Source organism: Canis lupus, chromosome 20 (assembly GCF_048164855.1).
Source record: "Canis lupus baileyi chromosome 20, mCanLup2.hap1, whole genome shotgun sequence".
Classification (NCBI taxonomy): Eukaryota; Metazoa; Chordata; class Mammalia; order Carnivora; family Canidae; genus Canis; species Canis lupus.
In genome coordinates this window covers 19,716,204-20,004,561 of record NC_132857.1, presented here as the reverse complement: position 1 = coordinate 20,004,561, position 288,358 = coordinate 19,716,204, and the positions used below count along the sequence as shown (strand labels likewise).

Sequence of the window (288,358 nt, the reverse complement as noted above, 5' to 3'; positions counted from 1 at the left end):
GGATCACTCATTCTATTTTGTGGTGAGCTGACTGAAAGGGAAGAGGAGAGAATACAGAAGGAAACTATTGAAATAATCTTTGCAAGAGAGGATGGTTGCCAGGACCAGGAGGACACCAAGTGATGAAAGTAGTTGGCTTCTGGGCATATTTTTAAAGACTAAGTCAACATCATTTGCTAATGGATGAGATGTGGCATAAGAAAGAGAGCCTCAGTTGAGAATGGGCAGAAGACATGAAAAGACATTTCTCCAAAGAAGACACACAAATGACCGACAGACACATGAAAAAATGCTCGACATCATTTGGCATCAGGGAAATACAAATCAAGACCACAATGAGATACCACCTCACACCAGTCAGAATTGCTAAAATGAACAACTCAGGAAACAACAAATGTTGGCAAGTCTGCAGAAAAGGGGAACCCTCTTACACTGTTGATGGGAATGCAAACTGGTGCAGCCACTCTGGAAAACAGTATGGAGATTCCTCAAAAAGTTGAAAATAGAGCTATCTTATGACCCAGCAATTGCACTACTAGGTATTTATCCAAAGCATATAAACGAAGTGGTTGGAAGGAGCACCTGCACCCCAATGCTTATAGCAGCAAAGTCCACAATAGCCAAAATATGGAAAAAGCCCACATGTCCATTGGCAGATGAAAGATAAAGAAGAGCTGGTATATATACACACACATATATATATATGCAATGGAATGTTACTCAGCTATTAAAAAGAATGAAATCTTGCCATTTGCAATGACGTGAATGGAACTAGAGGGTATTATGCTAGGCCATATAGTCCAAGAAAGACAAATACCATATGATTTCACTCATATGTAAAATTTCTTTTTTTCATAAGTAGAATTTACGAAACAAAACAGATGAACATAGGGGAAGGGAAAGAAAAACAAAATAAGATGAAAATTGAGAGGGAGGCAAATCATAAGAGACACTGAACTCTAGGAAACAAACTGAGGGTTGCTGGAGGGGAGGTGAGTGGAGGGAAGGGATAACTGGGTGAGGGCATTAAGGAGCGCACTTGATGGAATGAACATAGAGTGTTATATACAATTGATGAATCACTAAATTCTACCTTTGAAACTAATTTTTAAAAGTGCTTAGACAATTGGAATATTCATTACAAAAAAAAAAAAAAAAGCCTTCTTCATCCCTATGAAGTCTATCAGTAAAGAAGCCTTTCCCAGAAGGAATCCCCATGAGCAGCCCAGGTGGCTCAGCGGTTTAGCGCCGCCTCCGGCACAGGGTGTGGTCCTGGAGACTTAGGATCGAGACCCATGTCGGACTCCCTGGGAAAGACATCACCAGAAAAAAAGTTCTGTCAACATAAAGGAAGGAAGAAATGGCTGTTGTTCGGAAAACCGACAAAATCTAATACAGAATAATAACTCCGGGATCCCTGGGTGGCGCAGCGGTTTAGCGCCTGCCTTTGGCCCAGGGCGCGATCCTGGAGACCCGGGATCGAGTCCCACATCGGGCTCCCGGTGCATGGAGCCTACTTCTCCCTCTGCCTGTGTCTCTGCCTCTCCTTCTGCCTGTGTCTCTGCCTCTCTCTCTCTGTGTGACTATCATAAATAAATAAAAATTAAAAAAAAGGAATAATAACTCCAATCATTCCTACACTTGTGGTGAACACAGCATAATGTATAAACTTGTCAAATCACTAGCTTGTACACCTGTTAGTAATGTAACAGTGCATTAGCTATAGTCAAATAATTTTAAGATAATAATAATAATTCTCATCAATCCAGTACTTAACTCCATCACCAGTCAGTCATATCTGTAAAGAAAAGAGCACTAGATGGCAAATCAGGTCTGTTTACCACCAACTCGTTGAGACTCCGGGAAGTCACTGATGTTTTTGTGTCCTCATCTGTAAAATGAGGAGGGGATTACATGGAATGATCTTCAAGATCCCACTCTGTGCCTTCAGCCTGCCACTTTAGACCACAACAAACGGTGAACAGAGTGGTTTACAAATGCAGTAGGACTTAGAGAAGGGAAAAATAGCATGAGCTGTAGAGGTGCAGGGAAAAGACACAAAGTAAAAGGGGAGGTGTGGGAGGGGTGAAAGATGGGATGAAACTGGTCAGAAATAACCAACACAGAGAACAAGCGCTTGGGAAGAATGAGGAGGCTGATGTAGAGAGATAACTACTGGATAAGAGTGTCAAATAATAATGGGCGTGGTTGTAGTTTTTGAAGGCTTTTGAAAAGCAGGCTGCCTTGGTGCAAAATTTTGAGAGGTAGTATAATATTCTTAGGAAGACTAACAGTTAGATATAGCAGGTGCCTTATAAAGAAGAAACACTAGAGACTGGAAAAGCAACAGAAAAAAACAGTGCAAAATACAAGTATGAGTTATGAATTGATGGTATTTCAGAAGAAGGCAAGAGGTTAGAACACATAATGTCTGATCTTCAGGTGGAAGTTAAAATGACACGTGGTAAAGGGTTAAGAATCCAAGCTTGGGAGTCAAACAGTCCAGGATTAGAACCCTTGCCTATCTCTTCCTAGCTGTGAGAACTTCAGCAAATAATTTGAACACAGTGCTCTGGTTTTTCATCTGTGAAATTGTAATACTAATATAATCTAACCCACAGAGTTATTGGAAGGATGAAGTAAAAAAAAATGACTACATGCCCATACTTAATAACAATGTCTTACAACAATGTATATTCAGTAAATATTATTTTCATCAATAACATTATTATTAGTGTTATTATTTTTCTAATGGGGCAAAATTCTGGACACATCTGTCCAGTTTGTGAGCTCTTAGAAAAAAGGTCACTGTAAGTAAGCCAGTGTGAGTTTTCCATTCCTGCCTTTTGTTAGACTGAGTGTCCTTTGATTTTTTTTTTTTCCTCTAGTGGCTTAAAAAGTTGTTGATCCCGTTCTATTCATTGTATTTTCCACCTTAAATTTTCAACACACATGGAATTAACATTGACATTTATGTCCTTTCTCACCCAGCCCCCAAAGAACCCAAGCTCTAAGAAACATCCTGGGGTCTTGAGTGAAATATCATTGTATGTATGGATTCAATTGTAATCAATTAAGAATTTTTAAATATTAAGTTTCCTTTCCAAATTCTTCCTTAATATTTTTTAACAAAGTTAAAGATTTTTCTCTATAAAAGAACTTGCATATCTATTCTTTTTTTAAAAAAAAGATTTTATTTATTTATGAGAGAGAGAGAGAGAGAGAGAGGCAGAGACACAGGCAGAGGGAGAAGCAGGCTCCATGCAGGGAGCCCGACGTGGGACTCAATCCCAGGACTCCAGGATCAGGCCCTGGGCTGAAGGTGACGCTAAACCACTGAGCCACCGGGGCTGCCCACATATCTATTCTTATATGTATTTTTAAATACTTTATTTTTTGCTGCTATTATGTATTATGTGCTTTTACAAATTATTTATTATTATATTTTCTCTGTGTTGCTGGTATATAGAAATCTAATTTTTGTATATTTGATCTTATACTCAGCTGCCTTTTTAAACTCTATTATTAATTTTAAGACATAAATTTTCCCTATTTTTACACCTTTCTAATATCTTCCACTTTTTTTCTTTTTTTCTGCCCTTCTGACCTAAAATACAGTGTTGAGAAGAAGCAGTAAAGGTGCTCATGTTTGTCCTATTTCTCATTTTAGAAAGGATATGCCTAACATTTTATAATTTAGATTAATGTTTCTGGCATCTTATTGTTTTATACTTTTTTCTGATTGAAGAAGTTCCCTTTTATTCCTAGTTTGCTAACAATTTTGAACATTAATTACTTTTAATATGTTAAAAATGTTTCTTATCTATTAAAATAATTAAATAAAGCTTTTCCTTTACTACTCTGTTGAATTACATTTGATTTTTTGAATGTCAAATAATTCTTGCATTCCTGGAATAAATTCAACTTGAGTGTGATATATTATTTTGAGTTGGTTTGGGTATATTTTGCTTGCAAGTTTTTGCATCTGTGTTCATAAATGTAATTGGCCTTTGTCTTTTTCATGCTGTTTTTGCCTGTTTTTTGTATCAAGATTATAATAGTCTCACAAAATGTTTCATTGTTATATTCCATTTAATGTTGCTGATGGGAAATCTAATACCAGTCTTCTTCCACTCCCTCTTTAAGATGTCTTCTCAAAGTTGTTAGGATTTTATTGATGATCTAAAACTTCAAGATAGCATGTCTAGATATAAAGATTTTGTGGGTGGTGTTTTGTGTTATTTTTGGAATTAAAAAAGTTCTACTTGGCACTTGATGGGATCTTTTAGCAGAAGAACCGGAAATTCTCTCCTGCTGATTCTTTGACTATTGCCTCCCTCTTCTGTCTTGGAATGCCAACTGGATGAAAAGTTGGAATATTTGGATCTTGACTATAATATACAAGGCACTCTTCTCTGTTATAATATATATAACCTTCTCTGTACTAATACATAGCTAATATATAAAAGTATCAGAATAGATCATAACTTTTTCTTTTTTGTTCAGATTTACCATCTTCTTAGCCTTTTGCTGCATTCTGGAAGCATTTTTTTGTCTTGATCATTAACTCATTATGAATTAATTCTCATTAATTCATTCTTTAGTTATACTTATTCTGATACACAAGGCATCTATTCTTTTCTGATTAATAATCAGGCTTTAGGGATCCCTGGGTGGCACAGCAGTTTGGCGCCTGCCTTTGGCCCAGGGCGCGATCCTGGAGACCTGGGATCGAATCCCACATCGGGCTCCCGGTGCATGGAGCCTGCTTCTCCCTCTGCCTGTGTCTCTGCCTCTCTCTCTCTCTCTCTCTGTGTGACTGTCATAAATAAATTAAAAAAAAAATTATTAAATAATCAGGCTTTAAAAATATGTGATCCCTATTTTGAGTATGATATAGTCTCAGATCATTTTGACAATTTCAAACAAGTTTTTTGGAAAAAAACTTGAATCAGAGGAAACTAAATCAATGCAATAAGAGGCAAGAAGGTGGGGCAAGTGGGAAAGAATGAACTACAAATCGTGGTAAGTAGAAAGCATGGAAAAAAACGGGCAAAATGACTCTTAAGATAATCAACCAATCACAATACAAATGTAACTAATTTATTAAAAGAAAGGGTCTCTAAGACTGTGTGAAATAAATCCAAATACAAGTTGTTTATAAGAGAGATAAAAATAATTCAGGAAGTTTGAAAATAAAGGTATAAAATAGATATCACAAGCTGTGGAAATAGAAAATGGTAATTACCATTTATTTTTATTTCATTCTTGATTAAATGGCAATTTAGTGAAGAACCTTGAAAGTAAAGGAGATGCTATGAAAATGAATGCAAATTGCTGAACTGGCCATTACCTCCTGTAATATGAATAAATATAAAAATTGAAAATAATTTCAAAACATTTACCTTAAGGGCATTAAGAAAATAAACATTAGTCAAGTTAAGGTGAGGATCCTTTTTTGTCAGATTTATGCTTACTGTATATCTTGTGAACATAAAACTGAGTTTCTGTTTAAATCTATTTACAATAAGGGTCAGGGAACTTTCTGATAATATTGAACAGTTTGTTTTAACCATCCCAGAGATGGTTGAGCCTTGACCTAGAGACCATGAGAACCAGTGTAGTTTGCTATAGGAACAGACTTGTTAGAATGTTTGTCATAGAAAACAATGCTTGCTTATGTAATACTGTAATACTAGTACTATAAACTATGGTTTAGGAATAGATTTTAGTTACTAATCTGTGATAAATAGCCTACTAGTGGTATGTCATTGTTGCTATTAGAGCTAACTCAATCATAATTATAAACACTGTGCAGATATTTTCAGGGTTGAGAATATAGATTAAAGGCAATACTTTTTTTTTTTTTTACAGGTAAAGTAAGTCACTTTTAAAAAAACAAGTAAAAGCTTTTTTTACAAGTAAAATAAGTGACTCAGGTTAACTTTTTAAAATATTTTCTTAATTTAAAAACATTTTACAGGTAATGCATATGCAAAGTTTCACTTATATTAGTTTTATATGAGGATGTACCAGGGTTTAGCTTGGGCCTCAGTATTTGACCAATATTTGCCTTTTGGCTTTTGCTTGGGCCTCATTGTAGAGGCAGAGTAACCAGATACCTATTTCAATACCATTTATTATTCTACCTCAGGGAGGTTTCTGAAATTAATGTGTATAAAGTATAATAGATGAGGTGAAAACTCAGAGGCTTGGGCAGCCTGGGTAGCTCAGCAGTTTGGTGCTGCCTTCAGTCCAGGGCGTGATCCTGGAGACCCAGGATCAAGTCCCACGTCAGGCTCCATGCATGGAGCCTGCTTCTCCCTCTGCCTGTGTCTCTGCCTCTCTCTCTCTCTCTCTCTCTCTCTCTGTTTCTCATGAATAAATAAATAAATAAAATCTTAAAAAAAAAAAACCTCAGAGGCAGTTTTATGATCTTGAAAGCCAATTTTGTTGTGCTAATGCTACATTTCTAGGTTCAACATTTAATGACAATTTTTTTCTCAGGTGAGTATATTAAGAATAAAAATTGTAAGAAAGGGACAGTCTGAAGTCTGTATATAGACTTCGTGGGACTGTTTTGTTGAGGGCACACCATTACCACTGACCAAATCTCCAGGTCCAGGAGTTGAAGAGAAGATATCTTCATTTTAGTTACTGTTAAGGAAGACAAAATCAATAGTAAAGTGCCAACAGCACCATTAGCAGGACCTTATATTGGCAGAGCTGGCCAAAAAGTCTCTTGCTCCTATGCTAATTTTAGTTGGAAGAATGAAACTATTCTAGACTAAACTATATATTACTATATATTACTTATATATTATATAAGTATAATATATATAGTATATATATTAACTATATACTATATATTAACTATATATTATATATTAACAATATATATTAACTATATATATAATATATATTAACAATATATATTAACTATAACCAAAACTATTCTAAAATATTAAAAATGCCTACTATTAAAAATGTCTAGTATAATTTCCCATATTATGACAGCTGAAAAAGAATTACTGTCTCTGCACTATAATGTCAAACTTGTAAGATAAATTTTAATAATAAAACTTTAATCACAACAGAAATTCAAATATATTTTCATATACTTATATTCCCAAAGGTCATTTTGTGATAGTGATATTTGGCTTCAGCCTTGAGCTTAGTCACGTTAGGGCATTAAGAAAATAACCATTAGTCCATTTAAGGTGTTAAATTCAGCCATTTAACATGTAGCCAAAATATGTATGTGGTAAGTACATCCTTAGTTTCTTGTTTACGCTCCTAGTATTTTTTTAAAGCTAATTCTAGTATATATTCTTATTTTTCTCTTTCTAACATGCACACCACTCTGCACTGTAATATACTAGCTTCAAAATACAATCCAGAATCTTATTTTCCATGACAAAGGCAAATGCTAACTAAAAGACAGCTATTGTGGTATATTTGTGTCATACATAATAGGATTCAATGTAAAAAGCCTTAGAAGGGGAAAAAAGGATATTTTAAATTGGCAAAAGATAAATTAACCAATTATAAAACAGTCATGAATTTTTTGTTTCTCTAACAACATGGCTTCAAAATATCTTAGGGAAAAGCTGACAAAGCCACAAATCCACAGTTGTCCATGAAACTCTCACATATCTTTCTCAGAAAAGAACAGATGAAGTAAACAAAATATAAATAAGAATATAGAGAATTTGGATGGACCAATTACCAAAATTACTCCAATAGAAATGTATGGGGAAAACATTGCACCCAACAAAAAAGAATACACATTCTTTTCAAGTACTCTTGAAGCATACCCTCAAATTGCTCCTTTACTAACAAAGGAAATACCACAAATCCCAAGGTTTATACTACACAAACTACATTTACTGACCACAATGCAATAAAATTAAAAATCAATAACAAAGTACACTCAGAAAATCCACATCTGATATTTCTAAATAAGAGCTGAAAATAGGAAATCAAAATGAAAAATTTAAATGATTCAGAACAGAACAAAACTAAAAACTCAAAATATAAAAAGTAACATATAAAATAAATGAACTAAGCTTTCACCTCAAGACACAAATACATGCAAAAGTAAGATGAATCTGAATGATAGAAATCAAAATGATAGTTTCCCTCTCCCTGTCCTTCCAACGATAGCTCCAGGCCCAGGCAATTTTGTAGGTCACCCCTATAAGGCCTCTAAGGAACAAGATAGTTCTATTCTTATACAACTGTCTTAGACCATAGGAAAATGTGAGAAGTCACATAACTCATTTTATGAGGTAAAGCCTTGGTTTAAAAAAACAAATAAATAGCCCACCTTCAAAGAAACAAGAAGCAAATATCTTGTATTGATATAAATACAAAAATGTGTTAAAAATATTAATAAACTAAATCATACAAAGTGCAAAAAGGAGGATAATGTCTCTTAAAAATAGGACAAGTAGAGTTTTCTTAGGAATGCTAGTGAGGTTCAATGTAAGACAAGATTTGAACCAATATAACTCATTTTGGAAGAGATTAAAGAAGACAGAAAGGCTTTTGATTAAATTCAATGCCCATTTATGAAATAAACTCATAAAAATAGGAAATGGGGCACCTGTGTGGCTCAGTCAATTAAGTCTCTGCCTTCGGCTCAGGTAATGATCCCAGGGTCCTGGGATGGAACCCCATGTCAAAAAAAAAAAAATAGGAAAAACCCATAGCTTGATAATATTTAGCTATCAAAAGCCAACAATAAATTAATTAAACATTAATTTAATATTCCTATCCGTCATATTACTCAGCCACTAGAAATGACAAATACCCACCATTTGCTTCCATGTGGATGGAACTGGAGGGTATTATGCTGAGTGAAATAAGTCCATCGGAGAGGGACAAACATTATATGGTCTCATTCATTGGGGAATATAGATAATATTGAAAGGGAATAGAACGGAAGGGAGAAGAAATGAGTAGGAAATATCAGAAAGGGAGACAGAACATGAAGACTCCTCTAACTCTGGGAAATGAACTAGGGGTGGTGGAAGGGGAGGAGGGCAGGGGGTGGGGGTGAATGAGTGATGGGCACTGAGGGGGGCACTTGACGGGATGAGCACTGGGTGTTATTTTGTATGTTGGCAAATTGAACACCAATAAAAAAATAAATTTATATTAAAAAAATAAAATAAAATTCCTATCCATCAACTAATAAACAAATCTATGCACATTTAGCTAGAACAGGTAGACCAATGGGGGTTTTTTAGAGGCATTAATAAGAAAGACAGAATTGCAGCAGTTGCATTTTCAGTGCATACATGAATAGCAGGGCCCCAAAGAGCATTTAGTGCTGTTTAAAAGTACCTATTGAATATAAAATTAGGAAATGTATCTTTAGGTGGCAAAAAGTGTTTATTTCCTAACCATCATATTTTAAAGGCTTGAGTTTCCTAGGGCTCATATTTAGAAATTCCAATAATCATTAACTCGAAAAAAAGGATCTTATTTGTATATGAACTAGTTAATGCAAATAGACACTGTGAGGCTGAAAGGAAAGAGCAAGGCTTTTCACTACAGTATGACTTGAATTCAAACCAACATTTGACATACTTACTAGCAGTATGATTTTTTTAAACGTGTAGGTTTTATTTTGAAAATTTTCAAACCCACAGAAAAGTTCAAAGAATGGAACAAAAAAACCCTCATATATTCCTCATCTAGATTCACTGCCAGTGTCATTCTACACACACACATACACACACACACACACAATCATTTGAGCTCATGTAAATACTCTGTGCCACAATAAATCTGTACCTCAAGGCTTAACTATTTATTAATAATTCATGCCCAAATAAGCTATTATATTGTGTGTTATAAAAAGGTGATTTTCTAATCTTATAATCCCTTTTATATTTATTAGCTGTCATCTGCTGTAAGAAAAGCTATCCCTTTCTCTATTCCCCGTCTCTCTTCTCAAATCACATAAATTTGTGATTTCTTTTTTTAATTAGGTATGTTATAATCCATTACTATCATTTTTCTTTTTTTTTTTTTTCATTTTTCTTTTTGATGCTGAAATTGTCACAAATTTGGTCAGTGGGCGGCACTTCTTGCTAGCTCCCGGGTCCTTTTGACATGGCCCCACTCATCTCTGAGCACTTTGTTGCTTTCTGGCACAAGACATTCCAGGCTTACCTTGCACTTGAACTTTTCTTGCCTCACACCTGGAATCATCCATTTCTCCAGGGAACCCTGGTTCCTTTTAATGAGAAATAGTTTAGAAATCAAGATCTAGATTCTTGATACAATGGGGATGTTATTTTTTCTAAGCCTGTTCCCTGAAAAAGAATATATGTGTGTGTGTGTGTGTATTTTAATGTGTGCATCTATCTATATATATATCATTATATATATAATGCATCTTAAAATCATGAGTTCATACTAATGTATACAATCGAAATCCAAACAATGTTTTTTTTTCCTTTTCCCTTTTTGGATACTCTGCTCCCTGTGAAAATCAACTGATGTTTCCACCACTGTCAAAATATTTACTCATTATTTGTATCCAACATAAACACAAAATAGTTTCAATAGTTTCAGAGTTATAACACCAACACTATCACCAATAACAAACTTAGTAATTAAAATTATAAAATCATTTGCAGTGTCTTTATACATCCTACAGAAGGTATATAACTAGAGAGTATGTTTTAAATTACTTGAATTAATCTTTTCTCTATGGATATGTTATTAATTTCTCATACTACTAAAATCATTTGTTTCTATTCATATTTCATTTGTGCTTGTTTTTTTTTGTGCTTGGTTTTTCACACTTGCTTATTTAGTTGTATTTTTTGAAAATATGTAATATTGACATGATTCACAAGTCAAAACTATATAAAAAGGTATACTCATTTTTACTCTCTACCTTCTACTTTGTTCCCACCATAGTTAGGTATATAGTTGATGATAGATAGATAGATAGATAGATAGATAGATAGATAGATAACAGATATTCATGTATAATCTTAGATCACCTTTTTGCACAAAAGGTAGCATGTTATCCACATTTTTTTCTTTTGCTTTTTTCACTTAACATTAGATCCTGGAAGTGATTCCACATCACTTTATAGAGATTTTTCTCACTCCTTTTATAGCTGTTACCACTCTATTGTTTATTGAACCACTCTTTTATGGAATGACATTTAGGTTGTCACAATATTTTGCTACTACAAATAATGCTGCAGTGAATAAACTCGTGTACATGTTGTTTTGAATTGGTAGAGGTATATCAAGGATAAATTCCAAGGAGTGAAATTTCTGGGCCTGAAAACAAATACCTACATAGTTTTGTTAGATTTTGCCAATTTTTCCTTCCTAGGGGTAATAACATTTCATGTTCCCACCAGCAGTGAAGAAAAAATTCATTTTTTTTCCTAGTGCTGGCCAATACACTATGTTGTCAAGTTACCAATCTTGTAAGAAATGATAAACTTAAAAATACTTTAATTTGGAAGTATAATCATGGGTAGGTTACTGAGTGACTCTGAGTTTTGATTTCCTAGTTAAGATAAAAATGCCCATCTTAAAAGATTGTTCTGATGACCAAATATACATAACGGATAGATATATGGATGCACTAAAAATCTATGAATTGACACATAATAAATACTGAATAGGGGGCATTTATTATTTATATTATCATGTATTTGGTAGGCAATGCATTTTGAAGTAATTTATTTATCTTAAATAAGTCTTGGTAACTAACATGGATAACTGTCATTCCTATTACAATAGAGAATAATAGAGTCAGAGGCCTTAAAAATTATTAAAGGCAAATCGTTTCTATATTCTATATTTCTGTATTCTCATATTCCTTCTTTAATTGCTTGGTAGTAACTTATGGAGTGTTAGGTTAACAATGATTAAAATGACAAATCTTTGTTTAGCAGGTAAAGTATACCTATTATGAGCATGAATGTGAGTACACACATACTTCCTATCACTGATTTGGTTCAATTCATTGATCTTTATAGTTGAGGAAATAAGGGCAAAGAAACTGGGATATCTATAGATGATACAGCAAGTTAATATCAAAGTCAAGATTAAAAACTAGAATTTCTCATTTCCAGTATTACACTTTTTTCCATTGTACCATGGGACTCTTCTCTCGCTCTCCCTCATCTTTCTTTCTTCTCTCTCTCTCACACACCCACACACACACACATGCCCTCAAATGTTTGGTGTTTTGGGGTTTTGTTGTTACTATTATTGTTGTTGTTACACAACTTAGCTCTTTTTTTTTTGGAAGAATACACTAGACTAATAGTGTGTATGGATTTTACATTTGTAAAACTTTGCCACAATATGGTTTTTAGGCTGGAGATTGCTTTGTGGTGTTTAAGTAGTGGGAAATCATTTGCAATTTGTACAGGAGTGATCCTTCCACATCTGTACAGCATGACCACTTGCCAATCAAGGTCCTGGTCCTGGAAATGAGGAGGTAAGCTGTGGTGTCAATGAAAACAGTTCTCAAGTTCTGGTCTGGGTGACTTAACATGAATGGAAAAGGAAAAGGGTAAACAGCTTTTCAAGTGGATAAAACTGATCATTAACAGGCATGATACAGTCCACTGAATCATTGATTCTGATGTTCATTTTTACTTTTCCAAAGTATGAGGTAAGCATTCACTGTGTGAAGAGCAGTATAGGAGGGAGGTAAGGGGTTCCAAGCAGAGTAGTCCAGCTGCAAAGGGAGAAAGTGAAAAACAAAATGACAAGCATTTCTACAAAACAATACATCAAGTGCAAATTAATACACAGTTACGCCTTATCAAGCCATCATTTATCTATCTCAACTCTGGAACACAGCCTTAAATCCTGAATATGCAAAATAGTTTCTGAGTAATGAAATCACAAGTTAGAAAATGAGTGCACTTCACCAGAACCATCTTATGTAGCCACAGTTCAGAATACTGTCAGGATTTTGGCTTTTATCCTTGAGAGTGAGGAAGGTATTACAGGGTTTTGAGCAGAGTGACATGAACCAACTTTCTTTGTTCCTTGTTTTTATTTTATTTTTATTTTATTTTTTAAAGATTTTATTTATTTATTCATGAGAGACACACAGAGAAAGAGACATAAGCAGAAGGAGAAGCAGGTTCCCTGTGGGGAGCTTGATGTGGGACTTGATCCCGGGATCCTGGGATCACGACCTGAGCCAAAGGCAGACGCTCAACCACTGAGCCACCCAAGCATCCCTGTTCCTTGTTTTTAAATCGAAGTGTAGCCAACATACAGTATTAGGTTACTCTCAGATGTACAACGGAGTGAATCAACATTTATATACATTATGGAGCAATCAGCACAGTAAGTACAGCTACCCTCTGACAATGAACTAACTCCCTTTGACAGAATCACTTTGTCTGCCACGTTGAGACCTGACAGTGGGCCTCAGGGAGGGGTCTAGGGTAGAAGCATGGAGACTAGTTAGGAGGTTATTGCAACCATCCAGGTGAGAGATGACGGGGGCTTGGATGTAGATAAAAAGAGTCAGTAAGAATAATTCAGATTCTGGATATATGTTGGAGGTAGGGCCAACAGAACTTACTATTAGGATGGATGTGGTATGTGAGAGGCAGGGAGGAGTGAAGGATGACTCTATGTTTCTTGGGCAACTCTAAGTATGGGGTTGCCAATAAATGAAATGGGGAAACACTATGTGAGGAGCGGTTTAGACAGATTAATACTTTTTAATGATGGTGCCTTGGCATCAACAACAAGTTAACTTATATTCAACAGAATTGGTAATAAGGGGCAGAACAAATAGGTGATATATCACTATAGAAAATTTACCCCTGAAAAACAATTTGGAAAAAAAATAGTTTAGGTGACTAATCATTAGCAGTTAAAGAAATAAGTTCTTTAAAATTATTTTTAAGTTTCTTCATGTCTTCAAAATTGTTCTTTATGTAGAATAGATCATTCCCTCCAAAAGCCAGAAAAGTGAAAATGCTTTCATTACTAAGAGCTAAGAGGACACAAAGTATAGGAATAATCATATTTAATTTGGCTTATGCAGGGAAGTTCTCTGGAGTAGGTACAGTTTAACCCAGAAGAAAGGTTTTTCCAGAAGAAAGCAAGGCAGGAGGAATCTTAGAGAAGAGTGACACTCCAGCTTAGATAATTCAAAGGGGCTCCAGCTAAAAGCCAAGGCCGTTGATCCAGGGAGAGAGAGTGGAGAAAAAATGGACCTGTGAGAGGCTCTGAGAGGAGGTAGTTTGGGCCACTAAGTCACAAAGTAAAGAACAAATGGTTAGGCACCAGGATTTCTGGGACCACCACTGATTTGATGGGCAAGTACTCACTTCCTCTCTGGAGGGGTTGGCTAAATTGTGTCAAGGCACCTTTATGCCTCAATTCATATGCTGTAATTTTAAATGAGACTTCCTCTTCAAGCCTGGGAAGGGGTTATTTTCAGAAGGTCTTAACCAACTGCTCATCACCTCCACTAAGGACAGGATGTGAGGAAAAAGAAGGATAGGTTAATTCTAACAAAATTTCTTGTCCGTTATTAAATCTCAGAATGAGGTCCTGAAACAATCTGCCACCCGGTTAATCTTCTTAAGCACCACTTTGTGTCACTGGCCTTTGCCAAACTCCCATGGTTTCTCATTGCTACCAACTCAAGTCTCACCTGCTCAGAACTCTGTGATCTGGCCCCAAAGCGTCTGGGCAGACGCTGTTCACCCCTCTTGTCCACATGCCTAAAGGTCCAGTCATTCTGGCTGCCTATCATCTTCCCATAGATCTAATGTCAGAAGCCTTTGTTCATGGTAGTACTACCTCTCCTGGAATGTTTCCCCATTCCTGCTTCCCTTTCTCTCAGCTACTTTCAAGAGTTAGTAATGCCTCTCTAGGCAGCAGTGATCTACCTCTGTACAACACCAGTTTCCAGTTTGATATGGACATTCATTCTTCTTGTTGAATATCCAAGGACAGGTTTTACAGTGATATGTGCTGGTTAACTCCAGATACTGACTTTGATAAAGTATGTTTTTGTTAGAGTATAGAAGAGCAACAAAAAGAAAAAAAAATGGAAACACTAATACACATTCTTTCAAGGTATCAGGTTATCAAATACTACATTTAATACCAAAGAGGGGTGCCTGAGTGGTTCACTTGGTTAAGCATCTGACTTCGGCTCAGGTCATGATCCAGGGTTGTGGGATCAAGGCCCAAGTCAGGCTCTACACTCAGGGAGGAGTCTGCTTCTCCCTCTCCATCTCTCTCTGCCCTTCTCCCCACTCATATTCTCTCTCTCAAATAGACAAATAAAATCTTTAAAGCAAACTAGAGAAAAACAATATACTAAACAAATGAAGATCATATATCTTAATAAATCAGTTGAAATTAGGAATTGAGGAGGATAGAAGGGTGAGTAGAGGAAGGAGGAGAGAGCGATCTGCAGCTTGTGGAATACTTAAATGACTTCGTGCCAAATGATTAACTGAATTAGAGATTTCCTATTTTATAAACAAGGATTTAAAACATAAATATATTTCTCAAACTGCAAGAAATGTTTGATTAAAATTTGAGAAAATGCCCTTAATTCACTCTGGGGAGTAAAGAAGAGAGAAAGAGATGATCTTAGTTGTGATGGCAACAAAGCTGTATCTCATTAGTGAATGTAACATAATATGAAGACAGAATTTCAAATCTGTCCCCCAGGCAAAGTGATACAGTTTATTGATTGTAGCAATATATGTCTAACTGCATGGCAATAAAGTATATTAAATTAAATTCCATTGGCCTATGGCTTGAGATCCTTACATCAAAAGATTTGCTAGTCTAACCACTCGAGCATTTTGCATTTCCCCAGCGTTGGATATTTTATAGGTGTCTGTGTTTATAGCAATCATTCACATCTATGACATCTATGTTTTATTTATGATGACTCACTTAGGATGGATGGTCACTTGGTAAGATATCTCAGAAAAAAACACTGATATTAATAACCTGATTCAATGCAGAGAACAGTGTCATCATAAACATATATTGGCATTCCTTTTTTTTTTTTTGGTAAGAGATACAAACTTTAAGCTACAAAATAACTAAGTCATGGAGAATAAAAATACAACATAGAGAATATTGTCAGTAATATTGTAGTAACTGTATGGTAATAGTGACTTCATTTGTCATGGTGAACCCCGAGTAATGTATAGAATGGTTGAATCAGTGCGTTGTTCATCTGAAACTAATATGAATTTCACAAGTTAGACATCAAGAAAAATATCTTTGTAAAATGTTGGACAGAAAAAGTTTAATGATCAAAAATTGTGTTTTGGCTGACCTATGTAGTATCATATCAAATAATAGAAAACAAATGATTAATCATTATGATAACAATTTTTAATAATACTACCTTTGGGGTCATGACAATTTATATTTTGACAATAATCTGTAATATAGAGATATACAGGACAATCATCATCTAGTTGTTTATTATTTTTAATTTATTCTAGTTTTTAATTCTTAAAAAAAGCAGTGCATTAAACAGACTACAGACATGTACAAAAGTTTCTTCTGTGTATGAGCCCTGTGATGGTAAAATGTCCGACACAGTAATACTGATATGTCTTATAATATTTTTTTGAGATTTCGTCCATTTGTCATTGAATAGAAACAAAAAATAAATAAAGGTTTAAAAAACCCCATATATTGGCTTCCTTTCTTGTTACTGAGTTTTTAATTCCTACCTCTCTTTATAGCTCAGACCCTAGATTTAAAAAAAAAAAAAAAAAAAAGAGAAAAACTCTCATGTATGGTAGTTTTAAAGACTGAATTTCTGGCATTTCTTTCTTCAAACTGGTCTAAAATATTTTCATCATTTTAAAGAAGCTTTAAATCCCTGCTTTAAGTAGAAAATTCTATACTTTCTTCTTTTTCTTCCCAAAGGTTCAACCTCTTACATTAACAAATTGACAAATGCAACATTTTATCATGGGAAAATAATGTTAGCACCAATAATAATAAAGGAAGAATCTAAAAGGTTCAATTTCAAATAATTAACTCTAACTTTTTCCGTGGCAGTTGTTCTTGTGAGGATTTTGTTATTTTTAAGAGAGAGATAGTGTGTGCATGTGTGTGTGTTTAGATTAATTTTGAGTTTTTGATGTTGTTTTTTTCATCTGCAGCTTTGATGCTTCTGACAGGGTAATGATAGAACTGTTTGTAGAATTGGACCCTAAACATTATGCTAATCTCACAAGAATAGTTACATGTGAATAACTTGGATGACTAAATAAACATACTGCTTGTATTAGGTTTTGCACTAATTAAAATAACTTAATGTTAGATCAAAATTAACTTTTCCCTCATTTAAATTTCTATGGCATTTTTAAAAGATTGTATTTGTTTATTTGAGAGAGAGAGAGCATGAACAGGGGGAGGGGCAGAGGGAGAAGGAGAAGCAGGCTCCCCACTGAGCAGGGAGCCTAACTGTGGGCTTGATCCCAGGCCCCCGAGATCACGACCTGAGCCAAAGGTAGATGCTTAAACGACTGAGCCACCCAGACACCCCTCCTATGGCATTTAGATGTTCATCCAGGTTATATCAGACTGCATAATTTCGAGAGGCACAGGAAAGGTGGGGAACTTCACTGGTAAGTAAGCCAACTGAACAACCCCTCAGACCAGACAGAGCTAAGCTGGATGGAGGTTTGCTGAAATAGGTTAAAATCTGTTTACTTAATAAAGAAAAGGAGAAAAAGTGGTGGATGGGAATTCTCACCCAATCCCAGCAGCTGACAATGACCATGCCCCACCAGATCACCTACATAAAAGGAGAGAAGACCAGAGGAAGGGTGACAATGCTCACCAGAAAGTTCAGCATACTAAGAGAGAATGGGTAGAGGACAATGAGAAGAGGACCCAAAGAAGGGTGTTCTTTCCACTTATGTTTAAGGGATATCATTAACTGTACCAGTGCCAAAGTATATATGTATCAACCCACATCAATTGATATAGATTCCATAGACTATAAATAAAGTGGAAATGATTCCAATTCCTGGGAACTTATGAGTACCTTTGACCATTTAGATAATTTTAAGTTTGTATGATTTTAAATTTTCACATAGACAAACATTTGTAGTCTTAACCACATTAGAAAACTCCTGCATTTAGCCCCTGTGAAACCTGATCTTAGCCCAGGTGAGAGCCCTTAATTAATAAGATTGATATTTGTTGTCCTCAGCGCAAAGTATAATGGTGGACGTATTCACCACAACCTGGGGTGAATTTGCTGTTAAGTATCAAGGCTTTCTTTTTTTCTTTTTTTTTTTTTTTTAGATTTTATTTATTTATTCATGAGAGAAACAAAGAGAGGCAGAGACATAGACAGAGGGAGAAACAGGCTCCATGCAAGGAGCCTGACGTGGGACTCGATCCCTGAATTTGGATCACACCCTGAGCCAAAGGCAGCTGCTCAACCGCTGAACCACCCAGGGGTCCCAGTATCAAGACTTTCAGTCTTCTAAATTATTATACCTGGGTTCCATCTGCTTAGTCTCTGTAGGGAAAGTCCAACAGGTGCCCCATTACTGATCTTTGTTCTCCCCACCTAAAATTTAATTAATAGAGTGAACACCTTCAGCCTGGTAAGCTCAGCCTTCTTCACAGTAAAAATCTAATTCAATTTCTCCTAATGATAGTTTAATATATATTCTGCTACATCCTGTGACCCAGTAGGGACACAAAAACTAAGAGTAGCAGATTGGAATAGAATGAGAGATACTGTGAGATGGAAATTAAAAGTCAAATCAAGCTGCAAAAGGGAAGCAGATCCAACTTCAAATGGCAGGAAATTCAGCCAAGTGCCAGAGCACTGTATCCAGAGTATATGGTCCTGGTGAGCACTAGTGATGATCAGGAAAGAGAAGAAATGGGGGAGAGAGAGGGAGGCCATCAACTGAATCCAGAACACTTCATTCCTTATTTAAAAAAAGAGAGACACAGAAAGAGATCTAATGCAAACACAGCAAAATGAGAATATTTGTTAAAATCTGGATGGTGGTTGCATGTGTATATAATAAACCAGTGGTTCTCAGAGTAGGCTCTCCAGACCAGCAGCATCAATGTCACTTGGAAACATGTTAAAAATGCAAATTCTCAGGCTCCACCCAAGACCTACTGAATCAGAAACTCTGGAAATGGAACTCTATAATATGTGTTTCAGTAAGCCCTCTGGGTGACCCCGGTGCACACTAAAGCTTGAGAACCAAGTAAGAGTATTCTCTGTACTTGTCTGTATGTTGTTTTAAAACATCACAGAAGTGATGGGGGAGTCCTGACAAGGGCATTGGTGGAGGGCAGCTCTAGGGAGAAGTCGAATTATTCTAGTCCTAGGACAGAGTTTTAGGAATAGGGATGGAGTCGGCAAGGGCTTGTTTAGAACAAAAGTGAAAGGGAGGGATGCCTGGGTGGCTCAGTGGTTGAGTGTCCACCTTTGGCTCAGGTCGTGATCCCAAGCTCCTGGGATCAAGTCCTGCATTGGACTCCCCGCAGGGAGCCTGCTTCTCCCTCTATGTCTCTGCCTCTCTCTCTCTGGGTATTTCATAAATAAATATAATCTTTAAAAAAAGTGAAAAGGAGGTTAAGCAAGACAAATTTCAGGTCCAAAACAAGGCTCCAACATTGTTAGCAGAGAACATGGATGGAAACTTAGACTAAGAACATGGCAGGCTTGCTGTGTCCAAGGAGGGGCCTGCTTCAGCATTGGACTGCTTGGCTACAGCAAGTCTGACTTGCAGCTGACATGCCTGGGGTACTGAACACTCTTTCTACCCCCCCTCTCTTGTCCCTGCTTGCCCCCCACCCAGGGCAGACCCCAGGCGATTCTGCAGGGAGGGGCCCAGGGGCTCTGCAGCAATTGGAGGGCTAGGCTGGCTAAGACTCAGGCAGGTCAGGTGGTTGCCTTTGGACAGAACTTCTCCCGCTAACAAAACTCCCCATCCTTTGCCTATTCCAGATCTGAGCAAAAGGAGCAGTTGATTTATTTTATTTTATTTTATTTTATTTTATTTTATTTTATTTTATTTATTTTATTTTTATTTATTTATTAGGAGCAGTTGATTTAAATCATTTTTTAAAAATATATTTTAAGCTCTATAAAGTGTAACAAATTTCAAAATGTACAGAATGCTAGTTTATCAAATCACAACCACAAATTAAATATTCACAGGGCTCCAAGTCTTCAGACTTGGCCTGAATTAACCCAGACGTTTTAACTGATTTTTTTTAGTTTCTCTTATGTCATTCCTCTCCTGCGTACTTTCTCTTTCATCCCAGAAAGTTCTTAGCTCCTGGAGTTTAAATGCACTGACCTGAAGCTCCCTGCCAAGACATTAGTACTAATGGCCCCATCTGAAGAGGCTGCTGTATTAAGACATCAGTGCTTGACGCTTCAGTCACACTTACCTTGGTGAAGAATCCCTTATTGTTTTACCTCAGACAGTGGATGCTGAGAAGGAAAAAAAAGGAAGGAGCCTGAATTCTAAACTTTTAACATTGCTTTTGAATTCAGTACAAATGGTACATCATAGAAAACTCACTATTTTCAATACACACACATACACACTGAAGTTTATAGAAATAAGTGTTTAATTCCTTCGCAGAGATTTATTTAGCACACTTGGTAAGTGTTGGTGTTGCAGTCATTTACCAAAGTGTAGGAATAACATCATATTTCCTCCCAGGGATATCTAAACCACCAAGATCTACTACAAGCAAACGACTGTCATTATACAGTTTGGATTATGGTCAAAAACTGGTATTCAGGGGCACCTGGGTGGCTCAGTGGTTGAGCATCTGCCTTGGGCTCAGGGCGTAATCCCAGGGTTCTGGGATTGAGTCCCATGTCCGGCTCCCTGCAAGGAGCCTGCTTCTCCCTCTGCCTCTGCCTCTGCCTCTCTCTGTGTGTCTCTAATGAATAAATAAATAAATGAAATCTTTTTTTTTTTAAAAGAAAGAACTAATAATTCATTTCAGTATCTTTCTTTTTATTCACTAATAAAAATTGTCAGGAAGCTTGCACATGAACTTAGAGGATCCGGAGAAAGTGAAACTTTCCAAAATTAAAATTCCAATTTTGTAGTAATAAAAATTATTGTGAACACAAAATTAATGGTCTTAGGTGCGGTAAGTAGAATGCCCCTATAAAGATGTCCACATTCCAAATCCCCAGAACCTATGAATATGTTAGGTTGCACGAAAGGGGGAATGATGGTTACTAATAAGTGACCTTTAAAACAGGGGAAGTACCACAAATCATCCAGGTGATCCCAATGTAATCACAAAGGTCCTTAAAAGGGGGGAGGTAGGGCTAGGGAGAGACGGTGGAGAGAGAAAACCAGTGACATGGGGACTTGGCCCGAGGTGGCTGGGTTTGAAGACAAAGGAAGACAAGCCAAGAAAAGCAAGTAGCTTCTAGAAGCTAGAAAAGGCAGGGACATGGATTCTCCCCTACAGCTTCCAGAAGGAGCAGTCTTATGGACACCTCGATTTTAGCCCAGTGAGATGGACTTCAGACTTCTGACCTCCAGGATATAAGGTAATAAGCTTGTGTTGTTTTAAGCCAATAAATTTAGGAGCGTTAGTTAAAGCAGCAATAGGGAAGTAACGCAGTAGGTTTCTGGACGACCTTGATGGAAAAGCCAGAAACCCCATTTTCCAGGACTTGGGAAACTCACATGCTGGGTAGGGGAGGAGGGAGGAGGTTTCCTGAGGTTATGCTGGTCCAGGTTCTCCTCTCCGTCTCTCTCATCATGAATCTTCTATTTCAAGAGAGAGAGTTCTAAAAAGGGGAGAGCTGGTTTGGCAGTTGAAGTCCGAACCGTAACCTCTTAATTTGTAAAGGAGGAGATTAGATCAGATCATTTCAGGAGAAACCCAAGTCCATCTCAGAAATGCCCTAATTCTGTCGATGATGAGATGGCAGATATGATACGTGCTACGTGCCTAGAACTAGGTCATCATTTCAAGTATTGAAAAGGCTCAAAACTTAAAGTCTGCCTGTGATTTGGCTATGAAGAATAAGGATTTTGGATTTTCTGCTTTATTTCATTATGTTTAAAAGGCTTATGCTTTCTATTATCAGAGAACACCTTCTGAGTTTGGTTTATGATTCCTCGTTTGGGGTTAACCTACAAGCAAAGTGAAGCTCAGCAGGATGGGATTGTGTGATTGGCAGTCATGTGCCAGGGATGGGATAGCTCTGCGCAGGTGGAGTACTGGTCTCTAGCTGCCACTCAAGACATTCTGCATCTGCAAATGTCCCAATGTCACAGCTACTGTTCTTATTGAAAAAAAAAAATGAATGACTATGCATGCATTAATGAATATGCTGGCTTCTTGCTGCTTGTCTTCTTTTATCCCACTATCTATATAGATAGCCCAGCTGGGAAGTGAGAAAATATAGGAGCTGCCTCTGGCCCAGGACACACCTGACTTGGATTCCTCCATTCATACTTTTCCTATCATATAAAGAAGGTAAAGTATTTTGGAAAAACTTAAGTATTGCTTTCTCATACTAATGAGATGAAGTAGAAAGACTATATATTCCTTCAGAGTCTTACATCTAAAATACATTGACATTTCTAAGAAATGATAGGATTAAAAAATACCAACCAACCAAAAGAAATTAAATTTTTGCCATAGACTCAGTTGTAATAGCATATAAAACTGACTCAAATGATCTGCATGCCTCACCCTTACATTATCTCTCTTCTCTCACTAACTCATTTTCCACTTAATCTTCTCTTCATACAATTAACCAAATTCTCGATATGGACTCCTGTGTCACGAGTTTTTCATAGTGGTCTTTTGTTTGAATGAATTAATATTGGCTAAAATGCAGGAACTCCACAAACTATGAGTTAATTAATCTGTTTGATTTTATTTTCCCCCCATCCTGTGAAACTAATGTTATATCAGAGGTTGACCTTGATAGATAATCAGAAATAGAGAAGAAAGCAGAGACTGGTTTTCAGATATTTATTAGAGTGTTCATTTTTTTCCCAACAGACTGAGGAATTGTAAACTTTCATGTAAAACATTTTTTTAAACAGAATGTAAATTATTCACAGAACATACCTGACAATATATAGTATAAAATAATACTTCTTAGGCCAGTTTAAAATCCCTTGAATGTCTTACCAAAGTGGCATAGAGTCTTAGGAAGAACTTACTGTTCTGTTTTTTTTTTTTTTTTCCTATCCTGAAAGTTACAGCCACATTGAGTGAAGTCCTACATTTCCTCCTTCCCATTTCCCATGATACTGGAATATTACCCAGGAAATAAACATGATTGAATCTGTTTGTTTCCTAAAACCATGAGAAAAATGTGAACTGTTTGGAAAGTTATACCCAAGGGAAAAGACTCATGCTGAGATCATTGGCGTTGTGAACATGTTTGGTTACTTTTCTCAAGAGTCCACTTCTCATCACTGGATTGGGAAGCCTGCAGCCCATAGAGAAACAGCCTCCTGTCCAAGGTCAACAGAGTTGGGGAAAAGGACTAAGCTTAATAGACCACTTGAATGTTTAGTGATGTTGATCATGGCAGAAATATTGCACTCAACCTTCCACCTCTTTCAGCTCCTTGACAGGGCATGCATTTGATATTTTAAGCATAGTTTGCTAGATGCCTTCAAACCTAATAAAAGATTTGGATTCAATTTCTTATATTCTCCGAGCTGCCCTTGTTTACATCATGGCCTCAGCTCTTGTAGAGTTAATTCTTGTAGAGTTTGCTTGCAGTCAAATGTATAAATAAAGTGGCAGGCTGTAAAGGACTTTTTAGACAACTGCCATTGTGAGAATAGGGAATCAACAAAGAGAAAGAGAGGAATAAGTAGCTCAGCTGTGTAGTGGGCAAAACAGGAAAATATTGGGGGGAAGGAGAAAGAAAACAGGAGAGCTCCATGTTTGAGAAGTGTCAAGAAAGAGTACAGAGCATGGAAGACATAAGATGGATAAAGGAAATCAACAACAATAACAGTCAAGATGTAGAACTCTTGGAAGGCACAGCAAAAGAGGAGGACATTAGTTTGATTATTTTGTAAAAATAGCTCCCATAACCAAAAGGTTGGGAGCTGGCTGAGAAGTTAACTGGCTGAAAGGTAGAGAATCTAATGAAAATTAGATAATGAAATTATCTAATTAATGAAATTAGATAAAATTAGGTAATGAAAATTCAAATGAGACTTTTTTTTTTTTTTTTTTTTTTTTGCCCTATAATTCAGTCTGGAGGCCACAAACTTTGAAATAAAAAAAATTAGGGCAATAAAGAGGAGTTAAAAAGAATACTTGAAATGTTGTCTTGAAAAGAAATCTCTCGGGATCCCTGGGTGGTGCAGCGGTTTAGCGCCTGCCTTTGGCCCAGGGCGCGATCCTGGAGACCCGGGATCGAATCCCACGTCGGGCTCCCGGTGCATGGGGCCTGCTTCTCCCTCTGCCTATGTCTCTGCCTCTCTCTCTCTCTCTCTCTCTCTCTCTCTCTCTCTCACTGTGTGCCTATCATAAAAAAGAAATCTCTCAAACCCTTTTCCTTCTCTTAAGAAAGCTTTCCTAGCTCTGTCATTGCAATTTCCTTGCTCCTAATGACACATGGATTTCTGAGTTTGGTTTTGCTTTTTAATAGCTTTCTAGCTTGTGGCTGAGACAGTTTTATTTTCTGGGGTTCATGTCCTTTTCTCTTGAATATTAATATCTCATCTTCTATCTCCCTGTCTTCTTGATCAGATGTCTGCTGCCTACTATGGTATAGTTTTTTCACCCATAGAAATTTACATAGAATAAAGGCAGAATCATGGGATGACATGTTCACTTAGCCACAATTAATGCTGCTATAGCTCTAGAATACAATTTAAGGGTCATCTAGCAACTACTTAACTCTTCATATTAACTATTGAAAATGCTAGCACCCTCAGTTTTCTCTTTTTATCATTATCTAGAGTTCTTTTAAAAAATATTTCCTTTATAAAATGCAGGTGAGGGGCACCTGGGTGGCTCAGTGGTTGAGCGTCTGCCTTTGGCTCAGGTTGTGATCCTAGGGTCCTGGGATTGAGTCCTGCATCGGGCTCCCCATAGGAAGCCTGTTTCTCCCTCTGTCTATGTCTCTGCCTCTCCCTGTGTCTCTCATGAATAAATAAAAAAAATCTGGGGATCGCTGGGTTGCTCAATGGTTTAGCACCTGCCTTGGGCTCAGGGCATGATCATGGAGTCCCAGGATCGAGTCCCACATCGGGCTCCCTGCATGGAGTCTGCTTCTCCCTCTGCCTGTGTCTCTGCCTCTGTGTGTATTTGGTCTCTCATGAATAAATAAATAAATAAATAAAAATAAATAAATAAATATAAATAAAATCTTTAAAAAATAAAACTCCTCTTCCTTAAAAAATAGTTTAAAAAAAAAACTTGTCTTTGTTAAAATTTGCATCAGGTCATAGAGCTGTCCTAGTGCTATAAAAAAAGCATTTTGTAATTTATCTCACTACTGAAGGTTTAAAGTTTTCATTTGAAATGATTTAAGATTTGAAAAAAAAAATTGTAAAAATACTACAAAAACAAATTTCCCTATATTTTTCACCCAGATTCTTCAAAGTTAATGTTTTACATTTGCTTTATTGTTTTTTATCTAAATAGATATAGATAAATGGTTAGATATGCACCAATTGAGAGTAAGTTGTAGACATGATGCTCCTTTATTGCTAAATACTTCAGTGTCTGTTTCCTAAAACCAAGGGCATTCTCCACATAACCACAGCACAGTCATCAAAATCAGGAAATTAACTTTGATACAGTTAAGTCAGGAAATTAACTTTGATTTATGGAGCTCATTCAAATCTTACCAGTTGTCTTACAAATATCCTTTATAGGAAAAGAAAAATAAATCTGATTTAAGATTCACTCTAGGAGCACAAATTGTTTGTTTTTTCTCTCTTTAGTCTCCTCAATCCAGAATCTCTAGTCTGATGACCTTGACACTTTGTAAAAGTCCTTGCCATTTATTCTGAAGAACATCAAATTCTGGTATTTCCTTATAATTAGATTCACACTATGTTGTTTAGGCAGAAATACCACAGAATGATGTTTGGTCCTTTCTCAGTGCATTATAGCAGGAGATCCATGATGTCTACTTGTTTAATTGTGTGTAATGTTAACCTTGAACACTTAATAAGGTAGTATCTACTGGTTTTTTCCACTATCAATTTTCCATATTTTTCCCATGTTAATAAATATCTTATCTAGAGACTGTGTAGAACCCTCTTTCTCATCAGACTTTCACTGGTAATTTCTCTCCTGAAACAGTTATTGCATTGGAAGTTGCCAATTGGTGAACTTGTAATTTCACTACTCCTACATTTATTACTGGATGTAAGAGCTTTTTCCTTCTTGCACACTTATTTTTCTATTTATATTAGAATAAACATGAACTCTTATTTTATTCCATGAATCATAAGTCATCCACATCATTGTTTATTTTGATGCACAAATTATTCCAGTTTTGGCTAGTGGGGACCCCAGTGCAAATTTCTGAGGTGAGCAGGTAAGGTCACCTGAACTGTGTTTATGATAATTCTGGCAGCACTGTAAAGAGTGCTTTAGAAATACAAGACAGGAAGAAGAGAAAAGATGGGAAATGAGAGCTTTGGATATGAGAAGGACAGACTGGGTCTTAATGTCCCTAGGATTTATAAATTGGGTGTAGAGCTAAAGGAACAGAGGTTTCGGTTTGAGTAAATGAGAAGATAGTGGTACTATAGACAGAAGCAGAGGTGAGGTTGCAAATGAGGACAAGTTTAGATTTAGACTCATTGAGCTCAAGTCTCCAGGGACATGTAGAAATTTTGTTACTATTTCTTTATTCACAACCAGGAATTCTGCATCCTGGGACAATCAGATTCTACTAGAACAGTCCAGGAAGGAAGGAAAGTGTAAAAGGATGGAATTTCCAGACACTCCTTCCTCCTGCTGCTTTCTCTAACAGCATTCAGACCAGATGTTAACTGATATACTTCTTCCCTGAGGTAGAATGTGTGGTGACTGAGTGGTCTGTATTCCTATTGCTAGTGGGGTGATGGAGTAGCCTGAAAACCATGCACTATGGAATTTGTTGTGTACTTTTACTCAGTAAAGCATTTTTTTTTTAAGAAAAAAAAAATAGACCCAGAGTTCAGAAAAGAAATAATGGTAAAGGAATAGCCTGAGGAATTGTCAAAGATTGCGGTTTTTACAAATAAATGAGCTCGTTTAGCAGAAGTTTAAAGCCAAAACAGAGGTGGGCCAATTTTGGGGAATGCCTACAATTAAAATGTCAGTGGTAGAGGAAGGGAAAGACTGTAGAGAATATAAATATATTAAAGATGGCTTTTTGATCCATCATCGAAACCTAAATAAAAGGCATTTAAAAAAACAAGAAGTTGTAAATGGAGGCAAATTCTGAGATTGAATAAAATGAAGGATGAGATGAGGCCATAAATGACAATTAGGAAGTGAGTGTCATCTTTAAGAGAATGATCTCAAGAGATTAGTTTGGATAGCAACCAATTTACAGGTGAATAAGATGTGGTAAAAAGGGGACAACAGTGATTATAGTATATACTTAGAACATCTGGCAGTGTAAAAAAGATAGCAAATCCCTTGGATGAAGCAGGAAAAGGGGATTTTCTTAGGATGGAGGACCTGACCATTGCTTTAGTCTAAGGTACATTAAAGAGGGCAGAATCAAGAATGCAAGAGGTCACCTTTGGAAAACAGGAAGTCTTACCCTACCTGGAATATAGAAGAGAATAATGGATATAATTATAGAGAAGTCTTGAAATGAAAAGGAAGGCTGATAAGGGAAGCTGATGTTCAAGCTAAATAGCCTGATTTTCTCAGTGTAACCAGAATGAAGGGAAGAAAAAGATTTAGAGATTTTTGAGGAGTGACAATAATTTTGGACAATGGCCATAAGGAATGCAGTGGCATTATCGTATATAGGAGAACCCGATTGTGCAAATGCTATGTTAATGACGGTTGAGCATGTTAACACCTCCACTCCTTTACAGATCAGAATAAACAAATGAATGGGTATGTTGTGAGTATGGTAGGCATTTCCGAAAGCATATGTTGAGACAGGATTAAATGTGCAAGAGGCTTATTTGTGGGAAAGGCCTATGGAGAATAGAAGGGAGGGAGTTGCAGAAGATGGGGAGAAGCTTCAGATTGATGCAGGTCTGACCTCTGTGAAGAAGGGGAAGAAAGGAGGATTAGGTAAGAAGGACGTCAAACTTCAGTGCAGTTCTTAGAGGTTTGCCAAGCCAATGGGAAATCCTCAAGCAAAGTACCCTGTTAGGAGAGTTTCCTATCTTGCAAGAATGGGCTGGCTTAGGATGCCATGGTCAGTCGTCACTGGGATCAGCCTGCAGAAAGCATGGAGTGGGCCTTAGGGTCAATCCAGGGAGAAAGCAGCTCATTTTTTTTTTTTTTTTCCTGCAACAGGGCACTTGAGAGCCACATACTCATGGCTGCCACAGTGAGCATTTAATGAACACATATTTTTCTAGATCAGTTCTCTGAGGGAAAGAGAATCACCTGAAAGAATTCCCAGCAAAAGCTCCAAAGATGGGCCAAGATAAAAAAACCTTAGCCTGGGAGAAGATCGGTCAGTCTCTAATCTGTTGTGACATAGGGCTGGAAACTGAACCTAGGAGGCTGTGCAGGGTTTGAACTGCCAGAACCAAAGTGAGAGGAATAGAGCCTAGATCACCCCCATGGCCATTCTGAGGACCTTGCCTCACCAAATTTGAAGTCAGGTAAGAAGTCAGGAAGGAAGCAAGCCATACAAAGGTACCTGAACAGTTGTGGTAACTTAACAGGACTAAGGGTGATGTTAAGGAAGAAACCATTAGGGAATCAAGCATGAATGCTTGAAGGAAGAAACAAAGATCACATTTTTAATGTTTCCCTGATCAAACTTTGGATGGATTGTGCTCTATGTTACTGAGAGAAGCCATTTTCTGATAGGGGAGTAAAACAAAATTAGTTAGAACATCCAGGACCAGCTGAGAATAGATAAAAGGAATTTTATCTGAATTTTTAATAACTGTAAATAGCATAATTATAGGAATCTTGGCAGAAAGTTAAGGATTAGCAAATTCTATGTAGAGAAACCAGCATGTGTGGGTGGAGATAATCTAGGATATTAGTCATAGCCAAAATCCATCCATCCCCCTTTGTTGTTCTGTATAAGCCCTGCTCATCCTTAACCTAGGATTGATGTCATAAAATTTCTCACGTACTCCTGAAGAATTCTGGTCCAGATATATATCAGTGCCTAGAACATTGCCTGGAACATAGGCATACTACAAGTATTTGTTGAATGAATAAAGGCAGGTTCACTGAAATTTTATATGAGACATCAAAGGTCATTCTGGAGGACAAACCAGAAGACTGGAAAGTCATAACTTTTCCTCATGGCTGTCCCAGCTAAAGTCAACAGGTCATTTTCATTATTTTATCACCGCTAGTGTGTGTCTTTCTTACCTCCAAGTATACTATTGCTTCAATTACAGATAATGATTAATAGATGCCTTTACTTTGAAAGTTGCTATATTAGTCTGGGTTCTCCAGACTATTATCCAGGATCAATAGGATGTGGGTAATTAGGTAGAGATAGATGATAGATAGATAGATAGATAGATAGATAGATAGATAGAATAGATAGAAATAAATAAAATGGATTTATTGCAAGGAACTGACTCACATGATAATGATGAGTGATAGTGACTCACATGATGATGGAGGCTGAGAAATCAAAGACCTAGAGTCAACAAACTGGAGACCAAAGAGAGTTCATGGTATAAATTCTAGTCCATGACCAAAAGCAAAAGAAGACGGATGTCCCACTCAAAGAAGATGGGTAGAAAGAAAGAATCCTTTCTTATTCAGCTTTGTTTTCTGTTCAGGCCTCCTACAAATTGGATGAAGCCTATCCACATTGGAGAGGGCAATCTGCTTTACTTAGTCTATTGATTCAAATGTTAATCTCACCCAGAAACACCCTCAGAGACACACAGAAATAATGTTTAACCAAATATCTGGGCACTCCACAGCTCATTCAAGCTGACATAAAATTAACCATCATAGTTGCTAATTGAAAATCTAAAAACAAAATTCTGTGAATACTTAAATAAGTGGCACTTCCTTGGACTACTCCTATGAAGATAACTTCCCCTGGGGTGGATTCAACACAGATGGAAATAAAAATTAGACTTGGTTAATTCCCAAGTTTTCGGAATTACAAGACTGACTAAATGAGACCATTAATAACGAACGGCAAGACTGAAAAAAGACAGCACTTCCCATTTTAATACAAACTGTCCTTAATGTATGCAAAAGACATAAAGACATAAAGAGTTCAGTGACAGGCAGCAATCTCTTGGGTCAAGAGAACAATCTTAGTTCTAATTCTGTGTCATCATCCTTCAAGATATGAGCAAGGGGGCAGAGCCAAGGGACTTCCATTTTTAGCTAACGGGTTATGTCATTTTAGAATAAATTCAATTATTTTTCTAATTCACTGTCAAACTTTTAAACTTAACTGCTCTGAACTCAGTTCTATTGTGCAACGTGTATGTGCTCAACAGCTTTCAAGTAATAAACAAGTAGAAACAATAAGACTACTACAAGCTATTATTATAGCTTGTCCACATTCTGTATGGGGCTTAGGTTCAAAGAAGCTCAGATTTTGGTGTTTTTTGTTTTAAAGTAAGCTCTATGCCTGACAGGCATTAAGGAGGGCACATGATGAGATGAGCACCGGGTGTTATACTATATGTTAGCAAATTGAAATTTTTTTAAGAAGATTTTATTTATTTATTCATAAGAGACACAGAGAGAGGGGTAGGCTCCCTGTGGGGGGGAACCCAGGACCCCAGGACCATGACCTGAGCCAAAGGCAGATGCTCAACCACTGAGCCACCCAGGTACCTGGCAAATTGAATTTAAATAAAATTTAAAAAGCAAAACGTGAAACCGAAAAAGAAAAATAAGCTCTATGCCCAAAGTTGGGCTTGAACTCACAATTCCAAGATCAAGAGTTGCTTGCTCCACAGACTGAGCCAGTCAGGTGCCCCAAAGAAGCTAAGTTTTAATAATCCTTCCTCTGATTGTTTCCCAGGTTTTGGGTTTTTATGTTTTTAACAAGTAGGTACAAAACTCATTTAAAACTCTTCATTAGGAAAACATGTAATCTTCACTTAGAAGATTCTGTTTTCAAGTTTCTTAAGTGGGCAGTTATAAGGTTTTTAATAGGGGACACAGTCATACCATTTTTAGTAATAAAGATAATGTAACAATGACAACATTTCTTCATATCTGTTTCCAAAATTTGCATTGAAAAGAATTATCTTCTCATTCAGTGTTTTCAAACATCACCTTTCTTTGGATGCACCGATGGATACAAGAAATTTTTTTTAAGTATATAGTAGTGGGTATGATTAGATGTTATTATTTTAACCTCTTGAAGTGGCCCAAGAAAGCTTGTGCTAGGAATAAAGAAGATTTATCTCTGCCATTTTGCTTTCATTTAGTAGTGCTTGCTGTATTGTTTCTACCTTTGATCTGAGATTTCCTTGAGGGAATATTTTTGATGCCACTTGTCCACTTTATGAAGACAATTTAAAGCTAGATGATACAATCTATAAAGCCATTTCATTTGTGTACACACAAACTGAACTTTGCACATGCTGAAGGCAAGTATGTGAACACCAAGTTAACACCCCTCTTCTCCCCTCCGCCCCCCCCAGTAATCCTACCCTTTCCTCAGGATCCATCCTGTACCAGACCTGACACATGACCATCTGACAGACAGATGAAATCAGTGTTAGAGCCAATCTCCATATTTAATAGTTACGTCACTTACTGTTCTCATCCTCCTCTCCCCAGAATTCATCTTCATCCTGAAGTCATTTGTGAGCCCATTCCAGGTGAGGCCAAGGAAATTCCAACTATGAATCACTATAGAGACATTTAGATCCTTTAAGTTCTTCAGAGCAAAGCAACATTGAGACAAACCTTCCTCTTCCTAATATTGATATAACTCTCTCTCGAACATAACTTTGATGCATTATTTTGCTAGTAGAGCTTCTTTGTATCTTGCTCTGTCATTAAGCAATCCCACTACATAAAAGTGGATGATAAGGAATGAGGACTCAGGAGAAGGGAAAAGACAATCCTGTCCTGCCACATTATTAAGATCTAGCATTTAGCGTGTGCTCCACATTGTCAAAGTGATGTGCTCTTGATCTTTTTTGCGATCTCATCCGATGTTAGGTTTCATTTTGTGGCATGCACAGAACCAAACTTAGCCTGTAAGACCCCCCTTCTCAAGCTGACATTCCTTAAATCTATGGATCAGTCTTCTCCATGAAAACTGCCTACACTGGTTGGCAGAGCCGATCCTGTGTGACGTGCACAGGTCTGAGTCCTCACTTGCCCCCGTGTCTCATCCATCTTTGCTGGAATACAACAAGAGCTTCAAAGATGCGCCTGAAAATGGATATTCCTGAGAATTAGAAACAAATCACAGCAGGGAACTAACAATACAAAAATACTTCAAACTGTGAGGAATGGAAGCAACAGTTCCTGTTGTGATGTACACAATGGACACAGCATGTGGGCGGCTATTAAAAAAAAACTGGAAGAAAAAAGTATGTCTGTGAGAAACAAGTTTTAAAAACCACAGGGAACTCAGATGTCTTATGAGCAGAGAGTGCAACTGCCACACAAAAACCTTTGGGGTTGAAATAGTGAATCTGTGAAACAAGTTTAAAGTTTGAATCCCGAAATAAATTTTGCCACAATGTGCCCCGTCTCCTGGTGCTCACAAATCCCTCCCAGTGCAACCCAAAGTCCTGCTGCTTCTGTCCATCCCCAAGAACTACATGGCGATGGTTACCAAGTCCATTCCGAAATCACTGAAGTACTCAAACTGGATGAAGAAGGTGAGTGATCCTGATTCAGTCCCCAATCTAAAATAAGACATTTATTTCTAGACTAGTGTTTTAAGTTCAGAGTAATTTGTGACTTTTATGCCTTTGGGAGATTAATAAATCCTATTACATCATTACCATGTTATTTTTCAAATATAGACCTGCCATGGAACCTCGAGGCAAGATTTCTCTGAATCGAACAAAGAACGAAAATTAAAATATAAACCTATAATTATTACTAAATACTATGTATGCCCCAAAGGGACTATTTTACATAAGGATCACATTCCTCTGGGAGGAAAAATTTTTTTAAGTCATATTTAACAAATTGACAGTGACCCAGAACTCCCCTTTGATATTGAAGGAATAACTTCTCTTATTTGGATAACTAATGAGCAATTTATTACACTCAATCTGTTTTGTAATCATGATGTCTAGATTGTAAAGTCCTAGAGGTCAATGACTACACATCTTGTTCAGTGATTTAAAGACCTTCTCAAGCTGATATAGTATTAAATAAGCAGAGAATTTTTGTATCATTAGGATGCTTTCAGCTGGAATTAAAGGAAAACTCATTTCAACCTGCTCAAGCATTAGAGATATATATTATCTCATATAAGAGGTAGTCCAGAATTAAAGGAAGTTATTAAGTCATTCAATCATGGGGCTTCTGGGTGGCTCAGTCGGTTAAAAGTCCAACTTTTGGTTTCGGCTCAGGTCATGACCTCAGGGTGGTGAGATTGAGCCCCATGTCAGGCTCTGTGCTCAGTGGGCAGTCTGCTTGAGATTCTCTCTCTCTTCCTCTCCCTCTGCCTCTCTTATGCTCATGCTCTCTCTCTTTTTCTCTAAAATAAATAAATACATCTTTTAAAAAAACGTGGCTCAGGGCACCTGTGTGGCTCAGTTGGTTAAGCATCTGCCTTCAGCTCAGGCAGGTCATGATTTTAGAGTTCTGGGATTGAGTCCCACATTAGGCTCCCTGCTCAACGGGGAGCCTACTTCTCCCTCTCCCTCTGCTGCTCCCCCACTCTGTCAAATAAGTAAACAAAATCTTGAAAATTTTGTTTTTAAAAATTTTTAAAGTGGCTCAATCATATTATCAAAGACCCAAAGGGTTTTCATTATACCATTCTCAGAACATCAGCTTTTGCTTAGAGGCCACCTCCCCTCATGGTTATAAGATGGCTACCATGTCCCACGAATCATGAGTAGATATGTCAAATTCTGATGGATAATGTGGCCATCTCTTCCCATGCATTTCTTTCTAAGAGGACGAAACTTTTTCCAGGAGCCTCCTTTCTTCAGGAAATGGGTCACATGAGAACTATTAAATCAATCAGAGGCAAGAGAAATATAAGCTAATGATTAGACTAATCATAATTTAAGACTGGGTCATGATGGAAAGAGGAACAACTATTATCAGTTAACAGTAAGTTTGGTTGTAACAGAGATCCCAAATAACTGAGACTTAAATAAGAAAGAAAATCACCCCCATAAAAATGGAAAGGTTAGCCATCTTAGACTACATACAGGATACCTATTGCAACCCAATGTCTTAAAGCAATAAACATTTAGCTGTGACTCTGAGGGTCAACTGAGTTATTCTCTGGTCTCAGCTGGACTTCGGGGTCTGCTGTCAGTGGATACGCAGCCACAGGTAGGATTTATTGTTGGTGGATGGGTTTCCTCCTATGTCTGGTAGGTACCTCAACTATACAATTAAGCTGCCTCAGATCTGTTCCATATTGTCTCTCAACCTGAAGTAAACTAATCCAGTCTTGTTCCCATGCACAGGCAAGGGTCCAGGAGAGCAAGCAGAAACATGCATATCATTATTATAGCGTAATAAACCTCCCAAAACATAATGGTTTAAAACAGGCATTTCCTTAGTTTAAGAGCCTACAGACAGGGCAGTCTCGGTGTCGCAGCGGTTTAGCGCCGCCTGCAGCCCAGGGCGTGATCCTGGAGACCCTGGATCGAGTCCCACGTTGGGCTCTCTGTATGATGCCTGCTTCTCCCTCTGCCTGTGTCTCTGCCTCTCTCTCTCTCTCTCTCTCTGTCTCTATGAATAAATAAATAAAATCTTAAAAAAAAAAAAGAGCCTACAAACAATTTAGGTTGGTCTCACCTGGGCTCCTTCATCTCTTTACATGCAGCTGTATGATGGCTAGGAAACTCTGCTTGTGAAATTTGGAAGGCTGTCAGCTGGGACCCCTCGGCTCTCCTCCACATGGTCTCTCATCCTCCAGCAGGCTAGCCAGAGTTTGTGCGCATGGTGGCAGCAGGGGTCCAAGGGAGAGAGTAGAGGCATGCAAGGATGTTTGAGATCTAGGCATGGTGCCCTCACATGGTTACTTCTGCTGCATTCTGTTGACTAGAGCTAGTCAGAAGACCAGCTCAGACACAAGATGTGTCCACTTCTTTTCTGTTTTTTTAATTTAACTAAAATTTAAATTCCAGTATAGTTATCATGCAGTATTACGTTAGTTTCAGGTACACAATATAGTGATTCAACAATTCTATACCTCATCCATTGCTCATCACAGGTGCACTCCTTAATCCCCATCACCTATGTTACCCATCCCCCCCACACACTTTCCTTCCTGGTAACCATCTCTTTGTTCTCAAGAGTCTGTTTCTTGGTTTACCACTCTCTTTTTTTGCCCCTTGGTCTTTTGTTTGTTTCTTTTTTTCTTAAATTCCACATAAGTAAATCATAAGGTATTTGTCTTTCTCTGACTAGCTTGTTTTATTTAGCATTGTATATACTCTCTAGCTCTATCCATGTCATTGCAAATGGCAAGATTTCATTTTCAATGGCTGAGTAATACTCCATTATATATCATATATATACACACACACACACACCACATTTTTATGCATACATCTATCAATGGACACTTGGGCTGCTTCTATAATTTAGCTATTATAAATAATGCTGCTATAAACATAGGGGTGCACATATCCCATTGACCGTATAATTGTGTGTTTATTTCTGGGTTTCCAGTCTGTTCTATTGATCTATATGTCTATTTTTGTGCCAGTACTATACTGTTTTGATTACTACAGCTTTATATAACTCAAAGTCTGGAATTGTGGTGCCTCCAGGTTTTTCTTTTTCATGATTGATTTGGTTATTTGAGGTCTTTTGTGGTTCCTTATAAATTTTAGGATTTTTTATTAAGTTCTGTGAAAAATGCTGTCGGTATTTTGATAGGGATTGTATTAATCTATAGGTTGCTTTGGGTAGTATAGACATTTTAACAATATTTGTTCTTCCAATCCATGAACATGGAATTCTTTGTATTTCTTTGTGTCATCTTCAATTTTCTTTCATCAATTTCTTTCATCAGTTTTCAGTGTATAAGTCCTTCACCTTTTTGGGTAGGTTTATTCCTAGGTGTCTTATTCTGTTTGGTATAATTCTAGAAGGGATTGTTTTCTTAATTTCTCTTTCCAATACTTCATTATTAGTGTATAGAGATGCAGCAGACTTCTGCATGTTGATTTTGTAACCTGTGACTTTACTGAATCCATTTATCAGTTCTAGTAGTTTTTTGGTGGAGCCTTTCAGGTTTTCTATATATAGTATTATGTCATCTACAAATTGTGGAAGTTATATTTGATTCTTACCAATCTGGATGCCTGTTTTGATTGCTGCAGCTAGGATTTCCAGTTCTATGTTGAATAAAAGTGTTGAGAGTGGACATCCTTGTCTTCTTCCTGACCTCAGGGGAAAAGCTGTTTTTCCTCATTGAATATGATGTTTGCTGTGGGTTTTTCATTTGTGATCTTTATTATGTTGAAGTATGTTCCCTTTAAATCTACTTTGTGGAGAGGTTTTTTTTTTTTAAAGATTTATTTAATTATGATAGACATAGAGAGAAAGAGAGAGGCAGAGACACAGGAGGACAGAGAAGCAGGCTCCATGCTTAGAGCCCGACATGGGACTCAATGCGGGGGGGACTCCAGGATCGATCGCGCCCTGGGCCAAAGGCAGGCGCTAAACCGCTGAGCCACCCAGGGATCCCCTTTGTGGAGGGTTTTTATCATGAATGGATGTTGTACTTTGCATCTATTGAGATGATAATACGGCTTTTATTCTTTCTCTTATTGATGTGTTGTATCATGTTGACTTATTTGCAAATATTGAACCACCCTTGCATCCTCTGAATAAGTCCCACTTGATTGTGGTGAATGATTTTTTTACTGTATTGTTGAATTCTGGTTGCTAGTATATTGTTGAGGATTTTTGCACCTATTGATCAGAGATATTGGCCTATAGTTCTCTTTGTCAGTGTTGTTTTTATCTGGTTTTGGTATCAGGGTAATACTGGCCTCATAGAATGAATTTGGAAGTTTTCCACCTATGTTTTGAAATAGTTTAGTAGAATTGGTATTAACTCTTTAAGCATTTGGTAGAATTCACCTGTGAAGCCATCATGTCCTGGAATTTTGTTTGATGGGAGTTTTATTTTATTACTGATCCAATATCTTTGCTGGTAATTGCTTTGTTCAAATTTTCTATTTCTTCCTGTTTCAGTGTTGAGAGGTTATATATTTGTAGGAATTTATCCATTTCTTCTAGGTTGTCTAATTCATTGAAATAGAGTTTCATATTTTCTTATAATTGTTTATATTTTTGTGGTGTTTGTTTCTTCTCTTTCACTGGTGATTTTGTTTATATGAGTCCTCTCTTTTTTTCAGTCTGGCTAAAGGTTTATCAATTTTATTGATTTTTTTTCTTTTTTCCTTTTTTTTTTAAGTAGTCTCCACACCCAGCATGGAGCTCAGCATGGGACTTGAACTCACGATGCTGAGTTCAAGACCAGAGCTGAGATCAAGAGTCAGATGCTTAACTGATTGAGCCATCCAGGTGCCCCTAATTTTATTGATCTTGTCAAAGAACCAGCATCTGTGTCATTGATCTAGTCTGTTGTTTCATTTTGTTTATATGTCATCAATTTCTGTTCTAATATTTATTATTTCCTTTCTTCTGCTATTTTTTTATTTTGTTTGTTGTTCTTTTTCTAACTCCTTTAGGTAATACATTCCACTTCTTGATGAGCATAGCTGCAAAGTCACAGTGCAAGGATAGTGGATTCAAGGAAAAGAATAGTTGGGTTCACTTTTACAGACCAGTCTACCACAGCAATGGCTCTGGTCCTTTCACCTGACTAGTATGCTATTTTCAAAGTGTAATTCTTGTCCTCCTGATCCAAGATATCAACTACCACATACCCATTCCAGGTTGCAGATTGGAAAAAGGAACAAAGATGAGGTGAACAGTGTGCCAGCTGTCCTCAAGGAACATTCTTGGAAGCTTCTAAGGACTCTCTGTTTATATCCAGTTGGCCAGAACTTAGTTACATGGCCATACAAGGGAGTCTGGGAAATGCAGTCTTTACTCTGGGTGGCCAAAGGCAGTGATGAATTCTATTCATTTGGAAGAAGGAGATAAGCATTATTGTAGGATAACTGTTAATCAGCCACAACATCCAAAATATATCAATCAAAGAAGAAGGGAGAAGTTATATATATAGTTGCCCCAACCAACTGTATCTGACACAATCTCTCATATTTTCATATATAAAAATCATTTCAGTCCGAAGTTTTATTTTAACAAACTACCACCATGATTAGGAAACAAAACAAAACAAAACAAAAAACTGGCATTAATATTATGACTTCTATTTTCCTTTTTCTCCAGAAGTGGGAGCTGCTGTGCACTAACCCAATAAAGATTCCCTTTCTACTATGATTCCAGCTCAATTTGCACCCAGATGAACTGCAGAATGTCCCAGATATCACTTGTAGCCCATCTTGGAAAAGAATTTTGTTACATTATTTCTATACCAATGTGATAAAAATCTTGTCAAGAATAGTCCTGTCAGAATATCTTCTTGCATTCAATTATTCTTCCTTGGCTTTTGAACCACAATATGTCTGTGGGAATTGAAAGAAGCTCTGAAGTTAGAGAATGTACTTAAGATTTTTCATTGCATCAGAAATCAACCCCAGGGGCACCTGGGTGCTTGGTTAAGCATCTTCCTTCAGCTCAGGTCATGATCCCAGAGTCCCAGGATCTGGCCCTCATGAGGCTCCCTGCTCATCAGGGAATCTGCTTCTCCTTCTGCTTGTCCCCTGCTGTGTTCTCTCTCTCTCTCTCTCTCTCTCTTTCTCACTCTTTCTCAAATAAAATAAATAAAAATCTTTTTAAAAAAGAAATAAACACCAGTTAACTTAAACAGTAAAAAAGAATTATTGAAAGGAGTAAGAGGTACTCACAGTATTGATAAGAATGCTGAATAACAGGACTGGACAGGTCCTAAACATGATAAGACAAAGCCAAGATCAGCCTCAGTGATGGCTCCTTGAGACTTCACTTCTGACATCATTGCCTCTCAGCACTTTCCACCAGATACTGGCTTTCAGACTCCACAGCAGCCACCTGGAGCTCTCTTAACTGACCCTGTGCCTTCAAGTCAATTATTTAAGATCCAAAGTTCTAAGCAGAAGCATCCAATTAGACACTTTTAGGTTAGCTGTCCAGGTTCTGGGTGCCAGGTCAAAGAAGAGAGAAATATTTATCCCTCCTCCATCAGTTTTTGTAAAAAGAAATCATGCTGTTTCCCTCCTGCCATTGAATTCTTCTAAATAAGAATGATGTTAGGAAGCTAGTCATCCAAAACAACAAAACTTAGAGGCCATGGGTAGGTGCTATTGAGGAATAGGGTCACTTCACTCAGTTAAACAGGACATTGGAATTAAGGTGTTAGAAAATCAGTGAGCCAACATGGGGTAGGGAAAATGCAATTTATGTGTATTGGAATATATGCTGATTATCAGAATTGCAGGGGGAAAACATGATTTGGCTTAAATGATTTATTTTTTTTTTAATTTTTAACACTGAAAGCAAACATTCAGTTAAATGAACAATGTGAACATAACATAGAATCTCATGGAGTATAGCATCTTTACATTTGGAAATCTTATGTATGTTAAGGTAAGGTAGGAGAAATTTTAAATTGAGGGACACTCGTCAATAGAAAAAAGTAATTATGAAATTAAAAGAGCAATTTTCAGAAATGTGAGATCTCAAAAAGTATTCATTTGTATACCCTTTCCAGGAAGACTCTATGGCATGTACTACCCCCCAAAAAGAAAAGAAACTAAGAAAGTGAAAAGCACAGGAAACAGAAAACAGTGTATCTAGTGTAGGAGAGCACTGGGAGGAATTCCTAGGATGATGGTAAAAGAAGATCCCAGGGCACAACTATGCAACAGACCTAGACAGCCATCTGCTCATGGAGGATAGAGTAGGAAGATGGAGGATTCTAGGAGTGAGGACTCTAAGAAGTGGGAAATATTTATACATGTGGATATCTGTATGGAGTTATTTGGGGGATAAATTGGTGATAAAAACACATAAAAAACAAAGCAGGTGAAAAAAATGAGTGAATTATTAACCAGATAAGATATAAAATTATATAAGAAATATAGTCAGTTTACTATATAGTTCAATTGCAAATAACATGGCTAAAATAATGTTAACAGTGAATATTGATCTAATAAGAAATAGTGATAAAAGCGGATTCTGAGATTTGCTTCAAAATAGTATGAGATGATGGGGAAAGTAGGTAGTGGACAGATAAGGCAGGACTAGCTATAGGTTAATGGTTGTTGGGGGTGGGTAATGGGTACACCAGGGTTCATTATATAATATCCTTTATGTGGATACATTCAAAAATCTCCATAATAGAATGCTTTTTTAAAAAAAGACTTTATTTATTTATTCATGATAGACATAGAGAGAGAGAGAGAGAGGGAGAGAGAGAAAGAGAGAGAGAGAGAGAGGCAGAGACATAGGCAGAGGGAGAAGCAGTCTCCATGCCTGGACCCGGGACCCCAGGATCATGCCCTGGGCCAAAGACAGGTGCTGAACCGCTGAGCCACCCAGGGATCCCCCATAATAGAATGCTTTTTAAGGTGATGATACAACTATATTAGAAAGATAGTGGTAGGGGCAGAGATATAAGAGAACTAATCCTCATCTTTCATAGTAGGAAGCCAATGGACAGTATCTAAAATAAAAACTCGCATAGTAGCTGAATATGCGTGTTATTTAGAAATAGGGACAGAAACACCAGATACTACAGAAACACCAGAAAAAATCAAGTACCTTAAGGAGAAGAAATCAAGAATAAGGAGAGGAAGTTTGCTGTTTGCCACTTTTGGCCTTGTAAAAAGCCAAAAGCAAATTGACTTTTAAAGCTATGTATCTATAAATCTGTTAAAATAAAAATTAAATTATTGGGGCACCTGGGTAGCTCAGTCAGTTAATCATCTAACTTTGGCTCAAGTCATGATCTCAGGGCCCTGGCATTGAGCCCAGAGCAGCATTCCCCTCTCAGAAAGGAGTCTGATTCTCCCTTTCCCTTTGCCCCTCTCCCTACTTGTGCTATCTCTCTCAAATAATCAAATAAAATCCTTAAAAATTAAATTATTTATATCCAAATAAAATAACTTTTTAAAAGAAAGAAAGAAAAAGCAGAGGAACTAGTCTAAAATGGTTATACTTGCTCTGCACTACTGGAGAATCCTTTCTGGACTGAATAACCAAGACTCCTGCAGGGGTAGTGGGCAAGGATGAAATCAGGCATGAGCTAGACTCCACTCAGAGACGAGTTTCCCCATGGCTACCCAAAGTGTCCCTTGAAATTAACAACAAGAGAGGCAATTAGGTAATTACAAATATGCTATGCCCTCAGTATACCTACTACCTAATATTTCATACTGGTAAGCCACTTACAAGCCAAATTTCTAGCTTTGAAAAGATGAGAGCCACTAAATACTCCTGAGATCCTCTTGATGCTTTTTCTCCTGAAAAGAAGGAGGTTCACAGTGAAGCAGCCATTCCTTCGACACATCTTGGGACTTTAGCCTATCCTTTTCCCTGTTAGCCTTCATTGACAGATAATTTTGGTTGGAGGTGATATTAAATATATCTGAAAATTAGTACAGCATACAACTTGGTTAGTTAGCAGGGATCCCAGCCCTATTGTAGAAGTGGGGGCATTAACCATTTGGTCATTAGACTGTGGGGAGATCCTGAGGATTCCTGGGGTAGCCAGGGCAAGGGTAAGGGGCATGCAAGGAGGCTCAGGACATTAGCTAGCTATTTACCAATTTTTTAACCAACACTTTCAATATTTTTTAACAATCCTTCACTGCACTAGTACAAACCCATCAGTATCAGCTCTGTCACAGGATTCTCAGCACTTAGCAACTGGGCCAAGATGGGAATGGCTGTCTATAGTGCAGATCTGAATCGCCACAGTTTGGATCTGCTTTAGACCAGCACCATGGATTTTAGCACTTTTTTTGGAACGTAGCCTTGGGAGCTATGAACACTCATGGGCAATGAACACTCTGTCTATCACAGATGTTCACTAGTCTGTGGAATGGCACAGTAACTTTTTGGTTTTCACTAGTTTACAATTTTTCACCATTCTGTTACTCCTTAGTGCCTACTTGCCACCTATTACCAAAGGCGTTTTTGAGTGTTCAGTGATGAATCCCCATTGTCTAGAGTAGTTCCAGGCACATAGGAGGCACTCAATGAAAGAATCACTGTGGCTTCTTGTGCAGAGAAAACATGTGAAGGGAAATCTAAAGAGAATTCCTGGAATTCTGATACTATCTTGAGGAAGGGCATTCAAACTATGAAAATTGTATCTAGGTGACAGCACTCTGGGAGTCCCATTCTCTTCTCAAATGGCAAGACTGCAAATCCAAGAGAATCTTAGATACCCAGGTGTGTGTTAAGAAAAGGACAGTAGGTGATTAATGCTTTTGCATTCTCCTCAGTCCTGTCTGACAAATCAGTTCATTTTGACAGAGAAGGGCCTTGCTCTGCTCTTAGATAAGCCTGATTGCCTTATTCTCATCCCCAACTGCTTCCCTAACCCTACCGGATCTGAATGAGAACCTTCCTTTTATGAACCTAACACACACTCCTCTTACTCCATCCTCTTAAAAGGCACTTGTCTTTGGATTGATGACTTATGAGTCATGTATTGGTTTAATGCTTTTATTCTATGTCCATATTCAACTGTCTTAGGTTCTAAATGCCAGGAAATCAGAGAACGAGTCTATGTAACTGTCATATAAACAGTCATGCAAAGCACAAGATACAGTTATGCACTTCATAGATTTAAAAAAAAATAATGATGGTGAAGGACCCCAAAATCTAAAACATAAGCTCATAATAATGATCACTTCCACAGAGTGGGATTCTTAATCTGGATTCTTAGATGTTGGTGGGAAAAACACATCTTATTTTAGTATCTCTAACTAAAATTTATTAATTTCTTTCTTTAAAAATTTTTATTTATCTATTCATGAGAGACACACAGAGAGAGGCACAAGACAGGCAGAGAGAGAAGCCGGCTCCCTGCAGGGAACCTGATACGGGACTCTATCCTCGGACCAGGATCATGGCCTGAGCTCAAAGCAGATGCTCCACTGAGCCACCCAGGCATCCCAAATTTATTAATTTCTTTAGTTATTAATGTAAGCAACAAGCCAGAAAAGCATCAGCTGTCATAAGAATTTGTCTCCGATAGAAATCACAGGTATTTTTACATTATATTATTGTTGCTGTAGGTGGCTCAAAATGTTTACTCATCACTACTTCAAAATTATAATAGAAAAAATAAAATTACAATACAACGTATATTTTACTTTAATAAAATTAGTTATTTGACCTTGCCACCAGATCTTGCTATTTGATGTGTCCATATAGGAGTGTATATGTTCTAAATTTGTCTTTTAAAATATATGTTGAGGGATGCCTGGGTGGTTCAGTGGTTGAGCATCTGCCCTCCATGATCCCAGGCTCAGGGGATCGGGTCCCATGTTGGGCTCCTTGAGTGGAGCCTACTTCTCCCGCTGCCTCTCTTTCTCTCTGTCATGAATAAATAAAAATAAAAATAAAAAAATATATGTTGATGTGGTTGGGGAGATAGGGTAACTAGGTGACAGGCACTAAGGAGGGCACATGAGATGAGCACTGGGTGTTATACTATATGTTGGCAAATTGAATTTAAATTAAAAAATAATTTTTTATAAAAGGATATGTTCTTAGGACACTGAATAAAATAAATGTTGAGGAGTATGTTTAATGTATTTTATTTCCTTTGAACTTCTATTTGTTTTATTTTATGTTTTTTGAAGTATATTCTGAGAGGCAGTTTATAAGGTCAGGCTGTCAGAGGAGTCCATGACATGCACACAAAAGGGTCAGGATCCCCTGCTCTATGCAAAGCACTTTGCATAACTATTTCATCATTCTAGTAACCCCAGGAGTAAATATTCTCATTCACCATAGTACAGATCATGACACTGAGCCTTAGAGAAATTAGTGATATGATTAAAGTCACAAAGCTGAAAGATGGTAAAGTTGGGATTAGTCAGTGTGACTCCAAAGCCAATGCCTATGCCTATTCTCACATCTACAGTACATTGTGAGAATTGCAGGCAAATTATTATCTTATATGCTGTAATAGGGTTAATTTCTGGTATGAAATGAATTTAAAAATATTTTTAGCCTTAGTATTAAAAATGATTCTAGTTATTACTAGGACTTTAACACAACACTTTCTGCTACAGAGGTAATCTAGGGATAAAGTGGTAAAACAAAGCAGGATCACAGAATCTCTTTCCTTTAATATCTAATGAAATGAATTTTAAAAATTAGTCTAAATATTAATTTCCAATCATGTGACAGATGCCGTTCTGGATTGTGGGGCTACGGCAATCAAACAAGACCCAGCTCTCACTGAACGTCAGCTCAGAATTCACCCGGCGGCAAGGCAAGCAGACATGGAAAGGGAAAAAGCCTTGTGGAACAAATTAGTTCTAGGAAAGGAGATCCTGATGTGATGAGGCACAGACCCTGAACTCGGTCTCCGCCTTCCAGAAGTAGTGTGAATCCTAAAGGATGGATTTCTTCCTAAAAGGTGAAAGGAAGATTGAGGAGGCAGGTGGAGGAAGTGGGAGAAAAGACCTCATGAGCTGGGAGCCTGCAGACCACCACGGGGAGTCTGCAGAGGCCAGGGCTGGCACCAGGGTTCTGATGTTTTCCACAGCACTAAAAACGCAGGAGTTGGGGGGATTCACTGCTTCACTCACTTGACAAATGCTTTTCAAATATGCACCTGAACAATAAGAAGAAGCTGTGCATTCTAGGAATAGGTAGTGAAGATTTGAGGCTGAAGAAACAGGAACACAAGAAGAAATTGAGAGGGTGTCATACTTAGGTTACATGGCAGCTCAGCTAGGCTGTAATGCCCAGTTATTTATCAAACACTAGCCCAGCTGTTCCTCTGCAGTTACTTGGTAAGTGTACTTAACATCTGCAATTAGCTGACTTTACGTAAAGGACATTACCCTGGATAATGTGGGTGGGTCTCATCCAATCAGTTGGAAGCCCTTAGGAGCGAAAACAGGTTTCCTGGAGAAGAGGAAAAAGTTCTGCCTGGAGACTATAGTACAAACTCTTGCTTAAGTTTTCAGCCTGCCCTGTCGATTTTAGACCTGTCAGCTCCACAACTACGGAGCCAATTCCTTAAAATATACATGGACTGAGATACACACACACACACACACACACACACACACCATTTCAACATCTGCTTCTGAAGAACTCAACCTATGATAGTTGCTGCCAAGAAATATGTCATATTGGTTCTGTTACTCTGTGGGATGGTGACTGACCCAGAGGGCTTGAGGAACAGAAAGAAGTCCAGGGTTGTGGAGCGCAGCAAAAGTGGAGGGGGAGTATGGTATGGGTTGGTGGAAGAGTGGTATGAGATGAGGACAGAAAAGTAGGGAGTGGCCAGGCTACCTTAGATCTTGTAGGTTCCACGAAATAAGAATCCATGGAAGAGATGAGAAGAGAGACAAGTTAAATGAGGAAAGACATTGAACTTTTATGGATCTAGAAATTAAATTAAGTTCCTTAACTATTAGATGGGCAAATATTCCAAGAATTGACAATTCATTCTGTTGTAAGGCTGTGTGGAAACAAGCACTCTCAAATATCTATGGTGGTTGTTCAAACAGTCTCGATTCGAAGACTTTACCCTAAAGATGTGCCTCATAAATATGAAAAACACAAAAATTCTTCTTTATAGCGTTATCTGTAATAGCAAAATACTGGAAGCAACCTAAATGCTTATCCATTGGAGACTGGTTAGTAAATTCAAGTACATGCACACAGTAGAGTTCCAAGCAGCTATTAACAATAAAGAAAGATTTCTTGGTACTGAAATGGAATGATTTATAGAATATTTTGTTAAATGAAAAGCAAAGAGAAAATAGCATAAACAGATTGTTAATTTCTAGGTAAGAAGGAAGGGGAAATAAGAGTGTGTTTGTGTGTGCGTGCTCATGCACGCATGCACATATTTGCTTGTTTTTGCAAAAAAAAATGTGCAGGCAAAAAAAATAGTAGGAACAAGAAAAATGTTTTCCTATGGAGTGGAAGAGATAGAGATATGAATGAAACTTCCTTGGGTATGGTTTTTCACATAAATTTGACATTATATTATATAAATATTTTAAATAATTCCAAACAAAAAATTAAGACAAAGGGGTAGATATTGAAATCTGCTACCAAGATCCTTAAAAGAGGAGCCACCCAGCTATAAGCTGAGCCACCCAGCTATAAGTGCAGAGCTGTCAGCCTAGAGCTGTTAGCTGCTGGAGGGCTTGCCTCAGCTGCACATGAACTGTTTCATGCAAAGTCACACCCTTCCTGGCGCAACCACATCCTGTGACTGGGTGAAGCAGGGGCATAAAGGCCCAATGCTGGATAATATTCCAGAGCTCCCACCAGGCTGGCTGAGGCTTTGTCTGGCCTGCATCACAGTTTGCCTTCTCCCTTTTTCTAAATCCTGTTTTTCTTCTCTTCACAGATATTGATCTCTAATAAACACCTTGCACCTCAAACTCCCACTTGGCATGTTTCTGAAGAACCCAGCCTGCAATAGTTGCAGCCAAGAGCTGGATTATTCATCATCTGGCTGGTAATAAGGACCCCTTCACTGGTGGCAGGTGGAGCACAGCAGCTCCTGGCACAAAGTGGTGGTCCAATTGTTCACTGGTGATGAGTTGGAAGAGTATACAGTGATGGGAAATGCACTAATTGGTGCTCTGTATCTCCTGTCTGAGGAGTGTAGAGGAAATGGCAGTATTGCCAAATTCCACTGATACCTTACAGAAAGATAGTAAACAGCTGAAGGCCAGTTAGTAGACAATTAAAAAGGCTTCTTGCGGCACCTATGTGGTTCAGTGGGTTAGGCAATGGACTCCTGGTTTTGGCCCAGGTCATGATCTCATGGGTTGTGGGATGAAGGTCCATGTGGGGTCCTGTGCTGAGTGCATAATTTCCTGGAGATTCTCCCCCTCTGCCCTTCTCTCTCTCTCTCTCTCTCTCTCTTACTGTAATAATTTTTTTTAAAGTCTTCTGGAAGTCAAAAGGCCTTTCTCTCTGTTATTATACAAATAAGTTCATCTCCTTTATTGGAGAGCAGAGGAAGTTGAGTATCAGGTTAAGGTGCAATGATGTCAGGTCAGTTATGCCAAGGTCAGCACTATGGTGGGGGAGAAAACTGGGCAACTGACTCAGGGCTGGAGATGCTGGGCCAATGCTTCTGAAGGTTTTGACTCCCCAGATTCCCCTGAACCTTCTGAGCCTTATCAGTGTCCCACTCCTCCCAATTAAAAGTGAATACTCCAACCACACTGGAAGATAATCATAGAGGCCTCTTTCTTACAAGGCAATAAGTGCCCACCTCAAGATTTACCCCCACCTCCCTTTTCTCACCTTTAGGCCTTTGACTCAGGTTAAATGACAAAACAATACAGCTAGAAATAAGCTGGGCCTGATAAGGGAGGAAAGAAACCATATCCTGGTGCAACTGTAAGGCATGCTTGCAGGTATTGGGAGCTGAGGGAATAATGCATTGATTAGATTCTGAAGGTGCTGAGCAGGGAAGAGTTTATTGACTTCACATCACTCTACCAAGATACAGTATTTATTAGCCTTGCATGGACACCAGAAAATAGTGTGACCTTGTTCCTAGAATGATTCCTCGAGGCAAGGAAATGGCCTGCCCACATGATGCCCACATCATGGCCCACACTGAGCAAAACTGGAATGCCAGTGTAGCTGTATAGATAGTAGAGGAAGGGATTAAAAAGCTCAGGAAAGGGAGTATGCTTGAATGGATATACTACTATGATGTGAAGACTCCACAGATGATTATATTCCATAGGAGGCCCAGAAGACATACCATTTACAAATGCTGTGAGAACAAACTGGTGAGAGGGACACAAGCATCCATAAAAATTTCTAATGGGGTCAGGATTGATGGGAGGAGAGTCTGTCATAGAACTTGGCTTACTGATAGATATGGGGATGATAGATTCCCAAAGTAATAGAAGGCTTGGGTGGCATGTAAGTGCCAGAAGCCAGGGGATAGCAATAGCTGTAATGACCAGCAAGATCAGGGGAGAAGCCAAGGGAATCTGATCCAGACAAAGTTACAGAAATTATTAGTGATATGCAACTACCCCAGGGGTAAAGTGGATTGGCAGACAACATGGGAACTGTTTAGCTTATATCAGCAGAAGCAATGAAGGATAGATGACCAAGGGGTGAGTGGTGTGATTCCTTGCCCAGTTTTGCACCTGAGCCAGCTTTCAGATGAAAAATTCATTGACTGAAAAAGTGGCAGGATCCCTGGAAGGAAGAATTTTTTAAAAAAAATAATAAATTTATTTTTTATTGGTGTTCAATTTGCCAACATACAGAATAACACCCAGTGCTCATCCCATCAAGTGCCCCCCTCAGTGCCCGTCACCCATTCACCCCCACCCCTGCCCTCCTCCCTTTCCACCACCCCTAGTTCATTTCCCAGAGTTAGGAGTCTTTATGTTCTGTCTCCCTTTCTGATATTTCCCACACATTTCTTCTCCCTTCCCTTATATTCCCTTTCACTATTATTTATATTCCCCAAATGAATGAGAACGTATAATGTTTGTCCTTCTCCGATTGACTTATTTCACTCAGCATAATACCCTCCAGTTCCATCCACATGGAAGCAAATGGTGGGTATTTGTCATTTCTAATGGCTGAGTAATATTCCATTGTATACATAAACCACATCTTCTTTATCCATTCATCTTTCAATGGACACCGAGGCTTGGAAGGAAGAATTTTGCGGTACCATGACAAGTAAACATAGGTGGTGATTTTCCTAATCCTTCCCCAAAGAGACTTATGGCCATTTATATGAGTAATTATGCACCAAGGGAACGAAATATCCAGACATTCAAGGACTGATGGATCCAGTGTCTAGGTGAGTCAAGACCAGGGTTACATGCGTTCTCTGAGTCCATGTTCATATCCATTGTTTATTTCCCCTGTCCCTGAATTGAGATTGATACACTTGGCAGTTGATATAAACTTTACATTGGCTTCTTAATCAATAAAGTAACAATAGACAAAACCAAATAGAAGTCTCTAAAGTACATCTCCAGCAGCCCCACCAAGACAATGGATACCTAATACAGTAATGCCTCCCCTCAAGAAGGCAGAAATTAATGCTGCTCTTATGATTTAAAGGATGCAGCAGTGGTGGACTCTATCCACTTAATTCTCTAGTCTGGCCCCTGAAGAAACTGGATGAATCCTGGAGAATAGCTATAAACAAGCTCAACCAACTAGTAGCCCTCATCACAGCCACCATGTCAGATGTGGTATCTTTGCTTTATTAATCTTTGCAGATTAATATGACCTTATATATGTGGTATGCAGCCACTGACTTAGTTAAGATGTTCTTTTTTGTCCCAGTCAGGAAAAAGGATGGCATGGAAAAAGTTTGTCCAAAACCTCTGTTAGCTTCCTTATCCTTTATCATAATATAGCCTGAAGCCATCCGGACCATCTAGACATTCCACAGAATATCACATTAATTTGTTACATTGATGACCTCATGTTGATAAAGCCACCTAAACAAGACTGATTGCTGTGTTGGAGGCCTTAGTAAGACACATATGTCGCATAGGGTAAAAAATAAACCCTGTAGAGTTTCAGGGACATGCTACATCTGTAAAATATTTAGTTTCAGTAGTCAGGGTTGTGTTGGGATATCCCCTCAAAAGTAAAAGACAAATTACTGCTTTGTATACTTCCTTTTCCCTGGTAGGGAAGCATACCATTCCTACATGGAAAAGGAAGTATATTAGCTGGTAAGCTTCCATCTCAGGCTCATATACTGGGTGATGAATGGCTGCCAGCTTTGAATGAAGCCCAGAGCAAAAAAGGGCTCTGCAAGAGGTCCAAGCTGCTTTGCAGGCAGTTCTGCTGTTGGGACTGCATGATTCACAGAACCAATGGTGTGAGCATAGCAGTAGGAGGAGGATGCTGTGTGGAGTTTGTAGCAAGCCCCACCAAGGAATCCAGAGCAGGATCCCTGAGGCTCTGGAGCACAGCTATGCCACTGATAGCAGAAAATGATGTACCTGACATGCTACTTGAGTCCTGTCAGGATGGAATGCCTAATCGTGGGGAAACCAAGCCACCATGCAACTAGAATTGCCTCTCATGAGAACTCTCTCAACTTATAAGATTGAATAGTTAGCAACAATCTCTCATAAGACAGAAGTGGTACAACCAGGTTTGAGCATGATGATGGCCAGAGGGCACAAAGCAAGCTGATGTGCAGGTAACCCAGACTCTCATGATACATACCACTGTTGCATTTGTGCCCTATCTTAGGTGAAGGAGGAGGAAAAAGTCTGCCCTTGATTTGTAGATGGGTCAGCTCTATATCGTGGGTGCAAGCCGACATGGAAGGCAGCTTCACAATAGCCTCATTCAGGAGTGGCCTTGACATTGATGAGGAAAAGCTTATCTCAATGGGCAAAGGTCTCATGGGCAATGGCTTGGCCAAGATAAGTGATAAGGAGGTCGGGGATAGAAGCATATGGGTGGACATATGGGAGTACACACAAGGTGTGAAGATTTTTATATCACATCTTAATGCCCACTAAAGAGCACCCACTATGGGAGACAACAAAGTAGACAAAATGATTTGGCCAGTTAATGTCAACTAGCTTTTGTCAGTGTCCACCTAAGTACTGGTTCAGTAGGGACAAATGTCTTTATGATTTGTTTATTTCCTATCACTAGTCACTGAAATGACCTAGAAGCAATAATAATTGAGTAGCAATGAGTACATGTGATTCCTAGATCTTGGTTTTTAAAATACCAAATTCCATTAAAAGGAAGCAGGGTTCCTTGGAGAAATGGATTCCAGATCTGGGACAGAAAAAATACAAGGCAAGCCTAGAATATATTTTCATTACTAACAAAGCAAGAAAGTGCTCAAAAGCTTACAGGATCCAGCTTAAAGGAGTTCCCACCAAACTGGAAACTCTGTGAGCATCAAATTAGATAATGATGTTAATGATTTATGACACATTGACTAAGAAGACAGTTATAAGTCCATAGTGTTCTCTCTCTTTCTCTCTCTCTTTTTTTTTTTTTTTTAGATTTTATATATTTATTCATGAGACATGCACAGAGAGAGGCAGACACAGGCAGAGGGAGAAGCAGGCTCCCTGCAGTGAGCCTGATGCAGGACTCTATCCCAGAACCTAGGGATCATGATCTGATCTGAGCCAAAGGCAGAAACCCAACCCCTCAGCTACCCAGGTGCCCCATAGTGTTCATTTTTAAAAAGTAGGAGTGAGGGGAGAGAAGAAAGGGAAATCCCTTGTCTACAAGAGAATACAAGCTAATGGATGCAGTAGAAATGCTGAACGGGAAACTCACCATTTGCAACCAATTGACATAGGTGGAAATCAATAATGAACACTAAAACCTATAGGTAAAAAGTTATTAGAGAACAGGATATACAACCAGTTTTCAGTTATCACACACAGATTAGTTATTCATTACAACAAGAGAAGAAAGATGTAGTTTTATCATGGAAAGATATGACAAACAGCATTATAACCAAGAGATGAAACTTGGCCTCATCAACAACACAACAGATACATATATATATTTTTTTTTGCCTCTAGTTGTGATGTACTTAGAAAGACATAACATTACCTGTGTTATGTTTTTGCCAGAATGTTTAACCAGAATCTAAACACAGAAAAACAGATAAATCCAGATAAATCCAGACAAAAATCCAACGAAACCAAAGCAAAACAAAAAACAAGTAGAAGGCACATTTTGGGGACAATTGGGGAAAATTAAGTATTGGATAAAAACATTATGATAGTGTCATATCTATTGGGTATAATGATGGTATTAGGATTATGTAGCAAAATGTACTTATTCATAGGAGAGACTTACCAAAGTATTTAGGAATGAGGTGTCCTGTGAGATAAAGGGAATGTGGCAAAATGTTAACAATGGGTACATCAGGTTGAAAGATAAATGAGTATTAGTTTCACTATTCCACTTTTCTATAGGTTTGAATTGTTTTCAAAATAGACCATTGTCGAGGGGGGTGTCTGTTTTTTTCAAAAGTAATATGGTATATTCAAACATACTGCAAAATGGATTTTGTGCTATTGATACGCAAAATAAAGCTTTTTTTTTAAAGATTTTATTTTATTTATTTGAGAGAGAGTGAGAGAAGAGAGACAGCAGGAGCAGGGTAGGGAGGGGCAAAGGAAAAGGGAGATGCAGACTCCCTGATGAGCAGGGAGACTGAAGCTGACATGGGGCTCAATCCCAGGACCCTGGGGTCATGATCTGAGATGAAGGCAGATGCTTATGCGACTGACCACTCAGGCACCTCAACAAAGTGGTTTTAAAAGACAAAAAATAAATTAGGGATAACAGTGCATGGTATAGACAAGGCTGAGAAGCAGGGTTGATGTGAAGGAAAAGCTTCTGGCTATCCTAGTGAATGTGGGGAGTTAGATAGGGAGAAGCCCTGTATGTGGTGCAATAGAACTTTGGGCAGCTGGAAGGAAAGTAGTATGTAGAAATAATTTTATCAGGACTCTCCCTAAAACTTAAGCCATCTTCTCAGGCAGAATGTGAAGTTTAGGGCAGGATAGTGGGGGTAATGGAGGGCAGAGGGAAGGAAAAGGCAGACTGAAGAAGTTTCATGTCATCATCACTGTCAGTATTTTCTGCTCTGCTACTTATGTGCTTGCAGAGAAATGATTCACAGACACTTTGAAACATACGAAACTGCTGTACATCCCTGGCAAAGAGCCCTGATTCTAAGGTCACCTTGAGACCTCAGTTTGTCTCTTGGCTTTTCTCTAAGTAAGTCATAGATCCAAACATATTGCCACCAGAAGATTTAGAATTACCTTTTTCTTTTTTTTAAATAAAGTTGTAGCAAGGTCTTTCTTTCATGAGCACTGAAAATAAGCTCTGAGATAGGGGCAGTGCATGAATTGGATATTGGAGACACATTGTTGAAAAACCAGCACTTCCTGAGCCCTTGTAACTATGGAATTAAATTTTTGAAACCTGTAAAGCTTTCTCCAGACAGGAAAGAAAGCGTGAAACCTTTAGCATCTCTATTATATTCTTCCTGTTGCATAAACATTTTCTCGTTATTAGCATTTCTTTCTCAGCAAACCAAGGTGCAGTAAATAACATAAGCTTCTGTGTTTGCCTGTTCTGGGGACAGCCGTGGACTCCACTACTTGTATTCCATACTAAGGAGACGACTCCTTTTTAGGAAAATGGTAAACTCAGCCCAGCAAAGATCTCATTAGTTTTCTGTGCTTTTCTTGAGAGAAATGTTTTTACATATTTACACACTGGCTCCAGTAAGTCCAACCGTAATCTTTTGGTGTTGTACATAATAGCTTTCTGCACCATTGCAGAGGAAAAAAAGATCTATTGATCAAGTCTTTGGGATGCATGTGGCAAATATCAATAGCTCGGTGTGGTGTTCCTTGTCCTTGAGGAGTTTCCCCTCAAATTTGAGCTGGGACCCTGTCTTGAGATACTTTTCCTAATGTTTCTATTTATACCTGGGATGACAAAGGATGCTGGGCTTCTCCTCATTGAAATGAGAAAATAGATTGACAGGTCTTTTCTGTGCTGAGCTGCAGGGATGTAGCATCATATGCTCTTCCTCTTTTTCTCCTTTTGCTTTACTGTTTCTGCTTCCTCTCCTTTCACCTCTTCAGCATCTCCAGGATGTTTTCATACTGTATACTAGGGTTCTAGATGTAATCCTTCCTGAGACTCATGGTTCTAAATGGAATCGTAGTTTGCAGTGCTAGGAAAGGTATTTAAAATAAAACAAGAATGATAAAAGTTGTATTTTTTTTCTTTAAAAAGAATATACCACAATTGAGCAGGAACAGATTCTGAAAATAAGGCCTCTAGTTGTTCCCAGGATTGAAAAATTCACCACTTTTGTCACACACATATTAATTACTGTTTTAGCAAAATCTTTCATTGCTGTCTAAAGGATATCTGATTTAAATACATTTTAGTTTTATTCAGAAAAAAACATCCAATCAAGCTGTTTCTCTTAATTTATTATTTTTCTCTTGTGAGAAAAAAATAAATTCTCACTGCATAAAGCAATACAGTGCAGGTTTAAACTCACAGGAGGAAGAGCAGAACTGTAGGATGTTTAGAGTTACAAGGAGCCTTGGAGGTCATTCAATGCCATCCTTATCTGGTTTATGTAACCCTTACACAATATCCTCGACTAGGTCAAGAACTGGATTTAAAATCCCTCCAGCAAAGAAAGTACTAGAGCTGCTTGTTTTTTAGATATCTTGAGCAAAAAAATTACGATTCTCTTTTGAAAACTATGTAGCTAAATGTGAGAAGAATCACCTAGGATAGTATTTATAAAAACAGTACTAGAAAGCTAATTTTCACTTTTAAAACAAAGTAATTTTCTTTCTTGGCTTTTGTAACAGACCTGAATCTCACAGAATAGCCTGAAAGTATTTTTATCAGATGAACAATGTAACTTGTATGCATAACAATGAAATATTCCTATGTCTACTTATACATTTGTAGTATTTATTGAATTTTCTTCCATTTTCAGGTGTCTAGAGGACAGAGTGTTGAGTTAGTCTTCTTCTTCACTTCTTAGTACATTATCAGTATCTGTCCATATCCTTACTAATATTCTCTTAAGTTCCCATTCTGGTTAAAAACAAATACAAGGATAAATGTTCTTTTTTTAAAAAAAAGATTTTATTTATTTATTCATGAGAGACACCGAAAGAGAAGGCAGAGACATAGGCAGAGGGAAAAGCAGGCTCCTTGCAGGGATCTCGATGCGGGACTCGATCCTGTCCCTGGGGATCACACCCTGAGATGAAGGCAGATGCTCAATCAGGATAAATGTTTCTAACTATATATTTACTGCTGTAAAATATACGGTACTATATGCAGTGGTAAGCATTGCACTATAAATCTCATTCTTTCCTTAACTCTTTTTCCTATTTTTATAGTTATCAAGTTGCTATAGATATATATAGCTTCTATTTGGTATATATTAGTACAAGGTATGCATCATATTTTATATACCCATTCCTCTAGCCTCCAGCTTCCTATGATTACTGACAATGCCACTGTGAGTATCTTCCAAAGTAGCCCATTAAAGGCTTTTATTTTTCTTTTTTAGATTTTTTAAAAAATTTATTCATGTGAGACACACACAGAGACAGGCAGAGACATAGGCAGAGGGAGAAGCAGGCTCTGCATGGGGCATTAGACTCCATGTGGGACTCATCTCAGGATCCCAGGATCATGACCTGAGAGCCAAAGGTAGCCAGCTGCTCAACCACTGAGCCACTCAGGTGCCCCCCCCCGCCCCCATCAAGGACTTTTAAAAAGATTTCCCTGGGATGTATCAGGATGGGATCACTGGAACTTAATGATCTAAATCTAATTATTTTGAGCATGCCCATATGGTTTCCAGAATGGAACTCCCACCAACAGTGTACCATTATTCACAAAACCTTGGATTCATTCATTTTTATAACTTAAATAACATGATAGAGTAACATGACATAGTTAAAATTTCCATGTCTCTGGTTACTACTGACTTTGGGAATGCATTGGACTTCCTCTTCTGTGAATGCGTATTCATGTCCTATGCCCATTTTTCAATTATATGCTCATTTCAATTATAACTTCACTTTGTTTTTACATCCCTTTGTTTTGTTTTTGATATTAGTAACTCATTGGTTTCAAATACTGCAAATACTTTAGTCACCTGTCTACTAATGTTACCTGTGGTATCTTACCCTGAACAGCAAATTGTTAATTTTTTCTTTAATTTTGATGTTGTCAACATCTATTTTTAATCTTATTGTTTGCCTTTAGGTTCTTATTTAGGAAGCTTGTCCACAGCCATATATCACAGATATATTCTCCTATATTTTCTTCCATTAGTGTTATTGTTTATTTATAGTTTATCTATTTGTATGGATATCGTAGGGATACAGTTGTGTATTTCTTTATCTACTAAACCAATTATTCTAATACCCATGATAATAAGTGCTTTCATTTCTCCATGTTTTGGAGTGTGAATTTCATATATCAATTTACACACACACACACACACACACACACGGACACACTACCTGTTCTGTATCACTGGCTCATTTGTTTCTGCTCCAGTATCATTGGTTTTACTAGAAAAGCTTTGATTTAGTCTTAAAATCTAGTAAGACATGCCCCTGTGCATTCCTCTTGTTTATTTAAATTGATTCAGGTATTTATTTGTGGACTTCCATTCATCAATATAACATTTATGAGTTTGTTGAGTTACTCATATTTGAATTGAATTTATTGGGAGGGATTGCATTGAATTTATGTGTTCAATATAATTCATACTATGCTAAACTGAAACACTATGAGCCTATCTATCTCTCCACTTACTCAGACCTTTTATATACTTGAATTTTTTATTCATAAAGGTTTATACATTCTTTAGTTAATTCCTACTTCTGGATGGTTTTGTTAAAGGTGTCCTATTTTCTGTTATAGTGCTAGCTGGAATTGGTTACTGAAGGTATATAACAGTATTAACACATTGTTAAAAAATCGTCATCACTGCTTTTGAAAAGAACCTAATTTTTATAGTAAGTCCATGTTTGTAAAACACTTTAAAACCATTGTGTATAGGGGCTCAGTGGGTTGAGCACCTGACTTTTGATTTCGGCACAGGTCAGGATCTCAGGGTCCTGGAATAGAGCCCCACATAGGGTTCCAAACTGAGTGTGGAGCCTGCTTCTCTCATTCTCCTTCTCCCTCTCCCCCACCCCCGCTAGTGTGCTCTCTCTCTCTCAAATAAATAAATAAGTCCTTTAAGAAAAATCCCACTGTATGTGTCCATTCCATAGAAAATCCCATACCCAAATCTGTTCTTCTTTCTACACCACTCGGCAGCATCACTCTAATTTTCTTTTCCCAAATATTAAAAACATGCTCTTTAAAAAAACTAAAATGATATGGAGTCTAGTATATCCTCCATATTTACATACTTTTAAAGGTTTTCTTTTAATCAAATTTCTCAAGTCTAATTCCTTTCTTAACTCAAAAGAGAGGAACTTTCAAGGCATTTTTTTTTTTTAATCTGAAAGCATATAACCTATTTCAGTTATCAACCAACATTTGTGTCCATTGCCTGGGAGACAATTAGTTTATATAAATCGAGATGAATCATGCTATAATTGGTTGTATTTGTAAGAATTACTGTTATAGTTTGGAGAAAAAAGTAGCAGTGGACTGCTTATAATAGCTGTATGAACAGGGAATAATTCAGTTACATGTTATTGAAGTGGGAGTTTATGGAAGAGAAAATATGATTAAAATTTAATAGAAGTGTATATTAGAGAATTATATCCTTGGTATATAGTAATAGGTAAATAAATTACAATATTTGTCCTAATGAAAATGCTGACACTTTGATTTGTGACCTTCATATTATTTAGTAGGTGCACCATAAAAATTGCTACGGAGAATTATACTTATTGCTGAGAAGTTTTAGCAATTTTAAAACAATAATTTAATTGTAGGATGTCCAATGTTTAAACTTGATTGGAACAGAGAAAAAATTAATTCTAGAATAATAACATTGGCTATATATGCATCAACTGAAATACATTTTTTCTATGCCTTTTAAGTGAAGGGATTGGATACCTTTTGCTCTTGCTTACTTTTCTGATAAGTCAGAATTTTGATTCTGCTAAAACGAATTGATAGAAAAGTCAAATTTAGAAGATTTATAATTTTAGTTTGAATACTGATTTACTCACCCAAAATGAGTCTATTTCTGTATTGTTTTTTTTTTTGTCTGTTTCTTTGTTTTGTTTTTTAGATTCCACATATGAGTGAAATCATATGGTATTTGTCTTTCTCTGTCTGATTTATTTCACTTAGCATAATACCCTCTAGGTCTGTTCATATTATTGCAATGGCAAGGTTTCATTCTTTTTATGGCTGAGTAATATATATAATAACCCATATTTCACATCTTGTTATTCATTCATCTACTGCTGAACACTTGTGCTTTTACACAGCTTAGCTATTATAAACAATGCTGCTATAATAGTTCCATAGTTCTTGGATGTTTTGTTTTATTTTTTTTATTCTTTTTTGCCTTTGCATTTCAGTTTGGGAAGTTTGTATTTATGTATCTTTAAGCTCGATGATTCTTTCCTTGGTTGCCTGCATTTTACTGCTGAATCCATAAAGGGCATTCTTTATATCTGTTACAGTGTTTTAGATTTCTAGAGTTTCCCTTTGATTCTTTCTTAGAGTTCTCACTCCTCTCTTTATACTACCCTTATTTTCTTTATATTTTTTAAAGAGTTTATTTATTTATGAGACACACACACACACACAGAGGCAGAGATATAGGCAGAGGGAGAAGCAGGCTCCATGCAGGGAGCCCAATGCAGGACTTGATCCTGGGACTCCAGAATCATACCCCGAGCCAAGGGCAAATGCCCAACCACTGAGCTACCCAGGCATCTCTCCTATTTTCTTTAATGTTGTCTACTGTTTCCATTAGAATCCTTGAGATATTAATTATAGTTATTTAAAACTTCATGTCTGATAATTTCAACATCTGTACCAACTCTGTGATAACATGCCTGTATGCAGCTTGGAGAATGATTTCAAGTATGCCCCATGTCTTGTTTTGACTGCTCCTGAGTAGATGCAGCCTAGTATACATACACATTTTCTTTTTTTTTTAAGATTTTATTTTTTTATTCATGAGACACACACACACACACACACACACACACACACACACGTAGAAACACAGGCAGAGGGAGAAGCAGGCTCCATGTAGGAATCCTGATGTGGGACTCGATCCCAGGACTCCAGGATCACGCCCTGGGCCGAAGGCAGGTGCTAAACCGCTGAGCCACCCAGGGATCCCCTTTACACATCTTTCTGACCCCAGAGCTTTCCATGATCTTAAGAAGGCTTTCTTTCCACTAAACTTCTGGCCGTTATGCAATTTTGTATGAGAATAAGAAGGCTTTTCTTAATCGTTCTCCACCAAGATCTTAGTTATTTTCATTAACATCCTTAAGCATAGAGTTCTCAACTCTCTGTTTCAAATAATGGCAGGTCTTTTAGGCAGAGCTGTGGAGCCCTTTGTCCTCATGACCTGCCTTTCCTCCTGGACAGAGCCCTTGTGCCACTGCACTAGGTATTTGGCAGGAAACTGTTCCTCCTTCACCCGCTACCAGTGGCTACCTACTGGGGTCAGGGTAAGTCCTATTGTTCTCAGCTTGCTCCTCCCAGCCTGGATCCTCCTCTCTTCCAGCTAACTGAGGATGGGGTAAACTGGAGCCTTAGTATTTTCAGCCTGCCATACCTAGGGTAAGGTTTCTGTCTTAAGGAGAGGCTGTGTCTAGGAAGAGAGACCCTGTCTGCTACCCCTGCAGAAGGTGGAGCTATTATATTCCTTCAGTAATAGAACTCCTGTAACATGGGCCTGGAGAAGATGAGATGCCACTTGCCTTCCCTGCTGGTGGTCGTCATAGCCCCAGCATGGGGCTGGGGGAGAGGAATCTCATTCTTGGTTGCAAATTCCAACCAAGAGGTAGAGCTTCCATAATGTGGAACCGAGGGAGTATGTATAGGAACAGATCATGGTTCATATGTCCCATCCTCTCACTGTTCTCTTACCCAAGATTTGGCATATTTTCTTGAAAGAATGTTTGCTTAATTTCTTCTGTGTCTGTAGTACAATTTCCAGACTTGGAATGATTGACTTTTATAATATTCACCAATTAAATCATTGTCTGGGTAGAGGGTCTGCAAGACTCCTTACTTTATCATTCTGAAAATCCTGCCCAGGCATTGTTGTTTTGTTTTGTTTTGTTTTAACCAGTGGAGACCTGGTGTGGCAAACTGGAATCAGAAGAACCACAACAAAAATCTTAATTCTCACTACCTGGCAGGAGCTAAAGAAAAATTCTTCCCCACTTCTCCAGATGGATGGTCCCAAGACACATTTCTTTCTTTCTTTCTTTCTTTCTTTCTTTCTTTCTTTCTTTCTTTCTTTCTTTCTTTCTTTCTTTCTTTCTTTCTTTCTTTCTTTCTTTCTTCTTTCTTTCTTTTTCTTTCTTTCTTTCTTTCTTTCTTTCTTTCTTTCTTTCTTTCTTTCTTTCTTTCTTTCTTTCTTTCTTTCTTTCTTTCTCTTTCTTTTTTTTCCTTTTCAAGTTTTTATCTAAGTTGCAGTTAGGTAAAATACAGTGTTACATTAGTTTCAGGTGTAGGATTTAGTGATTCAACACTTACATACAACACCAGTGCTCATCACAACAAGTACCCTCCTTAATTCTCATCACCTATTTCACCCATTCCCCCACCCACCTCCTCTCTGGTATCTATCAGTTTGTTCTCTATAGCTAAGAGTCTGTTTCTGGGTTTTCCTCTCTTTTCCTCCATGTTCATTTGTTTCTTAAGTTCCACATATAAGTGAAATCATATGGTATTTATCCTTCTCTGACATACTTATTTCACTTAGCATAATACTATCTAGCTCTATCCGCATCATTGAAAATGGCAAGATTCTGTTCTTTATGGCTAATAGTCCACTATTTTATATATATATATATATATATATATAAAATTATATATATACCCATAAATATACATATATAGACATATATGTGTATAGAAGATTCTATGTATAGAAGATATATATCTTTATTCAATATTCATCAATGTACATGTGGGTTTTTTTTTCATAATTTGGCTATTGTTGATAATGCTGCTATAAACATCAGGATCAAGGGACATTTCTTACAGCAATTGATCATGGTAGCCAATTTTTGTATCATCTTCATTTCGATCCCTGCTTTCCTTCTCCTTTATTTCCTGACCCAGATCATTGTTCAGATGTCCCATCCTCTCACTGTTCTCTTACTCAAGATTTAGCATATTTTTTTGAAAGAACGTTTGCTTAATTTCCTCTGTGTCTGTAGTTTAGGAAGTTCTGGCTGCTATGCAATTTTGTATTTAGTCATTCTAAGAGATTTGCTCTTAAGCCTCTGCCTTTGGTTCTGCTTTCTGGGGAACCCAGTGTAAGACATAGACCATGTTTAGACCATGTTTTTCTCTCTTTTTTTAATTTTACTCCATGGTTTATAAATAACTTATAACTTGGGTCAACAATTGCATTACATTATTATAAGTTAAGTAATGAATAAAACTTATTCCTTGGCTTATAGTTTATTATGAAAACAAAAAAATATCTTATAATCTTAATGTCTTTACTTTTAGTACTACTTTACGGTTTATTTTTCAGTGGTATAATCCATCAAAATGCATATGAAAACCTTCATTTCAATTAAAAAATGTAAGACTTTTTATTTTTTATCTTTTTTTAAAAGATTTTATTTATTTATTTATTCGTGAGACCTCTGTCAAACGAAGAGAGAGAGAGAGAGGCAGAGACATAGGCAGAGGGAGAAGCAGGCTCCATGCAGGGAGCCCAACACGGGACTTGATCCAGGGTCTCCAGGATCAGACCCTGGGCTGAAGGCAGATGCTCAACCGCTGTGCCACCCGGGTGCCCCTATTTTTTTTTTTTTTAATAGAAAGTCAATCTGATTTGGTTAACTGGAGTAAGAATGAAACCTAACCTTGTAACTAGGCTCAGAGTGGACATATTCTATAAACAAGTTTAACCTGCAGCTCTATGATTTTGATGAATCATATTTAAGGCACATGACATGACAAAACATTTTATCAAACATATTGTATGGAAAATATGCTGAAATTAGGTATACTTTAATTTTCCCAACTCTTTGTGACTCTAATAGGTGGCATTAAGTAGAAAAATACATAGTACCACTTGAAAAGTTTTGGTAAATTTCTTTTGCAATAAATGACTAATAATTAGGTAATAAATCATTTTATAACTCAAGAGATTCCTAATTGGTTTCTAATTCTTAGTATTAAAGGGACCTAATCAAAGAAATAATTTTTGATAATAGATCCTAATGTGATTTTTGGGATATAACTCTGAAGGACTTCAAAGAATTAAGTGATAATGATGTAATAAAACTCCTTTCATCCCTATCTCTTTGTTTATATGAGCAAGGATTCTCAGTGCCTAGGCATGAACAAATAGGAATAGTCAGGCCTTCTCTAAGCAATAAATAGGACTAATCCACAGATACATTAATTGGCAAAAAACAAAAACAAAAACAAAAACAAAAAAAACCCACACACTTTTTCACAATAAGAGATACATTTTCCAGTACATTTTACTTATTTTACAATAATCTTTATCACATTTTATAAAATAATTATTTTGGTTAATTGGCTTTCACTAATAATTGCAGTTTTATTTTTATTTTTTATTTTTTTAAATATTTTATTTATTTATTTATTCATGAGACACACACAGAGAGAGGCAGAGATACAGAAAGAGGGAAAACCAGGCTCCTCGCTGGGAGCCTGATGAGGGACTCAATTCCTAGACTCCAGGATCATGCCCTGAGCCAAAGGCAGACGCTCAACCACTGAGCCACCCAGGTGTCCCAATAATGGCAGTTTTAATTCAATGGGAGGAATTCAAAAGCGAAGAAAATGAACTATTAGAACTGTATGGTTACATAACATTTTAGAGATTAAATTTATATTTATTTACATGATTTGTTCCAGATAAGAAAGAGGCGCTCCATAAAAGACTTTTTTTTTTTTTTTTTTTATTCATGAGAGACACAGAGAGAGGCAGAGACATAGGCAGAGGGAGAAGCAGGCTCCATGCAGGAGCCCAGTGCGGGACTCGATCCCGAGATTCCGGGATCATGTCCCGAACCGAAGGCAGACGCTCAACCACTGAGCCACCCAGGCATCCCCATAAAAGACTTCATTTAAAAATTTTTTTTCCATAAAAGACTTTAAACATTAAATACATGTTGTATTAGGTACCGTTCTGCAAGGGAAATATGATGAAATTGCAAATTCAGAAATAAAAATTTTAATATCATTTTAAACTATTAAAGAAAAATTTGTCCATTATTATTTTTAAGTGAATGATAGTGGATATAAATGACTATAGTAGTTAGGTCCCATTAAATAAATTTAAAAGAGTGTTATTAAAGTTTTATTTAATAAAATCAATACTTGTAATAATATAGAAAATTGCATCCTTTGCAATGATCTAAGCTTATTATGAAAAATTTTAGATATTAATGTGTGTAAGGATATATTGCTTACAAAATCTTTTAGGAACACATGAGCAAGAGCACTTGAAGGCCATTGACCTGGACCTAGCTCATTAACTGGAGTTAAGCCCCAAAAAGAATAAGTAGAAGAAACCCAAAACCTGCAAGGTGACTTAGAACTTTGAAACAGCATTCTTACTTAATAGTTGCTGGAAGAGACAGAATGCCTGAACCAACAATATAATGAGCCTTACAGAGATTGAAGTACAGTACAAAGCAAATTGCAGTATGTCACTTTTTAAAATCCTTCAATGGCTTCCTATTGAATTTAGCATAAATTCCAAGCTCCTTATCACATACTACAACCTAGATACCCATCTGTTGCATGAAATAACAGCAGCAATACCATGTGGCATTTTGTTGAAAGTGTAGAATCTCAGATCACACTTTATACCTTGAATCAGAATCTGTGTTATAAAAAGATCCCCAGGTACTTTGTATGAATGTTAAAGTATGTGGAGCACTGGTATACATGATCATAAATGAACAATTTAGACAATGTATGATAGACAAGATATTTATTTTAGCTTAGATAAAAACACCATCTGGTGGATTTGAGGCTTAAAAATGAAAGCAGAAAATCCAGCTACGAGTGAAGTAAGTCAGTCGGAGAAGGACAAACATTATATGTTCTCATTCATTTGGGGAATATAAATAATAGTGAAAGGGAAAATAAGGGAAGGGAGAAGAAATGTGTGGGAAATATCAGAAAGGGAGACAGAACGTAAAGACTGCTAACTCTGGGAAACGAACTAGGGGTGGTAGAAGGGGAGGAGGGCGGGGGGTGGGAGTGAATGGGTGACGGGCACTGGGTGTTATTCTGTATGTTAGTAAATTGAACACCAATAAAAAAAAATAAAAAAAAATAAAAAATAATAATAAAAATAAAAGTGTAAGTAACTAAAAAAAAAAAAAAAAAAAAAAAAAAAGAAAATCCAGCTAGTACAAAACACCCCAGTGCTTCTCCTGTTCCATCAACCTTATTCTCCTGTCCCATTCTCTCCCTTGTTTGCTTTACCTCACCTCAAATGTATCTTCTATCATTCTTTTTGCATGCCAGCTTTTCTTCCCTTGGGGCCTATTTGTAGGCTGCAGGAATTCTGCTTGAAATACTGCTGCTTTCCTTCTCAACAAACTATTTTTATCTTTCTAATGCCTGCTCAAAATCACCTCCTTGGAGCTATCTTTCATGATCACCCTCCCTAAAGTTTCTAGTACTCCACTGTCCCTTCTTACTTTCCTTTGTAGATGTTAGCACAATGTGTAAGTTATCTATTAGTTTTAAACTTTTATATTGAAATAATCTGACCAGAAAGAAATTGCAAAAACAGTACGGAGTTTTGTGTACCTCTTATTCCAAATTCCCTATTAACATCTTACATAACCATGTTGTACTAATAAAATCAGAAAAATTGATATTGATGCAGTAACCTGTAGGTTTTTGTTTATCTAGCTCTTCTCTCTGCTCACCTCATTTAAAGTTGAATCCAGGCTGTGTGGGTGGCTCAGTTGGTTAAGCATCTGCCTTCTGTTCAGGTCATGATCCTAGAGTCCTGGGATCAAGCCCCCAACAGGGCTACCTGCTTAGTGAAGAGCCAGCTTCTCCCTCTTCCTCTGCCCACCTCCTCTTGCTTGTGCTCTCTTTGACTCTTGCTTTATTTCAAATAAATAAATAAATAAATAAATAAATAAATAAATAAATAAATAAATAAAATCTTTAAAAAATCAATAAATAAAGTTAAACCCAGTTATTTCCTATCACATTTCCTTATTTGGTTTCTTTCTTTGTACTCACATATTGTATACACTATTGTGTTCGTTTGTATACAAATGAATTTATTTATCTACTTGGCTGTGGTCTATCTCCACTTCTAGGATGTAATTTCCCTGAAGGCAAATGATTTGTGCAGCATTGTATAATCAGCACTTACAATAGTGCTATAATTGTGAAACAAAATTACAATAATTGCTTAATAAATATTAATTCAATAAAGGAATGGCTGTACATAGAGATCCAAATCAAAATATCACAGTTAATTTGTATATTGGTAACTAAGGAGCATGTTGCAACAATTAATTGTGTGCAACTGGTAGTTAAACAAGTTCTGGAGATCAAATGTACAGCATAGTAATTATAGTCAATGATCTTGTATTATATACTTCCAAATAACTTTGAGACTAGATCTTAAATGTTCTCACTACAAAAAAGAAATGATAATTATGTGACATGATAGAGATGTTAGCTAAAGCTACAGTGGTAATCATGTTTATATATATATATATATATATATATATATATATATATATATATCAATAAGTTGTACACTTTAAATATACAGAATGTTATGTGTCAATTGAAGGTGCCCCCAAAAAGTAATTATATAATTCAATATTTCTGATGACCACATTTTATTATTGTTATATGGTAAGTGGTGGGAAGGAAATGTATCACCTCAGTTTTCTTGTCTAAAAGAAGATACTCAGGAAATACAGTAATTCATACTTTGAGAACTCTTTTCTCCAGTCCATAGCATTATTTTTAGTTGAGCTATTTGATTTAAATATGTGCAAAAGTTCTTTAGAATAAAGATACTATATGTCATACTTCTCTAAAGTAATTTTTTTCAGGCAGATAATGTTCAGTTCTGCTTTTTAAAAATCAGATACAGGCAGCTACTTTTTGAAACTGGATCAGAAAGTTGCTTTGTTCAGACAAGACGGAAATGACACTGATAGGGAAGAAAAAACATTTCAAGGAAATAAAAGTGATAGTTCTTCAAGTTTGCATTAGAAAGAGTTTCTTTTTGGCTTTGAGGTTTTTTTTTTTTCCCCAAGATTTATTTATTTACTTGAGAGAGAGAGCATAAGCAGGAGGGGCAGAGGGAGAAGGAGAAAGAATCTCAAGTAGACTTCGTACTGAGCACAATGCTGGGAGCAGGGCTGATCGTATAACCCAGATCGCATAACTTAGATCATGACCTGAGCCAAAACCAAGAGCGGGATGCTTAACCAGCTGCACCACCAAGATGCCCCTCAGGCTTTGAATTTTATGGATACCAATAGATTCTAATGTCTCTGTAAAGATGTATATTTTTTATTCCATCTTTATTCTCATACATTTTGATGCAATGTCAGCACTTTGGATTTCTTAATAAATTTGACTGTATCACTACAACATTTTCTACTTAAGGCTTCTTATGAAAACTCCTTGACTCAGCCAATTTTCAATAGCTAAACAGCAAGGCATATTTAGGTGTTAGTTTTGCATTGCTTTTTATATTACACCTTTTTAGATTTGGAGAGATTTAATTTGGACCAAACAAATTAATATGCATTAAAAGGAAACATTGGCTCTTAGTCACATGTTTGTTTGAAAGACATCTGCTTTCATCTCTATTGTATCCTGATTGTAGATTTCCATATATTTTTTTTCTGAGGAACTAACGAATTAATATGTATAAGATGCTTAAGAAAGATATATTGGGACATGCTAAGTGCTCAATATGAATTAACTATAACAACTATGATGATGATATCACTCAGCAAATTTGAATATGCAGTGTTAGTAAAAAATGTATGGTCCTTCAAACATGATAGCTTTTGGATCATTGCATCTTATTTCAAATTGAGAAATATCAACAACCAGGAACACTAGACAATGGTACCTTTATTTTTAAACTATTTTTCAATAAGATAGAAATTCTGATATAATGGGTGTGTATTTCACATTCAAATGAGGGGAATGATATTTACTGATTTTTAAACCTTCTTTGACATATTGGTTTTTACATAGATTTCTGTTATCTTTAATTATTCCTTCCTTCATTTATTTAACAACCATTTATCAAATGTTTTTACCTTATGCCAGATACAATGCTGGCCTGAATATAAAACTATGGAAGACATTTCCTGAGGAAATTCACAATCTAGTAGTAGGGTAAAAAGATATTTAGAAACAGAAAAAATGGAAAACATTGTGAACATTGTGAAAAGTCTTTTTGTGGGGATTGGAAGTGGCTTATACAACAAACATTTATTTCTCACAGTTCTGGAGACTGACAAGTCCAAGATCTAGACTGGCAGATAAAGTGTCTGTTGAGGATCTGCTTCCTCATTCATAGTTGGCGATCTTCTCACTGTGTTTTGTGATACATCTTTATTGATCAAGTAATGGTAGCTTGAAGTTGGTAGTAGCTCTGATTCTGGGCTGGAGTATATGACCAAGGCTGGTCAACACTACCTCAGTCCCATTGCCTTTAGAAGTAAGCATGAGACCCAAGAACAGTGAATGAGACACAAGGAGATTCTGGCTGAGATTTCTGCAGAAAAGATTCTTGCTCTTTCCTGCTGGATCAAACAATGGGGAGTGTATAGGGGGCTAGGAGCTCTGCTATTGTCTTGCTACAATGGGAACATGAGATTGAAGCTAACATAGTGAATGGCCTCTGAGACATATAGTCAGACTGGCCTGGAGATATATATGGTTTGGAACTTCATGCCTAACCGGAAGTCGATCTACTTCTGGTGTCTAAAGCTTATGAGGCCCAGTACATAACCTTTACTTAGGCCAATGTATGTCAGTTTTCTATCACATAAAAATCAATAGAATTTGAACTTAGTATGTGTAAGAGGAAGAAAAATATAACCAGGAATTATTAGAGTGCAGTGATAGAATTTAGCTTTTGGTTTATTCTCTAACTTTACCACTGACTATAAGCTCCTCAAGGGCAGAGGTCATGTCTACCTTGCTTATGTATGCATATCTAGGGCTTAGTTCAGTGTCTGGCATATAGATATTAAATATTTGACTTAAGAAGAAAAATAGAGACATGAAAAATCAAAATAAAGAAGACTTTGAAATAATTTTTTCACATTGTGAGCTGATGAACAAAGATATAGTGATAGATGATTAGTGAGTTGCAGAAAGACTGTAGCTACAAAGGCAATAAAGAGAGTTTATTAGAGAGAAAAGATCTTGTCACTTAGGCTAGCAGCACACATGCCAAGAGAGGGATTGACCAATAGTAGGGGATGAAGGAAAGAATCTCCACCTTTCAGTCTTTTCTGGAACGCACACCAGATCAAACGATAATTTACAAAAAATTTTAAATTTTATAATTAAAAATTAGAAGAACAAATGAAAAGATGATAAAATATAAAATAAAAGCAGTTTTTTTTTTTCTTAAATACTTTATTATTTACTTATTTGAAAGAGAGAGACAGCATGAGCTGGGGGAGGGGGAAGCAGGGCGGGGCAGAGGCAGAGGGAGAAGCTGATGCCTCGTTCAGCAGGGAGTCTAATGTGGGGCTGGATCCCAGGACCCGGAGATCATGACCTGAACTGAAGGCCGACACTTAATGCACTGAACCACCCAGATGCCCCAACAAGAGTTTTAAAGTAAGGTATGTGGAATGTATATTTCAAAGAACTGTAGAAGAATGAAAAAGAGACTAGTTCTAGGAAAAGATCATGTTTGTCAAATGTATGGACTGAATTATGTCCCCTCAAAATTCATGTATTGAAGCCCTAACCTCCCCCACAACCTCGCAGTACCTCAGAATGTGACTATTTTTGGAGATATGCACTTTACAGAGGTGATTAAGTTAAAATGAGGCTATGGGGCTGGGCCCTGATATAATGTGACTGGTGTCCTTGACACTCTGAGAGCCAACAGGGTTATGCTTGCACAGAGAAAGGACCATGTGAGGATACAGTAAGAAGGCATCTATCTACAAGCCAAGGGGAGAGAGAGGTCTCTGAAGATCTCAACTTGCTGACACCTTGATCTTGGACTTCCAGTCTCCAGAATTGTTGGAAGGTGAATTTCTGTTGGTTAAGCCACCCACTCTGTGATATTTTGTTATGGCAGCCTTAGCAAACTAATATAAAAAGTGTAAATTCATCTTGGGTTTGAAGGAAGAAAGCAAAAATTCATAGGAGAGCCAAAGAAAAAAGAGAGTCATATTTCATTGAAATATTTTATTTTTCTCTAGGTAACATATGCACTCATTACAAAATTCAGATATTATAAAACAATATATCCAGTAAAAAAGAGATCTTTCTACAAACTTATCCTGGGCCAGGATATCTAGTTAATTTCCCTTTCCAATGATAGTCTATATCAGTTTTTCTTCATCATTTTTTCATATATAACCTATGCCTAAAAGTGATATTATATATACATGCATATAAATGTTGTTTTTATACTATGTGCCGTTGACTAGAAATTTTAATTTCTGTTCAATTAAGTCTTTTGAGCAGTGTGTTTATAAAGCCAAATTTGTAGGTTTGGGCCTGTTATTATTTTTCACAGGTACATGTGTATTTTTTGCTCTTCACCTTTTTTATAATACACATTGTAGATTATCTTCTATCAGTGTTTTTATAGCTACCACATTTTTTTGTAGCTCCATGGGTGTCCCATAATTTTTAAACTAGTCTTTTGAATTGAACATTATTGGATTGTTAACATTCTTTTATTTTTATGAACAACGTAGCAATGGATAGCTTGTACATTTTAGTCACATGTGAAGATATCTGTATGATTCATTTCTAGAAGTGGAATTGCTGGGTCAAAACATAGGAGCATTGACAGCTTTAAAATGATATTACTGTATTACTCTCCTTTAAAGCTAAATCAATTCATATGCCCATCAGCAAAGTGGGGGGCTGTCTCCCCAAGCCTTTTCTAATACTGAGTTATCAAATTTTTTGAGCTTTGTCCTTTGAAAAGAAAAGCAATGGTTAGCTCAACTGCAGCTTTAACTGGTCTTTCTCTTTTTATGAGAATTAAGAACATCTTTTGTCCTACTTTAGGCCCATTTGTATTTCTTTTTATGTGAGCTGTCTGTTCATATCTTTTGCTCATGTTTGGTGGTTTTACTGTTGGTTTGTAGAACATTATGTTATTTTCAAAGTTCAAAATCATTATTAGAAAACTAGGTTTTTCTAGTATATCAAAAGATGTATGAAATGCATATTCAGTTCTTCTCACTTTTTATCAGCTTTAAAGTGGATAATTGTGATTTTCCTATACACATGCCATGATATTTATGGCATGACAGAAGTTTGAATTATGGCCTGCATTGGCTAGTGGAAAGTGAAAAGAAAAATAATTTCATTTGGCAGGTATATTGTGAAATAATATAGAAATCTATTGATTTTTTTGTTGTTTATATGGGCTTACTAATATTACTGATGATGATGATGATGATTTGGTATGAGAATGGACTTTAAACTTGGTATCCTGGTGTTATAAAAAGTATATAGTAACTTGAGGAACACTCAGGTTTATACATAAAGATATTGCGGTTTTAAGAATTTATTAGATGATAGAGAAATAAAAACCTGAGTTAAGCATTCAAAAAACTTTAACATATTGAATTTGGTGGCAGTAAATTCCCTTATGCATTAAAATACAGATAGTATGCTATTTTAACATTGTTTTCAAGTTATCTGTAAAGTAGTTGTGGTTTTACTTTTTTATGTGTTGTAGTTCTGCAATTTGAGATTTTTTTTTTTTTTTTTAACTTGGATCTAGTATGGAGTAGTGAAAGATAATAGGTCTTGGAGTTAGACTCACTTGACTTCAAGTTCTGGTTCCATTTTCTAACTTATGTGACCTTGAGCAAGTTATTCAACTTTTCTAAACTTCCTCAACCACAACTGGTATTTACATTATGGGCCTGCTCAAGCTAAATGAACTAATCCACATTAGGCATTAGCTGGTGCCTTTTAATTCTTAAAAATTTTTTCAGTATACGTTTAGTTTTTTAAAGGATATTTCATTTTATTTTACTGTAAGACATTTTCATGGTGAAAATATCCATGTAAATAGAAAACAGCTAAATTTGGTTAAATTTGGGCAGCCCGGGTGGCTCAGCAGTTTAGTGCCGCCTTCAGCCCCGGGTGTGATCCTGGAGACCCGGGGTTGAGGTAATTTCTAGATTTCTGGAGTATTTTTACTGGGACAGTTTCCAAGTTGGTAGCTTGGCTGTGGCAAACTTGAATTCATGTGGGGTCCTGGTGCCCTACTAAGGAACAAAGACGGAGAAAGACTGCGATTCTTTCAGATTTTGAAAAAGACCATTGAAATTGATTTCTTGCAGAAGTGAGGAAATAAACTCTAAAGGGGTAATTCAAATGAGGGTGATAGGAGTGTCCTGGTAGAAGGGGGAAGTAATTAAGATAGGTGTATGTTTTTTGTTTTGTTTTTTTTTTCTTTTATCCAATCCTTTCATAACACTTCGGCCAGGGCCTCTATTTCTTCATACGCAGTAAGGGTTAATATGGTATGTCATATGTTTAACCTTTTCTGGCTTTATTTTACCTTTGATATCACATCAATTGCTTTTAGGGTAAGAGTAAAATTCCACTTGAAAAAGTCGGGAGATATGGTAGGTTCAACTCAGGAAGTCAAACGTAGAGTCCTATTTTATTTTAAAGATTTTATTTATTCATGAGAGAGAGAGAGAGAGAGAGAGAGAGAGAGGCAGAGACTCAAGCAGAGGGAGAAGCAGGCCCCATGCACGGAGCCCGACGCGGGACTCGATCCCAGGTCTCTAGGGTCACGCCCTGGGCCGAAGGCGGCGCTAAACCGCTGAGCCACCCGGGCTGCCCCCAACTAGAGTTTTAGACATTTAGAACTCGAGGCAGGCTACACTATACAGTAATGCTTAAGAGCATGACCTTTGGAGGAAGCCTGCTTGGGGTTTCAACCCCACCCTTCCAAGTTATTTAACCTCTGTGTATCTTAGTTTTTAATGGGAAATGGGAACAGAAGGGACGTAGCACTCACCTCGCAGGGTTTGGGGAGGAGTCAACGAATCAATAAACATACAGTGCTTAGAACCACCCCTTGCCACTGCTGGCACCTCTCCGGGTGCATTTCTAGGGGCCCTACGGGCATATTGCACCTCTGTCTCAAGCAATCACAAAGCTTCCACCGACCTAAGGCTGCTTTCCACTTTCCTCTACGATCCGTGCACCACGTGCACCAGAGGTGCGCAATATACCCGAGAGAATTCTCGAACTCCAGAGAGTCGTTTGCCTTGGTTAAATAACATGGAGGGTCTTGGTCTTTAAAAATGGCGAGCATCAAACCGCTTTTCATCAGCACGGTCCTACAATCAGTCCATTCAACGTAGTTTCATTCGGTACAATCAAACTCCCGGGATTGATAAGGTCAGAAGAGCATTGCTCTCTATTCCGAGAGGGTTCACTGCGCTTCCTAGCACCGGTCAGCTTCTCCTCTCCGTTCGCGCTCTGCGGGTTGCCGCGTCCCCGCGGCTCCGGGGTCGGAAAGGCCGGGCGCGGACACTCGCTCGGCGCGATCCCGCCCCTGACCTCCGCCCCTGATCTCCGCCCCACCGCCCAGACTCCACCCTCAGCCCCGGGACGGGCGGGGAGGGGTCGGGGGGAGGGGCCGGGGGCGGGGCGGGCGCCGCAGACTCCTGGGCGGGGCCAGGCTGGCGTACCGGCGTCATGACGCAAGACGCTACCAGTTGACGCAGCCGCAGTGACGCCTGGCCCCAGCTGGGACCCCTCCCATCCCTCTCCGCCCCTCGGTGTCAGTGGCCGGGGCCCTGGGCCGCACCTGTGGCTGCCGGCCGGGGTGGAGGGCTTGGAGGGTGTGGCGCGGGCAGAGTTTCGCGGCCCGGGTCCGGCTCGGCGCTGCTGCCGCTGCCCGAGGCCTGTGGGGTCCCTCGGAGAGAGGCCGGAGCGGTTCCAGGCTGCCCCGGCGCTCGCCCAGGTGAGGGGACGGGGTCGGACTGGGCAGGGCTGGGGTGAGAGGATTCCCATCATCTCTGGAATTCAGCCGGGTCGGAGTCTCGGGGGTTTGGCGTCGTCGCTGCTGTGTGTTGCGGTGTCGACTCATTTCTCAGTGTCTTGTACGGCCCCGGGACCTGTCGACCTGGTGTCGGAGGTCAGTGGGCAGGCCTGGAAGGGCCGTCGCGGTCAGATTGTTGGGGGCGCGGACGCAGGAGCGGCCTCTGTGGACGGCGATTCAGGCGGGTGGGCGGCGCCCGCGGCTGGTGCGTGGACTCGGCGGGCGGGAAGGACAGTGCACCTGCAGGCTCTGGCTTTAGCCTTGCCAGCAGCTCTGAGCTGCCGCGCCCCCGATAACGTAGGGTCTATTGACCGAGGGCAGTGAAGCCTTTGAGCCCCCTTTCCAATCCAGGCGTGGAGTGTTTTGTATTCCGAATTGGTGCTGGCCGAGTCTGCGCTATGGAAGAGTACATTTCGTCGGAAACATTATCTTTTGGTCAGAGGAAGGTGAAGGGAAGTTGGTTTTCCGTCTGCAGAATTTTGGCTCCCACCCACTCTCCCACACCTAACTCCCCATCCCACTGGCCTTAGTTTTGTCATTGGAAAGTTAGGGACGCTTGTTTTTCTTTCTTTTTTTTTTTTTTAAGATTTTATTTATTTATTCATGATAGACATAGGGGGAGAAAGAGGCAGAGACACAGGCAGAGGGAGAAGCAGGCTCCATGCAGGGAGCCTGATGTGGGACTTGATCCCGGGACTCCAGGATCGCGCCCTGGGCCAAAGGCAGGCGCTAAACCACTGCGCCACCCAGGGATCCTGGGACGCTTGTTAAATGGAAAGAGTTCTGGTAAATTTCCGCCCTAAGGAAATAGCCTTTTAATTGTCCAAGCGTGTAAGTTTCAACTGGTTTCATGTTGCTGCTTTCACTCTTTGCATGGCATTGAAGCGGATTTATTCTAAGTTAACCATAAACATTAAATATAAAATTAGGTGAATTAACCAGAATATTTATCTTAAACAGAATTGTTGAGTGGTACATATTTCATAGGCATGTTATCTCATTTAATCATCATAACAATCCTATCATATAAGGTCTTTTATTATCATTTCATAAAGATACAGCCCTAAAAATCAACTTGTTGAAAGTCAGGAGATGTGATTTAAACCAGATAATCTGACTCCAGTTTACAGTCCCTTAATCAGTATGCCTTATCATCTCCCAAGTATCTTAAGAGTTTGCAAGGTGATTTCCATTTGATGAAAAGTGTGCTATGTGCTTGGAATAGGAAGGAAACGGAGACATGATTTTTTAAAAAGATTTTTTTATTTATGATAGAGAGAGAGAGAGGGAGGGAGGCAGAGACACAGGAGGAGGGAGAAGCAGGCTCATGCAGGGAGCCCGACGTGGGACTCCATCCCAGGACTCGATTCTGAGACTTCAGTATTGCGCCCTGGGCCAAAGGCAGGCGCTAAACCGCTGAGCCACCCAGGGATCCCCCCTGAGACATGATTCTTGCCAGCAAAGACCCAACAGTCTGAGACAACAACTTTTTTAAGGTCACAGTTTGAGTATTTTTTTAAAGATTTTATTTATTTATTTATGAGAGAGACAGAGAGAGAGAGAGAGAGAAGCAGAGATACAGGCAGAGGGAGAAGCAGGCTCCTTGCAGGGAGCCCGATGTGGGCCTGGATCCCGGGACTCCAGGATCATGCCCTGGGCTGAAGGCAGGTGTTAAACCGCTGAGCCACCCAGGGATCCCCGATCCCTGAGTATATATATATATATTTTTTTTACAGATTTATTTATTTGTTTATTTGTTTTATTATTTATTTGTTTGTTGATTGAGAGCACACAAGGGAGCGTGCCCAGGGTGTGGGGCAGAGGAAGAGAGACAATCTCAAGCAGATTCTGAGTGCAGAGTCTGACAGGGGTCCTGATCTCATGATAATGAAATCATGACCTGATCCCAAACAGAGATGCTTTTTTTTTTTTTTTTTTTTTTTTTTTTTTAAGATTTTATTTATTAGAGAGGGGGAGAGAGAGAAGCAGAGGGAGAAGCAGGCTCCTCCACTCGATCCCGGGACTCCAGAATCACACCCTGGGCTGAAGGCGGCGCTAAACAGCTGAGCCACCGGGGCTGCCCCGGAGTCAGATGCTTAATGGACTGAGCCACCCAGGTGCCCCTTGAGTATGTTTTAAAGGTAGGATTTGACCTCTACAACTCTCTGACTATCCAGTCATGCTCTTTCCATGGGTATAGTGGTTTTTGAAACATTTAGAATGCTGTAGTTTGGAAACTGTGGTCTTATTCTAGATTTAGAAGTATTTCTTGTTTGGAAATTTTAAAGAAGGAAATGCAATTTTGGAGTACTATTAAAAACTTTACATGTGTGTGCGTTCACACACATGTAATCCAGTAATCTGAAATGGTGAAATGTGGTTAAGCCAGACTATCTTGTATAATTGGATAAAATGTTGTTCTTTTCAGGTTAAGATGAAACTCTGCAGGTAGACCTTCTGAAGATAAGGAAGAAGAAAAACAACATTACAGACTCTGAAAAAAATTTGGGTAAATATTTTGGCTAAATTTTAAAAAAAATCTGATTTCTATTTAAAGCTGAGATAAAGGAAATCTTTTTCTGCTTTAGTTGTGTTTTAATCTTCTTAATTGGTCAAGGAGTAGAGGTTGGGGGGGTGTATAATATGACCTGCCATTTCTTTTATATGACTTTTGAATTGTTGATACCCGACTGACAAGTCAAGTGCATAGTTTGTGTATTGGCAGGAGAAAGCCAAGGGAAACTTTGGCTTGATTCTTGATCAAGTATCAACATTTTTTCCCCCTCTTTTGCTTGTTCATTTATCTGTCCATATTATAAAGAGTTTTCGAAGAAGTGAAGAAAATTAGTTTGGTTTGTTCTTTACAGAAAACTGGGTATGATTGAACTCAAGTATATTTTTTATTATCAGTTCTATGGAAAATCATAGAAGACATGGTTAAACATGATGAAGAAATAATTCATTTCACTAATATTTATTGAGTATCATATACCTTATTTCAGGCACTATTTCAGTTTTTTTAAGTATTAGAGTAGTAGTCATCATGGCCCTGGAAAGTCTAGAGTATTTTTTCAAGGTAATATTTTTGTGAAATACCATACATTTTTTTTGAGTTTCAGATGCAAAGATATTTTTGGTTTATGTAAAAGACTTGGAAAACACTACCCATATGGTAAATATTTGTATTTATAACAAATCTTTCATAACTTTAGTTCATAAATGAAGGTACTTTAAGGTACTGTGGGAAAATAGGATTCTTATAGTCTTCATTTTAGCATACTCTTTCATGTTAAAGATAGTGATAGAATTTGAAAAATTTCATGAAAGATTAAGAAAATTAACTCTTTCATTTGAGAAAATTGCAGGCAATTTGTAAATAACATATAGAAGTGACATGGTCAAGCAACAGTCTGGGGATGAATTGAAAGAGTGATGAACTTGGCAGAGTGGTTGGTGATCATTTAGAGGTTATTGTAATAATCCAGGTGGCAAATGAGAACCAGAAGTATAGTGATGCAAATTGGAATTAAGGATGGAGATGGATTAGACAGAGGCAAAGGACATGTACTGGGTAGAACTTGGTAGGCTTGAGGGAGAGTAGAGTCAGGATAATTTCTAGTTACTGTCATGTTCAAGCACATAATTAATGTTCAATAAATATTTGAAAGATAACTCAATTTTATGATCTCTGGCTTGGGAAACCGAGTGGGGCCAATTACTATGGCAGTATAGGAAGAACAATAGATTTGGAAACCTGGTTGGAGAAGACCAGTTTGGGGCTATAGTTATGAGGCATCTGTGACTTCCAAGAAATGTCATTAGGAAGTTGTATATATGGATCTTAGTTAAGAATATCCAACTGGAAACATAAAATTTAGTTTCGTATTATAGGTGTTGGTTAAAAGCAATGGGACTGGATGAGATTACTCAGGGAAAAATAATGTAAAGTAAAAGAAGAGAAATGAGGATGGGGAACACTAATAAATCAGATGGAAGGAAAACACACCTCAAAGGAGATGAATGAAAAAAAAAAGAGATGAATGAGTAGATAAGAAAGCAGGAGAATTACAGAAGTTAGTGGGAGTACTGAGTTTGGAGAAAGGGAACAATTAAGTATCTTTGAGACATTAAATGACAGGAAAAGTATCCATTGAACATGTCAAGAAGTTGTTGACCGGAGCAAGAGCAATTATATATGTGGAGCCAGTTCACACTGGGTAAGAGATAAGAAAATTGAAATAGCTGATGTCATTTACTCTTTCAGAAAGTTTGGTTTCAAGTGGAATAGAGAGAGGATAGCTAGAGATAGGAGTTTGAGAGAGAGTTTTTTGTTTTCTAGAGGTATAGATAATATGACTTATAATCTTTATTCGCTGAGGATAAAAAAAAACCATCAGAAATAAAATTTGAGGACAGAAGAATGAGGGAAAATAATTAATCACTGACTAAGCTGGAAAGGATGGAATATTAGGATTCAGGTCAAGGGAACTTTAGATAGACTTCTAAGATAGGAGGTAAGGAGGTGGTGATGGTTATAGACACAGATCTTCTTTTATAGGCGGCAGGGTAGAGGTTGCTCTAGAGTCCATTCGGAAGACTTCCAGTTAGAATAGAGAGAGGAAATGGTTCACTCATATAATTGGTAATCTTCTTGGTGTGTTATTACTGATTCCTCAACTTTTGGTAAGTTGGAGGAGAGTAGAGTGCAGTAGTTTAGCTTAACATGACAAGTATGAACCATTAGGGTAGAGATAACTTGCAGTTATCTTGCAAAATTAGTTTTATCATATTTTGTATTAGTTATCTATTGCCGAGTAACAAATTATACCTGAATCTAGTGGTCTAAAATATTTAGTATCTCAGTCTCTGTGGGTCTGGATTTGAGCATGCCTAAAAACTGGTTCCCTCTGGTCTTAGGGTCTCTCAGGAGGTTGCAGCCAAAATCTTGGCTGGGACTTTAGTTGTCTCAACTGTGGCTAAAGGATTTGCTTCCATGATGGTTCACTCACATGGCTATTGGCTGGAGGCCTCAAATCCTCAACATGTGAACCTCTCCAGGCCTTTTAAGTGTCCTAACAAGGCAGCTGATTTCCCCCTGGAATAGATGATCCAAGAGAGCAAAGAGGAAGATGTGGTGCCATTTTTGACTTACACACCATTGCTTCTGTCATGTTCTTTTAGAACCGTATCACTAAGTCCAGCCCACACTTCAAAGGAGGAATTAATTAAGTTTCGTCTCTTGTAGGGAGGAATATTAAAGAATTTTTGGATATTTAAAAACTACCATATGTCTTTTAGCAATTGTCAAGTTCTTTAGGGTCAAATAAGCTTTTTCAAAGTACATAAATATAGCCTTTATGGCCAGTTGAGAGAGAGGTTCTAGAAAAGTGGGGAGGTGGTTAAGTCAGATTTGGCTCACTTTATAAATTGGCCTTCTGTGCTGCTAATCAGTCTCTATAACTTGATGTATTACCACTTGGTTATTTAAAAAACAGTGTTGACCTCTGATTTAATGGAGGATCCTTTCAGGAGAAGAAATGCCATAGTGGGAAAAATATGTTTTTTATAGCAAAATATTAATTTTGGTAGCATTCATAGTAGCTTCTAAATGTAGAGCTGGGAGGAAGGAATTCATTTTTCATATAAAGAAACTGAGAATGAAGAGATAATTACTGAGGTCATATCTTAATTATGTTTGTGCTTAGCTTCTCAGTGCCATATTTTTCTCATCTGTAAAGTGGGGAATTGTAAATGAACAGTTATTTATGACAATTAAATGATTAAATACATATAACATGTTTAGAACAGTGTCTAGGACACAGTAAGCATTGAATAAATGTTATAGCCATTGTTATGGTAGCTGTATTTTTATCATTTTAATGGTGAATTAATACCATGGAATGAACATTTCAAAGAGAGGAGAACATTGACCAAAATGTTTAAAGTTTAAACTTTAGATTACTGATCTTATTGTACTTTGTCACATTTTATGTATATGTAAAGTATATTTCTATTCATATCCATTTTTTTCTATCCGTACTCATTTAAAATGAGAGTGTTGGTAAGTATGATGAGAGTGTGGCCAGTTTCTTTTTCCTTCTTCCCACACCCAAAGACCCTATTTTGTTGGGCCAGTAGTTTGAATTTTTTTTTAATTTTTATTTATTTATGAGAGAGAGAGAGAGAGAGAGGCAGAGACACAGGCAGAGGGAGAAGCAGGCTCCATGCACCGGGAGCCCAACGTGGGATTCGATCCCGGGTCTCCAGGATCGCGCCCTGGGCCAAAGGCAGGCGCCAAACCGCTGCGCCACCCAGGGATCCCTGAATATGTATTTGGTAGAGTTTTCTGACAGAAGTGACAGAAGGTAGAAGATAAAAGAGAAGCGTAAGGGCCAGATAGGCAAAAGGAAATAGTTTTATTACTAAAATCCTATAGAATTTTATTTTACTGGTGCTTTTTAGTGTTATGGCTTCTGGTGTATTTTTAATGAAAATGATATATTTAATTCTTAATTAAAAGAATTAAAGGAAACTTACAGAGTGTGTTCACTAGTTAGTACAAAAAGGGACGACAGAACCCCACAACCAGTATATGGGTTGTAGAAGTGGGAGGATTAAACCTTTCACTTACTAGTTACTGTTCATCTCTTTGTATTACTGACCATATCAAGGAATATGATGAAGGTAGTAATTAGTTCTAGTGGACTATTTAAAGCAGGCTATATTTAAAAATCATGGTTTCTTCTAGATTTGGAGAAGTTGAAGTCAGTTCTTTTTACCCTTTTAATAGATACGTTTTCTATAGATTTTTAAAATATTTGTTTTGTTTTTGCTTTTAGTAAGTATTTAGGTAAACCAGCATAAAATTATGGCTATAGAAGTCAGGTTCCCAAAAGTGCAACATTATTGTTGAATGATATGATTTCTTAGATGTTAAAAATTCTTCCGCATATAATATAAAGAACCATTATTGTAGTGTAGCTTATGATGTTAAAAGCATGTTTAATTTGCTAATTTATAGTGTTTGAATTGTCACTCACCATTTCTTTAGCAATGGTTGCCTGGTGACTAGTGTATTTTGATATTTGATCTGCTTCTAAGAATCATGTTCACTGGTATTTGTAGAACTATGTTATTTATATTAACTTAATACTTTCTTGATTGTTATTTATGCCAATTAATTTTTTTGGTTTTAAAATTCTGTTATTAAATATATATTTTTCTCATATATTGTGAAGAAAGAAATACATTTTAGTCATTGTTTACTGGTATGCATTTTATTTTTCTTAGCTTTCACCTTTTTTTGTTCAGTTGGTTTTTTTTTTTTAAGAACATTAATAATAGTAGCTTAGCTACCATTGTTGTAATGTTTCTTGTCAAGCACTGTAGTATGAGTTTTATGTTTGCTTTGTGTTTTTAATGCTTTCAGCATCTCTTCAAGGAAGACATGGCCATGTGGAAACAGGCTCTGAGGTGCAGTAACTTGCTCAAGTTATATCCTGGCTAAGGAAGGAATTAAAGGGATGGACCGAGCTTTCCATTTCAAATTTGGCTTTAAATCCTAGTCTAGTTCCAGGATACTAGATGATTTCTGTAATTTCTGATGGAATGTTATTTTATCACTTAATTCTGTTGGGTTTTAGAGTTAGTGAATTGTGTTTGTTACACATAGAATCCTGAGACTGAAAGGGATCTGGAATAAGTCTTTCTAGGCAGAGAGGATTATATACCTGGTCTGACTTAAGAGGATAATTGTCTGTCTTGTTTGTTTAAATTAATAGAATAGGACGTTATATATTTTTGCTTGATGTGTACAAAGCTACTGCCCTGGCCAAAATTGTTAAGGAAATTAAGTTTGCTTTTGTTGCCCACCATCTCCTTTTTAAGATTTCTCCCATCTTGGGAATCTTGGGCCTTTCATGATATCCCTGGATCCTGCTTGTCAGTGAGAAAAGTCATCCGGTAAATTAATTTACACTAATAATACATGGTAATAATTAATGGTAGCTATTACTGAGGTACTTTAGTTTGCATTTTAAGAGAGAATATTGGTTAATACTCCATTTAAAGAAATGGGTGGTAAAATTTTAGGCTTTTGTATCCTGATGAGTAAAATATTTTAGGCAGGGGGGCTTTTCAAATCACTGTATACTTATTTTAAGTGAGATGTTTCATTATAGTAGGTATGTCTATTTTCTGTACTTATTGATGTAGCATCATGGAGTTGGAAGGAACATCACATTTCAGGCCACTTACCTTTAGATTGGTGAGTGGTCATTGTTCTAAATGAGTAGCTCAAATGTTCTACTCATTCTTGAAACTTACTTTGAATAAAAATTTTGTGATCTGGTTTATGTTTTGCTTTTGTTTGGGGATGTCAATATGCCATAGTAGAGATGAGCAGTCTGTTTAGATAGTGTTTTTATTTACTGAGACATTTGGGTCAATTACATGGCTTCTTAACTGCAAGGAGGATGTAAATGACTTTGAAATTGGCAACTTTGTTACATATAAGCAGAAACCAAACAGCTGAAAAACATAATTATATATTCTGAAACACTTAATGTAGATTAGTAAAATTGGGCCCAAGGGCAGATAACGTAAAAATATGTAAGGTGCATACCTCATAGAATTTCTAGTATAGGGTATGGCTATGTTCTAATAGATGGTTAATTTTACCTGATGATGAAGAGAATATCGTTGTTGATGAAGTTCAAAGGGAAACTGTAAAGTTGATTTTCCAACTCTTAAAACCCATGTAATTTCTTTTATAGAAAAGAACTGTAATTAATTCCAAATAACTTTAATATAATGATCTGAAGATATGTGAACACATTTTATCCAAAGATTTGTGACTTCATTGTTGTATGAGATATTTGAGAATGATTAAATTTTTTTCACATTTTTGTTGTATTTGAAATTGGGTTATTAAAAAGTTGAATATCCTTTTCTTAAACTCAAGCAAATAAAAACCAGATTTTCTTGAGACTGAAAAGATCATTTAGGAATCTCTTTGGCCCTAGGTACATTGTGAATACTCATTTTTGGCAATAGTTTATAATTATGTACTTTTTATAATGATACATTTATTTCATTCATTTCTGAAACAAGTATTGAGAGACTGCTGTATATAGGAACTTGGTTGGGTATGGCACTTAAATGAGTAGGGCAAACTCATCTTTAAGAACAGCTGTCTAGTTGGGGGGGGGACAGACTTCTGAAGTGATAATTATGATATGATAACTGGGAAGATACAGACAGTGATTAAAACAGCCTTTCTTTAGCATTTTCTGTATTGCCAGACATCCTACTAAAGATTATTATAAATATTCCAAATCTTAAACTTAATACTCAAGTCCTTAGCTGTTTTGTAGAATCTTTAAGCTCAATAAATATTTATTGAATGGACAAACAAAAAAAATAACCCTACATTATAATGCAACTGTCTTAAGTATGTTGCTCCAAAAAATCAGAATCAAATATATACTTTCCTATGACAGTTCCAGAGAAAGCTCTGGCTCTTTATAACTAAGTCTTCTCACATCGTAGGTAATATGTATTTTTTAAAGATTTTATTTATTTACTCATGAGAGACACAAAGAGAGGCAGAGGAAGAAGCAGGCTCCCTGTGGGGAGCCTGATGTGGGACTTGATTCTGGAACCCCAGGATCATGCCCTGAGCCGAAGGCAGACACTCAACCACTGAGCCACCCAGGTGTCCTTCATAGGTAATATTATATAGACATATTGCAGTTTAAGCCTGGTATAGGAAAACCTTTTTTTTTTTTCTGAAATCCTATGTCAAATTATGGGGCGATCTCTCTCTCATAGGAGTCATGTAGCCCTGGAAGAAAGTTAACCAGTGCAGTGAGGTTTTCTTGAGAAGCTGTGGGCAGGTACACAGATCATCCAGTTTCCCCCACTCCTCTTTTCTAAGGTAATCAAGTAATTGTTGCTGAGGTAGGGTGGAGTTGGGTGACTTGGGGTAAGCTGTGGTGATGAAGGCCCTCTCATCCATATTTCCTTTCACCTACCACCCTAGGGCCATTCTTCTGACAGCTGTTATGAACACAAATTAAAGACTAAGAAAAATAGAAAAATAGAAGAGGAGTAGAAACTGTAGAAGTAATGGGATTAGAACCAAAAAACGGGAGTAGTAAAAAATCAAAGAAAAAATGAATGAAATAGAAGTTTTAGATAAATATGAATTTGAGTTTTTCAAAAATATATAGAAGCCACCAGATTCTCTCATCTTTCTGTCTCCAAATCTCCCCATATGTGGGTCTTTCCTTTCTCTTTCTTCCTGTTCAGATGAAGGAAATGTTTCTTTCTGTCAAACCCTGTTTCAAAACCCAGCATATATATGCCTTGAATTAAAGCAAACTTTCAAAAAATATTAAGTATTTAATACTGTGTCCTTTAAATTGTATGATTTCATGATCTCTTTATTTTTAAAAACATTTTATTCATGAGAGACAGAGAGTGAGAGGCAGAGACATAGGCAGAGGGAGAGAAGTAGGCTCCTCAGAGAGCCAATGTGGGACTCAATCCCAGGACTCCGGGATCACACCCTGAGCTGAGGGCAGATGCTCAACCCCTGAGCCACCCACGTGTCTCATGATCTCTTTAAAGTACAGAATCTTTTTTCATGTAATAGAAAACTGTCCTCACATTTATAGGACCGATAACAAAAAAAAAGGGGCCTTAGTTTGGGTTTCCTCAGAAAAAGCTGGGTAAGCTTTCAAGTACAGATAGTTTATTTGGGAAGTGATCACAGGAAACACTGGTAGCAGGATGGGGAAGTAAGAAAGGAAAGGGACTGAAGTCAATAAAGGTTATTCCTAGCAGTTACCACTGTGGGCATTGGAGCTCACGCTCTCGGAGACCAAATAAAATATGTCTCAGGGTTACTCCAAACTAAGAGCAAGGAAGCTGTAGGTGTATATCCAACACTTTCCTAGCCATCATTAACATAAACTGGCATTTCTAGCTTGTCCTAATTATAAGCTGAGGTGTTTCTGCAGTCAAAAAGCAGTCTTCAGTAAGATGTTATAGGTGTTCAAAGTGAGCAATCTTGTGTGTAGAGGTGAATGCCTATATGAATAAGACACCAAAGCATTGGTTGCCATTACAAAAATTTATACAGTGTGTTATTTCTACGTGCTAGATGCTATTCTCAATGCTTTACATGTACAAATTAATCAATTCTCACTATTCAGTTCTGTGATGTAGAAGGTATAAGAAGTGTTCTTGTTTTATAGATGAGTGAATAGAGCACAGAGAGGTTAAATAACTTGACTCTGGTCACTCAGCTACAGTGTTAGAACTGTTCTTTTTTTTTTTTTTAAGATTTTTTATTTATTCGTGAGACACACACACAGAGAGAGAGAGAGAGAGAGAGATTCAGAGACACAGACAGAGGGAGAAGCAGACTCCATGCAGGGAGCCCGATGTGGGACTTGATCCCAGGACTCTAGGATCACACCCTGTGCCGAAGGCAGGCTTAAAGCACTGAGCCACCCAGGCGTCCCATGAACTGTTAGTTCTAATTTAGATAGGCTAGTACAGAATCTGTGTTCTTAATCCATATAATCCAGAACAATGCAGTCTGAAGCAGGATTTTTTTTTTTAAAGTAGGCTTAACGCAGGGCTTGAACTCAAATTCATGAACCTGAGATCAAGATCTGAGCTGAGACCAAGAGTTGGATGCTTAATCAACTGAGTCACCCAGGTGCCCCCCCCCCAACTTTTTTTTTTGGCGGGGGGGACTTTAAAATTTTATGATGTATGTATTTGGGAGAAACAGAGAGAGGGAGCTTATGAATGGGGGTGGGAGGAGAAGAGGTTGAGGGACAAACAGACTCTCTGCTGAGCATAGAGCCCAATATGGGGCTCATCTCAGGACCCAGAGATCATGACCTGAGCCAAAATGAAGAGTCAGACATTAACTGATTGAGCTACTCAGGTGCTCCGTTTTTAGAGCTCTTTTGATGCTGTCTTTCTTTAATAACTGCCTCTTCCTTGTCCCTTGCCCAATCTCTTCCTTATAGTGTTCTTTACCTCCTTCCTTGATGCAGCTTTTCTGCTGGCCCTTTCCAGAACAGTACAGCTATTCTCCCTTCCGTTCTTACCCTCAAGGTTATCAAATCAAATAATTCTTGCAAAGGTGTTAACTGATCTTTCTGATGTCATGATGAAATTTGTTATTGCTCAGTATTTGCATTTTAATTTTTTAAAGACACAAGTGAGAACTGAAGAAAGACATGATGGTAGAATGACAGATGCCAGAGTTGTTATTTTTGGGTTTGGAGATCTATTTGTAAGGAGAGACCATGAGATATGTGCTTGATTAAGAAAAGCCTCTTTCTAACCTGTTATTTCCTGTCTTCCAGCCACCACGCTCCCTTTTTCTTTTTAAATTATGGAAGTATTATATGCCAATTGTAAAACATTTAAGCAATACCTAAGTATCAAGAGTAAAAGTGAACATTCTGCTTCACTGATTCTTTTCCTTCCCCTGAAATCTTTGCCACTACTCTCTCTATAGGTAACCATTCATGGAATTGCTAGTGTTTATGCAAATTTAAAAAAATGTGTACACACACATACTTTATATTTGTGCATACATATACATATATGTGTATATATAGGGTATATACATGTAACATATATATAATGGATAGTCTTTTTTCTTTTAAACATAAATGCAATACTATACATTTTGTTTCTCACCTTGCTTTTTCCCTGCTAACATTGCATATATTCTGGACATTTCCGTGTATCAGCCCATATAGAGAACTATCTCAGTCTTTTAGAAAGGTTCCATGCATCTTATTTCCCAGGAAAGTATACCATAATTTATTTAACTATTTTCCTATTAGTCGACCTCTTTTCAAATTTCCCAGTGTACTTATATAATGCTGCAGTAATTATTCTTGAAAAACATCCTTTTGTGCCTGAGTGTTTATAAGAGAGTCCTAGAACTGATATGTCCAATTTAAAGTGTACACATTTTTATAGTATCTGATAAATTATTTTTCCCAAAGATAGTTTATGCCTATCAACTATGTATGAATGCCCATTCTCCCATATTTTTGCCAATATAGTTGTTTGCAGTCTTTCTTATTTTCACTTAATATGACTACTGGGTGGCAAATGGGGATTATCTCCAATTGCTAGTGATAGTATCTTCTTCTGTAAATTGACTATATATTTTGGTGATTTTCCTATCATATTATTTGTATTTTTTGTTGTGATTTATAGAATGGCTTCCATTTTTGAAGGACCAAATTAAGTTTTGGAATTCTATCTCTGTAAGTGTTAATGCAAGTATTAGGTGTTTGATAATTTTATTTTCTTTATGCTAGTGAGACAGAAATAAAATTGAACGTAGTATTTGAAAAGATTTTATAGGTAATTCATTTTGAAAAGTAATTTTTTGGAAAGGTATTTCCTAAAATGGCATAGTAGTGGTAGTGCTAAATTAGGAACTTTAAGTCTCTGGTTTGTGCTATTTTTGCTTGAACTATTTCACATTTTCATGCTTTTCTTTGTACGTTGCTAAAAGAATAACCGTCAAAATTTCTGTTCTAATGTGGACAGTTTTGAAGTGAATATAATGGATTCAGGAAAAATGAAGAGAATATAGATGAATTATGGAAATACTGAGAGAGCTTGTGTTGAAACATGTAGATCAATGTTACTATCTTATGTGCTGGATAAAAATACCATTTAAAATGATGTGATACTTGAAAACAATGGCTATGTTCAAAGGCACCATCACAGGTATTGTGGATACAAAGGTGAATAAAACAATTCTTATTGGTCATAATCTATTGGTAGAGAGAATCAAGATAGATTAGGTTCAGATTGTGCATCTTTGGCAGGCATTTAGAAGTGAGGCTGTGTTCCTCTATTACGATGGTAGCTATATTTGTGGTGAGCATAGCATAATGCATGGAGAAGTTGAGCACTGTGTTGTATACCTGAAATGAATGTAACATTGTATGTCAACTGTAATCAAAAAAATTTTAAGAAGGAGTGCACAATTCAGATTTATCTTAATATTGATGGTGTCTGATCACTTAACTAAATTTCACAAAGTTCCTCCTTCATCATTAATAATTTTGATGGGAGTTATTTTGAGTAGGAGAATCTTGTTACTTATCAAAATTTAATTGATTATATTGATATGGATTCATAGGTTCTTTTTATTAAATGGGTTGTAATCTATTACTATTATTTATTTTGATGCTTAAATTGCCCCAGATTTTTCCAGTGGAAGCCTCTTCAAGCTGATTTCTGTGTCCTTTTGACAAGTTCCCATCATTCTTCAGGTATTTCTTTACCTTCTGGAAAACAAGGCTCATCTTGAGTTTCCTTGACCTACTTGTGGAATTAGTCATTTCTTCAAGGAGCCCTGTTTCCTTTTGATAGAAAATGGTTTTTAGAAGCAAAGTTTTCTACTCATTTTAATTGTGGTGTTGCTGCTTTCAGACCTTTTAATGAGCATATGTACATACATACATATACACATTTATAGCCATATTTATTTGTATACTTATATTGAAAACTATACTTTTAAGTTTTTATCAAACACCACAGAATTAATTCTAATTTTCTTCATCTATATCCTCCAACAGTGAGAAAACAGGCTTTCAATATCCTTAATATATTTACTTAATTAATCCTCTCCCCCATACCCTGCAAGGGCTATTTCCTAGATGTGTACCCTCCTTATCCTTCTCCCACATCAACACACTACTCCAGATTGCCCTTTTGCATGGAAGCCTTATTTATCTCTTTGGAGTTTGATGCCTGGAGTCTGATGTCTTCCTCTTGGGTTCTGTCACCCTGCATCAGGCAACCTCCCTGCTCAGGCTCCAACTGCTTAAGCTGGTCTCACATAGTTATAACATTTTTTTCTTGTGATGGGAACTTTTAAGATCTATTCTCTTAGCAACTTTCAAATATATAATACAGTATTATTAACTTATAGTCACCATGATGTACATTGTATCTCCAGAACTTACTATCTTACAGCTGGAAGTTTGTACCTTTTTACCACCTTTGCTTATCCCCCCCCCCCCCCCAGACTGTTCACTATGAGAACATTTTTTACTCATTTTCTAAACTGTAGGGGAAAAAGGTAATTGAAAAATGAAAACATTTAAATTTTTTTTCTAGTTCTTTCAGCCTTAGATTTTCCTATCACTATTACTAATAAACCTTTTGCTGTTGAGCTTTTCCTTTTTTTAAAAGAGATGTTTAATTTGCCTCTGAATTGCTGACATTTTAACAATTTAGAAATATGAAACATTTTAATCTGGCAATGTTGTCTAATCCAATTTTAAAGTTGTTTTGTTATCACTGAAGATAAGTCTCTGGTGAGTAAATAGAAAACATTTTTAGGAAGTTAACAAGTCAGCTGTTCTGAATTTCAGCTAGAAAGTTGTTCTCATATATTCTTCTTGTTTTGAAATCTCTTTTTCTAGTTTTCTATAAAATCACCTGTGCTATTTGGCCGTAAATGATCATTAACTGTGTAGCTCACTTTGTCATTAAAGCTAGTTTTTTGTTTTTGTTGTTGTAAATGTTGTTATTTTCTGATTTATCATAAGATAATTTTGTTATAGGTAAGTTGGGTTAGTCATATTAATACTGTATTAACATGAGGGATAATTTTTAACAGGCGGATAGTTTTCTTGTTTCTCAGATCATAAAATAAGAACTTTTATTCCTCACTTTTTACTCATTGTCAATTCATGTAACTCGTTCTCAATACATCTAAATATCCATACTTATCTTGCTGAAATGTGTGTATATACACATACATTCTTCACATGTTGGGTCACAATTTGACATGTGTTTATTGTAATCCATCCTGATAGGAGGACATCTGCTTACTGTCCAAACTCTACTCAGTGTGAATCCAAAGTAGGAAGATTGTAATAGATTACAACCCATTTAATAAAAAACAGAGCTGATGGAGGTTAAGAAGGATTAATATAAGTTAATTTATAAATACAACATTTAATGGCAGCTTTTGAGACAAATGCAGATGAATTTGTCTAATATAGATCATTAATACTTCCTTCTTATTGTTGAGATAAATATCTTTTTTTTTTTAAAAGATTTTATTTATTTATTCATGATAGTCACACAGAGAGAGAGAAAGAGAGAGGCAGAGACACAGGCAGAGGGAGAAGCAGGCTCCATGCAGGGAGCCCAACGTGGGATTCAATCCCGGGTCTCCAGGATCGCGTCCTGGGCCAAAGGCAGGCGCCAAACCGCTGCACCACCCAGGGATCCCCGAGATAAATATCTTTGATTAGATTTAGTGATTATGTCCCTCATATTTGGAGCCAGATGGTAACTGAACCCAAATCTATTCATTCTTAGGATGGTGAAATCAGGACATTAAAAATGTGATACATTGCCATATATATATATATATATATTTTTTTTTTTAAGATTTATTTATTTATTCATGAGAGACACAGTGAGAGAGAGAGAGGCAGAGACATAGGCAGAGGGGGAAGCAGGGTCCTCACAGGGAGCCCGATCATTGTCTTATATTTTCTATAGAAATGTGGACATGCAAAAAGAAAAGAAAAAAAGAAAAAAGAAAAAAGAAATGTGGACATGCTTTGTTGCATGTATATTTGTTGCAAAATATTTGTTTATTTTTCATTCTTAATGAACTGGAATGGGGTTTAATGAACTTTTACTTTTATTAAATCCACCTTTTTCTCCCCTTACTTGATTTCCCTTGCAGTTTAATAAATCTTAGGCCTTTAGAGGCTGGTCTGAAAAAACTTCAGTAATGGATCAGAGGAAGAATGAGAGTATTGTTCCTAGTATCACTCAATTAGAAGATTTTCTTACAGAACACAATTCCAATGTTGTTTGGCTCCTTGTTGGTAAGTAGAATATATTTTCATGTACTTTATGGGTTTTTTTGTGTGTGAATTAACAGCTGCCAAATTTTAAGCAGTAGTTAGCTGAAGTTGAAATGCTTACAATATCATTGGTTTATTTTTTGGAAAAAAGATTTTAATCTATGTTTCTATGACAATTTGCTCTGGCAAGTGCTCTTTTTCTTAGGCTCCCTCCTTCCTTGTCTGACTTAGAGGAGGTGGGAGAAGAAGAAAAACGTTGCCCTTAGCTTATCTTTCCTATTTCAAGTCCACTCCTTCATCACGACTCCTCCACTCCCATTTCAGCACATGCACATACACTTCTTTGTTTTACTTTAAAAGTGATAAATTCTCATGGTAAATATATTTTTTAATATAAAATAGAGTGTACATGCCTATTAATTTCATCTCTTTCCTCCTTATATACTTGACATTGGGCTTTACCAGTAAAATTTTTTTTTGTCTAATATTCCAGAAGTTTTCTAGATTCATAGAAATAATACAAAACAGTGTATAAATCAGTGGCAAAGAGAGGGAGGAAATATGAGGGAATGAATGAATAGGAACTAATAAGAGGGGAAATACAAAATAATAACCAGGGAGAAAATACTGTAAGGTGTTATTGCCCAGGAAGTTTTTGTGGAAGAACAGAATTTGATTTGAATTTCAATATAATAGTTAGGAAGGCAGAGAGGAAAATAGAAAGGGTAAGAGGGGAAAGAAAGGGTAATGATATTTATTGAACATCTTCTGTGTGCCACATACCATTGTCATTTTTGCATATGTTATCTCACTTAGTGCTCATAGCAGACTTATGAAGGCACCAGACTTTAACTTGGAGAATTGAGGCCTATAAGGATTAAATAACTTATATAGGTAACATAGCTGTTTTTTTCTGAGTGCATCCTTATGCTTCTTTCATGACACCACAGGATATGTGGTAGGGAAATGAGTAGAGGTGAAGTGTGTATAAAAGGAATTATGATTCATGATTTGTAGGTAGGATTGGATATTAAACACAATCCAATCCTATTGGGTTGAGTTATATTTCTTCTAATTGACAAAAGTGAACTATTATAAATTATCCTTAATTAAAGCCAAAAAAGTAAAATGAAATGTAAAACATTAATATGAAATTAAATTTCATAAAAGACACACTGAAAATTCTCTTCTAGTTTAATTAAGGGTGGAATTCTTATTTCCTATCATTCTCTTCACTTTATCACGTAGAATTTCTCTTTTTTTTCTATTATATACAACTCCTTTCCTTAAGGAAAAAAACAACAGTAACAACCAGAAAATCACTGAGTGATCGTTTACTCTTGCTGTTTTCCTAACTGGCCTTTTGATATTAAAGGGGGTTGGGGAACATGGTAAAATGAAAAAGCCCACAGTTCTCAGGTTGTATGATACCAGAAGCATACTTTCCAGCAAATACCTCTTGCTTTACTGAATGGCCCACCATAACCTGCTCTTGACACAGTGATTTACAGTAAAAATTAGCACAGAATGTCTTTAAACTTAAAATGTAATGACATATTCAAATCACTATGTTGTATACCTAAAGCTAATATAACATTATGTGTCAACTATACTTCAGTTAAAACAAAAACAAAAACAAAAACAACCCAAAACACTTTTTTACAAAGGAAAAAAAAAACCATCATCAAAACAACTTTTCTAGAAATAATTGTTCTAGAAATAGTTTTTATGGGCAAATCGTAGCACTTGCTACATCAGAGTTATTACTGTCAATCTAAGCTACCCTGAGAAAATGTATTTTGACTCAGTGACTGCTTTGTTTTATCCATTAAGAACTTAATGTGATGTTGCTAAGTGGTTGTACATATTAAATTGCTTTACATTACTTTGTCCTAATTTAGAAAATAGTTATTCTTTCAAACTGGCTAAGTAAAAGGAAATATTTTATCAAAAATGCTTTCTTATGTTTTAGTTTTTGTATATTCATGAACTAGGTTCTTTTGGGAATATTATGAGTCCTATAGGTGACTATATACTTCTCATGAAAAATGAGTCAAACTTGAAATATCATTTACTGTAGCATATTCACTGGCATTTTTTAAAAGTAGGTTGTTGCCTTATCAAATATAACAAAATAGTATAGGGTGGCCTGTTTAGTATAGATATGCCTTTAAGTAGGGCAAAATTCTCACTTCTTTCCATTTTTTTTTAAAAGCAGAAATTATTGATTTAATAAAAAACACCACGATTTCTTTGATTTTTAAAAATAATTGGTTTTCTTTCTTTTTTAAATGTCTGTAGCCTTTAGAAAATAGCTTGGGAATGAGCTTTTAGCTTGATAAAGGTGGACATTTTTCAGAATATGCAGAAATATGGGCTTTCTCTTTCCAGAATATTGTTATACATGTTTAATAATAAGTACAAAACCGTGAAAAAGGAAACAGAAAAAAAGGAAGTATTTATTTTTTTAAGAGAGAGAGTACACTTGCATGTGAGAATTGGGGGTGGAGGCAGAGGGAGATAGAGAATCTTAAGCAGGCTCCATGTCCAGCATGGAGCCCGATGTAGGGCTGGATGTCATGACCCTGAGATCATAACCTGAGCCTAATCAAGAGTTAGATGCTTCACTGACTGAGCCACCCAGGCACCCCGGGCAGTATTTTTTTAATTGATCTGATTGTAATATGTGCTTTTCTGGCTAATAAGTAAAGAAAAATGAGGAAAGTTACATAAAGTAGAATCAACATGAGTAAAGAAAAATGAGGAAAGTTACATAAGGTAGAATCAACATCTGGTATTAAAAATCCAAAGTATTGAATTGTAAGAGAACATATTACCATTTTAGAAGTAGATCCTATCATTTTTTAATGTCATAAGTAATCTTTTACTAACAAATATTTACTGAGATAATAAGGTGATTGTGAAGGAAACTTACAATGAGATTGTTTTGCTTTTTTTTTCTCCAAACAGCTACAATTTTGTCCTGTGGTTGGATTATTTACCTCACATACTACAATTCTCGAAACGTTGGTCTTATTTTAACATTGGTTCTTAATAGATTATACAAACATGGCTATATCCATATTGGTAAGTTCGAATAACACTGAATGTTTTTCTTCTGTATAATCTTGAGATGTATATTATAAATTTTTATTTTATAAGTTATAGTAGCTTTAGAAATTCACCTTTGTTTCATGAATGTTAACCTAACTGGAATTTCTCTCATGCAGCACTCTACGACCGAAGATGAACTATCACTTGGTTAGGTTCTTTACTTCATTCTTACTTCTTAAAGTGTTTCTATAGTAACTTTTGGGATTTTTTTTTCTTGCTATAAAAGATGCTCATTGAAACAATTTGAAAAATATAGGCACGCATAAACTATGGAAATAGAAATTTCTCAGGATTCTACTATCCAAAGAAAGTTTCTAATGGTTAATGAGGTTTATTTGCTGTTTTTTTTTTCCAATAACCCATACTTAAAAAATCTGTAACTATAAGTTGGAATCATTTTGTACATTTCTTTTTGTGGCCTGCGTTGTTAATTTAAGTTTCCAGCTGCTTCTAAGTGGGAAGTTTGGAGGCCGCAGGATTGATTTGGAAGCAGTATGCTTCAGAAAGCCCTCAACTAATGGGAAAAAGGGTGAGAGGTAATTGACTAGAACCATTGGGACTTCCTTAAGAGTACTACTTAGAGGACATAAATAAAATTTCTCTCAAACGTAAGTCATCCTCCACTAATTTGAGGCAATGACTGGTTCCTAGAGTCAAATAAATTAATGGAGAAAAGTGGTAAATTAGTCACTGGTTTGAGGTTTATTTAAAGTTGTGCATAATTAAAAGAATTATTCATATGAAGCAGCTATTTAATGTCTTTATATGGTTAGTAGGTCAATTCATAGTGATGGTACTTATTGTACTTTTTGTTCATATTTGAAGAAAGAGCAATAGAAAATTAGTAAGGCTGTAAGGGAATCAGGTAGGAGAGAACCTTTAATAATTATTGAATAAATTGAATGCTAAGATTATTTTAAGTTTTAAGTGCTCACTCTGGATCAAAACAATTCCATTACTCACTGTTGTGTTTTTTGTTTTTGTTTTTGTTTTTGTTTTTCCTACAACAGGGTCCTTCTCTTTCTCTGTTCTTTCTGGAAAAGTCATGGTTCGTGAAATCTATTACATTACAGAAGACATGTCTATTAGGTAAAAAAAAAAAAAAAAAGGAACTCAAACAAACGAAGTATTGTATAATTTTTTCTGATGATATTTAATATGATTTACTTTTCAAATAAAACCATAAATCAATTTTTTTTTAGTAAATCCTATCTGGTGAATTGATCTTTAAAAATATTTTTATCAGATTAATTTAGCTAAGTTTTAGACTGGCACAAACTTTATCAAATAGCTGGTTATAGAAATGAATAATCTCATTTCATTCCTAGATGAACACATGAGCCATGAAATTACCTGACCATTTTTCTTGTAGAATTCATGGTGGTCATTTGTTACATAAAACAAGGGTCCAGGGATACTGAGAACTCATCCATTAGCTCCTTATATAGGTAATAAGTTTTAAGAATTGTTTAGTATCTATTAGCTACTCTAATTTTGCTTTAAGGAGGAAACACAAATCTGAATATATTAAGAAATGACAGTATGTTTGATATATTCTTTGTTCTGCAGGCCTTGAAAGAAAAGGTTACTTTATTTTTGTGCTTAACATTTGCTACTTAACTTGAGCTTATCTTAACATTTGCTACTTAACTTGAAAGTTTTGAATTATTTGAGAGGTGCTAGGGTTTGGCAACAGTCATACCTCATTTAAAACAGTAGAGTCAACTTTGTGAGTATAAAATTATTTTGAAAAGAAAAGTAAGAAGAAAAGGTTGAGAGGTTATAAGTTTATCTTTTTGAGGCGTGAGGTAATATATGATTACAGAGTTAAAGGAGTATTTTTAAAAGCTTCTGTTAGCATTGTAATATCCCCCTATCAAGATTTGGCTTTTTGTTTATATAGTTTTTACACCATTTAAAAAATATCATTTATAAAAGAAAAAAAGTTTTCCTGTTAGCACTTTATTTTCTTATTAAATGTGATCTGGTATTAAATTTTACCTTAATAGAATAATCTATTTTAGAGCTATGTAAATTCCCCTTTCCTAACTTGAGACTATGAAACGTTTATGTATTCCAGTGATCTGAGAATTTTCTCTATTCATTCATTCATATTCATTATCAATTGCCTGCTTTTTACAATTATTAATTAAATGAGTTAAGTAAATTGTTACTAAAGTTCTTAATTTTGTAATTTATCTTGCATAGAATTCAAGATGGATTTATAATTTTTCGGTGGTGGAAAATGTATAATCCAAAACAAAAGCAACATGGTGAGTCTTCCTGTTTTTATGTATTTGAAATATTTAATTATATGATCAGTGTTTTCATTTATGGACATTGAAATGTTTCACATTTTATAATAGATAAAAATATTTTTAAAAACTGCAGCACCTATAAATCTGATTTTATCACCAGTTAGCTGAAAATTCTTCAGCAGCTTTCTTCTTGCTTAGTTACTTTAGCATATTATTTATTCAGTGTTATCCTCAGTATAACCCTTTTCCCCATAGCCTTACCTCCTTTTTTTTTTTTTTAAATTTTTATTTATTTATGATAGTCACACAAAGAGAGAGAGAAAGAGAGACAGAGACATAGGCAGAGGGAGAAGCAGGCTCCATGCACCGGGAGCCCGATGTGGGACTCGATTCCGGGTCTCCAGGGTCACGCCCTGGGCCAAAGGCAGGCGCCAAACCGCTGCGCCACCCAGGGATCCCCTATTATGTCTGTGGATCTAACCTGTTCTGTGGTTAAAATGGACTTCCTAGTTACTCTTTAATCTTTCTACTAAGATATTTTCTTACTTTTCAGGTTCTGTGGCTTTATTTATAGTCCCACCTGACACTGCTACTAAATCTCATTTATTTGCTTATGCTAAGGATAAATAGAAAAGAGGAAATGAAGGCTCTAGACTCTTTCAGTTCTGCTTTTATCATCAGAATTTTATCACCTCAGAATTTTCTCCTGAGGTCTTTATTTCACAACTCTATAAGTGGTCCTGTGCTCCTAACCCTCCTACTCAACATTAATCATACTAGTGATTTCAAGGAATGTAGTCCTTGACTTTACTGCCTAGAATGGTGATTCTCAAACTTCTCAATCTCAGGAACTGTACATTCTTCTAAATTACTGAGGACTCCAAAGAGCTTTTATTTATGTAATTTATATTGATATGTACTGCATTCAAAATTAAGCTTGGGGGTCCATGGGGTGACTTAGTCCCTGGAACAGATCTTGAGATTCCTACAATTTCTCCAGATCATACTTTGGTAACTACTGTTCTAGAAGATTTTAGTTGGGGCTTTGGAGAGTAGTGTCAGAAGATGATGAGACCCTTCCACCTTTTCTTAGCTTTTAGGACTATCTGTGTTTTTGGCACCCCGTGTTAAGAATCTGAAATGGTAGTTAGGGTCTATAGAACTTTGGAGCTTTCCAATTAAAATTTTTTTTTTTTTTTATGGATTCACTTAGGAATCTTGCTGTCATTTATAACTTTATTTATAACTAAGTTTCTATGGGAAAATAGGTTTAAAGTTCCAAAAGTCTAAAAAAAATAAATAAATAAAATAAAGTTCCAAAAGTCTTTAAAATTACTACAAGATTGAGGTAGCCTAAATTACTTTTGAATTCACTATTATTTAGTCTTTTTTTTTTTTTTTTTTTTTTTACTGTCATTCCCCTGCTTCCACATAGCTTTCCTGCTTTAACATCATACATCATGTACTTTTCCTTGAAAAGACTGGTATAAATTAATGTCAATTTGGTATCTGTAGAATTAATGAAATCAGAATGACTAGAAAGAATAATGGGCAAATTTCATGTCTAGAAAAAGTTTTCTAAAAATTAGAGTTGCTCATTAGATAATTTTGAGCAGAGGTTAAGTAATTTCATATGATAAAAGTATTCTGTTGGTAGTTTATAATAGACTTTTCTAGTCTGTCTTCTGTGATTCAGAATAGCTGTGTATTATTAAGCCTATAGTCTATGGTTTTAGAAAACCAAGTGTTCAAACTGCCTTTTTACCCCTTTCTTTAAGCAATTGCTATAAGCATTTTCACAGAAACAAAGTTCCTTTAAATAGTCAATATGTTAGTGAACTGGAAATTTTTAAGTTTTGGCTTTTATCAAATATGAATAAATTCAGATTTTTTAAAAATTTTTTTAAATTTTTTAATTTTTTTATTTATGATAGTCACACACAGAGAGAGAGAGAGAGAGAGAGAGAGGCAGAGACATAGGCAGAGGGAGAAACAGGCTCCATGCACCGGGAGCCCGACGTGTGATTCGATCCTGGGGCTCCAGGATTGCGCCTTGGGCCAAAGGCAGGCGCTAAACTGCTGCGCCACCCAGGGATCCCCTAAATTCAGATTTTTGAGTCACTTTCCTACACTATTATCCACGTTAAGTTTTGTGGAGATAATATTCCTGATTATTTTTGATATTTGACTATATACCTTAAAGGTGGCATTTAAGTAAGTATATCCTACTTGTACTTCAGAGATGGCTAACACTCATTCCTAAGATCCAAGTTCTTTTGAGTTCAGTCCCAGGTTTTGACACATTCACTTAACTTTGAGCAGGGCCAGTATTTCTGCCTCTGATTAAGTTTGTAAAGTCTATCTAGTTTATCCCTTAGAGATAGATTTACTTTGGGACCATATTTTTTTGCTGCTTGTCATGCCTCTGTTAATCTTGCAGTATATTCTTAGATGATTGCTTTTTTGACTTAATCTCAGTTTTCTCCCCCCCATGTTTGGTTAACATGAGCTTTATTGTTAATGAGAATCCAGCAGAGCTGAAATGAAAGTTTTTTTTTGTTTATATTTTTAAAAATGCCTTTTAATATATTTGTGTGTGTGTGTGTGTATATATATATATATATATATATATATATATATATATTTAGAAATTGTATTCTAAATATTTTTTGGTGTTTTAAGATGTTCTTGGGGATCCCTGGGCGGCTCGGCGGTTTGGTGCCTGCCTTTGGCCCAGGGCGTGATCCTGGAGTCCCGGGATCGAGTCCCACATCGGGCTCCTGGAATGGAGCCTGCTTCTTCCTCTGCCTGTGTCTCTGCCCCTCTCTCTCTCTCTATGTCTATTGTGAATAAACAAATAAAATCTTAAAAAAAAAAAAAAGATGTTCTTGTAAACCAATGAAACTATAGGGACATGAGTTGAGGAGGCCCATTTGACCTAACATCCCCCTTCCACACACTGCATGCTCTTTACCCGAGATTCAAAGGACTTACACAATTAGGAAACAACTGATTTTCTCAAATCAATTTGGATTTCCAGATGGAAGAATAATTGTTTTTATAACTGGTAAAGCCAGAATGAAAACCTAGGTCTGCTAACTTCCAGTCTAGTTCTCCTTGTATTATAAAATAGGCTTGTCAAATGTGGCCAAGCAGATTCTTGGAAATTTTTATAATATAAACACTGATGGCAGCTTATGGGAGGAATGTATGTGATAATTTGCAGTATCAAGAGGCAACCTCAAGTTTTGAAGCTAAGCCTAAAGGGATTGCCTACTTTAGGCATGTCTTAGCTTTATTAGACATGCCATCCTAAATTGTTTATAGCTTTTTTTTAAAGAAAATAATTACTTCATTTTATCATGAAATATTTCATCTCCTTAAAGTGCGTTGCTTTTCAACAAAATTCATAGATGAAGTCAAGGGTAACTGACCCAAATCCTTCATGAAAGAGGTAGCTTTTAATAAAAATCTTTGTTTAACAGATATTTTGCATTCACTTTACTGATCACTGATGACGGTGGGGAGGATTTTATCAGGCAGAGGTGGAGTAGAATGTTAACATATTTCTATGTCTCAGTTTTCTTTTTAATTATCTATGATGTAGAACAGAAATATAAGTTCTAGATATTTTATGTCTTAACATATAAAAATATCTACATTATTTTGTCTTATTTTTTGTGTGCTAATGCTTGCAACAGAAAAGATTCCATATCTCCTTTTACAGTGATGTTAAAAGCTGGTAGACTTTATTAGTTACCAGAATTATAATTCTAATTACTTGCTTATAGTTTTCCTTACATTTTAACATATAAATCTATGTGTCTCATCAGGAAGAGCACAGCTTTGATGAGGGTCAAAGAAGTTTCTCTTCCATGTGCATTTAAAAGAAATTCTCTGTTACAGAGGATGACATTCTTGAGATGCTCACAGTCACACTTTTCCAAAGTAAAGACACAATGCCAAATAGCAATGCAGAAACAAGCAGTTTGGTCTAAATATGTTATTGGTCTAGCATACTTCAGAGAGAGAATTTATAGTACATAGAAGAACAAGGAGGCTGCAAAGTAAGCTTTTGGTAAAGAGTTGGACAATATTATGGAATATATATTAAAATAGTGGATTATATTTGTTAATGAGACCTTACAGTATAAATATTATTTCTTACTGATTAAGGGCAGATACATGTACTTTGACAATTAGTCAAGAAAGAAGTGGAGATGATTGACATTTTTTGTTGGAAAATTTGCAAGCCTAATTAGAACGTGTGCTTGAGTAGATAATGGCCATTAGTCTTCCAAAGAGATAGGCTAAGGTCTATCTGTGGATAAGGCTAACATTTTCATGAGAAAGCTTTAAAACTGTTTAATTAGGAGAAAAGGAGAGTATCCAAGAAGTCAAATTCTGTGCCATTGAGCTTGGTTGGGATAATTTAATCCAGGAATCGATTTAGAGTTTTCAGTTGTTCAGTTTAATTTTTTTTTTTTTTTTTTAAGAATAGGGATCCTTGGGTGGCTCAGCGGTTTGGCACCTGCCTTTGGCCTGGGGTGTGATCCTGGAGACCCGGGATCGAGTCCCATGTCGGGCTCCCTACATGGAGCCTGCATGGAGCCTACTTCTCCCTCTGCCCATGTCTCTGCCTCTCTCTCTCTCTCTGTGTCTCTCATGAATAAATAAATAAAATCCTTAAAAAAAAAGAATAAATCTAATTTGTTTACCATAGAATTTATTGTAAAATATTCCCTAAGTCATGAAATTAGTGATCTATTGTAGATGGTGTTGGCCAAAGACCAATTAATGAGAATATCCATCAAAAACTTTTATTTTGGTTTTCTGAACAGTTGGTTTTAAGCCATTCTTTTGGAAAATAAATAGGACCAATTACCTCTTAATATGTGATGATACAATGTTTAAATGAATATCGAACTAAATAGGCATGCATCTTTCTTATCTAAAAAAGTTCTTACATTGCTAAGATATGAAAGGATGATGGTAATATGTATGCCTTTCTGTTATTTTGCCATTTAAAAGTTTTAGCCTAATAAAATCTAGTAATCTAAATATGTAGTATCTAAATCTTATTTGTTAAATACAGGAAATAATCTCTTAACAATTTAAAAGGTCAGTAGACTATTTTGTCTTTGTACTAAGTATTAATTCCAAATATTACAAGGCCTTGGCAGCACTTTGCACTTTAGCTTTTTTACTACAAATAGCATGTGTCCCAATTACATAATTAAATAAGTGCCTTTTTCCTAATTTCCCTTTGGAAAACAAGAAGTCTCAATTAGCTGTTTGCTCAGGAGACTTAAGCAGTTCTACAACATTTATTTACCTTTTTTTCCTCCATAAATTAACTACTTATTAAGTGAAGAGCCTTTTATATTTATAATTTATATCTATCTAATTGAGTATTAACAAATATTTTCAGGGAGTCCATTATGTAAATATTAGGTAATAAGGATATGAGATAAAGATTTTTGCCTTCAAGGGTAGTAAATGCTAATGTAGAGATGAGATTTAAGAGTCAACCAGGGCACCTGGGTGGCTTAGTGGGTTAAGTGTCCCAACTCTTGATTTCAGCTCAGCTCTCTATTGCAGGGTGTTGAGTTCAAGCCCCATGTTGGGCTCCAAGCTGGTCATGGAGCCTACTTTAAAAAAAAGTCACCTGATTATACCTTTCTTGCTTTGACTTGCAGTGTCATCAGAATGAATGAAACTTAAAAACTGCTTTTAAAATTCTCAGGAGAAATAAATGTCAATGAGAAATCTAGCGTTATGAGAATTTAAGTTTTAAATACTGCATTTAAGCTTTGAATGGATGAATTTTTCATAAAATTATCAAGAAATAACTAGGTTCTTGATACATTTCTGTTTTTAGGGATTAATAACACTTTTTTGAAACTATCATTGCTTTTATGAATATAATTGATAAGTAATTTTATTTTGTGGTTCAGACCCAGGATTTAGAACCTTGGATTCTTGTCTACTGCTTTCTAGTTGTGTAACCTTGGGCTCCAACTGCCAGGGTTGCTGTAATGATTAAATGAGATTCGGTGAATAGAGTTCCTAGAATAGTCCTTGGAACATAGCATGTGTTCAATAGAGATGAACTGCTTTTATTATTATGAACCTTGTATCACATTATGAAATGAAAGATTACTTTAAAAAAAAGAACTTATAAACCAAAAGTGAATGCATAATTTATATGACGAATAGGAATTTGACCTGCAAAAACAAGGGAACAGTATTTATTGTGTATGACAATCCTATAGGTAAGTAGAGATATTCTCATTTTATAGATGAGAAAAATGAGGCTCAAAGTGATTAAAGTACTTGCCTTAGGTCACATCATTAGTAAATGATGTCACATGGTTGCAATCTTATATTCTTTCTACTATATATTTACTATTTTTCTCTAGTTTCTGGAGAATCCAATGCAGGAGTCTCTGACCTTTTTTTCTTTCTTTTTTTTTTAATTAAAGAAGCTGTGTGTGTGTGTGTGTGTGTGTGTGTGTTTGCACCTGTGCACATTCTTTGGAAGAGGAGATACATGTCTTTGGAAAGGTGTCTGTCTTTGGCGGAATGTGCTCATCTGTCAGCAGAGATTTTTATTTATGTGGACACTTTTCCAGATCAACAAGGACATTGTGTGTGGGCTATCTGTATGTGGGGCTCTTATGGACTTATCTCTGTGTGGGTGGGACTGTTAAGCCTGTCAGTACTTTAGCTTTTTTACTACTTTTTTGCTAACATATTTATGTATATGTTAGGATGGGATAGGAGAATGGAAAGGGTATTGCTATATAGAATATTCCTTGGGACACAGAAAGCTGGGATTATTGATAGAAAAGATCCTGGACAAAGGCCCTGAAGAGAGTAGAGCCATGTAAGCCAGGTGTGGAGTTCTGATTATTTGTTTAATCACATAGCTTTCTGGCTGCGTAGTAGTATAAATATAGGTGAAACAAATAAAAAAGCAGAACAAATAAAAAAATGCTTTGTGAATTCAGGTGTCTTTCCCTTTTAAAATACTAAATCAATAGGTGCTTTTAAAATGCTCATGGAGGAGATAGATCCCTGGATGGCTCAGTGGTTTAGTGCCTGCCTTTGGCCCAGGGCGTGATCCTGGAGTCCCGGGATCGAGTCCCCACATCGGGCTCCCTGCATGGAGCCTGCTTCTCCCTCTGCCTGTGTCTCTGCCTCTCTCTGTGTGTCTCTCGTGAATAAATAAATAAAATCTTTAAAAATAAAAAAATAAAAATAAAATGCTCATGGATTTACTATTATTTTTCTAAAGTGATTTTTGGAAGGAAAAGAGTTGTCTAGGCATTCTCAGTCTTAGTTTTAAAAACCTACTTATTATTTCTATTTAATGATTTAATATATTTATTGAGCACCTCCTAGGTAGCAGGCATTGTTTTGGGGATGTAATAGTGAACACAACAGGAAAAATGCTTCTCTAATGGCTGTTTACATTCTAGTGGGGGAGGCAACAATAAATAATAATTAATGCAAAAAAAGTTGGGAATATAGAATAGGTATGTTGAGGGGATCTTCCAGTATTTTAATATCAAGTATTTAGTGTTTGTCAGTGTTGTCAAAATATTTTCAGGGATTAATAGTTTTATCTTTGTGCCTTAGTGTCCTTATTAAGTTAATGTAGCCATATTAATTTCATATCAGTTATACTGAGAGAATCAATTGTGCATGTCCAGCAAGTTAGTGATGAAATTAAGAGGAATCCTATTTCCATTTTTATACAGTCACTTTTTGTTTATTCGTCACTGCTGATCCAATTAGGGGCTAGTCCAGACTCCTCATTTTCCCCATTGTTGCTTCTGCAGCTCATCCACTGGCTTTTATAACATGGTCCTAACAATTAGGGCATTTATATTCAGGGATCATGTTAAGCTATTCTGTAAGTAAATTTGAAAACAAATTATCTAAATGAGTTTTGAGGTAAATTTTGATTGAGTTGTTTATGACCTTGAATAATTCCTACTTGTATGGGTCAATGTGGGAATAGAAAAAATATTCTACTTTGCAGTTATTATGCTTCTACATGTAGGGTTTTAAAAAATTCTAAGATCTGTTTGTGGATACTTTTGTTAGGAGTATAATTTGTGTAAGATGCTTTGTTATTCTTTCATACAAGTGAGTTTTTCTATGTGCTAAGAATTCTAGGTACCAGGGGATGCAGCATGTAATAAATCAAGTCCCTTCTCTTACAGATCTTGCTTCATTCAAGTTGGGATGGATTTAGGTAATTAGCAAGTAAATATAGCCTCAAGGAATGAGTGAGGAAAATATGGCATTGAGGAAAATAAAAACAGATTTGGTAGAATAAGGAGTGCTGGTTTGCTGTGGGGAGGGTGCCATTTACATAGGGAAGTCAGGAAAAGCTTTATTGTTTGGGGATAGTTAAACAGAAACATGAAACAAGTAAGGGAATGAGTTGTGAATGTCTGGGGGAAGAACAGTTCCTGGTTGTTCTGTTCCTATTATTACCAAAGTGGAGGCCAATTTTTTGGAGAAATTAGGAGAGAAGAGTATAGATCCTGTAGGATTTTATAGGTCACTTAAAAGACCTTGATATTAATCTGAGTAGGAGGGGAAGCCATCAGAAAGTTAGGGGACAGAAGAGCGATATGATTTCAGTTAGGTTTTTATAAGATCTGTAAAAGATGTGTAAGGTGTCCATGTAAGGGGAATAAGGAGAAGCACGGAGAATAATAGAAGCACGGAGACTAGTTAGAAGCCTCTTCTATTAAGACAGGTGTAAGTTGATGGTGACTTGGGCCAGGGTGGTGAGAAGTGGTTGGATTTTGGCTATATATTGAAAGGAAATCTGACAGAATTTGCTGGTACTATCTGGGACAGGAAAGAAAGAGAGCAGTCCATTTTTTTGGCTTGAGGAATTGAAAAGATTGACTATTGATGGAGAATATTGTGGAGTAAGTTTGGGTAAGAAAAATCAGATGTTTGGTTTGATATGCCAAGAGTGAGATAACCGTTGTGTAAAGTATCCAGTTGGAAACATTTGAGTACTCTTCTGGGTATTTGACCCTGGCATTTTGGGAAGAGATTGTGGATAATTACTGAGGAAAGGTTTAAACCTAATGAGTCATAGAGTTTGATGACTTACTTAAAAATGGATTATGATATTTATTATTATCAAGACTTAGAGTGCTTCAAATGTATTAAAAAAACAGTGCTTCCTATTCTTTTAATTTTAAGAATTTGACCGATAACAAGAAAAAGGGGCAAAACACTTGATTATAATAGTTTAGGGGATTGTCTTAGTTTTTAGTCCTGTAACAAATCTGAAGAAATAGGAAGGAACATAGGTCAAGAGCTATCAAAATATCAGAAAAATTACTGCTCCTAAATATTGTGTTTTATTTTAAGGATTAGTTATCTCTCTCCCTCTTTTTTTTTCTTAATTATCTTAGAAAGTTGTGAAGAAACAGCCTAGATTGGAGTAGAACTAAAAGTACTGCATAAAAAATTAATGTTATTGATACCTTTTCCATAGTTTATTTTTGAAGTATGAGTGACAGTATTTTTCATTTGTTCATTTAAGCTAAAATTTATTTTTATTTAGGGCATTTGACATTTCATATGCTTTTTCCCCCCTAGTAACTCAAGAAGAAATTAGTTTTGTATACTTTGGTGTATTACTAAAGATGTATACTTTCTATTTAAACCATAGCTTAAAATATATTAAATGAAAGTAACAGTTCTCCTTAACCATTTAAAAAAATTAAGCCCTTCTAGCTGATCATATCTCATTTTAATTGTTCTTCAATTTAATTTGATAGGGAGAAACATGAATGAAGGTTAAAAAAGAAACTCAAAAAAAAAAAAAGCTCATGTATAAATTACATTAAGAAAAGAATACACTAAAGAAAGCGCTGACTAGGGTACCTTTTTTTCTGACCCTCTTTGGTTGACATTTAACACACCGTCTTAGATTATTTCCTCAGGAAAAAAAAAAAAGATTATTTCCTCAGTAGAAACAAGTTCCCCATCTCATTTTGTAGTTTAGGTTTATTAATTACTATCGTTACTTATATTTAAGGTAATTACGTCTTTTATTTGAGAAGATTATTGTTTGGAGTCTACATTTTATAGGATCTTGGTTTTAATACTGTGTAGTTTTAAAAGATAAACTAGTATTTATGAAAAATCTTTGTTTTGTGATATAAAATTTAAATACTAAATGTGATGTTTAAATGTATCATTTAACATCATTTAAATGATGGCTTAGCAGTTTAGCGCCACCTTCAGCCCAGGGCCTGATCCTGGGTAGCCCTGGTGTTTCAGCAGTTTAGCGCCACCTTCAGCCCAGGGCCCGATCCTGGAGTCCGAGGATCGAGTCCCACGTCAGGCTCCCTGCATGGACCCTACTTCTCCCTCTGCCTGTGTCTCTGCCTCTCTCTCTCTGTGTCTCTCATGAATAAATAAATAAAATCTTAAAAAAAATAAATGTATCATACTTTGAACATTTTGCTGTTTTTATATTTTATTATAAATTTATTGTTAGGGTAAAGTTTTACTTTTAGTCTGTAAATAGTACTTTGTTATTCTTAGCATAAAGTCTTTAAATTCTGTTGTTATACAGCCAGAATTTAGAAATTCAGGTTGTTTTAGAATGCTAAATTGGAGTACTATAGTAACATCAGCTTTTTTCTTCCTTTTGCTAGTATTTTATATAGTTTAAAAATATATTTATGTGCTTATATATTTTTATATTTATAAATTATATGTATTTTATACATTATATTTTTAAATTTTAGAAATTCTCCTTCATAGAATTATGTTAGTTACTTTAGCTATGAGAAAGATGTGAATAAAATTTTTGAAACGCTGACTAAAAACTTTTTTTTTTGTAATTGATATCTTTAGATCCAAAAGCAGAAACCAGATTATATATCACAGTCAATGACTTTGAATTTCATGTCTATAATCGTTCGGATCTTTATGGACGTCTTCAAGAATTATTTGGTTTGGAGCCAACGATAATTCCACCCAAGAAAGAGGATGATAAAACACGAGAAAATGGAAGAACAAGAACCCAGTCCAAAATTGAAAGGTTCATAGTCATACTTGAATTTTATTAATCTCTGACTTTTAACATTTACTTTAATTAAATATAGTCAATGCTACTCACCTAAACACAGCCTAATCTGTAGTTTGACTAAAACTTACATTCACATAAATTATTATATAATTCTTTTAAAAATTCAAATAATAATAATGTAAAAAGAAACAGTCTTGTTCTGCTTACTAGTCCTCCTTTCCTCCATATTGATAACTATTGTTATCTGTTTTTTTCCTTTCCAGTGCATGCACATAAATATAGAAACATATATACATAGTTAAGGTACATATACAAATATATAATTTTATTTCATTTGTTTCTGGGCTCTCTATGCTGTTACATTGATCTATGTGTCTGTTTTTTCACTAGTACTGCACTACCTTGATTACTGTAGTTTTACAGTTAAGTCTTGTAGTCAGTACCATCAGTCCTCTAACTTTGCTGTTTTCCCTCAATGGTGTGTTGGCTCTTCTGGGTCTTTTGCTTCTCCACGTAGACTTTAGAGTCAATTTGTCAATATTCACAAAACAACTTGTTGGGATCACAGTTGGGATTATATTGAATCTATAGAGCAAGTTAGGAAAACTAACGTCTTGATCACATTGAATCTTCCTATCAGTGAATGTGGAATATCGCTCCATTTATTTAATTATTTGATATCTTTTGTCACAGTTTTATAGTTTTCCTTATGCAGATCTTATATATATATATGTTGTTAAATTTATATTTAAGTATTTCAGTTTTTGTGGTGCTTATGTACATGATATTGTAGTTTTAATTTCAAATTTCACTTATTCATTGCTGGTATATAGGAAAGTGATGGACTTTGATATTATTAACTTTGAATCCCACAACCTTGTTATAATCACTTATTGGTTCCAGGAGTTTTTTTGTTAGTTCTTTCAGATTGTCTACACAGATGATTATGTCATCTGCAAACAAATTCTTATTTCTTCCTTTCCCACCTCAATCCACTCCAGCCTCAGTAAACAACTTCTCTATTGTATCTGATGTTTCTTCTCTATGGAGGACTCTTCATCTTCTTTGCCTGACTCATTCACCCTTCAGGTGTCCCTGATCCTTCTGTGTGTGCTCACAGAATTCTATTTTTTTTCTTTTTTTTTAAATAAAAATTTTATTTTTTATTGGTGTTCAATTTGTCATATATAGAATAACACCCAGTGCTCATCCCATCAAGTGCCCCCCTAAGTGCCCGTCACCCATTCACCCCCACCTCCCGCCCTCCTCCCCTTCCACCACCCCTAGTTCATTTCCCAGAGTTAGGAGTCTTCATGTTCTGTCTCCCTTTCTGATATTTCCTACCCATTTCTTCTCCCTTCCCTTCTATTCCCTTTCACTATTATTTATATTCCCCAAATGAATGAGATAACACTCCTTGCACTAAAATTGCCTATTAACTATTCTTACTCCCATTCTAGACTATAAATTCCCTCAAAACAGAACAGTTGTCGTAGTCTCGGTATCCCTGGTACCTTAGCTCAGTGCCTGGGACATAATATCCATGAAATATTTAATTGGGAATAAATGTCCTCATCATCTGCTTGAAAAACTATTAGGTATACAAGGCTAGCTCAACATTCAAAAATCAGTTCACAGACTAAAAATGAAAAAATCAAATGATCGTATCAATAGAAGCAGGAAAAAGTAACAAAATCCAACACTCATTCATGATTAAGATCTCAGAGTAAACTAGGAATAAAGGAGAACTTTGATTTAATAAAGAATATCTACAGAAATCCTAGAGTTAACAATACACTTACTGGTGAGAAACTATAAGCTTTCCCATTAAGATCAGGTACAAAGCAAAGATGTCCCCCTCCTTTTCACCTTTGTGCTGGAAGTACTACCTATTGCAATAAGATGAAAGGAAATAAAAGTTATACACACTGAGAAGGAAGAAAGATGTTGTGACAGCCCAAGGAAGAGATGATCATCAATTGGGTTGGTAACAAAGAGAAGGGAGAGAAGTGGATGGGTTACAGGTATATTTAGGCAAATGAATACATAAGAAGTGATAGATTAGGTGTGGAGAAGTAGTAAGAAGGATGAGCCAATAATGAATCCAGTTTCTAATTTAATTAGTGGTCATGCTCATGGAATCTTAGAGAAAGAGGTTAGAAGGGAGATAGGTTAGTTTCAAATTTAGTTTTAAGCACTGAAGGCTACCTTAGTGGAGATGCCCTCAGAATTGTGATTTAGGAGTTACTGGATTATTGAAGATATATACCTTGAATTCTCATCTGAAATCTTTAGTGATTGATTTGCTGTGAAATTTTCATATCAAGTTTTGTATACTTTGTGTTTGGCCTATTTCTTTTTTTTACTCTTGACCTATCATTTTCATTTTATTGAGAGGAAATTTTGTCACAAAGTGTCACAAAGTGATGGAGATATGGAAGGGAAAGGATCAGCTGAGTTGTCAAAAGTGCTTTAAACAGTAGAAAATATCAAAGCGATTTGTACCTTGGTCATTTGTTGTTTTATTAGTGTAGGTTGTCTTATGAAATATCACATTGTAATGAGTATAATGGTGGATATAATGACAACAAACCGTAATTTATACTTTTGTCATTAAAACTTATTATCACTCAAACAACATAGTTTCATTATTATACTTTGCCAGTCCAAAAATGATATATGAGAGAGTGCATTCCAAGAGATAATTGAGAGGTATTAGTATTCTGTTAGATGCTGTCTTTATTTTGTTTACTGGAGCAATCATTAGATGCATTTGGAAAGTTACAGCTGGTAACTTTGTGAAGTCAGCTACTTAGGTTTTTCTTACATATATCTATTTTTTTTTTCTTTTTCTCAGGGTTAAAGTAAAAACAGAATCTCAAGACCCCACATCTTCATGGAGATCACTTATTCCAGTCATAAAGGTCAATGTGAGCACAGTAAGTAAATTTCGCTACAATTAATATTTGGTGGGTTAATAATGGAAACCCCTATATTTGCAAATAAAATTTTCACTTAAGAAAAGAAAGTAATTTTATAGAGTTGTTTTGGTTCCAAAGTTCATGAAAGTGTGAAAGAATTATTTCAACACCAATACCATCTTACCACAAATTTATTAGGTCTTAAGGGTTTTTTATTCACAAGTACTTAGATTTCTTTAAACACTAGTCTAAATTGATCAGTGAAATAATTTGAATAGTATATAGTGCTAAAGTGGAATTATTTAGTTGTTGCTTGAAAATGTTTGTTATGAGATCAGCTAAGGAAAAATATATGGTCTCTATATTGTGACATAATTTCTCTTATCTATTTTTTAGGGACGTTTGGCCTTTGGAAATCATTACCAACCTCAAACTCTATGTATCAACTTTGATGATGCTTTCTTAACTTATACTACAAAACCACCTTCTAGTCATCTTGACCAATTCATGCATATTGTGAAAGGGAAGCTTGAAAATGTTCGAGTCATGCTAGTTCCTAGTCCAAGATACGTTGGTCTTCAAAATGATGAGTAAGAAAGTTTTATAAAAATAACATAATTTCTTTATATCTAACATAGATATCAATTATAATCTTTTTTTTTGCTCTAAGTTGGGCAATAATTGGGTATATTTCTGTATTAAATAAGTTAACAGTATAGTCTTACTTTATAATTATAAGATAAATGGATATCTATTGATGAACTCTAATTTTAAATATTTTCCTATAACATTATAACTATAATTTTTCTATCCTTTTCTCCTTTTCACTATACTTGAGAAACTTATTTTGGGCAATTGAAACTTATTTCTGATGTTTGTAGCTCAGAAAATATACATTACAGGTAGGTTTTTATTTCCAGAAGGGATTAGTTATTAGTACATTCAACAAGTATAGTACAGTGAATACCATTTTGAGTTCATGAAAAGTTGAAAATTGAGTCTAAATTACTCTTAGAAAACTGGTGAAGTTAGCATGATACAGTTTTAGAACTGTCCCAGCTTTTATCTTTGTGTGCAGGCAGTAAAAAGTTTATGAGTTTATAAGAAGCAGGTTTATTCCTTCTTAGTTCCACCTTTTGGCTACCTTGCTTATTAGATTTCCTGGGGATTGCTTAGAATGATAGAGAAGTTTTCCCTACTTGAGTACCAGGGAGACTGGGTTTACTTCATCTCATTCTTCATGATCACAAACTTTGGTAAGTATTTTGTAGAATGTGGGCTGTGCACACAGTTCTGTATATTATGGGTAAAAGTTATAACACTGAATAAATCTGGACTATGTGAAATTTACTGGAGTAAGATAAAAAAGTGTTTTATTAATTTTTGTAAAAAAATGTGAAATTGTATTTTTTACCCTTCAAAAGTAAGTATGGAAATTAAATGATATTAAATATTAACGTTTGTCATTTAATACATATTTAGAAGAAGATTGCTAATTTATATCTATTATCTAATGATTGAGAAGTCAATTTTAATATGGAAGGAAGATGTATATGAATGATAAAAAGTTGTTGAATCAAAGCAAGTAAAGTTTGTGGGAAAGTGATTGTAGAGAAACATTCATTCCAGAATTTTTTCAAATTGATCAACTAGATATTCTTGAGAACAGATAAGATAAAGATAATATACAGTTCTTAAAAATAAAAATGACAGCATTTTACAGATATATAAAATATTTCTTATTCAACTGTAAAGTATTATTAATATTAAAATGGTTGAATTTTAAGTTTAAAGTTCTTGTTATAAATACAGAATATAATTATTCCAATGATCATTGTTCTTCCATTGTATTTAATTAAAGTTTGATTTAAATTGATCCCTATCATTTAAAACTTAAAATGAAAAATGTAAAGCAGATTTTCTTTTTTCATTTTTTCTTTTTGAAACTAATATATTAACTAAAATTTTTTCAGTACCATTTTATTATTTAGTCTATTATAGAATACAAATATGCAAAACTTAATTGTGTAAAAGATGTTTGTTTTCCCTTTTCAATATACTACACTTGATTGCTCTTTAGGTTTTTTTTTTCTCTTTTTGTTTTCAACTATTACTACCATAATTAGAATACAGAACATTTTGTATTCTGGAGATACTTAGTTTGCCTTCCCCCCTCCTTCTTATAGGCCACCAAGATTAATGGGAGAAGGGTTTGTGGTGATGCAATCAAATGATGTTGACATCTACTACTACATGGATGAGCCAGGTATTAATCTATGAAAGTATGTTTCATAGCTAAGCTTCTGTTTCCTCTATGAAATATTTATATCTAAAAATATTTTAAGTCTCCCTAGCTAGAATAAAATAAACATCAATAAATGGTAAATATGGATGGAAGAGTGCCTACCTAAAAAATGTCTGTGTCATTTATCAAAAATTTCAATTGAAAATTGAAATTCAGACCAAAGGAACAGTATAGGAATCTTTTATTCAATCTTATTTTCAGAAGTATACCTCAAAAATTGTGAATGCAAGTGACCTTGTGTGAAAACCTTTAGAGAATGTAATGACAGTTAAGGTAGTTCATACTAGCTTGAGAGAAAAAAAAAATCGTAGTATATTAGATTTGAGACTTGAAGTTTAAGGATTGAAATGTAGCTGGTTACAGTGCTTTACAGGTGGCTTGAATTTTATAAAAGTAGCCAAACCCTGGATTTTTAGCCCTTTTTTCCTACTTCTTATGCCTTTATGGGGTTTATGAGGTCAGAGTATTTTCAGAGTAAAAGTAGGAAAGTTGCCTTTTGTTAGTTGCCTTTTTCACCATATTGACATTTGCACTGCTGGTACAAAAGCGATGGTGGGTGAAAGTGTTGGTGTATTAGCATGAATTAAGGCAGTAGTTCCAAACCAAACTAGTAATCACTGTCTTGTTCACTGCCACACATTTACAGTAAAACAAATACCAGTATTACTTTAAAAAACCTTGGTTAAGCAGTAAAAATTATTTTTATCAAGTCTTGACCCTTGAATAAACTTTTAAATATTCAGTGTGATAAAATGGTGAGTACATATAATATACTTTTGCTACATTCCAGAGTATACTGATCTTTGGAGGAGAAGCATTTGTATAGTTGAGTTCCCACCTGAATTATTTGCTCTTCACGAAGCACCAGTTTTACTTGAAGGAGCAACTAGAGACAAACTATGATTTTGAGTTTTCACATGAAAATCAGAATTTTGGAAAATTTGGGTCTGCTACTGTGAGCTTAAGGACTTTTCTGATAAGACCAGTGTTATTAACAAATGTGATTTTAAAAATGTTTAATAATGAAATTTGTCAGTATTTGGAAAACATACGCATGCCTCTGTGAGTCAGTATTTTCCAAATGCATGATGTTAAAAGTTATGCCATGGGTAAAAGATATATTCAAAGTAGAAGATTAGTAAGTTTTAATGTATCAGGGTATGAAAAATTCAGTGATAGGGTTTCAGATTCCACATTGCAAATAACTTTTAAGAAACTACCACTTGTTCAATTTTGGTATAGTGTCAGAGAAGAATATCCAAAATTATCTGAAAAAGCTATTAAGATACTCCTCCCTTTTCTGTATACCTATTTGTTTGAGTTTAGGTTTTCCTCAGATCCTTGAACAATAGATTAAATGCAGAAGCAGCTTTGAGAATTTGCTTTTTTTCTACTAAGCTGAACATTAAAGAGATTTGCCAAAATGAAATCAATGCCAATGCTTATTTCTAAAATGAATTTGCTTAATAAATATGGTTATTTTTCATTAAGAAGCATTTTCATTAAAAATGGAATTAAAAAAAATAAAATAAAAATGGAATTAAGGGACTCTTGGGTAGCTCAGCAGTTGAGCATCTGCTTTGGCTCAGGGCATGATCCCTAGGCCCAGGGATCTAGGCCCGCATCAGGCTCCCTGGGGGAGCCTGCTTCTCTCTTTCTCTATGTCTCTGCCTCTTTGTGTCTTTCATGAATAAATAAATAAAATCTTTGGAAAAAAATAAGTACAAATGGAATTAAAACTTCATTTAATTTTTATAAAATAGTTTTCAAATCATATTTGCATTAAATTTTATTAAATGAAATATGAGTTCATTATTATTAAACATTTCATTGTGTCAACATGCAATGAGTTCTTCGTTACTTTAAAAATAAAATCTAAAAAAATTGCTGTTCCAATTTTGAATACAGTAAATTATGGTAGAGATAATACCAAAAATTCCCACTGTGTATCCTCAGTAATTTTTCAGAGTGTAAAGAGTTACCAGGAGCAAAACATTTTTAGAACTACTGACCTAGAAATCTTTAGACAGTAATTATAAGTAATTGACTTTGTATTGTATATTCTGTAATATAGGACTTGTTCCAGAAGAAACAGAAGAAAATATTGAAGGAGAAATGAGCAGTGAGGATTGCAAATTACAAGATTTGCCTCCATGTTGGGGACTGGATATTGTTTGTGGTAAAGGAACAGACTTTAACTATGGGCCATGGGCCGATAGGCAAAGGTACTTGAGTAAATTATATTTCTAAGTCTTTAAGTATGTCTTTAAATGTATTAAGATATGCTATAAATTTTATTAAAAAGTAGCTTAATATTTTTATAAGCTATTTTATTATGACAGGGTAAGCATTTTAATTCAAATTATAACTTGTTGGTAGAGAAATCGGCATAAGCAAGTTCACTTTGAAGGAGGAGCTAATTTGTTAGAAAAATGATGAGTGAAGAGCATAGTTATTGGTTCCTTTGTTTTTTCTTTTGTATTTAATTAATGAATTTGCCAGGGATTATTGGGCTGTAAAGATTCAGATTAAAGACATATAGTTCAGTTTTAGTGAGGAAAAAAGAACAGAAGAGTTTTGTGAAGGGCTGTTGTAAAGGAAGTAAAAAGTCTTAATGAAGAAATTAGAAAGGTACTGTACTAGTTTGCTAAGACTGTCATAACTAAGTAGTTTAAACAACAGAAATTTGTCATGGTTCTGGAGGTTAGAATTCTGAGATCAAGGTGTTGGTAGGATTGGTCCCTTCTGATGGCTGTCAGAGTAGGTTGTGTTCAAGGCTTCTCTCTTGTTTGGAGATGGCCATCTTCTTACTAGTCTTCCCATGGTCTTCCCTTCTGTGTGTCTAGTAGGCCTCTGTGTTCACGTTTCCTTGTCTTAGAAGAACTCCAGTCATCTTGGAGTAGGACTCACCCTAACAACCACTTTTTAACTTCATTATCTTTCTACAAATTCTATTTCCAAATAGCAAATTCTCAGATACTTGAGGTTAGTACTTCAATATGTGAATTTTTAGGGGGACACAGTTCTTCCCATAACAAGTATAAAAGTCATCAGAGAAGACTTAGGAAGGCTTTCTAGTAGAGGTAACATGTGAGTTGAATTTTGAAACCTAAGTAGGAGTTAGCCAACAAAAGAAGAGGAGGACAAATAATTGAGACAAAGGAAGAGTTCTGCAAATTCATGATGACAATGGAGGTTGTTAGATTTATAGGTAGTTAAGAAACATTTTATCCTGGAGGTCATGGACAGTGTCTGAAAGGTTTTTTAAATTTTTTAGTCATTCTATTAATTTTGGAGTAATTCTTATTTTAATATATTCTGACCATATTTCTATTTATTGAAGAATTTAAGCACAGACAGGGACATTTACCACTGGTTATGAGGGAACATCTAAATTTTTATGTAAATAGACATTGCCTAAGTTAGTTTTTCTGTTCATAAACTAGCTTAAATGGAGAAATACAAACCAAATCATTCACCAAAGCAGATCATATTGGGCTGTTGATTGATGAAGAGTGCTAATACTGACTTGATATGATGACTCTTTTTATTCTTGTTTTTTTTTAATCTTTTTTTATTTTTATAAATTTATTTTTTATTGGTGTTCAATTTGCCAACATATAGAATAACACCCAGTGCTCATCCCGTCAAGTGCCCACCTCAGTGCCTGTCACCCAGTCACCCCCACCCCCCCCGCCCACCTCCCCTTCTACCACCCCTAGTTCGTTTCCCAGAGTTAGGAGTCTTTCATGTTCTGTCTCCCTTTCTGATATTTCTTGTTTTAAAAAATGTTTTCTACCTAACATTGTTTGAAGAATTATCTACTTTGTAAAGTAGTATGTTCTATTAAATTTGGTATCTCTAGTATTTAGGAATACCTGCCCCATCAAATGTAACTGTTTAGCAATTGTATGATAAGTTTGTTATTTGAAAACTTGCAGTATGCTAATACAGTATTTGTTGAGTTCTAGTTATGTTATTTATTAGACTTGAAAATGAACAGCTTAAAATTTCAGGTTAGGAGACAAATGCTTTTCAAATTACTGGTTAAATTTTCATTTTTAGATAAAATTTGAGATAAAAGTTTTCCTATACTAAACTATTCTCTATTTACTGTGGAATAGTTGAAAATGAGGGGTTTTACATCCCATTCAGTAAGGTACATTTATACCTTATTATATTTAAAAGGAAAAAATTAAAACAATGCTTTAACACAGACACATAAAATATTTTTGCATTTCTAAAATTTGAATCGTGCGATTATTCTTAAACTGTATTTAATTTTGTTACATTAAAAAATATTAGGGTATATTTACATGAAAGTCCAAACTAAACTTCTTTTACTCTACAGCCATATTCACTTCTAAGGTGATCTTTGTATTCAGTAAATCCTGCCACTGCCAGGAGAAAACAGCAATACCTTTCTCAACCTGGACTTACCAAACCATTCATTCAGATTTATAAAAAAAAAAAAAAAAAGGAAGAAAAGAAAAATTTATTTTCCCATGGGATTAGTTTACTAACAATACTTTACTTTTCACTTACATATACATTTCCTCTTTTGTAGCCATTTCCTTTTCTTCTTCCTCATTTTGAGTGTTTACACAAATATGAATTATAACTAGAAATGAATAGTAAGATCAATTTTCTTAGCATCCACTAAGATGTAAGAAATTTCGGAAGAGGGGCAGCCCAGGTGGCTCAATGGTTTAGTGCCTCCTTCAGCCCAGGGCCTGATCCTGGAGACCCCGGATTGAATCCCACATCAGGCTCCCTGCATGGAGCCTGCTTCTCCTTCTCTCTGTGTCTCTCATGAATAAATAAATAAAAAAAAAAAAGAAATTTCAGAAGAAATATCAACTGTTTGCTATTGGATAATTCAGTTTTGTGAAGAGATTTTGATCTCTGATGTAGAATGACTTGTTAGCTTGTAGATTTTGATTTCATTCTACCACTTTTACGTAATTTTTCTGAATCTTTAAGGTATTCAGCTTTTCCTTCATGGTATTTTCTTTCTGGACTCTTGGTTTTAGCTCAGGTCATGATCTCATGGGCTGTAAGATTGAGCTCCGCATTGGGTTTCATGCTCAGCAAGAGAGTCTGCTTGAAAATTCTCTCCCCCTGGTCCTCCTCACTCTTGTGGGGATGTATGTATGTACATGCCTGTGCATGCTTTCTATCAAGTAAATAAACAAATCTTAAAAAGATACTAAAAGCTTGCTGATCTTTGGAAGTATAAAATATTGGAGAAAAGAGTCTTGTTTTACTGAAAGGAAATTAGAGTAGGTGTTATTTTGTGACTTAATCTTTTTTCTATTTCATGTCCAATTGTTAAATGAGATAGCAGTGATAATGCAAAGTCAGAATACTGATTTTGCTCCCATATAGATGTAATTTTGTTTGAAAATTTTTTTTTTAAATTTTTTATTTATTTATGATAGTCACAGAGAGAGAGAGAGAGGCAGAGACATAGGCAGAGGGAGAAGCAGGCTCCATGCACTGGGAGCCCGATGTGGGATTCGATCCCGGGTCTCCAGAATCGCGCCCTGGGCCAAAGGCGGGCGCCAAACCGCTACGCCACCCAGGGATCCCTGTAATTTTGTTTGAATAACAAGTTATTCTTTTTAACTCCTTATATAGAGATTGTTTATGGAAGTTTTTCTTCCCACCTGATTATCAAGTTCTGAAAGTTTCTGAAATTGCACAGCCTGGGAGACCACGACAGATCCTTGCTTTTGAACTACGAATGAATATTATTGCAGATGCTACAATTGATTTGCTGTTTACCAAAAACAGGGTAATTATTGAACTAATATAGTAGAAAATAGTGTTTAAAATTTGAACATTATCTTCTAGAGTATTTTTCTGGTGATTTAGATTCATTTCTGTGAGCTTCCCACTACCCTCCCTCTGTAATAATTGTACATATGTACATATGTTGTTTTCATTAAGTGCCAAAAGTAGAAAAAGTTAATAATAAACCTTAATTCTATAGTCTGGTTCTTTTTCTCCTTTATATTTAGCTAAATTGTTTTAACGTATTTTTAGTAAAACTTTGAATTTTGTTCTTAGAAACTTTTAATACCTATTAAAAGTATCATTGATGATTTTATTTTGTCTGTGATAACTGAAAAATAAAGATGGGAGTATGATTAAGTAGTGAGAAAATAATTGTTTTATATGGTTTAATTTTTTTCTTTTGATAGGAAACAAATGCTGTACATGTAAATGTAGGAGCTGGCTCATATTTAGAAATTAATATTCCAATGACAGTTGAGGAAAATGGTAAGCTGTAATGAGTATTTTTCTATTTTAAATGATAAATAGGGGAATAATTGACACATAAAAAATAGTTTGTTAGCCCACTTAAACTAACATTAATGGGGTTTTCTTTTTCAGCTTTCTATTATATTTACTTAACAGTACATATTACATACTTTAATTATTTGTGCACCTAGAAAGAAGGGAAAAATTTTTAAATCAAGTTAGGTCTAATGCTTCATTATACCCTAATACTTCTTTTATTATAAGACTGAGCGTAATTTGTTTAAAATGTATTTTTCCTAGTAGTCAATAGCTCTGCAAGAGCAGGTGCTGTGTGTGTTTTTTAAACTGATGTAAACTTGGTACTAAACCCAGTACTTGGTGTATGGTATATGGACAGTATGAGATAGAATGACTGACTGGTTTTGTTTTAGGTTATATTGGTAATAGATTTTTGTCAGAGTAAGCCTGATCCTTTGAAAAATACAACTTTAAGAAAGCAGAACATTTTATATTTAAAATATTAAATAATACTCTGATTGCTACCACTTCATCTGAGCTAATCTAAATTCATTATGCATTTAAAATTTGGACTCTGACACAAGTTAATCAGTAATGTGATTAAATACATTTTATTGGGCAGCCCGGGTGGCTCAGCGGTTTGGCTCTGCCTTCGGTCCAGGGCGTGATCCTGGAGACCCAGGATCGAGTCCCAAGTTGGGCTCCCTGCGTGGAGCCTGCTTCTCCCTCTGCCTGTGTCTCTGCCTTTCTCTCTCTCTCTCTCTGTCTCTCATGAATAAATAAACAAAATCTTTAAAAAAATACATTTTGTTAAGTTTATCAAAATATAGCCTTCTTCTTTATTCCTTCTTAGCCTGTTATTATATTTGTAATTGAGAGCAATTAAAATGAAATTCTGCTTTACTTATTCACTTCCTTGAGAGTACAGAGAATAGCAACTTACCCGTATTTTTGTCACTAACCAATAATGTAACTATGGCTAAGTATAATTAGGGTAATTCTTATATCACTCTTCACTCTTTATTTCTGTCACATTTTTTGCTGCTGGTATAAGAAGAAGGCAGGTTGACTACATTCATCAGCTTGTATGAAAAAGTAGCAATTGGGTCTCCCTACTTAGATAATCCATTGGGAGGCAATAACAGCATGGCATAGTGTATCTTTTACCTGTAACTTTGAGGCTCTTTTGATGAAGGTTAAACCTTACCTTAGCTGGTTTTAAAAGAGTGGTAAATCAGAGTATTGAAGCAGATGCTTGAGATTGTCTAAGACTGGTTGATGCAGAGTAGTGAGTTGGAAAGAACATCTTTTAGCGAAACCTTAATTACAGATATATAGTAGGAGGAAAAAGATAGTTGAGGGTTGTGCAAAATTGAGAATGATTCAGTTAAGGAAGTGCCTCTACTATTTTAAAACTGAAATTGCACACAGGGAGACATTTGTACACTTTTTTTTGGTACAATTATTGGTACACTGGAGTAAGGAAGCCACTGAGGGCTGAGGGAATCAGTATCTCAAGAATACTTATTATGAATTAATGGGAAGTGCCATAGCACACTGATTGTGGCACTCTTAGTGAGTTATGGGTCTGAAGAAAGCCCACAATCAGGTTCTTGGTTCTTTCAGGGATTCCTTCTTTGGGTGGTAATGGGAGATGTTTCCAGTACAAACTTTTAATCATACCTATATTATTAAAGTTCTTAATTTTTATTTTTTCACTTACTAGGTTATACTCCTGCAATTAAAGGACAGCTCTTGCATGTTGATGCCACCACAAGCATGCAATACCGGACCCTTTTAGAAGCAGAAATGTTAGCAGTAAGTTTAGAGTAAATGATGATATAATATATATATGTGTGTATATATATATACACATATATATTATATTTTTACATAAAATCTGAATTTGGTTTTAGTTTTTTAATATAAAATTTTTATGACCAGAAGTCATTAAGTGGTTAATCTCATTCAAGAACTACCAGGTGCTCTTGGCCTTATTTTGTGAAGGAGAGTAGATTCCCAGTGCTGTGGACTCTGGCATCTCTCTTTTGCTCTACTTCTGGTTATGGGCAGAAGGTAATGCTAATGTGGTTTTTAGTCTTTGAAAATGTGAATATTATTTTTAAATTTCATTTTATGACTAGACTAACTCCCATGTTGTAAAAGAGATAATTTTTCACTATGTTTCTGACCCCATTGGATTCTTTCTTATGGCTTAATAAGTTATTTTGTTTTTTACTTAATGAATGAAGTAAAAAGAAGAAAATCTTACTGATACGGCAGATTGCTCCATATTAGAAAAAAAAATAGAAATGCTTATGATTAAAATTGCACAGTGGGGACACATTTCATTAATCAGGCAAATTATTCCTTATTAGGGAAGACAACAATAACAATAATAACAAAAGCCACTGTGTAAAATGGCCTGATACTCAGAAAAGATTCTTTTATAAGCTGATGTCATTAGATCCTTAATTGTCTAAAAAAAGGTATATTTACACATGATATATATGTAAATTAAGAGGAAAAATTTGAAATTACCAAGAATATATTAGATACTATAAATGTATATTAAACTGGCATATTCAGCATTTTAATGAATTCCTGAGCTATTGCTGATAAATGGTGCTGTGCAATAATGCTATTCCTGGTCAGGCAACTCTTACCTTTAGCAGAAACTTTGGCAGATGAAATACATAATAAAGCACCTAAAATACATGATAAAGCACTACTACCAAACTGCCAAATGGGAACCTGGAAAGCACTGGAGGCCAAACCCAGAGCTTCTCATGTAATAGATTAGGCTTAAGGATGAATTGTGACATTGGTTGTTACTCTGGTAACAACAGTTTAGCTAGACTATAGTATCAAAATCATAGCCTGATTTGTTGTTCTTAAGTTTTTCTGGACACATCATGGCTTAGTATTTCAAGGAGCTGGATGTAACCATGGATACTGACCTTTAGCCACAGTAATATTAAAATCTCAAAGGGACCTTCTGTTCAGCTCAGCAGGAAAATAAGTTTTAATTACTCTACTGGTGTGTGTGTGTGTGTGTGTGAATTTATTTCTATGCTCTTCACACAATGTCACATTTTAAGCTCTAACATTTTTACTTAACATTTCATTTGCAGTTCCACATCAATGCCAGTTATCCCCGAATATGGAACATGCCACAGACTTGGCAGTGTGAATTAGAGGTTTATAAAGCTACCTACCACTTCATCTTTGCACAGAAGAACTTCTTTACTGGTAATTTTTTAATAAATGTAAACACAGTGAGATTTATCACAGTGAACTTGTTTACGTTCAGTAAATTTTGCTTTTAGATTTAACATAGGGATTTGATGATACAGTTCATATATTTTTTTAAACTTCTTTTTTGGGCTAAGAATATAAAACAGAAAATTTAAATACAGATATTTTGTGTTCTCTTTTACCACAAACAAAGAAAATGTCAACCCAGAATTGGACTTACAAAAAAATGAAAGAACTCATCTTAGACTGGTGCTTTATGTCCGTCTAGTGGGGGTAATTTAGGGAGGATGAACCAATTTCTTTCTTTTCCTGAATTAGGCATCAGCATGGCTTCATTATATTGTTTCAATTATTGTCATTCACAAATAGTATATTCAAATAGTCAAATATTTTATTTTTTTACTTTTTTGAAGTATAGTTGACACGTTACATTAGTTTTGGTTGTACAACATAGTGATTCAACAACTCTTATCTATTATGCTGTGCTCACCACAAGTCTAGCTACTGTCAGCATACAATGATATTACAATACCATTGACTATATTTCCTATGCCATGCCTTTTATTCCAGTGACTTACTCTTTCCATAGCTGGAAGCCTGTACCTTCCACTTCCTCTCACCTATTTTCCTCATCTCTTTACCCTCCTCCCCTCTGGTAATCATCAGTTTATTTTCTTTTATTGTGCTCTTTGTTCTGTTTGTTAGATTCCAGATGTAGATGAAATGTTGTTGTTGCAAATGGCAAAATTTTATTTTTTATAGCTGCTTAATATTCCTCTGTGTGTGTGTGTACATGTGTACGTACACATACACACCACATCTTCTTTATTCATCTATTGTGGACACTTAGTTTACTTCCATATATTGACTATTGTAAGTAATTCTGCAATAAACATAGGGATGCATACATTTTTTTTGAATTAGTGTTTTCATTTTCTTTGGGTAAATACTCAGTAGTGGAATTACTGGATCATTCGGTATTTCTGTTTTCCCCAGCGTCTGTACCAATTTACATTTGCACCAACAGTGTACAAGGGTATGTTATTTTTGTATTTGGAGCTCCTACTTACTCTTTTATATTTGCATGGATATTGATTTGATGTTATCATTAATTGGAAAAAATTCCTTTACTTCTTGAAGCATATTATGATAGCTACTCATATTTTATGGGTTTAGGAACATGTGGTCTTGGTCTCTAACATAAATAATACTACACAAAAATAAGTTGTATCTATAGAACTTTCCCATAAAGTTTAGCTAAATGGAGTTGATCTGATTTGCCAGGGTCAGTGGCTACCCCAGAGCACCTAATATTTGCTTTACAGATTGCTACATTTATCCATCCATCTATCCATCCATGCATCTGTCCCTATGTCCACCAGTCATTTATAGGCTTATGATCTGTGCTGAGTACTATTAGATATTTGGGAATATAGTAGTAGTCAGGTGTTCATAGATAGTTGTGCCCTCACATTATTTACTAGCAATATGATGTTGGCCAAATTATCTAATTATTTTGCCTCTGTTTCCTTATCTGTGAAATAGAGATAATAATTGATACCCTAATTTGCTATTGTTAGAGTTTGGGTATTTTATAATGCCATTATTACAAAATGTTCAATTGTAAGTCTTTTATATTTTTTCCTGGTTTGTTTGGGAACTTTATCATGGGGACTAGATAGAAAGCTTCTGTGTTCTTGGAGTTATATAATTCTTCAAGGATCAAGTCAGGGTCCCGGTAGTAGAGGATATAACAGAACCCCAGGCAACTTAAACTTTTGTCAGTAAAGCTGAACATTGAATAAGTACTGCCTAATTCAGATTTATTTAAAAAAAAAAACTAATTCTTATAGTGTGTATTATGTGTTTGTCTCTGTTCTAAGCAATTTGCACATATTGAATTGTTGAATTCTTATAATTCCTGAGATCGATATTATTGTTATCCTTGTTTTACAGATGAGGAAAGTAAGTTACAGAGTGCTCAAGCAGTTTGTCCAGGGTCACACAACTAGTAAGTCTGTCGAGCTAGTGTTCCAACCCAAGTCATCTGGCTCGAGAATCTGTTTACATATAGTTTCTTCAGCAGTAGCAGTTTTCCTCTCACTTAAGATTTTGCAGTTTTAACTTTGCTAACCTTTTAAAATAGGTTTCTTTTTTCAAGCCTTAATCCTTCACATTTTTTTTACTCCAGACTTTTCACATTCTTAGACTTTGATCAAAGTCTGAGTGCTAAGAATAGTTGGAGTAGATAATTCCTCAAGATTTAAATTTTTAATTTTGTGGTAACACTTTCGTTTAGGCTAACCATTGTGTTAGTCACTTTCAAACAACCAACTAAGCATTTCCCAAGTTACAATCATGTTTTCCCTAAGTTTTTTTTTCTAAATTATTTTCTTTATTTCTAATCTGTAAGTTTATACATATTGCAATTCACTGTTTTGGTTATATTTTTCTAAAATTTATTTGGAGAAATTTAAAGAAAATAGGTAAAAAACTTAAAGTTCTCATATTCCAGAGTTTACAGCTGTAACTTTTATTCATATTTCTTCTATTGCTTTTTAGAATCCTTAAAAACTTATTTATTCTTTAAAAAGGATAATTATTAGAGAGTAATATGTTTAGCCTAGGAGTGAACGAACTTGGTTATAGTGTTTGAATTGCTGTTTTCTTTTCTCAGTTTTATATTTCTCTAATGACAGAATTCTGCAGAAAACAAATGATCTAATTTGATCTGAGGGAATGCCTAATAATATTCCTCAGTAGCCATTTTTATGCCAATTATTAAGTGAAGTTCTTAAGAGATTTTAGTGTGGGGCAAAGACAGCTTTATGATAAATATAATAAAGAATCTCAGGAATTAAAGATGTAAAAAAAGGCAGAAATGGAGTCTCTTCTGCAAATATAAAAATTGATTTATATTAACTCTGATGAAGGGGAGAAGACAATGTTAACAACATTGCAAAGCTCCAATACAATTGACTGACATTTTATAGGGTATTAGCCTGACAACCTAATTGTAAAGTCAATTGTAAATGATTTTTTTTCCAGATGAATGTTTGAATTACCAACTTAATAACTTTATTAAGTTTTTATTTAAGTTCCAGTTAGTTAACATACAATGTAATATTAGTTTCAGGTGTATAATATAGTGATTCAGCACATCCATACAATACCCAGTGTTCATCACAACTTAATAACTTTAAAAAATTTGTTGTCTAAATAAGTAAGGCAGTCATCAAGAAAACAATTCCTTTTTTAAATTAAATTATTTGATAAGACCATCTGCTAATGAGAGTAGCTTTTGGTTTAAAGAGAAAACAATTAGATATAGTTGTTGAGGCTAGTAAAAATATTTTGCCATATTTTTAAATATTATCAGTAAGGATATTGTATAAGATGGGAAGGAAACTATATTGCAGAATATCTTGAAATTTCATGGAAGAAAAAAAAACAGTAAGACTTGTTAAAATAATTGGCTAATAACTTTATAAACATATTAGCTTCCTGAGATGATTAATGGATAATTTGAATTTGTGTTTATTTTACTAGCAATTATGTCTCAATCTTTTAAACTAGAAGTGTAAAGTAGATAAATGTAATCAATGTAAGTTGAAAGTCTCTTAATAATGAAATTTAAACCATGATCTCAGCCCACAAATAATTTATGGGTATGTCACTTTATGGGCATTTTTTGTTTTGCATTATTTATCAAGTATATGTTTTGTTTTGCATTATTTATCAAGTATATTGGCATGTGTACCTAAACAAATGAAGCAATACAAAACATTATATATATGTTGAGTGCTAGCATGAACTGAAACTAACAAATGGGTATAAGACACGAATACAGAGGAAATCATTGTGACCTGAAGGTAATCAGAGAAAGTAAGGGAAAGACCATAAGATCTAAAATGGGATATGTAAATGAACTCAGTAATAATAACTGATTATTTGCATAGTATGTCTTCATAGAAATTCTAAAACATGTTCATTTATATTACCTTCATGACTCTGAAAAGAGGTAACTATTATTGCTATCCCTGAGTGAGGAAATTGAAGCAGGGAAACATCCAATGACTTAGGCAGACTCCGTGAGGCTAGTAAGTGGAAGAGATATTTAAGTACTTTTTTTCTTTGACTGTGGACCTTTTGCTCTCTCTGTAGTATCCTGTTGTTGTTAATGATGGTTAGAGTTTTCCTTTATCAGAGAGGATACCAAAGAGTATAATTATTTTAGATGGGATGAATAGTTTGAGTAAAAGTACAGAACTAAAAATGTTGATGAAGAATGAAAGTGATAAAATCAGCTTGACGAATAAATTTATACTGTAGAGTTTGTTAATTCCAGAGATGACTTTTGGGTATCTCTCAATTGCTAGCCATTGTGCTAAAGAATAAAGCTAGCAAGTTGGGATGGAGTCACGTTAGTTAGGTAGGGTGGCAAGTAGAAGTAAAACTTCAGAAGTAAGCATACAGAGTATATAGTATGATAAACCACTATGATTACTTGTTTAGTGAAATAAAAATACATTTGAAGTAAAATTGTCAAGTGAAGTTTTTATAGAACAGGTTAATTTCCATATTCAATTGACTTAAAATTTAATATTAATTTAAATTATTGACATTTGATATTAAATATATTATTTTGCCATTTTATTAAGAGAGATTTTTAATGTACACAAGCTTCTGTACATTGCAGCTAAATTTTAAATGATAATGAAATCATAATTTCATATGACATTATATAAGATAAATTTGACTTCTTATTTTATTATTGAATATAGTACTTTTCAGTTTAAATACCTCATTTAAAATCCAAAGAAACTGGGACACCTGGGTGCCTCAGCGGTTGAGTGTCTGCCTTTGGCTCAGGTCATGATCCTGGGTTCCTGGGAACGATTCCTATATCAGGCTCCCCAGAGGGAGCCTGCTTCCCCTCTTCCTACGTCTCTGCCTCTTTCTGTGTCTCTCATGAATAAATAAATAAAATCTTAAAAAAATAAATCCAAAGAAACTACTTTAAATATTTAATTATTTTTACCTACTATTTTCTTAGAATATCTTTAATATAAAATGCTTCCATAGAGTGCTTACCCTGTAGCAGTTACTATGCTAAAACTTCAAACATACCATCTCAGTTCTCACAGTAAGTCTGTGAAGTTGTCCTCATTTTGTAAAAGAGAAAACTGATAGCATTTACATTAATTAAGATTGCATTGCTAGTAAAATAGTAAAGTCAGAATTTAAACCCGGACTGTCTGCTGTCAAAGAGTGCTATAATACTGCTTCTAATTGTTTCTCTCTCTCTTTTACACAAAGCTCAATTTTATATGCATAGCACTGTGTTATATACAATGAGTATACAGAGATGAACTTGACACCTTTAGGAGGAGACCATGTACTGAAAGATAATGATTGCTGGGAGTATATGCACATAAGCGATGTGAATGCCTGAAGAAAAAGTAAAGCCACTTTTTTAGATTAATGTTAATGCTTTTATAATAAAGAGTTTTTGCCTATTGAGATTAAAATAAAAAGGTAACAAAGGATAAGCAGACTAAATAAATGAATAGTTTTAAAAAGCAGCACTTAAAACCATGCAAATCAGCAGTACAGCAAATCAGAAATCAGAGATTATTGACTGTAAACATTAACAGGGCCAAGTTTGTGTTCACCATTAGAGTCTGGCTCACAGTAGACCCTCTGTAGGTATTTGTTTAATGAGTAAAACAACATGAAAAAATGCTCAACCCTACTTGTAATTAGGAAATTCAACTAAAATAAGTTTTCAATTATCTATTAATTACCAAGCTACAACCTCCTGCTACCCACAGAGAAAAAGAGAAGGAAAGAGGGAAAGGTGGAAAGAAGTATAATGCAGGAGAGAGTACAATGATAGATAGTCAAGCATAGATTTCCTCTAGAAGTATAAATGATTTCACTATTCTTGGGAAGCAATTCTGTAATTTATAATAGTTTCGAAAAAATTTATAAACTTTGACCTAGCCATTCCACTTCTGGAATCTATACTGACAAAGTATTCCTGAATATCTAAAATATCTTACATGAAAATATACATAAAATAATATATAACACAAAAATTTGGAATGAGTCTAAATATCCAAAGTTACTAAATGGCTAAGTAAATCAATCCTGGCAAACGTCTTTAATGAGCTCAGATTAAAGTTTTTGTTAATGTGTATTGAAATAACATGGAAAAATTTTGAGTTCAATAAGGAAAAAGCAATATATAAAATATGTACATCTAGAATAGTATAAAAATCTACATAACAAAACTAGAAAACTATTGATAATGCTGGATATTTGGGTAGTGGATATTCAGGTGTTTTTTTTCTCCTTTCTAAAATTTCTTTAAAACATAATAGGTATATAAAATGCATGAAATCTCTCTTACTTGGAACTGTGACTAGTAGGTAAACACTGGTTTGCTATTAAATCATTTACTTATATCTTAATCATCTTTTAGCATTTCAGTATAAAAGTTCTTTTAGTAGCAAAAGAAAAATTTATTTTTGACTGGTGGTAGAATATTAATATTTTGTTTTCTGGATTGCAATTAATTTTGCTTTCTGTCTCCCACTCGCATAATTTTAGATTTAATTCAAGACTGGTCGAGTGATAGTGCTCCAGATATTTTTTCATTTGTGCCATATACATGGAATTTTAAAATCATGTTTCATCAATTTGAAATGATTTGGGCTGCTAATCAACACAATTGGATTGACTGTTCCACTAAACAACAGGAAAATGGTAAGAACTTCTTAAGAATTAAGGTCAAGTGTTCTATTCCTTAAGACAAATAACAACAACAGAAATTGACATCGATTTTGTAATTTTACTAGATACTAGAATTGGTCTTTTTTCCATTGTCTTACAATACTTTCAGAGAACTACTTCAGAGTTTTTATTAGCTAATAATAATAATCATCATAACCATATTATCTTTCATTTTTTTAGTTATGTTTTTAAGGCATTTTTTCTATAAAAGCTTTATTGAAGTTAAAAGTAAATTTTCTCTCTTTTTCTTCCCCCTCTTTTTGTAGTGTATCTGGCAGCCTGTGGGGAAACATTAAACATTGATTTCTCTTTGCCTTTTACGGACTTTGTTCCAGCTACATGTAACACCAAATTCACTTTAAGAGTATGTATAATTGTGTGCATTCTTTATTCCACAGGTTTATTAGTTAATTTGATTTCCCAAAGCTTGTATTTACTTTTCCCTGCCTGTCTCTTTGCTATCCTGTGGTATTTTAGCTTTCCACCATTGTTCATGAGCTTCAGTGTCACAGAAATTGCTGTTTCTTTTTTTTGTAGTTAACAGTAATGTTCTATCCTTCCCCTAAGTTCCCTGACTTCCCTTGAGGAGTTAGGCGATAAAAAGAAAATACCCTGAGTTGATTATTTTCTTAACCACAGCTCATTTCTAACCTTGGTGGCTAACTTACATGTTCTTTTGAAAACCCCTTCTAGCTCTCATATTTACAGTATATGTATCAGATTTTACACTTTCCTATATTTCATTACTAATTGTAAACATGAATACAAGGGTTAGTCACAAAATACCTCTCTTCCTTTTCTCTGAAAGGGAACTCTAATGAGTTTAAAATTTTGTGGAAAAAAATATTAAATTTTGTGGAACACCTACTTTTAGGGTATGGGCAATCAGAAATAGTTGTAGTATTGATGGAGGTTATGGTGTTAAAAAAAATAAGAGCTACTAATAACAAACATTTTCTGTGTGCCAGACACTATTCCAAGTGCTTTACGTGTTTTAACTCATTTCGTTCTCAGAACAATTTGCTTGAAGTAGTTGTTATCTGCATTTATGAAGTAGGAAACAGAAACTGAGTTTATGTAACTTGTGGCCGGCCAGTGAGTGGCTGACTTGGACTTTGAACCCAAGTGGTATAGGTTAGACCTTCATTCTCTTAACCACTCTTCTATGCTGCTGGTTAAGAAATCTGGCATCACGGCACCCTAATGTGTATAGCAGCATTATCAACAATAACCATTTTATGGCAAGAGCCCAAATGTCCATCAACTGATAAATGGATAAAGAAGTTGTGGTATATATACACACAATGGAATATTACTCAGCCTTCAAAAAGAATGAAATCTTGCTGCTTGCTAGGAAGTGGATGGAGCTACAGTGTATTATCCCATAGAAGATAATTTTTTTACTGTTTTGTGGAGACTATGCTATTTATTTCCTTGATTTTTTCCCCTAATTTTCTAATCAGAAATTAGTTAGAGTCAATGTAAAATATTATTCCAGTTATTTAACTGACTGTTGATCATAAAATCTGCCTTTGAAATTTATGTTCATTTTCTTTTGAATTTATTCTCGATATTATTATACATAACTTTGGCTATAAGTAGAAATCTAACATATTTATGTACCTGTTTTATTACTTTGGGTAAAGATAAATTCTTTTTTAGGGAGAAGATGTTGATCTTCATTTATTTCTACCAGATTGCCACCCTAGTAAATATTCATTATTTATGCTGGTAAAGAATTGCCATCCAAATAAAATGACTCATGATACTGGTATTCCTGCTGAGTGTCAAAGTGGCCAGAAAACAGTTAAACCAAAATGGCGGAATATTACACAAGAAAAGTAAGTATATAAAATTAGTGATTTAAGCATTTTGTGTTTATATGTGGAGAAAATTCTTCGGATTCTTTCAAACAATAGTGGTAAAAATTGTGACTGGTATTTGTATACAATGAAAAGAATAAAATACCTGACCAGAACTTTATTTTTTGTTCTTCAAAGATCCGGTTGGGTTGAATGCTGGACTGTACCAAGTGTCATGCTTACAATTGATTATACATGGCATCCAATTTATCCACAAAAAGCAGATGAGCAGCTAAAACAATCATGTAAGTGTTTTTATATAATTTTTATATAATTTGTACTTTGGAACATCTGGTTTTATGATTGATAACTATTAAAAATATAAGAGAAAAAATTTTAAATATGGAAATATATGTTTTCATTTGACATAATTGTATACATTTAAAAATCTTTAAGGATTTTTGGCATAATTATAATTAACTTTCATTGAGCATTTACTATGTTTCAAATACTAGACCAAGCTGTTTACTGGTTTGCATTATCTCACTTAATCCTTACAACTACTCTGAGATAATTGTTATTATTGTTATAGTAGATTTGAATAAATATGCTCAGAGAAAGTAAATAATTTTTTCAAGTTCTGCCAAACTAGAATATCAAATAAGATGTGAATATACATACATATTTTTCTTTCTTTCTTTCTTTCTTTCTTTCTTTCTTTCTTTCTTTCTTTCTTTCTTTCTTTCTTTCTTCTTTCTCTTTCTTCTTTCTTTCTTTCTTTCTTTCTTTCTTTCTTTCTTTCTTTCTTTCTTCTTTCTTTCTTTCTTTCTTTCTTTCTTTCTTTCTTTCTTTCTTTTTTCTTTCTTTCTTGTTTCTTTTATCTTTCTTTCTTCTTTCTTTCTTTCTTTCTTTCTTTCTTTCTTTCTTTCTTTCTTTCTTTCTTTCTTTTTCTTTCATCTATCTGTATTTAAAGCACTTGGCTTCATGAAATGTTATTTTTTAATGCATTTTCAAAACTATCGTATCATAGCTTCCTTGAAGCTTATGTACCTGTTACCATGATCCAAAATGAAATTAGAGTCAAGTGATATTTTCTTTGTATTTTTCCTGTGAGTTAAGTGTTAAAGAATAGTTTTCATAATTATTCTTATGTTCAGAGCTTGATAATATCACACTGTATTTGAATAGCTGTTTATGTGAAAATTGCTTTGTACTTTAATGCCCAAGTATAGATAAAGCCTATTTGTCACCTGAATTTATATTATAGGGACTCAAGAATGTTAATAGGAAATGTTCATTGATTCTATGCCATCTGATTTATGTATCTCTACACATATTTCAATAAAGTCTGTTTTATTTCACATTCTTAATTATTAGACTTGCAAGTCTATTTTCATTATGTATTACAGATACTATATCAGAGATAGCTACTTTCATGAAAAATTACAAAATAGAATTTCTTAGTGAAGAGTTCCTTAAAGAACTTCTAAGAAATTCTCTGCCACAAATTTTTTTTCCTTAATTTTTTCCAGTGTCAGAAATGGAAGAAACAATGCTATCTGTATTAAGGCCATCCCAGAAAACATCAGATAGAGTTGTTTCTTCTCCTTCTACTTCTTCACGCCCACCTATTGATCCCTCAGAACTTCCACCTGATAAGCTTCATGTAGAAATGGAACTTTCCCCAGATTCTCAAATAACTCTCTATGGACCGCTATTAAATGCCTTCTTATGTATAAAGGTATGATTTTTAAAAAATCTTACACATTTTTAAAATTTGTTACATTCTATTTTTTAAAATTTTATTTAAATTCAATTAATTAACATATAATGTGTTATTGGTTTTAGAGGTAGAAGTTAGTGATGCATCAGTGCATGTAATACCCAATGTTCATTATATCACATGCCCTCCATAATGTCTATCACCCAGGTACCCCGCCCCCTCCACCACCTTCTCCTCCAGCTACCCTCAGTTTGTTTCTATGATTATGAGTCTCTTATGGTTTGTCTCCCTCTATGATTTCGTTTGTTTTATTTTTTTCTACTCTCCTCCTGTAATCCCGTTTTGTTTCTTAAATTCCACATATAAATGAAATCATACGATAATTATCTTTTTCTAATGACATATTTCACTTAGCATAATATCCTCTAGTTCCATCCATGTCATTACAAATGGCAAGATTTCATTTTTTTTGGTGGCTGAGTGGTAGTCCATTGTGTGTGTGTGTGTGTGTATACACCATTACTTTATCCATTTATCTATTGATGGACATTTAGGCTCTTTCCATAGTTTGGCTATTGTGGACATTGCTATAAACCTTGGGGTGCAGGTGCTCCTTTGAATCACTATTGTATCTTTGGAGTAAATATTCAGTAGTGCAATTGCTGGGTCATGGGGTAGCTCTATTTTCAACTTTTTGGGGAACCTCCATACTATTTTCCAGAGTGGCTGCACCAGCTTGCATTCTTAACAACAGTGTAAGACACCAACAGTTTCCCCACATCCTTACCAACATCTGTCATTTCTTGACTTGTTAATTTTAGCCATTAATTCTGACTAGTGTGAGGTGGTATCTTATTGTGGTTTTGTTTTTTATTTCCCTGATACCAAGTGATATTGAGCATTTTTTCATGTGTCTGTTAGCTATTTGTATGTCTTCTTTGGAGAAGTGTCTGTTCGTGTCTTCTGCCCATTTCTTGACTGGATTAATTGTTCTTTGGGAGTTAAGTTTAATAAGTTTTTTAGAGATTTTGGATACCAGCCTTTTATATGTCATTTGCAAGTATCTTCTCTCATTCTGTCAGTTGTCTTTTTGATTTTGTTGACTGTTTCCTTTGCTGTACAAAAGCTTTTTATCTTGATGAAGTCCCAATAGTTCATTTTTGCCTTTGTTTCCCTGGCCTTTGGAGACATGTCTAGTAAGTTGCTGTTGCCAAGGTCACAAAGATTGCAGCCTGTTCTACTTTAAGATTTTTTTTTTAATTTTTATTTATTTATGATAGTCACACAGAGAGAGAGAGAGAGGCAGAGACACAGGCAGAGGGAGAAGCAGGCTCCATGCACCGGGAGCCCAATGTGGGATTCGATCCCGGGTCTCCAGGATCGCACTCTGGGCCAAAGGCAGGCGCTAAACCGCTGTGCCAACCAGGGATCCCTACTTTAAGATTTTGATGGATTCCTGTCTCATGCTTAGGTCTTTCATCCATCTTGAGTCTATTTTTGTGTATGGTGTGCATGTGGCTGTCCAGTTTTCCCCACACCATTTGTTGAAGGTACTGTCTTTTTTCCATTGGATGTTCTTTCCTGGTTTGTCGAAGATTAGTTGACCATTGGGTTGAGCGTCCATTTCTGGGTTTTCTATTTTATTCCATTGATCTGTATTTCTGTTTTTGTGCCAGTACCATATGGTCTTTATGATCATAGCTTTATGATACAGCTGAAGTCCAGAATTGTGATGTCACCAATTTTGGTTTTCTTTTTCAACATTACTTTGGTTATTCAGGGTATTGTCTGGTTCCATACAAATTTTAGAATTGTTTGTTCCAGCTCTTTGAAGTAAGTTGATAGTATTTTGATAGGAAGTGCATTGAATGTATAGATAGTTCTACGTAGCATAGACATTTTAACAATATTTGTTCTTCCATTCCACGAGCATGGAACATTTTTCCCTTTCTTTTTGTCTTTGTCAGTTTCTTTCATGAGTGTTCTATAATTTTCTGAGTATAGATCTTTTGCCTCTTTGGTTAGGTTTATTCCTAGATATCGTATGGTTTTGGGTGTAATTGTAAATGGGATTGACTCCTTAATTTCTCTTTCTTCTGTCTCATTTTAGTGTATAGAAATGCAACTGATTTTTGTGCATTGATTTTATATCCTACCACTTTGCTGAATTCCTGTATGAGTTCTAGCAATTTTGAGATGGAGTCTTTTGGGTTTTTCATATAGAGAGTATCATGTCATCTGTGAAGGGTGAGAGCTTGACTTCTTTGTTGATTTGGATGCCTTTTGTTTCTTTTTGTTGTCTGATTGCTGAGGCTAGGACTTCTAGTACTATGTTGAATAGCGGTGATAAGAGTGGATGTCTTGTCATGTCCCTGACCTTAGGGGAGATGCTCTCAGTTTCTCCCCATTGAGAACAATATTTGCTGTGGGATTTTCGTATATGCTTTTATGATATTGAGGTATGTTTCCTCTATCCTTACACTGAAGAGTTTTAATTAAGAAAGGATGCTTTAGGGATCCCTGGGTGGCGCAGTGGTTTAGCGCCTGCCTTTGGCCCAGGGCGTGATCTGGAGACCCGGGATCGAATCCCACGTCGGGCTCCCGGTGCGTGGAGCCTGCTTCTCCCTCTGTCTGTGTCTCTGTCTCTCTCTCTCACTCTCTGTGACTGTCATAAATAAATACAAATTTTAAAAAAAGGATGCTTTACTTTGTCAAATCCTTTTTGCATCTATTTTTTTTGCATTTTTGCGTAAAATGCAATAATGCATTTTTGCATTATTGAGAGGATCACATGGTTCTTGTCCTTTCTTTTATTAATGTAGTGTAACACATTGATCAATTTGCGGATATTGAACCACCCTTGCAGCCTAGGAATAAATCCCGCTTGGTCGTAGTGACTAATCTTTTTTACTGTACTATTGAATCCCATTGGCTAGTATTTTGGTGAGAATTTTGGCATCCATGTTCATCAGAGATATTGGTCTGTAATTCTCTCTTTTGATGGCGTCTATCTGGTTTTGGGATCAAGGTAATGCTGGCTTCACAGAAAGAGTTTGGAAGTTCTCCTTCCATTTCTGTTTTCATACAGCTTCAGAAGAATAGATATTAATTCTTCTTTAAATGTTTGGTAGTAATCCTCTGGGAAGCCATCTGGCACTGGACTCTTACTTGTTGGGAGATTTTGATTACTGCTTCAATTTCCTTGCTGTTTATGGGTCTGGTCAGGTTTTTTTTATTTCTTCCTATTTCAATTTTGGAAGTTTATATATATATATTCCTAGGAATGCATCCATTTCATCTAGATTGCCTAATTTATTGGCATATAGTTGCTCATATATGTTCTCATAATTTGTACTTTTTGTGTTGGCCATGATCTCTTGTCTTTCATTCATAATTTTATTTATTTGGGTTATTTCTCTTTTCTTTTTGATAACCTGGCCAGTGGTTTATCGATCTTATTAATTCTTTGAAAGAACCAGGTCCTCAATTTGTTGATCTGTTCTAGTATTCTTTTGGTTTCTATTTCATTGATTTCTGGTTTATCCTTATTAACTATCTTCTCCTGCTGGGTTTAGGCTTTATTTGCTGTTTTTTTCTTCAGCTCCTTTAGGTGTAAGGTTAGGTTGTGTATTTGAGACCTATCTTTTTTTTTTTTTAGATTTTTTTTTAATTTATTCATGAGAACAGAGAGAGAAAGAGAAAGAGAGAGGCAGAGACACAGGCAGAGGGAGAAGCAGGCTCCTTGCAGGGAGCCTGACGTGGGACTCGATCCACGGTCTCCAGGATCACTCCCTGGGCTGAAGGTGGCACCAAACCGCTGAGACACCCTGGCTGCCCGTATTTGAGACCTTTCTTATACTAAAGGCTTGTATTGCTATATACTTTCCCCTTAGGACCACCTTTGCTGCATCCCAAAGGTTTTGAATGATTGTATTTTCATTTTCACAAATTTTTAAATTCTTTAATTCCCACTTGACCCATTCATTCTTCATTCTTTACTAGGATACTCTTTAGCCTCCATGTATTTGAATTCCTTCCAGATTGCTTCTTGTGATTGAGTTCCATTTTCAAAGCATTGTGGTCCAAAAATATGCAGGGAATGATCCCAGTCTTTTGATACTGGTTGAGACCCGATTTGTGACCCAGTATATGATCTATCCTGGAGATTGTTCCATGTGCACTTGAGAAGAATGTGTATTCTGTTGCTTTAGGATGGAATGCCCTAAATATATCTGTGAACTTCATCTGATCCAATGTGTCATTCAAAGCCCTTGCTTTCTTGATCTTCTGCTTAGATTATCTATCCACTGCTGTGAGTAGGGTGTTAAAGTCCCCTATTATTATAGTATTATTATCCATGTGTTTCTTTAATTTTGTTATTAATTGGCTTATGTAATTGTCTGCTTCTCTCTTAGGGGCATAAATATTTACAGTTGTTATCTTTTCTTGTTGGATAGACCCTTTAATTATGATATAGTGTCCTTCTTCATCTCTTATTACAGTCTTTGGTTTAAAATATAATTTATCTGATATGAGGATTGCTACCCCAGCTTTCGTTTGAAGTCCATTTGCATGGTAAATGGTTCCCCTCTCCCTCATTTTCGGTCTTAAGGTGTCTTTAGGTCTAAAATGAGTCTCTTGTAGATGGCATATAGATGGATCTTGCTGTTTTATTCAGTCTGATACCATGTGTCTTTTGACTGGGGCATTTAGCCCATTCACGTTCAGTGTAACAATTGAAAGATATGAATTAAGTGCCATTGTTTTACTTGTAAAGTCTCTATTTCTGCATATTGTCTCTTTTCCTTGGTCTGTGTTACTTTTGGGCTCTTTCTTCATTTAACAGATCCTTTTTAATATTTTTTGTGGGGCTGGTTTGGTCATCACAAATTCTTTTAGTTTCTGTCATCTTACACATTTTTAAACATAGACAAAATAGTTAATATCTAATCGAAATTAAGGTCATTTGAAATAGCCAGTTTGTTGGTTTAAGGTTGATGAGCATATGTTATATATGTTGATTGTGGTGCTAGACTCAATTACAAACTTATTTATTAAAAATGGTGTATTTCTCAGTTAAGTTTTTATTTTGCATTTTTAGCATTTAATATATTCTAGGAATTGTGCTAGTTGCTGGCGATAGAGATGATACAGCATCTGTTCTCAAGGAGATAAGCTGGAGGATATTGTAGGACAGATATGTATAAGGACAAATTCTAACACATTATAATATAACACAGCAAAAGAAGTATAAGAGAACCCTGTTTTCAGAAAATAATAAAATAAAATTTTAAGAAATACTTTTTTACATTACTATATGTTTACTGTGCCTCAGTTTTTTTACTTTTAAAAATTCCATAATAATATATATTCATCAAAAATAAGAGGACTGTGAAGAAGAATAAGAAAGGAGTAAATACCTTTTTTAAAAAGATTTCTTTACAAATTCTCCATAAATATAACCTCTCTTGATAGTTTCTTTTCTTTTTTTTTAAGATTATTTATTTATTTATTCATGAGAGACAGAGAGAGAGAGAGAGAGAGAGAGAGAGAGGCAGAGACACAGGCAGAGGGAGAAGCAGACTCCATGCCAGGAGCCTGACATAGGACTGCATCCCGGGTCTCCAGGATCACGCCCCAGGCTGAAGAAGGCGCTAAACCACTGAGCCACCCGGGGGCTGCCTGATAGTTTGTTTTCATACAGTCTCTTCTATTAATTAAGGTTTTATAACAGTTGTTCAGTAGTGTCAAAGGTTTATTGTACTAAAGTTTGTATTAGTATTTGCATTCATCAAATTAACTTAGAACTTGTATGAAGTATTTACTAAAACAAATTGAAAATTTAAAGTTTTGAAATATTTTTAAAAATATGTATCCAAAACATGACAAGCAAAAAATTTTTCTAGGCCAATGAACTCTAGTTCCTTTTATTAGAAATATAAGTAACTCTTTAAGTCTTTTTTTTTTCCTTTTGTTTTCTTTCTGCCTACCAGAAAGCTTAGTGTCATGCTGACATGGAGATGTATCCTATCTTTCTTTTTTTTTTTAAAGATAAGTTGAATTTTGCTCATTTTTAAAAAGATTTCATTTATTTATTCATGAGAGACACATAGAGAGAGGCAGAGACATAGGCAGAGGGAGAAGCAGGCTCCATGCAGGGAGCCCAATGTGGGTCTCAATCCCAGGACCCTGGGATCATGACCTGAGCCAAAGGCAGACGTTCAGCCACTGAGCCACCCAGGTGCCCAAGACGTATCCTATCTTAATTATCTCTCTTTCTATTACCTTTCTTCATTTGTTTTCATATATAATTTATGTTCTATTTAGTGTTAGAATGTATGTATGTATATGTAAAACAAGAAAAATGTGAGAATTCATGTGACTGAGATTATATTTTCCTTAGTTACCAGAAATTTTTTTTTCAAGATTTTACTTATCTATTCATGAGATACACAAAGAGAGGGATAGAAACATAGGCAGAGGGAGAAGCAGGCTTCCTTGTGGGAAGCCTGATGTAGGACTCAATCCCAGGACCCCGGGATCATGCCCTGAGCCAAAGGCAGTCGTTCAACCACTGAGCCACCCAGGTGTCCCCCTTAGTTACCAGAATTAAACATCAAGAAATTCTGAAGGATAGACTAGGGAAAAGAAAGAGTCATATTTGTTTGACTGTTTATATGAAAAACTGATTTCCAAAATACACAAAAGAAACTAGGGGTACCATTATTATTATCAAGAACTCTGAGATAAATATATTCTAACATACATTAAAATTTGTGAGAATATTTTATGGAAATGTTTACATCTTCTGAATTGACTTCTCGTGCTCGCTTCGGCAGCACATATACTGAATTGACTTCTCTTAGTCTTATTACATTTTTTCTTAATAAAAGATGGTAAATCTGAATCTAAATAGTGATGGCATATCAGTGCTAGTCAGTAGTAACTGGATTAATGGTGAGTATATTTGGCTTATACATTTTCCTTATTGGAAATAAAAAAGTTTTAATAGTCTTGAGCAGAAACCTGGCTATCAAGTTTCCATTAAAAAAATTTAGTATTGGAAACAGAGTACCTGTATGTTGTTTTTATTCCCCCCTACTTCTTTGAATTTCTTAGATTTTTTAAACTATAGTATTCTTCTTTTTTGAGAAATGAATATCATTGCATTAGTAGGCTGGGAAAAAAATGGTAGTGTCCTATTACTTGAAATAGTACTTGACACTCAAAATATCTCTAGGAAAATAAAATGTTATAAGGCTCTTAAGTAGATTGAAAATATAGCTTTTTTTTTAAGATTTTTATTTATTTATGAAAGACATAATGAGACACAGAGGCAGAGACGTAGGCTGAGGGAGAAGCAGGCTCCCTGCAAGGAGCCTGATGTGGGACTTGATCCCGGATCTAGGGATCACGCTCTGGGCCAAAGGCAGACGCTCAACCGCTGAGCCACCCAGGTGTCCCTAGCTTGTTTTATCATTTTTAAATTCATTCATCCCAGAAACTTGACAAAAGAACACATTTTTCCAGGTATATAAATCATTGCTTTTTTCTAGGGTTGCTTGGAATTTGTTTTAGAGATAATTCAATTTTGCACACTATCATAACATGAAAATAGAACTTATATTTGTATTTGTAAATATTTGTGTACATTTATTAATCTTAAAATGCAATAAAAGTTTGCCATAATATGTAGCTTTTTGCTTTATATTTTGGTTAACCTTTTGGTAATTTTTAAAAGTGAATCCTTAAGAAATTAACCCTTAGGGATGGAGTTCACATACTAAAAAAATTAAACTAAAATGAACACAAAACTTATCACATTCAACACCAAACATTTAACATATGACTAGTGTTTTAAAGGAGTTATAATTTTAAAAGTATTTTTGTTGATAATATTCAGTATGTACAAATATCAGAACTCATAAAAGACTCCTAGAGTTTATAGTTCTTTAAAAACAGTCATTGACTCATTTAATAAAAATTGGCAAATGTTCTCTACTATATTGGAGATTCAGTATTCCCTAAAGAATTTGCTATGAGTTATTTCTGTTTCAGATAATTAAACGGAGATTATTTTGGTAGCAAATTGAAGAATAGGCCCAAGAGAATATTTTTCTTTTGATTTTAATAATCTACATGAATCTTTTGTTTTTAAGGTTAAAAATTGCAAGAGGCTATAAGAGACTTTTAAGGAATCTTTTGAAAATAATAGATATGTGGAGTAGGATTATTTAAAATCAAAATATAACTTATTTCTATTGATTTGTTGATAACTCTTAGTATGTTGAAAGCCAATGAATGTGAACATTGTTCACTGATGCCATTGATCAGTTGTGTGGAGGAAGGGTGATGTAGAGGTTTTTGGGCCTGGAGGCCATTTGCAGATTTTTAAAATCACTGAAGGAACTATTTTATTTTCCTCTCACTGAAATCCATGCCCATTGCAAACCTATTGCAAACCTCTCCTTGTCTCCATGGAGAACTTGTTTCCATGGCATGTGTATTTTGAAAAGGCTTCTCAAATGATCTGAGAACTGCTGCTTTGAATACTTCTAGATCTTTAATGTTGTTCAAAATCATTTAGAAATTTATTAGCTTTAGAAATTTAATGTTAGAATTTATGATAAAAACCAGTGTTTATTTACGTTTATATTTGTGCTTGGATTTGTCCATCTTTAGTTATATAATAAAGGTAGTTATCAGGATATCCAGCAGGTCCTAAGTAGGGCCTAAATTATTAGAGCCAGAAAACAATAGGGAATAGAGGAAAAAGCATCAGTTTTGTGAGTTTGTAGATTTGGGGTTTTAATATTAGCCCTACCACCAATTAGCCAGATGAACATCCTTCAACATTCTTTCCTATGAAAAGGTATTTAATTGGCTTGATTGACTAGAATTACAACCAGAAAATAAATGTGTCAATAAGTAAAATGCAGAATTTATCAAAATACTGATTTGATTTCTAATATTGAACAAATATAGTTAACTGTGTTAACAGCAATATTTTAACAGCTTTTGATTACTACTGATAATTCAAATAGATAAAATTTAAATTCAGAATAATGGTAAGAAAAAATTTCATTAAAAAGTCAGAGAAAGACACATACCATATGATTTCACTTATCTGCTGAATTTAAGAAATAAACAAGCACAGGGGAATAAAAAAGAGAGGCAAGCCAAGAAATATACTCTTAACTATTGAGAACAAACTGATGGTTACCAGAGGGGAGGAAGTGGGGGCAAAGGGTGAAGTAAGAGATGAGGATCAGGAGGGCACTTGTGATGGGCACTGGGTGTTGTTTATAGTGATGAATCACTAAATCTTCCTCTAACTAGTACTACATGGTATGATAACTAACTATGATTATCATAAAAACCTTAAAAAAAGAAAATAATAAAAATAAATTTAAGTTCTGATGCAAAAGAACTAGAATATTAATAGTTAAAATACTTTGCATAAGAAACCAAATGAATTACATGAAAGGAAGTTTTAGTAACTGTTGATAATTTATTTAAGTTGTTAAAAGCACTTGTGATAAATATTTCACCCCGAATATATTTATTGGAATAGCTAGCTAATTGGATTTAGCCAAATTGAATTTCAGTGAATTGATTTTCAGTGAATTTCAGCTCTTCCTTTAAGGATGTCTCTGCGTATTATTGCCTCAGAACTCTGAGAAAGATTGAAAACAATTGAACCTTACAGATCTTCAAAATTTTCTTCTAGGACCTAAATTGCAAGTTTTTGCTATAATTGGAGGTGGTATTGTCATGAAGCTTTACTATAAACTTACGTGATTTTTTATTAGTTTTTTTTTGGGCTGAGGGTTGTTTTAGTTTGCTACAGAATGTTTATTTGCTAAGTAGCCAAGGAAGAGTATGTCTTAAGCATACATATCTTTGTTTTGTTTTTTATTTCTAGGAAACAGACCATATACTTTTAACTGAATAAAACAGTGAGATGTTTGATTTTCAAAATTCAGGTTCTAAATTGAAAAGTTACTGTTACATAACTCTTTAATAACAGTTTGTTCATAATATTTATAGGAAAACTACTTTGGGGAAGATGACATGTATATGGATTTTGAAGAGGTTATTTCAAGTCCTGTTCTGTCACTGTCAACATCATCCAGCTCTGGGTGGACTGCTGTTGGAATGGAAAATGACAAAAAGGAAAATGAAAGTTCAGCCAAGTCAATTCATCCACTTACCTTGCGTCCTTGGGATATTACTGTACTTGTTAATTTGTACAAAGTTCATGGGCGTCTTCCTGTTGTAAGTATTTATGTATCAAAATGGTCTGGAGTATATTTGGAAATTCACCCAACTTAGAAAACTGTAGATATGTGTACACACATGCATACACTAATAAAAAAAATTCAGATTTGAAAACTTTAAAATTTATCCTTTTACCTTTATAAAGCTAATTTATTTTCTTCATAATGTGATTACTTTGATCATTGATAATTTTCTATTTTTCTTCTATCACTCTAGTTCCTTCTTGCTGTTCTTTGCAACTTTAGAACATTTTGTCATGATGTTGAGTTGCTTGGTTTATGATAGGTAGCCTTACAGATATTCTAAGATTTACATTTTATTATCCTTTATCTAACTCTAGACCATTTTGGAGCCTACTAAAAATCAAGATTCAGCTTGACCGTCAGGTTGAATTGTTTTCAAGGGTTTGGATCCAGCACAGAATCCTGTTTCAGTCTCAGGTTGACCCATGAACTATTGGCACTAACTTGGAATGAGATTACATTGCCCAGAGAACCTGGAGTCATTGGATTGAGGCCAGATAGGGAGAGTGAGACCCTAGAGCATTGTGCTGCCTACTGGCACCATGTCATGCTCCTAGGATTGCATAGCAGAGAAGTCACCTCTGGTGCTTAGTGAACCTGATGTTCTTACTGGGGTGCAGAATAGTTAATTTTGTCAGTAAGCACTGTTTCTCCTTTTAAAGACTCAAAATCTCTTAATTATATAAATGTAATTTTTATTTTCCTGTACTTTCTTGGTCTTGTATTTTCTGTATCTTGATTATAGTATTATATTTGACTTTAGCATGGAACCACTGATGGTCCTGAGTGCCCTACAGCATTCTTGGAAAGACTATGTTTTGAAATGAAAAAAGGATTTCGGGAGACCATGCTGCAACTTGTCCTGTCACCCCTGAATGTGTTTGTTAGTGATAACTATCAGGTAATATGAAAGTGAGTTATATAGTAGAGACTTAAAGATGTATTGTTATTGCTTAAGGGATCGAAACAGTGTGTTAGCTTCTGTGCATATAATGTATAGCTCTTTAAGTTATAGGCTTTTAATTTAATGATAATAAGAAGTCTTGTGTGTGTATATATACACACACATACACACACATATGTATGTAAATATGTAAGTTTTCCAAGAATCTCATTTTTTTTTGTTTTCCTGCTGTTTTCTATTTATGTGATCTCATACAATTATATTCTCTCTCTGTTGTTTTTAGACATAGAAATACCCTTATAAGTTTTTCATGTATTTAGGTAAGGGAAAAATGTATAAAATTTTGATGAATTCTGTTGAAAACCACACCTCCATATTCATATTCACCAGTATTATAAATTTTTAAAACATCCATATCCACATGGATTATTCTTTTCACCTAACCGATTTATAAGATATTTTGTTAATGCCTTCAAGATATTCCTGGGGCTCTTTTGGAAGAAAACCAATGATATTCAGCAAATGGGAATAATTTACATTCTTGGGTAGGTTATATCATTTTGTTGTTATTTTTTAATGCCCAGTGGCTTCACTTTTCATTTAACACTACTTTAGGTCTCTTCCCTACTTTTAGTCAAGTTATGAGCTTTAGAAAAATAAATGGATTTTAATATAAGGCAAGGTAAAAGTATAAATGGGGGGAATGAATCTGATACCCCCAAATCATCAACAGATGATAACTTACTTTGGATTCTGTGTAGTAACTGACCTATCCCTTTTTCAACTCTTGCCATAACTGACCATATTTTCTTACATAGAATTTAATTTTTTCATTAAAAATGAAAAGTTTCAGCTACTATGAGCTGAAACTTAACACCTAATATATGCTTATTTTAGTAGCTGAAATTGACACCTAATATATGCTTATTTTGCCACAGAATGTATTTTCTTTATCAGACTTTTTAAATAGTAGGCATGCCTCATTCTATCACGTATTGCTTTATTGCACTTTGCAGATATTGCATTTTTTTACAATTTGAAAGTTTGTGACAACTCTGCATCAAGCAATTGATCAATGCCGTTTTTCCAGCAGCATTTGGGCACTTCATGTCCCTGTCACATTTTGGTAATTCTCGTAGTATTTCAAACTTTTTCATGATCATATTTGTTATGGTGATTTGTGTTCACTGATCCTTGATGTTACTATTGTAGTTGTTTTGCCACAAGCTGTGCCCATATAAGATGGCAAACAAGCTATAAATGCTGCATGTGTTCTGACTGTTCACCAACTGGTTTGTTCCCTGTCTGTCCCCCTTTTCCTTCTTATGCCTCCCTGTTCTCTAAGACAAAAAGGTATTGAAATTAGGTCAATTAATGACCCCGCAGTGCCCTCTAAGTGTTCAAATGAAAGAAATGCACGTCTCTCACTTTAAATCAAAAAGTAGAAATAGTTAAGCTTAGTAAGGAAGGCATGACAAAACCCAAGGTAAGCTGAAAGCCAGGCCTCTTCTACCAAACAGACAAGTTGTAAATGCAAAGGAAAAGTTCCTGAAGGAAATCAGAATTGAATTGCTACTCCAATAAACACACCAATTATAAGAAAGCAAAACAGACTTTTGTTGATTCAGAGAAAGTTTTAATGGTCTGGATAGAAGGTCAGATCAGCCATAGCATTCCCTTAAGCCAAAACCTAATCTAGAGGAAGGTTCTCACTCTCTTCAGATCTGTGAAGGCTGAGAGGTGAGGAAGCTACAGAAGAAAAATTTGAAGCTAGCAGAAGTGGGTTCATAGGTTTAAGGAAAGAAGCTGTCTCCCTAACATAAAAGTGCAAGGTGAAGCAAGTGCTGATACAGAAGGTACAGCAAGTCATCCAGAAGATCTAGCCAAGTTAATTTACGAAGGTGGCTATACTAAAGAACAGATTTTCGAAGTAGATTAAATACCCTTGTAGTGGAAGAAGATGCCATCAAGGATTTTTATAGCTTGAGAGGGGAAGTCAATGCTTGGTTTCAAAACTTCAAAGGACAGAATGACATTCTACTTATAGACTGACATGGTGACTTTAAGTTGAAGCCAGTGCTCATTTGTCATTTTGAAAATTCTAGGGCCCTTAAGAGTTGCGCTAAATCTACTTTGCCTGTGCTCTATCAGTGAAGCAACCAAGCCTGGATGACAGTGTATCTCTTTACAACATGATATACTAAATATTTTAAGCTCACTTTTGAGACCTACTACTCAGAAAAAGAGAGCTCTTTCAAAATATGACTGCACATCGACAGTGCATCTGATCACCCAGGAGCTGTGATGGAGATGTACCCTGAAATTAATGTTTTCATGCCCTATTCACAACATCCATTTTGCAGCCCATGGATAAAAGAGTCATTTGACTTTCATGTCTAATTATTTAAGAAAAAGGTGTTACAAAACTATAGCTGCATAGATAGTGATTCCTCTGGTGGATCTGGGTGAATTGGAAACCTTTTGGAAAGGATTCACCATTCTAGATACCATTAAGTATATTCATGATTCACAGCAAGATGTCGAAATATCAACGTGAACAGGAGTTTGGAAGGAGTTGCTTCCAACTCTCATGAATTACTTTGAAGGGTTTAAGACCTCACTGGAGAAATAAGGTGTTGAAAATAGCAAGAGAACTAGAATTGGAAGTAAAGCCTGAAGAGATGACTGAATTGCTGTAATCTCATGGCAGAACTTTAATGGATGAGTCGGTTCTTAGGGATGAACAAATAAAGTGGTTTCTTGAGAAGGAATCTGTTCCTGGTGGAGATACTGTGAAGATTGTTGAAATGACAACAAGGATTTAAAGTATTACATAAACTGAGTTGATAAAGCAGCAGCGGGTTTGAGAAGATTGATCCCAAACTTGAAAGAAGTTCTATTGTTGGTACCATGCTGTTTATCAAACAGCATGGCATGCTACAGAGAAATCATTTGTGAAAGGAAGAGTCAACCGATGTGTCAGTTTCTTGTTTCTTGTTTTAAGAAACAGCCATAGCCACTGCAACCATCAGCAGGCACCCTCCTGATCAGTTATCAGCCATCAGCTTGGAGGCCAGACCCTGCACCAGCAAAAAGATTATGACTTACTGGAAGCTTAGATGATGGCTACCATCATAAAGTATTTTTTAATTAAGATAGGTACATTGTTTGTTTTTAGACATAGCACTCTTGTACCCTTAGTAGATAACAGTTTATATATGCATGGGAAACAAAAAACTTCATTCGACTGACTTTATTGTGATAATTGCTTTATAGTGGTAGCCTGGAACTGAACCTGCAGTTTCTCTGACATTTGTCTGTAATTATGATTCATAAAAAGCTGCAAAAACAGTACAGAGAGGTCCAGTGTACCCTTCACCCAGTTTCCCCCATGTTGATCTTTTACATAAGTGCAGTATCAATACCAGAATTGACTTGATACAATGTGTGTGCATAGTTCTTACCATTTTATCACGTGTGGATTCATGTAACTGCACTTAAATTGAGATACAGAACTATTCTATCATCACAAAGATCACTTGCATAACACTAGTATTTTAATTTGCTGTAGAAACATTAAGAATTACTTTTATCCTCCTCTCTCTACTTAGTAGGTCATTAGTATTGGTTGTTTTTTATTCTGGGAGGTGAATATGTGGAGAGAAAGCCCCTCTTTTTTAATCTATTGAGGAAATTAATAAAGATAAAAGAAATAAACCTTTATATGTCTAAGTTCTGAGAGTTTTAGCTGAGTATCTCTGTTTTCTTATGGGTACCTGGTAACACTTTGACTTTTATTTTAATCACTGTATTCTCAAAAGACTTTATTAGATATAAAGAGAATATTTTATTGATCTTTTGGGAGTTCACATTAATCCTAATTATAGAGTTACTGGCAAACTTGTACATATAACATAGGATTTATTTGGTGATTAGAAAAGGAGTATATGGATTGGAAATATCAAGGTGGTAGTAGAAGTACTGGTGATATTTTGTTTCCTACATGGATAGCATTTCATAATTCATTCTAAAGACAAGACTACTCTCTATATATTCTCTTGGAATTTACTTATCTACTTAACTTGCTTGTATTTTGTATATCTGGCATGACTATTCCTTAGAAATCTTTTATGGTACAGGTGAGTTACCCAGGATTTAACTGCTTATTCCTGATGCATTAGTCTTAGTGCAGGGCCTCAAGGTAAGGATCTCAGGTGATGGATGGATGATTGTATCTGACATATGAAACCATCACCTTTTAATTTATGAGCATTTTATGATATATATTAGTTTCCTAGGGTTGCCATAGCAACATACCTCACACTGGTGGCTTAAAACAAGAGAAATATATTTTCACAGTTCTGGAGCCTAGAATTCTGAAGTCAAGGTATTGGCAGGGAAATGTTCTCTCTCTCAAGGCTGTAGGAGAGGATCTTAAGCTTTTGGTGGTTGCTGGCAGTCCTTGGCATTGCATCTACAAGATGCGTATATCTGCCTTTGTCTTCTCATGGCATTGTCTCCATGTGTCTCTGTCCCAATTTTCCTCTTATAAGGACACCAGTCATTGGATTAAGGCCTATTCTAATTTGCTGTAATCTTATTTTAACTTGATTACGTCTGCTAAAACCCTGTTTTCAAATACAGTAAAGTCACAATTATAGGTGCCTGGGCTTAGGACTTGAAATGTCTTTTTAGGGGACACAATAAGATGTAACTCACAATAAAATCTAGAATATGATCTTTTTTGGTATACTAGATAGGTTCTCTCTCGAGGACAAACCAAGATTTATATGTATTTTTGAGCTAAAAAAAAATCAATCAGAAGTATCTTATACTGAGAATTATCAAATCTCAGTGCCACCCTTCCTAGCTTCCTCAGATAAAATAGAAGGGAACTGATGCCTCAAGAAATTTTGGTGATTTTATATATTGTCACACAGTTTAGATGAAAATAAAATAAAAAATGCATCAAAAGAGCTGCTAGAGCTATTATTATAGTCATAATTTGAAATTTCCTTTTAAGAATTTGTAAATTTGATTTAGCTCATATCCCTAATTTTTTTTTTTTTTTGAGGATACATTTCCTAAAATGTGTTGTAACAAGGAATGCTAAAACATTGTTCCTTGTGCAGATGGCCTGCATACACATGCTAAAAAGACTACTATAGTAAAATGGTTTGGGAAATACCTGTTAACTGTCTCAATATAGATTAATATATTGAATTCTCTGAAAAGACTTGCTGTGAAGAAATCTGTGTAGTCACTTAGCAGTATCTATCTACCTTTGTGGTAACTGTTTGGTGCAGTGGGATAAAAGGTGAACAAGACAGAAATGGTCTTTACCCTAATAAACCTGGTAGAGAAGAGAAATATAAATAAACCTGATAGAGAAGAGAAATATTGAGGAAATAGCAAATCTCAATGATCTTGAGACAAGAACACGATAAAATTTGCCCTTTTAGATGTCTGTGGTTGTTTTGTAGAGTATGAAGGACAGAGATATAAAAGTGAATGCTGGGAGGCTTTGCAAAGATCTTAGCAAGAGGTCGTGTTATTTGAACCACAATGACAGCAATGAAGATAGAAGAAAATCAGTACATTTCTGAGAGATTGGGAGGTAGATTCTACAGAAATTGGTAACTGATGGATACGGCATTGCCAAACCTGTTTTATTCTACATTGTAATAATATCCTGTGGAATGAGTGTTCCATGGAATACCCTATTTTAGGACATGCCTTTTAGTTTTCCGAGTAAGTCCTAGAACTTTTCTCTTTGACATATTTGCTGCTTTTTAGTAGTAAGTATATAATTTCTGTAAGATAAATCTATCCTTTTTATATTTATATAGTATATGAAAGATGGCTTTCTTCCCTACTTCTTCATTTTATGGTCCTACTAGTCTTTGTTCTTCCCTGTTATTTTTTTTCGTTTTAGTATTTTAATCTCATTATTCCTGTCTTCCCACCAAAGAATGGTCTCTTACATTCCCTGTCAGTCAGAGTACTAATTTCTTTTTATTCATTGAGCCATTCATTTGTATCAAAGAGATCCCATTCTTTTTAGGACTCTGCTATTTTGCTCTTATGGATTTGGGCTCTCATGGATATTGTCACTAAAGAAGTTTAACTGAGACTTTTTACTATACAAGGTTGTGTTATATCTCATAGATCCTTAAGTCTTATTTTCCAGATAGCATCTTTTTACTATTAGTCTCTGGAGAAAAAAACAACTAGAAATTATAATGCCCATTTTCTTGTACTTCCTACAGTTGTCTTCTTATTGTTTTCAGCAGCGACCCCCTGTGGATGAAGTACTCAGGGAAGGTCACATCAATTTGTCAGGTCTCCAGTTGAGAGCACATGCTATGTTCTCAGCAGAAGGTCTTCCTTTGGGAAGTGATTCCTTGGAATATGCATGGTTAATTGATGTGCAGGCTGGAAGCCTTACAGCTAAGGTTACAGCACCACAGGTATGATTCTCTGACTTATTTTCTTTTTCCTTTGCTCACCTACTTCACCAAGTCGTATGCCTGTTTGAATGTTCATTGCATTGTCACTAATGATGTTCTGACAAATCGTTGCTTTTTGGATGGGAGTCATTCTTGCCATTCAGAATTTTCTTAGCAATAGATGAGTCAGAGACAAGTTTCACTTTTCTGATCCACATAAAATTGAAGAGTGTAATGTTTCATAGTTCTGCATAGCACTTTCAATATCAAGACTTTGGGATATACTCAATATGAGAACTGTTCTGGAAATTTTATATATTATTAAAATTACATTAGTTGTCTCTTCACTGTTGAAAAATTCTTCTGTTCTAAGAATTTTGCTTTCTTGTGTATTTCTAAAGTAGGATTTGAAAATATTGCTTATGTTGTTCAGGATTAGGTAGCTTAATTCTTGTCATTTCTTAAAGCAAAATAACATCATTTATATCTGCTATTGATGTTTATTAAAGAATAAGTAAAAACAAATTTATTAGCAAGTGAATCTGGTCTAGAATGCTAGTTGTGATCCTTTTTGATAAAATCCCCTTCTTCCTCTTGTCCTCCTTAACTTTTAGAAGACCTAGAGTTCATAAGGATTATTTAGTTCTAGAAACGGATCACTAAAATTTAGCCAAATAGTCATGTTACTGTAACATCTCCCCTGTTGATTCATATATTTATGATAATATGCATACCTATCTTGGCATTTGAGAAGACTAGAATGTGGTCTTGAATGTGTGAAATATACATACTCAGTTTAATAAAAAATTACAGAATGTATATGAAACATTTATAGGTAGGGAATAGCAACAAAAAGTGGTACTCTAGGTACCTTGTATATGTGCCAGAAATTTTTAGAAAGCAGCAAAAATTAAGATTCAAGAAATAGGAAAATGGAACTGAAAAGGGATATTTTATATACAAGTAGCTAAAATATGTAACAGAATGTATAAACGTGGATGGAATGAAATATTCAGTGCCCACTGGCCTGATGACTATCCTTTCCTTATTATCCACCATCTCTTGCTCTAATGTACAAGTAAAAACTGAAACATACTAAAAAAAAAAGTTGTTCCTTAACAAATGCATAATAAAGCCATGCCAATAGTACAAGACTGGAGACAATTCCTTTAATCTAACAATTGCTAGAATCTTATATAAGTTGCCCTTATTAGAAGATGAAACATTTCTCTTTCTTCTGCACTATAATCTTGGCATCACTGTTTCCAGTGAGTGTTCCATGAATCTATACATTCCTTTAATGTTTATTCTATTCTTTGTATGTTTTAAAAGTGAAACTCCTGTTTTCCAGCAGTTTAAATTTGTACTTTTTTTTAGGGAATAATATGTATACCCATGTTTCAGTGTGTTTATTGCTAACAACTCTAGTCAATTATAAAGTGAAGGACTTTTGAACCAAAGATTTGATGAAGAATTGATGTATACTTAAATTTCTATTTACATAAACAGAAGTGTTTTAATCTTCAAAATAACTGATTTTCCGAAGTTGTAGCTCACTATAATTAGATAATAATTTCACAGCCAAGCTTTGTTTATTATTAAGTAGAGAATTTTAGGTCTTTTCTGTGCAGAGGATTCCAGTTAGTCCTATAAGAAGGAAGATACAACCTTGAAGGAAAGTACTCACTATTTATAAGTTGCTGAAGTTGAATTTTTCAGTTGTTATGCATTTTGTCATTCACAAATGAAAAGTAACATAAGCTTTTTTTTAAATAATAAATTTATTTTTTATTGGTGTTCAATTTGCCAACATACAGAATAACATCCAGTGCTCATCCCGTCAAGTGCCCCCCTCAGTGCCCATCACCCATTCACTCCCACCCCCCACCCTCCTCCCCTTCTACCACCCCTAGTTTGTTTCTCAGAGTTAGGAGTCTTCATGTTCTGTCTCCCTTTCTGATATTTCCCACACATTTCTTCTCCCTTCCCTTCTATTCCTTTTCACTATTATTTATATTCCCCAAATGAATGAGACCATATAATGTTTGTCCTCCGATGGACTTATTTCACTCAGCATAATACCCTCCAGTTCCATCCACATCGAAGCAAATGGTTGGTATTTGTCATTTCTAATGGCTGAGTAATATTCCTTTGTATACATAAACCACATCTTCTTTATCCATTCATCTTTCGATGGACACCGAGGCTCCTTCCACAGTTTGGCTATCGTGGACATCACTGCTATAAACATCGGGGTGCAGGTGTCCCGGCGTTTCATTGCATCTGTATCTTTGGGGTAAATCCCCAGCAGTACAATTGCTGGGTTGTAGGGCAGGTCTATGAAAAGTAACATCAGCTTATAAATGATGTCAAGGTAGAAAAATCATGATTCTGGCTAGTAAGTGGATTATGTAGCAGCAGGTATAAGACAGCATTTGGGTTCTTTCAAACTGTATTAATATTCTTGATAAGCTTTTGAACTCTGAACATGTGTTTAAAATGCTAACTGTTGTCAACCTGTCCCTGCTTATAGCTAGCTTGTCTCTTGGAGTGGGGACAGACATTTGTTTTTCATGTGGTATGTCGGGAGTATGAACTGGAAAGACCTAAATCAGTAATAATATGTCAGCATGGATTTGACCGTCGGTTCTGTGAATCCAAGGTATGTTAATAAATATGTTAGTGGTATTATAAACATTCATGGATTTTTCAAAATGAAAGATTGAGATACCAACTTTAAATCAAATACACATAGCCACAAAGTTAGCATTATAGTTGTTTTCTCAATTAATAAAATTATTTTGTAGATTTGTTAGCCAGTTGTTATTTAGTTACAAATATCTAACATGAGGTAATTATTAAAACATAAATTCACAAACAAATGGAAATATTATAAAGATTTTATCTTACATGTTTACTGTTAACTCTCATGTTTTCTTGTGTTACTGCATTCTTTCGGATATGGCTATATATTTACGTAGAAGACTTAAAAACTGAAGCAAGAGGAAGGTTAAGTTCCTTACGTGATGTTGTTTGTGGCCCTCCCCCGCCCCGAACTACCTGTTCTTCTGTAATGTGGTTAGTAATGTTGGCATTTGCCAAGAAAGCATGGGAGTTTCAAAAAAAATTTTACCCTAATTCTGTAACACAAAGATAATCATTGATAACAGTTTAGTTTTTCTAATTTCTTCCCTATGTGTGCTTTTCCTTTTTTTTCCCCTTTTTTTCCCTTTTTTTTAAATTTATTTTTTATTGGTGTTCAATTTACTAACATAGAGAATAACCCCCAGTGCCCGTCACCCATTCACTCCCACCCCCCGCCCTCCTCCCCTTCTACCACCCCTAGTTCGTTTCCCAGAGTTAGCAGTCTTTACGTTCTGTCTCCCTTTCTGATATTTCCCACACATTTCTTCTCCCTTCCCTTATATTCCCTTTCACTATTATTTATATTCCCCAAATGAATGAGAACATATAATGTTTGTCCTTCTCCGACTGACTTACTTCACTCAGCATAATACCCTCCAGTTCCATCCACGTTGAAGCAAATGGTGGGTATTTGTCATTTCTAATAGCTGAGTAATATTCCATTGTATACATAAACCACATCTTCTTTATCCATTCATCTTTCGTTGGACACCGAGGCTCCTTCCACAGTTTGGCTATCGTGGCCATTGCTGCTATAAACATCGGGGTGCAGGTGTCCCGGCGTTTCATTGCATTTGTATCTTTGGGGTAAATCTCCAACAGTGCAATTGCTGGGTCGTAGGGCAGGTATATTTTTAACTGTTTGAGGAACCTCCACACAGTTTTCCAGAGTGGCTGCACCAGTTCACATTCCCACCAACAGTGTAAGAGGGTTCCCTTTTCTCCACATCCTCTCCAACATTTGTTGTTTCCTGCCTTGTTAATTTGCCCCATTCTCACTGGTGTGAGGTGGGATCTCATTGTGGTTTTGATTTGTATTTCCCTGATGGCAAGTGATGCAGAGCATTTTCTCATATGTATGTTGGCCGTGTCTGTCTTCCTCTGTGAGATTTCTGTTCATGTCTTTTGCCCATTTCATGATTGGATTGTTTGTTTCTTTGGTGTTGAGTTTAATAAGTTCTTTATAGATCTTGGAAACTAGCCCTTTATCTGATATGTCATTTGCAAATATCTTCTCCCATTCTGTAGGTTGTCTTTTAGTTTTGTTGACTGTATCCTTTGCTGTGCAAAAGCTTCTTATCTTGATGAAGTCCCAATAGTTCATTTTTGCTTTTGTTTCTTTTGCCTTCGTGGATGTATCTTGCAATAAGTTACTGTGGCCGAGTTCAAAAAGGGTGTTGCCTGTGTTCTTCTCTAGGATTTTGATGGAATCTTGTCTCACGTTTAGATCTTTCATCCATTTTGAGTTTATCTTTGTGTATGGTGAAAGAGAGTGGTCTAGTTTCATTCCTCTGCATGTGGATGTCCAATTTTCCCAGCACCATTTATTGAAGAGACTGTCTTTCTTCCAATGGATAGTCTTTCCTCCTTTATCGAATATTAGTTGACCATAAAGTTCAGGGTCCACTTCTGGGTTCTCTATTCTGTTCCACTGATCTATGTGTCTGTTTTTGTGCCAGTACCACACTGTCTTGATGACCACAGCTTTCTAGTACAACCCGAAATCTGGCATTGTGATGCCCCCAGATATGGTTTTCTTTTTTAAAATTCCCCTGTCTATTCGGGGTCTTTTCTGATTCCACACAAATCTTAAAATAATTTGTTCTAACTCTCTGAAGAAAGTCCATGGTATTTTGATAGGGATTGCATTAAACATGCATATTGCCCTGGGTAACATTGACATTTTCACAATATTAATTCTGCCAATCCATGAGCATGGAATATTTTTCCATCTCTTTGTGTCTTCCTCAATTTCTTTCAGAAGTGTTCTATAGTTTTGAGGGTATAGATCCTTTACCTCTTTGGTGAGGTTTATTCCTAGGTATCTTATGCTTTTGGGTGCAATTGTAAATGGGATTGACTCCTTAATTTCTCTTTCTTCAGTCTCATTGTTAGTGTATAGAAATGCCACTGATTTCTGGGCATTGATTTTGTATCCTGCCACGCTACCGAATTGCTGTATGAGTTCTAACAATCTTGGGGTGGAGACTTTTGGGTTTTCTATGTAGAGTATCATGTCATCGGCGAAGAGGGAGAGTTTGACTTCTTCTTTGCCAATTTGAATGCCTTTAATGTCTTTTTGTTGTCTGATTGCTAAGGCTAGGACTTCCAGTACTATGTTGAATAGCAGTGGTGAGAGTGGACATCCCTGTCTTGTTCCTGATCTTAGGGGAAAGGCTCCCAGTGTTCCCCATTGAGAATGATATTTGCTGTGGGCTTTTCATAGATGGCTTTTAAGATGTTGAGGAATGTTCCCTCTATCCCTACACTCTGAAGAGTTTTGATCAGAAATGGATGCTGTATTTTGTCAAATGCTTTCTCTGCATCTAATGAGAGGATCATATGGTTCTTGGTTTTTCTCTTGCTGATATGATGAATCACATTGATTGTTTTACGGGTGTTGAACCAGCCTTGTGTCCCGGGGATAAATCCTACTTGGTCATGGTGAATAATTTTCTTAATGTACTGTTGGATCCTATTGGCCAGTATCTTGTTGAGAATTTTTGCATCCATGTTCATCAGGGATATTGGTCTGTAATTCTCCTTTTTGGTGGGGTCTTTGTCTGGTTTTGGAATTCAGGTGATGCTGGCCTCATAGAACGAATTTGGAAGTACTCCATCTCTTTCTATCTTACCAAACAGCTTTAGGAGAATAGGTATGGTTTCTTCTTTAAACGTTTGATAAAATTCCCCTGGGAAGCCATCTGGCCCTGGACTCTTGTGTCTTGGGAGGTTTTTGATGACTGCTTCAATTTCCTCCCTGGTTATTGGCCTGTTCAGGTTTTCTATTTCTTCCTGTTCCAGTTTTGGTAGTTTGTGGCTTTCCAGGAATGCGTCCATTTCTCCTAGATTGCCTAATTTATTGGCGTATAACTGTTGATAATATGTTTTTAAAATCGTTTGTATTTCCTTGGTGTTGGTAGTGATCTCTCCTTTCTCATTCATGATTTTATTAATTTGAGTCTTCTCTCTTTTCTTTTTAATAAGGCTGGCTAATGGTTTATCTATCTTATTAATTCTTTCAAAGAACCAACGCCTGGTTCTGTTGATCTGTTCCACAGTTCTTCTGGTCTCGATTTCGTTGAGTTCTGCTCGAATCTTTATTAACTCCCTTCTTCTCCTGGGTGTAGGATCTATTTGCTGTTTTTTCTCTAGCTCCTTTATGTGTAAGGTTAGCTTTTGTATTTGAGTTCTTTCCAGTTTTTGAATGGATGCTTGTATTGCGATGTATTTCCCCCTTAGGACTGCTTTTGCTGCATCCCAAAGATTTTGAATGGTTGTATCTTCATTCTCATTAGTTTCCATGAATCTTTTTAATTCTTCCTTAATTTCCTGGTTGACCCTTTCATCTTTTAGCAGGATGGTCCTTAACCTCCACGTGTTTGAGGTCCTTCCAAACTTCTTGTTGTGATTCAGTTCTAATTTCAAGGCATTATGGTCTGAGAATATGCAGGGGATGATCCCAGTCTTTTGGTATCAGTTCAGACCCGATTTGTGACCCAATATGTGGTCTATTCTGGAGAAAGTTCCATGTGCACTTGAGAAGAATGTGTATTCAGTTGAGTTTGGATGTAAAGTTCTGTAGATATCTGTGAAATCCATCTGGTCCAGTGTATCATTTAAAGCTCTCGTTTCTTTGGAGATGTTGTGCTTAGAAGACCTATCGAGTATAGAAAGAGCTAGATTGAAGTCACCAAGTATAAGTGTATTATTATCTAAGTATTTCTTCACTTTGGTTAATAATTGACTTATATATTTGGCAGCTCCCACATTCGGGGCATATATATTGAGGACTGTTAAGTCCTCTTGTTGCATAGATCCTTTAAGTATGATATAGTGTCCCTCTTCATCTCTCACTGCAGTCTTCGGGGCAAATTTTAGTTTATCTGATATAAGGATGGCTACCCCTGCTTTCTTTTGAGGACCATTCGAATGGTAAATGGTTCTCCAACCTTTTATTTTCAGGCTGTAGGTGTCCTTCTGTCTAAAATGAGTCTCTTGTAGACAACAAATAGATGGGTCCTGCTTTTTTATCCAGTCTGAATCCCTGCGCCTTTTGATGGGGTCATTAAGCCCGTTCACGTTCAGAGTTACTATTGAGAGATACGAGTTTAGTGTCATCATGATATCTATTCAGTCCTTGTTTTTGTGGAATGTTCCACTGAACTTCTTCTTAAAGGGGAATTTTAGGAGTCCCCCTTAAAATTTCTTGCAGAGCTGGTTTGGAGGTCACATAATCTTTTAGTTGCTGCCTGTCTTGGAAGCTCTTTATCTCTCCTATTTTGAATGAGAGCCTTGCTGGATAAAGTATTCTTGGTTGCATGTTCTTCTCATTTAGGACCCTGAATATATCCTGCCAGCCCTTTCTGGCCTGCCAGGTCTCTGTGGAGAGGTCTGCTGTTACCCTAATACTCCTCCCCATAGAAGTCAGGGATTTCTTGTCTCTTGCTGCTTTAAGGATCTTCTCTTTATCTTTGGAATTTGCAAGCTTCACTATTAAATGTCGAGGTGTTGAACGGTTTTTATTGATTTTAGTGGGGGATCTCTCTATTTCCTGGATCTGAATGCCTGTTTCCCTTCCCAGATTAGGAAAGTTTTCAGCTAGGATTTGTTCAAATACATATTCTGGCCCTCTGTCCCTTTCGGCGCCCTCGGGAACACCAATTAAACGTAAGTTTTTCTTCCTCAGGCTGTCGTTTATTTCCCTTAATCTATCTTCATGGTCTTTTAATTGTTTGTCTCTTTTTTCCTCAGTTTCCCTCTTTGCCATCCACTTGTCTTCTATGTCACTCACTCGTTCTTCCACCTCGTTAACCCTCGTCGTTAGGACTTCTAGTTTGGATTGCATCTCATTCACTTGATTTTTAATTTCTGCCTGATTAGCTCTAATTCTGCAGTCATGAAGTCTCTTGAGTCCTTTATGCTTTTTTCTAGAGCCACCAGTAGGTGTATAATAGTGCTTCTGAATTGGCTTTCTGACATTGAATTGTAATCCAGATTTTGTAACTCTGTGGGAGAGAGGACTGTTTCTGATTCTTTCTTTTGAGGTGAGGTTTTCCTTCTAGTCATTTTGCCCAGTGCAGAGTGGACAAAAGGAAGTTGTATTGGGAAAAGGAGAAAAAGAGAGGAGAGAAAGAAGGAAAGAAAAGAGAAAGAGAAAAAAGAAGAAAAAAATGAAAAAAAAAGAAGAAAAAGAGAAAGAAAAAGAAAGAAAGGAGAAAAAAGGGGGGTGGGGGAAGGAAAAAAATCAAAAAGCAAAAGCAAATCAAAACAAAACAAAAACAAAAACAAAAAAAAGAACCACGGAGTATCTTCTGATTCTGTGTACTTTAAGTCCTTTGGCTTCCCCTGGAAGTTGTCCGTCTAGCTGGTCTTCTGGGGGAGGGGCCTGTTGTGCTGATTTTCAGGTGTTAGCAGTGGGGGAGCTGCTGTGCCCCTGCCTGGTGCATGGCTCAGTGGGGGTTGTTTACCCCGTGAGGCCCCAGGAGCAACAACCCCAGTGGCGGGGCTAGCTCTGCCGCCCTGGATTCAGCTCTCGCAGTAACTCCGGAGCTCTCCGTCTGCAGGGCCTGGAGGCTCCGGGGCGGGGCCGCTGATCTGCTCAGCTCGGGGCAGGAGCGTCCTCACTGTCCTGGGCCCTCCCGGCCTCTGCCTGTCCGGGGGAGGCCGGATCCTGGGCTGTGTTCTGGGGCCTGCGCTGTTGGATTCGCGCTCCCGGGCCGCGCAACCCCCTCCGCGGAGCTGCCGCCCGAGCCCCTCCGAGCTGCTCCTGGAACCGCGCAGCCCCCTCTGCACGGAGCCTCTTCCTCTGCCCGAGCCCCTCCGAGCTGCCCCCGGGGCCACGCAGCCCCCTCCGCGGAGCCGCCCCTCCCCCCTCGGAGCTGCTCCGGTCCCGCCGAGCACGCTGCAGCCCTTAGGGAGCTCGGCGCACTCTCCTGGGCGCGCAGTTGCTCTGTTACTGTCCCAGGGAGCCCGAGGGCATCCTCGCCCTTCTGGGTCCTGTTCCAACTCCCTGCGAGCCCCTTTCCGCCTGGGAAGGTTGGTGCAGCTCCTGCGTCTCCGGGTCGGGGCTCTCCTGTCTTGGGGACACTCCCCCCGGCCTCAGCCCGGCTCCTCGCGGGGCCCCTCCCCCTTGGAGGCCTTTTGTGTCTTTATCCCCCCCCCCCCCCCCCCCCCGCCCGTCTTCCTACTTCCTACCTTGATAGAAGCCCGAACTCTTCTCACTGTAGCGTTCCAGGTGTTCTCTCTTTAATTCTCAGGCCGAATTCATAGATTTTCAGGATAATTTGAAGGTTTTCTAGGTAATTTGGTGGAGACAGGTGATTTGGGGACCCTACTCTTCCGCCATCTTGCCCCTCCTCTCCTTTTTTTCTTTTGTTATACATAGTGTGCTTGCTATTACATTAGCATGAAAAATTCATCCTGCTTTTAATTTTATGTCCAAAAACCTATAACCTCTACTTATTTACCGACAATTTAGGAAACCACTATAATTGGTGATAAAATTATTATTTTCTTGTTATAAATACATTGCCAGGATTTAGGGAATCTTTAGTTCTATGTCAACTAATTAATTCCTTATGGATAATTTGCACATATTTGTAGGCCTCTCTTCCTTCCCTTTTTTATTTTTTTGGGTCAAAGGTTTTATGTTGCTTTAAAATTTTTAAAAATCGACTTTATCAAGGCATAATTTTCATAAGTAAATTTACCCTTTTTAATTTACAATTGGAGTTTTGACAAATGTCTTATACATATGGGTGTGACATTACCACCAGTGAAGATTTTTATCACCTTAGAAATTACTTTGTGTCCCTTTGTAGTCAGCCATTCATTATTCCGTGCAACCATTGATGTGCCTCTGTTGTTTCAGATAAGGGTTTTTTAGGTTTATTTTGTGTGGGGGAAATACACAGACATACTTTGTTTATTGTGCTTTGCAGATACTATAGGGTTTGTTTTGTTTTGTTTTGTTTACAAGTTGAAGGTTTGTGGCAACCCTGTATCAAGCAAATCTATCAGCACCTTTTTCCAACAGCATTTGCTCACTGCTTGTCTTTATGTCACATTTTGGTAATTCTTGCAATATTTCAAACCTTGTCATTATTATATTTGTTACAGTGATCTATGTATGATCAGCGATTATGACTGGCTGAAAGCTCAGATGATGGTTAGGATTTTTTTAGCAATAAAGGCATGTATATTTTTCCTACACATATGCTATTGCACACTTAGATGATAGTATATAATATAAACATAATTTTTATTCGCACTGAGGAACCAAAAAATTCTTTTTTTCATCTTTAGCAGTATTTGTTTTTAATTTTTATTTTTTTTTTTATTTTTTTTTTTTATAAAATTTATTTATGATAGTCACAGAGAGAGAGAGAGAGAGAGGCAGAGACACAGGCAGAGGGAGAAGCAGGCTCCATGCACCGGGAGCCCGACGTGGGATTCGATCCTGGGTCTCCAGGATCGCGCCCCGGGCCAAAGGCAGGCGCCAAACCGCTGCGCCACCCAGGGATCCCTGTTTTTAATTTTTATTTAATTCCAGTAGTTAAGATATTATATTAGTTTCAGATGTACAATGTAATGATTCAACAATTCCATATATTACTCAGTGCTTATCAAGTGTACTCTTAATCCCCTTCACCTGTTTCATCCATCCCCCTGCCCACTTCCCTCTTGTAACTATTTGTTTGCTTTCTATAGTTAAGGGTCTATTTTTTTAATTTGTTTCAGAGTTTTTTTACTTTGTTCATTTGTTTCTTAAATTTCACATATGAATGAAATCGTATGCAATTTGTCTTTCTTTGACTGACTTATTTTGCTTAGCATTACACACTCTGGATCCATTCATGTTGTTATTGTAGATGGCAAGATTTCATTCTTTTTTATGGCTGAGTAATATATATATATCACAACGCACATCTTTATCCTTTCATCTATCAGTGGACACTTGGGCTGCTTTCACAATTTGGTTATTTTAAGTAATGCTGCAGTAAACATACAGGTACATATAGCCTTTTGAATTAGTGTTTTCTTATTCTTTGGGCAAATACCCAGTAGTGCAATTACTGGATCATAGGGTAAAATTCTACCTTTAATTTTTTCAGCAACCTCCATACTGTCTTCTACAGTGGCTACACCAGTTTGCATTTCTACCAACAGCATGTGAGGGTTCTTTTTTCCCCACATCCCTGCGAACACTTCTTGTTTCTTGTGTTTTTTATTTTACCTACAAAAAAATTCATTTGACTTGCTTTATTGTGATATTTGCTTTTATTGCGGTAATCTGGAATGGAATCCGCAATATCTCCAATGTATGCCTTATTATTATAGAACACTGAGTGTAATTCAAGACACCTGTGTTCTACTCCTGGCTCTGACACTCATGAGCAATTGCAAGCTATTGAGCCAGTAATTTACTCAGGGATACCATTTCTCCAAGAAGTTCATCAAAGTAGTAGGTGGAGTGTATGTTTTCTTCCAACCTAACCATGTCCAAATCTGTCTTAGGAGTAAAACAATATTACATTTGTGTGGATTGTCTTAGATGTCATAATAAAATTTACAACTGATATATTTATTAAAACAAGTGTGTGTTTGTGTAGTATAGAGTATTCATAAGAAAATCTTAAAACTTTAAAATCCTACATAGTTCTTACAATCCTGTGACACTGTTCACCTATCAGTTTACTTTGACTATTCTTTGTGAGTTTTAGTAACAAGTTATATTCTTGTCCCTTTTGAATGAAAATGGTACAGACTTACTTATGATTAGTTTCTAATTAGTAAGACTTTAGTTACTGATATCATTTATCATTACAAAAAATGAGGTTTAATTGACTTGTTTTTAAAAATACACGTGTAACCAAAATTTTATTTAAATTAATAGATGTGAGTATCAAAATGGTGATGTGATGGTGAAGAATTAAATATTCAGTTCTTTTTCTTTTTAGTTGAGTTGTATTCCTGGACCTTGTCCAACTTCAGATGATTTGAAATATACTATGACTCGTTTAGCAGTAGATGGAGCAGATATTTATATTGTGGAGCATGGCTGTGCTACAAATCTAAAGGTACACTTTTGTCTATTTCTTGGTCAGTATAGTTCTTTTTCCCTTTTATTAAACCAAACTTCCATTTCTTTTTCTTTTTTAAGATTTATTTATTTATTTGAGAGAGAGCATGAACTGGGGGTTGGGCAGAGGGACAGTGAGAGAGAGGCAGACTCCTCACTAAGTGTGTAGCCCGACATGGGGGCTCTATCTCACAACCCTGAGATCATGACCTGAGCTGAAATCAAGAGTCAGTCTCTTAACTGACTGAGCACCCACATACCTCAAAACCTCCATTTCTTGAGATAGAACACGCATTTATAGTTTGCCATCTCGCAGAATACTACAGAATTCCAGGGATAGCTTTCTGTTTTTGCCTCTTCCATATTTTCTTTCAGTCTGTTTCTTAATACTTTCACTACTGTTTTACTCTGACTGAATTATTATAACTTTGCTTTATGGAAAGGATGTAAACTTGGAGGTTGCTTTTATGGCAGGGATTAAATTGGTAGTGTTTTTAAAAGATTCGATTTTGAATACCTTTAGGTTTTATACATTTATCTCCTGCCTGGCTCTGGAAAGCATTTGTTTGCCACTTCTGCTTTATGGGTTATTGCTTAAAATTAAATCTTGTTAAGAGTCTATGGTTTTATTACTTACTACCGACGTTTCCTTCCTCCTCCTCTCGTTTTCCTTTAGACTTGTATCCTTTTCTTTTTATCATCCTTTTTTTAATTGAATGTCCACTTTATTCTGTTGCATTTATCATTTATATTTCCCTTTTTTCTCTTTTTCCTTCTGTCTTTCATGCAATTTGAGATAAATATCTACTCTATAGTTTATTCAAAGTTTCTTAAGAATACAGAAACCACAGTTTATTTCATTTTCTTCATTCAATTTAGATGGGTGCAATTCGAGTTGCAAACTGTAATCTCCACAATCAGTCCGTTGGGGAAGGAATAAGTGCTGCAATTCAGGATTTTCAAGTGAGACAGTACATTGAACAATTAAATAATTCCAGAGTTGGACTTCAGCCTGCATTACTCCGGAGGGCCTATTGGCTTGAAGCTGGGTCAGCCAATTTAGGACTCATTACTGTTGATATTGCATTAGCTGCTGACCATCATTCTAAACATGAGGCTCAAAGACATTTCTTAGAAACTCATGATGCCAGAACTAAGAGGTAAGTGAAATTTGAGGAAGTTAATAGTCCCGAGTTCAGACAAAAATTATCTTATAATTCTACTATTAGGAATAGAATAAGAACATTTTATATAAAGACCAAATATTATTGTGCTGGGTACACCTCAGTGAATGTATAAGAACCTGATATTTAAGTAAATACATTGTATATCTCATTTCTGGTAATGGTGTGGTTGATGGAAGTTGTTTAATGTTTCTAAGCCCATACTATGTGTATTAGCAATGAAATGAGTTTAAATTACTTGTTCTCCACATTTTATAGAGCACTACCTCCTTTCTCTCTCACCACAGTTATGCACTTCCAATTCATCATTCCTAGAAAACATCATTGCTATCACCGTACACTCTACAAACTCTTCCTTTTGTGGGCTCTTACAACTGCAGGGGAGACTAAGGGGATCTAGGATCTAGTCTTTAAGAAAGGGTCATTAAGAAATAATTATATCTGCGGTTTAAAAAGTGCCAGAGCCTCTTACTGAATCATGTCCATTTAAAAAGACAGTATAACTTTTTCCATCTCCATCTCCCCCATATAAAATTAGTATGAATTTATTTTAAAAATAGAGAAAACAATGATAAAATACAGGAAAAGAATTACCATAACCTTACCACACTGATTTTGTCATATTTGTTCCCCTTATTTTTAATGTATCTTTCTTATACTTGAAATCATCCTGTATTTATATTTTAAAATTCTGCATGTTTGTGTTAAACGTATATCCTGGGCAGCCCACGTGGCTTGGCGGTTTAGTGCCGCCTTCAGCCCAGGCGTGATCCTGGAGACCTGGGATCGAGTCCTGTGTCAGGCTCCTTGCATGGAGCCTGCTTCTCCCTCTGCTTGTGTCTCTGCCTCTCTCTCTGTCTCTCTCATGAATAAATAAAATCTAAAAAAAAAAAACCCCCAAAAAAATAAAAAAAATAAAAATAAAAATAAAATAAATAAAAAAAAACCCCAAAAAACAAAAAACAAACAAAAAAAAACTATGTGTATCCTAAGCACCTGCCCCCATATGTTAAAATTTTTGTAAATTTCCTTTCAAATAAAATATATAATATACCATCAAAAAGATATATTGTGCTTTATTTAGCCATTGCCCTCATTATATTAAATACATGGCTAGTGTTTCTAAATTTGTCATTGTAAGTAATAGTAAGAGAAACATTTTTTGTACATAAAATCTTTTCCCACATGTTCTTTAAATTCCCTTTAAATAGTTTCCTTAGAAGGGAGTGTGACTGTGCTAAAAACGGAGTCTTTTGATAGGCATTCCCAAATTCTCAGGAAGATTATTTCACTTTATATCCCCAGTGGCTTTTTTTTCTTTTTGTCTCACCGCATCTTTGCTACTTTTTGTGTTTTATTATAACTGAAAGGTGATATCTCTGTTTTATTTTGCACTTCTTTATATCTGAAATTAAGACTTTTTTCATGTACTTACTGGTTGTTTTTATTTCCTCATTTGTGAACTGCATATTGTTATTCTACGTATATTTACTTATTGGCATATTGATGTTTTCTTACCAATTTTTAAGAGTTCTTTATAAATTACCACCCTTTTAGCAGTCCCTGTTGCTAATATTTTGCAATTTGTTTCCTTTTTAAATTTTTTTAAATCTTACATATGAACTTTAATATTGTATATCCAAGTATGTCAGTTTTTAGCCTTTGTGATTTCTTGTACTAATTTGAGAAAATATTTCTTTTGCTAGTAATCACATGGCACCTATATTTCTTTTTCTTTTTTTTTTTTCTATTCCTTTTTGTTGTTATTAACATAAACTCTGTTTCGGGGTGGGGGTTGTTTTTTGTTTTAGAGAGAGCAAGAACGAGAGAGTACATGCATGCATACACGTGCAGGGGCAGAAGTAGAGAGAGAATCTTAAGCAGGTTCAGCACAGAGTCTGAAGTAGAGCTCAATCTCATGACCCCTAAGTTCATGAGAACTGAGCTGAAATCAAGAGTAGGATGCTTAACCAACTGAACTACCCAGGTGCCCCGCTGTCTGGATTTTATATGGTATATTTGTATTAATCCAATCAAGGTGTAAATAGAGTTTTTTGTGAATATGTATTCAAATGCAGAGGTAAAAATTTATACATAATACACATTTATTTTTCCATTGCACCGTTTAGGTATTTTAATCTATTATTTTCCAAAAGAACTATTATTCTAGTTTTAAATTTTTTTGAGGTTTTTTATTGAGATTACATGAATTTTTTAAGTTACTTTAAGATCCTGACATCTTGTAAATATGAGTGTGGAAGCTCATGCATGGAGAATAATATTTTTTAAAACTTTAGTTTCTTTGTTAGTTATTGCTCAGGAAGCCAGTTACTATGAAGAAAGTACCTGTGTTTAATTAGGCCAGATGGTAGAACAAGGTGCTGATGAAGCTAAGGAGGTGGCACCACATTTCAAGTTCTAAGTGTTCAAATAAATCCAACCATTGAGATTGGCTTGGTTAATAATTAGGAAGAGTGGGATTTTATCCTACCTGCAAGCTAACAAGTTAGCCTGCCACAATTTCATGGGTGCTGGCAGAAAATACAAAACTCCTGGTCAGACACAAAGGACTCTATTACAACCAAAGCACTAACCAGAGTCTTGAGTGTTTGCATTGGTTCCCTGTGCCCTCCCATTTGGGTTGCCAGATGAAATATAGGATGCCTAATGAAATCTGAATTTCAGATAAACAAGAAATAACTTTTTAGTATAGGTGTGTCATATTGTCTCATATGTTGCATAGGTAAAATTTATTTTTATTTGCTGTATCTGGTACCCCATCAATGAATCCTTTGGAGGTGACACAAAAGGCCCAAGGTGTATGACTACACATAGTGGAACGCATTATAGAAGAGGAATATCGAACTTAGGGATTCTATGTAAGTGGAGGCAAACCTACTGTTTTCTAGGGTGAGACAGTACCTTACCTCTTTAGGTTGTTTGCTGCCAGCACAATCCTGAGCAATGGCCTAGTCAGGGCTTTGCATTCTTGACATAGCCAGCAAGAACAGGTAGAGATGTTTAGGGCATATTGGGAGTTGCTTTTCCCAACATAGTAACTCATTGACTTTCAGCTTTGGTTGCCTTTGTGCATGTTGGATTCCCAGGAGTTTTGGGGCCTATGTATATTCTTTTTTGATGTAATTGGAAAAGTTACTGAACATACAGGTCATTAGTTTCTTTAGATTAGTGTTTTTGAAAAGTATGGTTCCCAAACCACCACCACAAGTGTCTCCTTGGAACTTCTTAGAAATTTACACGACCAGGCCTTACTAGACCTCAGTCAGACACTCTGGGGATAGCTGCAGCTCTGCTCTGCATAGTACAATAAGCCTTCCAGGTGATTCTAATGCAAGCTAGAACTAGAGCATTGGATTGTAATAAGGATGGGGGTGGGAAGCTTACATTTGTTATGCAACTCCTGTATTTCAGATTTTATTTTATTATTATTTTTTAAAAGATTTTATTTATTTATTCATAGACACAGAGAGAGAGAAGCAGAGACACAGGCAGAGGGGGAAGCAGGCTCCATGCAGGGAGCCCGAAGTGGGACTCGATCCCGGGTCTCCAGGATCACACCCCAGGGTACAGGCGGCACCAAACCGCTGTGCCACCGGGGCTGCCCAATTCCAGATTTTATATCAGTTGCTTTACATATGTTATATCATTCAGTCTTTAAAATAGTCTTATTAGGTGTATCAGACCATAATTTTACAGTTGAGGAAACTGAGGCTCAGAAATGTTAACTAACTTGTCCAGGGTCCTAGAGTTGTTATTAAGTGGCACAGCTGGAATTTGAACCCATGTCTAGATGAATGCAAACCCATGCATTTTGCTAAGCTTTTTGCTATACAAATGAGGTAAAAAAGTGTGTAGAATATGTAAGATCTTTTATTTTGATAGTGATTAAAATAGTTTGCTGAGTGACTGAATCTTAATACTTTAAAATAGAGAAGTGATTTGAATTTGATAACATTTAGCTGAAGTAATATGTCAAATTCTCGCTAATCCTAAATCTTTCTCACATACTTTTCCTTCTGTCCTCTAGACTGATGTTCCACTTCTGTCTTGATATATTTTGTCTCATCTTTCACATCTCAAATCTTTTTTGAAAGATTCCGTTTTCCTTGTCAAAACACCTTGGTTTTTTGTTTCTTTGTTTTATTTTCTTTACCGAATAGCACTCAGTATAATTTATGATTGGATATTTTGTTTGTGGCTTGTCTTTGCCTTTGTACTTCATCTGGATAAGACCATGTCAGTTTCACCTAGCACAATACTAGGCACATAAAATATGCTCAGGAAATATAAATGAGTGAATATAAAATGAAAATGATAATACCAATTCTGTCTTCCTGTGAGGGCCCCAAGAATCCAATGAGATAATGCATGTAAAAGTACTTAGAAAAGTAGACTGTTAAGATGAGGTGATTTTATTATTTAAGAGAAGTAAATATATATCTCCCATATTTGTATTATATATTATTTTTTTTAAGAAAGAAAGAGAGTTACAATACTGACAGGCTTTTGTATGAATTACTCACAGAACCTAAAGAATTTTTACACACACTTTCTCCTATTGTCTTAATACTTCAGTTAGAGTTCTTACTATAAAACTATTAGTCTTTCTCTCTAAAATATAGAATGCATTATTTTGGTTTTGTTGAGAAATAATTTATTTGCCCCGCATTTATAGTATTTTGGTGAATTTGCCATGTGAAATATGGTCTGAAATGCTAAAGATTATAAATTATCTAGTTAGTATAATCTGTATCAAATAGGTTTGTCCATTTTTTACATTAATATTTAAAACTTTTAGTCCTTTTGAGAATATTTACTGCTATTTTAAAATTGGATTTAAATGTCTGATCTTTATATTTCTTCTAGTTCTTTTTTTTAATGTATGGTATATCTCTCTTTCTGTTCCTACTCATTTTCCTTTCATCATGGTGAGACTATTTTTTTAAGAAAGACAAAATAGTTTTTATTCATTCATTCATTCATGAGAGACACACAGAGAGAGGCAGAGACATAGGCAAAGGGAGAAGCAGACTTCCCATAGGGAGCCTGATAAGGGACTTGATCCCAAACCCTGGGATCATGATCTGCACCAAAGGCAGATGCTCAACCACGGAGTCACCCAGGTGCCCCTTTTTAAAAGTTTATTTATTTATTTATTTTAGAAAGACAAAATGTTTAAAAAGACATTCCACAGTAAAAAAAAAAAAAAAAAAAAAAAAAAAAATTTCTGTGTTTGTATTTACCTTGTCTTTTAAAAATATTAACAGTTAACTTATTTTTCATTAATTATCTGCCAAAAGTTTATTTCTTAATGAGTTTTTGTTGTTTTGTTTTGGGTTCTATTTAGGTTGTGGTTTTTGTGGCCAGATGATACTCTGAAGAATAAGAGGTGTAGGAACAAGTGTGGTTGTCTTGGTGGTTGCAGATTCTTTGGTGGCACGGTAACTGGCCTAGATTTCTTCAAACTTGAAGAGTTGACACCTTCCAGTAGTTCTGCATTTTCAAGCACGAGTGCAGAGTCTGATATGTATTATGGACAGTCTCTGCTACAGCCTGGAGAATGGATTATTACTAAAGAAATTCCCAAAATTGTAGATGGTAATGTGTTGTTTTATTACTTGTGCTAATCTTTTTAATCTTTATCCTTATGCCATTCTTAGAGAAGTTTGGTGTGATTTTGTTCAACTCAATTTTTTGAGCAGTCTTGTAGGTAGGATTCAGTATAATCTCCCTTTGTTTTCAGGTGATTTAATTAAAGCCAGAGAAGACTAGTGAGTTATGGTTCCACAAGGCAAAAAATAGGTCTACCCTTCAGATCTATTGTTGACATTGTTGATTTTCCTAGCCAAGCTTATTCCGAGTATTTCTTTGTATATCCCTTTTCTCCTAGACCTCAGCTTCTAGAGATTTACTTAAGAATAGCTGTGCTTCAAAGTAGCAGTTATTTTACCAGTTTTCTTTTATAGGAAAACTTATCAGTAGTAGTTTATACTATTGGTCCTCATATTACCAACTATTTTGCAAGATATTCACTAAAATGGAACATGTCTAGAAGAGAAATGTGGCCTTTCCTTAGACCCTGTAGGATAACATTGCAAATACCTAAGTGTAGTATGAGCAGTAAATGGTGGCTTTAAGTTTATTAGATTTAGATTTATCTAGTGTTTTTTCTCTGAAGACCTCAGAAATGGATTTTCCTTTGCGTTTTTTAGTTGCGTGTTCCTATAATTAAGTGCGGTATTTACTGCTTAACTTGTCATGCTCTCAAGAAGAGAAATGTAGAAAACTCTTGATATTTTACTAATATCAGCCTTTTTCCCTGGATCTATTAAAAAACATTAACAGCACTGTCTTTTGTCAGTAGACAAAGAGGGAGGAAAGTAGTAGTTTTAACTTTAAAAGTTCATTGATTTGATAAGGAGCTCTTAGGAGAAAGAGCTGGACTACCTATACCAAATTCTTGCTTTAATGATTTTTCACTAAATATTAATATAGAAGTATGTACATCTTATTTAAGGTTGTTTGACTTCAGTTTTATCTAGAATAAGAGTAGATTATCCTATAAAATCTGCAAACATCAAAACTTCTTGACATTTAAAGATAGGAAAGATGCTAAATAAAATTGATCATTTTCTTACAATATTAATTTCTTATGTTTGAATAATAATTGTTTTTAAAGTTTTTCACAGGCATTTCCTCCTTTAATTTTCAAGCTACCATATGTGTTCTGTATTTTTTGTGTTTGTAGTGAAGAAAGTGAGGCTCATCAGTGAGACCGAGTTGCACAAAATCAAATGGCTAAGCAGAAACTGGAATCAGGGCCATCAAAGCCATTTCAGTGTTCTTTCTACCATACTATAGCTGACACTAATTATAAACACTGCTTGATTTTCCAATCTGCAGATCAAAGTTTAACCATCACAAAGGGGAGGAAGAAAATCTACAGGGAATTTACATATGGTATTAAAGAGGGAAAAAAACCAAATTCTCTAACTGAATAAGGCAAAGCTCATTATAACTCTTATAATGTAAATAGAGGTTGTATCTCCTGTTGATTCTTTCAGGAGTTTAGTGTAATTCACAAATCACTATAAGTTTGCTCTAGAATTAACCCCTATGTAAGTATCTGATTTCTGATTGTTGAGGTTTCCAGGAGCCAAGTATAGATGTTAGGATAGACTCGAGGAGGGCACAGGAAAGAACTTGGACTTCCTTGGCAGGTCAGTGACCACTAGTTTCCTACCACTTAGAAGTAAATTAAATCCATTTTTCTTTAGACATTTATTGTTGATTTTTTCATTTGTGGTAGTGGAAGTGAATAATATTACTTATTGTAAGTTCTTAAGTCTTCTTACACCTTAAATTCCATCTAGAACTGTATTCTGCATGGAGAGGTGTTTTCTTCTACTAGCAGGTTCCTTTTTCTTGGGTAACACAGGGATGGCTGGAGATGGAAAACTGGGCAGGAGGTTTTTTGTTTTTTGTTTTGATCTAAGCAGTTTAGGACTCTCTCTTCATTCCCTCCACCCCCAATTTATGTAACACATCACGGGGCTCTTATAAAAGGCTGAGGAAATGCTCCACACTAAAGAATACCTGACAACTGAATGCAGTAATATATGATCCTAGATTGAATCTTGCCCTGGAAGGGGCAGAGGTGCTTTAAGGAACATCATTGGGTCAATTGAGAAAATTGGAAAGCACATGGTAGATTAGATAACAGTATTGTATAAATATTACATTTACCAAGTTGGTAGTTATATAGTGATTATGTATTATTCCTCAGAAATAAACATTAAACTGTCTAGGGTAAAAGGTTGCTATGTCTGCAAATTACTCTCAGTTTGAAAAGTTTTATGTATATATTATATTAGAGCAAATATGGCAAAATGTTTAAAATAGGTAATTCTGAGTAAGAGATATTTGATGATTTTGTATTATTCTTTAAAGTTTTCTTTAAGTTTGAAAATTTTCAAATAAAGTATAAAAGAATAAGAAAAAATTCACTGTTTATGGACTCTGGATCCACACTTAATGTGGATATCTTTCTGTAGTGTTTAGTATATTGCTATGTGAAATTGGACACTTGTGCTTTTAAAAAATGGTTATATTTATAAAAACAGGGAAATGGATTAAATGCTCTTATTTTTCATAAATTGCTTTTGAAATTATTATGTTCATGTAACCTGCATTTTTGTTTATTTATTCAGGTAATGCTAATGGCATGAAGAGGAAAGAATGGGAAAACAAACCAGTGGGAATAGAAGTAGAAAGAAAAACTCAGCACCTTAGTCTTCAAGTACCATTAAGATCTCATAGCTCATCCTCTTCCTCAGAAGAGAATAGTAGTTCTAGTGCTGCACAGCCTTTATTGGCTGGAGAAAAGGAAAGTCCCTCTTCTGTTGCTGATGACCATGTGGTTCAAAAAGAGTTCTTGCATAGTGCAAAAAGAGATGATGGCCAAGTAAGGTCAGTAAGGTATTCAATTAGAGTTAGAAACTAGATTAGATTAGAAATTATGATAAAATTATAATTACTTAAAATTTTACAAGAAAAACTTTTTTCCTCCCAACTCAACCACTATAGAAAATTCTTTTCTCCTCTGAACATATTTTTAAATGTCTGTTTGCTGTGTTGCTAATTATAAAATTAATACATATATTCGTTCCAGAAATAGGAAAATGCAGAAAAATATAGTGAAAATTAATATTTGTCATCCCACAGATATGAAAATTTCAGATTTTCCTCCATCCTCCTTTGCTATTTCTTATTTCTTTTTTATTTTATTTTTTTTAAAGATTTTATTCGTGAGAGACACACACAGAGAGAGAGAGAGAGAGAAAGAGGCAGAGACACAGGCAGAGGGAGAAGCAGGCTCCATGCAGGGTGCTCGATGTGGGACTCGATTCTGGATCTCCAGGATCAGGCTCTAGGCTGAAGGCAGGCGCCAAACTGCTGAGCCACCCAGGCTGCCCTATTTCTTGTTATTTATTTCCTATTTCCATGTCTTCCATTTTTCTCTCCATTTCTTCTTTTTCTTCTTTTCACAGCCTGCCATTTGTTAAATCTTATGAATGCTAAGGACTCTGCTCTGTACCTTTATCTCCACTCACTCTATACTGTTTTCTTAGACAGTCTCAATAATGGTTTGCCTTTAATTATGATCTGTAGCCAACATCTTTTAAATGTAAAACCCCAGCCATAACTTCTGTGCCTGTGGGCTCAGCTACCCTTTGATATTTCTACTTGTATGTTTCATGGGGACCTCAAACTCAGCCTATAAAAAATGACCTTGTACCTCGATTGCTCAACTTGTTCTGCCTTAGTAAATGGCACTGGCATCAGTTGCTGAAGGTAGTGATAGTGGGGTTAACTATAACTTCTTTGTCTCCTTCATCCCTCTCATTTAATTGAAGACCTGGTATATTTTGTTGGACACACTTTTAAAGGATATAAAAAATAGTCATAAATGCATTAGTGTCCATGAATTATAGATAGAAGATTATACTTTGGGATTAAGTTTTTATTGTATTGTAAGCTGCCTCAGTTTTTTTGGACCTACATGGGGTATGAACACATTGTGCTGTTTTGCTACTTTGTATGGATATCTCATTGTAAAATTTTAGATTTCCCTTTATTTGTAAAATAAATGATTAAAATTACTAAAAAGATTTTATAAGTACTTGTATTTACACTTAAATTATATGATGTACAGTAAGTGGTAATAGCTTTGCTTTCCATTTTAGTATGCCTCCAGAAATTTCAGGAAACAGCCCCGTGTCTCCTAATACTCAGGAAAAATCAGTAGGTCAGTCTCCTCTGAGATCTCCCTTGAAACGACAAGCCTCTGTATGTTCCACTCGACTTGGGAGTACTAAAAGCCTTACTGCTGCTTTTTATGGGGACAAACAGCCTGTTACAGTTGGAGTCCAGTTTAGTAGTGATGTCTCCCGAAGTGATGAAAATGTACTAGACTCACCAAAGCAGAGAAGGAGTTTTGGTTCATTTCCATACACACCATCAGCAGACTCCAATTCATTTCATCAATATCGATCAATGGATTCCAGCATGTCGATGGCTGATAGTGAAGCCTACTTTTCTGCAGCTGAAGAATTTGAGCCCATTAGCAGTGATGAAGGCCCTGGAACTTACCCAGGTAGAAAAAAGAAGAAAAAGCAAACACAACAGATTGACTACAGTAGAGGTTCCATATATCACAGTGTGGAAGGACCACTTACTGGCCATGCAGAAAGCATTCAGGATCCCCGAACTCTGCCATTCAAAACTCATCCTTCTCAGGCTTCATTTGTTTCTGCACTCGGTGGAGAAGATGACGTTATAGAACATCCATATGTTGTAGAGGTTGAGAAAACAGTAGAGAGTGAACAGATTACTTCTCAACAACCTGTGATGAATTGTTATCAGACTTACCTTACTCAGTTCCAGGTAATTAATTGGTCAGTGAAGCACCCTACTAACAAAAGAACCTCTAAGTCCTCACTGCATCGTCCCCTCGATCTGGATACTCCAACTAGTGAAGAAAGTTCATCATCATTTGAACAGCTTTCTGTTCCAACTTTTAAGGTATAAGCCAAATCATTAGTTTCTGCTGATATGTTTACTTAGATAAATCAATTTTTCAGATGTTTCCAACATTATCCTTTCGGTTATTTTAACTATGCTCTGAAAGAAGAACTTCTGAAGTCATGGCTTCAAGTGTGACAATAAATCTCAGAGTTATTGATGAGTATTATAAGTCTAAGCATCTCAACTTGATTGTCACAATGTTAATCAATTAACATATAGTCTCTGTCTACATTATGCTAAGATTAGGATCAAGTCTGAATTCAAATTTTTGTCTTAAAAAAATTTTGGAACTGATTTTAATAGCTGGTATTCTTTCTATTAATCTGTAACTGCTGCTGTGCAAATTCAATTCCATGCACTGGACACTTGAGATCTTATAATTTAGCAGGAATTGATTATTATCCTTTTTTTTGTATATTTTTTTATTGGAGTTCGATTTGCCAACATATAGTATAACACCCAGCACTCATCCTGTTCAGTGCTCTCCTCAATGCCTGTCACCCAGTCACCCCATCCCCCCGCCCACCTCCCCTTCCACTACCCCCTGTTCGTTTCCCAGAAATAGGAGTCTCTCATGTTCTGTCACCCTCTCTGATTTTTCTCACTCATTTTCTCTCCTTTCCCCTTTAATCCCTTTCACTATTTTTTATATTCCATGTATGAGTGAAACCATATAATGTTTGTCCTTTTCTAATGAATTCTGTAAATAGCTTCTTTTTTTTAAAAGATTTTATTTATTTATTCATGAGAGACACACACAGAGAGAGAGAGAGAGAGAGAGAGGCAGAGACACAGGCAGAGGGAGAAGCAGGTTCCATATAGGAAGCCCAACATGGGACTTGATCCCGGGCCCCCAGGATCACGCCCTGGGCTAAAGGTGGCACTAAACCATTGAGCTACCCAGGCTGCCCTGTAAATAGCTTCTTAAAGGAAAACTAAAAATACTTCAAAATAAATTGAGGGATAATAGCCAATATGAAAACTATTTTTATGAAATTATACATTTATGAGGGAATTTTTTATGATTTTAAGAACAAAATTAAACAGGTAAAATGTTATGGAACTGATTAAGAGTGTTTAGGAATCTTATGTGGTATATATTTACATAAACACACATATTTAAAATGTCTAAATGTTTATTCATTCTTAATTCAAATATTTATTATATACTGTGTGTCAGGCATTTTTATACAGTAATAAGGAAAATGGAGATAGGACTTAGAGTTTAGATGTGGGAGACAGAGAGTTAATAGATAAACAAGTAAGTATATGATTACAAGTTGAGAAGAGTCTTACTTAAGAAGATAATCCAAAGATGCTGGGATAGAGAATAATGGGGGGTGGAGCTATATATATTGTATTGACATGAAAGGTCTATCTGAGGAGGTAATATTTACACTGAAATTTAAATTATGAGAAGGAATTGATGATGGGAAGACTTAGGCATAGGCATGAGCCTTGCTAAAATTCTAAAGTGGGAAAGAAGTCTGCACATAAGATGGTAAGTTAGCAGGGAGACTGCTCATTTTGAGACTAGAGACTCAAACAAGGACCAGATCATTAAGGACTTATAGACCATGGTTCAGTAGTTATAATTTCATTGAAATTTCATTAGGAAACTTGTGAGAGCTTTAAGGAAATGTGATCTCGTGTACTTTAGCTACTGAATAGAATTGAATTATCATAAAGCCGAAGAAGTGGGGATGATTACTCAGGAAGCTGCTGCATCAATCTGTATAAGAGATAATAGGGTTGGAAGTGTGATAAATGGAGTTGGAATGTCTGTATATATATATATATATATATATATATATACACACACACACACATATATATATGTATATATATATACACTGAGCAATGTGTGTTGAATGAAGAAACATTAGTGACAAAGTTTTGGTTTGGTGGGTTTTTTTTAAAAGATTTTATTTATATATTTGAGAGAGGCAGGCAGAGAGAGCATGAGCAGGGGGAGGGACAGAGAGAGAGGGACAAGCAGACTTCCTACCGAGGTGGTGGCCTACACGGGCCTCAACCCCAAGACCCCAAGATCATGACCTGAGCCAAAGGCAGACACTTAACTGACTGAGCCACTCAGTACCCCCAAAGTTTTGGTTTTAAGGTTGTGCCAATTCTTTTTCTTTTTTTTTAATTTTTTTTTTAATTTTTATTTATTTATGATAGTCACAGAGAGAGAGAGAGAGAGAGAGAGAGGCAGAGACATAGACAGAGGGAGAAGCAGGCTCCATGCAGGGAGCCTGATGTGGGACTCGATTCTGGGTCTCCAGGATCACGCCCCGGGCCAAAGGCAGGCGCCAAACCGCTGCGCCACCCAGGGATCCCAGTTGTGCCAATTCTTGCCCAAGATAAAGTGCCCATACAATTTCAAAATGTTCTCTATTCCATGTGAAAATATGTTAGCATATGAATTTTCCAGTATAAAACTCAATAGTACTTCCAATACAGAATTGTACCTAAGAGGTTAGAACTATTTTAGTATTTTCCATAAATTTTCTAGTTTGATTAGTCAGTCAAATTTCTGAGGTAAATAAGTCAAGGAAGGAATTCCTATCTTTAGATGATTTCAAAATAGAATATAGGTGGTAAGAAAGTTATTTTTCTCTATTAAATCTGAATAACTGACTAGCATCTAAAAGGATTATTTAGTATGAATAATCACACACATTATTTGATTTGTTATCTTTTATGGATATACAAGTTAGTTTTTCCTATAACTTAATGTTTCTGGGGGATTCTTTTCCATTTAAAAGTGGATTGTGCCAGGAGACAATTCTAAAATTAGTTTAAGAAAAGCTCAGTTTGATAAGGAATTCTGGAGGAAAGACATTTGTAGCATCTATTTTTAAGCCTTAGTTGAATAGTCTTTTACCTTCATTGTTGAATCCTCCCCACTCTGCCCCATCATTTGTCTGGATAATCAGAAAATGAAATTGCCTATTTTATACGATTTTCTCATTTGCCTATTAAGTATTTTTTAAAGATTTATTTCTTAGAGAGAGAGTGCGCGAATGGGTGGAGGGGCAGACAGGGAGAGCAAGAATCCCAAGCAGACTCCATGCTGAGTCCAGAGCCTGACTTGATCTCACAATCCTGAGATTATGATCTGAGCTGAAACCAAGAGTTTGGTGATCAGCCAATTGAGCCACCCAGGTACCTACTGTCTGTTAAGTATTTTTATTGTACATACAAAGTCATATTAACAATGTAATCTGGATACTCACAAATACCATTTGATAGCATAAAATAAGAGAACAATTAACATTAAAATTCTAAAATGTGAGTAATATTTTATTATTTTAGGTTATCAAACAGGGGCTCACAGCTAATTCTTTACTAGACAGAGGAATGCAACTTTCAGGATCAACTTCGAAGTAAGTAGAAATTACATATTTTGAAGTTTAAAGTCAGTCTTTCTTGGTTATTAGATGTGTAGAGTTTATTCTGAGAAATAACCATTATTTACTTGACTATAAACTTTATTTATTTATTTAAAAATTTTCCCTTATAATTTAATTCTTGGAACTATGGTTTATTTAGAAACGCAATGCTTAATTTCCACATATTTCAGAATTTCAAAAGAATTCACTTTGTTTTTAATTTCTAATTTCATTTTGTAATCATATTATATGTTCTTTTTGATTTTGATCTTTACATTTGTTGATACTTGTTTTGTACCCCAGCTTATAGTCTGTATTGGTGAGTGTTCCAACAAGCAGTACAAAGAAATGTGTTTTCTGTGGTTGTTGGATGGAGTAGTATTCTACACATGGAGGAGTTGGTGGATGGTGTTTATTCTATAAACGTACTGGTTTGTTCATATTTTTATCGGTTGCTGGGAAAGTAGTTAAGCCTAACTAAAGTTGTTAACTTATTTGTTGATTTATGTATTTCTGCCTTCAGTTTATTTAATATTCTTTTTAATCAGTTTTTTAATACATTTTGAAACTCATAGTAGATTTTGTACACTGTTATGTCTGCTTATATCCTTTTATCATTACTACAGTTTCTTCCTTAGGTCCTGTAGTAATTCTGTTCTTTAAGCCAACTTTGATATTAATCCAGCCACCTCTAGTTTCTTAGGCTTAGTGATACATATGTATTCATGGAGTATCTTTTTCCATTATTATTATTTTTTTTACTTTCAAACTATTTGTGGTATTTATACCTAAAGTGCATTTCTTATAAACAATAAATAATTGGCCTTGCATTTTATCTTCATTTTTTTTTATAGCTTCTCATTTTTATTAATTCATTCTTACAAATGACATTTCATTGACCATCATGGGTCAGGAATTGTCCAGGGCCTTGGAAAAATGAAAGAAAAAAAAGATTAGTTGTGGAACATTTTTAAAAAATTAATTACTGTAAAAAAAAATCAACTCTGTTGATTGGTGATCAACAATGGCTTGCCAACATTTATAAGCAGTTACTAGCATTTCTGTTAGACATGCTATGCAAGCTATGCAAACTTGGCATATCAAAATTAGGAAATAACAAGAATTCAGTATTGTAGTTTTCATATTTTGGAAAAGGCCCATCAAGTAAATATATCAACATTTTTTTTTCTTACTTGATCTATTAAGCATCTTTGATCAGTTTGCATTTTGTACCCTATTTGTCTCTGCAAAACATTTGGGACATAAAATATCTAGTTCAATTCCACAAAATTTTTAGTTTAAATAAATGTACATTTGAGTGGTCATTCATCTTAAGGAACCTCTAACTTCTATTTTTTTTGATGGTCTTTTTAATATGTATTTTGCTTATTAAATTGTATAGTACACCATATACTCCTCTGGAAAAAAAAGGTGTTGATAACACAGATGATGAAACATTGACAGAAGAGTGGACCCTGGATCAGCCAGTCTCTCAGACCAGGACCACAGCCATAGTTGAAGTTAAAGGGACTGTTGATATTGTTCTGACTCCTTTGGTGGCTGAAGCTTTAGACAGGTACTAATTTTGTTGAAAAATATAATTTTTAACTACTATTTTATAAAATGATAAGTATATGTGATATGATTAGTATATGTGATATGTATTCAAAAAGAATGTTGATGGCAAATTTGGTTGAGGAAAGATGAACATATGTTCAGAAAGGTCTGTTATCATTTGTTGCTTTTTCAGCATAAATAATTGTATTGCAATATTGTAATAATTATATTGCATTATATTTTCAATTTTTTGCATTGGCTGATGAGCCTAAAATGTTTGAACACCCAGGAACTAATTACTATGTTTGACATTCTTACTGCTATCTCTTAATGAAGAAATAAAGGGGAAGTAATAGATTTCTCTCCCCTGCAAGGAGCTTTATAGTCTATTAAGAGAGACAAAAAACTACCATGGAATGAAATATAGAACATAATGGAACAGTTTAGATAACCTAGACCATAGTATTAAGTGATATTTAAGTTTTTCATTTACTATTTTTCTTGCCTCAGGTATATTGAAGCAATGGTTCATAGTGCTAGTACACGCCATCCAGCTGCAATTGTAGATGATCTCCATGCCAAAGTCCTCAGGGAGGCTGTCCAAAATAGCAAGACTACCTTCTCAGAAAATGTAAGAACTTTTTAATTCAATGAGTATAGCAAATTGAATACTCTTCATGTACATGCTATCTGAACTTGAGAGAAATTGAATGTATTAAAATTTTATTAGCCATTTAAATTAGAATACTTGGACATTTCTAAATAGTCTTTATATGTTGTTGGGTCCTTAAGAGTTACTATGTATAACTATACTATGTATTAAATAGCAATAAAATATTTATTAAATCTGTAGCTTTATTTTTTCTTTTATTTTGAAAGTAGCTTAATTGTAAGCCTTTCCTAAAGAACTAAGTGAATGAGCATTCTTCAGGCTGGTACATTCATTTTCTAAGAAAGCAAAACTGCATGTTATTTTGACTTTTCTCTGTGATTAGATAATTTATATCTTAATTTTTTGAGATTATTTTTGCTCACCTCAGTGAATCAAGTCATCATCTCCTGGTGTGTGATAATCTACTTATACTATATTTCTAGCCATGGAGCCAGTTTCTTAACGATCATATCCTGGTGCTCTTCTGGTGATTGTCCATATGACTTTCAAATTTATCTGGGTCATATTTGGGCTAGAGACCCTTTAGAGGCAAGGTAAAGTGAGACTAATTATTTTTAATGATCCAGTTATTCAAAACATATATAGGCAGTTAGGGTAGAGGAGTACACATCAAAAGAAATTTGAAAATATTACCAGTCAACAAGGAGCCAATTATCAAATCCCAAAAATGCTCTCAAATAAATACATTTTAGTGATTCTAAAATAATACATATTGCCATTTTTTTTCTGTCTGTTTCTCTATAGACTGGTTTCACTTTATTTTATATCACTTCTCTCAGCTCTGAAGCTGCCAGTATTTTTCCTAGCTTTTGGGGTTTGGACTTTAAGAGTATGGGGCCTAAACTGGATTGCAGCTGGCATATAGATGTGCATAAAGGAACAGAGTGAATAAGCCAGTTGCTATTGTGGATGATGTAGAAATTATGAAAATTCTGTGAAATAACAATTCTACTTTAATCTCTTCAGCTATCTTCTAAACAAGATGTTAGAGGAACAAAAACTGAGCATGCTACTATAGGAACAACTAACCAAGGACAAGCACAGACAAATCTTATAATGAAGCAAGATAATGTAACAATTAAAGGTCTGCAGGCTAATGTTAGCATACCGAAGGTAACAATTTAATATCTTAAAATATTTTCCTGTAAGAGGAGAACATTTTGGTGGTTTTTATCCTTTATGTTTTAAACTGAATGGTGATAGTATAGATTATCATATCAAAAAATATATCTTGTTTCTTTAATGATCTAATATAAAAATTAATATAATATAGTTTACTTAAGTGTAATATTGGGGAGTATTTACTAAAATATTCCACATCCATCCAATAACAATTGAATTATGATTACTTTATGAGTCTATGTTCATACACTTTATCTTCATTACTCTCAGGCACATAGATAGACCATTCTTAACAGTAGTTTTTAATTTTCTTGAGTATCTTATGTTTAAGTGATAATATTTCACTTTATCCCTGAAATTTGTGACATTTTGTGTGTTAGGTAAACTTATGTTTGTTACAAGCCTCAGTGGAAGAATCTCCAAGTACAGCTCCTAGTAAAAGTGTGACTCATGTTTCTCTAGTAGCTTTGTGTTTTGACAGAATTGCTACGCAAGTTCGTATGAACAGGTAAGAAAGATTGTATTAATTGAAACCATAATTTTCTTATTGGATGTAAAAGCAAACCATAACCATTTTAATACATTTCTGAAAATTCTAATGTTAAAATTCAAAATTGATATTGGAATTTCAAATATCACTATAGATTAGCAAAGTAGGGGATGCTCCTGGGTGGCTCAGTCAGTTAAGCATCTGCCTTCGGCTCAGGTCATTATCCAAGGGTCCTGGGATCAAGCAGCACATCAGGCTCCTTGGTTAGCAGGGAGCCTGCCTCTCCCTCTCCCTCTACCTGCCACTCCCCCTGCTTGTGCTCTCTCTCTATGTATATGTCAATTAAAGAAATAAAATCTTTAAAAAAATTAGCAAAGTAGGTTTTTAAAAGTTTGTACTGTTTTTACTCATACTATTTTTCAATAAACACTGAAGAATTTATTATTAATATTTGTCTAATTAAAATAGTGGGATTTTTAAAAACTACTTATTAAATGGTTTAATGAACTGTATTACTTAAATGTTAGCCATCATGGTTTTTTTTTTTCTTTTTCTTTTTTCATAAAGAGGTGTGGTTGAGGAGACTTCAAACAATACAGAACCCGGTAGAACATCAAATTTTGATAGGTATGTCCATGCCACTAAGATGCAGCCTCAGTCATCTGGATCTCTCCGATCAAATGCTGGAGCAGAAAAAGGCAAAGAAATTGCAGCCAAGTTAAATATTCATCGAGTTCATGGCCAACTAAGGGGTCTCGATACAACAGGTAGGATTCTACAACAAATTGTTTTTTCTTTGACATGTATAAATGCAAGAGGATTTTGCAAAAGGGAACTTTTTTCTTTTTGGAATATTATTACAATTTGAGTATTTTATAAGAGAAAGATATCTCTGCATTTATTCAACACATGATACTTAACTCTTTACTCATGTTCTATGAGAATCAAGTAAACTTTCGTAGGAAAGTAAGTGGTGTGCATGAAATTAGGAACTGCTTCTGTCCCCTGTTTTCTTCATGGTATCTGCTTGCTCATTATAGAAGATAGAGTATGATCTTTATCGTCTTTCTTTTTAAAATCATTCTGTTGGCACAACTTATTAAAAAGAATTAATTGCAGTATCAAAAGCAGATAGTCAAGTCTGTAAAATATAGTAGCAATGAGAACTATAGACCTGGCTATGCCTCTTACAGTGAGGTGAAAGAGAAAACTAGAAATGCCACAAATCGTTTTAGTATTTTTGACATAATTCACTGCATGTAGAAGCTTAAATGATCTCAGATTGTTAGAGATTCAATCTAGAAAACATTGAGCTCATTAGTCTTACTTGAGATGATTGCTATGCTAAAATCTACATGTGGGACATGTGACCAATCCTGAATGAACAAATGATTAACTTGAATTTGCTCATTGTATTCCATGGGCTCTGAAGGTTCTATGCTTCTTCTTTTTTTTTTAAGATTTTATTTATTTATTCATAAGAGACACACACACACACAGAGAGAGAGAGAGAGAGAGAGGGAGGGAGAGAGAGAGGCAAGAGACACAGGCAGAAGGAGAAGCAGGCGCCATGCAGGGAGCCTGATGTGGAACTCGATCCCGGGTCTCCAGGATCACACCCTGGGTTGAAGGCAGATGCTAAACTGCCGAGTCACCCAGGAATCCCCCAGGTTCCATGATTTTTGTCTGTATTCTGGGTTTGTGTAACTGCTGTGGATTTCTCAAAGTTAATTTCACCATCCTTGTGTGTGAGAACAAAACAATTGGCCTAAGGATTCCAAATAAAGAGACTTCTCATAGCTACCTGAGATCTATCATCCTAAAGCTGGTATAAAATGCAGTGGCTTGGGACACCTGGGTGGCTCAGTGGTTTAGTGCCTCCCTTCAGCCCAGGGCGTGATCCTGGAGTCCTGGCTCGAGTCCCACATTGGGCTGCCTACATGGAGCCTGCTTTTCTTTCTGCCTGTGTTGTCGTTGTCTCTCTCTCTCTCTCTCTGTGTCTCTCATGAATAAATAAAATATTTTTTAAAAATGCAGTGGCTTGAATATAAAAAGACTTCTCTCAGCTCTGTAGTTTGCACTGGTAATCAGTTTGCACTTGGATGTTGTACAGAGGGTTAAGTAACTAAATAGAATTTTGAAAGGCACACTATTGCAGAAAAAAAGTCATCAAAGACAAAACATTGTATAAAAACTCAGGGAAAAAATGTAATTGACTTTGCTTATATGTTCATAAGATATCTGTGGAAGGATTCTCAATCTAATGATGTTTGTTACCTATAAGGAGATGAAGTGGATTCCTGGGTGTGGTGTCAGTTTTCTTTGTATATATCCTTTCACACATTTTGGATATTTGATCTATACCAGTGTATTACCTAGTCAAAAAATTTAAATCAAATTTAAACTTATATCATACATCAGAATAAATTCATTGAAGGCAAATATAAAAAAATAGTGAGAAAATCATAGAAAAATGTAAGTGAATATTTAGTCTCTGGAAGATTTTCTAATCATAAAGGTGAAATATAATATTTTCATATGATGGAGTATTATATAACTATTAAAATAATATCTTTGAAGAATTTTAAATGCGCTCAGGAAATTATGGTTTACTGTTACTTGAAATATGGGAACCAAAGCTGTGTTGTTTGTAAAATAATCTTCTAAAAAGCTAGAAGGAAATTTAATTTGAATATAAACAAATTATCTCCGGGTAGTAAATTGACATTTTATTTTCTTTTTTATTTATTTAAATTTTTTTTTTTTTTTTATGATAGTCACAGAGAGAGAGAGAGAGGCAGAGACATAGGCAGAGGGAGAAGCAGGCCCCATGCACCGGGAGCCCGACGTGGGATTCGATTCTGGGTCTCCAGGATCGCGCCCTGGGCCAAAGGCAGGCGCCAAACTGCTGCGCCACCCAGGGATCCCCAGTAAATTGACATTTTAAAAAACATTTTTTTTTCTGTGTTTATTAGGTGTAATCAGAGAAATAAATGAAAAAAATAAAATATAAACCTTTGCCAGACATGTAGGATGTTAGTTTTCATATTGCATATTGTAAGTGGTAGAATTATGGCAGTGTCTGTTATGAATTGTAATTATATAAAATGTATTAGCATAAAGTAATCATGTAGTAAAAGCTATAATTTTACTAATTTCTAATTTTTTCCTATGGCTGGGTAATTAATTAAAATAATTTTTTATTTTGTAAGATGATGAAAACGTATTTAAAAATAGTTTACCGGGATCCCTGGGTGGCTCGGTGGTTTAGCGCCTGCCTTCGGCTCAGGGCATTATACTACAGTCCTAGGATTGAGTCCCACATCAGGCTGCCTGCATGGAGTCTGCTTCTCCCTCTGCCTGTGTCTCTGCCTTTCTCTCTCTCTCTGTGTGTGTGTGTGTGTGTCTCTCATGAATAAATAAATAAAATTAAATTAAAAAAATTAAATAAAATAAAATAAAAAATAAAAATAGTTTACCATGAAGCTGAATTATTCAGGAGCTTTTTTTACTTCAGATTTTTAGAGTACCCTATAATCTTTCAGAAATTAATTCATTCTGCCTCTGAGCAATTATTTCTTAATTATGTAATTGTTTTTTTTCTGCCTTTTATTTCAGTGTGATTCTGGCACTTTTTAAGTTGTAGGATATTAGGCATTATTTTAGAAATTGATTGGTTTATTTACCTTTCTTTTTGACAGAGTATTAAAATATCTTTTAAGACAGATACTGTGCCAAGTTTTTACTTTCCTATTTTTTTTTAATACAAACTTCTCTGTCTTTAAAAATGGTTGTATTCTCCTTTGATAATAGATATTGGTACCTGTGCCATCACTGCTATTCCTTTTGAGAAGTCCAAAGTTTTATTTACTCTTGAAGAGTTGGATGAGTTTACTTTTGTGGATGAAACTGATCAGCAAGCTATTCCAGATGTAACTCGAATAGGTCCCAGCCAAGAAAAATGGGGTTGGATAATGTTTGAATGTGGACTTGAAAATTTAACCATAAAAGGTAAGCATTTTTTTCCTCATTTCTGCTTAAATGAGGGATAGATTGTCCCCATGTTCCTACAATGGTTTGAATAATTGTAACTTTGAATAACCTGAATCATCATATTTAAGCAGAAAGTTGAAACCTGGGATTATTTATACCAGGGTAGATGCCCCATCCCAATTGCATAAGTGGGCTTTCCCTTTAATGTATGATTCAAAACTAATGGAGCATCTAGACATACAAAACATAACTGCCTGAACAAATAAAATCTGAACAAACAAAATCTGTGGTTCAGAAAAAAATTTTTCGAATAAAATATAGAACTACCCAGTTTTTAAAAGTTTACAGTTTCTTTAGAAACTGGATTTTTTATTAGTAGAGCTTTGCAGATGAAAATACTATATATAAATCCTTTATTTAGCAAGACAGACTGACTTACAGTTATATGTAGTTTTCTTTTACATTATTGTACTAGTAATATATATAAAAGGAAGGCTGAGTTGTTTATAAGACTGAGGTTTAGTCATATATAATAGTAATCATATATGCCTATAATTCTTTACCTGATAATCTAGTCTTACATGACTTCTATAGGTAAAGGCAAAGTTTTGATGAGAAAAAAAGATCTTTATGAATTTTTATTTTTATCTTTATGGGTACTGTAGAGTAGTGTTGAGACATCCACTGTTTTTAATATATTCTTTCATTTGTTTAGGAGGAAGACAGTCTGGTGCTGTATTATATAATACTTTTGGAATTATGGGTAAAGCTAGTGTTACAGAAAGAGGTGGCGTGCTGACATCTAATAATTCTTCTGATTCTCCAACTGGCAGTGGCTATAATACTGATGTCTCTGATGATAATCTCCCTTGTGATCGAATAAGCCCTTCTTCAGACTTGAATGGAAATTCTGTTTCAGATGAACAAGTTGGTGAATTTTTAATAATAATAGTGCTTTGAAAAGATAACAGAAAACTGCATGCACAATTCAAAGTTAATTTCTGGAATATATTTGGTTCTTTCCATATTTGGGATTTTGCTTAAATAGTAGTCCAGGTATTTTGGTGATAATTCTTCTAATATAATAGAATTTCTGAAGCATAGATACCATACCACAGATATATTTATATCTAATATAGTACCTTGCTTAATGCTTTGCTCATATTGGGCACTTAATAATATTTGTTGAATTAATGAATTATAAAATTTCAGAAAAGTAGGCATTTCTTTTAGCAGAATTCATGTAAATACTTTGTTTTGTCACTGGTAGTATTTTATGTAAGTTGTAAATACTTTCAATATCCAATCCATTTCAGTTAGAGTCTTAATACCTTGTATGGAACTCATTTATTATTTTTATTATAGTAGAATGTCATGATGATTAATAATAGTAATAATAAAAATATTCAAATTCTAGATTATGGAAGAGTTGTACCACTAACTGATGAGTACAAGTTATTTCCTCTTTGAAATTTCTTTGTCTATAATGGTATTGTAATGATATTGATCTTCTGGAGTTGTGAAGATTGAAGGAGATAATACATATGAAAGATCTAACTCTGTGTCTAGTATGTAGTAAGAACTTGGTAAATGTTTTTTAAACACACATATATGTATATACACTTCGGATCATTTGAAAATTGGACCAATTGAAGAAGAAAGAAACTTTTAATTAAGAAATGTCATGGGTATCCACCATGGCATTGGCATAATCACCTCTGAACGCCAGGTTTCTGGGAATTTAGTATTGAAACATTTATTTTGATTTGATGCATAGTTTGAGAGTTAATCATAGTTTTCTTGTGAGGTCTTTGGATGTATTTGAGTGGTGATTGGGGATTAGCACTTTAATTAAGGAAATTAAAAAAATACAATACTTTTTATCACTGGACAAAAGAAGTAGGAAGCCAAGCTGTTCTTTTCTTTTTCCTTCTGTTCCACTAAAATACTTGACAGAAACTCTGGTATCTTCCTTGATCCCTCTGATCCTACTCTCTATGCTGAATGTCCCTAAATTTTGTAACATTGCCTTCTTTGGTTCTCTGACTTTTTCTGATCCATATTCTCATTCAGTTCTTTGTCCTCAAATGTGGGTATTCTCCTCATTTTCTTTTCTTGGCTACTGAATTTTTTTGTTGTTATTGTATGTCCACTCCTAGATTTATTTCCTAGTCCTACTTCATATTTGATGACATCGGTTATGCTTTTAGTACCAACCTTTCAACTGAGCATCAGAATTGTATGAGGTGCCCTTCATCATTTACACATGCCATAGGTACTAAAAAATGAGTCAACCTAAATCCACTTTATTATTCCTTTGCTTCACATCTATTATAATTAGTGGCTTAATATATGTGAGCCCACTAACCTTTTAAAACTTTGAGTTCTTGAAGACTCTCTTCTCTGTCTTTTGTATACCTAGTGTCTAGCTCACAGCCTTGTCTGAAACCTACAGGTCAGATGTATTTGCGAATTCAGGGTTTTTTTCCTTTAACAGAAGGTAATATGGTGTGTGTTTTTGTATGTTATATAAACTCCTGTGAAATCTGAGACAGCACTTCATCTTGAAATATTTAAATGCTTTTGCAGCACAACATTCATAAAAATTCCAAGTGGGATAAATAGCCTCTCATCAAGTTCAGATCAAATTTTGATGCTGCATTTACACAAAAATATATAGATCTTTCAGAATGTTCTGAGTTTTAGAGTTGAAGATAAGGAATATGGACTTATATTTAGCATCTGCTAACTTTAAAATTACTATCGTCTGTAGTTCACATTGTTTTGTAGCACTTAGGATTCAAAGCTATTTTGTGGATACTCTTCATTCCTTAATCATCCCACAAGAAAATGCCAGTCCTTTCTTCATCTTGACCAGTAATAGCTAAAAATGAATTAGAGAGCTGTGAGGAGACATAACAGGCATTAGACATTTTTGTTTCTTTAATATTATGCTTACCACCCTGCATTCTAAAGAGTGGTGATAACACATTAAAAAAAAAAATCCTGTTTCTTAATCCTGATTCAGATTGCTAGCATATAAAATAACTAAGAATTTTTTATTGTAGAATGTTATTTATTTGAACATGGACTACCCTAGTACCTTTTTTTTGGAAGTTCGGAATATTTTATTAAAAAGGATCAGATAATAGATTGCAGCACGAAGCAGAAGACTTAGATTCTATCACTTATTCCTCTTGACAGTTGTATGGCCTTTGGCAAGTCACGAAATCTCTTTTTCTTTCTTCATCTGGAAAAAATAACACTTAAACATCCCTAAGCAAATGTAATTGAATGAAGTGATCAGGAGAAACCTTGTTCTAAGATCTTACTACAATGTAGCTTACTACAATGCAGTGGTTTTTCAGACTATGTTCCTTGGAACTTCAAGGATTTATAGGTATTTCTCAGAATCAAGATTAGGCTGAGTAAGGTTTATGTTACCTGTTTTTTTTTAAAAATATTTTATTTATGCATGAGAGACAGAGGCAGAGGCATAGACAGAGGGAGAAGCAGGCTCTTCCCAGGGAGCTTGATGGGAGACTTGATCCCCAGACCTGGGATCACGCCCACAGCTGAAGGCAGGCATCACCTAGGCGTCCCTGTTACCTGTTTTATATAAAAGTGTCATCTGTGGAACTTGATTTGATGGGAAGATTTTGTACTTAAAACATTTACACATTTAACATTTAACCTCTGCACTAGTGGCTTTAAGGAGCTATACATTAATAGGTTTTTGGTTTTTGATTTTGTGTAGGATGAAGGAGTCGAATCTGATGATTTGAAAAAAGATCTACCTCTGATGCCCCCACCTCCAGATTCATGTAGCATGAAGTTGACCATCAAGGAAATTTGGTTTAGTTTCGCAGCTCCCACCAATGTGAGATCTCCTACACATGCATTTTCTAGGTAAAAAGTTTCAAAATGTAGTACCATTCCTTGATGTTTCTTCATTTTAAATAAATACAATTTTGTTTCAGATATTTTTTGAATTATTTTTTCTTATATATCTAGCATTAGGGATATCAGTTTCTTACCATCTTTCCTGCTTTATGCTTTCTGCAGCATTGGTTTTATCTTGTTTGACCATTTTTTTTCCTAGGGCTTTAGTTTTACTATTATATGTCACCCCGCCATGAACTTCTTATTCTTACCTCTAATATGTTTTAATACTTTTCTTTCTTTTCTATTATCTATTCCTCACATTTTCTATTTATATGTTCATAATTTATCTGGTAGCCAAAATGAGAAGTAATTTTGCCTCAATAAAATAGCCACTAAGTACAGTATGTATGGGAGATTGTTTGAAATACAAATCTTGACACTTGCTTTTATAATTTTTTAAAAAATTTTCATAGGCAGCTGAACCTTTTAAGTACTGCCACTCCAGCTGTTGGTGCATGGCTTGTTCCCATTGATCAACTCAAATCATCCTTAAACAAATTAGAAACTGAGGGCACCTTGAGAATTTGTGCTGTTATGGGATGCATAATGACCGAAGCATTAGAGGTATGTCTATTAGCAATACAGAGTATCCTACAGTTTTGTTATTGGACATGTTGTTCATTGGTGTTGGAAAACATCAGACCTGCAAGTTCTTGATTACTTGATATGTTCTATTTGCAGTATCTTTGATATATTACTCTATATCTGTTGTTTTTGCTTTGTTTCAGAATAAAAGTGTACATTTTCCCTTAAGAAGTAAATACAACAGGCTTACAAAAGTTGCCCGTTTTCTCCAAGAAAACCCTTCATGTTTACTGTGCAATATATTGCACCACTACCTGCACCAGGCAAATTACTCCATCATTGATGATGCTACAATGGTGAGTTACTGAAACTGTAAGTTAGCTTTAAAGAAGCCTCTTTAAAGAGGCTTTAAAGAATTCCTGGGGCGTCTGGGTGGTTCAGTTGGTTAAGCGACCATCTCTTGATTTTGGCTCAGGTTACGATCCCAGGATCATGAGATCAAGCCCTGTACTGGGCTCCATCTGGAGTCTGCTTGGGATTCTTTCTCCCTTTCTCCCTCTCTCCCTCCCTCTGCTCATGCTCCCAAACCCTCCCTCAGCCTGTCCCGCTCAAATAAATAAGTAAATCTTAAAAAAAAGAAAGAAGCTTTCATTCTTTGAGGAGCCATTCATTGGCCCATAGGGTTTGAGGTAGGAGAAGCAGGAAAAAATGTCTAAGGAGCTGAAGGCATAAAGAATTTCAAGCAAAAAAGTAATTAGCATGAAATTTCACAGAAATGTTTAATAATATGAGGGCTAATTAATGGTTGAAGGGAGAATGTTTAATAATATAAAATAAATACTGTATATGTCAGCCTATGGAAAAGCACTGTAGAAGATAGCACCTCATCATTAGGGGTTTAGACCTTGAGGATCTCTCTTCTCTCCAAGCTTTTGGTCAATAGAAAATACACAAGAAATTTAGCCAAATTAGGGATCATTGTATTAGTATTATTAAGGGCCAATCAGGCTTCTGATAACCTCCAATGAGAGAACCTCTAGTAAATGATGGATATGAAAAATTAGACCTGGGACTATTATAGTGCTTTCTACTCCTACACTGTGAATTAAAGATAGGAGGTCCACAGTGCACAGCTAATTTGCATATCTAGTTATAGGCAGAGACCCTGAAACAGAGAGAGTGGCAGGCATTTCCCATGGATGGAAGTTCTGCTGAGATAAGCTTTGCAGGTAAGAGGAAGAAATGCAAGATGGCTCTCCTTACTTGAGTATAAGAAGGAAAGGAGAGGCTCAGAGATCTGATGTTCCTCAGAAAGTAAATGAGGTGATTTCTGCTGTTTAGTAAATGGCTCTCTTCAATTAGAGCCATTTGTCTAACACAAGGAATTATAGGAAAGGGCATGGAGAAGAGTTAGATATTTTCCTCTTAGGCTAAGACTCCAGTTAGAAAAATAGCCAAATTTGAGTCATCATCACGTGGAAAAAATAGCCAAATTTATAGTCATCATCGTGTGGAGTAAAATACATCCTAAATTATGTAATTGTTACTGATAATACATTTAACTTTCAAGGCAGTTACAAATCCATCTGCATCCAGCATTGAACCATAGTAATTTATTTTTTCTAATGTTAAAATAGTGATGGTTACCTAATCTTTGAAGGGAGTAATTTCATTTCCTCTTTATTTGATAAATATTCCTGGTAGCTCAAAATGCAGTTGATTTCCTTAGCTGAACAAAAAAAGGTAAAGTAGATTGAATGCTTCTTAAGGAGAATCCCCTTTTTGCACCTCATGTTTAGCCTCATCACCTGCACTGTTTATGACAGAAAGATGCAATGTTGTGTTTAGAGATTGAGTTCTATTGCCAGTTTGAAATACTCTCTTTTGTGACCTTAGACAAATTATAACACATAAATTAGAATTTCTTCATTTCTAAATGGGGGTTATGAGATTTAAGTGAATAAATATATGCAAATACTTAAGTAGTAATTTACTATTATATCATTGTTATTACAGAGTGATGGACTTCCTGCTTTGGTAACTTTAAAGAAAGGTTTAGTTGCACTGGCAAGGCAGTGGATGAAGTTTATTGTGGTGACACCAGCCTTTAAAGGAGTTAGCTTACATAGACCAGCTCAGCCACTGAAACCTCAGTCAGCTGTGGACCATGAACATGAAGACGGACTTGGTCTAGACAATGGAGGTGGTCTTCAAAGTGACACCAGTGCTGATGGAGCGGAATTTGAATTTGATGCAGGTGACTTGTAAATATTTTAGTTAGATATTATACCTTGGTGACATAGTATAATGTGATAATTTTCATCATTTGTGTACCAAATTTGAAAATCTTATGGCTTAATTATACAAGTATGATTTGTATTAGTCCAAATAAATGATAATAATGTTGGAATCTTTATACTGACTTTAGATTTTTACATTTAACTTCATGAAATACGATAGATTTCTCCTAATCTATCCTGTACAATAACAGACATCTTTGCAAAGCTAGAATGTTTTGAGTGAAGCATATTAACTTCCATTTAAAATCATATTTAAAAAAATAAAATTCATATTTATATTTGTTCATCATCTTTCCTATAACACAGTCTCTTAAATGAGTCTTTGAATTTTACATGGTACCAGGTTGATTCTGCATTTATATAATGTTTAGAGTCATGCATTCAGCCTATAATTCTGTCAGCATCATGGCTGTGCCAGAACACAGACAGTGGGTACACATTTCAGAGATATATGTGCACATTTTAATGCTTTTTCAAAGATAATCCTTTGTTATCACAGCATATAATATTCAATAATATTGAATTATGATATTTTGGAAAAAATATTAAAAGTACCACAGAAAAAGACAGTAGCCTTAAAATTAGAGCTCTCATAATATTGATTATGTTATGAATTATGTTACAATTACCCAGCTTTTTTTTTTTTTAAACTTTATAGAAAAATGAATTTGCTGTGAAAGAGAGGTTCCTGGGTAGTTCAGTTGGTTAAGCATCCTGACTCTTGATTTCGGCTCAGGTCCTGATCTCAGGGTCAAAGATCAAGCCCTGTGTTGGTTCTGTTTTGGGCATGGAACCTGCTTAAGATTCTCTTTCCCTCTTCTCCCTCTTCCTGTGCCCCCCCACCTCCCGCCCTCACTCACAGTGTGTGTGCTCTAAAAACACATACAAAAAAAACAAACAAAATGTCCCTCCTAATTAACTATCTGCAAGTGCCTGAGTATTTTTTAAAGTATTGTACTTTGAACTTAGTTGTTTTTTTTTTTTTTTTTTTTTTTTTTTTTATCTCTATACCCTTCAGACTGGCTTGTGGAGGGACTGAAGCTATTTGTTCCTTTCTTGAGTCTGAGAAAATTGGGATTGGGAGAATAAAAGACAAAAAATAGTATTAAGGCAGATTCCACAGTTAATTTCAAGGAAATTTAATTAATCTATTTACTCAAGGAATATGTAAAGTTGAGTATAGTTACACCACTAGAAACACTGGTGTTGATGTTTCAAGAAAATGATCATCTTTAGCCCACTAATTTTTTTGAATTGTTTCAGCCACAGTCAGTGAACACACAATGCTACTAGAAGGAACAGCTAACCGTCCTCCACCTGGTAGCTCTGGACCTGTAACTGGAGCTGAGATAATGAGGAAACTTTCTAAGACTCATACCCATAGTGACTCTGCATTAAAAATCAAGGTACATTATTGCTGTTTCTGGTTAGAGTAGACTTCCAGAGAAGACCTAAATTTCTGCTATCTCAAATTCAAATATTAGGTATTTAAATGTAAACATTCAAATAGTATTTTATACTCAAGAATGAATAGTTTAATAATTCAATAATAATAAATATTTTTATGTTGAAATGGGCATGACTAGCAACTTAATATACAGTTTGATTTAAGCTATTTCATTATTTTAATTACACTGTATAAGAAACTTAACCAGTGCTTGATAAGACACATGTATAACAAAGTTGACTACCACCTTGGGAGACAGACAGCCTTGGTTTCAGTTCTGCCTCTGCCACTTAGTTGCTTTGTGACTGAACAAGCTTTTAACTGTACTTTGTGTCAGTTTCCTTATCTGTAAGATGGAGATTACAATAGCAACTTTTTCTAGAATATCCATGTTAAGAAATAACTGTTTTTATACGTAAAAAATGCTTAGAACAATACCTGGCACATAATAAGCATGTAAGTTATTTGTTATCATGGGTTATTTATTTTTTGTTAGTTTCCTTTTATGAGCAATGAAAATGACAGTCAGTATTTTAACTTTCTTTGAAAGTCTGGATATAGACTTACATTAATATTCAGAATCCATAAGGTAAGTGACTGACAATTTTGCCATATTAAAATATAAAATTTCTACACAGAAAAAGTTAACATAAACAAAATAGAAAGATAAGTGTCAAAGGGCTGATTTCCTCATATATAAAGATCTTTCTCTAATCACTAAGAAAAAGAACACAATAGAAAAGAATTGGTTAATGGGCAGTTCACAGAGAAATAAATACACAAATATGAAAATGTTATCTCATAATTAAAGAAATGTAAATTAAAATGAGATTTCCATTTCCACTGATCAAATTGAAAACAACTAACACACACGCAAAAAAACAAACAAACAAACAAAAAACACTAACACATTAGAACAGTATATGTTGGTAAAGAAAAGGGAAAACACTCTCGCATAGTACTGGTGGGTGTTTAAATTGGCACAAACTCTTTGAAGAACAGTTTGGCAATTTCTGTCAAAATTAGAAAGGTAAAGTTCTTTCACTCAGTATATACCTGCCCAGGAATTCATTCTAAAGAAATGAATGGGGCAGCCTGGGTGGCTCAGTGTTTAGCACCACCTTTGGCCCAATGCCTGATCCTGGAAACCCGGGATCCAGTCCCACATTGGGCTCCCTGCATGGAGCCTGCTTCTCCCTCTGTCTGTGTCTCTGCCTCTCTCTCTCTGTGTCTCTCATGAATAAATAAATAAAATCTTTTTAAAAAATTAAAAATAAAGAAATGAATGCTCATAAATGCTCTATGACATATGTGTAATAATGTTCTTTACAACACTGTTTATAATAGGAAAATAATGGAAGCAACATAAATGATTAACCAGTTGAGGACTAATAAACTAGTGTACCGTGATACAGATGTGTACCATGAAGACTTCAAAAAGATGAAGTAGATAGATCTCTAAGTGAATATGGAATGGTCACCAAAGTGCCTGGATTAAAGTAAAAACAGAATATAGGATGATATGTATCTGTGTGTTAAAGAAAAAAAAAAGGATAAATATGTATATATGCTTTTATAGTTATAAATTATTTAAAGGTGGATATATATTTAAGAAACACTTAAGAGTACTTCTAGGGGAAGGGATCTTTTAGACCGGAGCTCAGGGAATACAATTTATTGAATTTTCTTTGTGCTTTCAAAGTTTTTATTCTGTGTAAGTATTGTTCTTTTAATTAAAACAGTAATAGTTTAATATACATTTTTTAAAAGTTTGAACTATTAGGCTTACTTTCTCTATATAGTATATTTAGAAGCCAGGATACTTTTAAATTCTGAACTCTTCATCAGTCTGATTTCTTCCTGTTTGATAGTTTTTCCTAACCCCACAAACATGCCTTTGTTTATGGATTATAAAAGTCCTCTGAAGACTTGAATTGCAACACTTTGTTTCAGATCTCTTCTTTTCAGGATCTTTCTGTCTGTATAGCCTTTTCTTGTACTATTTTAAACTGATCTGAAATTCTAACCTTAGATGTGATAGAGCAGATAGAGATGGACAATTCTGTAATTTTTTAATTTTCCTCAGAGAATTGCTGGAAATTGTTTTTTACTTATTAGAACGCTACAAAAATCTCTTACAGATTTTCGTTATCAGGGTACCAACAAGAATAGTACAGTATTGAGAATTTGGGGCTGGAAATCTTACCACCAGACACATTCTTCAGATTTCAAAGGGAGTTAATAATTTATTGTTTAAAATAAGTGAATGATAATAAAGGCTGTCCTTTGAATTGTCCTGTAAAGTTTTAAAACATTTTTATGTACATTTGAGATTCACCACAATCCTAGCAGGCACAATCTGTTCTGGTATAAACTGAATAGTAACTATCAGTAATAGCAACAGTAATAGTAGTAGTAGTCATTAGCAGTCATTTTTATATGCATAAGAAAGAGCCCTGTTTTGTCCTTTTGTAGGGCATTCACCCATATCATTCTTTGAGCTATACCAGTGGAGACACCGCCACAGATTCTCCAGTGCATGTTGGACGTCCCGGGATGCCAGTTAAGGAGAGTCCAAGGAAGGAGAGCCTACTCAGCTACCTGACTGGAAGCTTCCCAAGCTTGCACAACCTCCTAGAAGGGACTCCTCAACGAAGTAGTGCAGCTGTAAAAAGCAGCTCTCTAACAAGGACGGGTATATCCTTAGTTTTGACAATTACAAGTTTATTTCTTTGTGAGAATTAAAAAAAAAAAAAAACCCACAGGACTTAAGTTCATTTTGATTTATACTTTGGTTGCATAACTAATCTATGTATTATACCTTATTTTTGAAAAAGTATTTGGGGAAATTGTTCTGTTCGTAACTTGTTGGTGTCTTCATGCCCTTAGTTTGGATTTCTAAATTGCAGCATTTGACATTATTATCAATCTAGTTGTGATAGAGGATGATGTCTAAACCAGTCAATAGTAAATTTCTTCCTGTTATATTAAAAATAAGTTACTTATTAATGCCTTAACATCCAAATGCCAACATCATGCAGTGAGTTTGGAAAATCTGCAAAAGACAATTTAATCTCACTTAAAAAAATAATTTACATAAGTCACATTTTCTGCTTCTTATTATGTAAGTAATACTGTACTCAATAAGCCTTTATTTTCAGGAAATACAGTGGCCACTGATATGTTATCTGAACATCCCTTGCTATCTGAGCCATCATCTGTGAGTTTTTATAACTGGATGTCAAATGCTGTGGGTAATCGTGGAAGTGTGGTACAAGAATCTCCTGTTACAAAATCCGCACACAATAGTCTTCCATCAGGTATTGAGTCATCATGTTTCTTTGCTTACCTGTCTAAGGGGCATATGTAAATTTTAATAAAACCCTATTTTTCACAGAATGAAAATATATCAAATGTTTAATCTGTTTAGTTAAAATTTGCCCGTATGAAATGCCTTTGTTAATACTGAATTAAGAGAATTAATTGTAAGCAATCACTTGGTATTCTATGGAAAAACAAATATGTCAAATATGAGATTGTGTATAATTTAAAGCGTTTAAAACATCCAGCTCATGTAGCTAGTTTAAGTTTCAAAATACCAAAGGAAAAAAAAAAATACCAAAGGAGGTGAGTGAAAAAAAATGCAAAGAATATGATATAATGTACCTACAGCACAGAAAATATTTTTTGATTTTTTCAGATTCCTCTGAGAAACAATAACTAGCATTCTTTTATAGTTAGGGTTCTAAGAGGAATAAAATGATGTTCTTGCCCTTGAGAAATGAGGACAATTTATTAATTTTAAAAGCTTGTAAGTATTGTTCTTTTAATTAAAACAGTAATAGTTTAATATACATTTTTTAAAAGTTTGAACTATTAGGCTTACTCTCTCTATATAGTATAGTTAGAAGCCAGGATACTTTTAAATTCTGAACTCTTCATCAGTCTGATTTCTTCCTGTTTGATAGTTTTTCCTAACCCCACAAACATGCCTTTGTTTATGGATTATAAGAGTCCTCTGAAGACTTGAATTGCAACACTTTGTTTCAGATCTCTTCTTTTCAGGATCTTTCTGTCTGTATAGCCTTTTCTTGTACTATTTTAAACTGATCTGAAATTCTAACCTTAGATGTGATAGAACAGATAGATACATATAAACAACAAGACTGACAGGGAATTCACCAAGAAATGTTGGTGGCTGTCTCCAGAAACATAAGTGGTGCCACCCTTCATTTTCTAGTTTTTCTTTTTTGGGATATTTTTCCACATTTACTAGATGCTTGTAAAAAAAGTTGTTTTAAAGAATATGTGAAGTAGCCTTTGATCCTGGTTACTGAAGGCAGCTGAAATTAATTCATGTAACAGCTATTTGCATGTCTAGCAAATTCTGTTCAGATAGAAAATATGAAATTATGATTGGTTGATAAGTGACTACTTAGTCCTTTGTTTTGCTGGTGTGTGGATCACTCTTGAGTCTGGAATCCGATCCTAATTATGACTGCATTCTAGTTCTTAGCATTGGCTCTTAGTTGCAGAAGTTAGACGGATCATATTTCGATCAGTTCTCAGCAGTGTTCTAGCACTAGTCTAACTACTGCACGGTTTAAATTTTAAGAAAACCAGAAAAGAACATTTCGTCTTTATCTTGGGTCCTTTGCCTGGGGAGTTAAAGGATAAAGGGAATACATGGAAGTAAATAGCACTATTTTATTTTTGTTCTGCCTTAGGAAAGCATAATTGGGAAGAAATTTATATGTGGGACTCTGACATCTGTGGCTTTTGCCCTGCTGCTGTCTGTAACTGGTCCTCAGTGCAAAGCTAAGGGGATATCAAATGTTTTTCAAAGATCTGGCCTTAAAATTCTGTATTTTGAACTGACTGGCTCTAAAACAGACTTCATGTGTGAGGATGACTGATACTTTCTGAAATTTTAGTTTAATTTCATTTTTATTACTGGATCATGTCTACAAAATGACCAAAAAGTGCTGGGTTGTTTTTTTTTTTAATAGTCTGGTAATACTGCTATAATACGGGCTTCATGAGTTTATTTTGCTGTTCCCTTTTATGTTGTTATTTCCTCATAATCAGATTCTATTCTCGAACATTTACTCTGTTAGGTGTTGCACCCAATCTTCCAACAATACCCTCAGCCTCGGATTTCAACACTGTCTTATCTAGTGACCAGAATACTTTGGATGGAACACATTCTCAGCATAGTACTAGTCAGGATGATGTGGCAGGTGTAGAAGAAGCCAACCAAGGGTTTCCTGCTGTGCAACTTGCTGATGCACAGGTGAGCCAGTCTGTTTTTCTGTAATTATAGTAACCCCTCATTAGGTAGTTCTTAGCAGCTGGAACTGTCCAGTTATATGCACCTGGGAATTCTGGTGAAAAATCTTTTTTTCTGTGATTGTCTGTCTGAGTCTTCATGCAAAAAAGGAAGAGCCTTTTAAAAGCACATGGGTTAATTACAAATGCAAATTTAGCATCTATAGATCTGCAATAAACCGAAGAATAGCATATAGTTAGTTGTCCCATACAGTAACATTTTTGATATGTGGAGATACAGATCCACTAAATAACATAACTAGAAAGCTAAATTTAATCCTGTCCTTTAGAAGGCTGTGTTAAGTGCTATGTTAAGATTTTCTGAGTGAGCATTTGGGAGGCCCTGAAGATTTTAAAGCAGAGGAATAAAGTGACTAAAACTGTACATGTGGAAGTATTATATAGGTTATTTTATGTGTTAAATGGATTGATGTAGAGAAACTGTAGGTGAAAAGATGAATTATTGAAATAGTTCACATAAGTGATAAATGAGGCTTTTAGCTTAGATGGTTGTGGCTTTGATAAGGTAAAGGCAAAATAACGTGGAGGCCTTATTCAATTGATTAAATATAGGAATGGAGAGCAAAATCCTTTGAAATGAATATTTTAGTTTGAATGATCATAAGGCAAGTGGGCGAGTGGGACCGTTGGTATTAAGAGATGTTATTTTTTCAGGATGAGAGACTCAAGGACAGTTACATACTTAGGAGGAATTAGGAAGATCTCAGTCAGAAAAAGAAAAAGGGTAAACTAATAGAGCAAGATTCAGGGAGGAATGAGGAATGTTAGAATTTAGAGTCATTCAAAGAGACGTTTTAGACATAAAAAATTACTTTTTTTTTCTGAGAAACTAAGAGGGCATTAAGGACAGTTCACAATTATACAGTAAGTTTGCAAATTGGTAGCTTCAATTTTCTCTTACAGTAGAAGGTAATTTATGTTAAGAAATATATCAAGCACTTTTAAATTTTCTTGAGACTTCTCCAAAACATTGGAGTAGTTTTTAGTAGACTTCTCCAAAACATTGGACTTCATTTTTTTTTTTTTTTAATTAAAGGAGAGTGGGAAAATAAATAAGTTTTTGTTGTTTTGGGCTATAGAATACATTAATTGCATTTGTTAGCATTCAATACATATTTCTAGGGATTATTATATTGTTTTACATATAAGACTATAAAATCTAGAAACATGAATATTAAATAATACAGTAAAAAATTCTGTAAGGTGATTTAAATATGTGTAGAGGTTAGGTGCCCTAAAAGGATTGCCAAATAGTGTGGAGGACCTAGTTAAGAGATTAGGTTAGTGTTGGGGTACCAGTGAATGCAATTATATCATTTCCTCTCATTGTTGCTAGCAGCTCAGCTATAGGAGCAGAAGAGGATTGATCCAAAGCAGATGTAGCAATAAAAATGAGGGTGATAGATAGTTGCTGAAATGGAGTTTTAGCCATGATTATGGGGGAAAGAGGGAGAGAAGTCACATAACTTTGGAACTGAAGTGTTGATTGAGTAATCTGCATGGTCAAAGGAGTCATTCAAGATGATAAATTAGGATTGAAAAGAAAAAGAAGGAAGTAAGTCAGGAATCAGTTTCTGATTTGTATGGGGATTAACAAGAGGGAGGTGTGATAAATAACAAACATTAGGAGAGATAGAGGGTGGTTTGAACCTTGAAGAGGGAAGAGTTTTTCCATGAGAATGAAAGAGTAAAACCTAAGAGAGAATATCCCAAGTAAGTATATAAGGGAGAGAAAATTTCTTCCTAAGATTCTAGTCTAGTGTACAATTGTTTGAATTCTCTATTCTAGGCCTTTAGGCCTTCACAAGGGTAACTTGTCTTCCCAAGCACAAAGAGATGAGATGACCGAGAGATAATTGAACATGTAGACTTAGGTCTTAATACATAAATGGCACTTGTCCATTTTAATGGTATTATTTAACTTCTAGGAAAAGATCACTAAGGGAGAATGTATAGTGAAAGGGTTATCCGAGGGCCATGGAAAGTACTGGATAGCACCTTATTTTGGATGTGGAAGGAGGAAAAGGAACCAGACAGCAAAGAATAAGCAGAGTGATTATAATGATCAACTACTAAACACATATAGTTGCTTCTGTTTGCATTAGCTCTTCGTGACTACAAAATCCGTTAATAAGAGATTTAACCAGAGTGTTTTATTTCCATAAGCATGTATGGTACTTAATATATAAAGAAAGGTTTTTTGTCAGAAAATAAATATTAAATGATTGTTACAACCAATTCATTCCTATATGGAATTTTTTGCCCTCTTAGTTTCTCAGGAAAAAAAAGTAATTTTTTATGTCTAAAACGTCTCTTTGAATGACTCTAAATTCCAACATTCCTCATTCCTCCCTGAATCTTGCTCTATTAGTTTACCCTTTTTTCTTTTTCTGACTGAGATCTTCCTAATTCCTCCTAAGTATGTAACTGTCCTTGAGTCTCTCATCCTGAAAAAATAACATCTCCTTATGGTATTTGGCAATACCATTTAAAAAAAAGTCAGACGTTCATAATATTACATATGAAATGTTTTAAAATTAACATAGGAAGTTGATAAAGTATTCTAGTATACCAGATTTTTATGGAAATGCAGTATATAGTCATGCCTTTTTTAAAAGCATGAAGTAGAATGATTGAAATTAGTTCACAATTTTATTTTCCTTGTAATTTCAGACACTCAGGCACGATGGAGAAATCTTTGTCCTTGTGATTAAAGATAAGTAGCACATAATAGATGCTCAAAAATACTGTTAGGTTTTAACTAAAATTAGAGCTATATTTATTATTACAGGTCCTTTTTTTTTGGCTTCACACTACAGTATTAATACATGTATTGAAGTAGGGTAAGAAAAAAGCCACAGGAAATGATGAATTGTTACTGAAGCTAATTAATTAATGTGTTATGTCTTTTAGGTTGTTTTTAAGCCTCTTCTCAGTCATACAGGAATTCAGTCACAGGATGCAATGCCACTCTGCTACCGAATGTACTTTGGAGAACACCTTTCATTTTCAGGGACTTTGGACTGCCTTAGAGCAGATATTGTAGATTCAGACACAGCCAAAGAGAGAAAAGGCAAAAGAGCAAGAAGGTGTGTTCTTTTGTTCTTTTTGTGTAAAATGTTATACACAGGTTATAATATCTGTTTTTTAACTTTGTTTTCCTCTTATGCTAATGATAAAGTAATTTTAATATTTTAATGAGAAGGTAACTTCCATTTATCAAAAATAAGTTCATTTTATTTTCTTTTTTATTTATTTTTTTAATAACCTCATTTTAAAACTTGTTGATTTTATAGACGATGACACCTGTGTTGACGCATAGTTTTGTGTCATGTTAGTATGTGTACATGAATCAGCCAAAGTACATTTGTTGTATGTATACTCAGAATTTGTTTACTCTTGTAGTAGCTAAATTTTTATGATCTTATGCATTGTAATTTTATATATTTTACTTATAATTATTCCTAACCTGCATTCTGAATTGACTTGTATTTTCTATTAGAAATAGGGTAGAAGTCATATTGAGAGTATAGCCATGAGAAACAAATACACAGGAATGCTAAATGTAGCATTGTAAAAGTTAAGAACTATCTTTTACTATCATTATTATCAGGGATAGTTCTTTGGTCTCTTTACTGCTTGAATAGGAAATATTATGCCTACTAATAGTATTTGACTAATGAACATGAAATTTTACTTTGCATAGGTCTTGCTTTGTATGTAGGAATAGTAGAATATGGATATAGGTGGCAATTAGGAGGTTTTGCAACATTCTTGGTTTCATACAGTTTGTGTTTTTATAAGGGGGTAGATTAAAAGTAAAATGCACGGGTATACGTGTATCACACAGTTGAATAAGTGAAATGTTTTCCATCTGAAATAATTCTATTTAAAAATGTAAATAATTTGACAAAATCAGTTTAAATGTTTGGATGTCAATTATTAATAGAAAAATATAGCTTTCTCAAATTTTGTTTCAGGTGTAGATATCTTAGGATTTTCTAATGACGCAGGATCATGGAAATTGCATTGTCTTTTCTATTCAACATTAGTGGGGAAATTATCTTGGTTTTGTGACCTGGAAAAAATGTTTGTTAAAACATTAAAAGCTGGGATCCCTGGGTGGCGCAGCGATTTAGCGCCTGCCTTTGGCCCAGGGCACGATCCTGGAGATCTGGGATCGAATCCCACGTTGGGCTCCCGGTGCATGAAGCCTGCTTCTCCCTCTGCCTCTCTCTCTCTCTCTCTCTCTGTGATATGACTATCATAAATAAAATTTAAAAAAAATTAAAAAAAAACATTAAAAGCTCTCTTACTGCTTATTATAAGTGTGTAGGAAAATGCAAAATATAATAAACTAATATTTAGTAAATTATAATTTAAACATTAGAAACATTGAGAATTAAAGTGTCTTTTTTATAAAAATCTCAAAGGATTGTTTGAATAGCTCTTGCCATCTTATCATCATATAACTTGCAATTTAGAAAGAGCATCTTTTCTGTACCTTGGCATAATGCTGTACTCTTTTGTTAAGTATTGATGAGTTTCCAACATTTTTTCCTTGCACTTGTAATGTCATGAAATACCATCATGAGTTCCTTTAACTATGAAGTTTTTTGCCAACATCACTCCTCTGGGATATCGCCATCCTTTTTGTTACCACTTTCCTCTTTATGCCAGTAAGTTTGTCTTCAGTGAGTTCCTCTGGCTGCATATCTGTAGTTTCTAGAGTAATAGAAGTATCCACAATCTCCAATTAGTCATTTCTTCTATAACTCCATTTACTTTTAATTTACAACACCAATGTTATCATTATTTTGTTTCATTACTGCATTTTTGTCTTTGCTGTCCAGTTCCCTCTTTTGATTATCCATTTTTGTAAAATGTCATTTCGGTTTGTCACAAAGAGGCAACACAGCTACATGCTTTACTGTCTGTGCATGAAATGAATAACAAATGTACATTGACCAATCACTGACTTAGATAATGTGATTGGTTAATGATCATGATGTACATCTGTTATTTACGTAGTGATTTGTGGAATGAAGAGCTAGCAGCAAGTTTGTACTCTATGCCATTTTTCACAGTAAATTTTAGTTTAAAATTTAAATGGTGTTGTTAGGGGACTGGTATTATAGAACCAAACCATGGCAACTGAAATCCATTCACATTGGAATCATCAAATTCAGACACCAGAGCACTAATACCAACCTACACTCCCTTATTAAATTTAAAAGTTCTGTGTTAAACTTGTATTTCTGTTTGCAATAGCTGACTTCCATATACACACACACAGTGTATGTATCATCCATAGATATAATTAGATTGTATATGTATTAGAATAATTATAGTTTATAGCCTACTTATTGGCTTACTAAATGCTATATAATACTGCCACAGACTAGACTTTCATCTGACCTTACTTTTTATGTTCACAGAGGTTCTTTAAGTGACTTTGAACTTAATTGTCTTTGGCGTAGTTGCACTTAATATTCCTTTACATTTTTATACTATCACATCAGCTCTAAATACTCCACCTTCTTTTTACTGGCCCATGGTTAGCTTTTATTTCTCAGATCTCCTATAATTCCACCTTAAACTCTATTTTTTTGGAGATCTTTGCCACAGTACACTTTTCCTGGTCATTAATTTCAGTTGGATTTTTTTCTTTTTTATAGCACATTATTCATTCTGCTAATTACTGTACTTTATTTTTGGGTTATAGTTTCTTGTACCAACATACATATCCTATCCTGTAAAGCTAGAACAGTTATTAGATTTAGCATAGGTTCTGACATGTAGAAGTTCTTTAAATATCAGTTTCTTCATATCTTTGCTATCTCCAGATAAGATAGTTGAACGTAGTAGAGACTTAATATTTTTTAATTTAATTTTAACTTTGGCTCTATAGTGCCCATACCAACTCCTTACCTGTCTAGCTACTTTGGTCTTAAGTGATTATTTCCTTTTACTTGAATATCTTCTCTTTAAGGCTTTCTTGCCTCCATTATATGTTTTCAATTCTTATTCTGCAGTTGTGGATTATTTTCATTTCTTTTGAGTCGTCTCTCTCCTTCCATTCTATTTCTCAAAATCCAATCTTTCCTTCTCTGATGACACACTTAGCATTGATTGTAGTCTTACTGTGAGCTTGTGCATTTTCATGATTATACCCCAAAGTGGGGTTTTTCTTAAAATAATAAATTCTTTAAGTTAAATTGAGAATATCAAAGCAGCTTCTGTTTCTTTTTTCTACTAGAAAAATTTTACCCGTGTGACTACACATTCATATTGTACATAGGAGAAGAGGGGAAAATACTTTTTATTACAGCTTTGGTAGCTGAGGTTCATTGTTACCGGTAGCTGGTTTACAGAAATCTGAGACAGTTTTGGCTTTTAAATATTAAAATTGACTCTATCATTCCTACATGAAAAGTTTCAGATAAGCAGGAGGATTTGCCCAAATAATTTTCATAGCTTTTTTGTGTGCATTTTTCATTTTTTGTTTCTAGTTGCCTTCCTCACTACTTTCATTTTGGCGAAGTAAGCTGGCAGGGTTTCATTCAAATAGCAAATTAATTTATATAAATGTGATGAAATTAAATATGTAAACAATATATTTAACAGAGGGGGAGAGGATAGTTTAGATAGGTACCCTAATTGACCTATAATTGACTTTAAATTCCATTTACCATTTGGGTGTACCATCATACTGGCAAGAAAAAATGTTTTATTCTTTCACTGAAATAACAAACATGAACCTGATTTTAACTAGTTATGGAATAAGATCAAGAGGGAAGATTTAGAGCCTATTTTCCAACATATAGAAGGTTGGCCTTGTGAAAAAGCATACTTGCTTTTTCTGCTTGATTTCTTGCTTAAAATTATTTAAATGGCTTAATACGTGTTTCACCTTGGAGGTTTTTTGCTAACAAACTAATAAAGGTTGGGCAGCTCTGGAAAAAAGGAAATAAAATCTTGTCACTTTCTTCTTTTTTCTGCATTTTTAGGCAAGGTCATGTGAATCTTCCTCCACTGGAGTTCAAACCAGCGCTGATGTTGGAAACCTTTAGCATCAGTGCTGTTGTGATGGAAAAGTCCGTGTGCACTCCTCAGAACTCTACCAGCGCTCTTTCTTTCCACGATCTCAACAAACGATATTATAATACCTTTCACTGTAACTTCACTATTTCTTGTCAGTCAATAAGCCAGCATGTAGATATGGCTTTGGTTCGCCTTATTCATCAATTTAGTACGATGATAGACGACATCAAAGCAACTCAAACTGACATTAAACTTAGCAGATATACAGCTGGATCGGCTTCCCCAACACCTACCTTCAAAACCAGAAAACACCGGGATTTTCGCTCCTCCGACTTCAGCCGCAGTTCTAGAGGAAGCCTGAATGGTGGCAATAGAGTAAACAATGCAAAGAACAAACGGACCAACAATGAAAATAACAAAAAGGACTCTCGAAACAAAAATTCGTTAGGAAGATCTGAAAGAAGAACTTCAAAGGTGTCCAGGAAAGGCTCGAAAGATGTGGTGGACCATATGACTATCCACATGGATGACTCTGATTCAATCACAGTGTCAGAGCAAAGTGAGCCATCCGCTGAGTGCTGGCAAAATATGTATAAATTACTTAACTTCTATTCACTTATCTCTGATCCAACAGGAATATTGGAAAAATCTTCAGAAACATTTGGACCAGCAGGTAGTGGATATTTTTGTATTTGAAAATTTTCTTTTTAGAACAACAGTAATACTAAAAGAGGTTGCTGATCACATTTTCTTAGTGTTATGAGTTAGATAATTAAAATGCCGAGAAAATTGCCACTCATCCATGGAGCAAAAATAAGTAATGGCAGTTAGATAATCTGCCACCCCACTGTCCGTCCTTCCACACACAGCACGGTCTTAAAGATTCAGACATACCTGCTTTTAAATACCTGGCTCTCTTATTTACTGTCAATACGATCATGGGAAAATGTTGAAGAATTTTAAAAATCATTTTGGTGAGGAAGAGGGCTGGTTTGAAATGGGAAGAAAGGTAAGATGCTGTTTGAAACTGTCCTTCTGTTTCACAGTTTTCGTATCTAAATCCACATGCTTTGTTTCCTCATAAAGGAGTTCGGAGCCCTACAGAGCCAACATGTAAAGTTGTGTTTGAGAATGAACAAGACAGTAACAGTTTGACTAAGACACAGAGGAAGCGTAGCTTGGTAACTTCTGAACCTCAGCACGTTACTCTAATAGTGTTTGGGATTGGCATGGTGAACCGCACACACCTGGAGGCAGACATTGGTGGGCTAACAATGGAATCAGAACTGAAGAGGATCCATGGCAGCTTTACGCTTAAGGAAAAAATGAAAGGTATGATGGCATTCTAACGCTGCAGTTCTACTTTTCTGAAAAAAAGCCAATGCCATGTCTCCAAAATTCCTACTTGGCAGTTTTTCTTCAAAAAATGAACTTTTCCATTTATTTTTATTTTTTTAAAGATTATTTATTTATTTATTTATTTATTTATTTATTTATTTATTCATAAGAGACGCACAGAGAGAGAGGCAGAGACACAGGCAGAGGGAGAAGCAGGCCCTGTGCAGGGAACCCTATGTGGGACTTGATCCCCTTGTCCCCAGGATCATGCCCTGGGCCAAAGGTGGCACTAAACCGCCAAGCCACCCAGGCTGCCCTGGACTTGTCCACTTGTATGGATTGGTGTTAGTCCAATTTTGACGTGTGTGTGTGTGTGTGTGTGTGTTTATGAATATATAGAAATAGAAATTAAAAAAATAGTTTTGAAATAATTTAAATTTTACTACAAAAATTTTTTAAATTATACTTTGTCATTGAATGCATTATAGATAAAATGCAACTTTAACAAAGTACAATTATTTTATTTCCAGATTTCATATAATTCTTTTTTCTTACATTTAAGATGTTTTACATCAAAAGATGACTGAAACATGTGCCACTGCTCATATTGGTGGTGTTAATATTGTGCTGCTTGAAGGAATTACACCAAATATACAGTAAGTGTATAGATTTTTATTATTTTCTTAAACTGTTTATTTTAGTTTTATAGGAAACTTAAAATTATTGGATGAATCCCATGTATGATGAGTTTTGAGATATGTATACATTATATTACCAATTACTATCATCCGGTCATTAAGAATATTACCAAATGAAATGTTTTCAGAAAAAAATAATTTTCTCCCTTTTTACAGTTGTTTTACTACATTTGGTTTACCCTTCCAAAAAACTGACTCCAGGTACATTGTCAGATCGTATAACAAGAAAAAATGTTTACAATGCAAACTTCAGTTAAACATTCAACATGCAAAAGCTTACATAATTCAACTTGTTAAAATTTTAGTCAAAAAATACATACTGTTTCTTGATTTTATGTTAAGTAATCATTACTCAAATTCACGCTGGGTTTTAAAACTCTATCTTGCCATTTTTCATTTAAAGAATTTAATAATAAAGCCTATGAGACTCTTCTAATAATATAGGTAAACTTTTTATAGTGAATATACCATACATACCATATTACTTTTCTTTTGATTCTTTGCTCTTAACCTTTTCTTTCTAAGTACTACTCTTAGATCTGTTTTGAATTGTTCTGATGATGATTACCTATATACACAATATATTCAGATCATTAACCTATTATCAATGTATTTAACCACTGACTTTGTTCAAATGCTTGGGAGTATATACTAATTTCCTTTCATTGGAGCAACTATATGTTGTAACTACAAAATATGCTTTGATAATTTAGGTCAGATTTTGAGAATTTGCTCTTTCTTAATATAATTAGTTTAATGTTCTATCATCTTACATTGAATCTGTCATGCTAAATACGACTAGAGGATTTTGTTTAGCTGCATAAAAATTAGGTATTAATCATATATTGATTAGTAACAGTTCTATTCATATTTTAAACATGAGTGATGTGATAACTGTCTTGGAGAACATTTCCTTCAATAGATGGTTAAGGCTGTTGGGGTAGTTTGGATCTGTAAGCCTAGAACCAAATAATATATTTCTTTATAGCTGCCTACATGGTACAGATCGCATTTCCTAAGCAGTCTGGAAAGACCAGGAAATTACAGTAGTTGTGACAGACAAGATCTTTTTTTTTATCATTCAGTGTGGGAGAAGGAATATTATGATATAATTGCAGTCTTACCAACTACCTACTGTGAGCTAGTAGCCTCACTTAGATTACTTTATATAATCCTAATCTGAATTCTGTGAACTGGGATGGTTTTATCCCACTTTACAGAAAAGTAAATTGAGCTTCAGAAAGATAAAAGCAAGTGCCTAAAATACTTAAAATCCTACAGTCAGTAAGAATTGTTGTCTGAATCTGTGCTTCTGCTAAACATTACTCCAGACCTTCAGTTCCATGATTCCATTGGTGGCTCTAAATTTAAAATACATGGTTACTTTAACCTATGCAGCAAGTAAAACAAATTTCTTTAGTTGTCTCAGATATTTTATTTACTCTATCCTCTTGAATTGTTTAGCTCTATTATCTGTTATCTCTTAAGGACTTCACATAGTCTCTAGACTTGCAAAACATAGTATTTATAAAATGGACTTTTTAGGAAGTATTATATAGTTATGTTTCTTGCCTTTGGAAAAAAGCGAAGATCCTTTTTTTTTTTTTTTAATAAAAGTTACGAATTATTCACTACTAGGCTCTGGTAGTTTTAAGACTTTCTGAATTTATTCTTTGATTTTTCATTTCTGATTTCAATTAAAAAGAAATGAAACTAAAAAGCAAATAGTTGAAAATTTTCTTTGAGGGAAAATTTTAAAAGTGGAAAATAAGAAAAGCATTCCAGATGATGGGTCATACTGTAACTAATTTACATATGAATGTTTATTTGCTTCCTTTTTGTTTTCCTGCTTTCTCTTGAATCTTCATCTGTAGACTGGAGGATTTTCCTACATCTCCTACAAGCACAGCCAAACAAGAGTTTCTGTATGTCATATTACTTTTTTTCCCCATGGGCTTTGTGATTAACATAGTATTGAATAGTTTTAAAGAAATATTTAGATTATATGCATGGCTGTGAATGTATATAGTTAGTTATTATATTGTAGCTTTAATATAGATCCTTTTATAGATTAAAGCTTACTGACATTCAAGGAACACACAGAGGTAAGGGCTACCTTTTGATAATTCACGCTTTGTTTTGTTGTTGAACGATTTTAACACTATAGTTATGTGTTGCTTGTGCTTCTTTAAGACACCTCGCTGTTAAAATTTATATTATTGTAAATCCTTCTTAAGGTTTGATGTGATAATAGAAACTAAAAAATTTTACATGAATAAGAGTAATTGCAAAAATAATTATTAAAATATTAATATATGAAAACATTGACACGTCTCAACTTTATAATTTTGTTTTTAAGATGAGCATTAAAGAAAATAAGATGAGGAGAGTTTACTACTCTGTTGACAGATTTTATGTATGGCTTTTACTATATGTGCTTTTATATTTTAACTGTCTTGATTTGACCCAAGTATATCTGATATTTTGTGTCAGTAAGCCCTACTGAGTGCTATTAATTTAAGTATGTGTTACATGAGTCTTACATGCAGGTGGAGATAGAGTAGAGACAATGAAGCCCTGGAGTAAATCCTCAAATTATTTACTCGGCCTGTTGGATCGAGAAGGATGGGACCTGCATTTAAGACCATAGCCTAGACTCAGGAAGTAAAGAAAATGGGGAAAAAGTATTTGCCTCATTAGGCACTGTGGTCATTGTAGCTGATCACAGTGGATCCGAACTTTGTGAGGGTAGACTACCACTGTCAGTGAATTCTTTAACAAGATTGATTGGTCACTTGCTATGAACTTTTTACGTATATGCAGCATGTCTATGGTGCTACAAGTTCTTATAGCCTTCAGAGAGATTTTGACTACTTCTTTCTTGTGTAAAAGTTGTATATATACTATATACTGTGTGATTTAGATTAAGTGACAACTCTGTTCAAGAATTAAAATAAAGGGATCCCTGGGTAGTGCAGCGGTTTGGTGCCTGCCTGCCTTTGGCCCAGGGTGCAATCCTGGAGACCCGGGATCGAATCCCACATCGGGCTCCCGGTGCATGGAGCCTGCTTCTCCCTCTGCCTGTGTCTCTGCCCCTCTCTCTCTCTCTCTCTCTCTCTCTCTCTGTGACTATCATAAATAAATAAATTTTAAAAAAAGAATTAAAATAAAATTATGAATAGAAAACTCACTTAGCTTGTAAACTATTTAAGTCTTCATTCTGTGTCTCCTTACATCTTTAACACATGCAGTTTGACAGGAGTTAGATATCCTCTATAGTTTCAGGCTCAGTTTGATCAAAATAGATCTATCATGTTGTCCAGCTCAGAAGAAAACCACTCACCTTTTAGTGGTAGGCACCATTTACATAGACTACAGTGTGAAAGGGGCCCTCTGGAGTTAGCACAGAGCACCTGAAGTCCTTAACATCAGAATTTTCATTGGAGATATCATAGTAGGGTCCTTGTAGGAGAGCAGTCAGCCCAATTAGCTTTCCATTCTTACTTTTACTGTATACCTGAAATTCTAGTGTTATATTTGTGCTTATATAATCAAAAGAAATATTTAAACAGACTTCTGTCTATAGATTATAAAGGTAAAGCAGTGACATAGGTATAGAATTTTACTGTCATAATAACAAGACAGACTTCATTGTATGTTTAGTTTCATTGAGTAGATGGATGCTGTTCACAAGTGTAAAATCATTTGCATTTTAGCACCATCTGAGTGTTCTGGCTTATGCTGAAATTGAATTTAAAATGAAATCTCATTAATGATAAAAGTAGCTTTATCATAACATTTAAGAAAAGATTCCAAATTCAGTAGTCAATATCCCAGAATCTATTCTCATGCTTGCTAGACCAATTTCATATCTTAACTTTTTTTTCTAGTCAGTGATAGTCTCTGAGAAATAGTTGCCTTTGTAGAAGAAAGCTATATAGTTCGCCAGTAATCATTTTTTAATTTTATATAATACTTGCATTTCATTTGTCTGTAAATAATCAGCACCTCTAATAGAGCCATTGTTATGCTTCTCAAGGTTTACTTTAATAAAAGTTAGATGTGATAAATCGATTGTTTAGATCCATGAGACTGTAAATGAATTCTTAGTAAATCCTCTATAGCCTAAGTCGAGATAAATATATGTGAACTGACCTGTAGTTAATACGAAATTTGCATTTTATGTGTTGTTTTGCTAAATCTATTGTCAAGAATCTTTTGCCCATTTGAAAGATAATATTTATGTTTGAGGCTGTCCATTTACTAACTGGGCCTTTACTGGTGCAGTTCATTGATGTGAAGCTTTTCATTCTATACGTCAAAACTGCTTTATCACGGCTTCTATATACATGACTTATCACATGTTGTCTGTGGAATTCCACAGCTGTAGTGTTGGAAGTCATTCCTCAGCTGTACTTCTTTCCTCTCACTAATTTCACAAAATTCAGTGAGTGCCTACCATGCTTAAGGTACTGTTGTAGGCATTAGAAGAGAGAGCAAGAAATCAAGAAGTACCTTTGCTTTATGTCTGTATTAATTAGTAAAGCTTACTAATTTTTAACTAAGTAGTTATTTATTATGAATTTTTCTTCTATCATTCCTTTGACCCTTGTTGAAAATCTTAAAAATGAAAAACGCAAGTTAAATTTCTTCTTTCCCGTATATTTCTTCCAACATATTATATGATTGATGAATTCCTTTGATTAAATTCTAAGAAGTACAGTATTTTATTATATATTATTTATTTTAAATCCCTAAAATAAATTGGGGACAAAAAGAGGAATTCTGAATGGAGGAAAAATTAAAATGGAATTTTGTGAGCACATACATGTTTTCTTCTGTAAACTCCATTAAAGATATGGAATGATTTTGAGTGCCAACAATATAAGATAAATGCATTTCAATGCTTTTATAAAACTTTTCCTCAATACATGATTTAAATGCATGAAAAATCTTAAGTCATTTAGTTCATTGAATGATTTTTAAAGCATCACCTTACTACTTTTCAACATTTTTCTTTTTTTGGCTATATTTTAATGGTCCTCCTTTTTTATTAATAGAACTGTAGTGAAGTGTAGTATTGCCAAGTCACAAGCCCTCTACAGTGCCCAGAGAGGGTTGAAGACTAACAATGCTGCCGTGTTCAAAGTAGGAGCTATCAGCATCAACATTCCCCAGCACCCTGCCACCTTACATAGCATGATGGTTCGAAGTTCCCACCAACTATCTAAGCAGATCTCAGATCTTATCAGACAGCCTTCTACAGCGTAAGTTATTTCTTCAAGTTCTGGTTCCATGTGATACTTCAAATTGATCTTTGGTGTGTTAGCAATAGTTTGGAGGAAGACAGAGGGTTTCATTCAAATATTGACCAGTATGAACTATGGTGCAGTTGGAAAATAGCCACATATGTTTGTGGAAGAATCCTATGGGATATAAAGTACTTTGTCACAAATGCAATCGTCCGTGTTCTGTATTGCATCGATAAAGCTTAAGAGATCCCAGAGATTTGTGGATATCATAAGAGGTACTAAAAAAAAAAGCAAATCGACAAATTCTAGGACTGTATCAATCCATATTTACTTGAAACTCATTGTAATTTATGACTGCATAGATTTAAAAACTACAGTGGCCATTTATGTCCCAAGCATGGTTTTGTGTATACTGTATATGAAATTGTTGTACATGGTTCAAGGCATGATATGATCATGCCACATAAATATTATAAAGGTTGGTAAACTGGATCTTTGTACGTTCACTGCTATTCCCTGTCTCTATAGCTCTTGTTCATGGGTATGCATTGCCAAGATTTATTCCTGATCCTCAAAGCTATATAACTAATGAATAATTAGTAAATATATGATAAATAAAAGGTAAAAAAAAAATTATCTTATTATGATCCTTTTGCCTAACCTATAGGGTAGAAAAACATCAGTGAGTCTTTTTCCAGTGTCCTAAAGCAGTGATATTTCTAATTGTTTTATTGAGCTTTAATTCTATTCATGTCGAGTTGAGTAAGTAGTAATAATTTAAATATGTTTCTCCTGTTAGTGGAGTATGTAATCCAAAATGGGTACATAAGACGTAGTTTAAAAATATGCCAAGGAACTTTTCTTTATTATAATGTATTGGAAACAGAGTGTAATAGTTTAAAAAAATGAGACTCTTGTCAAAGTGAATTAAAATCCTGGTTTCACCATTTTCTAGCTAGGCTTCCTCATTTGTGAAGCAGATAATCATACCTACTCAAAGGTTTTTGTGAGATAAATGAATAAATGATGAAACACACAGAACACTAAGAATATTACCTGGCACATAGTAAGTGCTCAAAAAATTATTGTTATTGTATATATTGTTATTAATAGTGATAGTGATAGTAGCAACAGTAGTAATATTACAATATTACAATCAGTAGTAGAGTACAATGCTTAAATCAGAATTTGGAATCAGACAAACATGAGTTTTAACTCTAGTTTCACAATAATATGAATGGCTTTCACAGCATAACATTCATTTGTATTGTTATTACTTCTTGTTTACTTTTCTAGATCATCATTTTTCTATGGTTTTTTAAGGAAGTCTTCAAGTGGGCTTGAATTAGATAATCTCTGTTAATTTTTGCTATTTTTCATTGATAATTCTAATAATTGCATACAGTAAAATGGTAGCTGTTCTAATTGTGTTTTTTAAATTATTTTTTTGCTTTATAGCCCTCAGCCCATGAAAGAAGATATTGCAACACCCCTACCTTCTGAAAAAACCCCAACAAGTGTTAATCAAACTCCTGTTGAAACAAATGAATTTCCTCAGCTACCTGAAGGTTTAGAAAAGAAGCCCATTGTTCTTAAATTCAGTGCCATGTTAGATGGTATAGCCATTGGAGCAGCACTTTTACCATCTCTGAAAGCAGAATACAAAATGGGAAGAATGAGAAGTCATGGAATGACAGGTAATGTTACATTTTGAATTCAGCCCCTTAAACTATATGATTGGTTTGAGAAATAAGTAATATTTTCATGAAAAAGTACACTTGTTTTGTAGATCTTGCATGAAAATTTAAATAATTTTAATCAGAGTACTTTTAAATTTCATTAATAATGTACTTCAGCCAAGTAAAAAAATACCAGTTACACCTTCCTTGAGGACTCTGCTTTTATTTGAACTCTGCAGAGCTATTCAACTATTGAGGTCATTTCTGATCAAACTAAAGTTGAATATGTTTCTATACCTGTTAGCTTCTTTATAGTCTGAATAACTTGGTTTATTTTCACATTGGGTGAATTTAGCTCATATCAGAGGTTATTTGGCTTTTTCATAATAGCTACTTCTATAAGGTTTTGTGATCCTTATATACTCTCTCCAAAAGTTTTTTGCTATTGTATTTTTATTCTGAAACATAATACAAAATGTGTAAATTATTTACACAGTTTCAAGTATAATAAAGAACTGTGATCTTACCAACCAGTTAAACAAACTGAAAATGAAAACATTACCGGTATTGTGAAGGCTCATTCAATGAATATTATCACTACCACATTTTCTTCATGACTGCCCACGAAATAACCATTAACATGAATTTTGTGTTACCCATTCCTTTGCTTTTCTTTATAGTTTTACCACATATGTATATACTCGTAAATGGCTTATGTTCTGAACTTATTTGTATGGATTTCCTCTAATGTATTTTTTTAAAGATTTTATTTGTTTGAGAGAGAGCATGAGCAGGGAGGAGGAGCAGGGGGAGCAGGAGAAACAGGCTCCATGCTGAACAAGACAGCCCAAAACAGGGCTCCATTGCAGGACCCTAGGATCATGACCTGAGCTGAAGGCAGATGCTTTTTTTTTTTTTTTTTTTTTTTTTATTTTCATGCAGACTTTAATTCTTTTAAAAGCTGAACAAATCTTTTAAAGACAATTACCTGCTTTACAAAATGGTCTTTTATTCTCTTTTCCATAGTCCATTTTATTTATTTATTTATTTTTATTTTGTTTTAATTTATTTTTTAGTGGTGTTCAATTTACTAACATACAGAATAACCCCCAGTGCCCGTCACCCATTCACTCCCACCCCCCGCCCTCCTCCCCTTCTACCACCCCCAGTTCGTTTCCCAGAGTTAGCAGTCTTTACGTTCTGTCTCCCTTTCTGATATTTCCCACACATTTCTTCTCCCTTCCCTTATATTCCCTTTCACTATTATTTATATTCCCCAAATGAATGAGAACATATAATGTTTGTCCTTCTCCGACTGACTTACTTCACTCAGCATAATACCCTCCAGTTCCATCCACGTTGAAGCAAATGGTGGGTATTTGTCATTTCTAATAGCTGAGTAATATTCCATTGTATACATAAACCACATCTTCTTTATCCATTCATCTTTCGTTGGACACCGAGGCTCCTTCCACAGTTTGGCTATCGTGGCCATTGCTGCTATAAACATCGGGGTGCAGGTGTCCCGGCGTTTCATTGCATTTGTATCTTTGGGGTAAATCCCCAACAGTGCAATTGCTGGGTCGTAGGGCAGGTATATTTTTAACTGTTTGAGGAACCTCCACACAGTTTTCCAGAGTGGCTGCACCAGTTCACATTCCCACCAACAGTGTATGAGGGTTCCCTTTTCTCCGCATCCTCTCCAACATTTGTTGTTTCCTGCCTTGTTAATTTTCCCCATTCTCACTGGTGTGAGGTGGTATCTCATTGTGGTTTTGATTTGTATTTCCCTGATGGCAAGTGATGCAGAGCATTTTCTCATATGCATGTTGACCAACTGAGCCACTCAGGCACCCTCCACTAATGTATTTTTTAATTGGAATGTTGTTGTTGTTTTTTTCTTTTTGCTGTACATTTTGTTTGAGATTCATCTGTTCATTCATGTATCTGCTGGTTCATTCATTTTTCACTGAAACGTAAGAGTCCATTCAGTGATTACATTACAGTTTGTCTACTATTGATAGATATTTGGCTCCTTTTATTTTTTTGCTATTATATTTGTTCTCATGCCCATCTCTTGGTACACATGTGCATGAGATTCTCAAGGGTATTTACTTAGGAGTGGTATAGCTAGACTATAGGGTAAATGCATCTTCAGTTTTATTAGAAAGTACAAAACTGTTTCCCAAAGAATTTGTGTTCACCAGTATTTATTGTCCTTCCAGTATTAGATGATAGTTCCCATTATTCCATATCCTTGTCAACACTTGGTATATTCTGACTTTTAAATTTCTGCTCTGTCTGGTAAATGTGGAATGGTATCTCACTGTGGAGTTAACTTATATTTCTGTAATTAAGCTGAATTTTTTTATGTTATTAAAATATCCTTATGTATTTTCTTATATGAAGTGCCTCTTGATGGTTATTGTTTTTTGCCCATTTTACAATTGAGTCATTTGTATTTTTTTGTTGTTCACAGGAATTATTTATATGTTTTACATGTTAAACTTTTAATATTGTAATATTGATATTATATATTTGTATATATTTACCATCTTATGAGAGGCTTATTTCACATTGTCTTTTGACCAATAGATATTCTTAGGTTTTTTTTGTTTTTTTTTTTAATTTTTATTTATTTATGATAGTCACACAGAGAGAGAGAGGGGCGGAGACATAGGCAGAGGGAGAAGCAGGCTCCATGCACCAGGAGCCCGATATGGGATTCGATCCCGGGTCTCCAGGATCGCGCCCTGGGTCAAAGGCAGGTGCTAAACCGCTGCGCCACCCAGGGATCCCGATATTCTTAGTTTTAAAGTAATTGAATTTAGCAATATTTTCTTGTATGATGTGTATTTTTATATGTTAAAGAAATCCTTAACTTCTCAGGATTATGAAGATATTATCTTATATTGTCTGTTAAATGTTTTATATTGTCTGTTAAATTTTGCTTTTAAGTTCTTAATCTATGTGGAATTATTTTTTTCTTTAATTTGGTGTAGATTTATCTTATCAATTATTGCAGCATCAGTTATTGACTGATTTGTCCTTTTTTTCAGTGATACATAGTCCGTTTTTGTCAACTCTTAAGTGTTCATATGTGTGGGGTCTGTCTCAGAGTTCTTTATTATGCTTCATTGGCCGATTTGCACCACCTATTTATAATCTCATATTGTTACCTGACAGTTCCTTTTTAAGGAGTTATCTTGGTTATTTTTGATTACTCCTTCATATATGTTTTGGAGATCAGTTTGTCAAGTTCTCTGAAAAAGCCTATTTGAATTCTTAGAGGAATTAAATCTGTAGATTCACTTGGGGAGAATTGGCAATATTGATTGATACTGAGAATTAATGCAATATTTAACCTTTCTATTCTTGAATATGTATTTCTTTGTCTCTTTAGGTCTTCAGTGTTTTTCTACAAAGTTTAAAATTTTTTAATTAAAGGTTTTGCACCTGTTACAAAAAATGTCATATATATTTATCATTTGATATGATTATCATATATCATTTATATTTATTTATATAATACATATATCCTATAAATACCTTACGTTGTTGTTATTGTTTAGTAATTACAAATGTGATATTTTGTAAAATTGCGTTCTCTAAACTGGTGGGGATTTTGTACAAATGCACTTGATTTTTTATGGTAATTTTATACTCAGCAACCATGGTAAATTTTTTCTTTTTATTGCTAATAAGATTCTTTGGAATTTCCTAAGTAGATACTTGTTCCATGTGCAAATGATACTTTTGTTTATTCCTTTCTAGTCTTTAAGAATTTTTATTTCTTTTTCTTATTGCGCTTCTGCTACAATGTTCAGAAAAAGGGGATATTACAGGCATCCTTGTCTTACTCTCATTTCTTAAGGGAGTTGGTATTTCACCAATAAATGCGATGTGGGGTGTAAGGGTTTGCTAGAGTCCCTTTATCAGGTTAAGAAAATTAATTTCTATTCCTAGTATACTAAGAGTTTCTATGAAGAAAAATTGGTGAATATTATCAGATGCTTTTTTCTACATCTGTTGAGATTAAAGTTTGTTTTCTCCTTTATGCCATTAACAAGTTATATTATTAATTTAAAAATGTGCATGTATGCACATATATAAATATATGCACATATGTATTCATATATATTTACATGTATTTCTTTATTCCTACTCCTAGCATTTTAGGTTTTCTTTATTGAGAGGAATTTTTCTGAACATCTAGATTTTTCTGTTACTAGGAAGAGAAGCACTTTGAAGGGAGTTTGCAGATTTGGCAGTCAGAAGTATTAGGCCTTCACATATTGGCCAGACAATAAGTTAGTCTCATGTTGGCCATTTATTCAGAGCATCCATGAAATCTAAGACTCAACAGAGACAGTATCAAAAGCCAAATAGGCAGTTTGGAATTAGGAAGATATAAATATTTAGGGGCACACTAAATGTACTATCAGATATCTAAACAGATAAGAATACATAGTTCTTGAAATGAAGGAAAGGAACAAAAATAGGAAAAGAATGACTGTATTAGTGATAAGAGATGACCTGAGGCCTAGCATTACTTTAATGTTGTTTTTATTTAGCAATGATGGTGGTGGTAGTAAAAGTGGTAATTACTGTGATAGCCCCCCACACTTGCATCCTGCAAGTGATGGTCACTGAGCCTGCCTGGTTGGAGTTAGTAAGAGAAGATCAAAGCAGTCATGACCTATTTGGCCATTCACAGATGTACCATTTGGTGAAAGAGCATTTTTCTGTTTATGGCTAACACATTCTAAGAACAAACATTGTATAGCGAGTGAATATAGTGAATATAACCAATGTAACATATGGGAGTGATCTTTTACTAGTATTTTGAAAAAAGAATTATTTCTGGCACAATTGAGAACACTAGGATTATTTATTAAACTATAATATGTATGTAGGCAAAATAGGCTATTTAATGATGTTTGAGTGGAGAGAATTGGTAAGGTATAGAACAGTATAAGATTTTGTTGGTTGGAAAGGAGTATGCATGTATACATTACACAGTAAATGCAATGGTCAATCATAGATCTTGATTTTAACAAGGTTTCTTCTACTCCTTAATGTCTTCATAAACTGGAAGCTAGAGAGATATGGCTTGCATAATAGTATAGGCTATATATTTATAATTGTTTGAACAGCTGCATGCCACATAGTTGATTTAAGTGTTTAGTACCAACAGTAGTTTTAATAAACTAAAACGCATACCATATCCTTGTTTGGTATATGGTCCCATTAATAATTATTGTTAAGGTCAAAAATACATGTGTTCACATAATTTTATACCTGATGAATGTTTTCAGTGAGTACAATGGTTTGACAATTTTCACTGTTTCCTTCCGTACTGAATCAGGATCAGGAAGCTAGCTGTTAGGTGCTAATCTCTGTTAATAAAGTAGTGTAAATATGAATGTAGATTGGAATTTTTTACACTTGATCTTAGCCAAAAGGCCAAGAAGCAATGATTAGAATTTTTTGTACACTTAATTCCTCTTGTTATAATTCTTCTGTGATAAGGGCAGTTTCTTTCTGTTCTACTTTCAATGAAATAAAGAACATTTGTAGGTGTTTCTCTGGCACCTACTAGGCTTAATTAAATAGTACTTTCTGGCTTAATAATACTGACTGAGTCATAGTAGTACCCATACATATATATAAGGATTTCTTTTACTTGTGATGTGTATGCATTTTTTTAGAAACCATTTTTTTAAAACCAGGGAGTGAATGAGCACCTGAACAAACAATAACTTTTCTTATTTCTTATAGGTGCACAGACCAGGTTTACATTTGAGCTGCCAAATCACAGATTACGTTTTACTTCCAAAGTGTCTGCCACAGATATGTCAACCATTCCTCCTTCTGCTAGTCTCAACCTTCCTCCTGTTACTATGTCAGGAAAATATATAATGGAAGAACATGATAGTTATTCAGATCAGGTGTGGAGTATTGATGAACTGCCTTCCAAACAAGGGTACTATTTACAGGGAAATTATCTACGTTGTGTGGCAGAAGTAAGTTTACTTTTTAATTTTCTTATGTTTTATCATTTAGAAGTCTTTAAGGTTTAGATGTACCAAAATATGTAGTGATCTAAACTTTTAAGACAAATCATTAAATCATTTATTCTTACAGAATTCTGTTCCAAGTCTTGTATGTGTATGTACTCATGTGTATATATCTTTTTCTCTATAGTTTAGTTTAAACATGCTTTTTTTTTTGTTAGTCATCTTTGAATTTATATTTCTTACATTAGGTGTCATATCAATCTCTTTAATATTTTACGGTTCATTTGATTATAAAAAAGCTAATAGCATTTATATGCATTGACTTGTATAATACTTAAATCAATCCTAAAAAACAGAAATTTTTTTCTTAATTTTTAAGTGAAAAAACAGCCTTCAGGAGGTTACATGATTCATCAGGAATCCATAATTATTAACTAACAGTCTTCTTTTTCATAATTATTAGCAATCTAAAGGTCATACAGATAAAATACAATCAAATTCACAGACTAATTTCTAAGGGATGTTGAAAATCAGTGTACCTGATTTCATCATTGTTTTTTCACTTTATATTGGTACAACTGTCCTAAGTTTAAAAAAACATTCCAATACATATTTTTTGCTTGATTTGCGGTAAGCAACTCATCTTTTATTATATTAATTCAATACAGTAGGAAATTGAAGCTGAGAGAAATTAAGTAACTTTCCCTATATCTTTCCACTATCACATGAGAGATGTAGGATTCATACACAGTGCTATCTCTCAGCTTGCTTTGTCAGTTTGTTAGAAACGGTTGCAATCTTATCAAAAAACAGTTGTCTCTTTCTTTTGTGAGTTTCATTTTCTAAAATGTAAAGCATCTCTGAGAATGCTTTTTGAGTTCTTTGCTAGAAATTTCACAGCTATGGGAGATACTTAATTGAAGTCTGATTTATCTTCTTTAGACCCTGCTTATCCTAACACCTCTCTAAAGATGGGATTTCTTTATGTGAAAAATTAGTGTACAAGATTCTAGAAGTCAGATATTTATTTAAAAGGTAGATTGAACCCTGGGTGGCGCAGCGGTTTAGCACCTGCCTTTGGCCCAGGGCGCGATCCTGGAGACCCGGGATCAAATCCCACGTCGGGCTCCCGGTGCATGGAGCCTGCTTCTCCCTCTGCCTGTGTCTCTGCCTCTCTCTCTCTCTCTCTCTCTGTGTGACTATTATAAATAAATAAAAATTTAAAAAAAATTTTAAAAAAAGCATATTTCATTTGTCCTTTCTGTTCTGAAAAATGAGTACTCAAACTCTGGTATAACAGTACTATTCTTAATGCTTCATTTGATAGAAAATAAATCTGATGTGACATGTTGCATAATTTATTACTAATATTTGCTATTAGAAAAGGTATAAAGTATGTAGTTGGGGAAGAACACAATCCCACATTTGCTAAATATGCAGTTAATTACAAACACTTGAAAGAATCTAAAGTTGCATTCCTCAGACAGTTGCCTGTTTTACTATGGCTTGAAATAAATACACATGAAAATCATCTTAGCCCATTCAGTACTACTCTATACAAAATAAAAAGTGTCAAGTGCTACTTAGACTCTATGTAAAGACTACTAAAGTAAAATAGTAAAGACTACTTTTAAGTAAAGACTACTAAATCCACTTTGCTTTGTTAATTTTTGATCAAAATATGAATATTAAGTGGCAAATTTGAAGCATTTACCTTACTCATAAGGGTGTTTCAGTCTGTCTTTATTATAATACTGAACTTCAATTAGGGCTTGCTTTATATTTAATCTATTAATTCTTCATATAAATCTTATGCTTTCTACTAATTGTAGGGCGTATATTAAAACTTACGGAGTATATCTGATTTGCTCTTTCATGTGAAAGCAAACCTCATGAGAGCCATGATTTTGTCATTTTTATTCACAGCTATATCCTTAGCTTCTAAAGAGGTACACAATGCAGATGGTCAATAAATATTTGAATGTGTAAATAAATTTACTTTCATGTGTAATGATACTTGTCCATGGTTATAACACTACAACAGTAGTCATTGAAAGTAAATAACTACTCTAGACAAAATTTCAATTTCGAAATTATCAAGTTGCCAAAAAAAGAAACCTTATAGGCTACTGTTATTAAAAAAAAATTAAGGAATGGCTCGTAATAATGTCAGACCAGTAAATGTTGGGTAATCTGAATATTTTTTAACCTTTTTCCAAATAATATGTAGATAATTTATTGTTTTTCTTCAGAATTTGAGTTGACCTATGTGAGCAAAAGATGTATTTACAACAAATACAGTCAGTAATGTTAATCATCTACTATTCTGATTTTGTTTGGCAGGTTGGTTCCTTTGAACATAATCTCACAACTGATCTTCTAAATCACTTGGTATTTGTACAGAAAGTGTTCATGAAGGAAGTTAATGAAGTAATACAGAAAGTTTCTGGTAAGATAATCTGGTACCTTGTAATATAGAATATATAGCAGATTTTTATTCTCATCAGCTAGGTGATGTTCCATGTATCTATGGTATGAGTGAGTATTGATCCTATCATTTAGATATAGTTATTGAGTAATTCCCTAAAAACTTTGCATTCCTTTTCTGGCTTTTCCACCTACAGATTCTTTTGCTTATTACTTTTGTCATATGTAGCATATACATTTATGATTCATAAACTTTACAAAGCCCCTTTATGCTTCCTTTCCCCAGCCCCCAAAAAAGCTAATATGTCTACTAACCAAACTAATCTTATCCATTTGGGAACAAGATTTAGATCAATATAAGATGTTGACTTTATAAAGCACATGGTGACTCTACTTGCTACATGGTAAATCATCTATAGCAACACTTATTATATTTTTGCTATGCCTCAAGAGTAGATTACAAATGAGCATCTTAATTACAGTTTTACATTTTAACAGGAAATATATGTTTGATTTAAAAAATGTTTAACTGACTTTTAATTCAGTTAAAGTATTAAGAGGTATCAGGATGGAAAATAAGTTGACTTTACACAAGAATTCTTGAGGCTAAATATTTCCAGTACAGATATAATCATGTTAAAATGATAGTGAAGGCACAAGAGGCAATTCCTCCATGTTGGTGAATAAGTCCATTCATTTAACAGATTTATTAAGTATCTGAGTATTCAATTATAATTCTAATGAGTTTTGTGAATGACAAGAACAGGGTGCTATGTCTATGTCAGAGAAGAAACTAATCTAGTTTAAGAAATCAGAAAAGGCTATACAGAGGAAGTCCTATCCAAAGCCTCATAAATGAAATCCATTTGGCAAGAAAGAAGAGGTAGAAAAGATGCAGGCAGGACTTATGGACAAGTATTTGATAAGGCCCCAAAGAGGGACAAAACTCAATGCAGTAGGGAATTAAGTTATGTTGTACCCATGTGAGCAACAGATTTTCCTGATTCTCATGGGCTGGTTCTGATTTTATCTGAAGTCAGGAAACTAATAAATGATTATATTGAAGAAGCTCAGTAGAACTATAGAATTTCACAAGTTGAGTTGTAAAAAATCAGATCAGTTGGTAGCCTGGGAATTCTGAAAGTTGTTGAATACAAACTGTTAAGGAAGAAAAAAAATAAATAGTGAAGTCCTTTCTGCCACTGAAGGTGCCTCTATTTGGGGAATATACTGAAGTTTTGATGTGGCCCATTTACATGGTTAAAATCACATTAGAACATTGTGATATGGAAGTTAAGAATATTTTAAACTAGTGAATTTGTATGAGTTCTAAAGAATATTTTCAAGTCTATTATTGCTGAATATAAGAAAAAACATTTGACTCTTAAACTAATTTTGTATCTTTCTTTTTTACATTTAAATTCAATTAGTAAAATTAGTATCTTTCATGGTTTAAAAAGCTAGCATTGTAGAATTCTAATCAGACTGGCACTATAAGTTGCCCTTGAGGTAGTTTTGATGAAGAAAAAGGCTTTTCTTAACGTTCGAATTACAGTTGGTGAGGAGTTAAAAGTATATCCCTAGGTCTATGAAGAATGAACTGGAAAAGAAGATTAGAAATTCCTCAAAGAGTTACAAATAGATCTGCCCTATGACCCAGCAATTGCACTGCTGGGGATTTACCCCAAAGATATAGATGCAGTGAAATGCCAGGACACCTGCACCCCGATGTTTCTGGCAGTAATGTCCACAATAGCCGAACTGTGGAAGGAGCCTCGGTGTCCATCAAAAGATGAACGGATAAAGAAGATGTGGTCTATGTATACAATGGAATATTACTCAGCCATTAGAGATGACAAATACCCACCATTTGCTTTGACGTGGATGGAACTGGAGGGTATTATGCTGAGTGAAATAAGTCAATCGGAGAAGGACAAAAATTATATGGTCTCATTCCTTTGGGGAATATAAAAAATAGTGAAAGGGAATAAAGGGGAAGGGAGAAAAAATGAGTGGGAGAAAAAATGAGTGGGAAATATAAGAAAGGGAGACAGAGCATAAGAGACTCCTAACTCTGGGAAACAAACTAGGGGTGGTAGAAAGGGAGGTGGGCGGGGAGTGGGGGTGACTGGGTAACGGGCAGTGAGGGGGGCACTTGATGGGATGAGCACTGGGTGTCATTCTATGTTGGCAGATTGAACACCAATAAAAAATAAATTTATATAAAAAGATTAGAAATTAATATTCTAACTGTGAAGATTTACTGATCACTGTGAAGAATTCAGAGATAAGATTCTGATACTAAGTCATTTAGTGTCTAGGTCTGATCCCTGAACCATTCCTTCCTGACTCTATGGTTAAACTCTAGGAAAATGGCTGAAAATAAGTCATTTATCATCTAGCTGGTCCCAGGACCTCATGAAGCAGAGATTTTACAAAACTGGAGAGTGCAACATTTTACTGAGAGGGAATACTTTGAACCCTTGTAGCCAAGTTTCTTAGTATTCTAATCTCTCTATTGCTTCCCTACTGTCCCATGATCTTCATAGTTACTGCCCTTATTTCTCTACTTCTTACACCTTTTTCTTAATATTACATTTAGCTCTAGGACATTTTCTGTTGTATAGACATACTCATTTACAGCTATCATGTTTATTAGGAAAATCTTTTTTAGGAAAATCTTTTTTTGAGGAATCAGTTATTATAACTTAATTATAAGATTAATATATATTCTAAGAATAATAAAAGAATCAGTTCTTATAATTTTATTGTCCATGGACTCCCTGGTTTTAGAAAGATGTAGTTAAGAACTGACATCTTGACAATAATTGATTTTTCCTATTTATGAATGTGAAATATTTCTCCATTTATTTAGTTCTTCTTTGATACTTTTCCTCAGAACTTAGTATTTTTCTTCATGTAGATCTTGCACATATATTGTTAATTTATACCTATGTATTTAATTTTTTTGTGGTGCTAATGTAAAAGGGATTGTGTTTTTTAAGTTCCTCTCTTCATTGCTGGTGTATAGGAAAGTGATTGACCTTTGTCAGTATTAACTTTGTATCCTGCAACCTTGCAATAATTGCTTATTGGCTCCAGGAGTTTTTTTGTCAGTTCTTTCAGATTTTCCACATAAATGTTCTTGCCATTTGTGAACAAAGACAATTTTATTTTCTCCTTCCCAATTTCTATACCTTTTATTTACTTTTCTTGTATTATTGTATTAGTTAGGACTTCCCATGTGATGTTGAACAGAAGTGGTAAGAGGAGTCATCCTTGCCTTGTATCTTATCTAAATAGGAAAGTTTCAGGTTTTTCACCATTGAGCATATGATGTTAACTGTAAAGTTTTGTAGATATTATCAAATTGGAGAAATTTTCCTCTCTTTCTACTGAGAGTTTTTATCATGAATGAGTGTTGAATTTTGTGAAATGCTTTTTCTGCATCTCTATTTTTTAAGTTTATATTTTATTTAAATAATCTCTACCCAGTGTGGGTCTTGAACTCACAACCCCAAGATCAAGCGTTGTGTGCTTTTCCAACTGAGCCGGCCAGGCACCCCTTTTTCTGCCTCTGTTGATATGACCATGTAATTTTTCAGAAGGATTGTGATAGATACATTAATTTGATTCGCTAATAGGAGAAAACTTCCCATCACATGTAGATATATATCCTCTCTGGGATGATGCTACTAAACTGAATATACATATAGAAAGATTAACATTTTAAGATGGAAAACTTGAAAGATAAATATGCAGAAAATTTTTTCATCAAGGGGATGAAAAGTGGAAAGGGAAGTTACACATTAAAATATTAGAACATTATTTTGTGGATGCCACATTGCCTGGGCAACAAATGATCTGTTAATAGGAACTCTACCCCAGAGTCTCCTGTCTCATTTTTTCTTTAATTTGTAGGACAAACTTTTGCTGCCACATATTCTTAGCACACATTACCTTATTTTTAAAATTTCTGCACCTTTATTTTTTCTTTAATTCTTTTTTGTTTGCAGCACATTTAAATGTAAACAATAAAGTTCACATTTTTGATTGAAGACATTAGAACAATTTACTTTTTTCCCCTCAAATACATTTTTTGAGATATATGATTACATTTAATTGTATAATGTTTTTAGTTCTTATAAAATACTCTTAATAAATGCCTATATATGAAGTATTATCCCTAGCATTCATATATGTATGTGTGTGTGTCAGTGAAATGTGACATGGCTAAAGTTTCCTGTTAAAGATTGAGATCATGATCAGAAAAAATAACTGTTTATGTTTTTTTAAATGCATAAAATAATTATTATTTTCCTTTTAAAGTGATTGCCCCAGACCCTCTGTTATTTAACTTCTATAGGTGGGGAGCAGCCTATTCCTCTTTGGAATGAACATGATGGAACAGCAGATGGAGATAAGCCTAAAATTCTACTTTATTCTCTGAACTTGCAGTTTAAGGTAACATATAAGGAATTATATTTTTCAAAGTACTTTTCTAAGTATTTAATGTATACTAATTATAGGAGATTCATATGATACATAAATATGATAAGTAGAAAATAAAAATGAAGTGTAACCCCATTCACTCAAGAAAATTTTTAGTAATTGAATATCATTTAGGACTTTTTCTATTTGTAGTTTTACATGTGCATATATTTATGCATTTTAAAAACCTTGAATACCTTTCAATGTCAGAACATTATAGATTAACTTTATCTTCCTGAATAGCTGTACTATTTATTATATAATTGTAACAGTTCATATAACTGCCCCCTGCTGGTAAATATTTTATTTTTTTCTAATTATTACAGTTATAAGTTACTCTGTAAGAAATATTTTGTAAACTTGTCCAATTAACAATACCTTAATAGAAACCTTAATATTTCCAATTATTAAGATATTAGTGTTAAAAGTGTTACCAACTAATTATAATTAATGTATTTAACTCATGAACAGTTCATATGCTAAGTACAAAATTTAAAATAAAATTCAGTAAGTAAAAAATTCCCTACTAATATGAGAAATTAAAGAATGTTTATCAGCTCATTAGACAGCCCATATGTATTTTAAAACATGGCATTTTATCATATATTGAAAGATTTCATTTGAATGAGTGTATATTGTTGATTTAAGATTCTTTTTTCCTCCTAACATATAATCTACTAACTAGGGTATTCAAGTAACAGCCACTACTCCATCAATGAGAGCTGTGAGATTTGAAACTGGATTGATAGAGCTGGAACTTTCGAACCGACTTCAAACCAAAGCTTCGCCAGGGAGTAGCAGCTATCTGAAACTGTTTGGTAAATGCCAGGTGGATTTAAATCTGGCATTAGGACAAATTGTCAAACATCAAGTGAGTACAAATATGCTGATATTAGAACTTTGGCTTTTAAATTTTGTATATCAATTTGAACTACTGTAAATATTATTATTTTTTTAAGATTTTATTTGAGAGAAAGAGAGAGGGGGCACGAGTGGGGGTAGGGGCTGAAGGAGAGAAAGCAGCAGACTCCATATGCTGAGCAGGGAGCCGATGTGGGGCTCCATTTCAGGACCCAGGATCATGACTTGAGCCAAAGGCAGACATTTAACTGACTGAGCCATCGGGTGTCCCTTTTACTATACTTTTAAAAAGTTATTTAATATTCCTAAAATTCCTAATTGTAAATTGGAGAGAAACTTCATTTAAGAAGGCCTTTACAATTTTAGTTTGGCATTTCAATGAGTCTTTTGGGTGGTGTATTGCTATAGTTTAGTGCAAATGTAATCACAGGAAGCTTAATTCAACATCTTCATAAATACTTGTTTATAATTACTCTTGATTTTGTTTAGAATTATTTTTTATTTCAGCACTGTACTGACACTGGTCAGTTCTTAAAATGTTATTAAGTTTCTTAGCTACCCTGTTTAATATTGGAATTTATGCATACCATAATGTTTTTTTTGCATACCATAATGTTAATAGAAAGTTTTACATATGCTAGGTTTTATACATATGTGTGTATGTATGCTACACATATATGTGGATGTGTATATATGTCTACATATATGTGTATATATATATCTATGTGTATGTAATATGTATAGAAAGTTTTTTTTTTTAATTTTTTTTTAATGATAGTCACAGAGAGAGAAAGAGAGAGAGGCAGAGACATAGGCAGAGGGAGAAGCAGGCTCCATGCACCGGCAGCCAGATGTGGGATTCGATCCCCGGTCTCCAGGATCGTGCCCTGGGCCAAAGGCAGGCGCCAAACCGCTGCGCCACCCAGGGATCCCTGTATAGAAAGTTTTATGTATATATACACACAGCAATAAATCAGATTCTATTTTATAAAAATATAACTTTCACACCTTATTGGGGGATGTTTTTGTTATTGTTTTTATTTTGATAGATATTATGTAGATTTTAACCTTTTTCCTTCTTTTACTTAAAAGAACTGATTAAACTAATACCAGTCATACTTTCTATATTAAATGGCTGTATTAAAGATTATGTAGGGAAATGGAGAAAAATTTCTTGCCATCTTTAGAAAAACAGTATTTTTTTCCAAATGGAAACACATGTTGAGAAGAGAAAGGATGTAATTATCTTGAAACAGTTAATGTATTGACATTAAGAATATGGACCTCATTCTAGCTTTTCTACAAACTTTCTGTATGACTTCATATTTACTTCTTGTTTACCCATACATGTTATATATTAATTTCAGGTGTTTATGGCACAGAGTATAAGGAATATATCATTGACAAATAAAGTTGAGAAAAATATATGATAGTTCTTTTGGTGAATAATACCATTAATGGTGTTAAAACTTTTAAGTTTTTTACCAAAACATTTTCCACTACTTGATTTTATTGAGTTTTTCATTTTAATTTAGGTTTATGAGGAAGCTGGTTCTGATTTTCATCAAGTTGCTTATTTTAAAACCAGGATTGGATTAAGAAATGCCCTCCGAGAAGAAATCAGTGGTTCTTCAGATAGGGAAGCTGTGCTTATTACCTTGAATAGACCAATTGTTTATGCACAGCCTGTGGCCTTTGATAGAGGTAAGATAAAGCCCATCAACACTATCTTGTTAGATTTAGAAATGTTTTGGTAATGTTGGATAAAAATCATTTGTTGTTTACCACTGTAGATGCTTGACAGCTAAATGTCTCCTAACCTGAAATGTGAACATCCAAACAAAGTGTTTTGCTTATTCTTTTCAGTTTTTAAACTTATTTTACTTTTTAAAGTCATTTGCTTTCAACATGGATATAGAGGGTGTCAGAATTTTAATTGTAATGCTAACTGTTTGGTTTCAAAAACTAATGCACCCATTTGCTTTTGCACTATCTTTATTCATTTACGGTCTGGGAGTCTAGGAGTGGAATACAGATCCCTGTCCTCAAGGACCTGTCAGTCCAGTGGGAGAGAACAAAATATACTACAGGGAGGAGTTAGAGTTACCTTTTCTTATATCTTAGGGAGCCTTCTAACTTTGCCTGTGCTTCTTAAAGGAAAAACTAATTCTTCAGATTTGACTTGGAGTTAAAAGTTCACATGGGAGACAAGGAAATGAAGCTAGTCTCACTTACCTTTGTATCTGAAGCAGAACAGTTCCTGGGTTAAAGTTAAGAACTAAGTAAATATTTACCAGATGAGAGAGAATATGAATGAATATGTATTGACACAGAGGTCTAAAACATATAGAAGCTTTCATAAAAGAAAATAATAGGAAATAAGGCTGAACAGATAGATGGGGTCTAATTAATGTATATTGGGCAAATATGTAGCAATTGTATTGTGGAAGTAATGAAGAACTGATTTATGAAGCCATTTAAGATTGAAATTGGCATTGCCTGGTGATAAGTCTGTTAGAAAACTATCCTTTTGGCAATGTTATGGGTAACATTTTATTATGCTAACTTCTGTGCACTTTTTTTCATTTCACATCTTACAAACCTCTCATCACCTTCAACAGCTCCTTAAAGTACTTTCTACTCTTTGTGTCTGACCGTTTGCTTTTCCATCTGCTTCCCTACCCCTTAATCTTTCCCCTCCCTCATCTTTAGACTCTCCTTCTGTATAGTGCATTAAATGAAGGTTTTCCTTAAGGTCCATTCCTGTTACAGACTCAGATGTCTTGACTTCTCTTTGAGGATCACATCTTTTTACTATATACTCCTACTATTATGTACCTCTCCTTCAATAATTTTTTTTTAAGATTTTATTTATTTATTCATGAGAGACAGAGAGAGAGAGAGAGAGAGGCAGAGGTAGAAGCAGGCTCCATGCAGGGAGCCCGACATGGGACTTGACCCCGGGTCCCCAGGATCAGGCCCTGGGCTGAAGGTGGTGCTAAACCACTGAGCCACCCCGGCTGCCCGCCTTCAAGAATTTTTTAACAGTAGTAATAGTAGGCTCTACAAGGTCAGGGACCATGTTCTGTTTTCATTTCATTTCATTTCATTTCTATTGCATCCTAGTGCATAGCATATAATAAGCATTTCACAAATAATTTATTAAATGAACAAATGGACCTGGATTATTTTCTTCTTTCTGCCATTATGCAGTCGCCTGCTTTCATTTGTCAAATTGACTATATTCCCTTAGATCCTTTCTAATCCTAATGCTATAATTTTCTGCTGGGAATGATTTTTATTAATTGACCAGACTTTGCAGCTCCTGAGTTTTACTTGCCTTATAGCTTTACAGCTTTGATTTTAATTTTCTTTCCACCTTGCCTTAATTATAAAAAGCTGTGCTGTTTTGGCTGAATTATAAGGCTGCCTATGACAACTGGAATGAACAACGAATGGCTTTACATAAAGATATTCATATGGCTACAAAGGAAGTAGTAGATATGCTACCAGGTATCCAGCAAACATCAGCTCAGGCCTTTGGGACTCTCTTCCTCCAGCTCACTGTGAATGATCTGGGAATATGCCTGCCCATCACAAATACTGCACAGGTAAAAAAATCAAACAATAGTCCAAGATTAAGAGGACAACATTCTACTAACCATTTCTATGTATATACAGTATAATAATTTTTTCTAATTAACAGTTTGTAACTTGAGTTTAGTAAATAGCAAGTAAGATTGAATTCCTTCAGCCATTATTCATCCACAGTGTATTAAATATGAATCTCATGAGACTTTGCTCTGAAGCACTCTGCTGCAAAATTGTGATGAGTTTGATACCCATCTGATAAATCTTAATTTTTACCTTGAAAAATAGGCAGCTGAGTTTTCATTGTCTTTTTATTGTTTTGGTTTTTAACAAATAAGTCTTTGGCATATACTTAATAAATAAGAGAACATTTGAGAATATTGTTTAATAATGTTTAGTAACCTCATCTAAAATAGGGTAGAGAATTTCAAAATGCCTTTAAGCTGCAATATTTAGTGGTAATGAAACTTCCAATTTATATGTACCAGATAAAGCAAGAATTTTCATAATTTATGGACATGTGTATGAAACAAAAAAGTGCTATAAACCCTTATCAGGCCTAGGAAGTTACAATTATATCAAATATAGACGTCTCTTTTACTGTTAAAATTTACCTTAACCTGTAACCAGTTGTTGAATGAATTTATCTTTTAGTATTTTGTTTCGTGAGACATTGTGAAGAAAAACTCTGGGTTGAGGATTGGCAACATCTAGTATATTTATGCCTCAGGAGTTGAAAAAAAATTTTTTTAAGGGCATTATGGTCAGAGCTCAGGAAAGCCATATACACCAGAAGTGGTTGTCATAATGAGAATGTTCCCCACCAGTAAAACAGAAGCTTAAGCTAGAAAAGTAGATAATTAGGGACACCTGAGTGGCTCAGTCGGTTAAGTGTTAATTTCACCTCAGGTCATAATGTCAGTATTGAGATCAAACCCCACACAGAGCCTTGTGTGGAGCCCTGCTGAGGCTGTACGCTGGGCATGAAGCCTGCTTAAGGGTGTCTCGTGCTATCTCTCAACTGCTCATGCTCTTTCTCTCTCTAAAAAAAGAAAAAGAAAAGAAAAAAACAAAACAAACAAAAAAAAAAACCAAAATCTAGATAATTAACTTTTTGTGAGTTTTTTTAAAGATTTATTTATTTGAGCAAGAGAGCACATACATGTGAGTGGGGTGGAGAAGCAAAAGCAGAGGAAGGGACTCTCAAGCAGACTCCCCGCTGAGCTCAGAGTCCCATTAGGGACTCAATCCCACAACCCTGAGATCATGAACTGCACCAGAATCAAGAGTCAGACACTTAACCGACTCAGCCACCCAGGCACCCCTACCTTTTGTGAGTTAAAAAAGAAAAGTTGCACATTGCAAATGTATTCACTTCAACAATTTAATTTTTTAAAAGTAGATATCTTTCTAAGCTGCTTTTTAATGAAAATTTCTAGGCTTGACTTTTCCTAGACTTTTGTTCCTATGAATCCCGTGAGAATTTCCAAATTTAAAACATTGTCACGTTTTGTCTTTTTTTTTAATGTATTTTGCAGTCTAATCACACTGGAGACCTTGACATTGGTTCTGCTTTAGTATTGACCATTGAAAGTACTCTTATCACTGCATGTTCTTCAGAATCTCTGGTTAGTAAAGGGCATTTCAAAAACTTTTGTATTCGTTTTGCTGATGGCTTTGAGACTTCGTGGGATGACTGGAAACCAGAAATTCGTGGCGATCTAGTGATGAATGCCTGTGAGTGTCTTTTATTTTCTGTATGAGGTTTAGAATTGTTTTAATTAAAAAAAAAAAAAAGTGTCTTCATTTGTAAAACCAAAGGATGCTTAGCTATCGGAATGTTGGACTTTGTGAAATAAGGGCTATTTCTAGTTAAAGGTAGGTCAAATTTGTGAAAAACTGTAGCTTTCAGTAGTTTTGGTAAGTAAATCAACTAGGCAGTCTTCTTGATAGTATAACATTTGAAGATTCATTTACTGCCTGATTTTTTTCCTGTAACTGATTCATGCATGACCAGATAAAAGCATCTTTTCTCTGTGGAGATCTTGAAAGAAAGTGATAAATGTGCAAGATACAGTTTATCCTATATCATAGAACAGGTTGTAGATAACTAGAAACAGGAACTCCAGCCATAAAATAATATTAATATGAATAAATTCACGTGTCTAAATATGTAAGTTACAGTTTGTAACTTGTGTGAATTCCTCCGATTCCATTAATATTCAAGGTTGGGAGTAACTACAGCTGTGTTTATATACAGTTTTTAAGGAATATGGATTTATTTTTATCTTAATATACTAAATATTATAGCAGAGTTAATAAATCATCATTAATCTTCTAATAAAGAAAAGCTATGTTTGAGGAATTAAAGATTGTGAACCAAAATTTTTACTTACCTTACAAAGAGTGGTATGCCGTTGTTTATGCAGTTTTTTCTCCACTCCACTGGAAGGAAATCTTCTGTCCAGTTCTGGGTCTTCTTTAAAAAGAATTTTTCATTATTTTTATATCAAAACTTGAAGTTTTGGCATCCATTTTGGTTAAAACTTAGATAAAATTATAGGTGAAATTCTGGTTTTGACTGCTTCTCATTTAGGTAATTCATAGGTAAAATGCTGCGATTTCTGTGAAATACTTCAGGTTATTAAGAAGACTTGATATCAAAATACTTATGCTTCATTTCCAAAAGACCAAAAATAGCCTTCATGAGAAATTACAAATTATAACTCTTTTGTCTGTTTTTGTTAAATTTAAATCTGATGTGTAGTAAGATAACATCTTTGTCTTTATTATAATCATTAAAATAGATAAATATATTCGGAAGCAAAAGAAGAATACCATTTCCTTAACAGTTTATTATAATGGGAAAATGCATGATAAATATGCCTCTGAATCAAAATCAAAGGCTCATAGTAAAAATATATAAACCTCAATGTATATTACACCAACTAAGTAGAATATTAACATACTGATAATTGTGATAATCATGGTTTATTTTAGGTTATGTAGGAAACTAAATGACTTATTTTTGTAACATGCTTTTTGTTTGGTGTCTTGGCAAGGAAGCAGAGGAGTTGAGTGGTTCTTCTATTGAAATAAGAATTCCAAATTATGGGATACCTGGGTGGGTCTGCGGTTGAGCGTCTGCCTTCGGTTCACGGTGGGATCCTGGAGTCCTGGGATTAAGTCCCACATCAGGCTCCTTGCATGGAGCCTGCTTCTCTCTCAGCCTGTGTCTCTGCCTCTCTCTCTCCCTATCTGTCATGAATAAATAAATGAAATCTTAAAAAAAAAAAGAATTCCAAATTATAACAGGGGCAAATCAATTTTTATTAGTAATAATAAATAGAATATAAGTGACATTAAATATTTTTGACAAAAAGGATTGGATTGGAGTAGAGAAACAAGGAATCATAGAGTTATGCTGTAGGATTTTATTTTTTACAGATCATTTTAAAATCAAGCCCTACAAAAAAATGGTGGCCCAATGGAATTGCCTCTCTAGGGTGATAATATTTTCTAGGAAATGCAGTTAGAATTAGAAAGGACAATCTTTAGGAAGAATTCAAAGGTCCATTTAACTATAGATAGAAAAGACCAGACTCTTTCCACTAACATTTATTTATAAAAATTATATAAACCATTAAAAGTTCGAAAAATGTAGCTAGCATCAGGGAAAAGAGAAGAGGTTTGAAAGACTCCACGCTCTGTGTTAGTACCTGGGTAACATTAGGTCAAAAGAGCAGGAAAATTGCCATCCAAGATTCAGACTAATGGTTGATCCTACTCAGCATTATGTCTCTGACTCAGCGACCACAGGCACAATGGGGGAAAGTGTAGTTGATTCTTTTCTCACTTTGAGGATTTGGATCTACTCCTAAAAAATCTTAATATTTCTTTTTAATTTATAATGGCTCTGTAATATATGAATTTATATAATTTCTTTAAACTTAATATTTAAAAGTTCTCTGACATTTCTTGGAATTCAAAGTCTTAAAAGTTTTCTATCTTGTTTTTATTTACTAGCTTTCATTTGGCCTCCATTATGATACTTATAATTTCAGAGGGTTTTCTAGCATTCTTAGATTTAAAAGAGTTATCTAAGTTTCTTTTGCTCTGCTTTATAACCATGACTATAAAGGTGAACTGAGCAATCTTTTACCCTAAGACAAGATCTAGTTCTCTCATATTCTATAAATTGTATATGAAGCACTGGTACCATATGCTTCAAAAATATAATTCAGATTTTAAAATTATTAGCATTCTCTTTAAAAAAAAAACCCCATATAATAGACATTGTCACTTAATAGACTCTTTCTCCCAAAATACGTTGTATTTCTGCAGCTCAGATTCGAGTAACATTTGAATACCAACTGAGGATACAAAATGAATTGCAAAAGGACATTTTATTTAAGATTTATGTTCTGCCAGATTTAGATTGAAATTTGATTTTTATGAAGGATTACTAAGAAAGAGTTTTAATTCTGTCGTTGGGCACAACTTTTTTGAAAAATTGTTTTAAAGGTGGTATGTTCCTATACTGTTGATTTAGTTAACCTCTTTTTTTTTTTTTTTTTTAAGTTGAAGTTACCAGGTTAAAGCTAAGTGGTAGTAAATATTTCAGATTTAAAGTTAGATATGTACTGGAGATAGGTCCATAACCTTAGGAGATTAATCATATAAGATTGACATCATGGCAGTCATTTTTATTTCTCATAAAATGTCAAAGGAAAAGACAAGGCTGATAAATCATGTCTGTGACCTAAATGTGGAAGTTCTTATTAACAGAAAATTATTTTTAAATTATTTGCATTCTTTAAGTGGCATTCATATGGTGGCACATGTTGTCATAGCATCTTGAAACTAGAGTTTCAGAGTCAGCCAGGTATTGTCACATGCAGAATGTAAGATAAAGCTGCAGTTAAATTCTTAAAAGCATAAAATAAAAATGTTGGATATGGAATATTACAAGTCATCTAAGGTTGCTGTTTCATTCTGCAGATTAGAAACTAAAGCTTAAAAAGTCTAGTGATTCTATTTATATTTAGATAATAATCTTTGGGCGAAAAATTAACAGTACAGTATTTAATCACTAGCATAATTTTATTGAAAACTACTTTTGGGGATGATTTCTGTGCAGGTGTAGTTCCAGATGGCACCTATGAAGTATGTTCTAGGACTACGGGACAAGCAGCTGCTGGTAAGTTCATGATTGGTATTACCTGTTTTACATATATGAGTTAGAATTTTGCCTTTTTATATATATATGTAAATATACATATATACACACATATGTGTCATTTTTATTAACATTAAGAGAGTCTTTTAACTGAATTAATTCTGGTGTTCCTTGATTTTAAAAACAATTTTTGTAATAATATTAGCATATTTTTATTTAACAACTATTAATTAGACACTTGCTAATATACTGTAAAACGTTTTGGGAAAGACAGAGGTGAATAAGATATACTTTTTACCCTGAATAAATTTAAATGCTAATATTGTCAAGGCGCTGTAGCATAAGTAAGTTGTAATAAGTGGTAAGTTCAATAAAATATAAAATTCTAATTGCTGCTAAACTCGAGGGGAGAGAAAAATTTCAAATTTAGAAGGATAGTAGGATCAGAGAAAGCTTAATATTTAACAAGCATTTGAATAGGGATTTGATAGATAAAATTGTTTCTGAAGCAAAAACTGAGAGAGTATGCATCAGGAAATTCAGGCAGACAGATTAGTTATGTTATGAAAACAGTGTCTAGTTAGAATTGTCCAGACTGGGCAGAAAAGAGTTATCTGAAAAATAACTTGGGAAAAATGTTAAATCTCAAATTAAGGAGTCTGGACTTAATTTGGTGGACAGTGGGAAAGCCACTGAGTTTTTGTGAGCAAGAAAGCAGACACTTTCAAGGATTGGAGAAGAAAAAAAAAATCTTAGGAAACTGCTTAGGAGGTAACTCTAGAAGTTATAACCTATCTTGACTAAGATGATAGCTCAGTGTAAATTTTATTGATTTTACTTCTTATAAAGTAAGGGTAAGCTAAAGGAAGATATTTATTTAAGGGCTCTTAAAATGTCAGTGGGAGTAGAAGCTGATGAAAGTTAGATTTCCTTTCTCTTCTTACTGTTTCCTGTTATCTTCCCCAAGCCTAGCCTTGGTGCTCATCCTAAGTAAATTGTCTCAGAAAGTAGCAAGGCCAATTGTCTCACTGACAGAGAACTGAAAAGGTTAGGAAATATCCAAGAGTAATAATGTTAGAAGAAAGGGTGATGGCTGAGGTAAACATACATATTTGGAGAAAAGTCACATAAAAGTCTTTGTCAGGGCTCTAGTTACTAAGTGACAACAACTCTCTCAAACTAGCTTAACCAAAATGGGGAGTTTATTAAAAGGATATATGCCTGTCACAGTTAAACTTAGGAATGGCTCTTTCAATGAGGATAAGGAACTAGTAGGTCAACTCAGGGGCCCTCAGGAACTACCAGATCCAAGATTTCAACTGCCACCGGGGCTCTTCTCTTTGCTCCTCTCTAGCTGCTTCATTTTCTTCATACTGCTGACCCCAAGTCAGGAGACATCACTGCCAAAAGCTCAAGGAGACTCATTCCCCCACCCTCAATCGCTAGAGAGGGACTGTGGTTTTCTCAAGTCCAGGGAAGGGTTTTTAGTTTTCCAACTTTGACTTTCACCTGGCCTACTTATCTAATTCTGGCAAATGAGTAAGGGTCATGGCAGTTCCAACTATAGCTGTTGAAGGGTAGGTCAGCTCAGGAGTAGGGAGAAGAGGGAATCTGTAGTTCACAGGAGAAAGAAGGGTGCTGCACAGAGGAAGCAAGAGATGTACACTCCACAAAGGGCAATCGATCCCAGACCTAGCTGTGAGAGAGATTAGTTGTTACAAAAGGCTGTCATCCATTTTATTCCTTAAATATGGGATTATTTAAATTTCTGTGCTCAAGACTTACCAAAAATGCCACTTCTTTTTTTAAACAGAAAGTAGTAGTGCTGGAACATGGACACTCAACGTTTTGTGGAAAATGTGTGGGATCGACGTCCACATGGATCCTAACATTGGCAAAAGACTAAATGCACTGGGCAATACCCTTACGACACTGACAGGAGAGGAGGACATAGATGACATTGCTGATCTCAATTCAGTGAACATAGCTGACCTGTCAGATGAGGATGAAGTTGACACTATGTCTCCCACTATCCATACTGTAAGTAAACTCACTGTTAGACTTTACTGGACTGGCCTTTACCCTGAGACAGGGAAAAGATTGATTTAATGTTATTTATTCTATTGTAGTTGATCATTGTATAGGGAGGAAGAGAGTGGTGGTTCCCTGTGTCTTCGCTTTGTAATGTTTTTTAATTTCATGATACTGTCTTTTAATTAATAGTTTTCAGAACTGTCAATAAACTTAGTAGCCTTAACCTAAAGGTAGTGTACTAATGTTAAAAGCAAAGTGAAAGCAAACCTGTAGAGACAGAAAGTACATTAGTAATTGCCAAGAGCTACCTCAGAGTCAGGGATGGGGAATGAGAAGAGACTGCTCTTGGTTATGAGGTTTCATTTGGGGGGAGGGTGGCAAAAATGTTCTAAACAGGTTGTGGTGATCGTTGTACAATTTAGTGAATATACTCAAAACCACTGAATTATATACATTTTAAATGGGTGAATTTTATGGCATGTGGATTATATCAATAAAGGTGCTAAAAATGAATCTCAAAAGGAAAGTGCATGCATACAAAATAAAGTATACATTTAAAAAGACGTATTTCCATCTATACTGTATATTTTATAGTATAAATGATTTGGTGGTTGAAAAGCAAGCTCCTCTGTTTTTGTTCTGGTATGGGTTTAAAAACTTTTTAAATTATCTTTAACTATTGTTTCGTCAAATAGTCTTGTTCTTGGAAAGAAATTTTTTAAAAATTAATGTTACTGTTTATCATTTAGAGTTCAGATGGAAGTTCAGTAGGTGGAGATGGCCACAAGCTCACCTTTGGGCAGCGACTTGTAAATCACCTGCTAGGCCTGACGCCCCCAAATCAGCGCTATTCTGTTCCTGCAGAGTATCTGTGTGACTCAGAGATGTGGGGCTCCCCTCAGTCTAGCCAGTCCCATTTGAAAGCATGCAGAGCTCACTCATGGGGAAACGTAGGTAGCAACTACATAGATTCCTTGTGAAAATGAAGGGATTTGAATCACTGGAGAATTCCAATCATGCTACTTGATATAGATGGCTTTGATTCTTGCATGCTTCCTTTGATTTAAGGTGTTATTTTTGTGATAGTATAGATTTTCTGGTTGACCTGAGGTTGGTATTGACAGACATGCTTTTGATTTTTCAGGAAGCTATAGATTATCGAAGACAAGGAGCATCTTGTAGCCAGCCAGGAGAACTTAGAGGAAGAAAAATTATGAAGCGTATAGTGGATATCAGAGAACTGAATGAACAAGCCAAAGTAATAGATGATCTTAAGTATGTGTAATGATTTTTATGTGATATAATATTTTAATAATAGAATCATCGAATTTTAAATGTGGAGAAAACTGGATTTGGGGCAGTACAACTTAATTTATAAATGAGATCACCAAGGTCCAGAAGAGTTTGATAACTTGCCCGAGATCATACATTCATTAGTGATAAAGTTACGCATGAATTCCTAGTCCAGCACTCATCACAGCTCTCCATTTCTAGGTAGCTTATGACTGACTTTGTATTACATATACATGTCTCTACATGTGTATATACACTTACACATATCTTCACATGTATATGTTGATATATGTATTAGTCTTTTGTTGACATTGGTATTTCTGGAATGTTAATCTTTAAGAAAGGATACAAATCTAGCATTTATTAAGTACCTATTGTGAATCTGGCATGTTATTTCAACATAATCCTCAGGAGATTTCTGTGAGGTTATATGGCATTATCCAAACTGGCTCAGAGCCCTTAAAGAAGTGGAATTTGAACTGGGGTGTGTCTAAATTCAAAGTTCACACTTTTTTTTTTGCCGGCTTGTGGTAGCAATTCTCTAGAACTGAGGTGGATATAGGGTAAGTAGAGAGGGGGCAGTAAGTGGTGGTAATTTTTTCTTTATCTGTTGCCTGCTGCATAGTACTGATTAAATAATACTTGCCCTAGAAGACTAAATATCCTTCTTGTCAAACTTTGAAAAATTTTTGCTTTCCTAAAAGGTGATAGTTTTCCTCATCTTTTTAATCTTCATACACCACTTATGTCTGTGATTTTTGCATTCAAGGACTTTAGACAGATATGTGCATTTTGTATAATGAAAGGTATTACCTAAAAACTAGTCTGTAAATTAATTACAATACAGTGATTCACATTTTCCTGTTTTTACATCACAGTTTGAGTTTTGCTCTCGGCATTAACAATGGCTTGAAGCAAAATATACTTCCTCCCCTAAAATTTTACCTGAGGCTTAAATTTATGTAGAATTTTACATACATTCTTCTGCAGTTGGTCTGTATCCTTTATGAGATTGTCAGAGCCTCTTAATGCAGAAGTAAAAAAGAGCCATTTTCTAAAACTTTAGAAAGCTTTTTTATAATTATGGTGTATGATTGTTAACTCTATGGAGGATTTTGGCCTATCCATATATAATATAATATAATCTTTGATATTCTGATGAGTGAAAGAATTAAAAAGGAGCAAATAAAAATCAATCTTGCTTTGTTACCTTTTTACACTAATTACCATATTTGTTTTGCATCCAGAAAATTGGGTGCAAGTGAAGGAACCATAAACCAGGAAATTCAACGTTATCAGCAGTTAGAATCTGTTGCTGTGAATGATATTAGAAGAGATGTTCGTAAGAAATTACGGAGGTCCAGTATGCGAGTGAGTAAATTTAAGAAGAATTTTGTTAGAGTAGACCATTCTTTTATTTTTTACTTTATGAAACTTTGTGACAGTACTTAAGTTCTCTTTCTTTCTCCATTGCTAGTGATAATAGCACTTGATTTGTATATCTCACATCTACACTGTTTAAAGCCCTTTACATTTAACAACCCATTAAATCTTTACAGTAGCCAAATGAGGTAGCTTGTATTATGTTCCCCATTATAAAAATGAGGAAACTGAGACAGAGAGAAGTCAAGTAATTTGACCAAGGTTATATAGCAGTGGGACTCTACAGTCTGTCCTTAGCCACTGGGTTTTGTCTTCCTTTCATGAAACTGTGTTTTCTTTTTAGTCTCTAACTCAAATATGAGTCTTTTGACATGTCCATTTTGCTCCTGTCCCATTTTCCACAGCTGACCTTACCTCTCAGCCACTATGTACTCAGCACTTCATTCATTCTCTTTTCTTTGCACGTTTAGTTGTCCCATCTAGAATTGTAGTCTCTTAAATAAAAAGTTACTTATCATTGACCCCATTTCCTACCACATTTTTTGGGATTTAGTACAATTGCTGAACAAGTGAAACAAATATGTAAATACATGTACTATAAACATATATTAGAAAATAGTTCTAAAACATATTCAAGTAGAAGTAGATTGCTTTAGGGCAAAGTGGTCTTGTTAGTGGAAAGACTTTTTTAAAAAAAAAAAAAAAAGATAGATTCTTAACCTTTTTTTTAAATCAACAGAACCCTCAATTTTTTGATGGCACCTTGATACATTAAAAACATTAAATCAGAGCTGCTGGGACCAGAGAAAGTAGGGAAAGGTTGCAGGAATCCAGGGTTCATTGGCTTGAACTTTCAACTTTCTTGATCACCACAAACTCCCAGACACCCTAGTTTGAATACTGTTCTAAATTATTTAAATTGAAGGTAAAATCCAATTTGAATTATTTGTAACTGGCTTCTGGTGATAATAAATGGATAATGATGATCTGTATTGCATAAGTCTGTTTTTAAAATTTTTGCTACTATGTGCCTAACAATCATACAGTAGAATTAAAATATTGCTTACGTACTATTTATAAGGTAGTTTATGCTTGGTAATTGTTAACAATAAAACTAGGTAGAGAATTAGGGAAATTCTCTAAGTTTTATCTGTGTTCTGAGCATGTATTTCATCTGTCTTTTCCCCCTCTCTTCCCCCTCAGTCCTCTTGCATTCCACACCTCCATTGTCTTAGAATCTTTTCAGTATCTAGCCCCTAACTACACATTTGGAAAAGAGGGATTTGGATACAAGTAAAGTGTTGACCTTGCCCCTTCCTTTCCTCTCCTATAATATAGAGTGCCATGGCAGGGGTGCCCATTAATGGTACTTAAGATGATCATGCCCCCCCCACCTCGAGCCTCTCCCTCGAGCCTCTCCCTCTCTCCTTCCTGCTCTCCTCTGATCTCCCTTTCACCTCCTCCCACTACCCAGCTTTCTCCCAGAATCTTTCCTTTTAATTCTCATTTTATTTTGCCTTTCTTTCCTTTTTGTTTCCTTTCTTTCTACCTTATTTCTGTACCCAATCTTTTTCTTTTCTCTCTCAGGCTAGATGGTGAATCATATTTCCGTTATACAGCTCTTCTAATTGACATTAGGACTAAAGAGTAGCTAAGTCCTGCTCTGCTTTGATCCACCTATACTGCTAAGTGACATTTAAAGTCAAATTTAAAGTAATATGTTATTGACCTGGGGGAAACATACTGTTTTGTTGAATAGAATATTTTATCTGTAGTCAGATATTACAATAAGCAACTGTCTAAAGTCTCTCTCCCTCTCCTATTTTATTAGGCTGCTTCTCTGAAGGATAAGTGGGGTTTGGGTTACAAACCAAGTTACAGTCGTTCAAAAAGCATTTCTGCTTCTGGAAGACCTCCTCTTAAACGAATGGAAAGGACAAGGTAATATATATTTCAACCACTGAAACAAGTAATAAAATTGCTAACTCCTTTACGAAAATCCACTACTTATTTATTGTGTTCTATTTGGGGAAATTACACAATTAAGGGAGCAAAAATGAACCTTATTAATCAAATACCAGTAATAATGGATAATATCAAACTAAACAGTTTATTTAAGGAATTCCTGCATTGTATTTATACCGCAATCATCTTTAGTAAAATAGTGCTTTGCTATTTAGACAAGTTTATGTATAAACTTACAGACTATTCAAAGAAATGAGTATGTGCAGATTAGTAGCTTCTGGTATGTTTGTCATTTTAGAAAAGGTATGACTACATACATATTTAGCATATAAAAAATGGAAATTCTACATATTAAAGAAAAATACTATCTTACTAATAAATGAGGACTTAAAATAAGAAGTATAAATTTTTTTATATGGTTTAGTTTCAGAAAACCTTATGTTAATCAAAACATTCAGTGTTTTATTTTTTTTTTCCTATGGGATGTTAAAGATTAAGAAATGGGATACCAAAAATTTAATCCTTAGATAAGGTAAATATTTAGAAATATTTAGAATATTATTGTCATTTGTTAGGCTTTTTTATAAAGTCTAGGGGCTTTTTAAAAAATACTTAAATTGTTTTATAACTTTATATTTTACTTCCAGTTCTCGAATAGGAGAAACTGAGGAGCTCCCTGAAATCCGTGTGGATGCAGCATCTCCTGGACCCAGAGTAACTTTCAATATTCAAGATACAGTAAGAGAGTTATTATTTGTTAAAGATACACCGGTGCCAAATAATTTTAGTAATTACGAAATTATAGTAGTTATGAAGTTTCAAAATATGAATTCCTACCTACAATGAAAGTGAGGATTGTGATAGGTGAACTGTCTATAAATTACCAAACAGGGCATCCCTGTGTTATCATTTGAGAGTCATGCTGCTCATGTTAGTGTTTCACCTAGAATAAAGATTCCATTCTGCTTGCTCTTAGGTAGAAAGTCTTTGTCGAATAATTTTCCTTTCATGTATGAATCCACATTAAATTAGGTCTTATAGACAAGCATAGTTGTAGAATGTTTGTACTTATGTATTTATCTTATTATTTAGTTCATATAGAAGTAATAGCAGAAACCAGAAGTCAAAAGGTCAGCTTAAAAGTTATATTTAATTTTATATATGTTAAAATTTATGTTAACACATTTATTTTGTTTCTTGAATGTTTGCTTTTAAACCATTGTTTTTTTGTTTTTCATAATTTTTATATATTTTCTTATTATTTTAATTAAGTTGAAAAAAACAATATGGGGAAGTACGCCACAATCCAGCTGTCCTGGGGAAGGGTATTTTCAGGTACTTATTAAGAACAACATAAATTTTGCTTTAAAACTGATTAACCGTCCTAAAAATCTGCTTTCAAAACATCTTTCTCTCATTTTATACTAAACTCAGACCTCAAAAATATTTTACATAAAGCTTTAAGATTGTTTGAATTCTTTTTCATCACATATGTTTTATAAGCTCTTGCATGAATAGATTTTAGTTCTGTACTTCTTTGTATAATACTAATTATTGAATCTCCAAAATTATAGACTAAATCAGCTTACCAAATTAGCCAAGTCATAAATCAAAACCTGCTGTTTATTATTTATTTGCTAATCCCTAAGCAAATCTCTTTCCTCTACATTCAACCACAAAACAAATCTTTTCTTTAAAAAAATTTTTTAACTAATTGAAACTAGAATCAAACTTCTCTCAGGACAACAAATTAACCATTGAATGTTATTTCTTTGGAGTCACTGTATACATATAAAAAACCATATATGTATAAAAACAATCCATTTAAAAATTATTCTGTTCAAAACAGTGTGGAAAATGTGCTACCCAGGCACTTATAAGTTGAATAAACATTTTTATGAACCATATATTTTCCCTAAATATAAGTCATGCAAAGAAAGTTGAATTTTAAAAATATATCTGTATACTAGGCATATAAATCTTTGTCTAGGAATTTTCTGTCAAGTTTCATTAAAAACTGGTACTTATTCCACATACATCTTGTTTCTCTGCCCTCTTACACTATAGTCTTAGTACATATCCTGTAGTTACACTGAATTTAGTCAAACTAAATTTTGTTTTAAGACGATGAGATTATAGGGAGCTTGATAAACATGCCCTTTTTTTCTAAAAATGCAAATAAATGGAAATAAATCATTTACAGAACTGAATCAAGGGCCTCTCCTAATTGACTTTTCCCCATCCACCTTTTTTTATGGAGACATATAACATTATATCAGTTTCAGATGTAAAACTAATGATTTGATTTATGAGTATATTTTGAAATGATTAAGTAATTCTTAAAGGCATCAGTATTTGAATTGGTTCAAGTCCTATTTTTTTTAAATAGTATATGCTATTTGTAAAAAAAAATAGCATATAAAAATAAAAAGTGGGATCCCTGGGTGGCGCAGCAGTTTAGCGCCTGCCTTTGGCCCAGGGCGTGATCCTGGAGACCCGTGATCGAATCCCATGTCGGGCTCCTGGTGCATGGAGCCTGTTTCTCCCTCTGCCTATGTCTCTGCCCCTCTCTCTCTCTCTCTCTCTCTCTCTCTCTCTCTGTGACTATCATAAATAAATTAAAATAAAATAAAATAAAAAGTTATAAAATAGATCATTAGGGCATGGGTAAATATAAAATAAATATAAAACAGATATTCACACAAATTCTTCAATTTTAAAAATTGAAGGTATTCTGATAAAATCTGTTTTATTTATCAAATAACATATCATAAAAAGTGAGGAAAAGCTGGATTCTGCATGTTTGAAATTTTTATTACAGTATTCTGTCTTCATGTATCTAATTTTCTTGTATCTAATAGCATCAATAAATTGCATTACCTTGCACATTTTCAAAGGATATTTAAGCAACTCTCAAAATTGGGAATATAAATTAGATCATAGAAAATTTTATTGTTTTGGTGTTTTTTTTTAATCTACTTAAATACAATGGCCTCCTGGTATGATTCTCAGCGGCATAGTGTGTATAATAAACCATTCACCTTAAAAATAGTATTCTTAAGTTTGATTATCTTTAACTACATAACGATTGGGGCATCACTCTTCAACCAATTAGCGACTCATTTTTAGAAGCTATCTATAAAAAAATATCCAGAAACATGAAGTACTCTCTGTACAGACACTGCATGCTCTATCATCACTAATTGCTCTCTTGCCCCTCTGATTTACAGTTGATTTTACATTATTTGCTTTGTCTCCACAGCATGTTTAACTTTGTTAAGAATTATACAATATGTGCTAATTAACAGGTTGATATAGGCTTATATACAGTAAAATTTCACACTAATTTTAGTATATCAGTAGTGTGACTTTCTGTGGAATGATCTGCTTCCTTCCTTGGTGTGCCATTTCAAATGTTCGTAAATCTGGCTTTCTTTCAGTTTAGAGTGAAGAAATTCAATTCTGAGAGAATTTTAAATGTTTAAACATATATTTTTTCTTTTCCTTTTTTTAATTAAGAGATGTATAACATGAACCTGATTCACGTCTTCTCTTTTTATAATCAATCAGTTTCCAGAGGAGACAGAACTCGACCTTTTGTCAGTAACCATTGAAGGTCCATCCCATTACTCCTCAAACAGTGAAGGATCATATTCCGTGTTCAGTTCTGCCAAAACTCCAGGAGGCTATTCATCAGGCATTCCTTTCCAACCTGAAGAGGGCCGACGGGATGACAGTTTATCTTCTTCTAGTGAAGATTCTGAGAAGGATGAAAAGGACGAAGACCATGAGAGGGAAAGGTTTTATATTTACAGGAAACCCTCGTAAGTGGCCTTTTTGTTTTGAGACCTGTGGGTAGTATTTCAGAGTCTAGAACTGAGCTTTAAGGTTTTATGTGTAACTGTTAACTTTTATAGAAAAAAATTCTTAATGTGCCTAGCCACAGGAAGACTGAGACATAGCCATAGTTTACTAATGTAGTTTAGCTCTATATGGCATTATTTTTTTCTTTCCCTATTCTTCAGTCTTTTAATAAAATCAGGAAAATAGCATTTTACAATTTGCAAAAATGAAATCTCCTCAAAAATGTAGAACATAGTTCATACACTGATATTCGGACCCCTTACTAGCAGTGATTGAGCCTCTGTCCTCAACACCTAGCACGTTGCCTGGGACATAATAGTTACTGAGTGCATGATTGTTGAATGAAATGTGACTCCATCAAACTCAGAAAAAACTTCAAATGATATGAGCTAGTTGAGTAATAAGTGTGGATTTATAAAACAGTATATTTGTTTATAGACTCTTGGTCACATATTAGGAAATAGTTTGTTGAAAACTCTTGCAATTTAATACAATGTAATAATTGGTTGTTCTTTCCCTAGACATACATCTCGTAAAAAAGCAACAGGCTTTGCTGCTGTTCATCAGCTATTTACAGAACGCTGGCCCACAGCTCCAGTCAACCGAAGTCTTAGTGGCACAGCCACAGAGAGAAATATTGACTTTGAACTTGATATACGGGTTGAAATTGATAGTGGAAAATGTGTTCTCCACCCAACTACCCTTCTACAAGAGCATGATGATATAAGCTTGAGAAGGTAAGAAATTGGTCAGAAAAGGGTACATGTAACTTTATTTGTTAGAACTACTATTGATATATATCACTGAATTACAAACAACTTTTTCATCCATGACCCAAAATGCAGATTTAAAGAGTGGATTTAATCATAGTTGTAAATTTGAGTGGTTATTTTGTATAACATATTATTTCTTTAAATAAGTATATAAAATTTTCTGGCAACTAGAAATGCATGTCTGCTTTAGATTCTAGCAATTTAATTAAAAGAGTTGTATCTTTGGAATTATCCTTTAAACAAGCACGGATTTCTCAGTCTCTGTTCTTGTATTATGGACATTTCTATTTTAAAGAACAGTGCAGTACTCAAAGAGATCTTGAGGTTTTTTTCCCCCTTAAAATAAGTTTATTTAAGTACAAAGTGAGTTGAAGAAAAATAGAAGTGTCTTGGGGCCTTCCCAGGCAGGTGTGTCCTCCTGGGACAGGTCCCCTGCTGGACATGGGGGCCCCTTGAGGCTGTGCTGCCTCTCAGAGCAGGGCGAGGAGTCAGGAGCAGGGCGAGGAGTCATCAGAGTCAGAGCCGCACAGGTGGTGCCCAGGCCTCACAGGAGCTGGGGACAGTGGAGAGGCCACCCTGATTATTTAGAGTTTTGATGAATTCAAAAAGAAATAGAGATTGGGAAACTGGGACAAAGAGGTCTCAGTATACTGAGATATAGGATATAGCTGCAGCTTTACCATTTGTCTCCATCATTGAAAAAGTGGTGGTACAAACAGGCTTAAGATTAGATTATTTTTTTCTTTGAATTTTTGCTTTTCTTTCCTAATGTTAAAAAGAGCTAAAGAAAATAATAATTGAGGGGGTAGATGGGGAGTGGGTGGATATGCTGATTTTAAAAAAGGGCAGAATGCTGACAATTGTGGAAGCTGGGGAGATGGAGCCACAGGAGTTCACAGTATACCATTCTGTTTACTTTTTGCATGTTTGAAATTTTTCATAATGAAAGATTTTAGGGACACCTGGCTGGCTTGGTCCATAGAGCATGTAACTTGATCCTCAGGGTCATGAGTTTGAGCTCCATGTTGGGTATAAAGATTATATATATTTTTTTAATTTTTTTAATGGTCTATTTGTCTAAGGAAGGTGTCATAATATGGGAAGATAAAAAGGCACTTAAACAGTTAAATTCCTACAAATGTGTAGAAGTAATGATAAAAAGCATGTTAATTCAGTACAATAAATTGCTGATATTCAGCTGGTTTTGCTTATGTAAAGGGCAATTTCTTTTGGCTCAACATAATATGTTCATATGAAACAGCTAGGACCTCAGGAAAGACTAAAGGTAACAACTGCCCTATGTGGTTATGGAGCATACAACACGAACATCATCTATGCATGCTGTTAACCAGTTTAGCTACAGACACTGATGAGCTTTACTTCTTCAACTTTATTAATGAAGGATTATATCCCACTTACTGTATAAATAAAAGTTGGATTCTAAACAAAAGGAGATAAATGTCCTTTTTTAAAAAAGATAAAAATCATTTTTCTATTTATAGGAGTTATGATAGAAGTTCCAGGAGTTTAGATCAAGATTCTCCTTCAAAAAAGAAGAAGTTTCAAACTAATTATGCTTCTACCACCCATTTAATGACTGGCAAGAAAGTGCCATCATCTCTGCAGACAAAGCCTAGTGATTTAGAAACAACAGTATTTTACATTCCTGGAGTTGATGTAAAGGTAAAAGAACCTAAAAGTCTAGGATTAAATTATTCTAAGCACTGTTTATTTTCTATTGTACAGGTTCTTCCTTTACTGATTATATTAAAGTGAGACTTTCCAACATTTTTCTGTGATGTAGCTATATTCTAAACATAAGAAGATCCAATTTCAGGTTGCCCCTTTTACAGAGCTTTTCCATTAAAATTTAGCAGTAAGAAGTTGACTTTTTTATGCATTGATATTCCTAACATTTGATAAACCTTTCCTAGTCCAACTTTAAACACCTATTTTTTAGATTTTAGAATTATAGAATCCTATAACATTAAGCTAGAAAGAAATTATCTGGGATGACTTTTTCAATTTTAAATGAAAAACAACTAAGAATCTTGCTAGTATCACAGCGTTGACTTGTAAAAACTGGAACTGGGTCTTCTGACTCCTGGATGTTCTTTCTTCCACATTTTGTACATTTGTTGGTTTTTCTCACCTTCATTATTTTAATTTTGAAAGTTTATTTGTCTTAATACAGTTGCATTACAATTCCAAGACACTAAAGACCGAATCACCCAATGCCTCCAGAGGATCTTCCTTGCCAAGAACCCTCTCTAAAGAGTCCAAGCTGTATGGTATGAAAGATAGTGCACCATCTCCTCCTTCTCCTCCTTTACCTTGCACTGTCCAGAGCAAGACTAACACCTTACTTCCTCCCCAACCCCCACCTATTCCCTCAGGTATTTCAGGAAAATATACTTTATTTTTAATTTTTTTTTGGCAACTTTTTAGTCATCACCTACTTCCTACTTGCTCTATTGAGAATTTCTTGCAAATTCACATGTTAAAGAAAAAAAATAACATAAACTTGTCAATAATGACTCCATAAAGTTCACATATGGAAGAGTGGCCCAACGACTTTTGGCTATTTTTCAAACTGATACTACCTTAGAATATCAATGTTAGAAGAAACTTAATATACTAAATAGTTTATTTATTTAACTTTTTAGATCTATTTATGTAGAAAAATTTTTATCTAGTTCATATTTGGGAGCTAGATGAAAACATCAGACTTATACATTTAAGACAAAGTACATTGGTCTTAATCACATTTGTTAATCATCTATTATTGCATAATAAATGATCCCAAATCTGGTGGCTTATAACCTCAAACACAGTTTGTGTGGATCAGAAATTCAGGAGCAGTTTGGCTGGTGAATCTAACTTCACAGTTTTTCATAACATTGCAGTCAAGATGTTGGCTAAGGCTGCAGTCATCAGAGTGCTCAACGGGGTCTGGAAAATCTACTTCTAGCACATCCCATTCATATGGTGGGCAAACTGGTGCTTTAGTTCCTCCTCTACTGGGCTACTTGAGTGTTCTCATAACAAAGGAGCTAACTTTCCTCAAAAGGGATGATCCAAAAGAGAACATGGCTTAAAGTTGCAGTATCTTTTGTGGATTAGCCTCAGAAGTCATAAACCATCACTTCCACAATACCATACTGAGCATACAGGTCAGCCTTATTCAGTGCAGGAGAGAACTACACAAGGGCATGGATATCAGGAGGCAAGGACCACTAGAAGCTATTTTGGAATCTGACTACCACACCACATGAATAAGACCTTATATATATAGTAGAATTAAAAAAAGGGAGGCGGGTAGGAATATCAGACTGGGCAAGAATTAGTTCAAAATATTTCACTTGAGAGATGGAATTTGATGTATAAATCTTTAAAATAGCTAATAAACATAATGCATATTTTTATATCACTTTCCAATTTACAAGTTACATCTATGCCCAGTAAGTGCAGGACAGATATTATTATCCCCATTTTATAAAGGAGGGAAGTATAGGTTCATGGAAGTTGAACTGCTTTACTAGGTTTACAAAACTAGTATATGTTGAGGATAGAAACTTAAGCCAAAGTTAGCTAAGTCTTGGTTAACTATTATATCCTTTCTACTCACACAGAAATATTTGTTACGTAGAAGGAAAAAGGGATGGCAGTCCATGTAGGGAAGCACTATAAAGATCTACAAGCTAAGAAGAGCAGGAACATAGGAAAGCCTGAAAAAATTTTTCCTCACTTACCACAAGATATTGTTAGACTTCTCTATGTCTTAAGTAGACAAAATAATGCTAAATGAGATATTAAACAAATTATAAACTTGAAAAGCTGAAGCAACATTTGTGACCTAGAGCAAGTAGGAATAACTATTGTATTATATGCATCATAAATTATCTTTATATTCTTATATTAATATATCATATTTCTATCAATATGCTATTTTTATTGCATTCTTGTATGGTTTAGGTATAAGCTGCTTCACCTGATTAAACTGTCATATGTAGTTTTCTCACAAAATTTCTCACAAAATTATTATATGTTGTATGGGAACTATTAAATTCACCTCACATTTGTAAATGTTCTAGCCAAAGGAAAAGGAAGTGGAGGAGTAAAAACAGCCAAATTATATGCTTGGGTGGCACTTCAGTCATTGCCAGAAGAAATGGTTATTAGTCCCTGCCTATTAGACTTCCTGGAAAAAGCTCTGGAAACTATCCCAATTACACCAATTGAAAGGAATTATACAAGTAAGTATCCTCCTTAGATATTTACTTCCCCATCACAATTTTTTCTTTCTATAGAAAGGACAAGCACAGAGTGCTTTGTGGGGGTGCTTAGGGAGGAGGAGAAAGAGAATCTTAAGCAGGCTCCATGCCCCAAACAGAGCCCAACGTGGGCCTTGATCTCAGGATGCTGAGATCATGACCTGAGCTGAAATCAAGTCAGATGCTCAACCGACTGAGCCGCCCAGGCACCACTCTATCACATAATACTTTCAAAATTCTATTTCTTAGAAGGATTTGTAATGCTATTATATATTATTATATAATATATTCAGTGATCAAGAATTATAAAACTGGGACACCTGGTGGCTCAATGGTTTGGCGCCTGCCTTCGGCCCAGGGTGTGATCCTGGAGACCTGGGATCGAGTCCCGCATCGGGCTCCCTGCATGGAGCCTGCTTCTCTCTCTCTGCCTCTCTCTCTGCCTGTGTCTCTGCCTCTCTCTCTGTATCTCTCATGAATAAATAAATAAAATATTAAAAAAAAAGAATTATAGAACTGAAAAAGAACTTGAGAAATCATCTAGTCCTTGTTTACAAAAAAATAAATTAAGTCCTGGTGAGATTAAATGATTTTCCCATGGCCACAGCTAGTTAATGACAAAATTAACATCCTTAATTCCTATATTAGCTTCCCTCTTGACTGGAAACTTCTTGATGGTAAAGGCTTAATTTTCTTTGTACAGTGTTCGTTATAATAGCAGGAAAGTCAGAATTTGGAGAAATGAGCAAGAGGTTTGAATAAGGAAAGATGTATAGAATGATTGGCTATAGAAGTATGTTTCTGTGTGTTCATACCCCTGATATCAGTACTAGCATGAGAGAAAGGATCTTTTAATAAACAGTTTGCCCAGAGTGCCTGAGTGGCACAGTCGGTTAAGCATCCAACTATTGATTTTGGCTCAGGTCATGATCTGAGGGTCATGAGATGGAATCTTCCATCTGTGCTCCACACTTAGCATTGAATCTGCTTAAGATTCTCTCTCTCTCTCTCTCCTTCTGCTCCTCCCTATGCGCTCACTTGCATGCTGTAACACACTCTCTCAAAGAAATAAATAAATCTTTAAAAAACTAAATGTTTTGTCTATGGCCTAATAACAGAACTAAATATTTTAACAGCTGTCAGTTCACAAGATGAAGATATGGGACATTTTGAAATACCAGATCCTATGGAAGAATCAACAACATCATTAGTATCATCTTCAACGTCTGCTTACTCTTCCTTCCCTGTAGATGTTGTGGTTTATGTACGAGTTCAGGTGATATATTTCATGTATTCCTTTTTATTTTAAAGAAAAATGTTTTTCTTAAGTTTATTTGAATATTTCCACCATTATTTCCCTTGAAGTTTCTTTAACCTTGGGTTCCTGGATCTTTAGTATTACTTATTATGACTTAGAGACAGCCAGAACCTCTGGGAAATATATGTACAATTTTATGTATGTATTTACTTTTCTGCTGAGGAGCTTCATAGATTTTTGGGCCTTCAAAATCTCTTACTTTTTGGCAAAAATAAAAATGTGTAAGTTAAAGTTAAAACCTTTTTTTTTCTTTTTCTTTTCTTTTTTTTTTTTTTTAGAATTTTATACCCTTTTTTATTATGGCACCTGTATTTCTTGCCATTATGGTCCTTTTTGGGCTAACATAAGTGTAATTGAGATGTAAGTCACACATAAGTACCTTTGTTAAATTTTTGCTAACAAAAAGTTACAGAATTTTTATTTAATACTTTATTGTAAAATGCAGTCTTATCAGTAGCCCTTTGGTAGTGTATATTAGCATCTGATTGAGTCCATTTATTAAGGAGGATTTGAAAACTACTTGTAACCAAACTTCAGGTTTCAGCTTACTTTCAACTAAAATTAGATAATCTCAAGAATAAAGCAACACTAATGGTCATCTGTCCAAATTGTTTTCTACAATAGCAGTTTGGCCAAAAGGGCTTCAGTCTGGAGTTTTGCATTAGCCTTTTGAATATATGATGAAATCATGTAATGGGTGAGGGCTTGAAAGTTTATAGAACTTGTATTATTACAACAGCATTTGTATATGCAACAGCTTTTTAAAAACTTTAGTATAGGAGGTATTATTTCCTTTAAGAAAAGGTTGATTATGAACAAGTATAATATGATTATAGACATCTTTAATGTTCTGAATTATCTAAATGTCTAAATATGTATCACTCAGAGGTGACTTCTCAAATTTTTAGGTTTTTTAAAATACCATTTTTAAATATATTTTGGTTAATATATCATGTATCTGAAAAAGCTTGGACATTAAACACAAAATCCTTTTTTAAGTATCAAATAATTTGCAATATGGGGACTGAAATGGAAATTAATTGTATTTTTTAGAATCCAGTGTGAATTTTTTTAACTAATACCTAGTAAAAAAACATTTTTCTTTTGGTTCTCTGCACTTGTTAGCCTTCACAGATCAAGTTTAGCTGTTTACCAGTATCAAGAGTAGAATGCATGCTAAAGCTGCCATCCTTGGACTTGGTGTTTTCCTCAAACCGTGGAGAGCTGGAGACTTTAGGGACTACATATCCCACAGAGACTTTATCCCCTGGAGGTAATGCTACTCAGAGTGGAACAAAGACCTCTGCAAGCAAATCTGGAATACCAGGTATAGAAATGCTCTTTTATTCCACTGTTATAAAGCCAAATATTGTTTTTAAATAAATATTTTAATAGTAATTAGTATATATTTCTAAAAAATTAAATTTGGGAAAGGAGAATATTTGAGAATTAGAGTATTTATAGAAAAATATATAGAGATCAAAGGTTTTTTAGTATATTTTGGTATGAGTGAATGGCAGTTGGATAGCATTTTTTGATTAGCTTGATTGTACACACAACAAGCACTATGAAATAACTATCATACATTTAAGTATCTTTGAATGCTTTATTTTATGCTCTATTTTTACATTTAAGAGCAATCAGTCTTACAAATGGAAAATAAGAGATATATTATCTTGCAAGAATTTATCACAGTAAATTGAAGTTGTATGAAGTGTAGTTTATGTGTTTGTGTATTTAATTATAATTTTATATATATGTGTGTGTTTGTTTATTGATAAATTTTGTTGCCTAACTCAGATGTTTATATCATGAAAGGTTTTGTTTTTAAAATACAACCAATGATTTCCTGGTAAGATAGTCACTGTTCACTGTATTAAAGCTCAGTGTCATTTCTGCCCTAAAAATCAGAGAGAGATCACATATGCAAATGATAAAGATTTATTGAAGACTCTTAAAGAGACTGGAATGTATGAAAATTGATAAGAAGAGAACTCTTAAAACAGTGGTTCATAACTGCGGTAAAAAGCCCCCAAGTGATATTTCGCAATGTCAGAAGACATTGAAAAATGGCTAAAGCAAAACATTTGCTTTGGTGTATGAATCTTTGAAAGTCTTCCTCATAAAATATGAAAACAAAAAGTTGACATTTTAGAATTAAATTTTTGCTAATGTGATTGCCTACTGTCACACTTACCTCCAAAATATTGCTGTTTGGGACGCCTGGGTGGCTCAGTGGATGAGTCTCTGCCTTTGGCTCAGGGCCTGTCCCAGGATCGAGTCCCACACCCGGCTCCCCGCATGGAGCCTGCTTGTCCCTCTGCCAGTATCTCTGCCCCTCTCTCTTTCTCTGTGTCTCTCATGAATAAATAAATAAAATCTTTAAAAAGATATATTGCTGTTGGAATTGTGTTGTAGTTTATAAAATATTGGAGTGGTAGTGTCATTTTTTGAAAATATTTTTTGATTATAAAATTAACTCACTGTTCACGATAGAGGTTAAAGAAAACAAGAGTGCTAAAAATGAAAATAATATTCTTTTATTGTAGATAACCAGTAGTATCACTTCCTACCTACTCTCCAGCATTTTTATAGATACAGTCCTCTTCCCAGGCAAAATTTAAATATGATCTTTTCTATGTATCTTTTGAAAAGTTAAAGTATAGGTTTTCCCAAACTATTAAATACTCATCTCTAAAATAACTTTACAAAAATTTAAAAAAAATTAACGATAGGGATGATATTCCATCATTTTGATCATTTAAGACTCCCCAGGCTTTTTGTTTTCTATTTTGTAAATAATATTGAGATGAATATCTTTGTATATAAATCAGCATCCTTAGGATAAATTCTTAAAAGTGGAATTCCTAAATCAGAAAGAATGAACATTTTTAAAGTGTTTGATAGTTTTACTCTTCCAGTGAATATAAGATGTCTGCATTCTCACCACAGTGTGCGTAGACTGCAAGCTCACTGTATTCTTCCCAACATTATGCTTTAAATTTATTTTTAATCATTGTTAATGTGATGGACTAAAATGAGGTTTTATTTTGTGTGTTATTTCCATATTGGCTAAGGAGAGAGGGAGATAAATATGCCCCTGTCCATTTCTCTGTTGGGAGAATCACTTGTTTTCTTAATGACAAAATGTCACAAATTACTGACACTTTTAGTTATTAGAGTAGTATATACATGTACCGTGCTAAGTATATGTAGTGAAAGGAATATGAAATGAACAACTAGGGGTGCATGGGTGGCTCAGTAGTTGAGTGTCTGCCTTTGGCTCAGGTCATGATCCTGAGATCCTGGGATCAAGTCCCACATTGGGCTCCTCGTGGGGAGCCTGCTTCTCCCTCTGCCTATGTATCCGCCTCTCTCTCTGTCTCTCTCATGAATTAATAAATCTTAAAAAAAGAGAAAGGAATGAGCAACTATTTTTATGTCCACATTTTGATTCTTTATAAAATAAAAAAATGAAGTAGCATCCCTCATTTTATTACTGTAAAACATGCAGGAAGAATTATGATGAGAATAAATGTATAAGAAGTATAGGTTATGACAATATCTATTCTTTAAAAGGACCTTTATTGAACTTTATTGGTTTCCAGGTCAGTGCTGGGGGTTGAATAGATGGTAGTGAACCTAGCTAGCAGATATAATTCAGCTGATGTGGAACCTAAGTTAAATCTGGTGAAACAGACAATAAGCAAACTAGCATATTTTAAATGTGAAGTAGGTGAATATGAGTTAGCCAAGCAGAGAGTTGGGATGATGAAACTTTAATTAGAGAATACAAAATCCATGAAGCAAGAAAGAATTTGATAAGTTTAAAAAACAAAGACAAAGAAGTAGTGTAAGTGGAATGTGGCAAACAAAGGTAGATTGGTATGAAAAAGATTTAGAGAGATGGGAAAGAGCCAGATCATGTGGCTTAAACATGAGGACACTTGCTTCTTCCGAGAGAAAGATCTTTACCTTTCTGCATTTGTCTACCTTGCTCTGTTTCTACTGCTTGGTACTTAAATGTGGACTCTGGTTATACTATTTGGATGTTTTATAGTTTGTTTTCTTCCCCCTTCACTTAAGCCCCAACTATTCTGTGCCTCTTCCACTGCTTACTTCCAGTGGAGCAAAGAATAAAAGAAACAGGAAACCATGGAGTAGCCAATCATATGTCTAAATAATTGTTTCAAAGATGAGCAAAGTATTCAACCCTGGTTAATAGAATAAATTAATTGAAAAGTAAATCTAAATATTTTGATTTCAAGGTTTTAGATTTATTGATCAATTAATGTTTGAATATTTCCATTTTAATTTCAAGTCTTGTTTGTCTCTTAAGAATATATTAAGTGACAGGCTTTTAAAATTTCCTGTGGCTTATAAATATTTTGGATTTCTTGTGTTCACTATAGGTTCATCAGGCCTAGGCAGCCCTCTTGGCAGAAGTCGACATAGTAGTAGTCAATCGGATCTGACCAGTTCTAGCAGCAGTTCATCTGGTTTGAGCTTCACTGCATGCATGTCTGACTTTTCCCTTTACGTGTTTCATCCATATGGAGCAGGGAAACAAAAAACTGCTGTTTCTGGGCTCACACCTGGATCTGGAGGACTAGGTATACTTAGATTGTTTTCATCTTTTTGAATTTATAGCACTTTTTCAAGCTTTGATCTTTTCAGAAATCATAATAACTTTAATAATGGATATAAAACAAGATCAGAAACTTTATTTTTCCTCCTAGTAGTATCGATCCTGTCTCTACAGAAGTAGAACTATGAAATAAAGAATTCAGATGAATTAATTAAACAAGAATTTTAAAACAATATTTTGTAAGTGACATATGCAGCATAATACTCTTTGGATTTAAGTGGAAATTTGTGTTACTTAAATGTTTAAACGTTTCACCAAATCATTATTTGTAGAAGAAATTATATTCTACAAATAATAAGTTTTTAAAGTATGTATATCACATCTGTCAATTTTAAATGAAACCACCTTCTGCTGTTGCTTCTTCTCCTTCTTGCCATTATTTAACCAACTTAAATTTCACTGCCATTTTAAAGGCAGATTTACCACTAAAAATTTATGAGATGTTGATACTAATGAATGTCTCTTGATTTACTTAGAGAAATAACAAAAACATACTCCATGTCAATGCTAGTTTTTGTTGGAGAAGTGTGAAAATCATTACTATTATTTATGGGCTGATACTATTAAACTATTGTTATGAATACTAGTGCTCATTAGATCATTCTTCTTAAATTTTTACCTCACTTAAAGTGATTTTAATTGATGACATATTCCAGTGTATTAGATAATTCATGAAACTAGATAGTTGCATATACATATATACATATATGTGTGTGTATGTCATGTTTTGTGTTTGTTTTAAAGGGAATGTGGATGAAGAACCTACTTCAGTCACTGGTCGAAAAGACTCACTCAGTATAAACCTTGAATTTGTAAAAGTGAGTTTGTCTCGGATAAGGCGTTCAGGAGGAGCCTCATTTTTTGAAAATCAGTCTGTAAGCAAGTCTGCAAGCAAAATGGACACTACACTAATCAATATATCTGGTACTTAATTGTATAGTTATAGTTTCTTAAGATACTGTTTTTCAGAATTAAGAGCCTCTTTTTTAATTGTTTAAATATTAAATACATATAATAATGTTAAGCTTTTAGTGATGATTTAAGTAGGGAATAATAGTCTAGGCCAATGTGCTATCTCATTCCAAGTAATCAGTGTTAAGAATATGATTTCTAGATAATTGCATATCTATTAATATCACCCAAAGGCCAAAATATGCCTAGTTAAATCACTGAAAAATGCTTCTTTTCTTTACTTCTCTACCATGAATTGGTAAAATTTCTGATTTTTCATTAGCTAAGTTTTCTGATTATAAATTCTTAAAACACTAATAAGGATAAGGGTTAAAAAATTTCTACTTGGTGTTGTAAGATCTTAAATTGTGTACATGTGTATTGCTAGCTTTATAAATACCTATGGGCAAATCATTTGCTTATTTTCTTTATATTGCAATCTGATTATTTAAAATTAAATGCATGTGGAACATTTTGAATTCAGAGTACTATGGGAGTGAAAACTTTTAAAGTTATTAATTGTACAAATATAGTAAGTACACGTACAGCTAATATTCATTCAACAAATATACACTGAACCCATACTTTACAGTGAACTTGTGTTGGAACTCTGCTAGATGATTCAGGAAACTGGCCTGAATAAGGAAGGGTCTTACAAGTAGACAAATGACAGTGCAGTGTGATTAATGCTGTAATGGAGGTTTATATAAAGAGAAAGAAACAAATTGTTTTATTCAAGAGATCAGAGAAGGCTTCATAAAAGAAATGATATTTGGCTAGATCTTCAAAATTCTGTAAAAAAAATTCTTGGCTATAGCAACATGGTATTTAATGATACAGAAGCATCAAAAAGTATGCTGTAGGATCATAACTTGGTTCACTCAAACAAAGCATAGGTATAACTGAACATTTAACTGGTTGTACAGTTCAGTGTCCCAAGGGAGAGAGGAATTGCCTAGAGGTAAAGCTGGTAAAACAGACAAGGACTAAATTGTTGGGAGACTTGTATGCCAGGCTAAAGAACAAGGATTATTTTGATCCTTTGGGCGATGAAAAGCCATAGGAGGTTTTCAAGAAATGTGATGACAACAATTGGACCAATATATTTACAAAACATTCAAAATTCTTACAAAAGGGGCTGTATTGGTCCTTCTGACTTTTTGTTATTGTTCACCATAGCCTGTATGGCTATTCACTGGAACAACAGGGAAGGGTAATTCATACACTTTAGTTCCCTTTCCCACAATTTACAAGTATAAGAGAGCTAGGGGCACTTTTAGGCCTGGTCTGCTTTCCCTTTATAAAAAGAGGTGACTGCATCTCAGGGCCTAAGGGGGTAGTTCTCCAGTGGAAATGAGAAAATGATGCTCTCCCAGCAGTCAGCTTTAGATTTGGGGAAGAGGCAAAACAAAAACCTATGGGATCTCAATTGTGAGCTCTTCCCATGTTCCTTAAGCATACCAAATAGTAGCACATACACATTTTCAACAACTTTGTGATTTTTCAGGGTCCCCTGTCCACGTTAAAAAAATAAGTTACACAATAAGAAAAAGATAAAGATAACAGCACTGTTAAAGAAAAGAGCACTGTATTGTACACTTAAAAATCTGTGAAGACAAAGAAAAATCTGTGGAGATAGTAGATCTCATTTTAAGTGTTCTTACCATACACATAGAAATTGTATCTGGATTATAAAATAACGTTTACATTTTTAAAAAAGAAATGAGATGATGCTTCAGATTGGTGTTTTAGAAAGAGTCGATGGCAGCATGAAAAATGGGAGAGATGCTTGCAAAGGCTGTTTAGACCAAGCAATAGGGAGTGAAGCCCTGAACTATAACAATAAAAAAGAAGGAGGAATGGTTTTAAGAGAAATAGAATCCACAACCTTGAGGACAAGTTGTATAAGGTGTGGAGGAGACAAGGATGCGACAAGTTTCTAGCTTAGATGACTGGAGGGACAATGGAACATAATTAACTTAGAAAATAAGAAAGTTCCTAATAGGACATTTAGGTGGGAGAATCTAGTAGATAATTGGCTGATGGGCTATCTGGATATGGACTCAGGCTGAAACAGAAATGTTGATGTGGGAAACATTGGTGGGTAAATCCTTACAGAAGCTATGGTGGAGGAATAGGAGAGCATGAAGGAAATGCAGAAGCAGAAGAGTGCTCAGAGTAGAGCCCCAAGAAGTGGCCATCAGAATTCTTCAGACTGACAAGTCACTGCTCTTTGTCTAAAAGGAAAATAGTAGTTCTTGCCAGACTTTGTGTTTTGCAACTACTTTTGAAGAAGTTTGTGTTCCTGCCCATCCTGATTATTCAGTCTCCATATTTGAGAAAAGCAGTTAAAGTTGAAAGCTGTCAATAAGTCTGATCTTTAGAACCGCTCAGCATTTCAAGATAAAGTAGTAACAGGATTCCAAGTTGCCCTCACCTCAAAAAATGAAATGAGAAAAAAATAAAAAATGAAATGAGAGTAGTGTAAAAATGTGCTATTTGTATCATTTGTGGAAGGAACAAATATTTTCACTTACTAATCATACCATGTAACTTATTTTGATATTTCACTAATTATAACATAATTCAGTTGTGTGTCATATTATACCTGCCATGTGACAATATTAAAGGTTTTGAAATCTGTTCTAACAGATTTTATTTATATATATATCAGCTGTATGTGATATAGGGTCTGCCTCCTTTAAATATGATATGCGTCGACTCAGTGAAATTCTGGCATTTCCAAGAGCCTGGTATAGGAGAAGTATCGCAAGACGACTATTCCTTGGGGACCAAACTATAAACTTGCCAAGTAAGCTTGTTTAGTAATTATAATTATACTTAGGTTACCTTTAGTTTTGGTTACGGTAGTAACAAAAACCCACACAGTTCATTCATTCAACATATGTCTGCTGAGTGCCTCTAATGTGGTAACCACTCGGAATACAGTAGTATTGGAGATCACAAAAAGCTTACTCTCTTAGAGATTATTCAGCTGATTTATATTCTATAATGATTATTCTGTAATCTGTAAAATCTGGAAATGCAGAAATACCATCTAATCATCCAAGTTACTCATGGTTAATTAAGCATGGAAAACGAAAAATGTTGGGGATATGCTACTACACTGCCTGCATTTTTCTCTTAGATATTGTTGTAGTACCATACTGTGTAAGTGAAAGGTAGAGTTAGCATGATACAGCAGAAAATATTAGAAATCCAAGTTTGAGTCTATCCCTTATTTGTTTTTTTGAGAGAGAAAGCACGCAGGCTTGCATGACCTGGGGGCACAGGAGGGGTAGAAGGAGGAGAGAGAGGATCCCAAGCAAGCTCCCTGCCCAGCATGAAGCCTAATGCAGGACTGAATCTCAGGACCTTGAGATCATGACCTGACTGAGATCAAGAGTCAGATGCTTAACCAACTAAACCACCCAGGCACCCCTCTATTCCCTTATTTGTAAAATGAAAAAGGAATAACTGCATTGCTCTTCTCATGAATTTCCATGAGAATTAAATGAAATAGCATGCTGGAATGTACTTTGCAAACCATAAATTGCTGTCCAGTTCTCAAATTAGAAATGGTAGAGTGGTGAAATTTCTTATAACATGGAGATTTTACCCTGGCTAACTTTGTTTCTGCTTTTCTAATAGCATCTGGCCCAGGGACACCTGACTCCATTGAAGGAGTAAGCCAACATCTTTCCCCTGAATCATCAAGAAAAGCTTACTGCAGGACCTGGGAGCAGCCTAGTCAGTCAGCCTCCTTCACGCATATGCCTCAATCACCTAATGTGTTCAATGAGCACATGACAAACAGCACCATGTCACCAGGGACAGCAGCACAGAGCCTAAAATCCCCAGCTTCCATAAGATCAAGGAGTGTGTCTGATTCTTCCGTTCCCCGAAGAGGTAACACTGCTCTCTTTGTTATCAGTATCCTTCCAGTGCCCCCAAGATAAAAATCTTATTTAGTTACCCTCAGATTCCTGCCTTAACTGTAGGAAAATATATCCTTGCAGATTTTTATGGAAGATGGGGGGTGGGAATACCCAAAACGAAACACTTCAAAGTATTTGCCAGAAGAGAGAGCTGGATGGCTAGTAGCTTTGAAAAAGGAGAGGAAAAGAGGAATGAGCATATTGTTAGTTTGTTCCACATGGTACAGTTAGAAGTAAAAACAAACCTACAATGTTGTAAAAGATGTTTGATTTTGAAAAAGTTGATTTTTTTTCTGAATGTCAGACCCATTTATGAAAAAGTTAGTCTTTGATATTCATCCATTCAGTCATTCTTTTATTCAGCTAGTGTTTTTTGAACTCTTTTATGTGCTCAGAACTCTACTTGTGTCTGAACATATAAAAATGATATAGTTCATGTCACAAGCTTAGAGTGTAATGAGTAAATGTAGGATTCAGGATACACACTGACCCACAGGAACCCCAGCAGACCGGTGCCTCAGTAGGTGTCTGCATTTCAGAATAGTCCCTGCCTTCAAGTCTTTTATTTGGTAGCAGCAGCTTATGATTTTCTCCTTTGTAAAGAAAATCCTAGGATGATGATCTGTGCTGTATTATTCCATGCATACCAGCATTTCCTTATATAAAATGAAGATCATACAGACCTTTATGAGCTTTCAGGAAGACTGCCTGCCCTTACTAAACATTCAGTCAAATTGTAGCTGGTATTTTAGAGGCTACATGACAGCCATTAACTGTTAGGTTTTAATTAAGAATACCATATTTTTATTTTGGGGATTATAGTGATAAGAATGGTAATTTTTAATTGCCTGAGCATCTATGTGAATGAATGTGCATTTGATTTTTCTTTTTTTAGATTCACTTTCAAAAACATCAACTCCTTTTAACAAATCAAACAAAGCAGCAAGCCAACAAGGGACCCCATGGGAAACATTGGTCGTATTTGCCATCAACTTGAAGCAATTAAATGTTCAAATGAATATGAGTAATGTAATGGGAAATACAACGTAAGCTATTCAGATACAAGGAAAATTAGTCATTAGTTGTAATTTTTCTTATGTTGTAGTAAAGCAATTTAAAACCTTTTTAAAAAAAAATTAAAAAAAAAATAAAAAAAAATAAAAAAATAAAACCTTTTTAATACTGAAATGTTTGAGACAGTAGAAAAAAGCTGTAAGTTTCTTTATTTTGAAAATGGCTTTATTCTAAAGGTACTGTAATATAAAGTGGCATGGAATATAGTATTCTAAAAAGAAAATTATAAGGAAAATAGTGTAATTTGCTATGAAGAAAGCTTTATTATCAATATTCAAACATTTACCACAGTTTTTATAAGAAATATTTTGTTAAACTTTTAAAAAAATCCTCTCATTCCTGTTTTAACTTATGACATTGAAAACTATATGTCTACTTAATAACCCTTTTTCTTTTTTCCAGTTGGACAACTAGTGGTTTGAAGAGCCAGGGCCGTCTGTCAGTAGGAAGTAATCGAGATCGAGAGATAAGCATGTCTGTTGGTCTGGGAAGATCACAGTTGGATTCTAAAGGAGGAGTAGTTGGAGGGACCATAGATGTCAATGCTTTGGAGATGGTTGGTATGTTGAAGCAACTGAAAACAGGTTTTTGAAAATTAATTTTGATAAGTTTTCCCCATGAGGCATTTTTATGAAAAGTAATTATTTTGTTTCTCTTTTAGCTCATATTTCTGAACATCCAAATCAGCAACCTAGTCACAAAATTCAGATTACTATGGGTTCTACTGAAGCTCGAGTTGATTACATGGGCTCAAGTATCCTCATGGGTATCTTCAGTAATGCAGATCTCAAGCTTCAGGATGAATGGAAAGTAAACCTGTATAATACACTGGATTCGAGCATGACTGATAAAAGGTATTTAGTAAAATGTTACTTTTAGATATTTTCTATGACTGCTCTTAATATGGTTTTTTCTTATCCAGTGAGAAACAATTCATTTTTCTTACAAAATGATTTTATATTATGCAACTAATATGAATGAAAAATCTGGGTGGAGAAGGGAATTTTTCTTGTTGTTTAGCTATCTTCTATAAGATATATGATAACTCTGTTTTATGCTTTAGTGAAATATTTGTCCATGGAGATTTGAAGTGGGATATTTTCCAAGTAATGATATCACGATCAACTACACCAGACCTGATAAAAATAGGAATGAAGCTCCAGGAATTTTTTACACAACAGTTTGACACCAGCAAACGAGCTTTGTCTACCTGGGGACCCGTTCCATATCTTCCACCTAAGACAATGACAAATAACTTAGAGAAAAGTTCACAGGAACAATGTAAGAATTAGAACTAAGCCTTTATATATGCTTTATCTTTCACTAAATGTTGTATTCAATCTTAATTTAAAATAATATCTATGTACCATATTTACAAAGTGGTCCATGTAAATATTATTATTATTTATTATTATTCTATTCACTCGGCAAAGTACCTGATTTCCTACCCACCAATGGAATTAAAGGCCATCATTTGGGAAGTCATTATTTATTACCTCCTCCCCCTGCCACAACTCACCTATAACCATACCAACTCCATGCTCTTGAATACTGATTATGACAATACCATGTTCTGGTTTAGAGCATGGGCTATGGAATCAGGATGTCTGATTTTGGATTTATTAGCTGTGTTATATGAGACAGATTATTATTTTCACTCAATAATTCTATCAGCAAATCAATTATGTTCTTAAGTATGGTTTTAGGCATAGCATGTCTACTAGTAGACAAAATTATCTACATAAAGCTTTGTTCTAATGGAGAGATAGACCATAATTAATTTGCTACTAAATATGTAAGATAATTTCAGATAAAAAGATGTGCTGAAAAACCAGGAGAAGGAGATGAAGAATAATACTGTGTTAGGCTAGCTAGTTTAGAAAGGTGGTCAGAGAAGCCTTTTAAAGTTTTAGGCTAGAAAGATCTCTGCTGGGGAAGAGAGTTCTAGGCATAGGGATTTGTTGAAAAGGGCAAAGCTCCTACAGTAGAAGAAACTTGGCTTATTTGAGGATCATTAAGGCGACTACTTTGGTGGAAAAGAGTGAGCAAGCAGGAAAATGTCAGACATGAATGGCCACAGATAAGATTTTGAATACGATATGTAGTACTGGAGAGTTCTGAACAGATTTGATACTTGATTTACTCTTTCTCAAGATATTCCTTTTTAAAGAATCACTCTGGTTGCTCTGTGCAGAAAAGACTACAGGTGGTTAAGAGTGGAAATAGAAATCATTGCAGTAATTATCATTACTGTTGTTACACACATAGTTATAGTAAGGAGGCCTTCAGAAGAGTCCTGACAGCAAATGATGACAGCTTTAACTAGAGAGAGGTAAAAGTGGTGAAGAGTAGTCAGAATCAGGATAATTTTAAGTAACTCTTTATAATCACAGAAGCAGTACATGTGCATTGGAAAAGCCTGGAAAACACATACAAGCAAAAAATAGAAACATCACATTCCTCCCAGAAATCATCACTGAACAATTTAGACTATATACTTTCAGATAATTTTCTATAAACCTATAAAACCTGTGTACTTTTTACCAAAATATTGTTCATACTGTTTTGTAACTTTTTCTGGTGAACAGTATTGTTTTCCACTTTGCAAAGTATATATCTCCTCTAGCCTTCTGACCACATTCTATATTTGACTTAAAATTATTCTTACAACTGATTTGTCCAAACCAATATATCAGATTTAAGATCACAGATGAAGTCTGGTTATGTTCCTTGACCTCACTTGTTGAAGCTACTTGGCCAGTTGTCTTGCAGAATGTCCTATCTTTTACATTTTTTTCAGTTGTTTTCTTGTGGTCTCATTTATCTTGTTCCTCTAATCCCTGTATTTCTTTTAAACTAGAATTGGTGTCAGTTATAAACAAGTTAGAGAGATATTCCTCAAAACTACTGGCCTGGATTCTTGAAAGTCCTTGTCTTGGAAAACAAACCAGGCTTAGGAAACCATTTTAGATTAAAGGAAACTAAAGAGACATGCCAACTAAATACAATGAATGATCCTTGGTTGGATCTGGAATGAGAGTTGTGGAAAACAGCCTACGAACATTATTGGCATAAATGAAGAATATAAATACGAATTTTACATCCAACTAGTGCTTTTTGAACTGTAATGTGTATCTAAAACACCTGGAGATCTCATTAAAATGCAGATTAGGGTGGATTTAAGAGTCTCTTTTTCCTTCTAACAAGCCACTGGGTGATGCTGCTGCTGCTGGTCCTCAGATCTCACTTTTGAGTAACAGGGGTATAAGCAAGTACAAAAAATTAGGAGATCGCCATTTGATTTCTAGCCCTTCTAGTCACTGGTTCACTTAACCCCTTTTCTGCTTCACTTGAATCTAAATGAAATACCTGATTTACAGAGTTATTGTGAGAATTGTGTCAAATTTCATGCAAGCGCTTTATAAATCATGAATCATTACAGAGGTGTTGTAATTATTAGCAAGTTACTTCTTTCTTTAATTCTAGTCATCCTTATGCAGCATCTTTTCCCAGACTGTACTTTTATTAGCTTCTGCTTGATGTTAACCACATATTGGATTATTTTCATCCTTTACCTGTATCACTTCAGCTGTAGAAAATACAGAAAATTCTGCCTTCCTCCCTGCTTTTCAGGGTGTTTGTGAGACACTTGAGGATAAGTGGTTTTTGGTTTTCTTGCAGTGCTTGATGCAGCTCATCATCGACATTGGCCTGGAGTATTGAAGGTGGTATCAGGATGTCACATATCCTTATTTCAGATTCCATTACCAGAAAATGGAATGCAGTTCGGAGGATCAATGAGCTTACATGGAAATCATATGACACTAGCTTGTTTTCATGGTCCAAATTTCCGTTCAAAATCCTGGGCTCTCTTTCACTTAGAAGAACCAAATATTGCTTTTTGGACTGAAGCTCAGAAAATCTGGGAAGATGGTAAACTGACACATAACTTTTACCTTTTCTTATCTTCTGATATGATTATAGGTGACAGAGAAATTTTCCTTTCTCGTATCTTTTATATGTTTTTGTTATATTTCTGAAGTCCATGTCTATTTGTTCTTATGTACTTGACATGTCAAGGAGTTCCCTGCCAGTGAGTCAGTATCTATAAAGTCTGGAGCACGAGGAAGGACTTATTCTGAGCTTGCCATCCTATTCTGTTTCTTACTCTAGGCAATTAAAGTTTCTGCTGCTATGGCTGGCCACAGTCATAATAGTTATTATAAATATTATAAAAACATAAAAGACACATGGTGGTAGCTTAAGGAAATAGTCAAAACTAAATTATAAAACTTTTATGGATAAGGCTGTGCTTTTACCTCTGTTTACAGTGATAAACCTCATCTTTTAGCTATCATTTCCTATTCTGTGGTTCCATAATGATGAAGGAAAGAATGGTTGATGCTCATCATCTTACCAGGGATAAATTCAGTTATAACTAAAAGAAAGAAAAATTATATGTGATTTTTTTCTTCTCAATTTTACACCCTTCCCTATCTATGTATGAGTTAACTAAATCTATTACTCTAGACCCACAACTATTTTCTTGCATCTAAACATAGTTTGTTAACATTAAAACTTTTTTTTCCTTCTAGGCTCTAGTGATCATTCTACATACATTGTACAAACATTGGATTTTCATCTGGGCCATAATACCATGGTTACCAAACCATGTGGTGCTTTGGAAAGTCCTATGGCAACAATAACCAAGATAACAAGACGTCGCCATGAAAATCCACCCCATGGAGTAGCAAGTGTAAAAGAATGGTTCAATTATGTTACAGCCACAAGGAATGAAGGTTAAAAGTCTATTTCTTTGGAGAGATTTGTTTTCTGTGTCTGGGGCTCTGTTGCCTCCATTTAGAATTTAAGTGGAGGGAAAATTTTCATTTTTTAATTAAACTAGTTGCATTTTACTCATGATGACATAAATGACAATATTAGTACATAATTCACCACTCTGATAGTGCAAAATCTCAGACTAAAAATTATTTTAGATGTAACTGAAAACATTCCAAATAATTGGTTTAAATGAAGTTTATTATAGTTAGAAAAATATTTTTTCTTTGATGCTTAACATCACAAGTTTGGTAAAGTTACTACACAATTAAGTCACTGAATTCCACAAACTTTTAAGGTTTGGGTTGGTTGGAATAAAATGAAACTTAATAATATTCCTACGAAACAAGTTTAAAGGGAGTATGATGAGTTTTCCCATTTGATTAGAATCACCAGTCTGGTAATAATGTAGCCAGAAAATTCTTATTTTGTGGGTTTAAGTACTGATTTTACCAACTATGTCATCTGTATTGGAAGAGTGACTGATTGAGACTTGCTAAGACTGGAATGTTTTACGTAAAAATAACCATCTTTCAAAATGGGAAAGATGACTTGTGCCCCACTGAAAATAATTATTATGGAATAGGCTGCACCAGGGATTAGGCCTATTAAAAATGTTTTAGGAACAAAGAATGATAAGGAAGTGAATTAGAAGATTATGCATGTATTAACTATTTTATATTGAATATTATACCTTCCAAAGAGAGATTTTGGAGGAGGGAGTTCTTTTTGGCTGGGATACCATGGAGTATTAGCAAACTGCACTGCTAGCTATATACCTGAAAACTGCTAGGTTTTCTAAGGAAACCATAGCACTTATGTTGGGAAAAATCAAGACTTCTACCTTAATTCAAGGTCAAGAACATATTTAATTGCAAATTCTGTAAGGGTAAAACAATCTAGAGATCTCTAAGCTTAATGAAATCCTTAAATTTAGACATTAATTTAGTTAAAAATAATTTTAAAGTTTTAAATTTGAGAAACAAAACCAAAATGTATTAGATTTATCCAAAATTATGTTATAAAGCTTTTGTCTTGAGAATAGTGATATACATCACTATCATATATATATATATATATATATATATATATAGGTAAAACACTGCATATTTTTATTTATATTTATTTATATTTATATTTATAATTTTCTCAAGACCAAAACTTTATATGGCTCTATTTTTAAAAATGTAAGTCATTATTTTCCAGCTTCTAAAATGATAAAAATTCTATGTATAATAGTGTCATGAAAGCTATAGGTTTATCATTGCCTGTTGGTTTAATTTGATTCTTCTTGTCTTTATTATTGTCCATGTAGAGCTAAACCTACTTCGTAACGTTGATGCTAATAACACTGAGAATAGCACTACAGTGAAGAATTCTAGTTTGTTGAGTGGATTCAGAGGAGGTTCTAGCTACAATCATGAAACAGAAACTATTTTTGCATTACCAAGGATGCAGCTTGAATTTAAATCCATTCATGTTCAAGAACCACAGGAACCTTCATTACAGGGTATGTGGAAAAAGTTTCTAAAGTTACTAAGAAAATTCTAAAGGAACTTTGAATTACGGGTTTTGCGTAGGTTGTCTGTGTAATAGTAATATAGTCTAATGAAATTGATTTGTTTAGTCAAATTTTCTTACCAGCTATATGACTTCTGGCATATAATTTGATCCATTTGTGCCTCTTTCTCCTCAGTGACATGGGAGGAAAATAACAGGATTTCATGCATAGGGTTTTTATGCATTTTAATAAATGGCATGTACTTGGAAAGTACTCAGTAAACTATTATCATTTGTAAATCACATATAGAAACTACTCAGTTCTAGTTGCATTTGTAGTTGCATTTAAATGGATGCATTTACATGAACCCATGTCGCTTGTTATTAACAGGAAGTGAAAGGGACTTAAGAAATATTTTACTATAGAACTTTGCCATTGCAGATGCCAGCCTGAAGCCGAAGGTAGAATGTAGTGTGGTGACAGAGTTCACTGACCACATTTGTGTGACTATGGATGCTGAGCTCATCATGTTCCTTCATGATTTAGTGTCTGCTTATCTTAAGGAAAAAGAAAAAGGTGGGTAGCATATTCTTTTTTTCTTTCCCATTTCAGGAAAGGCCGTTGTCAGTACCATTTATATGGATTTTTATGGTCTAATGGTAAAATGCGTTCTGTCTCCTTCCTTTAAATTATAAATATCAATCAATGAAATAAATATCAATAATATGTTAGTAAAACTATGTGACAGACATTCTGAGTGTCTGCTATGTCCATGATACTTTTATACATAACTCACACTAGATGGTGTGTGTGTGTGTGTGTGTGTGTGTTTTAAGATTTTATTTATTTATTAATGAGAGACAGAGAGAGGCAGAGACATAGACAGAGGGAGAAGCAGGCTTCTCGCAGGGAGCCTGATGCGGGACTCGATCCCCAGACCTGGGATCATGCCCTGAGTCAAAGGCAGGTGCTCACTACTGAGCCACCCAGGCATCCCTGGATGGTGTTTTATACTTTACAAAATGTTTCCATATATGTTATGTACATTATCAGGCCCTGTAGGATGAGAAAGAAAATCTCTTTAAGGAAATACTGATAGTCAAAGTGAAGTGGCTAAAGAAACAACTACATAATGAATAGCATGAATTATATACATTGTCAGGAAAACTGAATTAAGTTAGATAAATCTGTTTGGAATGCAGAGAACATTTTTTAAATAAATAAATTAGACTTCAGTGGTAGTGTTTTGTTTTTATGAGCTAGCTAACATTGGCTTACTCACTAGAAATTGACATGTTTGTCTGTTAAGAAACAAATGGTAACCCTAATATCTGTATGGAACTGGTTGAATATATTATGGTGTCCGTATAATGGAATGGAATACTCTGTAGCTGTTTAAAAGAATGGGGTAGGCTGAAATATAATGATATGGAATGATATCCAAATATATGGTCTTTATGCACCCAGTAAGTATATATTACACAAATATATGAATATATAGTAGTAAAATGACAGATGTGATTTTTTTTTAATTGCTTGGAATACATGCTATTTGTTTAGGTCACCCTATAATTCTTCATTTTCCTAATGAACAAAGCTATAAAATTTTTCTAGCAGGTATTTCAAAATAGCCTCATGATAAATGTTTGAGTGAAGAAACAGATTATCAAAAATCAATGCAAACGTAGCATAGCATAGACTGAATTGCTGTTCCATTAGAATTCATCTAGATGTGCCAAAAATCCTGAGAGTAAAAGCAGTAATGATGGCTGGAGGAATCTATGAGATACTAGTTGAAACTTAAATGACTGAAACTATATAATAGGAAATATTATATACAAGTAAATCCTGTCTTCACTTATAGCACCAACATACACCAGTCCCTAGTAATCCCCTTGTTTTTCTCTGTTTTAATAGTTAAACTTCACGTGGAAAAAAAAAACAGACTCTAAGAAAACCTGCGAAGTTCAGAATTCTTTTCTAGTCTATGTCTATATAAAAACCTGCCAGATTTCTTTCTCGCAGTTATTTGTGAAATCTTTGTAATTTTATGAAATATTGTGTTGGTCTTGATCTGTCATGAACTGTGCACATTAAAAAAAAAAAACACTTATTAAATACAAACTGCTGTACAACAAAAAAGAGAGAAAAGACTGAGAACAAACTAGCAGTTGCTAAAGGGGAGAGGAGTGGCAAGATGGGCAAAATGGACAAGGGGGATTAAGAGATACAAACCTCTAGTTATAAAATAAGTCATGGGAATAAAAAGTACAGCACAAGGGGTATCGTCAATAATACTATAATACACTTCTGGCAAGCATTTCAAAATGCATATTTATTGCTATATCACTATGTTGTACACCTGAAACATTTAATATTATGTGTAAATTATATTGAAATTAAAAGTAGAAAAGCAAACCTGTATAACACTCTTTCAATAGGAAAAAAGGAAATGGGAACTTGATTATCAGACTTCAATGACCTAGTGTTACATTATCTATGGGAATTTCAATTATAAGTAAAAATATTTTAATAGCTATATTTTGTTATTAAAAACTAAAAGCAGTTCTGTTCAAAATTGGGATAAACATGCCTAATTTTTAACAGCATGTAAGGCTAGACCAGAATCAACATATTTCTAGAAAATCAAGATAGATTGTAGCACTGTAACCACTACCAGTAATAAAAGCAGAGCAATTGTGAGCAGGCAATAACTGAAGACATTTATACTCTTCTGTAGTGTGATAAGTACAGATTTATCCTAGGCTCAGTCCCAATCAATATGTCATCCTTACTACCAATTCACAACAAAGTTAAAACCAGAGTTATATAATGCCTGGATATTACATAGTTTATCTGTTATTTTATGCCTAATTTGTGTCTTGAACTTTTATTCTAATACTACACATATTAGAGTTTGTCATATGAAAGCTACCTTTGTCTCAGATTTTATTTTAATTTTGTATATATTTTGATCACCAGTGTAAAAAGAACTTGTCTTTCATAAAACACTGGAGTCTTCACTATAAAGAGTGAAAGGCTGCTTGCATAAAAAGCTCCTAAGTTACTACCAGTGTTCAAATATATCGAGAGACATTAACATCCTAAAACTATTAAGTGGTACACTTTAAATGAGTGAACTGTATGATATCTCAATAAAGCTGTTAAAAAAGTGTCCACCTGTAGCCATTCTTTAAGAAGCCTCAGTTTCAATGCCCTATGCTTGCTGTCAAATAAGTCTTGGCATTCTTTACTATTAGTTTTAAGCACACAAATATGTGTAAATTATATGCTATTCCTCAAAAATAATGAGATGTTAACTTTTATATTGTCTTTAAGAAATACCAATAATTGGCAGTTATTTATGGCTTATTTTAAAATACTAGTTTTTCAGAAATGTAATTAAATGAGGCTTTGGCCAGTTCATAAGTAAAATGGAGCCAATTATACTGTTCATATGGTGATTTAAGATACATTTATAAGATACATATTTGCAATATTAATCTACCATTTTCATTTTCATTATAGCCATTTTTCCACCTCGGATTTTATCTACTCGACCAGGACAGAAAAGTCCAATTATTATACATGATGACAATTCCTCTGACAAAGATAGAGAGGACAGCATCACTTATACTACTGTGGACTGGAGAGACTTTATGTGTAACACATGGCATCTAGAACCCACTCTTAGGTAAGTAGTGGGTGTATATATTTACCTGTATCCTACAAGATTATCATGAGTAAAAGGTTATAAATGTAGCAAGTTAAATACAGTTTACCAAAAACCTGTTTTAGACGTTAGCTACTTATGACATCTCTAACTTCTGGCTATGTTTCTGCTCCATTCTGCTTTTTTAAGTGCTTCTACTGCAAGGCAAAAGAAGCTCAAACATCACACCTAGCTCAGCACTCTCCACTCTGTGGCATTCTGTTAATCACTAAAATATAATAACTCCACCTCCACTATTGATGTTATTTTCTTTACCATCTTTTTTACCAGGATGTTATTTTCAAGTATTTGAGGTACCTGCAGTAAACTTTTTTGTTTCTTAGTTTGGAAAGATATGGTAACAAACTTCTCACATATGTCATGACAGTGTAATGGAACTTAGAGCATCACAATGACTTTCTGCATGCTAAGCAATATAGAACTATCCCTCAAATGTTGAATTTAATGCTGTCAGATTCAGGTTTGTTTAGAGACATGTTCTACTAAAATCATGATCCCAGTTACATCAACTTATTTTCATATTAAAATTTCAAACGTATTTCCTAGTTTTAATTACATTTAAAATGGCTGCTCTAACTAGTGGTACTTGTATGTCCTTGTTTACAGTTACCACTCATAACCTTCCTATCATTTTCCCCTTTCCTCTCCTCTGCTTTGTTAATCAACTTTTAATCATCTAAATCACGGAATAACAGTATCAAAAAAAATCCATCATACTCCAGCACAACATTTCTACAGAACAATACGGATTTCATTTAGATAAGGCTGTTACTCATTTATGCCACGAAATAATTCTAAAGCAACAAAACATCCATTTTACAGTGGAGTCTTGTATAAGCAGAAAGTAGTGACTTTGTGTTAATTTGTATATAATAAAATTTGGTATTAACAGTATATAGAAGTATTAACTGTCAATACTCAGAAGAAAATTAAAATACTGCAAAGATCCTGATGCAGAAAACTACTTAGAAAATTTGTTTTGATTTTATAAATCTATGATGAAATTAAGTATCTTAATTTAAAATGAGTGTAAATAGTTTAATTTGCCATTCTTCCTTTTTTTTTTTTTTTTAAGCATACCACCAAGAGACTAGTTAATACGGTATGGTGGAGAGCATGTTGAAGAGTTCTGGCTCTAAGTTCAGTTGTATAGATAGCATAGTAAACTAAATGATCTTGCCAAAGGACCTATTTCTGCTTCACTTGTCTCCTAAGAAAAATTTGGTGAACAGTATTACTACCTTGTAGGGTTGTTACAATGGTTAAATGAGTTAACACAAAATGCTTATAACTATTAGAGTCTTAGTAGATCAGCGCTTAATACTCCCTTTTCCTTACCCAAGTTCAGAAGCAATTAAAACAGTGAGAGAGAGGCAGCTGAGAATGAAAGTAACAGTTTTAGTAGTGACAAAGCTCTTAACCGTGAATGTGGTTTGATGTCCGGCAACCGTGGCCTCTACTACAAAGTCCAAGTTTGGACTTAACTACAGGCTTTTCACGATGCAGAACACCAGAGTTGTGTGCCCGCCCCCACCTTGAGTTCTGCAGTCGGCAGCCCTGTGAACTCATGGACTCACCTAGCCATAAGCAGCCTCTAACAGTCTTCCACTAACCTATTTAGAGGCCTGTCCTTGAGAAACCTTTTGGACCAAGCAATGGAGCAAAATGCGTGGCTCTTAAGAGAAGGCAGGGAAGACAGTACTGAACTACACGACCCAGTTCCTCTGTTAACTTGCCAGTCAGATAAATCCTTAATACAGGAGCAGGGAGCCAGGAGTGTTTCACTAATGGCTGTTCCTCTAAATAGAAGGAAATACTAGGAATTGGGAGAAAATGATTCTTTCTTTAAACATGTTTAGGAAATTTTGGCCTTTTTCCCCCCATTAGGCCACATATATGCCGAACTCATTTTTTTCTCAGCTTTATTGAGGTATAATTGACAAAACATGTAAGATATTTTAAGTGGACAGCGTCATAATTTGATACATGTACACGTTGTAAAATGATTCCTCCCATTACATTAATGTCTTTTAGAATGAACCAAATGTTCTTTAAATGTCAAGATGACTCTGTAACTTAAGAGGCCTAAAATAATCAGAATGAAATTCACTAAATTCCACTGCTGTGTAGGCTCTCAGGGATACTTATAATCACATTTTTCGAATGCTGTAAACCCAGGAATTGCAGCTTAGATCATTCAGTCACACCTACTGAGAGAAGTCTGCCTCGGACATCTGAAAGAGGCTTATGATATTCCTGAACCTACTGCTTATTACTTATTATCTGTAATTTTAGATTAATTTCTTGGACTGGAAGAAAGATTGATCCAGTAGGTGTTGATTATATTCTTCAAAAACTGGGCTTCCATCATGCCAGGACTACTATTCCTAAATGGCTTCAAAGAGGAGTCATGGATCCACTTGACAAGGTTCTATCAGTTCTTATAAAAAAACTGGGTACTGCACTACAGGATGAAAAGGAAAAGAAAGGAAAAGACAAAGAAGAACACTAAAATCACTTGATCTGTGAACAAATTATGATTGTGTCCGTTAAGTTTTATTACACTGGAGTGTTTTTTTTTTGTATAGTAAAATTATTTTCAGTATAACTTAAAATAACTAATTTTGTGGCCATTATATTGAAAGTTTGTAAGTTGTTTATTCTAGTTCCAGCATTCTGTATACAGTGAAGTATTGCATGATAATGTAAATTTTGTGAAAACCTAGATTAAAATATATAAATCTACTCCATAAGGTTTATGATTATATTATGTGCAATATGATTCCTGCATCTTTAAAATATTTTCAGAGTAACTGTGAATTTTTGTTATTGGCCATAACTTTTAGAAAAATCTTGTTCATAATGTGATTTTTTTTTTTTTTGGTCATTAATTGCTTTTTTTTTTTAAATATAGTCTTGTAAAATACCTATTTGTATATAGTTTGAGTAAATGTGATATGATTACCACTAAAATATTGTTTGTAACTATTGTAATAAAGTCACAATAATTGATTTCACTCTGTAGTTATCTCTGAGTCGCTATTCTTTGGGTAGCTTATTTTTATAATAGATACCTATCCTGTTACTGAATGTTTTCATAGATGATATTAAAAAATTAAATCATAGGGTGCCTTGGTGGCTTAGTCAGTTAAGCATTGGACTCTTGACCTGATTTCAGCTCAGGTCACACAATCTCAGGGTCATGAGATCAAGCCCTGCCTCTGGCTTTATGCTCAGCACAGCATCCACTCATCCCTCTACCTCTGTCCCCCCACCCCCCCAGCTATCCCTGAAATAAATAAATAATATCCTTGGGGGAGGAGTTAAGATGGAGAAGGGGGACTCTGGGCTTTCCTCTACCCTCAAACATAGCTGTATTGAAGTCAGGTCACTTGGAATATTCAGGAGATCCATCTGAGGATTGGAAGTAGAATCTCCATGGTTGGGAGGGAGACAGCATGGCAGGTACAAGATGCATGGAAGTAAACTGTGGGAGAGAAAAACTGTCCAGCTGTGGAGGGAGGGAACCCTTTCCTGGAGAGGGCGGGGAGTGCTGAGAGAGTGCAGCACCAGTTTTGCACAAGAAGAAAACCTCTCTCACCACAGACTGGGGAGACAGGGGAACTGAGTGTTGCAGGTTTTTTGCAAACAGCGAGTGGAGCTCAAACTCAAGTTTTCACCAGAGTGGAGCTGTAGCCTGTGCCCCAAGGGAGGAGGGCTCTGGTTCAGAGCACACACAAAGTGGTACAAGGATCTTTTGAGTTGCACTGGAAGAAAAATCATTCCCTTTCCTGGAGTACATTTGGAAGAGGGTATATTGCCTCTCAAAGGACAAAAGACCTTGCAGGTACCAACAAATGGCTCTTCACTGGCAGGGGACAAAGGTGTGTGCACAGGGTAGATAACCCAGTCACTGCTTTTCGTGGTGCCACAGCATAGCCTCCACATACCATGCAGGTGTGGACTGTTTTTGTGAGACAAGGGCACTAGTCAGAGAGCACAAAACTCACCTGGAGGAGGAAGCAGATCTGAGTGGTGCTGGCTCTTAGATTTGGAATTTTGAATCCCAGCCATGCCAAACATAAAATGCAGGAGAGCTGTGATGCCAGGCACACTGGAAGCCCTTGCTTTTCTGTGAGGGCTCCTGAACAGCAGGGGATGTGAGAGCCCCTTGTCCCTGGATGAGAGTGGGGTGGCACATATTACCCTTTCTACCAACACAGTTGGACTTCAGTAACACAGCAGCTTCCAGTAGAGGTAAGAGCTGCTTACCTCAAACCCCGCCCCCTTGTGATAGGCAAGTGTTTTTTTTTGTTTTGTTTTCTGTTTTCTTGTTTTTGTTTTTTTTTTAACCAAGGCAGGATTGATTGTGAGCCACTGCAGCAGACCTCTCCCCCAGAAGAGCCACAGAGGCAGCACAGCGCAAGCACCAAGTCTACTGATCAAACGGTGCCTCACAGCATCCTCTTCAGTTCTGGTGGAAATAGGACCAAGCTATGTTTTTTTTTCTTACTCTTTTTTTTCCTTTGGAATTGGGCTTATAGTTTTTGTTTTTTCATTTCCATTTCTCTTTTTTGGGGAATCAGGCTTGTTTTTTCACTTTATTTTTTCTTTCTTTGGGATTAAGCTTATAGTCTGTGTTATCACTTTTTTGTTGTTGTTCCTTTTCCTTCTGTCTCTCTTTGAATTAGGCTTTTTTTTTTTTTCCTTTTTCTTCATGCTTTTTTAAATAAAGGTCCAAACAGTCCCCACTGCAGGCAAGGAGGAACTCTGCAGGGGACTGACCAGTGGGAAAGAGAAGCCAAAACCCAAGAGCAGAGTGCACACAGCCTACACCAGAAACACTTCCTAAACTGCCAGGCCCTGAACAGTATATGACCTCTTTTTAATGTACTTAAAAATGTACTCTTTTTAATGTTACTCTGAGGTACAGGAAACAACAAACTTTCATAACCTGCTGCAAAAGAGAGAAACTTGGCCAAAATGACAAAATGGAGGAATTCTCCCTGAAAGAAAGGTCAGGAAGATATCACAGCTAGACACTTGCTCAAAGCAGATATAAGAACTATATCTGAACAAGAATTTAGACCAAGAGTCATAAGACTACTAGCTTGGTTTGAAAGAAGCATAGAAGAAACCAGAGAAACTCTTGCTGCAGAGATAAAGACCTAAAAACTAGTCAGGCTGAAATAAAAAAAAAAAAAATGCTGTAATTGAGATGCAAAACTGAATAAGATTACAATGAAGACTGAAGAGGCAGGCTAGAGAATAGGTGATATAGAGGGTAAAATCATGGAAAATAATGAAGCTATAAGAAGAGGGAAAGAAAAAGATCACAAAGGTAGACTCAGAAAACTCAGTGATTCCATAAAGAAAAATAATATCTGTATCATAGGAGGTGTAGAAGAAGAAGAGTGGGAAGAAGAAGGGAAGAAGGAGTGGACGGTAAAAAAAAATATTGAGATCATACCATGCATATTTTCAGACCACAAAGCTATAAAACTTGAAGTCAATCACAAGAGAAAATTTGGAAGGACCACAAATACATGGAGGTTAAAAAACATCCTACTAAAGAATGAGTCAACCAGGAAATTAAAGAACTTAAAAAATACATGGAAGGGGGCAGCCCGGGTGGCTCAGTGGTTTAGCGTCTGCCTTCAGCCCAGGGCGTGATCCTGGAGACTCGGAATCGAGTCCCACGTCGGGCTCCCTGCATGGAGCCTGTTTCTCTCTCAGCCTGTGTCTCTGCGCCTCTCTCTCTCTCTCTCCCTCTCTCTCTCTCTCTCATGAATAAATAAAATCTTTAAAAAAAATACATGGAAGCAAATAAAAATGAAAACATGACAGTCCAAAACCTTTGGGATATAGGAAAGGCAGTTCTATGAGGGAAATATAGAGCAATACAGGCCTTTCTCAAGAAGAAAAGTCTCAAATAGACAACCTAACCTTATACCTAAAGGAGGTGGGAAAAGTAAAGCAAATAAACCCTAAATCCAGCAGGATAAGAGTAATAATAAAGATTATAGCAGAAATCAATATCAAAATTAAAAAAAAAACACACAGTAGAACAAATCAATGAAACTAGGAGCTGGTTCTTGTTTTGTTTTGTTTAAAACAGAAGGAGAAGAGACAGAGACAAAGGCAGAGGGAGAAGCAGGCTCCATGCAAGGAGCCCAATAAGGGACTCGATCCCAGATCCTGGGATCATGCCCTAGGCCAAAGGCAGATGCTCAATCACTGAGCTACCCAGGCCTCCTAGGAGCTGGCTCTTAGAAAGAATTAACAAGATTGGTAAACTCCTAGCCAGACTTATCAAAAACAACAACAACAACAAACAAACAAAACTGAGATGTCCATTCTCACCACTGCTGTTCAACAAGTCCTAGCCTCTGCAAATCAGACAACAGAAAGAATAAAAGGCATCCAAATCATCAAGGAAGAAGTCAAACTTTCATTCTTCACAGATGACAGTATACTCTAGGTATAAAACTTGAAAAAGTCCACTAAAAAAATTGCTAGAACTGATATAAGAATTCAACAAAGCCACAGGATATAAAATCAATGCACAGAAGTATGTTGCATCTCTAAACACCAAGGATGAAGCAGCAGAAAGAAAAATCAAGGAATTGATTTCTCTTGGCAACTGGCTTACAACTGCACCCAAAACAATAAGATACCTAGGAATAATCCTTACCAAAGAGGTAAAAGATCTGTACTCTGAACACTGTAAAACACTTATGAGAGAAACTGAAGACACAAAGAAACAGAAAAGCATTCCATGCTCATGGATTGGAAGAACAAATACTGTTAAGATGTCTGTAACTCCCCACAGCAATCTACACATTCAACACAATTCCTATCAAAATAACACCAGCATTCTTCACAGAGCTAGAACAAACAATTCTAAAATTTGTATGAAACAAGAAAAAACCCTGAATAGCCAAGTAATGCTGAAAAGAAAACCAAAGCTGGAGGTATCACAATTCCAGACTAAGTTGCATTACAAAGCTGTAATCAAGACAATATGTTACTGGAAAAAAACAAAACAAAACAAAACAAAACAGAGATATAGAAAATGGAACAGAACCCAGAAATGGACCCTCAACTCTATGGCCAACTAATCTTCAACAAAGCGGGAAAGAATATCCAATGGAAAAAAAGTCTCTTCAACAAATGGTGTCGGGGAAATTGGACAGCCACATGCAGAAGAATGAAACTGGACCACTTTGTTACACCACACACACACACACGCACACACAATTCAAAATGGATGAAAGACCTAAATGTGAGACAGGAAACCATCAAAACCCTAGAGGAAAACACAGGCAGCAACTTCTGTGATCTCAGCCACAGCAACTTTCTACTAGACATGTCTCCAGAGGCAAGGGAAACAAAAGCAAAAATGGACTATTGGGACTTCATCAGGATAAAAAGCTTCTACGCAGGAAAGGAAACTAACAAAGCTAAAAGGCAACCTATGGAATGGGAGAACTTAACAAACTCAACACCCAAAAACCAAAAAAATCAGATTATGTTGGAAGATATTCTCAACGATCTCCCACATTTCCAAATCTAACTGCTCCTAGTCCAGGACAATAAATATTGTACACAATATTTATTACAAATATTTCAAGGATATTTGTATTGCAGACAATCTTGAAAAACAAAGATAATATCTACCTCCAGTGCAAAGAGTAGATTTGCTTGCAGCCCTGGAAGATACAGTGTCTCCTTTGCCATTATAGAAAATTAGATTTCCCTTAGTTCGGAGTTCTATTCTAACACACCCCACTGTGTATGCAGCATGCATCTGGACCCCTACATACTACCTCCATGTGATCTGGAAACAAGTAGAACTATGTTGACATGCAGATAACCATGCCATGAATAATAAAGTCCTTAGTCTCTGACCCAGGAGTCTTAGCATCTTCTACCAGCATCCATGAAACTGGGGCAAGCTAACTGTAAAGCTTTCAAGCAGAATAAAATATCAAACCTTTCACAGTTTTGGCAGATTATTTAAATAGGCAGTCTTCATCCATGTGTCAGTTGATAGATGCTTGGGCTGTTTCTATCATGTAGCTATTGTAGATAATGGTGCTATAAACATCTGGGTGCATGTATCCCTTTGAATTAGTATTTTTGTATTCTTTTGAGTAAATACCTCATAGTACATTACTGGATCATAGGGTAGCTTAAACTTTGAAGAACCTCCATACTGTTTTCCACAGTGGCTGCACCAGTTTGCATTCCCACCAACAGTGCCAAAGGGTTCCCCTTTCTCCACATAGCCAACACCTGTTGTTCCCTATGTTGATGAGTTTAGCCATTCTGTATTGTGTGAGGTGATAGCTCATTGTAGTTTTGATTTCTATTTCCCTGATGATCATGATGTTGAGCATCTTTTATGTCTGTTGACCATCTGTATGTCATCTTTGGAAAAAATATTAATGTCCTCTGCCCATTTTTTAATTAGGTAATTGTTTTTTGGGTGTTCAGTTTTATAAATTTTTTGTGTTCTGGATACTAGCCCTTTATCAGATATGCTGTTTTTGTTTTGTTGATTGTTTCCTTTGCTGTGCAGAAGCTTTTTGTTTTGATGAAGTCCCAACACTTTTTGTTTTTGTCTCCCTTGCCTCAGGAAACGGATCTAGAAGGAAGTTGCTATAGCCCATGTCAAAGAGGTTACTGCCTGTTTTCTCCTCTAGGGGTTTTATGGTTTCATACCTTATATGTAGGTCTTTAAACCACTTTGAATTTATTTTTGTGTATGGTGTAAGAAAGTAGTCCAGCTTCATTGTTTTGTATGTTGCTGTCCAGTTTTCTCAGCACCATTAAAGAGATGGTCTTTTTCCCATTGGATATTCTTTCCTACTTTCTGGAAGATTAATTAACCATATAGTTGTGGGCTTATTTCTGGGTTTTCTATTCTGTTCCATTGGCCTCTGTGTCTATATTTGTGCCAGTACCAAACCATTTTGATAATATAACTTTGTAATATAACTTGAAGTCCAGAATTGTGATGACTTCAGCTTTGCTTTTCTTTTTCAAAGTTGCTTTGGCTATTCGGGGTCTTTTGTGGTTCCACACAAATTTTAGGCTTCTTTTAGCTCTGTGAAAATGCTGGTATTATTTTGATACAGATTGCATTAAATGTGTAGATTTGAGTAATATAGACATCTTAATAATATTTGTTCTTCCAATCCATGAATATAATATGTCTTTCCATTTTTTGTGTCTTCTTCAATGTCTTTCATCAGTGTTTTATAGTTTTCAGAGTACAGGTCTTTCACCTCATTGGTTAGGTTTATTCCTATGTATCTTGTTTTTGGTGGAATTGTAAATGGGATTGATTCCTTAATTTCTCTTTTGAAGCTGCTTCATTATTGATGTAGAGAAATACAACAGATCACTGTAAATTGATTTTGCATCCTGTGACATTACTGAATTTGTGTATGAGTTCTAGCAGTTTTTGGGTGGAGTCTTTTCAGTTTTCTATATAGAATATCATGTCATCATGTGAAAGTTTTACTTCTTTCTTGCCACTTTGAATTCTTTTTATTTCTTTTTGCTGATTGTTGTGGCTAGTAATTCCAGTACTATGCTAAATAACAGTGGTGAGAATGGACATCCCTGTCTTGTTCCTGATCATAGAGAAAAAGCTCTCAGTTGTTCCCCATTTAGGAATCTATTAGGTATTTCATAGATGGCCTTTATCATGTTGAGGTATTTCCCTCTAAAGCTACTTTGTTGAGGATTTTTATCACGAATGGAATTTAACAAAGTGCAACATCCAGGCAATGATTTTTTGGGAGGGATTTGACACCAAAAGCAAAGTCAACAAAAGCAAAAATAAACAAGTGGGACAACATCAAATGAAAAGCTTCTGCACAGCAAAGGAAACTATCGACTAAAGGAAAAAGCAACCTATGAAATGGAGAAAATATTTACAAATCATATACCAGGTTAGGGTTAGTTAATATACAAAAAATATATAAAATATAAATAATACAACTCAGTAACAAAACAGAACAATCTGATTAAAATACGGGCAGAAGATCTGAACTGACATTTTTCCAAAGAAGTGTATGGATGGACAAAAGATATATGAAAAGGTGCTCGGCATCACTTATTCTCAGGGGAATGCAAATCAAAACCACACTGAGATATTACTTTAATAATAATAGCTGTTATCAAAAAGAGAATAGCAAATATTAGCAAGACTGTGAAGAAAAGGATATACTTGTGCACTATTGATGGGAATGTAAATTAGTGCAGAAATCATGAAAACAGTATGAGGTTCCTCAAAAAATTAAAAATAGAATCATTATATGATCCAGCATTCTACTTCTGGGTTGTTGGGGGAGGTCATCAGGAAGACATGCTGGTTAACTGACCCATGAATTGGAGCTGGCAATCACTCCCTACCTTGTCCTTAGAATATGAATTCCACTTGCTTTCCCCACTCCCAGAACCTGCCCCAAAGATACAGCCTTGAGTTAGTGAGGTGGTACGGAAATCAGCTGTATGGTGTGACTAAACCCAATCGATGTCTCTACATAAACTGTTAAGTTTGATGAGTAGATGCAGAAACCCACTCATCTGGCTGTCACCTGAGAGAAATCTTATATAGAAGTCCTCTTTGCTTATTAAAACTGCCACCTACCAATCTAGAATGACCTCTTTCTTTGGTCTTCCCCTGCCCTCCATGTACAGGGACAAGTCTGATTATACCAACAATTGCTTAGCCAGTCCAGAGACTGAAGAAATTGGCCTTGGAATTGAGATGTCCATGGGGGAAATCCTCAGTTGGCTATCGACCTCTATGTGGGGAGGGGGCCATATGTCAGATGCTTGTGGACTGCCATGTGAGTACAGGAACACCCCCAAAATGCTAGCTGCTTTAATGGGGTTTTGAGGAACTGCACATAGTGCACTCAGGCAAAAAAAGGGAAACATTGCTACACAGTGGGCTGGACTCCACTCTGAGTGGTTGCTGAGCTAGAGGCTGAAGCTCAAGTTAGAAGAGCTGAGCTGATCTAAGAACATATGAGTGTCTACTACTGTGTTAGACTTGGGGCTGGCAGACAAGCTAGGAGAGCAGGATAATAAGTGAGAGACTTTAGTGTCATGTTTGCAAAGCAAGGAGAGCACAAGAGGCCCCAGTTTAAGATCTAGGTACTTGTGACAAAGCCTGATTAGGACACCAGGAGGTGGAATCTCTGGGAAAGTGATCAAAAAGAGGAGGATGTTGTGGTGAATAACAGTGAAATAGACAAAATACCTGATGCAGGCCAACTCACAATACAAAGCAAAATTTTAAATACGTTACCCCCAAATTCCTGGTAAACTTGCATTCTTTCCTTGTCCTTGGTAAATCTTACCATGTCTTTGAAATATAAACACCTCAACAGATAACTGAAACACTGCCCACAGAAACTGAAGAAGAAAAAGCAGGGTGGGGGGCACTTTTTAAAATACAGCTTGCCCTACAAGTTCCCTTACTCAAAAATCTAGTCTATAACCTCCATAAGATCACATATATTAGAAAAAACTCCAGCCATGTGAGTGGGTACCTGATTCATGACTAGAATTATGGAATGAAAGCTGTGGGGTTTCTGTTTGTCTTTCTGTATGTTTATATACATCTATGAATTTATGTACATTAAGAAGAAAAAAGGAGGTTTTTTTTTAAAGATTTATTTATTTATGATAGACATAGAGATAGAGAGAGGCAGAGAACACAGGAGGAGGGAGAAGCAGGCCCATGCCCAGAGCCTGATGTGGGACTCGATCCCGGGACTCCAGGATCACGCCCTGGGCCAAAGGCAGACGCTAAACCGCTGAGCCACCCAGGGATCCCAAGAGTTTTAATACCAAAAGTACATTAGTACAAAATTGGAATTTGGGTTTTTCCCTGTTAAAAGAACAAAGTTTTCTTAGATTATTGACCTGCTTTTAATAAGAAATTGTAAGCAAGTTTTTCTTCACTTTTAATGTAATCTGCCTAGAAAACAAAGGCTTTTTTTTTTTTAAAGATTTATTTATTCATGAGAGAGAGAGAGAGGCAGAGACACAGGCAGAGGGAGAAGCAGGCTCCACATAGGGAGCCTGACGTGCGACTCGATCCCAGGTCTCCAGGACCACGCCCTGGGCCAAAGGCAGACAGCAAACCACCGAGCCACCTGGGGATCCCCAAAAACAAAGATTCTATCTTGTCTTTACCAGAGAATTGCTTTAAAAAGCCAAGTCTTCTCTATTAAAAGAACGAAGTTTTTTTTTTTTTTTTTTTTTTACAACTATTTAACTTTTTGTATACAATAAATCTCATGAGAAGCATTACCAAATAAGTGATGCTAAACTTTCCTTAGGGTGTATTTGTGTGGAATGCCTAAAAGTCTGATATGGCCTGGTACAATGTTATCAGTCACGCTTTTAAAATGTTTGTCACAAAAATAACCAAATTCCCTTGTCAACTGCATTAGAATGACTCTCACCAGATCTTTATCCATGGCCATTTTTAAGTCTTCTGTCATTTATAGACAGTTACTGCTTTACTTAGATGCTTTGGTAAAAAATGTTCTTGCACAAGTGCTTCATCTTCAGGAGATTCATGGGACTTTGAAAGGTTTCTGATAAGATCAATTTGCTTTATATGGGAGGAACAATAAGGAGCCTTTCAAGTGCTTCCCCAAGGTTACCTGCATAACCCAGCACTGTCATTTGATGGTAGCCCACAACCCACCTCTGTCCTCTTTCCCCACATAAGTAAAATAGGCCCATCACATTGATGACATAACGTTAATGCGAATATGTGCCTCTGCTGCAAGACACTCTGCAGGCTTTGGTGAAACATCTGCAAGGGAGAGGCTGGGCAGTGAATCTATAAAAATTCAAGGCTCAGGCACTGCTATAAGGTTTTAAGAATCATTTGGTCAGGTAAGATGGATGTTGCCCCCAAAGCTATGATTCCTAAGGTGCCAGCTTTTTCAACCCCCAAGAATGTGAAAGAGGTACAAGCCCTTACACAGATTTTGGAGGACTTTCAATCCTTACCTTGCACAGTGCCTTCATCCCATTCAAACTGCCATCTACTGACTTGGAATGGCCTCCTCTCTTTGCTCTCTCCCTGCCTTCTATGAATGGGGACCAGTTTCAGATTACACCTGGGAAGCTCCCAAGGAGCAAACCAACATGGATATTTAGCCTGAGGAAATGAAAACACTACCTCATAAAAATATCTATACCCCCACAATCATTGCATTCCTTATAATAGCTGTGACATGGAATAACCTAAATGTCTGTTCATCAACAGATAAAGGGATAGGGGCACCTGGGTGGCTCAGTTGGTTAAGTGTCTGCCTTTCAGCTCAGATCATTATGCGGGGCCTGAGACTGGCCCTGTGTTGTGGTCAGGCTCCCTGCTGGGAGCAGAGGGAGTCTGCTTCTCCCTCTCCCTCTCCCCCCAGTGCATGCTTTCTCTCTCAAATAAATATTTTTTAAAAAACCTATAAATGGATAAAGATGATATCACACACACATACACACACAAATGATGGAAAATTATTCATCCTTCATCCATATAAAATAAAATCTTGCCAT

General features: G+C 35.1%; 1 protein-coding gene, 3 long non-coding RNA genes and 1 pseudogene across 13 annotated transcripts; 1 reads left to right on the top strand and 4 right to left on the bottom strand.

The window, feature by feature from the left end:
- Positions 1-73,332: 73,332 nt before the first annotated feature.
- BLTP1 (bridge-like lipid transfer protein family member 1) lies at positions 73,333-277,773 on the top strand. Of its 10 annotated transcripts, XM_072788526.1 has the most exons (89): positions 73,336-73,582; positions 75,614-75,801; positions 76,089-76,169; positions 90,438-90,582; positions 93,532-93,648; positions 94,686-94,764; positions 95,884-95,948; positions 106,845-107,031; positions 109,877-109,958; positions 110,337-110,530; positions 112,127-112,206; positions 114,320-114,470; positions 117,886-118,042; positions 118,452-118,530; positions 120,257-120,348; positions 121,665-121,782; positions 128,404-128,559; positions 128,853-128,950; positions 130,249-130,427; positions 130,587-130,693; positions 131,921-132,129; positions 142,162-142,389; positions 143,179-143,316; positions 149,610-149,789; positions 152,302-152,430; positions 161,876-161,995; positions 162,877-163,157; positions 168,550-168,800; positions 171,413-171,671; positions 172,949-173,786; positions 177,111-177,181; positions 178,590-178,763; positions 179,255-179,375; positions 180,384-180,530; positions 180,920-181,047; positions 181,597-181,796; positions 184,843-185,040; positions 185,738-185,949; positions 188,780-188,931; positions 189,381-189,531; positions 189,696-189,848; positions 191,509-191,749; positions 193,056-193,198; positions 195,715-195,934; positions 196,401-196,559; positions 198,357-198,532; positions 201,502-201,677; positions 205,599-206,305; positions 206,719-206,964; positions 207,533-207,626; positions 209,543-209,593; positions 212,729-212,935; positions 214,379-214,617; positions 220,381-220,625; positions 222,963-223,068; positions 227,413-227,510; positions 228,223-228,408; positions 229,934-230,102; positions 231,798-232,009; positions 233,528-233,726; positions 237,130-237,189; positions 238,982-239,208; positions 239,952-240,152; positions 240,347-240,477; positions 241,743-241,866; positions 243,710-243,819; positions 244,491-244,581; positions 245,116-245,178; positions 247,414-247,667; positions 248,229-248,444; positions 249,983-250,163; positions 250,675-250,876; positions 252,575-252,736; positions 253,891-254,030; positions 255,198-255,399; positions 258,485-258,685; positions 259,465-259,644; positions 262,346-262,483; positions 263,323-263,580; positions 264,505-264,655; positions 265,086-265,243; positions 265,345-265,537; positions 265,747-265,964; positions 268,365-268,616; positions 269,279-269,482; positions 270,838-271,032; positions 271,465-271,599; positions 274,552-274,717; positions 277,052-277,773. In XM_072788526.1, exons 4-89 carry the CDS (start codon positions 90,486-90,488, stop codon positions 277,266-277,268), a joined length of 15,282 nt encoding a protein of 5,093 aa, XP_072644627.1. In that variant the 5' UTR covers positions 73,336-73,582; positions 75,614-75,801; positions 76,089-76,169; positions 90,438-90,485; the 3' UTR covers positions 277,269-277,773. The 10 variants fall into 10 exon arrangements, with proteins under 10 accessions (XP_072644628.1, XP_072644631.1, XP_072644626.1 ...); XM_072788527.1 differs by lacking the exon at positions 75,614-75,801 and having other exon boundaries at positions 73,333-73,582; positions 149,613-149,789; XM_072788530.1 differs by lacking the exon at positions 75,614-75,801 and having other exon boundaries at positions 73,333-73,582; positions 250,675-250,771.
- On the bottom strand, positions 203,187-206,652 carry LOC140611725 (uncharacterized). Its single transcript, XR_012012872.1, has 3 exons — positions 206,527-206,652; positions 205,926-205,989; positions 203,187-203,313 (listed from the first exon to the last, which is right to left on the bottom strand). It is a non-coding gene; the product is annotated as an uncharacterized lncRNA (long non-coding RNA).
- LOC140612163 (U2 spliceosomal RNA) lies at positions 219,926-220,077 on the bottom strand (annotated as a pseudogene).
- LOC140611724 (uncharacterized) lies at positions 231,865-235,243 on the bottom strand. The gene is made up of 3 exons (XR_012012871.1): positions 235,110-235,243; positions 234,386-234,468; positions 231,865-232,001 (listed from the first exon to the last, which is right to left on the bottom strand). It is a non-coding gene; the product is annotated as an uncharacterized lncRNA (long non-coding RNA).
- Positions 265,119-275,121, bottom strand: LOC140611726 (uncharacterized). Its single transcript, XR_012012873.1, has 3 exons — positions 275,054-275,121; positions 269,003-269,121; positions 265,119-265,257 (listed from the first exon to the last, which is right to left on the bottom strand). It is a non-coding gene; the product is annotated as an uncharacterized lncRNA (long non-coding RNA).
- Positions 277,774-288,358: the final 10,585 nt, after the last annotated feature.

Excerpts from the sequence above, each read along its gene's own strand:
- BLTP1 (XM_072788525.1), top strand. The coding sequence starts at position 90,486 with ATGGATCAGAGGAAGAATGAGAGTATTGTTCCTAGTATCACTCAATTA. Across the intron at positions 248,445-249,982 it reads GATGATATAAGCTTGAGAAG|GAGTTATGATAGAAGTTCCA; the intron begins GTAAGAAATTGG and ends TTCTATTTATAG. Across the intron at positions 254,031-255,197 it reads TGGTTTATGTACGAGTTCAG|CCTTCACAGATCAAGTTTAG; the intron begins GTGATATATTTC and ends TGCACTTGTTAG.